Raw genomic sequence first — 265,541 nt, 5'->3', positions numbered from 1 at the left:
CAGATTGGTAACCAAAAGTTGGCACTGAGGCAAGTCTTAGGTTTCAGAGAGAGAAGAAAGCCCTGAGGGCAGGTAGGAACTAGAATTTTGAAAATGCCTAACCAGGGACCAGAGATGCAGCCTGGGCCCTTATGAAATGATGAACCTGGAATAAAATCCCTGAATAAATAATACTAATGCAGCAAGGGTAACCTCAAAGAGACTAGAAATAGAGCAAATGAATACAAATATTAGGGGAAACCAAATCCAGCAGTAGAAGGAAAGTTTGGGGGCGGGTGGGGTGGGGAAAAGAGGTAGCCTAGTTAATAAAAAGTGCAAAATAAAATGGTATAAATAAGTTCAAGTATGTTAATCATAATGTAAATGGACCTGTCAAGAAAAACAAGGAAAAGAAATTGATTGGTTTTAAAGCTATTTGCAAAAGATGCTTTGAAAACATGGTACAAAGATAAAAGGTAGAGGGATAGCAATTAAACCAGGCAAACGAACACTAAAGTTATCTGCTATAGCTATAGTAACATCAGGAGGATAGTGTTTGGCAAAAAGTATTATTAGAAAGAGAAACTTTACTTAGTAATAATTCACAAAAAGATATAAGAAGCCTGAACCTAACCTGTATGCTCCTGAAAAAATAGCCTCAAAATGTATAAAGCACAAGCTGACAGAACTGTAAAGTGAAATTGACAAATAGTGCCTGGCCTTTGGGAGATCACTATTTAGGAGCTGTGATGATGGTGAGATCCAGAAGTAGGGTGGGTCTGGTACTGCTAGGCTCTGGCTAAGTCCAGTTCCTTGGCAGAGCAAAGGATCACGTTAGGCTAGGCAGCTATACCTGGACTCCTAGCCTCTCCCTGGGGCCCTCACAAGAACTGGCTTCACTGAAATGCTGGGATGGGGGTTGATGGTCCTCAGAATGGCTGTGCTCAGGAAGAAGGGAGGACCCTGAGCTGGAAGCCATATCCTTTCTACCTCTAGCAACAGGTTTATCTCCTCTCTCTAGCACCTCTCCTGGCGCCTCTGGCCCTCAGAACCCTTGTGGATCATTCCAATAGTAGAAGCAGGCATGTGAGAGGCTGCTGGATAAAACCCAGTAGGAAAAACAGGCAACTAACTCCCTCAAGTGCATTCTGGTAACTTGGGAATTGCAGAGACTTGAGCCTTCGTCCTCCCCACACTTCATTCCTTCCATTGTTTCTCCTCAAGCAGCCTCTTCCAGACCTTGGCAGCCAGAGCAGCCCCAGGATTTCCTCTTGCCCAGCAAACCTCTGTCTTCTGTCCTCTTGTCACTCCTCTGCTTGGTGGCCAGGAGCCTCACCTTGGGGAGCAGGCGAGGCCAGGGTGGACATCACAACTCGACAAAGACAGCTGAGCCCTGGGAAAGGGCACAGACAGACGCTGGTGTTTCCCTTTCTGTTTTCTTCCTTCCATGAAGTCCGCTCCTCCATGCTTCCTTCAGCTTCCGTTTCTGAGCACCTACCGTGGCCCAGGCACTCTCCTCTCTGCCCCTCGCCCATCTGCCCCTTTTCCTTTCCGGCCCAGGGAGCCCCATGGAACCCAATTGTCCTGGTGACTCAGGGGACACCTCCTACATTTTCACTGACCAAAGTCATCAGTTCAGGATGAGTCTGTGCTATAGGTAAAGTCAGGGTGGGTAGTGGGTTGAATTATGTCCCCTCTTCCCCCCAGATGGTATGCCCAGGCCCTAAGCCTGTGAATGTGACCTTATTTAGAAATAGACTCAATGCAAATGTAATTAAGTTAAGGATCTTGATAGGATATCCTGGATACAGAGTGGGCCCCAGATCCAATGAATGGTGTCCTTATAAGAGGAAGGAGAGGGAGATTTGACAACAAAGGGACAAAGGCCCTGTGAAGACAGGCAGAGATGGGAGTTAAGCGGCCACAAATCAAAGAATACCAGTAGACATTGGAAGCTGGGAGAGGTGAGGATGGCTCCTCCCCTAGAGCCTTCATAGAGGGTATGGCCTGATGACACTTGATTTGGTATCCAGAACTGTGAGTGAATAAGTCTCTGTGGTTTTAGGCACCAAGTTTGTGATAATTTATTACGGCCTCCCTGGGAAACTAACAGACATGGCCAGGTTGAGTCTGGGAATGAATCTGAGCATGGAGGGGAAGTCGTGAAGCCATAAAGAAGCAGATAAGTTGCCCATAAGAGGGAGGAATCCTAGCAATATCAGAATCTGGGTTACAACAAAGATTTACCCCCTGGGGAAGCGCTGGCAATGATGGAGAAGAAAGGGAGGGGCTTGGGAAGTACACAGGACCAGAGCTGACAGTCTTAGAAAGGCACCCCTTCTGGGGGTGAGGGAGGCACCGTGCAAGCCAGAGGTGGTGTGAAGGAAAGCACAGAAGGGGCTGGCATTCAAGACTTACTAAAGCAGAGGAAGCCTGGCCACAGAAAGATGCCAAATAGTAAAGAATTTGTCTCTCACGATAGCACCAGGAGGGGGAGACAGTGAGAAAGCCCAAACCCTCTCCCTACCGCCCTTCCCCTCCATATCCTCCTGCTAATAGTTGTTTAGGTAAATTTAACATGCTCACCCATGAACATTAAGAAACAGCAGCATTCTTATGGGGACAGAGTGAGAAAAGACCAAAACTTTTTAGCAGATAGACCCAAAAGAAAAAAAAGAGAAAAGGAAGAAACATAGTCACTACAAGGCAAAAGAAAACTGTAATGCAACATTCCAGCATAAATTAAAATTAGACAATCCAGGGACTTCCCTGGCAGACCAACGGTTAAGACTTCGCCTTCCATTGCAGGGGGTGCAGGTTTGATCCCTGATCGGAAGTTAAGTTCCCACATGCCTGTGGCCAAAAAACCAAAACATAAAACAGAGGCAATATTGTAACAAATTGAATAAAGACTTTAAAAATGGTCCACATAAAAAAAAAAAATCTTAAAAAAAAATTAGACAAGCCAATGCAAATGAAGCCACAAAGCAAAATGAAAAAATTTGAGTAGAGGTAGATGTGAAATGGGAACTGTCAAGACCCAGCAAGGAAATTGAATAAAAAGGAAAAATTATCGCACAAACCTAAATTCAAGATGCATGAGGGTGAAGATATCAAAATGAAAAGAAATAAAGGAAAAAACAAAGGGAAGAAATTAAGAGAAAGTTATAGATAAGGAAAAGAGGCAATGCAAATTGCATCCAATTGAATACAAAGATGAAAAGTAAACTATTGAATTTTATATTGAAGAGGAATTGAAGAAAAACAACAGAACAAAATTAATATTTAAAATGGTGATTCACTGAAACTGTCCTCCCTTTGAAAGGAAAACACCCTGAGGATCAATACTGTAAAGACACACCATGTGCATGGTTAGGAAAACTGACTTAGGAGTGTCAGCTCTAAGAAAGAGCCTAGTAAAATTATTACGTCAAACTCTAGGTGCTGGTAAAAAAAAGGAATCCTCTGGCCTCCAGGAAAAAAAGACAAGATGACTTACACAATAAAGAAAAATGGCCTCAAACTCTAACAGCAATGTATAAAACTAGAAAGTTGATAAAAGAAACCGAATAATTAGAAAACAAAAATGGTAAAATAAATCAGCTGTTATTTTTTTTTAAACCAACACAGTTTATCAACTACTAGAAAACCCACTAGGAAAAGATCAACAAAATTTTAAAACTACTAGAAAGAATAGAGAAAGCACAAATACACAAAATGATAAAGAAATAATTATCAAAATAGGAAAAAGAAAGTATAACTACCTTGCACAACTCTCAGCAAATACATTTGAAAATCTAGGTGAAATAGTCAATTTTTTAGAAAAATGTAATCGGTCCTAATAGAGATACATAAAGTCCAAACAGACCTATTTCCATAGATGAACTAAAGAAAGGCACCCCAGAGCTACCCACTCAAAGAAAACTCCAAGTCCAATTAAGTTTACAGAATTCTATTAACCTTTAAAGACTAGATCTTTCCAATGTTCCCTAAACTTTTTCAAAACACAGGAAGTAGAAGAAACCATCTCAATTATTTTTATGTAGTGAGTATAACATTGTTATCAAAATCTGATAGATTATCCCCACACACAAGCAAAGAAAACAATAACCCAATCTCAAAGATATCAATGAAGTTAACACAAGTAAATTATTTACGAACAGAATCCACTAGCACATTAAAAAAAATGCTATATGGTGACCACATGGATTTTATTCCAGGAATGTAAGTGTATCCATCAGATATCAAAAATCTCAGAGGCTTACCACAAAGTTTACTTCCTATGTTGTGTGTCCAGTGAACGTCAGCATCTGTGTGTAGGTTGCGAGGAGTTGTTGCACATAATCACTGCACACCATCTTAGGATCCTGCCCTCTCAACACAAAGCAAGAAAAGAGGGATCCAGAGTCGAGTCCCGGTTCCAAAACGCTTCCACCCAGAAGTAACACGTCACACCTACTCAGCTTTCATTGGCCAAAGTGCATCCTTTAAGCTAAGTGTAATTTCTCAGTATTCCATTTCATCTCTATCTAATTGTGCCTCTATATAATTTTTTTGGTAGTTGCCCTAAGGATTACACTATACATTTTTAATTTGTTACCCTCTGCCATGAATTAATCTGTAACACTTCACATACAATGTAAGAATGTTACCACTTCTTTTACGGCTTTGGGAACGTGCCATTGGTATCCTGTGTGTTACTATTACTTATGTTCTAAATCCCACATAACATTGTTAATATTGTTTATTTAGTCAACAGTCTTGGAGAAATCCAAAATGATAGTCTTTTACGTTTACCTCCACGTCGCCTCTTTCTGGGACAGGAAAGCTGGGACAAGAGGAGGACATTTCCTTGGGCACTAATCTCAGTCTGCACATGCTTCTCAGGAATGCGGAACAGGATGGGGGCGGGGGCGGGGGCGGGGGCGGAGGGGGGCTTCCGCTCTGGCTGGTGCCTAGGTGTTCCAGAGGAAAGGCAGTGGGATTCTCCTGACAGCCATCCCTCAACCTGGACAACAAGAATGGGGGGGATGAATTCAGCTGCTAGGCACTCTCCAGCCTACATAACGTTTTGTTTGGTTGGTTTTTGTTTTTTTAACCCCAAATTATGCTCATTTATCGCGTACCATTTTGATAAACGTCTGACTGAGGGTGGACTATATCTTATCCTGCCAGACCTTTCCCAGCGGGGACGACCATCTGGGGATTGCCTGGGAGTCGGGTTGATGGGCATTCCCCAGCCTGGACAAAATTCTGGAAACTCTTTCCTTTCAGTGGTGGAGGGAGGAGGTAAAGCTCATCTTTACCTGTGAGATCATTCGCCAGCTTGGGACACTTCAGCAGTCATCTGGATTGGATTTCATCATGATTGTTTTAAATGTGTAAGGCTTTATAATCCAGCACTATCCATGCCCTGGTCCCTATTCATTAGGAAAGGGCATTCCAAGTGTATGAACGAATCCTTTTGTTGATAATGATTCTGTTAGCCTTTGTCGTAGGCATTCCTTTAGCCATTGTGAGAAGGTAGCCCAAATGCCAAAGCATACAAATGAGAATCTGAAGAAGACTGACCAGAATATTTCCAGAGGCCCCATGGTAGGGGTGGGGAGGGGTGCAGGGGAAGGATGATCTTCCCCTTTTCTTGGCAGATCTTCCCACATTCTGGATCTGACAATAGAAATCTCTTACAAGATTACTGCGATACACTGGGAAATTTGGGGACCTACCAATTATACCCAGTTAATCCTAGCATCCCCTCTGTGTGCTCCAAGCCATGGATTATGGGAACAGATTCTTTGGTGCCACCTAGAGGTTTTCTGGGGAGCATCAAAGATGACACAAATGCAAAAATCTCCCAAAGGTTCTTTTCTGAATTGGGGGCTGATTTTGTAGAAGGACCAAATTTAAAATAACTTCCAGATAAATCTGTTTGCATGAAGAAGGTTAGAGCAGAGGTGTTGTCTTGGGAATGTGAAATAACTTGGTTTTGGCTCTTTGTGAATTCTGGAGGCAGAATCTTAAAATTTCTAACTGCACTTTTCTTTCACATATTCTGAGTTTGAGTTTGCTCTTTTCGCTTCCTGCTATTTAATGGGATTCCAGGGCTTGGCCTTGAGAATGGAGATCCCATATATGATGACTCCTGGTGAAGAGTATCTCAGATAAGAAAGATGTTCCCTCTTCCCCTGTGAGCTTGGAGAAGCAGACAGTCTCCTGAGAGAAATAGAAAACTGGTCCAAAGAGCCTGTTCTGGTAAAATATGGGCTCTCATCCTGTTCTGATTTTGGTTGCAAATGTTAAATGTAACAAAGGATTCTTTTAAGTCACTTGGGTTTTAGAGAAATGTAATCATGTACTGTTTTTAAAAAATCTTAAAAAAATTGATATCTGTAAAATGTTTTAAATCAAACAAAAATTGGCAGCCTTGCTTAATTATATGTTGCCCTAGTAATAACATTTTATTCGATAGCTCTGTTTTTAAAAATGAAGGTACAACTCTTTTTAAGTTGTCTGTATTGGCTAGGAGAGCTTTGCAATTTCCCTCTTCTTTCTCTTGTAACTGTGATTTTAAATTAACAGTGCATGCTTTGTATATTTGGCCCTGGAATCATGTATATGTTATACATAACTATGAAACAAACCAATTTCAATTGAGATAAAAGCACAAGCCTTAAAAATCAAAAGCAAAGTGAAACAAATGAAGCTAATTATTATATATCAAGTTGGTAGCTTACTCACACGGAGAAGTCTTATTTTAAGTCCTTAATTAGGTGACTTTATTTTAAGTGACTTTTTTTCACAGTAGTGAGAAAAAATCCAGCAGAAGAATGTACATCTTTAGTGGGATATAGTCTAAGAACAAAAAAGAACTGCAAAGAAATCTTACTGTTATCAGTAATTATGTTGTTAGTAATAGCACTGGTATTGTTATTGTGAAGAAATAAATATTTATGTATATATATGTAAATAATTATGTTAATGTCCTTAGGAACCAAATTTTTCAGCATAAGTTGCATGAAAATATAAAGTAAAAAATGAAGTCCTGTAATCCTAAATTTGAATCACAAATATCAGCAAGAGCACATGATGTATTTTCTCTCTCAAAGTATTAATTTCTCAGCTGAAATATGATCTAGAAATGGCAAACAGCCCAGTATCAAGGAACACCCCTCATGTGGCTTCTCAAATACCATTTCTCATTAAAAGGAACCAGGGCTCCTTGGAGAAATGGCTGATTCTAGTTCTGGGGCAGGAAATATACAAGATGAGCCTGGAATACCTTGTTACATCAGAAAGTGAGGAAACAATCAAAGATTCCTGAAGACTTCTGGGATCACATCAAAAGAACTCAGTGGCTCCCACCCACTGGCCAAAAAATGGGACAATTTGAGCATCGGAAAGAACAAAAATGAAGGGTTAAAACATCAAATATTGAAATCTGAGAATTCATCATTGATTACCTTTGGAGGATCCAGCTCATCATTTGAAAACTGATAAAGAGAAAGAAGGGAAAGAAGCAGGTGTGGATCCTACCTTTCCTGTTCCAACTGAACCTCATGGTACCTAAGTAGATGGTAAGGGAATTTTCCTTTATAGAGGATTTCCAGCTCATGCATGAAGAAAGAATGAGAGAATACCATTATTTTCTAACTCCTGATAATGGCAAGAGACAGTGATCAATGACAGCTGAAAACCATTTGGTGAAAAGCTGATGGGGATCTTCGTAATGGATGGGTATTGTGTGCCTTCTGACATGATATGATGTAACATCACCCACGAAGTAGTCTTTTTTTAAAAAATATTTATTTATTGGCTGCATTTGGTCTTTGTTGCTGCACACAGGCTTCCTGTAGTTGTGGTGGGCGGGGGCTACTCTTTGTCGAGGCGAGCAGGCTTCTCATTGTGGTGGCTTCTCTTGTTGCAGAGCACGGGCTTCAGTAGTTGTGGCACATGGGCTCAATAGTTGTGGCTCACCAGGACATGGAAGCAACCTAAATGTCCATCAACAGGGGAATGGATAAAGTAGACGTGGTACATATACACGGTGGAATATTACTCAGCTGTAAAAAGGAACGAAATTGGGACATTTGTAGAGACATGAATGGACCTAGAGACTGTCGTACAGAGTGAAGTGAGAGAACAAACATATGGACACCAGGTGGGGAAGGCGGGGTGGGGGCGGGGCTGGGGTGGGATGAATTGGGAGATTGGGATTACCAAATATACATTACTAATAAGTAAAAAATAAATTGTACACTTTCAATGTATGCAGTTTATTGTATGTCAATTGTATTTCAATAAAAGTTCTTTAAAAAAAGTTGTGGGTCGTAGGCTCTAGAGCGCAGGCTCAGTAGTTGTGGTGCACAGGCTTATTTGCTCTGCGGCATGTAGGATCTTCCTGAACCAGGAATCGAACTCGTGTCCCCTGCATTGGCAGGCGGATTCTTAACCACTGCACCACCAGGCAGGTCCCCATCCACGCAGTATTCTCACAAAAAATGTTTAGTCTGAATCTGATCAAGCTTCAGATTTAACTGCCAGTTTATTGGAAATACTGGGGACAGAGAAAGCTTGTATAAATCAGGGTCCCAGCAGGAAGCGGATAGTGCACTCAGGTTAGGAAAATGAGAAGAGGGTTTATTACAAAGGTGAAGGTAGAGTGTGAAGGATAGCGGAGGATCCTGGAATGAGTGGCAGAGAAGCCTTTGCCACTAGGAGGGAGAAATTACCAGAACATGGAAGAGGAGGCAGTTGTGTGGAGCTGCTGTTTTGAGAGGAACAGTTACCTTCAGTTGAGAAGCACAGCCAACCCAAGGTGGCCTTGCACAGAGGGAGTCGGGGAAAGAAACACTCTGACCTCATTCTTCTCCCTCCCTCCCACTCCTACCAGGGCTCCCTATTGGCCAAAGCCAACTGAAGCCAGAGTGCAAGAGAGCCTGGATGATGTAGCCTCCTGGGGCAAAGAGCAAGATGGAGAAGGGTGGAAGGAGGACCCGAATGGGGCAAGAGAGTAAAATCTGTTACAAACATAGGGTTGCCATCAGCAAAATCCAGAACGCAGAGAGCTCTCCCGGACAAACAACCTTCTTTTTTTTTTCTTCCATCAAATAACTTGCACAGAGGGGAGGAAAGGGACAGAGTGGGAGAATCTATAAATTAAACATTTTCCCCCTTAACAAATAAATTGCAAAGAGGATAAAAAGAAGGGGGCCTGTAAGTTAAAAGACATTTGAACCCTAACACAAAGTGTAGACCTGTGGACCCCAAGGCTAATAAATCAACTGGTAAACAAAGATCAACTCCTGACAAAATCTGGGAAGGTTGAACAGTGTCTGGATATTTGATTGTATGAAAGAATTATTAATAGGTTTTAATTTTTAGATACGATTGTACAATTGTGGTATGGAAGGAGGGAGGGAGAGAGAGGTCTTATAGATGTACATTACTGAAGTATCTGCAGATGAAATGGTATGTCTGGGATCTGCTCCAAAATAATCAAGTGGGATGGAGGGGAGTGGGAGGTATAGATGAAACAAGAGTGGCCATGCGGTTTTTATCATGAATCGGGGGGACAGGGACTTAAGGATGCACTATACTTCTCTTTCTACTTTTTGTATGTGTTTGAAGTTTCCCATTAAAAGAAACAGAAGTAGTATTACTCTTGTCTAGCTTGTTTTGTTTGTCATGTAGCAGTATGGTATGTCATAGACATGCAATATCACTGCATGTGGAGTTACTTCTTTCTCAACATTTAACCATGTGTAAAATAGACAGCTAGTGGGAACCTGCTATAAAGCACAGGAAGCTCAGCTCCGTGCTCTGTGATAACCTAGATGGGTGGGATAGATGGGGGTGGGAGGGAGATCCAAGAGGAAGGGGATATAGGTATACATATAGCTGATTTGCTTCATTGTACAGAAGAAAGTAACACAACATTGTAAAGCAATTATACTCCAAAAAAAAAAAAAAGTAAAAACATATATGAAAAGAAAAATCCCAAACATATGTGCGTGGATATCTGCCACAAACATGATTAATAACATCAGGAGAATGCATTCAGGATATCCACGTATACACATACTTCTTACAGGAATAGTAGCATAGCATATACAGTATAACAGTATACCTCACCCCACATCAATACGAAAACAGCTGCTACATTCTTTTTTCCTTTCTTTATTTTCATATTATGTTTAATGAATAATGCATTCACGAGATTCTGAAAAACCACTCTCCCATCCTTTACTTTTTTATACTAAGAAATGTGATATAATTGCAAATGTTTTCCTGTAATGGGTGTTTGTCATTTGACTTTGTGGAGGTGTTTTTCTGTGCAGAATTTGTTATGCGCTCAAATCAAGCAATCTTTTAAAATTGCTTTTGGGTTTCATGTCATCCTTAGAAAAGCCTTACTCATGCTGAGAAAATGAAAAACAAAAACAAAACCAAAAACCAAGTTCTGTGTTTTCTTCCCATGTATTTAGTTATTGTAAACCCTTTTATGTAAAAAATAAACTACATAATGGCATTAAATCTAAAGAGGCAGGCTAACAACTTGTGAAATGAACAATTGTGCAGTCACAGTGGTTGAGAAACAGAACATTACTACCCACCTTCCCCACCAGGACCCTCCAGTATGATCTTTCTTGATCAAAATTTTCTTTCCCCTTAGGAAATCACTATACCCACTTCTATAGTATTCCTTTCTGTGCCCTTTACAGTTTAACCACCTAATTATGCATCTCTAAACATTGTCTTTACTTTGCATCCATGGTGCACGTAGCCATGGATCATTCATTCCCATTGCTGTGTAGTATCTTATTGTGTGCACGTACCATGATTTATTTATCCGGTTGGAATTCATCTCTGCGCAGGTTTGTGGTAGGGCTCCAGTGGAATTTCTTTTCGGATGACTAGCCAATTGTACTAACAGTATTTATTGAGTAATCTATCTTTTCTCCAGTGATTTAAATGCCATCTTTATTATTTATTAAATTACCTTATATTTTTTGGTCTACTTCCAGACTCACTCATCTGCTCCATTCATCTCTCTGTCTATTCCTGAATTTATAATGAATGATTACTCTCACTTTATAATACACTTTGAAATGCAGCAGAGTTTATCTTTTCAAATTTCTCTCTCTCTCTCCCCCCAGGACTTCTCTTGATTTTCCTCCATAATCTTTGGAGTCAGTTTGTTAAGTTCCAAACTAATCCTGTTGGAATACTTATCTGCATCCCGTTAAAATTATAGATTGAAAGATGAAAGATGGAATCTTTCCTTTATTAAATCTTCTAACCAAAAATGGGAATGTACCTTATTCCTCTATTCAGGTCTTTATGTCACATAACAGACTTCACACATTGTATTATTGTATTCATACATTTTCATTCTTTGTGAAGCAATGCATTCATTTAAACATTTGAACAGTATTCCATTATGTTTCATGCCATAATTTATTTAATGATTCCACTTTTGAATGGCATTTGTGTAAATATGTTTCCAAGATTATTCTCTTCCAAATAGTGCTGCAGTAAATATCCCTGCATACACAGTCGGGAAGGATATACTACTACAAGTGAAATTGCCAGACCAAAAGAGATTTAAAATGTTGACAGATGTTGTCAAATCACTGTCCAAAAACAATATCAATTTACACTCTTCCTAAAGTTATCCACTCATTTTTTCATAGTTTGACCAACCCTGCGTGTTTATAACTTTAAAGCTCTTTCTAATAATCAGTAGATTGTATCACACTGTGGCTTTAGTGAACACGTCTTTGATTTCTGGTCATTTATATTTCTTTTGAACATTCCCATTCACATTCTCTGTCTGGTTTGATAATGGGATATACATCTTCTTCACCTGAATTTTGTATATGATCTTTATATAGGATGTACATCTGCCTGGTTTGATAATGGGATATACATCTTCTTCACCTGAATTTTGTATATGATCTTTATTTTGCATTTGCATTTTTCCTTTCATGGAATTATGAAACATTTAAGTCTTCTTTTAATGTCTCACATTACAGTTTTCTAATTTTCCCCATAAAGATATCCTGCAGCTTTATTCCTATAAAAACCTTGTAGCTTTTATTGCTATTGCAAATGGCTTTTTTTGAAAAAGGACATTTTCTAATTGTTTGTTGCTAGTATATAGGAACATAATTGATTTTTATCATTGCTGTTTTTTTATTGATATTGTATCTAACAACCTTGAAGAATTGTCCTTTTTTAAATAAACGTATGTATTTATTTATTTGTTGGCTGCATTGGGTCTTTGTTGCTGGGCACCAGCTTCTCAGTGTGGTGGCTTCTCTTGTTGTGGAGCACGGGCTCTAGGCACGTGGGCTCAGTAGTTGTGGCTCATGGGCTTAGTTGCTCCACAGCATGTGGGATCTTCCCGGACCAGGGTTGGAAACTGTGTCCCCTGCATTGGCAGGTGGATTCTTAACCACCGTGCCACCAGGGAAGTCCTAAAAAGAACTCTTGTTAGTTCTAATGACCTGAATGGAAACCTGTTGGATTTTTTTTTTTTTTTGGCTGTGCCAGGTCTTAGTTGTAGCACTTGGGATCTTCATTGTGCCATGTTTAGTTGAGGCATGCGGGATCTTTTTAGTTGCATCACGTGGGCTCTTAGTTGTGGCATGCATGCAGGATCTAGTTCCCCTACCAGGGATCGAACCGGGCCCCCTATTTTGGGAGTACGGAGTCTCACCCACTGGACCACCAGTTAAGTCCCACTGAGAGAGGGGCAGGAGCTGGGCAGAGGGCAAGGACTTTGGGCATGTGAGGTAAGGGGACAGGGCAGAAAAGAGGGTTTAAGTAAGTGTTTCTGGGAATTTTGTATTTCCCTTCATGGTGTTTGAAGAAAAAGTCGAGTTGTAACATTTGGGGGTGGAGTGGGCTGGACTGTGCTTCCATGAGGACAACAGTATTTTGAGGCTGGAACTCATGGGTCTGGCTTATACCTGCTACAAACATGCATAGACCAACCATAAGATTGTCTAGAGAAAAAGAACAAGATAAAAAAGAAAACATGCAAAATACCATATTGATATAATAGATCAGAGAACTGGACCGCAGAGAGGCAACATCATGGCCGTTCCAACATAAAGAGAAAACCCAGGCAACTAAAGAATAGTTTACAATCATGAAAAATATAAAAAACAATACGGTGATGAAATTATGAAATACATTAAAATAAAGTTAACATCTATAATGTCCTTGATATACAGTACAGGATTACAGCAAGAAAGTAAAATAATAATTATTTAATAATAATTAATAAATAAAATTATTTAATAATGACAATATTATTGTTGTTATTATTATTATAGCTTTCTAGACAAATCCGGGATGGAATTCTGGATCCTCCACTCACAAGCTGTATGAATTTGGGCAAAGGAAGGCAATCAGTGAGATTGGGAGGCCAGTGAAGAAGGCAAATCTGAGATAAAAACACAAGACAAAATACGCGCACTGGCTTAAGACCGTGGAACAATCTAGGTCTCAGCTGGGATTCCTGGACCAGGAGGGATGGCCTGGCCACTCGCTGAGTTTGGTCTCTCATCCTCGAGTCTACCCCGGTTTTGTCCACAAGGTGGCAGTGTTCCAAGAGAGCCAGGCTCAGTACACAAGCACCTTACAAGCTCCTGCTTGCATCACATTTGCTGATGTCCCACTGACCACAGTGAGTCACACAGACAAACCCCAAGCCAATGTGGGAGGGGGCTGCACAAAGGTGTGGATATTGGGAGGTATGGTTCCTTGGGAACCATTAGCCTGATGGTGTTACCATGTAATGTAAACATAATGTAGCGTGCAAGGCATACTTGGCCCTCAGCAGGTTCATAAGCTCAGGTCAGACCTTCCCTGGAGCAGCTCAAGCATAAGCAGGTGAGACCAGCAGATGGAACCAGAGCTGGTGCGATGTGAATTATTGCAGGGGACTGGTACTTTGATTAGAGGGTTGAATGAGGGGTGGGGGTGGCACAGAGGAGGTGATCAAAGGCCCAATAAGGAAAGAGGTGACAAACACAGGCTCTGGAGCAGGCAGACCTAGGTTCGAGCCTTGACTCTGCCACTTACTTGTTCTGTGGCCCTGGGCTAATAACTTCCCCACTCTGGCCATCGGTTTCTTCGTCTGTAAAACCAACCTCACAGATGGTTGTAAGAATTAAATAAGATCAGTAGAGCTTAGCCTGGCATGAAGAAGCAGTCCATAAATGGCAATGGTTGTGGTCAGTGTGGCAAGGCTGGTGGTAAAGATCATGGTGGTCTGTTGGGGACAAGATCAGGGATGCTCTGGTGGGTGAATAAGAGTGGCGTGTTAGAGAAGGGCAGGTGAGGGCATCCCAGGCAGAGAACACAGCATATTCAAAGGCACAGGAGTAGGATGAGTGTGATGTGCTCAACAAACTCTGATGCCACTGGAGAGTGTGGGGCAACTGGAGGAGGGGTGCCAGGGCAGATTGCGTTTCCCTGAGATGGTCATAGAACTTCTCCCACCCCACATGCTCTTCTGACAAGGTGGCTGTTAGGGGCTGAACTGTGTCCCCCAAATTCATATGTTAAAGTCCTAACCCTAGAACCTCAGCGACTGTATTGGAGATAGGGTCTTTACAGAGGTGATTAAATTAAAATGAGGCCACTAGGGATTAGAGCCCTAAACCCATCTGACTGTTGCGCTTATAAGAAGAGATTTGGACACACAGAGTCACAGGGGAAAGACCATGTGAGGACACAGCGAGAGGGCAGTCATCTGCAAGCCAAGGAGAGAGGCCTCAGGAGAAAACGAACCTGCCAACACCTTTTCTTGGACTTCTAGCATCCAGAACTGTGAGAAATAAATTTCTGTTGTTTAAGCAACTTGGTCTGCAGCCAGTATTTTGTTATGGCAGCCTTAGCGAACTAATACAGTGACCTTGACATTCCTCCCATCCAGTGGAGGTCTATGTCCTCTCCCCTTGAAGCTGGGTGGAGACATTCATGCTTGAACCCAGCTGCCATGCCGTGAGGAAGTCCAAGATAGCCCACACAGAGAGACCCCATCGAGAGAGCCTGTGTAGACGCTCCCGCTGACCATCTAGCTGAGGTCCCAGCTGACAGCCAGCACCAATCGTGACACGTGAGTGAAGATGCCTCCAGGTGATTCCAGCTTCCAGCTGTTGAGTCTTTCCAGGTGATACCCAGGCACGTGGAACAGAGACAGGCTATCCCTGCTATGCCCTTTCCAAATCTGAAATTTGGCACAGAATTTACGAGCGTGATAAAATTGTTGTTTACCCCACTAAATTTTGAGGTAGTTTCTAACACAGCAACAGCAATTCCCAAGCACTCTTCCAGAGCAGCTACCACCAGCCCAGCTTTCTCATATAAAAACAAAGAGCATCATTCTTCATCCAGGGCACCACCTCCCCAACCAACTTTGATAGAGAGTTATTGCTGCCTCCTGGTGGCCAAGAGAAAAAATGCACTGTTTTCTCTTTAAAGAAAAACATTTTCATTCATTCATTCATTCATTCATTCATTCTACAAACATTTCACAGTTCCTGATGGTGGTGAGTCAAGTATAGTTTAAAAAAAAAGAGACGTAATCTAACATTACTGTTTTTTGTATGCATTCATCTTTGGTCATGAGATTTCACTTATAACTCCCCAATTCCTTACATTGGCTTACAAAATCCAAAATTCTCTGAAAACTGAAAGGTCTTTCATCAGTTTACAAAAGCTCACTGAGCAGCTAAACCTAATCTGAACTGACATAAGGCTATTTATATTCTTTCATTAACATTTCACAGCAGAAATATTAATATTTCATTATGGGGTGCTGACCCAGGGATGTTATATAAGAGACTGCATTAGTTCTCAAAGTGTAGTCCCTGGGGCCAGCAGCAGAAGCATCGCCTGGGAACCTGTAAAACATGAGACTTCTCAGGTCCCACCCTGGACCTATTGAATCAAAACTTCTCACATGGGCCCTGGACTTCTGTGCTTTACCGAACCCTTCTGGTGACTCTGAGTCATGTTCAAGTATGTGAATCACTGATATAAAGTATATGCACCACATTACAGTTATAAAACCCTAAAGTTCTGAATTCCAAAGCACATTTGGCTCCCTTGATTTCAGATGAGAGATTTCTTGCAGACCTGTACTTTGAAATTTCAAGTCATATTAAAGGAAGCTGTGAGATTTCTATGTTTAAAAAAGGGGGGGGGGGAAGAGGGCAGAGGTTCCTTGAAGGAATGGAGAAAGAGTGTGATTAATAATAAACCAAGTTAACTTTTGCTGAGTGTTTATAACCTACCAGGCACTGTGCCAAGAACCTACCCTCCCTCACCAAGTCCACACAATGACCCTAGGAGGTGGGTATTTTTTATCATGCTCATTTTATGAATGGGAAAACTGAAGCAAGGGGTGTGAGCAATTACCAAAGCTTGGAGGGGGCCACCATCAGGAGCCGTGGTCTTCAGCAGAGGGACACAGCCAACTCAGATGGTCTCGTTTCTTCTGCCCGCTGATCTCCTGCTGGTGCCTCCCTTTGGCCAAACCCTAAAAGAAGCCAGAAGATGAGGGAATCCCTACAGCTTAACCCCCAGTGATGCAGGGCAGGATGAAGGATGGAGACTGGATCCATATCAGCCATTCTACCATCCATGTATGTTTCATAATTGGATGCTATTGTTTTGAAAATATGAAAGTATCACACTGAAAGTATCCATTTGCAACTTGCTTTTTTTTCCCCCACTCACATTTTGTTTTCCAGATATATCTATGTTGATATAGTAGCCTTTTTTCAGTTTATTTTCTCTGTTGTTTAGAATTCCATCATATTAAATGACCCCTTGAGACTTCCCTGGTGGCACAGTGGTTAAGAATCTGCCTGCCAACGCAGGGACAGACACGGGTTTGAGCCCTGGTCCAGGAAGATCCCACGTGCCGAGAAGTAACTAAGCCCATGCGCCACAACTACTGAGCCTGCGCTCTAGAGCCCAAGAGCCACAGCTACTGAAGCCCACCTGCCTAGAGCTCATGCTCCGCAACAAGAGAAGCCACCGCAATGAGAAGCCCACGCACCAAAACAAAGAGTGACCCCTGCTCACTGCAACTAGAGAAAGCCTGCGTGCATCAACGAAGACCCAGTAGCAGCCTATAAATAAATACGTTTATAAAATACCTCTTAATCCATTGATGTTCACTTCCCTATTGGCAGGCATTTAGAATGTTGCCAATCTTCTGCAATTTCAGACAAAGCCACAAAGAAATACCTGTTCCTATACAGGTGGGAGGCTTCCTCCAGGCCAACTACTCCTAAAAGTGGAGTTGCCAACTTTCCTAAATAATGCAAAATTCCTCTCGGTGGTACCAGTGTTTGGTACCTTAAACCCAAGAGGTTCCTGTTTCATAGTCCTAGCCTGTCCCAGTATGGAAAGACCTTTTTTGCAGCCATTTCTGACAGCTGTCAACTTTTCTCTCCTGGATGTTTTGTTTGCATTTCCCTAATCATTCTGAAGTTGAGTATCTCTTCAACCAATCTGTCATTTGGGGATAAACACTTTGCCTTGTTACTCAGGCTTTGCCTCTTTATCTTCCAAGCCTAGATTTCTAGAATTCCAAGAGACCTTTCCTCTCTTGTCTAAGGCAGCAACACATGAAAAATGCTTTGGCTTTCCAGTGACTACCTGGGCTGTGGATGTTATAGACTCCATTTGCAATTTAGCACGGAGAAACCACTTCGTTTCCTCTGGGTGGTGTCTGTCTTCCCCAGAGGCAAAGAGTAACAGAACAACAATTGAGGGAAGACAAACTAAACCTCAGTTTATAATTCCCAAAATGTTATCTAGCTGCATTTTCAAGTACTGTTTACTGAAGCCCTCGTGTAGGCCAGCCCCCGTAACATGTTTTCCCTCCACAGCCTTGTAAAAGCTCATGTTATTCATTCAACAAGTCCTTCCTGTGCTCCTCCTCTGTGTCAAGCTTTGTTAGGCCCTGGAAATTCAGCAGTAAACAAAACAGGCACAGTTCCTGACCAGAGGTGCTCACCATTTGTATATGACCACACACTGGGGGCTTCAACCACAAAAAAGTGTTTTCTCACAATTCTGCAGGTTAGAAGTCTGAGATCAAGGCAGTAGCAGCATTGGTTTCTTCTAAGGCCTTTTTTTCCCTGGCTTGTAGATGACCATCTTCTTCCACTGTCTTCACATGGTCTTTTCTCGTGTCTAATCTCTTCTTGTTTTGTTGTTTTTGTTTGGTTGGTTGGTTTCTGGGTTTTTTTTTTTTTTTTTTTTCTGCTCCATGAAGCTTGTGGGATCTCAGGTCCCCAACCAGGGACTGATTCCTGGCAGTGAAAGCCCGAAATCCTAACCACTAGGCCACCAGGGAACTCTCAAGCCTCCTCTTCTTATAAGGACACCAGTTATATTGGGTGAGAGCCCAACTTGAGGACCTTATTTTCCCTTCATCACCTCTTTAAAGGCCCTAACTCCAAATGCAGTCACATTCTGAGGTATGGGGGGTTAGGACTGCAGCACATGGTTTTGGGGTGGGGGTGGGGACACAATTCAACCCCTGACACCATCAGACAGGAGAAGCAGACCTGAATCCAACAGTCACAACTATGTGAACAATTACAGCCGTGGTTCCTGCAACCATGAGAGCCAAAACCAGGGGGTTTGCCTGAGGGCTTCTAGGAAGCTTCTGCTAGGGAAGTGACATTTGCGCTGAGACCTGAAAAAAAAGGGTGGAGGTTAAGCAGAGAACGAGGGGACAGCAGACAGGCAGAGGGAACAGGATGCGCCAAGAGATGGAAGCATCTCTGGTGGGGCGTCTGAGGAACCGAAAGGCGGCTAGAGGCAGAGGCTGCTGGGAGCACCTCTCGGGATGGCGAAGCCAGATAAAAATCCACCCCACCCCTGGCCCTACTTAAAAAATACAAATCCCAGGCCTCACTCTGGGTCTCCTAAACCAGAATCTCCCAGGGGTGGGCCTCAGGAATCTGCATTCCTTCGCACTCCCTGAATTTTTTTATTTTGAAAAGATACCCCACCTGCAGAGAAATTGAAAGAAAAGTACAAGGAACCTTTGAATACCCTTCACCTAGATTCATCAGTTGTTAACATCTTGGCCCATTTAGGCTTTTCTTTCTCCCTCCTTTGCCCTCTCCTCAGCAGGCATCCCCTAAGAGTAAGGTAAGGACCTTTTCCTCCATCACCACAGTACGATTATCATGTCTCAGAATGTTAATATTAATTCAGTAATGCCATCTAATCTTCAAACGGCAGTTCAGGTCTCAATGGTCAAGAAAATTTCTTTTATAGCTATTTACTTTTTCAATCCGGGATCCAATCAAGGTCTACACATTATGTATCTATTTTTGGTTACATGCCTTTCATCTCTTTTAATCTAGAAGAATCCCCACCTTAAAAAATATCAGCTCTTTAAAAGAGAGTCCAGGCTGGTAGAATGTCCCACATTCTAGCTTTGTCTAAATTTTCCTCATGATTAAAATCAGGTTAAGTATTTTTGGCAAGAATATGACATAGAAGATGTAGAGTACATCTTATTGCATCACAAAGGGGCACGCAATGTCAGGTCGTCCCCCTCTCAGGGATGCTGGGTCTGAGCACTGGCCAAGGGGCAGACTGCTGGGTGTCTCCATTGTGAAGGTACATTTTCCCCCTTTCTAATCAGTAAATGATCTGATTTTTAGAACCATGTGACTATTCTGTCATCCAACTTTCTACCCAACGGCTCTAGCATCTGTGGGTGAATTGCCTCCTTAATCAATGATTATATTCGTTGTTGCAAAATGGCATCTGTATTTTTAATAAGTGCCCCAGGTGACTATTCCACTCAGGGAATTTGGGAAACCCTGGTTAAGTCAAGGTAAGGGATATAGGAGAATTGGGTATTGCTATCAAGGCAGCTGGAGGCATTGACAAAGACAAATCAGTCGCGAGAATCAGTCAAATACACATTCCTAGGCCTCATCCTAAACTCAAGAGCGAGAGGGGTGCAAAGGACAGGCCTAGGAACCAGCATTTTAATACCCTCTTTTTCTCCTTCCCTGGGGTGATTCTGTGCTCTCCAAAGTTTGAGAAACACAGGCTTAGAGGGTGATCCTTAGCCTGGCTTCACATTGCATTTTCAACAATCCTGGGGCATTTTTGTGATCTGTGTGCATGTGTGTATGTTTAAAAGTAAGAGCCCCACCTCCAGAATCTGATTCAACTGGCCTGGGGGGAGAGTCTGATCATCAACTTTTAAAAAAACTGCTTTAGATATGGATAACTGAATCCCTTTGTTGCACACCTGAAACTAACGCAACGCTGGAAATAACCTATACTCCAATATAAAATAAAAAATTAAATAAAAAAAGAATAGATGTAATTCTTTAGCCATTATAGAAAAAAATAATTGCTCACTATGATATAGGAAATTGTTTCTGTGTGGACTGTTAACCTAGCTTTAAAGCTAAGTTTATAAATTTCTTAAGAAAAAAAAAAGCCTCCTTAGTGATTCCAATGTGTGCCAGGATTGAGAGCCTCTGGCCTGAGAGGGTTCTCTCTAAATGGAATATAAAAATGAAAACCCAACGTCCCCTGCTCCTTGTTCCCCTTAAACTCACAGCAACACAGGACTGAGCTCACCTGCTGGCCGAAAACATCTGGTGTTCTCTCCATACCACTTATGTGCTCTTTGGGGCGCTTACAAAACAGATCGAAAAAGGTCACTTCCCTCAAAAGCACGGGGACATGGGAAAAAAGACAAGCAAGTATTGTACAATCGGAGTTTCACAGACCAGGAAACCGACACTCTGAAAGGGGAAATGACCGTCCGGCGAGTTCATGGCAGAGCCTGGACTCCTACCCGGGATGCCTCTCTCCCACTTGATCATCTTCGTTTGAGCCCACAGGGCACACTTTGCACTTCCTGCACTTCTATTGGTTGGGCCTGGCCTGGAGCCAATATCTTCACCAGCACCATCAACACTTATCCAGGCTTACTCTGGGCCAGGCACTGGACTAAATACTTGTTTTTATTGAAGTATAGTTGATTTACAATGTTGTGTTAGTTTCAGGAAGACAGCAAAGTGATTCAGTTATATAAATATATATATATATGTTCTTTTTTAGATTATTTTCCATTATAGGTTATTACAAGATATTGCATATAGTTCCCTGTGCTATGCAGTAGATTCTTGTTATCTATTTTATATGGAGTGGTGTGTATCTGTTAATCCCCAACTTCTAATTTATCTCTCCCCACCCCTTTCCCTTAGGTAATCATGAGTTTGTTTTCTACGTCTGTCAGTCTATTTCTGTTTTGTAAATAAGTTCATTGTATCATTTTTTAGATTCCACATTAAAGTGATATCATATGATATTAGTCTTTCTCTGTTTGACTTACTTCACTTACTATGATAATCTGTAGGTCCATCACGTTGCTGCAAAAGGCATGATTTCATTCATTTTCATGGCTGAGTAATACTCCATTGTTTATATATACCACATCTTCTTTATCCACTCATCTGTTGATGGACATTTAGGTTGCTTCCGTGTCTTGGCTGTTATAAATAGCGCTGCTATGAACATTGGGGTGCATGTACCTTTTCGGATTAGAGTTTTTGTCTTTTCCAGATATATGCCCAGGAGTGGGATTGTTGGATCGTATGGTAACTCTAGTTTAGTTTTTTAAGGAAACTATACTATTCTCCGTTGGACTATTTGTTGAGTGAATGAATGCAGTCAGCCCAGCTCCTCCCCATTGGCTGGCATTAAGAACCAGTGGATCATTTTAGATTTTCACATTTTAAACCTAGTACTATATTTTCTAATGGTGCACCTTTATTGTTATGATAATAAAATTATACAAATACACTCCATAGTTTCATTCTAGTAGGTTCATGATTTAGCTTTTAACATTAAATTATTTACCCAAAATTTATTTTGAGATATATCATGTAGCAATGACCTAATATTAAAAATAATTTCCCATCTGTTCTAATATATTACACTGAGGACATCATCTTTTCTCTTTTGTTCTGCTTTGTCTGTTCTAGCACCGGTGATGTTTATTTGCTGTATTTTAAAAATACACTCTATCTACTAAGGAAAGTTGTATCTAATTAATAATGTATTTCAAAATGTTTTTGTCCATTCTGTTTTGTCATCATTCCAGATTGTTTTAAATCTACTTATTAAATTACAAAAATTTTCAAAAAAAAAAAGAACCAGTGGATCAAATAACTTCTAAAGTGAATCCCTTTGAGCCTGGGTTAGCTCATTTTTTCATAGACTCAGAAGTCTCTAGGCCTTCCTTCTTCTGGAGGCTTTGCTTCACATCATGGCAACCATATAATTCACCCCAATTCTACCTTCTGTATAATTTATATGTAACTTGAATTGGCTTGTGTTGCAACTGACTGGTTGACCCAAAGTTGTATAGATATTTAATTCTATATTTGTAAACGTCAGTGTTTCAGATTTTACGCTTTGGAGCCAATCCACTTATTTTCAGGCCCTCAAACATTTTCCATAGTCTATTAGAATGTTCACTGACATTAGACTATACCCTAATGTCTAATGAACCATAGATGGCCTCAAAATAAAAAGAGGCACCTTCCTGCCTGGGGAAGAAGAGAGAGGTTTAGACATAGTCAGTGCTGATTTCAAGGACCAGAGTCTAGTTTGACATTTTTGGGGGTAACTACTTTATTGAGATGTAATTCACACACCATATAATTCACCCATTTAAAGTATACAAATTGGACTTCCCTGGTGGTGCGGTGGTTAAGACTCTGCCTGCCAATGCAGGGGACACGGGTTCCATCCCGGTCTGGGAAGATCCCACATGCTGCGGAGCAAATAAGCCCGTGTGCCACAACTACTGAGCTTGTGCTCTAGAGCCTGAGAGCCACAACTATTGAAACCAGCACGCCTAGAGCCCATGCTCCACAACAAGAGAAGCCACCACAATGAGAAACCCTCGTACCGCAAGGAAGAGTAGCCCCCACTCGCCACAACTAGAGAAAGCCCGCGTGCAACAACGAAGACCCAACACAGCCAAAAAAAAAAAAAAAAAAAAGCATACAATTTAATGGTTTTTAGTACATACATAGTCATGTAATTATACCCCAGTCAATTTTAGTACATTTTCATCACGCCAAAAAGAAACTGGTTATATGTCAATTATGTTTCAATTAAAAAAAAAAAGGGAAAACGGGTGCACGTTATCAGTCACTCTCAATTTGCCCCCAATAACCCCTCCCAACTCTCGACAACTACTAGTCTACTTTCTGTGTATAGATTTGCCTCTTCTAGACATTTCATAGAAATGGAATGATACAATATGTAGTCTTGTGACTGGCTTCCTTCACTTGCATAATGTTTTCAAGGTTCACGTTGTGGCGTGTATCAGTACTTCACTCCTTTTGATTGTCAAATAACACTGCATGTGGATACACTACGTTTTCCAGACCCATTCATCATTTGATGGAGATTTGGGTTGGCTCCACTTTTTGGCTATTAAGAATAATGTTGCCATGAGCGTTTGTCCACAAGTTTGTGTGGACATATGTTTTTACTTCTCTTGGGGTATATACCTAGGAGTGGAATTGCTGGGTTATCCAGTAACTCTATGTTTAACATTTTGGGGAACTGCCAGACTGTTTTTCAAAGCAGCTGCACCATTTTATATTCCTGCCAGCAATGTATGAAGTTTCTAATTTCTCCACATTCTTGCCAACATTTGTTACCTGTCTTTCTGATTACAGAAATGGAATCATACAAGATGTGAGTTTGAAATTGTAACTCATTGTGGTTTTGAGTTACATTCCCTTGATGGTTAATGGTGTTGAGCATCTTCTCAAGTACTCATTGACCGTGTGAACATCTTCTTTGGAAAAATGTCTATTCTGATTCCTTGTTCATTCTTAAATTGTTATTCGCCTTTTTTTAGGGAGGTCTAAGAGTTCCTTATACATTCTAGATATACATATCTAGAATATCTCTATATATTCCTTTATCAGATATATGCTCTGCAAATATTTCCTCCCATTCTGTGGGTTCTGTGAGTTGTATTTGTTTGCTCAGGCTGCCATATCGGATGTCACAAACTGGAGGGCTTAAACAACAGAAATTTATTTTCACAGTTCTGGAGGCCAGAGGTCTAAGATCAAAATGTCTGCAGATTTGGTTTCTCCAGAGGCCTCTCTCTTGGACTCATAGATGGCTGTCTTCTCCCTGTGTCCTCACATGGCCTCTCCCCTGTACAAGCATCCGTGGTGTTTCTTCCTCTTCTTATAAGGACACTAGGTATACAGGATTAGGATCCCCCCAAGGGCCTTAGTTTGACTTAATCACCTCTTCTCTCCAAATGCAGTTACAGTCTGAGGTACTGGGAATTGGGACTTCAGCATGTGAATTTTGGGGGAACACAGTTCAGTCCATTACAGTTATCTCTTCACTTTCTTGATGGTGTCCTTTGAAGCACAAAAGTTTTTAACTTTAAGGAAGTCTGACTTGTCTATTTTTTCCTTTGTTGCTTGTGCTTTAGGTGTCATAGATAAAAAACCACTACTTAATTCAAGGTCACGACTTATGTCAATGTTTTCTTCTCTTAAGAGCTTCATAGTTTTAGCTCTTATGTTTCAGCCTTATCCATTTTGAGTTAATTTTTGTATATGGTGTGAGGTAGAGGGTCCAACCTCATTCTTTTGCATATGGAAATCCACTTGTTCCAGCACCACTGGTTGAAAAGACTATTCTTGAAATTGTCTTGTCACTCTTGTTGAAAATCAATTAGTCATAAAAGTAAGGGTTTATATCTGGAATCTCAGTTTAATTCCATTGATCTATGTCTATCCTTATACCATACTGCACTGTCTTGATTATTGCAGCTTTGTGGTAAGTTTTGAAATCAGGTAATGTAAGCCTTCCACCTGATGCTGAGTATACTTGAACTTCGCATATCAAACATTGTGAGCTGTGTAAATGAACAGCGCAGCATGGGGATTTGGGCCCATACTCAAGGCATCATTTCAGGACCGCAGGCTCCAAGTTCTATGCATGCCTTGGAGAGATGGATTCCCGCCCTCTCAGCCCACAGCTCTTCATGATAAATCAATGGAAACATTCTGCAGAGAACAATGATCCCCTCGGGTTATTTTAAACATCCCTTTAAGTCTTCCCCACCTGTTCTGCTCTCTAATTGCTCTTCTGAAACAGTGTCGTTCACAACTGGATTATTAATGAACTGAGAAGAAGCTAGAGGGCAAATTGGGGAGGGGCTTTTAGAGAAACTGGGGAGGTTGGGGGCCCAGAATAATCCCAGTCCAGAGGTTTTCACTTCCCCAAGAATTGTTATTCAGTTTCCTCAGCAAACAGGAAATCACTAAACAGGTTATACTGTCAGTCTCAGAAGAATGCTGCTATATAGTAAAGAGTAAAGGAGTTCTTTGAACAAGAAATTGAGTTAACTGGGTATCACCTCCAAACTCCCCAAACTTAAACCTTCTCCTCGCCCCACTGGCTGGCACTGGGGTGCCTAGGGCTCTAATCTGGAGGCTGAGAAAGCTCAGGAAACAAGGCCCTTTGTACAGAAGAGAACTCTATTGTTCTAAAGCCAGTGTTCAGTGAGTGTGGATTCCAGAGAATGTTTGGGGATGGATTTTTTCCCCTTTTGTTTGTTAACTTTCTCTTCTCATCCTGGGGGGTGGGGGTGGAGGTAGAGAGAAGGGTCTTCTCAACAGCAACTTAAAGATAGTTAAATCCATTGTCCTGTAAAGAAAAGATGGTGCTGAGTGCAGGGGCCCAGGAAAGAGGATTGAATTCCTTGATAGACGCCACCGGGTGTGTTTTGCTTTTGATTTTTAGCGTTAGATTTTAGGGAGGCAGGCCCTTTCTAGATCCTGCACCTCCCAAACAGTGGCAGACGTCAGTGGAGGTACGACCACTTCCTTCCTCCTTCACTTCACCTCCTTTCCTACCAGAAAGAGGAAATGATGCGATTCTACGTCGCAGGCCACGGCCCCCATTCTTCCACTAGTCTGGCTCTCGTCTCCCATACCTCAGTTGGGGGACCTGCTCCCACAGACCCGTCCCCAGGGCAAGGCCTGCTGGTTGGGCTCCTTGGTCCTAGGAAGCCTTCTGACTCAGACTTAAAGGTAGGAGACTTGAATTGCTGGCACTGGTCCTAATGCTGTGTGACCCTGGGTGGTTTACTGAGGTTCTCTGGGCTTCATGATGCCCTTCCATCAAGTGAGAGCATGAATACAGTCTGGGCTTCCCGCTTCCCAAGGTAGTGGTGTTGGACGGTGGGAGGAAGCCCGTAAGGAAAACTCTTCCGAACCCTGGTCGCGTCTCATCCGCCTTCAGTTTCCAGCTGCTCAAAGGGTAGGGGCGAGGGGGCACCCGGAGGCGCGGGGACCCTCCCGGAGCTCCCTGGCAGGCCAGGTCGAGTCTAGCCTGCCCACCCCCTTCCCGCGAGCTCAGGCCCCGCCCTGGGGGAGGAGCCGAGGGGCGGCGCGGAGGCTCGCGGCGGTGCCGAGCAGGCTTCTGTAGCCGCACCGGCAGCTGCAGCTCGTGGACGCACGGACCGAGCCAGGGCCGGGAGCCGCCCGGGGCAGGGCTCGGGAGAGCGGGTGAGTTCCCCGGCGGCGCCGCCTGCCTCCCTGCGCTCTGCGGCTTCACAGGGCGGGGGATGAGCGTCGCGGCGGGGAGGTGGTCCCAGCCTCTGAGGGTCTGGCTCGGGGTGTGTGGGGCGCTTCGGTGAAGCGCCGGCGGCAGAAGATAATTTGGGGGGGGGGGGGGCGGGAGGGGCGGTGCGGAGGGGGAGACTGAAAAGGCGGGTACCGGGAGCCCAGGGCTGGGGAGTCAGGCTGGGGTGGGGGCGTTCTCCCGGGTCTTACACGCCAGAGACGAGGCCGGGGTACCGGGCGCATCGGCAGGTTGTGGGCTGGGGCCGCCGTGGCCGGATCTCGGGGCGGGCAGGGGGCTCCCCGGCGGGTTCTGGGCTCTTGGGCCGCCGTCTGCCGGGGGGCGCAATGCCGGGCAGGGGCAGCCACAACCCGCCCCAGACAGCCCCAGCCTCGGGCCCGGCACGGGGGCGCCGCCCCCTCGCGTGGCGGCGCTTGGTCCCCGCAGGCGGTGGCAGGGCGCCGGGAGCTCTCCTGCCTGGGCGGGAAAGGTCCCCAGGGCAGGCGCCCCCGCGTGCAGACCCGCCCCCCTGCGGGATCCAGCTGACAGCGCCCAGCGGCCCAGGGGAGACCCGACGCGTGGTGGTTCCCGGCCTTTCCGAAGGGCCGCCGCGCGCCCGCGGCTCCGTCCCCCGCGCCTGGAGCGCTCCTCTCCTCCCGGGTCCCGCGCATCGACTCCGGCCGGAGGAGCGCCCCCGAGCGCCTAGGATGGGCAGAAACTGTGCAGCTCTCCCCGGAGAGGTCGCGCAGAGGGGTCTCCCCAAGGTCACCCGGAGCGCCCAGGCTGAGCTGCCCAGACCGTCCCGAGTGGAGAGCCAGGGGTGAGGGGCGTTCGCCGCCCGCCTCCTTCCCTGAGGCCGACTCCCCACCTCCCTCCTCCTCCTTCTCCAGTCCGGACCGGCTTAGCGGGAGATGCTGATGATGCAGCTCCCAGCCTCGGGCGGTTAATTGGAGCTTTGGATCTGGCCCTCCCGGGAGGGCAGCGCGAAAAACCCGAGACGCGGTGCTCCCGGGCATCTCAGGAGCCCGGGGAGAGAGAGACGCGGCTCCGTAAGCGTTTCTTAGAACCGAAAGCCGAGCTGCTTGTGCGCCCATGTGATTGGATTCCACATAATAGGCCCCTGTTCTCGCTGTCAGAAGCGCCCACCAGCTCTCGGCGGCCCCGGGCACCAGGTGCCGCCTCTGAATCGCCCTCTGTGGAGGACCCGGGGCCCCGAGGTACCAGGCGCCCATGCCCGCAGGGCTCTCCCGGGAAAGGGCCTGCCGTTAGCCGCCTCGGCCCGCGGGGGTACTTTCCTGTGGGCCCTGCCATTTCCTGTGGCTGGTGAAGCAGCGGAGGAAAGCCCTCCATCTGGGAGGCGTCTACCAAGACTTGTCGTAAAGCTTCTTAGCTCAGCCAGTGACTAGCTCTCTTCCCGAGGGCGAGGCACTTGGCCTCGGAGCCTCAGTTGTCTCTAGGAAATGGGGCTAATCAGGCCGTGGGAGGATGGGGAGAGGACCGTGTGAGGTGCTGGGTGCAGTGGTGCACGGCAGCCAGAACGCTCCTGGGTTAATACCAGCGGCTTTCAGAACGCTTTGGAGTGGGGCGTGTCTCTTTTTAGGCAGGAGCAGGAGTGGAGCCCTGGTGGGTGGTTCTGCAGGGGCTGGGGGAGTTTCCACATCTTCTTCCCCCAGCTCTGTCATAAAGAGGCAGCTTGCAGGCGGCTGGTGGGCGCTGGTGAGTCCTTTCAGCTCTCAGCCTGCTGCCCGACTTTCCCACACAATCCCCCAGTCCCTCATCTCCCACCTGCCACCAGCATGTTGGAGCAAAACGTCAACCAGGCCACTTTGGACCTTCAGCTAGAGTCTATCCATCAGTGTCCCCCTGCCTGGAACCTTCCTGACCCCTCTCCTGGTCCCAGCTCTTCCCAGCCTCTGAAATGTCTTCCTTCCGGAAGACCACTTGATCCTTCCCACCCCTCTTTTGGTCTCCTCTCATTGTGCCAGTCATCGGCGGGCTCTGGGTTGGGGCTCCTCGCATCCTTGTGCTCTCTGAATCTTCCCTGGCATGGAGGGACATAGCAGGCCAGACCCAGTATATGCGCAGACTTCGCTCCCTTTGGTAATTGATGCTGAAGTGTAGGTTAATTTCTAATCCGGCTGTTAAGTCTGTTCGGGAGCCTGAGCCACAGGCTGATGCAGGAAGGTGGGATTTTCCCTCAAGGCAGTAACCTGCAGAACTCATCTGGACTCTTTGGAAACTAGGGCCCCAAGTTCTTCTCAAAACCTGCCCCATTCCAGAGTCAGCTTTCTCTAACCAACAGAGGCTGCAGGCAGAGTGGTTTTGTGGATCAGGGAAGGCACATACCTGGATTCCTGTGCCGTGTTTGGACCTTCAGGAACCTCCCCCAACCTTGACCCCTCTGCCAATCTAGCCACCCTGACCCCCATGCCACCTGCACCCAGGACTTGAATTAGTTGGTGTATAGTGGGTCCCAAGTGGCATTCTTCTAGCAGAGGCTAGGATGACTTTCTTTACCCTGAGTCCATCCTAGACGCTGGGATTTAAGGAGGGCTTGGACAAGCCTGCCTCCTACAGAAAGCCACAAAGTTTGAAGAGCAAGTGAGCCAGATAGGTCTAGTTCAAATTACACCTCTCTACTTAAAAGCTCTGTGTCCTGGGTGAATTATTTATTCTCTCAGACTCCTGGTTTTCTCATCTGTAAAATGGGAGTGATAGTAATGCCTGCTCTGTGGGGTTGTGAGAGTTCTCTGAGCCCATTATGCACGGAAAGCACTTAGTGCAGCACCTGGTATGGGCAGGAATGCAGGAAATGGTTATCACCACCATCACTACCATTTCCTCCTTTGCATTGGGCTCTCACAGGTTCCCCCACCCCCACCTCCAGTCGGAACTCTTCTGCCTCTAGCTAACAGGACAGGGAAAGCCCCTCAGCCTATGGGGGCCTGATTTCCGGGAATTCAAGTCCAGCATGGGCCTGTCTCTAGGAAGTCTGTCATTTAGCTTTTCTCATCTGCCTGCCATTTTGCAGGATCTGTTGATTCATTCAACAGATGTCTACTGCATTCTAGACCTTGTGCTTAGCGAGGGATTTCAAGATGAATAAGGCAGTTCTCAGGCTTTTCAATCTATGAGCAAAAGGTGGTAGTGAGGACACAGCTTCACTGGCAAGAAGTGGAATGAAGAGTAGAGGGATGGATGAACAGGTGGGCTCAGCTAAAAAACCTAGGTTTCATTCCTGAATCTGACACCTTGTAGCTGGGCGGTGTTGGACAGATGTGTTACCTCTAGGGCAGTGATGTGAGGAGAAAAGTGAGACCACATGGACCAAAACCTCAGCTCAGAGCCTTCTAGATATTAATCAGTGCTTGCAAATGTTGGCTGCTATTATTATGAGTCTGCAGTGACCAATAGCAGGTGGGCAAATTTTGCTGTGGGAGCACATTTGAGCCCTTCAGAGACGGTTTTCCAGGTGGCGGCTAATAGAGGGTTGGGCAGCCTGAGCCGAGAAAACAGCTTGTGCAAAGGCACAGAGGCTTAAAAGTGCTTGGTGTCTCGGAGAGCAGGGGGCAGGAGTTAGAGCTGGAGCGCTGTCACTATAGGGCGTGACGAAGGCAGAGGCAGGAAGCAAGACCAGGAAGCGAGGCCATCCTGCTAAGGGGTCCCGAATGATTAAATGCTCACTCACCCGAAGCAGGCCCTCTGCAGCTAACAGAACTGTCTGATCGCAGTCTAGAATTAACTTCTGCAGGCGAGGAAGCACTCGTCTGTGCGTGTTTGCCAAAACATTAACTGTCCTTTCCTCTTCCTTCTACCCAGAAAGCACAGAGGTGCCCTCCTTCTTCCTGAGATGCTTTTGCTACTTCTGCACCTATTTCTCTCTCCCGGGGATGTGGTCTCATTAGAAGGAAGGGGATGTGGGTGGAGGAAGCATCACGATCTCGTTTCCTTCTTGACCATAATAGGGTACCAAGTGCTTTTCTGGATCCTGGTCACTGTCCAAGGTCTTTGCTTGTATTGCCATGGAATCCTCATACCGACTCATTGAAGTAGGTGCATTTATCCTCACTGCCTAGAAGGGGAGACTGAGGCACAGAGGATGAGGTGATTTGCTAAAGGGCATGCAGCTCATAAGTGGCAGGAACTCATGTCTGAGGGTCTCCAAAGTTGTTCTGTGCTATGTGTACTACCTCACTCATGCTTTTGGTAAATATAGAAAGCTGACTGCAGAATATCTGGCTTCTTTCACTGTGTACACCCAGATGCTGGGCTGTAGGCACCTTGGAGATGGGTCACAGTGGGCTGTGCTTTGGGTACCTGCCCCATTCTCTCCCAGTGCTGATTTTAGGGAAGGCCCTAAGTGCAGGCGCTTGGCGATGGGGAGCTGTTCTTGGTTGTCTCAGAATTCAGGGCGGCCTTCCTCGGCCTGCTGGAGTCTCATAAACGTGCCTTGACGCAGGCAGTTTGCAGCTTGATTGATGCAGCAGGTGGTAATTGAGCTCCACGATGACCCCAGGAAGGAATGAGTCTTTTAGGATGGCTGGTTAGAGCATCACGTGACCACACACCCTACCTGATTACAGAAGACATCAAAACAAAGGCTCGAATTTCCTTTTCCATGGGAGGCAAAGTTCAGGGCCAAGGTCCAAATCCTGTCTCTGGCTTTCACTGGCTTTTGGGCATTGGCCAATTTCTTCACTTCCTTGGGCCTCAGTTTTTTCATCCGGAAATACAGATGTTGTCTCTATTTTATGTATATATATATGAAATTCAGAGTTGTCATGAGGACTTGTAATCATACGTAAAATTGACTTCCACGTCGTAGATATATGGGTGTAATATCCACAAAATTTTCCTCCATGGTACTTATCGTAATTGTCATATATGGCTATTTGTGGTCATGATTCTTTTACTCTGTCTCCCCCCCAGGCCAGTGGTTCTCATCTGGGGGCAGTTTTGCCCCTCAAGGGATATTTGGCAATGTCTGGAGACATTTTTGGTTGTCGCAAGTGGGAAAGTGCAGAGGGGGCGGGAACTACTGGCATTTGGCGGGTCGAGGCCAGGAATGCTGCAAGATATCCTACAGCATCCAGGGCAGCCCCCCACAGCAAAGAATGGTCCGAACCCAAATGTCAGCAGTGCCAAAATTGAGAAAGCTTACCCTGGACGCGAGGCCCCTAAGGTCAGTGATGGTGTCTGATTCATGCAGCCCTGTGTGCCCAGTTGCCCAGCATGATGGCCAGCACACAGGAGACAATTGATATGCATTAAAGGGATGAATGAGGACTTGGAAGGTTTTATGTCCCTTGGAGTCCCAGAGGTTTGGCTTGCAGGACGTTTTGAATGGACAGAAGCGATTCTGATGAACTTGAATGATGAACAGCCAATTGGTCATTCAGCCCAAAGAAATTCAGACCAAGCTATTTTCCTTCCCAGGCAGGTCCTTGGGGGCCTGAATTATCAGCACTGTTTCTATGATCACCGCTGCATTTTGCTCCTATGGATGCAGGACCCACCTTTATCTGGACAAGCAGGCTGGGGCAGAGGAATGTAGGTGCTCACAAGGAACGCCCTATCAGCTGCGCCCTTGGGATTTGCCAAGCTGGGGCGCAGCTGCTGTCAGCTTCCTGTTTTTTTCCCTTTCTGGTGGAATGAAGGAAACCCACTGAATGGCTATTTTTCCACTGACATTTACAGCAATGTGATAGGCCTTGGATTAATGAGGTCAAGCTCCAGTGTGAAATCTGCCTGATAACTTGAAGCTTGGCCAACAGGAAGACATGCCTTGTTTTCTTTGGGCATTTGATGTCTTTGGATGGCTTTGGCCAGGGAAGTAGGGGTCACGACTACGCACAAAAGAAGGGAACGGTTTCCGCCCCAGAGTTATAGAGGTCAGAGTTGTTGTCTCTTTTTCAATTTAGTGGGAAGGTTTATTTTCACATGGACATTGAAATAAATAATTCATTAAAGCAGAGGGTCACCGTGAGCCCCAGGCTGGCTTCTGAGCATGGATCTGGCCTATTGAAAGGACGAGGCTGTTTTTCTGGGGCTTTCTGGGAGTTTGAAGGAAAAGATCAGCCCCAGAGTATGTTTGGACAGGTGAAAGGTGCACATGGGTTAGAACTTATTCTGATGGGGGAAGGGATTTTGAGCACATGCCTCGAACTTGCTCGCAGTCATCTTGGGGTTTCTGTAAAATGCTCCCAAGGAGCCACAGAAAAAGCCAGAACAGGCATGAGGGGCTTCTACGGCTTCCAGAAACTTGTGTCCAGGGATATAGTGTTCCTGGGTCACCTGGTCACCTGGGGCTTGTTAAACACACAGATCCTGGGGCCCTAGCCCAGCCTGCCTGCATCAGAACCAGCCGAGGTGGGGCCCTGGGAGTCTGTATTTTTAAAAAGTGTGCCAGGTGATTCTGATTCACAGCCAGGCTCGCAGAGGGGAAGCTGAGAGGAAGAGCTGGCAGCACATGGAAGTTAATTGCTCAGGAGACCCGGTGTAAGGTTGTAAAGTTGAGTACTGCCTGATGGCATCCGGCTGATGGAAGGGCCGAAATCTCGCTCGCTCCACTTGCCAAGCTCTGTTCCCTGCAGGGTTGCATCTGCCTGGAAGGAAGGGCATCTTTTCTTAATATTAATAATAATGGTTAACATTTAGTACTTATTATGAGCCAAGCACTATTTACCGTTTAGTCCTCCTAGCAACTCCAAGAGGTGGCCTCACTACGACCTTGATTTTACTGCTGAGGAAAGTGAGGCACAAAGAAGTTCAATGACTTCCCCAGGTCACACAGCCAGTAAGTGGTGGTCAGGATTTGAATCCAGGACATCTAGCTTCCAAGTCCTTTAACTTAATCATGATGCTCTCTGACTTGTGGCAAAATGCAGATGCACTTCGTAAGCTGTCCCTGCCTTTAGGGAGTGCCTTTCTCTAGTTCTTCCCCAGATGGGGGAAAGGCTAGCAGTGACCTTGGCTGGCTCTGGAGTCAGACCTGGGCTGGATCCCTGCCTCTACCACTTACTGTAAGTTTGAGAAGTTATTTGCTGACTTCGCTGAGCCTCAATTTCCCCATGTGTAAAATAGGAATAATAATAGTATGGGATGAAATGATTATTTAGCCTGTCCCTGGCACATAGGATGTACTCGATATATACAAACAATAATCATTACATTAGTTGCAGCGAAGTCAGCCTCTAGGAGTCACAGCTTCGGAGCAGAGGGGATAGGTGAGCAGAGCCCTGTGTCACTTACATCCCTGGGGGCTGGCTCCGCTGTTTTGTTCACCTGGTTACTTGTGTCTGTTACTTACCTAGGCATTCCTAGCCTTTGCTTCTTGGCGCTGGTTACGGGCCCCAGTGTCCATGCCAGCCTGGTGAGTTCTCAGAATTTCTTGGCTCCCAGGATGTTTCCGAGTCTCAATCAGAACTGGCTTTATTTCCTGTCATCCAAGAGCAAGTAAAAGGCACACATTCTCACACTTACTTTCTTCAGGGCTCTTGGCTCTTCTCGATGACTTTCCCTGTCCCCAGATTCCTTTCTGGAACTCTGTAGTCGTCACCGGCTTCCCCGTGGACTGGGCGGAGAGCAAATACCTTAGAGTCATTGCCTGTTGCCTCGTAAAGAAACAGGGAAGAGTTTCTCCAGAATTTCACTTATCTTTTTCTTTTTGTACATACGGGATCAAGCTTTTGTTTTCTTATTGCTGTATTTTATGCTTTTTAATTATAAAAAGAAGACACACTCATTATTAAAATTCAAACAGGACAGAAATGTGGAAAATGGAAAGGGAAAATTCCCCAATCATCATCCACTCATTTCTTTTTCCTAAGAAGAAATCCCTGAATGTTTTATGTCTTTCCATAAATTTCTTATGCATATACAAATCCACATGCATTTACATGTTTATCGTTTTTTCTTTTTAACACATCTGTACAACCCTTTTCTGAAACTTCCTTTTTCAGCTAATTTATCTTAGCATATGTCAACATGTATAGGTACACCTCAGTCCTAAATGCCACATGATATGCCTGTAATAAAAATTAACCGTAATTTGTTTTCTAGTCCCTTGCTGGTGGTGACGATTATTTCCAGTTTTTTTTTTTCTACTACACATGTATGATGCTATGACATCCTTGCTTATAAAGCATGTATCTTTGTACACTGGTATGATTTTATCTGTACGGAAAATACCCTCCAATTTGAACTATGACATTGTCAAAGTCCTCCCAAGAGGCCAAACCAATTTCTTTTTCTTTCTTTTCTTTTCTTTCTTTCTTTTTTTGGCGTGGCATGCAGGATCTTAGTTCCCTGACCAGGGATTGAACCCGTGCCCCCTGCAGTGGAAGCGTGTAGTCTTAACCCCTGGACCGCCAGGGAAGTCCCACAAACCAATTTCTACTCCCTCCACCATGTGTGTGACTGCCTCTTTCCCCAGCCCCTTCTCCAACACTGAGTAATAAGTAACTAATTTTTGCCAGTCAGGTAGGAATAAAATAGGATGTTTCTGAGTCAAGTTCCACAGTACTTCAGATTTTGTGACCCTTTAGACTGTGGCTACATAAAGACTGTTAGATGTTCAAGAACTACATTTTACCTGGCTTGATGCTTGGAATTAGAGATATAAAATTAAATTAAACCAGTTCCTGCCCTCAGGTTGGTCCCCGTCTCCTGAAGGAAGCAGACAGGTAGACAAATAAAATAAGAACAAAGCGACATGATTCAAGCTGTGCTAGAGAAATGTTTAAGTGAAGTTCTGTTGATAAACTCTTCATGAGTATCACAAATGAATTTGTAAAATACAGCATACACTATGTCCCAGTGGGAGGGGGGATACTTCAAATCCTCAAAATAAAATGACTTAGAAGCAGAAAAATCACGCAGCTTACCCCTAGTGTTGGCAGCAGAAGAGATGGGCAGCTAGGAAGGGATAAGTCATTTTGAAATAGACTTTTTGGTGGTTTCCATGTTTACTAATGAGGTTTGTTTGAGCGAGGCTGTGCAGAAACCCAGCTGAGTTTGCAGCTGGTGCTGATTACCGCTCATGCTTACCTGGGCAAATGTGTATGTTATACACATTTCCACATAAAGTGGAAAGAGAACAGAAGGCTGGCTTTAAAAACCCACAACCTTGGGGACTTCCCTGGTGGTGCAGTGGTTAAGAATCTGCCTGCCAGTGCAGGGGACTCAGGTTCAATCTCTGGTCCAGGAGGATCCCACATGCTGTGGAGCAACTAAGCTCGTGCACCACAACTACTGAGCCTGCTCTCTAGAGCCCGTGAGCCACAACTGTAGAGCCCACATGCCACAATTACTGAAGCCCATGTGCCTAGAGCCTGTGCTCTGCAACAATAGAAGCCACCACAATGAGAAGCCCTTGCACCGCAACGAAGAGCAGCCTCTGCTCACTGCAACTAGAGAAAGCCCGTGCACAGCAATGAAGACCCAACACAGCCAATTAATAAATTAATTGATTAAAAAAATCCACAACCTTGGAGCTCATAGAGGTTGGACGTGGGTGGCATGAATTGGCGGTTTCCCCAGTGGTTGCGAGGACATGTGTTCTGAACAGTGCCCATTGTAGGTTGGATGCACACAATGGCATTCAGTGAATGAAAGAGCATCAAAGATGTCTCTGTCTTATAAAAGCGCCTCCCACTCAAGAAGAATAGATCTATGTAGAAAGGGGTATGACCACCTGATCTTCCTACCTGTGGGGAGCCATGCCTTATCTATACATTTTCTTTGAGCCACCTGTCTCAAGTAGCTCTTCATTCACTTGGGATATCTTAAGAACAACACATGGCAAGAAGCAATTGAGGGGCTTCCCTCGTGGCACAGGGGTTAAGAATCTGCCTGCCAATGCAGGGGACACGGGTTCGATCCCGGGTCTGGAAAGATCCCACATGCCGAGGAGCAACTAAGCCTGTGTGCCACAACTACTGAGCCCATGTGCCACAACTACTGAATGAAGCCCGTGCGCCCAGAGCCCGTGCTCCACAACAAGAGAAGCCACCGCAATGAGAAGCTTGCACAACACAATGAAGAGTAGCCCCCACTTGCCACAACTAGAGAAAGCCCGCACACAGCAACAAAGACCCAACATAGCCAAAATAAATAAAATAAATAACAATTAAAAACAAAAGAAGCAATTGAGAATATCTGAAACAGTGCTGTGGAATGAAACTAACCATCATTTTACAGCAAACCTTCTAAGCCAGGATCTCTAAAGCCAATTGCAAAGCTTGCAGAGTTGAAAAGAGACTGTGGAGCCAGAGGATGTCCTGACTCATCCTTTCATGGATGGCAAGGCAGGGACCTGGTAAGGTACACCCAGGATCTGGCCCCCATCTTCCCCCAACAGCCGGGTCTATTTTGTCTGGTTTGATGCTATAGCTCTGATTCCAAGACAGAGGACCAATCCCTGTGATACAACTGATAGAATAATGTCAGTGTATTTCAGTCTCTTGGTCTCCCACCCTCCTGTCTACCATCTCCCATTTATTGAATATCATGCAGGGTGACTCTAGGGTGGGATGAAAAGGTGAATAACATATATTCCTTGTCTTTTGAGAGCATCTAGTCCAATGGAAGAGGCAGATCTGAAACTAACAATTACTAGTTGAGAGCCACAATAGAGATGTGGTCAAATGCTTTGGAACTAGAGAGGAGAAAGAAACCCAAATGGCACAAGGCAGATACAGAGCAATTCGGAGGCAATGAAAGGGACATGGAGACAGTATTGTGTAAATTAGATGAGGCAGGTCAAGTGCTGAGCACGGTGCCTGGAAAGCACTTAAGAGATGATAGATATTATCATTACAGCACTTGCGTGAGCTCTTGAAGAACAAGAAAGAGCTTGCCACGTGGAGAGAAGAAGGGTAGTGCCACTCTATGGAAGGGTATGAAGGAAGGGTATGAAGGAAGGTGAGGTGGTAGGTGTGGTGGAGTGAAAGCTCCATGGCTTTGTAGAGGAGAAATCTAAATCTGTGTTCAAATCCTAGTTCTGCCACTCACTAGTTGGATTTTGGGCATGTCAAGATGAGCCTCCATTTCCTAATCTATCTTCTGGGGATAATGAGACCTGTTTTTAAAGGCTCCTTGTGAGGATTACAGTTAATTTACAGGTAGTACCCGATGCATAGCAGAGTCTCAGCAAATGGTGGCTACCATTGTGGGGGTGTGGATCCATCAGACCTATTAAGTGTAGCTGGAAAATTGAGTGTTTAGTAGTCTTTAGGGTGAGGGGGAAGGATGTCAGGATGGCTGCAGATAAAGCTGAACATGTCAAGGCCAGATATTGGATGGTCTGGTCTGTGAGGCTAAGAAGTTTAGACTTGACTCTACAGGCAATGGGGAGGCATTAAATGCTTCCCTATGAGGGAAATACAGGATCAGACTTGGGTGCAGAATGAAAACTCTGCCAGTGGTGTGGATTGTGGGTTGGAAGGTAAGAGATGGAGGCAAGGAGACCATTTTGGGAAATGCTGCCTCCTATGTTCCTGTCTTGGCATCCCACAGCTCACATTAGCCAGATGAAAGCTCTGTTAAGTCCTGCAGACAAGTGCTGCCTGGAGAGGCAAATCAGGGCAGTGGTTCAGAGCATGGGCTTCAGTGTCAAGGCCAATGTGGATTCGAATTCTAACCCTGTCGCTTACCGGCTGTGTGACCTTGGGCAATTACTTAACCTCACTGAACTTTAGTTTACTCTTCTGTAAAATGAGGATTAATAGTACCTTTCTCATAGGCTTGTTGTGGGCTTAAATGAGATAGCATAGATAAAGTGCTTAGCTTAGCTCTAGGAATGTAGTAAGTGTTCAATAAAAGTTAATCATTAAAATTTTTCAAATTATTTCACCACGGAACCCTTTTGCCACGCAACACCTATTAATCTCCTCTGGAGCTACTAGTGTTCTACAGAAAACATCCTGCTTTATAGCTTCTGGAGAAGCAGCAGCACTTTCTGCTCCAAGAAATAAGTAGTAAAGAGTTGCCAGGTTCTAAGACAGTGGTTCTTGGATGCACATAAGACTCACCTGGGAGCTTTTAAAAATTTCAATGCCTGGCTGCACCCCAGACCAGCTAAACTAGAATCTCCTGAGATGGAACCCTGTATTTTTTAAATTTTAATGGTTTATTAAGGTAAAACAAATACAGAAAAGTACCCACATCCTAAGTGAATGAATTTGCACAGATCAAACATGCCCAGGTAAGCCATATCCTACTCAAAAAACAGAAGCCCTTCTCTGTCCCTTCCCAGTCACCCCCACTTCAAAGCCACGATTATGATTGATAACAACATAGATTCCTTTTGCCTGTTGTTGAATTTTACATAAGTGGAGTCATATAGTATGCATCTTTGTGTTTGGCTTATTTTGGTTAACAATGTGAGAGATCCAGATTGTCAAGTGTAATTGTATATTACTCATCCATGCTGCTGGACTCTGTTCCCTTGTGTGAGTACACCATAATTTTTTTTCCAAACTACTGTTGGGTGGGCATTTTGGATAGTTTATACTTTGGGATTATTACAAATAGTGCTGTTAACATTCTTGTAGATGCCTTTTGGTGAATGTATATAGAAATTTCTGTTGAGTCTGTTCCTAGGAATGAAATTGCTGGATTACAGAGCATCATATGTTCAGCTTCAGAAGATATTGCTTGAGCAGTTTTTTAAAGTGGCCATACCAGTTTATATTCCCACTCAGTTCATAAGAATTCTTGCCAACCACTGGTATTTTGTCTTTTTTTTTTTTTTTTAAGGCCACCCTGGTGCATATATAGTAGTCTTGCTCTGCAATTTTAATATAAGTTCCCAGCATCTCCAGGTATCCCAAGTTTGTAGCCAAGTTTGAGAACCTCTTTTCTGACAGGTTTTGAAGAAGCAAAACACACATTAATGGAACTGTATAAAGAGATGTTATAAAGGCAAGTACCTCCCCATTGACTCTCTTTGACGTCTGTACCCAGAGTTTTTTATAGACTTGATCTGTCTAATCAGCAGGGGCGGATGCTTTTTCTGTGGAAGGAGAATGTAGAGGTGTATTAAACCTGACAGTCTGTGCCTCATTCCTGTGTGCTTTATGTGGGCAAATGGTTCCATCAGCAGTGATCTGGAAGCTGGAAAGAGCCCATGACAGGACTTCAATCTATTCTTCCAATTTAAGACCTGAAAGAGAAGGGAGGACATGAGAAATGACAAGTAGTCTATACAGATGTTGTCAGATGAAAATATCGGACCTTTGGGATCAGGGTTTAAGATTTCATGTTGTGTTTTTGCTCCCCAAAGATTGCCCAAGACCTGGCACTTAGAAGGTGCTTGAAAAAAAAGTTACTGAAGTTGATATTAGAATTATGTAACTGGCCCTAGTGAGACGTGCAACTCACATGGGTGCAGAAGAAGGTGTTGGTGTGAATTTAGCTGATCTGTTTGATAGTTTTGTGTCTCTTCTTTGTGGTTTCTGTGTTGTGGCTGATATTTCCTATTTGTTCATTTATTACAAGCATATTTTCCTTTATACCCCTAAAGGAAATAAAGGGTCATCTTGGGGTAGATCTCTATTGGTTGCCTTTCCTCTTGAGTTTGAGTCATATTTTCCTGTTGGCTTTTTTTTCTTCCTGGCCACACCAAGGCATGTGGGATCTTAGTTCCGCAACCAGGGATTGAACTGGCACTTCCTATAGTGGAAGCATGGATTCTTAACTACCGGACTGCCAGGGAAATTCCTTTCCGCTTTGCTTAAAAAATGTTTTTTCTAGTAGTCTTAGGTTACATCTTGAACATTGTGAATGAGACTTAAAGAGACTCTTGGTTCTATTACAGTTCCTTAGAACAGAACTGAGTTTTTAAAAAATGTCAGTTAACTTGACCAAACAAACTCTAAATTCAGTTTCCCCTGGGTAGACAGCAGCTGAAATCTTTCTTCAGTTCTTTTAGCCTTGGTTGGGCTGCTTGGAACCTGCCCTGAACATGCATCATTCAGAGTGATTTGGACAGAATTTATACTCAGCATTTGGGGCTACCATCTGTGACTCTTTTCTGGGGTGGTTTCTCCTCACTTTCCAACTGTAGTTACTGTGAACACTGTCCTTTAATTCCTCAAACAGTAAGAGCAAAGGTTTTCACCCAAGTTTTTATCCAAAGGTTTTCATCCATGTACGTCCACCATGTACAGCACTGACTGGGGCCTGCCCTCAGGTGAAAAGCTACAAAAACACAGAATTCACCTAGTGCAAATTTCTTTCTTTCAAGTGTTGACTCCCCTCCTGTTTCTGGCTGTTTGTGCTTGAACAAATCTAGTGACTTCCAATAGGTTACACGTTCGTGTGTGTGTGTGCATGTGTGCATGTGTGTGGTGTAGAGTTCACAATAGTTGTATGTGAGGGGGTAGGTCCAATAAGAGCTACTCTGCTGTTACCAGAAGCAGAACCCCTCTGATCAATACTTTTGTTCATTAAAGGATCTTTAGGGACCCTTAGGCCTCCCCCCCAGCTTTACTGCCTAGCACATAGTAGATGGCAATAAATATTTGTTGATTGGTTAAATGAATGCAGCTTTAAATTAAAAGTGGAAGTGAATTAGAGGAGAAAACTGCCAGAGGAAAACCCTGAAATTAGTTACTTGTTGATGACATCAGGCATAAAATAGAGAAAGTGTTTAGTAATTTGCTGGAGAAAATGATGAGTGAGAAGTCTGAAATATTATTAGGGCTCGGAGTGTAGACAAAAGTTGCTAACAAAGTGAACCTGAGATTTCAACATGAGGAGATAAGTTCAATTGTGAGAGTACCATCACTTTCACGGGATTGAATCTATAGCTTATGGAGAATTTTCAGCAGAAATAAAGCTGATCAGAGGGGAAGCAGAGGCAAGCTTGGAGTTCTCTATACACCCAAGAGGAGCCAAGAGGAGGGAATCAAAGTGAAGGGACTTTGGCTGGAGATCAAAGAGGGGAAGGACGAAAGTAATGTAAAGGCAGTCTCCTACAGCTTGCTTCTCTCTGCACGATGACCTGGAAGGTCACAAACCCCGTACAGAGAGACTTCAAAGCCTGTGTTTTGGATGGAAACTTCATTTACCAAAATGCCAAGTGTGTCTGGAAACTTCCTGATTTATTCTACTGACAGCTTCATCTCCCAGAGAGGAGAGGAGAGAGGACAGTTGCTGTTATGAAGCTGGTTTGGGAGCTGTTGGGTGAAGTGAAAATGGGAAAGTGCTCACCAAGAAAGGGAACAGTAGTCATAGGGGGCTGAGCTCACAGGGTGTGGAAGGCTGATTTTTATGAAATTCAGGATGAGATACATATATTTCCTGTCTAAGCCTCCAAAGGTGATGACAGCTCCAATAGCAAGGGAAGTTATGACTGTAATCAATTACCCTCCCTCTGTGTAGATTTAATTTATTTTCCTGCAAAGATTCCTCTTCTTGCTCCTAGTCGTGCTTTTGTGGGCCATCTTTCCTGTCTGACATTTCCTCTTTTATTTTCAAGCAGGGGAGAGAATAAAAAGATACTTAACCATCATGGCATATGATTGACTAATCAGAAGAGTTGCCAGCCATAAACAATTGGAATAGCCCTACTTACAGGTTCCTTAACCTCTCTGACTCTCAGTTTTCTCTTCTTTGAAATGGGAACAAGACCTACATTGCAGAGTTGGTGCAATGATTCCAAGAGATGTTACATGTAGTGAATTTGACCCATGGAAGATGTGCTGTGCAAGAAGCTGCCATTATAACCCTGCATTCTTTATCTCTGAGTTCATTTCATCTACACATTTTATAGGTTCTGTGGTGCTTACGTTCAGTTTCATTAAGCATACATTTTTATTCTGTACTGATTTCAGCAAGTATTTGTTTTATTACCAATTGATCTGTCTGGTCTGTTAGTTGAAATAGCCTCTTATCTCACTGATCATTAATACCTTGGATTTTTCTGAAATCTTGCATTTCATGAGGAAGATGTTTTAAAGCAGTTGTGGTTCTTCTAGAGTTCTTTTCTAGTTCCTTCTTCTCCTTGTCCTTTTATGTAGGTATGTACATCCTTTTATTTTATCTTTTTATTTTTTTATAAATTTATTTTTTATTTTTGGCTGCATTGAGTCTTCATTGCTGTGCACGGGCTTTCTCTAGTTGTGGTGAGTGGGGCTACTCTTCGTTGCTGTGCACGGACTTCTCATTATGGTGGCTTCTCTTGTTGTGGAGCAGGGGCTCTAGGCATGTGGGCTTCAGTAGTTGTGGCGCAGGAGTTTTGTTGATCTGAGGCATGTGGGATCTTCCTGGACCAGGGCTCGAACGCATGTCCCCTGCATTGGCAGGCAGATTCTTAACCACTGCGTCACCAGGGAAGCCCCTGTGGCAGACATTACTAACCAGTCACAGCATTCATTCTTCCTGTTATCATATGTGGCCTCCTAACCTCTGTCCTCAAAGTGCTCCAAGAAATCACCACCAACCTAACAGTTGGCACAAGAGAGGAAAGCTTGTCCAAGGATATCGTGCTGAGAGAAGGAGGCAGCGGTGGCCGAGACTGCTCCAGGCTGAGCCAGTGTGAAGAGCCAACCCCTGCTTAATAAATGTGTGACCTAGGAGTGCATGCTGTGGCCACAGGTGGCCTCTTTTGGAAAATGATCCCTCTAGCTGCAAAGGGAGTTTTTCTCTCTCTGCAAGGGAGGGGGTGGACCACACTCCCCCAAGCCAGGAGAAGCAGTATGTGTAATTTGACTCCCATTTCCCTGTGCTTAGCTATTACATAAGCTTCTTTAGAAGACTGGCTGGCTTAGCACCGTGACTGACTGACTAATGTGTTCATAGACATCATGTCAGCTTTGCCTGTGCCCCATCCTTGGCACCTTTCTTCTGTCCCCTGCAGCCTCCCCCACACTGACATTCTTACCCATGAGTATGTGGGCCTCTCCGTGGGTTCAAGTTCATGGGGAGAAGCTCAGCATGGAAGATGGGTGTGTTCACGGGTTTTCCTTCACCCGTTCGAGCTGTGGCTTCCTTTGAAGTTTTCTCGGAGCTGAGTCTGAGACAGCTGCCTCACCTTCCAAAACATCATCACTCAATATCTACTTGGAATGGTTCTTCCACACTGTCTAGCCTCGCCAAATATACCTGATAGAGTCTTACCCCTAACACAGACGATCTGTCTGCCAGACTGGGATCGGGGCTCACTGGTCCAGTCCTACCTCCAACCCTACACGGACCTTCTCTCTCTGCAGCCTCACGAGTGGCCACGGAGTTCCTGGTGGCGGGAACCCTGGCATCACACCATGGCTGGGTTTTGTTGAATTGCCAGTGTTAGTTTTTCCTCATTCCAGGCTGATCCTACTTTTTTTTTTTTTTTTTGCCATGCCATGCAGCATGCAGGATCTTTAGTTCCTCAACCAGGGATTGAACCCATGTCCCCTGCAGTGGAACCATGGAGTCTTAACCACTGGACCCCCAGGGAAGTCCTAGGCTGATCCTATGTCTTCATTTTGCCTGTCTATGATCCCAACTCTGCCCTCTAGAGAACAAAGCTAATACCTTCATTCATGGCTTTCATTAAGGCCTGGTTCTATACTCCCAAATGGCCCAGCCAGTTCAGACAGAGGTCAACTGGGCTATTATCTCAATGCTGGACATGATTCTTTTCCTGAGAGGGCTCAAGATGCTTTAGTAGATTGATCAATCATTCCGTTCTTGTTGAACTTGTGGTTTTTGAGTCATGCCACCCTCCCCTCTCCTCGATCCCTGTCCCTTGCCCCAAAGGTCTGGCCAAATTGGGTTATAGTAAACAGGCTTCAGAGAACAATGAGAAATCAAGGTCAAGCCCAGGGCCACCACTCAGAGGTCTGAATGAAGGAGCACAGCTGGGAGAGGCAGAGTTAAGGAGCAGACCCTCGGGGACCTGAGTCCCACAACAGATTTAAAACCAGGATGTCTGTCTCTTATGACTGTGCCTGAAATCTAGACAGTTCATTACAGCAGGGGTGGAACAGAGAATCTACAAAATCCCATGAGAATGGGGTTGGTAGGGGTACAAGGCTAATTTCTAATTCAGATATTTGGAGAACCAAGGGCCCCAGAAATCTCTGTGCTCATGGGTAAAGCATCTTTATACCGGGGGATGGGGAGTGAGCAGGAAGGGGGAAATGATGCTATTATTCAAAGAAGCGTGTTGTGGGAGGGCGGGGGTGTGCATCCTTTAGGAGAGAAAGTGGGTCCCAAGTGAGCTGGGAGGAGGGAAAGCCGGTGCAGTGTTTTGTTTTCCTTTTTCCCTCGTGCTCAATGGTACAGGAAGCACAAGGCGCAAGCACTCACGGCCTTCCTCCAGGCTGCTGCCAATATTGTGTGGAGAAGAATAGCCGAAGAATAAGAAAAAAAAAAAAAAAAACCCAAAACTTAACGTTTTCTTTTAACAGCGTGAACTCTGAGACACTGTCTGACTCATGTTTTAAAGTCTCTTCAATGTGAATTCACCTTCCTTCGTGTTGTTTTTCTCAAGGCACTAGGCTCGAGTCCAAAAATGTGTCAATCAGCCGTTCCCCAGGGATGGAGGCGTCACAAGGCCTGGGTCCCCTTCCTCCACCTCAGGGGGTGGGGCTGCTGTGGGGACCTGGCTTTGGCCTTCCCGCCCTTCTCCAAGGCTGGCCCTCAGCTTGGGCTGGAGGGCCATAAGATGGCCATGTTAGGGGAAGTGGAGGTATCTGGTGATATATTCCAGTAAGAGACCACTCATCCTGATTCAGGCAGCATCTCCTTCTGGGGTCCCATTCCTGCATCCCTAAAAGTAGCATTAGTGTCTATTAGGGTACTTTTGGCTACAGGTAACAAAATTCAACTTAACTAGCTTAAATAATAAAAGGGATAAAATCCAGAGGTTCCTGAATTAAAGGACCTGTTTCCCTCCTCTGACTCCCAAGCATTGGCTTTATGGAAAGCCCCGCTTCCTGCATGGCTGACGGCAAGATGGCTTCCAGCAGCAACTGGGGTTCATGCTTCCAGTTCATGGGCCGTGGAAGAGAGAGCTTCTGATTGGTCCAGCTTAGGTCACGTGCCTACCCCCAACCAATCACTCTGGCCGGGCTTAGGCCAGTGCTCGTGGGCTCTGGCCAATCAGGGCCCAGCACAGAGTGATGCTGGGGAAACTACAAAAACCGTCACCAAACTGTGTCTTTTAATGGGCCCGTGACTTTCTTTCTCTTCTTGTTTTCTTGGAGGCATATAATCCCCCGAAACAACACTGCTATAATAGCTTTCTTTTCGCTTTTGGGAAGGGGAGGGGTTCTGTAGTGCACCCTGGCCATTCCCCCATCCACTTCCCCCCGCCTCCTGCAGGCTTCCTCGCGTTTCCCCTCAAGGCTCAACCTTCTGGAGCGAAGCCCCTGCTTCCCTACACTGCTGGGGGTTTTTTCCTGCCAGCAGCAAGGGTTAGTGGCTACACCAACAGGAATCCAGTTCCACTTTGTCAGACAGCAACCAGAGGCTGGATCAAGGCTCACTCTATTGTCTGTTCCTGCCTCACTGAAGGTCCAGGGCCTCAGCCTCAGACTTGGGGCTGCCCACAGTCAGGCTATTTTGGTTCACCCACCCAAACCTCACACAGCAGTTGGTTGGAAAAATGAAGTACCATACCCTGTTTTCCCCTTGCTTCTGATTTCTCTGTTCATAGCACACACACTTCCTGGATAACCTCACCCCAACCTGGCCTCTGTGGACCCCTCCCCCACCCGCCACTCCAGCCCGGTCATTTCATCATCTCGCGTCCCCGTGTGCCCAGTTCTCTGCAAGATGGTGCATCTGGATGCTTCCACAACACACTGGGCTCAATATGTCTCCGTGGAGCTGGTTTTCCTCCAAATGAGGTCCTTCTTGGGGATCCCCTTTAATCGTTGATGTTGTCTGGAACTCCCTGGCGGTCCAGTGGTTAGGGTTCCATGCTTCCACTGCAGGGGGCACCAGTTCCATCCCTGGTTGGGGAACTAAGATCCCGCATGCTGCGCAGCATGGCTAATAATAAATAAATAAATAAATAAATAAATAAAAACTCCCCTACCCTTAAAAGAAAAAAAAGAGTTGATGATGTCATTACTTTCCTGGGTCCTGGCAGTTTGGGCTGTGTCCTGGTCACCAACCAGGGCTATTTCTGGAAGTATGGGCAGAGGCACTGGGTCTCACAAGGGGTCCAGTCCAAAGCTCTTAGGGTGCTGCGGGCTGCCCCATCGCCCAGGCCAGTGCCCTGTCTTGGGGGCTGCGCAGCTGCTATGTTAGCAGCACTGATGGCAATTCTTTAATTAGACCAAGCAGGGTTTTCTTGGATGGGGGTGGGAGGAGGTGTGTGGGTCTATTGGGGGAAACTAGGTCACCTGAAAACCAGCAGTCAAGAGGGAGCTGTCCTGGAGCCCCAGCTCCAGGGAACCCAGAGGGGCGAGCTAGGTGGGGGCTGGCAGAGAGAGCAAAGTCAGAGAAAATGTACTCTGGCCCCCTTTTTTGGCCCTTGGGAGGCATTGTCCTCACCTTTCTCCAGGGGGCTGGGCAACTGCCCTTAATTCCTTTACCCAAGCAAACTGTCCAAGCCAGAGAAGGCACAGCAGTGAGTGCCTTCTGTCTGCATGGGGCCTGCCACCTTGGGGGCCCAAGGAGGGAGCAGTACACTGGGAGTCAAGCCCGGGGTTCAAGTTACTGCTCAGTCCCTGTATCCTGTGAGTGCATCCTCCACTCCCTCGTGCCTCTGTTTTGTCATCCATCCAATGAGCAGGGACTGTACCTGTCTTTACCCTGCTGTATCCCTAGCTCTTGGTGCAGTCCTGGCCATGTGAAAGATGTCCAATAAATATTTGTCAGATGAGATCATGAGCTCCCATGAGTACTGCTTTTATAAGATTGTTGTCATTGAGGATCAGTGGCCAGGTGGGTTTCCCAAATGTCAATCACAATTTTTGCCACACTAAATACCATTATTTAATTTTTCTTTGCTACTGCCTTGCAAGATTTCCATTGAAGTGGATTTATTTAAAAAGGAAATTTTATATCACTACCATAAATAAACAGTAACTGTGAAACCAAATCCACAGGGGGAAAAAAAATCATTGTTATTACGTTGTATCTGTGATACCATTTCTTGCCCAAGTCTGTGAGCCTGAGGCCTGCTTTCTCTTTGTTTACAAGGAAAATTGACATGGTTATAAAAATGTTAAAGGTCTAATGGCACCAAACTGATACTTTCTTCTGGAGACACTCTGATAGATTGAAAAAGAAGCAAAAAGGAGGTAACTTGCTGTCTCTGAGTCCACCTTATATTAAGTTTTGTCCTGAACTTTTAAAAATTCCCTTGGAATGGGTTCTTTTTCTACACTTAGGGAAACAGCTGGCTGGGATGAGGGCTGAGGAAGTTCTTGGAAAAGGATTAAGGGCTTTAATAGGGTGATTGATACAATTATTCTTATCTTCAGTCTTAGCATGTTTTTGGTACCTCCCACTTAGTAGGTGATCAGTGAATACTTAATAAGGAAGAGATGAGTAACCATCTGTGTACAAAATCTTAAGGCTGAAAGAAATTGTACAGAATACCTAGGCTGATCTGATATCAGTGGAAATTGTATTCTCTGGTGAGTGATAGAGAATTTGCAACCTCCAGAGATAGCCACTAGACCATGAGCCCTTGTTCAATTGCTTGTTGGACCGCTCTGGAGGCCAAATGCCTGTTTTCGGGGGTTTACACCACTGCTCCCCTATACCTTGGTTCTGTTCTGCATTGGGAAGACTCACAGACTATCTTCTCTTTCTTGTGCAGATTGGACTTATGGATATTTGGAGACTGCTGTCTCACTCCGCCTAAGGCAGAGCTTGCAAACTGAAAGAACCATAGGAGCTAGCAAGTGATGCCAATTAGTGAAGGAGATCAGGTGGGAGTAATGGGAGGCAGTGGGGACTATGGGAAATTAGATGCGCCCCATCTAAAGGGGACAGTCCTACTCCAAACCTGCTGATCGTTGCCATGTGAGCCCAGTGTGACCAGATGCTGAGATGTTCTAAGAAAAGCTGAAAATCTGATCTGGGATATCAAATCTTCATGTTTTAAATATTAGCAATGAATGACAATACGGTAAACCATGGTGTGGACTGAAAACCAAGCAAGCAAACAAATATGATGTGGACCACAGGGGACTTTCTGTTTGTCTGGCCTTGAACCACAAGTTGCTCACTGCTTCCTCCAAGACTTCTGTTCCCATTGGGCTGGGCAGCCCCAACCACTTACAGCCATGTTTGTATGTGTTGGTTCCCAGAATTCCCTCCATGGTGTTCAGCCCCTCTGCGTGCCTTTGAACATTGCCAAACTCCCATGTCTGCCCTCCTCACCCGGTGCACTCCTACTCATCCTTGGAGATTCAAATCAATTGCCTCCTACTCTGGAGAGCCTTTCCTGATAACCTTAGGCAGAATAACTCTTCCATTTTCTCGTTGTATGACATAGGGTAGATCTCTCTGTGCCTCAGTTTCCTTATCTGTGATATGGGGATGATAATAGTGCCTATCTCATTAGGTCATCAGAAAGATTAAATTAATTTATATATAGATGACAGTCAGGCAGACTTGGGTCTCTTAGAAGGCAGAGTTGATCCCTGATCCATCTCTGAATCAGGACTCATCACAGGGCAGGTTTCATTGTTGGATTCCTTGAGGAAGTGGGGAAAAGTAAATATGTGGGGTCCACTAGCTCCCAGTGAGTTCCAACCATCATGATGATACAGCGTGGTTGTGAATTCAACTCCTCTGAGCTCCTTACTTTTAAAAAGGAATATCTATCTAAATGACTAAAAAACAGTGAGCACACCAAATCCTGGCAGAGAAACTGGATCACTCACATGTGGCTGGTGGGAATGAAAAATGGTACAGCCAGTCTGGAAAACTGTTTGACAGCTTCTTATAAAACTAAACATGTAATTACTGTACAGCCCAGCAGTTGTACTCTTGGGCATTTACTCCAAAGAAATGAAAACCTATGCTCACACAGAAACCTGTACATGAATGTATTAGCTCCAAACTGGAAACAACCCAGATGTTCTTCAATGAGAGAACGGATAAACAAACTGGGGCACATCCATAAAGTGGGGGTACCACTCAGCAACCGAAAAAGAATGAACTACTGATATGCAAAACAACTTGGATGAATCTCAAGGGATGTTGAGTGAAAAAAGTCAATCCCAAAAGTTTACCCACTGTCTGATTCTTTTATATAACATTTCTGAAGTGACAAAATTCAAGAGATGGGGAATAGATTAGTGATTGACAAGGGCAAGGACCGGAGTGCATTGGGAGAGGGGGATGAGGGATCCTTGTGTGATGGAACTGCTTGTATCTTGACTCTGGTGATGGATACACAAAACTACACATGTGACAAAATTGCTTAAAACTGAACACACACATACAAATGAGTACATATAAAACTGGGGACATCTGAATAGATCGATAGGTTGTATCAGTGTTGGGTTCCTGGTTTCCATATTGTACTGTAGTTTTGCAAGATGTTACCATTGGGATAACCTAGGTAAAATTTGCACAGCATCGTTCCATATTATTTGTTATGGCTGCATGTATATCTATAATCATCTCAAAATGAAAAGGTTAATTAAAAAAGCATTGCAAGATACTCCAAACAAAACAAAAGGCAACCAAGGGCAGTTTGCTTGTTTCCTGCTGAGCCTTGCCATTGGCTTATGGTTATCCTTGAGATCAGGTCCACTCAGACCCCAGGAGCCTTTGCCCTCTGGATATCGCCAAGCCAACCTCTTCCCTGTTCCTTCTGTGTACGCTCCAGTCTCTTCAGGGAGAGACCTGAAGAACATTCTGACACACCCTGAGCTCCTGAGGGTCCAGGCAAAGGCTGAATCCTGGTCTTTAGCCTTCTGAGGATATGCAGCTCCAGAGCGAAGCGAGGAACCCAGGAGATTAACAGTCACTTGCTGAAGCCCCGGGCTGTGCTTATCCCCTTTGTCACAGTGAGTGTTTCCACAGCACACAAATGTAGATGTGTACCCAGCAACCTGCAATCATCTACCAGCCTTGCCCCCAGATGCACTGTTTATGGGTCCTTGCTCTTCTTCCTCCAAGCTTGTTTCTCTTTGCTATAACTTGTTTCTCTTTGCTGTAACTTTTTTTGGTCAGCTCTTTCTTCCAGCTCTTTCTTACTGTAAATTCTGGGAGGTGGGTACAACATTTTACAGGTGGAAAAACAGGCTTAGAAAGGCTCAGGTTGTTCCAAGACCCTTTCCCTCTGCGTCTGAGAACCCATAGGTTCTGTGCTACAGGAAGACAGCTACCACTTGGCTTCAGACTCTGAAATTTTGTTGACTTTATGTTGCCCAGGAATTGATGAGAGCAAGAGGTCTGAATTTTTTTAAAAACAAGTCATCCAAAGAGGAAAACTTCAACTAAGGTTTTCCAGGTCCCAATAGTTCAGCAACTATTTGTGGGTCTTAGGACCCCTTTATACTCTTAAGAGTAAGGTTCCCAAAGAGCTTTTGTTTATGTGGATTATATCTGTCAACATTTACCATATTATAAATTAATACAGAGACATTTAAAATGTAATAATCATTCCTTTAAAAATAACTATAAACCCCTTCTATGTTATAACAATGAACTCCATGTGTGTTATAACAATAGAACAACCTTATATGAAATTACAGTAGGACCACCCAAAAGTAAGAATTATTATGTGACCGTGATGGAGGTGTTAGCTAACAGTGGTAATCATATGGCAATGTATAAATATATGAAATCAACACATTGTACGCTTGAAACTTACACTGTTATAGGTCAATTCTATCTCAATTAAAAAAAAAAGAAAAATAATAAAATAGGGGGAAAAAGCATTTGGAACACGGCGCCGGGTGACCATCAGATCGCAGTTTTGAGCCTGACAAGTACGTGCATCTGTTTCTCTTCCCCCCTCCCCGCCACAGGCCCCAGCATGCGGCGCCAGCCCCGCAGGAGCCCCCATGCTGCCCCGGCCCCCGGCGCGCCGTGCTAGCCCCCAGCCAGGGCGCGGGGAGGCGCGGAGGCCATGGCCAGCCACGTGGACCTGCTGACTGAGCTGCAGCTGCTGGAGAAGGTGCCTACGTTGGAGCGGCTGCGCGCCGCCCAGAAGCGCCGGGCCCAGCAGCTGAAGAAGTGGGCGCAGTATGAGCAGGACCTGCAGCATCGCAAGCGCAAGCATGAGCGGAAGCGCAGCGCGGGCGGCCGGCGGAAGAAGGTGTCCTTCGAGGCCAGCGTGGCCCTGCTGGAGGCCTCGCTGAGGAACGACGCCGAGGAAGGTAGGCCGCTTCTGGTCCTGGTTGGCGGGTGGCCGCCTGGGCCGCTTGGATTCTGGCTTCTGTGGTGCGGAGGGGAGAGCTGGGCGGGTCTGGCCCTTGCCCGCGTTTGGGCAGCCGCTCCCATCTTGGGAGGAAGATGTTCCTAGGAAAGTCTCTGAAATCAGAGACTTTTTCTTGAAAACAAGAATACCAGCCTTTGGCTAATAAATACTCATTTTCCTTCCCTCCCACTAATACCGACTGTCAGCCTCCATCCTGTGCACTGCTCTTCCGGTCGTGGGGGTGAACCAATGGGATCTGGTTTCCCTCCTCCAGGAGCTCAGTACTCCCGGGACCTTGCATTTCCGAAGCCCCTCTTCTGTGCTGCAGAACTGTCGGCTGGTCTCCTTTATCCCGTCTTCACTGCAGAGGTAGATGATTTAGAGGGGCGCAGAACAGCATAGGCTCTGAAGTTAGATGACCCGGGTCTCAAACTGGTGTTGTGAGTTATCCCCTGGGTGACCCTGGCGAGTAGGCAAGTCTCTTCAGCTCCCTGTACCTTAGTTTCTGCCTCTGTAAAATGGAGATAATAATAGTATCCACCTCCAGGGCTCTGTGAGCATTAAAATAGAAAATACCTGTAAGTTCTTGACATGGTCCCTCCCACTGTGTGATTAGTATGTTTTATTTTATTATTACTATATTGTATTATATTTATAGACTTTTATATAAAATTATACTTATAGAAAATTATATTTATATAAAGAGTGTCCATAAAGTCTGGAAACAGAGACGAGTGTACACAATGTTGTCTGGGACATTTTCACTGTATAAAGCAGATGAATAAATATGAACACATACATGCATTCATATAAGCTGTTTCCAGATTTCATGGATACCCTGTACTTGTTATATTTTATTTAATTACATTACTATTATAATGTGTCCTATGATCCAGATATCATGATACCCAAGAGGCAGGTATAATAATACCCATTTTACAAATGGGGAAACTGAGACTCAGCAGGATTCAGAAACTTGGCCAAGGGAGCAGAGCTGAGATCAGAGCTCCCAGGATCCAGGCTTTCGTCCCTGGCTTCATGACCTTGTGGGTTGGCTTCCCATTAAAAGAGTGAATGGAAAAATAAATAAATACATTTAAAAAATGACAGGGTTTGGCCTTTTCATTAAATGTAGTCAAATTGACCTCATAAAATGAGTTTAATCTTAATCTAATTTGAATAAAAGAATGCTACAATCGAATAGTAACCATTAAAACTAATAATAAGGAATTAAAAAAAAAAAAGAGTGGCTGGAGGATGCGTGATGTGGCCAGCGCCCTCTTCTCCGCGCGTGCTCTGAGGGGTCGCGCCTGCTCTCTGTGCCGCTGAGACGCGTCCATGCGTCCTGTGTTCCCCTCAGCAGACTCCCGTCCCTCCCTGTGTATGAATCCCTTCCACCTGTCCTGGGAGGGACCTAGCCATGTTTCCTGGTCCCTCTGGCCTCCGGCCTCGGCACACCCCCCTGACATTTGGTGCTAAAGCAGCCAATGAAAGAACGGAGGGGGTGGAGGCCCTCGTCACACCAGAGGGTATTAGGGTTTAGGTAGGTTGCTCCTTGGGTTCTAGAACCCTCTGAGAAGCACAGTTCCCTTTCTGCCCTGGTTACAGAGCCCTCTGGGAACAAGCAGAGACGCCTTCTGGGAACCAGTCAGCTGCAAACAGCGCAGCCAGCACCTGGGGTGAGCAGCCCCTGTGAGAGAGGCGTGAAATCTCAGGCTCGGGGGACAAGCCGCCCCACGAGGCTCCTTCCCACGTGTCATTTGCCGGGTGACGCGGCAGGTCCCTCCCACTCAGTGGGCGGCACGTCATGATGTCTGATTTTGTTGTGGGCGGCCGTGCATCAGCCCTCTTTTCACGCTTATCGTCTACTCCCCTCTCCCCTGACTGAGCCCCCTTTCCGCTCGCTGAATACCCTGCTGCTTCAGAGCATCCGTGTGCCTTCCACACCGCCCACCCCCACCCCTCGGCCACGCTCTGGTGCACTCCCACGGGTACTGGTTAGAAAGAGTGCTGGGTTTGGGTCCAAGGTCCAGGGACCGCCTCGGCCCTGCATGTGACCTTGGAGAGCTCGTTTCACCTCTCTGGGTCCAGTTTCTTAATCTGTAAAAGGGATTTTGAACGCTTGCCCTCAAAGGGGTGTGGCAAGAGTTAGACAAGATGCTGGACGTCACAGCTCTTTGAAAAGTAACCCTGAACCCTGCACCAGCATGGTGATCATTTTAACACACTTTTCCCTCTTTTTCTGTTTTAACAGACTTTAATGTTTTTAAGAACCCAAATACATACTTCTTGTAAAAATCAAACAACATAGAAATCCAGAGAGCGAAAAGTCCCTTCCTTCCTTCCTTCCTTCCTTCCTTCCTTCCTTCCTTCCTCCTTCCCTCCCTCCCTTCCTTCTTTCCTTCTGTAATTACTACTGCTCTTAGTCTGATGTATTTTCTTCCAGGCATCTTTCTCATTTACCTATGTATTTGTAGACTTGGAGAAATATAGAGCTAGTTTGTGGTTTTTTGTTTGTTTTAGTTTTTATGTAAATGAAGACATACTGGATACATTATTCTGTAGTTTTTTTTTTTCACCAAACAGTATACCTTGGAGGTTTCATGCCAGTGTGGTGGAATAGTACATCTGCATTCTTCTTTTTAATTGCTTCGTAGTATTCCACTGTATGGATTCACCAGTATCTTTGAACCACTTCCTTTTTGTTAGGCATATAAGTTTTTTTCGTTGTTTTGTTTTTGCCATAGAGAGTGTTTTGTGCATACATGCAAATGTTTATGTGGATATTAGATTTGAATGTGAAAAGTGCTAGATTCCCCGGCTGGTCCCCTGACAACTAAGTGAGAGTGAGGGGCCAGAGCACTGCGCCCCGTGGCAGGCTGTTGGGCTGCGGTGAGAGGTGCCCCCGGGGTCCACAGGCGTCTGGGTTTTGAGCGGGGGTGTGGAAGCTGCCAGCAGCCAGCAGGTGCTCTCACCAGGCTATGCCCAGCTTCCTGGCAGCATGACCAAGCCCAGTGCTCCCAGCTGGCTAGGACGGCTTCTGCATGCTGGGGAGTTAGCTCACAGTGGGATGGGAACGTGGGGTGGCAGCTCCCCCGCTCTCCTGAGCTCACAAGCAGTGACTGAGTCAACCTCCTCCACCTGCCAGGGTGATGTGAGTCATTCCTGGAGTAAGGCAGCGCTGAGGAACTCACTGACTTTCCTTCTCTGGCTCTGTCTCGCCTTCAGCCTGATGTCCAGCACCAGGGATCCTCCGTGGCCTTGGACTTACCTGAACCCCATGTTCCCACTGCTGGGTATCTGTTCCAGCCATCTGCAGCTCCTCTGGCTTCCTCCCCATGCCCTGCATTCTCTTACCTTTCCACCTCTGCATATGTGGTTCCCTCTGTCTGGAACACTCTTCCCCTGACTCACTCCTACACCCTTCAGTTTTGGGTCCTGTGGTACCTTCTTGGGGAGCCGTCTCTGATCCTTTTCGGTATCCTTTCCCCCATCACCAGGTAGAGCAGTAACTCAGTACACAGCTGTCGTTTACTAAAAGGCAGTGCAGTGTCATGGCAAGAAGCACAGTCTCCGGAGCTAGTTTTCCAGGTTTCCCCATCCCAGCTCTGCTGTGTACTAGCTGCGCAACCTGGGAAAGTTCATTAACTTCTTCGTGTCTCAGTTTCCCCATCTGCAAAAATGAGGATGATATAATACACCTGCCTTAGTTTAATCCTGTAGGATTAAATTGGGTTAACATGTGGGAGTGGTATGGTAAGAAGTGCATATGCTGTACATACAATATCACTTACATGTGGAATCTAAAATATGACACAAATGAAACAACAGAAACAACAGACACACAGAAACAACAGAAACAACAGACACACAGAAACAACAGAAACAGACTCACAGACATAGAAAACAAACTTATGGTTGCAAAGGGCAAAAGGGACGGGGAGTTTGGGGTTGGCAGATACAAAGTACTATATATAAAATAAACAGCAGGGTCCTACTCTATAGCACAGGGAACTGTGCTATAGTTTATTCATTATCTTGTAATAAACTATAATGGAGAAGAATATGAAAAAATATATATGTATAACTGAGTCACTTTGCTGTACACCAGAAACTAATACAACATTGTAAATTAACTACTTCAATTTAAAAAATTTAAATAAGTACATATGCTATAAATTGTTGTTATCCTGCATTATCTATTATTCTACACTTCTATTATTAGTATGTATTCTGATTGTCAACATTATTATTATTTACCAAATGCTTGCTTTGTAGCAGGCTGCTTGCTTTACAGGCATTACCTCATTTAATCTTCATAGCAACCCTCTGAGGTAGAGAAAGAAACCCCATTTTTATTTTATTTTTTTTTAGGGCTTTCCAATTTTATTTATATATTTATTTAGTTATTTATGGAAGTATAATTGCTTTACAGTGTTGTGTTAGTTTCTGCTGTACAATGAAGTGCATTAGCCCCATTTTTAAAAAAACAGCTGTATTGAGGTTTAATTTACGTATCATCAAATTTGGCCATGTTAAGTGTACAGTTCAGTGATTTTCAGTAAGTTTACAAAGTTAGGAATCCATCACTACAGCCTAGTTTTAGACCCTTCCATCACTCCAAGAAGAAACTTTGTGTCCATTTGTAGCCACTCCCAGTATCCACCCCAGCCCCTGCCCCAGGCAACCGCAAATCTATTTTCTGCCTCTATGTATTTGCCTTTTCTGGACATTTCGTTTACGTGGACCCATACACTATGTGATCTTTTGTATTGGCTTCTTTCACCTGGAATCATGTTCTCAAGGTGCCTCTAGGCTGTGGCATGCATCAGGACTTATTCCTGTTTATTGCCCTACAGTACTCTGCAGTACTAATGTGCCATGTTTTGTGGACCTATTCACCAGCTGATGGACATTCCGACGGTTTCGATTTGGGGTTATGATGAATAATGCTAATAAGAACATTTGTAAGCAAGTCCTTTGGGGGACACATATTTTCATTTCTCTTGGGTAGTTACCTAGGAATGGAATGGTTGGGTCACATGGTAAATTTATGTTTAACTTTTAAGAAACTGCTAAACTGTTTTCCAAAATGGCTTCACAGTTTACATTCTCAGACCCCATTTTACAGGTGAAATTGTACATTGTACATTTACATTGAAGCTGTGAGGCTGTGTCACTTGCCAGGATCTCATAGTTTTAAGTGTCAGACCTGGGGTTCGAACCTGGATCTGCTGTCCCTGGAGCCTGTGCTTTTAACCACCAGGCAGTCCTGGCACCTCCTGCTTTTTTTTTTCTTGTCTTTTTTTTTTTTTAGAAAATAAGAGAACCATTCACTTGTGTTTCTGATCTCTGTCTCCTTGGGCCTTAAGGACCCTGGTATTTCTGCTGGCCTCTTGGGCCCTTAGTATTGGGGGTCCCTGGATAAGCTCTTCATCCCTGTGATTTCTTTCAACGGCCATATGAGCCAACCTCTCCTGAAACCACCAAACATTTATTAAGTTGTCAAGGCTTCTGTCCCTCCCTCAGAATGTGCAGAGTTTTCTTTATAGAATCTCTGTTTACATTGAAGAAAAAAGTTTGAGTGATTCTTCTAGAGCCTGAGGTTAACTCTTCAACTGTTATTCTCATGGTAAGCGTTTTCAAAATTTTTTTTTTAAGTGGAAACTTTTCTTTAAATGAAATATTATGCAGAAACCCAATATGTAAAACACATGAAAGAACTATTCTGGCTGAGGTAGGTGGGGGGGTGGTTTGCTGCCCCTCATGCCCCTCCCCTCCCCCACCCCGCCCCCACAAACTTCTCCCCAACCGCTGGGTGCATTGGTGGACACCTGGGCTCTGCAAGCCAAGCTTCAACCATTGACTCATCTAAAGAAAACACAGTTCTAACTTTCGCTTTTGATGATTTTGAAAAGGGAAGTTTCTTTTCTCCTAATTATAAAAATAATGCATCCTTAATTGTAGAAAAAATTTAAAGTACAGAAAAGAAAATATTAAGAAGAAGATAAAATCATATTCTCCTACTGAAGAGCAACAATCATTGATAATATTTTGGTATTGTTCTATCAGTCAGAGTCCTGATCAGAAACAACGTGTGAGGCACTCTTACATGGGGTAATTTGAGAAAAGTTTAATAAAGGAGCAATTTGCAAATTTAGGGCAATAGTTTTCAAACTTTTTGGCCTCAAAGCCCCTTTATATTATTAAAAATGGAGAACCACTAAGAACTTTTGTTTAACTGGGTTCTATATAAATATTTACCATATTGGAAATTAAAACTGAGGAGTTAAAATAAATGTGTATTCACCGCCTAAAACATAAAAATAAATTCATTAACTGTTGTACTAGTTATCTATTGTTGCATAGCAGATGAGCTCAAAATTTAGAAACTTAAAACAATAAATATTTACTGTCTTACACAGTTTCTGTGAGTCAAGAATCCAAGAGCAGCTTAGCTTGGGTGATTCTAGCTTAGGGTCTCTCATAAGCTTGTGATCACCACAAGGTTTAACTGGGACTGGAGAATCCACTTCCAAGATGACACACTCACATGGCTGTTGGCAGGAGGCCTCAGGTTCTTGCCATGTGAGCCTCTCCCTAGGGCTGCTTGAGTGTCCTCTCAACATGGCAGCTGGCTTCCTTCAGAGCCAGTGATCCAAGACATAGAGCAAGGAGGGAACCAAAGTGCCTTTTATGACCTAGCCTTCTAAGTCACATACCATGCTTCTGCCATATTCTATTCATTGAAATGATTCACTAAGTCCAGCCTGTACTCAAGGGGAAGGGAGTTAGGCTCCACCTCTTGAAGGAAGGAGAATTTTTGCACATGTTTTAAAACCATCACACACATGGGGCTTCCCTGGTGGCACAGTGGTTAAGAATCTGCCTGCCAATGCAGGGGACATGGGTTTGATCCCTGGCCCAGGAAGATTCCACATGCCTCGAAGCAACGAAGCGCGTGCACTACAACTACTGAGTGTGTGCTCTAGAGCCCGAGTCACAACTCCTGAGCTCTCATGCCACAACTCCTGAAGCCCATTCACTCTAGTGCCTGCATGCCACAACTACTGAGCCTGCATGCTGCAACTACTGAAGCTTGCACGCCTAGAGCCCTTGCTCTGCAACAAAAGAAGTCACCTCACTGAGAAGCCCGTGCACAGCAACCAAGAGTAGCCCCGCTCACCACAGCTAGAGAAAGCCCGTGTGCAGCCAAAAAAAAACAAAAACAAAACCAAAAAACCCATTACACACATTAACATAAATTTTTTTTATGGAAAATGATATTTTCAGAACAAAAAAAGTAGTGAGGAGAGTAGCCTTGTTTTATGCTTTTGCAAATCTTTTAAAGGTCTGGCTTAATAGAAGGCAGCTGGATTCTCTCATCCACTTCTGAATTCAATCTGTTGTGATATGTTATTTTGATTGAAGTAAATGAATATCTTACCTCACAGAGATATGTAGTTGGAAAAGGGAGGAAATATTTTAATTGCCTTTTCAGATAAATGTGAATACTCTTTGAAACCTCAATCAAATGCAACAGGTTTCTTGAAGGTTAATTGCAATGTGGAAGCTGAAACTAGATCAATTTTTAGCTTTTCTTATGCTATTACATTAAAATCCATTGGTTTGTCTTACATTTTGAATGGCTCTTTTATACATGCATACTTTTTTTAACATAATGTATTGGTCTGTTGGAAAGTATTGGTTCACTTTTTTGGATATGACACCAAAAGCAAACAAAAGCAACAAAAGCAAACACAAACAAGTGGAACTACATCAAATTAAAAAGCTTCTGTACGGCAAAAGAAACAACCAATAAAATGAAGATGCAACCTACAAAATGAGAGATAATATTTGCAAACTGTATATCAGATAAGGAGTTAATATCCAAAATATATAAAGAACTTATACAACTCAACAGCAAAAAAAAGCCAAATAATCCAATTTAAAAATGGGCAGAAGTCCTGAATAGACATTTTTCCAAAGAAGATATACAAATAGCCAACAGGAACATGAAAAGATGCTCAACATACAAATCATCAGGGAAATGCCAGTCAAAACCACAATGGGATGTCACCTCATACCTTTTAGATTGTCTATTAATCAAAAAGATGAGATAATAAGTGTTGGTGAGGATGTGGAGAAAAGGGAACTCTGTGCACTGTTGGTGGGAATGTAGATTGGTGAAGCCACTATGGAAAATAGCATGGAGATTCCTTTAAGAATTAAAAATAGAACTACTATATGATCCAGCAATTCCACTTTTGAGTATATATCCAAAGGAAATAAAATCGCTACCTTGTAGAGATATCTGCACTGCAATATTCCATTGTAGCATTATTCACTACAACCTAAATGTCCATCAATGAATGAATGGATAAAAAAATGTGTGTGTGTGTATATATATATATAATGGAATATTATTTGACCATAAAAAAGAAGGAAATACTGCCATTTACAACAACATGGATGAAACTCGAGGGCATTATGCTAAGTGAAATATCAGAGAAAGACAAATACTATATGATACCACTTTACATATAGAATTTAAAAAGCCAAACTCATAGAAATAGAGTAGAATAGTTGCTGCTAGGGGCTGGTGAGGGTGGGGGTCAAAGGGTATAAACTTGCAGTTATAAGATGAATAAATTCTGGGGATCTAACATACAGCAGGGTGACTATAGTTAACAATAATATATTTGGAATTTGCTAGGAGAGTAGATCTTAAATGTTCTCACCACACACATGCAAAAAGGGTATTAATGGAAGTAACGGAGGTGTTAACTAATCTTACTGTGGTAATTATTTTGCAATATGTATGCATCAAATCAACACATTATATACCTTAAACTTTCACAATGTTATATGTCAATTATACTGCAGTAAAGCTGGAGGAAAAAAAAAGTATTAGTTCACTGAGTCATGCAGATCTTCTAAATTTGACACATTTCATTATACAATATAAAAAATTTATATTTTCTAACCTACAATGAAATATAATCTGAAAAAAAGGACAACCCTGAGCCACTATGCTGTACACTGGAAACTAATATAGTATTGTAAATCAACTATACTTCAATACAAAATTTATATTTTCAACACTAATCTCACCAGAAAATTCTTCCAAGTACTGGGAAAGTGTAAGGTCATGGTGGCGATACAAGTTTTCGCCTGAAAGCTCAAATTCTTTCATTGGCAATAAACACTGTCAGTGAGAGGATCTCTTTGTCCTTTTTAGACATAAAGACTGATAACCATTGTTTATCCACATTCTGGGGGGTGATGCATGGGGTGTACCCAACCCAGTTGTCTTCACTCTTTGTATCTGCATTCAAACACACAGTAAGTGTGTGTGTATTTACAAAATAACTTTCACCCTCACATTTGTCAGTTCAACAAAATTAGGCATCTCTTCTGTGCTTTGAAGAACCTAAGCAAAGTAGCGGTATAAATAAGGGCTGGCACAATGAGGTAGCACCTCACACCGGTCAGAATGGCCATCATCAAAAAATCTAGAAACAATAAATGTTGGCAAGGGTGTGGAGAAAAGGGAACTCTCCTGCACTGTTGGTGGGAATGTAAGTTGGTACAGCCACTATAGAAAACAGCTTGGAGGTTCCTTAAAAAACTAAAAATAGAACTACCATATGACCCAGTAATCCCGCTACTGGGGATATACCCAGAGAAAACCATAATCCAAAAAGAAACATGTACCATAATGTTCACTGCAGCACTATTTACAATAGCCAGGGCATGGAAACAACCTAAATGCCCATCAACAGATGAATGGATAAAGAAGATGTGGCATATATATACAATAGAATATTACTCAGCCATAAAAAGGAATGAAATGGAGCTATATGTAATGAGGTAGATAGACCTAGAGACTGTCATACAGAGTGAAGTAAGCCAGAAAGAGAAAAATAAATACTGTATGCTAACTCATATGCACGGAATCTAAAAAAAAAAAAAAAAAAAAGGTACTGATGAACCCAGTGACAGGGCAAGAATAAGGATGCAGATGCAGAGAATGGACTGGGGGACACGGGGTTGGGGGGGCGGGGGGTGAAGGGGAAGCTGGGACGAAGTGAGAGAATAGCATAGACATATATACACTACCAACTGTAAAATGGATAGCTAATGGGAAGTTGCTGTATAACAAAGGGAGATCAACTCTGGGTGATGATGAGTGATGCCTTAGAGGGCCAGGTCAGGGAGGGTGGGAGGGAGTCGCGGGAGGGAGGGGATATGGGGATATATGTATAAATGCAGCTGATTCACTTTGGTGTACCTCAAAAGCTGGTACAAGAGTGTAAAGCAATTATATTCCAATAAAGAGCTTAAAAAATAAATAAATAAGGGCTGGGATGGGAGGCTGTGTGTAAGTTCTGATACCAGGGAGAGTACCTCTGAGGAGGTGACTTGGGCTGACGTTTGAATGCAGAGAAAGAGGCAGGCACGTGGGAATCTGGAGAAAAGGGATGAAGGCATGGGATGAGATGAACTTGAGGATGGAATGAAGATGGAGGCGAAGAGGCAGCCTGGGGGACACTGACCCCTGAAGACTGTGGTAGGACATGTGCATTTAATTGGGTCGAGATGAAAATCCACTGGTGGGTTTTGCGAGGGGAAAGCATATGATGAGATATAGATTGTGAAAGCTCTTTGCTGGCTGCTGAGTGGAGAAGAGACTCTATGAGTCTGTTCCTATGGGGGCATGAGTGGGAACAGGGAGGACTCACCACAAGCTATCTCAGAGGCTTAGGTGAAAGCCTGTGTGTTGGCTGTGGAGATGGAGAAACAGAGGTAGAGCCGCCAGGGTTTGTATGTAAGGTGGCAAAGGGAAGAACTTAGAGATGACCCTTGGTTTTTGACTTGAGCCCTGAAGTGGATGATGGTGCCATCTTTTGAGATTGAAAAGACTGGGGTAGGACGGAGGCGGGAATTTGGAGAGAATCAAGAGTTCTGTAAGGCCATTGAAGATGACATGCCCTTTTAACCTCCAAGGCGTGGTCTCAGGGATGGATTTAAAAATTTGGGAGTCATCAGCTTACAAAGGCAACCTTTTTAAAGTGGAGGGACTATCTGAGATCAGGTAGGAGGTAATACAGAGCAAAGAAGGGGCCCCAAGAGAAAGCCCTGGGACACCTTAACAGCTACATGTTAAGCCAAGAAGAAGAGAACAAAGGGGCCAGGGAGGAAGAAAGAAAACTAGGATGGTGTGGCATCTCAGAAGTCGAGGGAAGGAGGTGTTTTTAGAAGAAAGGTTTGTCAGCTGAGTCGAATGTTGCTTGGAGGTCGACTCTTTTATTCTGTCTTTACATAGCCTTTGGAAAAGAGATTTTAAACGACAACCTCACACACCCTGTCTGAATGTACCATAATTTACTGAACCACTCTCCTATTACTGGATTTGGAAGTTGTTTCTAATTTTTGCTACTATAAATTATGCCATGGTGATTATCATTGTATAAAAGTATTTGGCCACAGCTTTGATTATTTACTTAGAGTAGATTCTCAGAGGTTCAATAGATTCAAGAATGTAAACATCTGCAAAGCTTCAATAGAAAGTGCTTATTTGGTCACCAGAAAGGTTACATCAGTTTACACCCCCATCAGCTGTGGGTACCAGGCCTGCCTGACCTCTGCCTTCCCCATCAACACTAGTCAGTGGCACTGAAAACACACTTTGCTGTTATATTTGATATGTGAAAAATAGTTCTGTGGTCCTACTATGCATATAATTGAGGTATTTGAGGCTGAATACCTATTTATAAGCTTAATGGTCATTTCGTTTTTGTCTAGATTTTTGTCCATTTTTTCTACTAGTGTGTCTCTTTTGCTTATTGATTTCAATGATGGTGTATGTTTGTGTGTGAGAAGGAGAAGGAAGAGAATGAAAACGGAGGAGAAGATGTCAACTCCATTGTCATGTATGGTGCAGATATTTCCTGCAGAGTGTGTGTGTGTGTGTGTGTGTGTGTGTGTGTGTGCGCTTTAACATTTTGTTTATAGTATAAATATTTTATGCCCTGGAGTCCTTAGTTTTTATGTAGCCAAACCTGATGATATTTGCTTTTTTCCCAATTATTTTTTTCTTTGCTTTTTTATCCCTCTAAAACAGGGGTCAGAAAACTACGGCTGGAAGGCCAAATCTTCCCACCATCTGTTTTTGTAAATAAAGTTTTATTGGCACACAGCCACAGCCATTTGTTGACACACTGTCTCTGCTTTCACAGCACAATGGCAGAATTGAGTAGTTGCAACAGATACCACAAGGCCTGCAAAGATGAAAATATTTACTCTCTGGTCCTTTACAGAAAAAGTTTGCTGACTCTTGCTTTGAAGTGTTCCTACATCCAGTGATGTATATTAACATTTATGTGCTCCTAGATTTTTGTGGCCTTACTTAAAGAAATTAAATATATAATCTTTCTGGAATTCATTTGAGTATAAAGTAATAACTGAAAAATCTGTCTCTCTCCAGTGTGTTTCCAAAGAGTTATCAGTTGTTCAGCATCTTTCCCTTCCCCGTGAGTTTGCGATGCCACCCTCATACGCTAGACCCTTATCTGTGAAGAAGGGTAGCTTTCCAAGCTGTTTATTCGGTTCTGACAATCTGTTTTTGTGCTAGTTATGCACTGTTTTGATCCCTGTAGTTCGATGTTGTGGCTTAATGTATGATAGAAAAGTCCTTCTTCATATGGCTCTTCCTTTTCAAAGTGTTCCTGGTTATTTTCAGCTGTTCACGTAATATTTGAGACCTTTTAAGTTGGTTTTCCCTCCAAAGCTCAAAAATAGATTCCTCCAAAATTGATTAGTATTATAAATGGACACAGGGATTCAGTTTTTCAAAATGAAAGACGTTCTGGAGGTGGATGGTGGTGATGGCGGTGAATTATTTAATACCACTGAACTGTACACTAAAAATGGTTAAAATGGTAAATTTTATGTTATGTATATTTCACCACAATTTAAAAATTTAATTTGGGCTAAACTGATATCTTTGTCATACTGAGTTTTTCTAAGCAGGAGAGTAGTACATGTCTCTATTGGGAAAGTATTCTTTTATGTCCTTTAGGAAAGCACTAGGGTTTTGTTTTGTTTTTTTTTCTTTTTATGTAAGTTCTGTCTATTTCTTGACGAGGTGGGGGTGGGGGGAGGGCTTTAAGTTTTTGTATATTAACTTTGTATCAGGCCACTTTACTGAACGCCTTAGTCTCAGTTTTTCAGTAGGTTCTTTTGGGGTTTTCTGTGAAGATAACCTTATTTGCAGATGGTAGGGTTGTCTGTTCAAACACTGTTCATTCCAGGGTTTCATTCAGCCTGTCCTGCAGGTATCCTCTCCTCCCATCTCTTCTCCCCCTGACTATTAGGAGATATAACTTTGAGACTTGTGAACATGCTCTACTTTGTATCTTTCCCAGAGTCTGATCTGGCTCACCCTAGGGTGAATGTCTCTGTCAGTTTCCTCATTCAGGATGAGTATGTCTATTAGCATGACCTGTTTCCATTGGCTTTTTAGGTAGCTACTGTTGACTCATATTGAGTTTAAAGAAACGAAAACTCTGAAGTCAGTGTCCCACTAGTGGTTACAGCTTCCCCATCTGGTCCTTATGCAATTGATTAAAAAAAACTATTTGTTGAAGTACATTATTCATACAGAAAAGGAAAAAACTGGTTGCATTTTCATATGTTGAGCATCCCTATGTAACCAGCACTCAGATCAGGAGGCAGAACATCAGCAGCACCCCAGCAGCCTCCCTGGACACACAGATGATTTTCTTTTTTAAAAAGATTTATTTTATTATTTATGTATTTATGTATCTATTTTTGGCTGCATTGGGTCTTTGTTGCTGTGCTCAGGCTTTCTCTAGTTTTGGCGAGCAGGAGTTACTCTTTGTTGCAGTGTGCAAGCTTCTCATTGCAGTGGCTTCTATTGTTGCAGAGCTCGGACCCTAGGTGCACGGGCTCAGTATTTGTGGCGCACGGGCTCAGTATTTGTGGCGCACAAGCTTAGTTGCTCTGAGGCACATGGAATCTTCCCAGACCAGGGCTGGAACCTGTGTCCTCTGCATTGGCAGGCAGATTGTTAACCACTGTGCCACCAGGGAAGCCCCATGATTTTCAACATTGATTTTCAACATTGAAGTTGAGGCTCTAAATTTATCTTGTTGAGTTTTTTTGTTTTGGGGGGAGTTTTTTTGTTTTTGTTTTATGGGTTTTTTTTTTTTTTTGCTGCACCACATGGCTGTTAGGATCTTAATTCCCTAACCAGGAATTGAACCCAGGCCCTTAGCAGTGAAGTGCAGAGTCCTAACCACTGGAACACCAGGGAAGTCCCAATCTTGTTGAGTTTTGAGCCCATTATCCACCTGCTCAAATAATTTGGATGTCTTGAATGATAAATTAAGACCAGTGATGGGAAATCCAACTCAAACTAACACATGTTTATACAGGGGACTGCCAGAAACATGTCTCTGACTATCAGCAGTTTGAAGTGTATATTCTTTTTTTTTTAAAAAAATAAATAAATTTATTTATTTATTTATTTTATTGGCTGTTTTGGGTCTTTTTGGCTGTGTGCGGGCTTTCTTTTTAGTTGCGGTGAGTGGGGGCTACTCTTCATTGTGGTGCGTGGGCTCCTTATTGCCGTGGCTTCTCTTGTTGCGGAGGATGGGCTCTAGGCACGTGGGCTTCAGTAGTTGCAGCACATGGGCTCAATAGTTGTGGTGCATGGGCTTAGTTGCTCTGAGGCATGTGGGATCTTCCTGGAGCAGGGATCGAACCCGTGTCCCCTGCATTGGCAGGCGGATTCTCAACCATTGCGCCACCTAGGAAGCCCCCGAAGTGTATATTTCTTTTTTGCAACACCAGTAGGAATTATTTCTCCTCCCAATCATGTCCTAGGTTCAACAAGTCCCAGAACTGAATTTCATTGGCTGAGATTGGCCATATACTTACCTCTAAGCCAATCACAGTGGCTAGAGCAAAGCTATGATTGGTCTGATCTGAGTCATATGTCTACCCTTGGAGTCAGCTCCTCCCAAAATACACAGACTGGTACTTGCAGTTATGTTTTACTACCCCAAGGAAAATTAGGATGCTTTCACCGGAAGGAGGGAAAACGGATGCGGGTCAGGCCATAGTTCAATATGTCTACTTCAAATGAAATGTTCATCAACAATTTCTGCTCCGTGTTGTTCATAAATGCCATGAGCATTTGCCTTCTAGAGCAGAATTGTCCAATAGAACTTTTTCTGATTATGGAAATGCATCGTCCAGTATGGTAGCTGCTGGTCACATGTGGCTATTGAGTACTTAAATGTGACTGAGGAACCAACGTTTCGATTTTATTTAATTTAAAATAATTTGAGTAGTCAACCGTGGTTAGGCTGGAGGCCTGTACAGGATAACACAGGCCTTGACCATTATTCAGCTCCTTGACAAAAATGTTGAACGGTCATGGCCAGAGACAAAAGCTTGGGGGCACAACCCCAGAGACCACCTTTATGTTAAGGTATCACAGTCAGTCATTACCCATTGGGGATATTTGTTTCAACTGAAATGTACGTAACTATACTGTTACTTGTAATTGGTATGTGGGAACAATAGAAAGAGTCCACCTTCCTTTCCTACAGAAACTTGAAAGAAAAGTTCTCTGAGGATTAAGTTATAACAAAACATGTCATGAATCAGAGTAGAGATTCCTGCTCGGACATTCATGGGACAGTCTGGACATCTTCAGACCAGCACTGGTGGTTCTATAGTGAATAACAGGGGACTTCCCTGGTGACACATTGGTTAAGAATGCACCTGCCAATGCAGGGGACATGGGTTCGAGCCCTGGTCCGGGAAGATCCCACATGCTGCATAGCAGTTAAGCCCGTGCGCCACAACTACTGAGCCTGTGCTGTAGAGCCCTCAAGCCACAACTATTGAGCCCAAGTGCCACAACTACTGAAGCCCACATACCTAGAGCCTGTGCTCCGCAACAAGGGAAGCCACCGCAATGAGATGTCTGTGCACCGCAACAAAGAGTAGCCCCTACTCGCCACAACCAGAGAAAGGCTGTGCACAGCAATGAAGACCTAATGCAGCCAAAAAATTAATTAATTAATTAATTTACAAAATAATGAATAAGAGACTGGGCCAGGCCATGTTGGAGCTCGTCTAATAAGTCACTTTGAAGAAAGCTCAGTATTCACATGCTTCACAGCAGATAATGTTATAAAAAGAGCTTTGTCAAGAACAGATGCCTACATTATTCTAAGTGAAATAAGTCAGACAGAGAAAGATAAATACAGTATGATATCACTTATATATGGAATCTGAAACAACCAAACTAATTTCTAAAGACTAGAATAGTGATAACCGGGGACTGTGAGATAGGGAAAAGGGGGAGAAGTAAAAAAAATAAACCGGTTTTCTCTCACCTTTAAAAAATGTAATTTGGACAGTTTGATAGACAGACTTGCTTATTTGTCTGATTTTTAATAATATCAATACTTCTATGCAAAGAGAGAATGCAATGTGTTTTCAATGGTAGAAAAAAATTGAAGAGCAAAAACTGAAGTTTCTACAGATTGTTACAATATATTCCCTTAGTTTTACAACAATTATCAAAGAAGTTACAACCTTGATATGCTTCTGAGTTTGCTGAAGCCAGTTTGAAAGCTTTTATTCCATTCCCTTCAACATACCCCTGTTAAACTGATTTCTATACTGAATGTCATTAAAACAAAACAAAGAAGCATCATAGGTAAAGGTTATGCCCTGCAAGTACTGTTGTCAATTCAACTTAGGTAGGTATGTCAACAAGCCGGAAGCAAGCTCATTTTTTACATTAAAAGCTTTAAATATGGATACAAAGTGTTTATTTGTTCAAAGAGTGTGTATAGACATTTAATATGGGCAATCACTATTTCGCTCATAACTTTTTGCTTTGTTATAATTGCAAAATGACAAAAAGTACCAAGTATAACGGTGAGTCTTTTTTAAAAAAATTTTATTTTATATTGGGACATCACTGATTAACAATGTTGTGTTAGTTTCAGATGTGCAGCAAAATGATTCAGTTATACATATACATTTATCTATTCTTTTTCAAATTCTAAGTATAGTGAATCTTTTAAATCAGTATATATATAAACTTTCAACAGTGTGTACAGTTTTGTACTTTTTTCCTTTTCCCTCCATTGTTAGTTTGATTATATTTATTCAAGTGTAATTCTATATCTATTGAATCCAATAATCACCATTAGGACTTAAAAAAAAAAAAGAACAGATGCATAGAAAAAGGAGGCTAGGGGATCATTTTTGAGCAATGAGATCTAACTACTGTCCAAGAGAGAGGACAACATGACCAACAACTTTGAAGGTTACCATCCCATTGCTAAGGACAATCTGATTATGGAAAAGGAGACTTCAACGCATGTTGAGGTAGTGCCATTAACCCTGATGATTACCTGTCGCCTCACAACCTTCTGATTATAATTTGGCATGCCTGCCAGGTCGGCCGACAGACACAGAATGAATCGATCATGCTTAAATGAATTTCTGGCATGCAAGACAATTCTCTTATTCATGTGAAACTGGCATTATGGTTTTACTCAATAGCCTTATATGCTTGGATAGTGTGAAATTACTCTTGGGAGAAGAAACCACGTGTAGTAGGCCGATAAACCACGGTGATATCATTCTGGGAGATGCAACCAATTTGGTGCTCTCCTGGAACGTTCTCAAATGCAACGCACCGTGACATGCAACCAGCATTTCGCTGGGCGTTGATAAGGAGATGTATGAGAGGCTTGTCAAATGCTCACTGAAGTCTAAACAGTTCCTCACATTGGCATTTGTCAGTCCAGCGACCCTGTGGAGGAGCTAAATGAGGTATTTTGAGCGTGATTTATTCTTGCTTGGCTTCTAGGAGCCTCTGTTTCTCTTCTGATGGAGTGAGAAAATGGTCAGTATGTCTGTCAAAGAAACTCAGAGGCTCTTTAAATGCAAAAACCCTAAGCCCTCCTCTCAACAGTCACCGAAGCCAAAGTCATCAACCATGGGGAGGCCGGTTGGGTTTTGAAAAATAGAAGAATGTTCCAGAATCTGCTCAGAGTATTGCATTGTCCAGCGCATCCATCCCGTGATTGTGTTAACAAATAGAGCTTCTCCCACTGCCCCATCCTCTCTCTACCATATTTGGTGGAGGAATTTGTGTTCAGAGCAGAGGGGAAGACTAAGAAAGGATAAACATGGAAACCACTAAGTCTGGGAGAGGGAAATGGTACCTTTGTCATGTACACAGCAAAAGCCAAATGAAACCTAAACCTTGATGGAGGAGTCAGGGTTCCCTGTCCCTCAAGAGAAACCCTAGAATACAGGCCTTTTGTCTTAAGGACTCTTTGGTGTCCTTGGGCACCATAAAGACAGTAATGGCAGGCCCCCCAGTGAGTCATCATCAGGAACTAGGCTGTATTGGTTGGCTATTATTGTATAACAGACCACCCTGAAACAAACCACCTAGCGGCTTAAGACAGATTATTTTTTAATGATTGTTCGGATTGAATGGGCAGTTCTTCTACCAGTCTTGCCTGGGTTCACTCATGAGGCTGCAGTTAGTGAGCCAGTGTTTGGGCTCAGGTGGGATGGCTAGGCTTCTCTCTCCATGTGGTCCTTCATCCTGGACTTCATCTAGCGTGGTGGTCTCAGGGTTTCAAGAAGGCAAGCTCTGATACACAGACATTTATCAAGCCTTTGCCTGCATCGTGTTTGCTGACGTCTCATTGGCCAAAGGAAGTCACGTGGCCAAGCTCGGGGTCACTGTGGGAGGATCTATATAGCATGGTACCTTTTGGGTACCAAAAGGCATGATTCATTGGAGGCCATTATTGTTACAATCTACTGCACATTCTAGACTTTGCTTTGCTCTAGGCTGGAATTCTAGCAACCCAGTGTGATTAACCTGGGTATGGGTCAAACACTGTGACCGGCTATTGAGTTAACTGGAAATGTCAGAGATGTATTGGGTGGACCGACCACTGTTACCAGAGTCCTCTATCTGAGAACCCTGGGTCCTGGGTTGAATATGCCAAGTATGTGATTGACATTGACTCTAAAACTGTGTGGCAGTCAGAATTCGGTGCTGGGGAACAGTGCTTATGCTTATTTAATTTTATTGCTTATTAGCTGCATAGCCATGACAGTGATTTATGTGATTTCATAATATTATGTTGAACCCCCAGTAATTGGGGTTAAAGTCTGGATCAATGTTGAAACAGGAACAGAAAAATAATCAAGAGCCAGATGGAACAAATTATTAGTTCACAAATACAGTGTGCTCAATAGATAAAATCTTTCAAAATGTGGATGGCATATGGCAAAACAACAAACAGTCCTGGGTGGAAAAGTTGCGAAGCTTTGCAGAGAGATAAGTAGACTTTGGAGGTTAAGAACATGGAGTCAGACAAAACTAAGTTTTAATCTTTGTGACCTTGGGTGAGTTACTTAATCTCTTTGTGCTCAGATTGCACAGCTGTAAAGTGGAGAGAATAATGACTGTGGTGTTGGGGCTCTGAAGATTCGTAGAGATAAAGGCTGGACAGTGAACATAGTTAATATTGCTGTTACTATCGTCTGCCACTAGCTTCTTCCACAGTGAACCAGAGGCAAGGTTAATAGCTCTTCCTTTTTCTTTCTAACTGTTCTTCTGCTCACCCTTACTGGTCTAATTACTCTCATTTTCTCTAACTCTGTGTACTCAGTGCCAGCCTCTTATCAGTGACTTACATGAGTAAATTCTGATTGTAGTCATTTACACTTTAGTATAAACGATTTTAAAAAGTTTTTTACATCAGTTTTCATTGTAAGCCCGTGGGAAGTGAAAAGTTTTGGCCACCCCACATGGTGTAACACTTAAAACCTGCTTGCATGAGGGAGCCCTTTCAGAGTCCCTAAAACCAAAGGACCTGCCCCCTGAAGAACTTCTGTCAGACCATTGACTTGAAACCACAGGGCTCAAGGTGTCCAGGATTTCCTGGCTTCTGTGTGTCATCTCTTAATTCATTTTGCTTGGCTTGAGCCATTTAAATGTTTAAAACCCATCTATAATTACAAAGCTCTTTGGAGGGGCCTTAATTGGCTTCTATACATTGCTTTCTCTAACGCTGCAGAGTTAATATGATCTCTTCCCTTGTTATTAAAAACAAAACAAAGCAAAATGAAAACCTCTATATTATGTCACAAAACTTCTCCCAAGTTAGTTGGCATCTAACATTTTGTCAAGGAGACATGGTGGCCAACCTTCATCTGAATGGGCTTGGTTTCTACACAGTCATTTCTTCCGGCTCATGACTCTCTTCTCCATTTGCTGCCCACGGATGCTGAAAATAGCTTGTTTTCTGGCAAGCTTGGGATGAGATTCCTTATGATTTAATCAGATCCATAATGAAGCTCTCCCAGCTTTTAGGAGAGAGCATCCTGAACTGCAGGGATGGTTAGGGGCAGGGCCCTGGTGAGGGGGAGGAGTCTCTTGCCTCAGCATCCCACCTGGAAGCAGGAGAGCTGCTCCAAGGCTATGCCAGCCAACCTGCCAGGGTCCTTCTGTGTGGTGGAGACTCCTGGCTCCGCCTGGCAATGTTCCATGCCTTTGTACCATGTGGGCTCTGCCTTCGCACTCCCTGTCGCCCAGACCAAAGGCCTCAAAGATAATAGGCAGGAAACATTGCATCTCTAAACATGAGCTGCTTAGTCCAGGAAGAGACAGTTTCCTCCAGAGATAAGTATATATAGACTAGGACAGATTTGTCCCAACAAAAGCCAAGATTCCCATGATTGTTCTCAGTTTGAGTTAAGTTAGAAGAATAGAACTCCAGATAATCTGAGAATGAGAGAGAAGCTGGGGAGTGGCAGGGTAATTCGGGGATAAATGACCATCTGAGTGGGTGACAGAGAGTTGAATAATGAAGGAGCAGCTAAGGGAATGGGGAAGTAGTGGGAGAGAGGGGCAGTAGCTGAGCGATGAGGGAGTAGCTGGAGGATATAACTAAATAATGAAGGTGAAGTACAAAGTGGGAGTTACTGCAGAGGGACAATAGAAGAGTCCCATACCTGGAGTGGAAGCAAGTACTATTGGTAGTCCCATTTTATAGACGGATAAACTGAGGTTTGGAAAGGTCTAGTAACTTGCCTGGGTGAGAGGAAGAGCCAGGACTGTCTGACATCAGAACCTGAACTCTAAGCCTTATGCTGTAATCATGGCTCACACCCCTGTGGAGCGTTTATCCCTCTTCAGGAGGCTAGTCCTCCCCATTCACCGTTTAACAGCACTTAGCAAGGTCTAGGCCAGGAATGAGGGCTCAGGGAGAGCGTCCTGCTTGAGGAAGGAAACCGAAAAACAAAACAAGTGCTCATGGCCCCCACCTGTGGGTGGATGCAGCCGCCTAGTAGCCATGTCCCAAACTCATTCCTAATGAGGGCTGTCAGATAAAAGCACAATTAAGAACCAGTCTTTCCCAGGGTGCACCCACCACTGGCAATCAGACCTCATTTGCACTGAGACATTTATAGTCCATGGTGAATTTCCATCATCTGTATAGGATGAGACATAGGAAGAGAAAGCCCCTGGGTTTGGGAAGTTTATCCTCTTTTCTGTCCTTTCCAGCACATCTCAACATAGACACCTTGTCAAACATCATACCTAGCTGATGTTTTCAAAAGCATTTTGTGACACCAGGTGCCTGGAAAACATTATATGGCAATAATTCCAGTCTTCAGAAAAAAATTTAATTCAAAATAGATTTACATTTGAGTCCTAAATAGCCTATTCTTATTTCATGAAAGCAATGCACTCATGTCATACATGATGTGGTGTCCTTCTGCTGTCTCCAAGATAAGCCAGTCACTCACTCTGGGAAGCTCTTCGTTGGTAAAATTGTTTTTCACTAAAAAAAAGCTTAAGGTTAAGTGCTAGTTAATGGAAGGGCTTGGATTTTATGCAGATAGATCGGTAGGTAGGTTTGGGGACATGTCAAATACACCATCTTTGTCTCTGCAGCTGAAAATATATTCGTAAAGCCCACACAACTCTGTAGAGTTCTTCAAACTCCATTTTTGGCAAGTATATTCTGGTCTTGGTGTGCTTGGGCTAATAAACATCTTCTGACTCATGGCACTCAATGACTGATCATGGCATTGACCTGGGTGTCTCCCAGGGCATAGCTGATGGGGGGCCTTAAATCCCCCAAGTGATTTGAGCCCAGTCTCTCCTGGTGACCATGGCTTAGGGACTATGTCTTGTTAGCTCAGGATGCCACAGCACAGTACCATAGACTGGATGGCTTAAACAACCAAAATTTATTTTCTCACAGTTCTAGAAGCTTGAAAGTCCAAGATCAAGGTGGCAGCATTGTCAGTTTCTGATAAGAATCCTTCTCCTGGCTTGTAGATGGCCGCCTTCTCACTGTGTCCTCACATGGCAGGGAGAGAGGGTGAGCAAGCTCTCTGGTGTGTCTTCTCATAAGCGCACTGATCGCATCATGACGTGCCCTCATCTAAACCTAATCATCTCTCAAGGGCATCACCTTCAAACACCATTGCATTGGGAGTTGGGGCTTCAACCTATGACTCTGAGGGGGGGGGACACGGTTCAGTCCATAGCAGGTACTTTTCAGTTGTCAGGCCAGACAGCTGGCTTCTATGGTGCTGCTGGGGTTCACTGCAATGCTGGAGAAGCTGGTAGGGATTCCCCAAGCAGGGACACAGAAGTTTCCCAGGGCTGGGGGAGATATTTCAGAGGGCTGGCCATGTGAAAGGAAAGCTCACTGCTGATTGGGAGAGCTCTGGGGTCCCTCGATCTTGGCAGACTCAGGATGTATCATTTTGAGGGGAGCATCCCGGTCAGAGGAAGGACTTAAAACCTGATTTATTGGGCAAATGAATGGGCCTGGTGGCTGACACCCTCTTTGGGTCATGAGATTTGAGGAGGGGAATATGATTCAGGTCTGCAGAGCCATGGAGTGGGCGATGGGCTTGTTCAGCAAATCCCTGAAGTTACCCAGAGGGGTGTCTGGCTCTCATCCCTGGGGCTTAGAGCCTGCCATGGCCCTGGGTCATGAAGTAGAGAGTGTTTCTAGACTCTCCTGGCTGAGGACTGGAGCCTGCTAGCCACGGGGGCCCCCTGGAAGGCACACCACCAAGGGGTCGGCCTGGATGCGAGCTGCCCCTCTTGCCCTTCCCCACCACGGCGCAGATTACAAAGGTGTGGAAATGGAGAAGTTCCCTGACTTCCTGGTCCTGAGACAACCCTGGTGTAACCACAGAGCAACAATGTGCCTCTTACTTCCCCTCTGCTCTGCAGAGCATGACCTTGGCTGGTTTCATTCTGCCTCAGCCCAAAGGTCCCTGTTGACAGGTTCAACTCCCTGCAGGACTGTGGGCTCCTACAGAGCCGGCCACACGGTACCAGGGCTTGGTGAGAGCATGGGCTTCCCATGCTTCCATATGTGTCCACCCCACACCCCAGCCCTGGCCCCACCCCGTGCCCCATTTGGTGATGGAAAGAACCAGACGCTTTCCACGTTTCTGTTCTTTCTCCTCGACACATTATGTGCGTGACTCTGGGCAAGTTGCCTTTCCTGTCTGCACCTCAGTATTTGTATCTAGATAGTGGTAATAATAATAATAATAACTCTTTCACTGAAATTGTGAGAATTAAGTCCAGGTATGTATGGAAGCATATCTCAAATAATAATTGGCATGTAGTACGTGCTCAAGAAAGGGTTTTTCCCTTCTTTCCCTCTGAGTGGTACCACATGAAATGAGGATGTCTTATTTAACAAAAACTTCCATAAAGAACCAGTAATTCCACTCTTAGGTATTTACCCAAGAGAAATGAAAACATATGTCCACACCAATACTTGTGCATGGACATTCATTGCTGCAGTATTTATAATAGCCCTAAAGTGGAAACAAGCCAGATGTCCACCAGCTGAGAAGTGGGGAACTCTATGCGTACAATGGAATACTCCGCCATGAAAAGAAATGATGCGTGCTAGCACGTGGATGAACCTTGAAAACATGCTAAGTGAAAGAAGCCAGACACAAAAGGCCACATATTTTATGATTCTACTTGCAGGAAATGTCCAGAAGAAGCAAATCGATAGTGACAGAAAGTAGATTCGTGGGTGCCTGGGGCTTGGGGTGGCAGTGGGGAATGGGGAGTGGCTATAACAGGTGTGGGGGTTCGTTTGGGGGTGATAAAATGTTCTAAAATTGATTATGGTGATGGTTGTACAACGCTGAAGGGACAGGGAAAAATCATTGAATGGTACGCTCTAATTTGGTGGATCGTATGGTATGTGAATTATACCTCAAGAAAGCTATTTAAATATGAAAAGTTGAGGTGAGAAGAGAAACTTACCAGCACTTGCTCTGTGCCAGGCACGTAAAGTGCTTCATAAATATTCACCCATTGAATCCTCATAACTATCTATGAGAGGTATTTCCCATAGTTGTGGAAACTGAAGCACAGAGAGGTAAAGTAGCTTGCTCAGAGTCACACAGCTAGTTCGTGCCTCATCTAGGGACTGAACGCAGGCATTCTCACCGGTGTCCTCATTGCCACACTAAGCTGTCCCCCTCTTGCAGCAATCCGAGGCCAGACTGTGCATGACAGAGAGATTCACAGGCCCTCCTCAGCCTGGAAGGACCTCCAGGCTCCCCCACACCTCTCACGAGGGACCTTCTGGGTGGGCTATGGCCCGGGAGCCGTGCGGGGGGGCTATTAGCTCACACTCATTTTGTGGTTGCTGCTGTGCTTTCTCGGTGGGAAGACGTGCAGATTGTGCTGGTGGTCTTGTGAGGAGGCGGGGAGGCAGCACCTGCTCAGAGTGCCTCTTATCCATCTCCAGTCTCCCCATCCCGCTCTCCCAGATTTCTCTGTCGCTCTCACTTTCCTTCTCACCCCTCCCACCTGCAGCCTCGTAGAATCTCTGCAATTGGCCTATAAGAGCCGGCCTGTACCCTCCGCTTGCAAACTGCCTCAGGCCAAACAGCCACCAGCGCTTTACGGTCAGGTGGTTGCCCTCCACTGAAAGTTCCAGCTGAGCCAGGTTCTTTTGAAGCCCTCCAGGTCCCCTTGGAGCCTGACTCCTGGTCGCTGTCTCCTTTGGACACGCCCATGAGGCTCACCCTTGCTGCATCCCTGCTGGTCAGGGTCCTGAGCCTTAGGGTATATTTACTGGCTTCTGTTGAGTCTTGACCCCAGAGGCTCACCACACCGACTCAATTCAGTGTCACATCTGACTCCAAGGCTTGGTGAAGTCCCTGCAGCCTGGTTGGCCACTGAAGATGCACTGTGAGATTTTCCCATGAGCCAAGAGGCAGGACAGCACATGGAGGGAGGATTTGTGAGTCAGCCAGGCCTGCGCTCCAACCCTGGCTCTGCTTTGGCCTTGGGCGAGTCACTGCATCTCTCTGAGCCTCAGTTTTACCATCTGTAAAATGGGGACAGGAAGCTGCGAGTTTGAAGGAGGAAATGTATGTCATGTGCGTGGGCACACTTCCTGGCACACAGCAAACCCCTGATAAACAGAATCTTTCATTACTGTTAGGATGTCCCCAGCATATACCTGGGCCATGGTTTGATGGCTTCCACTGAAGGCCTTGTGTAGCTCTGCCCCTCAGCCTAGACCTTCCAGCTGGTAATTTTTAGCCCCCAAGATGCCACTTTTGGGCTTTGTTTTGGACTGGTTCTTCCTCTTCTCATTGGTGAGCTCAGCAGGTTCTGCTGGGCCCTGCCCATGAGCTGGGCTTGCTGCCTCAGAGGCCTTGACCCTGAACTGTCCATGATACTTGGCCATGCCTTCCCCACCTTATCCTGTCCGACCCCCCAAACCAGGTGTGACTTTAAACTCACCCTGAACCTCTGAGCCCAGCCTTGTGGGGTAGCTGGGGGACTGGCCTCTCCAGAGAGGAAAGCAGTGCCCACTGGGGTGGGCTGGGCAGTTAGAGAGTCAGACCTTGGTCAGTGACCTGAACCCAGGTACCAGGGTGGGGAGTGTATGGGGCCTAGATGTATGTGCAGAGAGCCAGGCTCTGAGATACAGATAAGAAGTGAGCATTTCTGGGTCTCTGAGGGACTAACAGTCTCTGACCCAGTTGGGGAGCTCTAGGCACGCAGAAATCGATTTACAGACTGGTGCATTCCACTTAATTAGCCTGGCCTCCTTCTGGCTGGGAAAACACCATTTAATGGGCTGGGTTAGCCTGAAATCATGCCGGTGGCCTCAGCCCCAGTCCCGCAGGGTTATCTGTCCCTCGGGCTCTGTCCCCTTAGCCAGGCTGGAATTCAGGTTGGCCCGTGTTTCCGATTTGGAGTGTGAGACAAATCCTACCCTTGTCTGACCCCAAGGAAACACCCGGGAAGTGTGAGATGGCATGGGGCCTGGGGTGCGAGGGGACCGGAGGAAGAAGTAGGACCTTTGCCCCAGTGCACCCTGTGTCCCCGGACCCCTCAGCCGGCACCCTGCCCTGGGACACAGACTCCTGACCTCTGATGGGCACCTGCCCCACGTCCTGCGTGCTGCTACCTCCTTTGCAGCATCACCTGTGGACCAAAGCCCTTTGACTTCGCAGATGAGGAGACTGAGGCTCAAAGAGGGTGTCCTTTGCCTAGAATTCACATAGCCAGAAGTCAGTGCCTGTGTTCTTCCCTCCAAGGCTCCTGGCTTCTAGTGCAATCCCAACCTGCCCCTGCAGAGCCTGTCTCTATTTTGAGAGCAGCACTCATCATCCGTGTTTCCAAAGCTCGTGAAGGCTAGATTCCTGTTCCTGGTTTTGAGGGGAGGGTGACCACTCAGGCTGTGGGCCCCTGGGGAAGAGAGGAAGTCTCAAACCCTGGGTGTGTGGTCCTCTGTCGGCCAAGTGTGTGTGCAGCGGGAAGAGGGGGCGCCCAGCATTCTAGTACTTACTTGCTAGGTGAACTTCAGCAGTGAACTTGATTCCTCTGAGCCTCTTTCCCTTCTCTGTAAAACAGAGTAACAGCAGCACATATCTCACGCTTCTGGTGAGAATTAAATAAGATGACATACCCAGGGCCTTGCACTTAGTAAGTGTCCCATAAATAGGACAGTGGCTCTCAGTGCTCTTACGGTGAGCTTCTGGGGACCTGCCACAAAGCGGGGCTGCTTGCTTTTCCTTCTCCCTGTGGATGTCTGGGGTACAGGGCAAGGCTCTTCTTTTCCCTACAGGGAGGGCACAGCTGGGCAAGCAGGGGCAGCCTGGCATGGAGGGTGGGCCTCCCCGACCCAGAGCCCAGCTCTGCCTGGTTATGTCAGAAGTCAGAGCATAAGCTGTGGAGTTACAGCACCCCACAGTGTGGAAACTATTTTTTTTTCAATTGAAGTAAAATTCATATAACATAAAATTAACCATTTTATTTTATTTTATTTTGGCCGCACTGCACAGCATGTGGGATCTTAGTTTTCCCCGATCAAGGATCGAATCCGTACCCCCTGCAATGGAAGCGCGGTGTCTTAACCACTGGACCGCCAGGGACGTCCTTAAAATTAACCATTTTAAAGTGTACAAGTCAGCGGCATTTAGTGCAGTCACAAGGTTGTGCAACCATCACCTCTGCCTAGTTCCAGAACATTTTAATCACCCCGAAACCTCATACCCCTTAGCAGTTACTCCTCTGTGCCCCCCTCCCCCCAGCCCTTGGCAAATACCTATCTGCGTTCTGTCTCTGTGGATTTGCCTATTTTGGATATTTCATGTAAATGGAATCATACAATATATATGCTTTTGTGTCTGACTTTATTCTTTTCAGGATTCATCCATGTTGTAGCGTGTGTCAGCTCTTCATTCCATTTTATGTTTGGATTCTAGTCCATTGAATGGATATGCCGTATTTTGCGTATCTGTTCATCAGTTGATGGAGATGCTGCTGTTTTTAAAAGAGACTTGAGGAGAGGACAAGGCTGGGCCCAGGACACTTACACACACACACACACACGCACACACACATACACACGCACACACACATACACACACACACACATGCACACACACAGGCTGCAGCCCACCCTAAGGCTGATAGTCAAAGGGCACTGTGGTCATGGCTCCTCTGGTCTCGTCAGCGCATTAATGCTCATTCAACCTGGTGCTGATGGGGGTGACAGAGAAAGTGGTTCCAGGGGGTGGGGATGGTTAAAGATCCACCAGGCACAGAGGGTCAGCTTTCTGTGTGGTCCAGCCTGAGAGTCACCAAAGTGCATGGGTCAGATGCAGGGCTCTGGAGCAAGACGGTCTGGGCTCAAATCCTGGCTCCTCTACTTTCTAGGTGACCTTGGGCAAATCACTCAACCTCTTGTGCCTCAGTTTTTCTTTTGGTTAAATGGAAATATTAACACCTACTTAAAAGGGTTGTACCGAGAGCTGAATGAAGCCTGGCTTTAGCACATGTCCACCACACAGAGGAAGATTCCAATACAAGTCTGCTCTCAGCTGTCCTCATTATTTGATTATATCGGGTGATGTTAAGCCCTAAAGTTGCAGGCTTGTGGCTGTACTGAGCCCCTAACTGGGCCGGGTCCCTGCCGTGCACCCTCGTGGCATGGTTTCCTCTATCTGAGTGATTGTGGGGTTACCATGCATCCCTGTGACTCCCAGCAAGGCAAGGGCTGGGTCTGGTTTGGCTCAGCCCAATATATACATCTGGCAAGTGCCTGTGATCAGCTGCACACCCACTGCACTTCGGCCCCTAAACTCAGGAGTCCAAGGTCCCGCCCCAGTGGGTGAATCCCATGTCTTGTTATTCTGAAAGAATTTTAAATTCACCTGCAGACTGAAAAAATAATAAAGAGATCCCTTCTACCCTTCACTCAGTTTACCCCAATGGTAACTACACCTTACAAAGCGATAATAGCACAAGCAGGAAATTGACATTGATACAATTCATCAGACTCAGATTTTACCAGTTTTCATCCCCTCATTAATGTGTGTGTGTATTTAGTGCTCTGCAATCTTTTAAAATCACTGATGTACACTTGTGTGACCACTACAATACAGTCAAGATACAGAATTTTAAAATATTGGCGACATGTTGAAAAGATAATATTTTGTAGCTAGTGGGTTAAATAAAATATATTATCAAAATTTCACTTATTTCTCTTTTCATGTTGCTACCAGAAAGTTTAAAATTACATATGTGACCCACATCTTGTATTTCTACTAGACAGTGGTGGTCTAAAGCATTACCATCACTCCAGAAAGTTCCCTCATGCTCCTTCCCAGCTAGTTCTCTACCTCCTCCCAGGCAAATACTGTTCTGATTTTTTTTTTTTAACCACTACAGATTAGTTGTATTTTTGGTTTTAGTTTGGGGTTTGTTGAAGTGAAATCCGCATGACATAAAATGGACCATTTTAAGGTGAACAATTCAGTGGCATTTAGTACATTCACCGTGTTGTGTAGCCACCACCTCTATCTAGTTCCAAACCCTTTTCATCCGCCCACAAGGCAACTCTGTGCCCATTAAGCAGTCACCACTCATCCTCCCCTCTCCTTCTAGCCCCTGGCAACCACAAATCTGTGTTCCATCTCCATGGTCTTACCTATTTCCTATCAGTGGAGTCCTATAACATATAACCTTTCTAAGTTTGGCATCTTTCACTTAGCATCATGTTTTCAAGGTTCATCCACATCGTAGCATGTGTCAGTACCTTGTTCCTTTTTGTGACCTAATGTTTGTACACTCTTGGGTTGTTTCTACCTTTCAGCTATTTTGGGAGCTATCGTGAATAGTGCTGCTGTGAACAAGAGTGTGCATATGTTTGTCTGAGTTCTTGTTTCCAATTATTTGGGAGTGGAATTGCTAGGTCATATGGTAATTCTGGGTTCAACTTTTTGGGGAGCCACCAGACTGTTTTCCAAAGCTGCTGCACCGTTTTACGTTCCTATCAGCACCGTATGAGGGTTCCAATCCTCCACATCCTCGCCAACACTTATTACCGTCTGCTTTTTGATTATAGCCACCCTAGTGGATGTGACATGTACAACTAGCTTTGCTTGTTCTAGAACATCATGCAGATGGAATCACAGCCAGGACTTTTGTGCATGAGGCTTATTTCTCTCTACCTGTACATGAGGATATTTGAGGTGTGTGGTTTGAGTGCCTCAAAAATCCTGTCATAATCCATGGAGTATTAAAGGGGAAGATAAGATTCTTTAAGGCCAAGGTGGCAGTCCACTCCCCTACTGCAAAATTCCCTGCTGTGAAGGAACAGGTAAGGTGCTTTGTTAGGGAAAAAAGACTGTGACATATTTAGTGAGGTCAGTCAGGGAAGTTCTCTCCAAGGAGGTGACCTTTAGGAGACCTGAAGGATGACAAGGAGCCAGCCATGTGGAAAGATCGAGGTTGAGCCAGAGGAGAGCATGCTAGGCAGAAATAATAGCATAAGTAAGGGCCCTGGGGCAGGAAAAGCCTCTGGTGGTTCAGTGCAACGTTGAAAAAGGTGTGAAACCAATGGGAAGGGGTGAAGGAGGTTGCTGCTGGCTGCCGGGCCATGGTGCAGCCACCATGCCCACCAGTAGCTGCTGGGTCCTGGGACACAAAAGGCTACGCACGGTGCCAGCCTTCTTCGCACCTTCCCAGCTCCAAGGGGCAGCTCCTCCAAGATACTGTGGCTCATCCCAGTGTCTTGCAGCCTCTCAAGCTGGGAGGCTAAGGGGTGGGGAGGGGAGAGGGGTGTGGTCAGGGGCAGCTGAGTCTGAGATTCTGGGACCTGTTATACCCACAGTGACCCTTGCCCAGAGTCCAAAGCAGGCTTGGAAGCCTGGGTCTCACTGACCCATGTGTACCCTCATCCTCCCAGACCCGTGGGGGTAGGTGGGGGGTGGGCGAGGTGCAGCTCACGGCTTCCCCTGGTGCCCTCCCCTCACTGAAGAACTTGGCACTAAAGCTCCAAGCCCAGATCCATGCCCTGGCCAGCCTCCTGGAGCTTTGAGAACAAAGTGTACTGCACGCAGAGTCCTGGTCCTGGGACATGAGGGCACCTGAGCCCGCATGCAAGAGGAAAGGTGACCCCAGCCCTGATTTATGTAAGGACATCTTTGGAATTTGGCTCCTTTTGAAATGAAATGGGAAAACTACACCCAAGCAAGCAGATATGGGAATTAAATAGGAGAGGAGCTCCCCTGGGGTTACCTGTGGGTCAGTCTGCATCCTGAGCCTTGGTTTGTTCATTTAGCAAACGGGTTTGGCACCTCCTTTGTGCCAAGTCACATGGTGGGAGTCAAGAGCAGATGTCCAGGGACTTCCTAGGTGGCGCAGTGGTTAAGAATCTGCCTGCCAATGCAGGGAACACAGGTTGGATCCCTGCCCCAGGGAGATACCACATGCTGTGGAGCAACTAAGGCTGTATGCCACAACTATTGAGCTTGTGCTCTAGAGCCCATGTGCCACCACTATTGAGCCTGCTCTGTAGAGCCCATGAGCCACAACTATTGAGCCCGTGTGCCACAACTACTGAAGCCCACACGCCTAGAGCCTGTGCTCCACAACAAGAGAGGCCACCACAATGAGGAGCCCATGCACCACAGTGAAGAGTAGCCCCTGCTCACCGCAACTGGAGAAAGCCTGTGTGTAGCAACGAAGACCCAACACAGCCAATAAAATAAGTAAATAAATTTTAAAAAAAGAGCAGATGTCCAATAAATGTTTGTGGAAAGGAGGAGAGAGGAGAGGGGAGGGGAGGGAGAAATTGAGGAAGAAAGGGGGGGGGGAGGGAGGGAGGGAGGAAGGAAGGAAGGAGGGACAGACGGGAGGGAGGAAAGATAGATGGACAGAAACGCCCTCACAGAGCTCATAGTCCTGGGACTAAATATTTACAGCCCTGCTGAGTGCTGGTCAACAGGAAAAAAAAATGTGAGCCACATACTTAATTTCAAATGTTCTAGTAGCACCTTCAAATAGAAAAGAAACAGGTGAAATTAATTTGTATACTTTAACTCAATCTATTCTTTCAACATATGATCAGTGCAAAAACATGAGACATTTTCCCCATCTTTTTTTGTTACTAAATCTTCCAAGTCCAGTGTGTGTGTCACACTTACAGTGCAAATATTTCAATCTGGGATGTGCACATCTTGGGTACTCCATGGGCCACCGTGAAGGACGACGGGCGCTCCGGTTGAGGTGCACACTCCCTGCGGAGGGTACTTAATTCAGGGGCAAGGAGGTGGTGCATTCAGTCACGTATTCATCAGCTCATTTAATGTTTGCCTGGTGATTGTTGAGCGTTTCCTGCACTGTGTGAGAGCTGGATGCGGATCTGGCCAGTGGGAAGGAGGGAAGACTATTCCAGACTGAGGGCAGGGCACATTGCAGGCTTGAGGGGAGCAGGGCTGGTGTCTGCCTTGTTCACTGCCGTGTGCTCACACCTGGCGCACACTTGGTACCCGGTGAATATTTGTGGAGGAGGGGAGCGGGAAGAGAATCTGGGTGTTTCTAGAGCACAGGGGACACAGAAGGGAATGGGGAGAGAGGAGACGGAGGGTCAGGCTCACTGGGAGCTTGTGTTAAACCATCGATTGCCAGGCCTTCCCCCCCGAACTCCTGATTCAGTGTTTCTGAGGCACAGCCACAGGATTTACGCTTCTAGCAAACTCCCAGGTGCTGCTGCCGCTGCTGGGACCACACCATGAGAACCACTGGGCTGGCTCCTGACAGTGCAGAGGTAGTGGGGAGCCGTGAGAGGTTCCCACCTCCACCCCGGCTGTGTCTGGTCTTAGTTGCAGCAGTGGGCTCATCTTTGCGGCGCTCGGGCTTCTCTCTAGTTGTGGTGCGCAGGCTCAGTTGCCCCGAGGCATGTGGGATCTTCGTTCCCCAACCAAGGATCAAACCCACGTGCCCTGCATTGGAAGGTGGATTCTTAACCACTGGACCACCAGGGACGTCCCCATGAGAGCTTTTTGAACAGGAGAGAAACCCATTCAGGTCTGTGATTTAGGGAACTGTGTGTGGCCGCAATCTCCTCCCCCACCTCTCTCCAGCCAGGTCCATGGTACCCTCAGCCCAGGAAGGTCTCTCAAGACCCCGTCCCATCCTCACGCTGTAGGGAAGATGCGGTTGTACCCCTAGAACAAGAAAGAGACCCAGGTGATGACTGACGTGTTTTCAGCACTGTGGGCGGAAATAGAAACCTTTAGTCAGCTGCAGGGTTTAGAGAAAAAATTTCCCTGGTTAACAGAAATTTGACTAACTCAGGGAGAGAAGGCTCAGGTTCTAGGGCATCTAGGAGGCCTGGGCTGGTGGCTGCGTGGTGCCTGCTCAGGGTGTTTCCATGAGGTTGTCGTCAACCTGTTACCCAGGTTCCCATCATTGAGGGCCTGGCTGGGGCTCAAGGCTCTGATTCCACGGTGGCTCCAACATGGCTGTTGGCAGGAGGCCTCAGTTCCTCACGGGGAGGTCTTTCCAAGGCTGCTTAAGTGTCTTCATAACATGGTGGCTTCTTCTCCAGAGTGAGTGGTCCAAGGAGCAAGGTGGAACCTGCAATGTCCTCTGTGACCCAGCCTCCCAGGTCACCCACTGTCATCCTGTGATGACCCATGTCCGTCAGTCCTGCTTAGTGTGGGAGGCAGCTACACAAGCATGTGAATCTTAGGAGGAAGGGATGCATCTTGGAGACTGGATGCCACATTCAGAATGCCCTTTGGCTCTAGCTTGTGGCCAGCCCACAAGACCTCCAAAGAGCTCCACCATCTGGAGTCACCATTTGGTGTCTTGGAGCTTGAAGACTGGGCTCCATATTCCTGTAGGTTGACTTCTGGGAGAGGGAGAGCCAACTAGTTATTTAAATATACTACTACTACTACTACTACTATTACATCAGTACTCTGTAATCTACCTCTCAGATAACCTTATGAAGTTATAACTCCTCTTTTACAGATGAAGGAAACCGAGGCTCAGATAGAGGTGGCGACATGCCTGAGGTCAGATCACTGGGAAAAGGGGTCTGAATTCTTAGCCAGTCCACCTGTGTCTGCATGCCAGGTGCAGTGCTTAGGTAGATTGCCTGTCCCTCAATGGTACATTTTGGTGGTCTCGCTCCAGCATGGGAGTGATTGTAGCAAAGGAGAGACTAGCCCTTTAATCCGTCGGGCTCAGAGCCTGGTGTCAGGTGTGATGGCAGAACAGGAAACAGGAATGCTTCAGGCTGCAGATCCCCAGCTCTTAAGACCTGGGGTCAGGTTTTGCTCCAAGACGTGAAACCATCATGGAGCGTGGAGTTCAAGTGTGGGGCAACTGGAGTCTCTTACCAGATGAGTAGCTCAGGGCAAGTTCATTACACTCACTGTGCCTCAGTATCCTCATTTGTAAAATAGCATCAGTCAGAGCGGTTGCCTCCCTCCTGCCCAGGGATGTGGTAGGGCTTCAGGGAGCGAGTTCCTGCACGGTGCTGGGAGCACAGTAAATGCTCCATAATGGGAGCTCCTGCTCTCACCAGCTTGTTAGACGCTGATGTATCTGCTCTCTGTGCCCACATCTGGCTGCATCATGGGGAGAGGAGGGTTGAATCCAGTCCCTTTTCATCTGTTGCTGGGAGCATCAGCAAATGATCCCCAGGTCCCAGGACTGAGGACATGCCTAGCAAATGACTCCAAAGTCCCATACTTAATTCTGCCCCCAGCAGTTGCCCTGGTCCTTCCACAGCCAGGCCTGGCTAAGAACAGTGGGTTCCAGAAGCTCTGGAAGACCTGCAAACTTGCTCCCCTCCCAGCCCAGCCAAGCCCTCTCTGATAAGAGAGTGGATTTTTCCATTTCCTGCAGCAGAAATGCTCTTGTTTCCCCCCCTGCCCATCCAGCTGCCCTGGTTTCTGCTCCTGAGCAGGCAGAAGATGGGTATCTTGACATCACAGGAGATGGTGCAGCGGGAGGGGAGAATACGAAGGACCGGGGCCCCCGGGGGGAGGTGGGCCTGGTGGCAGGCAGCATACCCTGTTAGGAGACAGATGTCTCAGTTCTGATGCACAAGGGAGATAGTCTGTATCAGAAATGACAAAACCGAACACCAGTAAGTAAGACCCACAGCCGGCAAACAGGAAGCAGCGTCCGGATAAAAATACCATCTTTTTTGCAGTTGCAACCTCCACCATGCAGGTTTCAGAAGGTCACGCTCTTGACAGGAAATGCAACTGCTTTTGGAGGGCAGAGGCGGCTGAGATGGGGCTGGGGGGTGAGACGGTGGGGAGAAAGGTGAGCGATGGCTGGCTCTTGGGGGTTTGTTCCCCCTTCGTTCCTTGGCAGGTGAAGACATTGAGCCTGAGCTGCTCACACCCCTCCTGGCCACGATCCCACAGTCCACCTGGGACAGCCATTGATTTCTTCCTCTCCTACCTGACACATTTATTGTGAGAATTCAACCACTGTGGTTTTCAACATGCTTTGTTAGCGGAAAAGCGCTGCGCCTTAGATCAGCAAACTTTTTCTGCGAAGGGCCAGATAAGAAATATTGTAGGTTCTGTGGGTGGTACAGTCTGTTACCACAGAGAAAGCAGCCATAGGCAATACATAGAGTGTGTGTTTCAATTACATTTCACTTACGGACGCTGGCAGTTGACTATCATATAATTTTCATGAGTCACAAAATATTCTTCTTCGTTGATATTTTCCCCCAACCATTAAAAAACACAGAAAGCATTCTTAACATGCAAGCAGTTCAAAGTGGCAAGATTTGGCCGTGGGACCATAGTTTGCCGACCTCTTTGCAATATCAACAAAGGGGTTATTGTTATTGTTGGCTGCTGTTTAACTTCCTACCCAACACGGGAATCCCAGCTTCAGTATTTCCTTCCTGGGGTCAGCCAGCCTGAGACCTCATCTCTGCCCTAAAAACTCCTGGAAAAAATATAGTTCTTACCATGTGGCTACCATTCTGTGTAGGGTTTTAGTTTTATAGTGAAATTAGAAAGTCCTGATTATAAGGGTACTCCACACATAGTTTTACATGTTTGGAAAATTCTGGCAACCATAAAATAAAAGTCACTGATAGCTGCAGTTATGTATATCTTAATTTTTTTCCAATGAGAAGTGTGAGTCTGGGTGGACACAATGCATTTTTCCTTTCCAATTGAGATTGCATTGAATGCCTAGTTTTGGTTTTTAGTTTTTCCATTCTATGTTATATATCAAGCATTTTCCTGTGTCATTAAAAATTCCTCTAAGATGCCAGCTGGGGAATATTCCATTATATGAATGTTTCATATTTTACCTAAGCAATCTCATATTCTTTAGACATTTGGGTTGCTTCCAATATTTCTCAGTTATAAGCAGTGTATATAAACAATGCTGCTGTGAACATCCTTGTCAATAAGTCTTTGCCCCCCACCCTTACCTGATCTTTTCTTTAGGGTGTGTGTGTGCTGAAGATTCCTAGGAAAAATTGTGGTTTTGACTTATACACCAACAATTTGTGTTGCACCGGATTTTGCTCTGCTGATTGTGATTTCAAAAGTTTTCCTAATTGATAACAACTTCGTTTTCCCCACCTCACCACTCGCCCCGGGCAACCACTGATCTGCTTTATGTTTATGATTTCATTTTGAAGTATTTTTTTAAATAAACCTAGTTGATTATCTCCTCTTCTTGCCCTGAAGTCTATTCTGTGTCACAGTGATGTCGCTGCCCCTGCTTTCCTTGTGTTTGCCTTTGTCTGTTTTATATTTGAGCATCCCTTTACTTTCAGTCTCTCTGTTATCTTGTTGGGATGTATCTCTGGTTAGCAACACATAGTTGAATTTTTTTCTTTTTTGGCAACGAAATCTCTACTGCTTTATAGGGGAGGATAAATGATTTTGTTTATTGTTGTAATAGATGTTCATGTTTTGGCCATCTTGTTTCATGCTTTGTAGCATTTATGTTTCTACGCTATTTCTTTCATTTTGTGACTTTCCTGAATACTATGTTTATTTGCTTTTATCTTTTCCATTGATCTGGAAGATTTAAAATCGCATTTTAATTTCTCCAGTGGTTACCTTTAAAACGTTCAAAAATCTTGTTTAATTTCCTCAATCAGACGGGCGGAAGGAAGCCCAGAGTGGGATTTGTCCCTGAACATCCTTGTCAATAAGTCTTTGCGCCCAACACTGTGTTGAGGGAGGGAAGCAAAACGCAGCATCTTTAGGAGAAAAATGGGAGCTGGGCAGGTAGGCATGGGGGGTGGTGGCTGTGGGACAGCAGAGTGGGATCAGGGAGACCAGACGGAAGGTTTGAAGTGGGCAGGTGGGAGCTGGAGGAACTTGCCCCTTCACAGGCAGCTTGTTTTCTCTGCCTAAATCTTGATCGGAATGGGTTTTATTCATGGTTACATTTGGGTGAGGATCTCTTGTCACTAGTTTTGCCAGAAACACCAGTTGTGCCTGGAATCACCCAGACCAGAACTGAGTTTCAACACTTACTGCTACGTGAGCTTGGGCAAATCGTAGTTGCCTTTTGAATCAGTTGATAATAGCACCTAAGTCATAGGGTTGTTGTAGGGATTAACTGGGATGAGACATGTAACGTCCCAGCACACTGTCTCACTTGAAAAATACTCAGTAAGTGTTAGATATTGTTATGACGGCTGTGAAGCTGTTTTAGTGTTTATGTGTATGCAGCCCCTACCTGGAGGACTGGAAATATTTTTATCTATTGCATGCCTGGAGATATGAAATCATTGGGCTATTTTAAAAAATTGAGAGAGATAAGCAGAAAGAGAAGTTGAGGTGAGAGATACGGGGTTGGGAGAGCAACAGGAATTCAAGAGGAGTGCAGGGCATTTGGGGAGAGAGGGGAATTGGGATAAAAGCTAATACCTTGGAGAGCTCCCCTGCGGCCAGGCTCTGCGGGCCGGAAGGGAGATCGAGTTCCTGGGTCTGCGGGGAAGCTGCAGGGGGAGGTGCTGGGAGAATTCTGGAAGCAGAATTAGTGAAGAACAGGGACCTGGCACAGCTGGGGTCTGATGTGTTCATGAATACAATGGGGAAGGTCAGGGTCGTGCTTCTGGACCAGCAGTACTCTGCCTTGAGTCTCTATAAAGTACTGCAGGGGCAGGGAGACAGGATACCTGTGAGGTGAGGGAGTTGACAGAAGGGGAGGAAGGGAGAGGGAGAGAGGGCAGTGTACACAGGCTCCGTTTCCAGAGCTTTGGTGGAGAAACCTTGCAGACCCACTGTCTTCTCCACATCAGATGAGTTAAATGCAGTTCTCCCTTCCTTGGAGGAAACCTAGTACAGAAATGTCTGCTCCTACATTATGAAGTGGTTCCTCTCCCACCCCCACATTTCAGAAAGACTATGCATTTTTCAAGAGGATTAACTGTAGCTTGTTTTGTACATAGGCTTCCCTGGTTTCTTTTTATTTGTTTGCTTATTTATTTATTTATTCTTCCTTTTTTTAGAACAGTTGTAGTTTCACAGCAAAATTGAGGGAAGGTACAGAGATTTTCCATACACCCCCCTGGCCCCACACATGCATAGCCTCCCCCATTATTATCCACAGCACCCATCACAGTGGTGCATTTGTGACCATTGATGAGCCTACATTGACACATCGTAATCATCCAAAGACCTCAGTTTCCATTCGGGTTCACTCTTGTGTTGTACATTCTGTGGGTGTGGACACATGTGTAATGACATGTATTCATCATGAAAGTATCATACAGAGTATTTCAGGACCTCCCAAATCCTCTGTGCTCTGCCTCTTCATCCTTCCCCTCTCCCCAGCTCCTGGGAACCACTGATCCTTTTACTGTCTCCACAGTTTTGCTTTTTCCAGAATGTCACATAATTAGAATCATATAGTATGTAGCCTTTCGGTTTCCCTTAGTAATATGCACTTAAACTTGATAGCTTTTTTTTTTTATGGCTCTGATGCTAATTTATTTATTTTTTTTTATTTTTGGGGGGTACACCAAGTTCAATCATCTGTTTTTATACACATATCCCCGTATTCCCTCCCTTCCTTGACTCCCCCCACTTCGAGTCCCCCCACCCCCCGCCCCAGTCCTCTAAGGCATCTTCCATCCTCGAGTTGGACTCCCTTTGTTATACAACAACTTCCCACTGACTATCTATTTTACAGTTGGTAGTATATATATGTCTGTGCTACTCTCTCGCTTCGTCTCAGATAGCTTATTTTTTTAAGCACTAAATAATATTCCATAGTCCAGATGTACCACAGTTTATCCATTCACCTACTGAAGGACAACTTGGTTACTTCCCAGTTTTGGTTATTATGCATCAAGCTGCTATAAATATCTGTATGCAGGTTTTTGTGTGGACATAGCTTTCAACTCCTTTAGGTAAATACCAAGGAGTGTGATTGTTGGATGGTATGTTAAGAGCGTGTTTGGTTTTCTAAGAAACCATCGAAAGTAGTTATACCATTTTGTGTTCCCACCAGCAGTGGTTGAGAGTTGTCTTATGTAGGTCTATTTCTGGGCTCTCTATGCTGTTCTGTTGATCTATTTGTGTATTATTTCACCAATATCACACTACATTGATTACTGTAGCTTCATACTAAGTCTTGAAGTCGGGTTGTGTCAGTGCTCCAACTTTATTTTTCTCCTTCAATATTGTGTTGACTATTCTGGGTCTTTTGCCTCTCCATATAAACTTTAGAATCAGTTTGTCAATATTCATAAGATAACTTGCTGTGTTTTTGATTGGGATTGCACCGAATCTATAGATGAAGTTGGGAAAAACTGACATCTTGACACGATTGAGTCTTCCTATCCATGAAAATGGAATATCTCTGCTTTTATTTAATTTTTCTTTGATTTCATCCATCAGAGTTTTGTAGTTTTCCTCATATAGATCTTGTACATATTTTGTTAAATTTCCCTGGTATCTTTAGTTTTATTTTTTCAGAAGAAAACCAAAAATTTTGGACTTCCCTGGTGGTCCGGTGGTTAAGACTTCGCCTTCTAGTGTGCGGGGTGTGGGTTCAATCTCTGGTTGGGGAGCTAAGATCCCACATGCCTCGGGGCCAAAAAACAAAAAACAAAAAACAGAAGCAATGTTGTAACAAATTCAATACAGACTTTAGAAATGGTCCACTTCAAAAAAGAAAGAGAAAGAAAGAAAGAGAGAAAGAGAGAAAGAGAGAAAGAAAGAAAGAAAGAAAGAAAGAAAGAAAGAAAGAAAGAAAGAAAGAAAGAAAGAAAGAAAGAAAGAAAGAAAGAAAACCAAAATTTTTATGTGTTCTTTCTCTCAGTAAATATTTATTGAGCTCTTACTGTAGGTGGGGGATACCCCAGAGATAAGAAGTCAGACAGGATTTGCTTTGCCCACATAAAGCTTATTTTCTAAAGGGTCTGAAATCACTTTTCTGGCACACACCTAATACTAAGTTACATATGTCCAGAGGCATCTGGGTAACTGATACAAGTCTCTGTCAACAAGTCCTGCACAGCTCAGCCATGTGCCCTGGGCTTGGAGGGTCTAGAAAGGAGAAGATTATAGCTTCATGCCTGGGGCACCCTTGGCCATCTAGCGCTCACCGTCATGTGGGTATCAGAGATGCTAAGAGAGAAACTGGCCTCTTTGTATCAGCCAAGGGATGAAGATTCTCAGTGAGATGGAAAATTCTGTGGCCCAGCCTGGGAACATTGCTGTCCAAAGGACAAAGCATAAAATAGCCCAAGAGAGGATGCTCTGGCCAGTTCTGAGTTTTGAGTAGAGGCCAGACAGGCTCTCCTGACCCCTGTAATCATCACATAGTGACCAGGAGCCTATGTCACAGTAGCTAGAAAGTCTGTGGTTCCTCCACCCCTACAGAGTTGATAGTCTAGTAAAAACACAGACAAATCCATACAAAACTACATTAAGGCGTTAAGTGTTCTTGTGGAGGGAACAGAAAGCACATGAGAAGGGTATCTGGGCCAGCCTGGGGAGGCTTCATGGAGGAAGTGACATGTAAGCTGAAACCTGGTTAAGAATTAACCAAGTGAAGTGACGGTAGAAAAAGACAGACAGAGGGAATAGTGCATGAGAAGGCGGCCCACAGAAGCAAGAGAGAGGGTGGTGCGTGGGTGGTCCTGCAAGGGTCCACAGTGGTGAGGACAGATAATGCCAGAAGAGGTGGGCAGAGGCCAGATCATATAGGGCCCAAGTAGCCTGTGGCCTCCTCCTTCCTTTCCTTCCATTAAGTATGGATTGAATACCTACTGTGTACCGACTACTGTCCTCAGCACAGTGGGTACAGCAGTGAACGCGATAGATGCTGTACTGACCTCACAGATCTCCCAGGCTGGCAGGGGAATGAGCTCACAGCAGGATGCTCAAGGTCAGTTTGGAGCCCCTTGCTCTCCTTTTAAAATTGAGGTATCATTCACATACAACAAAATTCCCTCTTCAAAGTGTGCAGTGTGTGGTCTTTAGTACATTCGCAGGGTTATACGACCATTACCACAGTCTAATTCCAGAAAAAAACTCATCAAAAGGATACCCTGTACTCACAAGCAGTCCTTCCTCATTCCCTGCTTCCTTCAGCCCCTGACAACCACAAATCTACTTTCTATCTTTATGGGTTTGCTTATTCTGGACATTTCCTATAAATGGAATCACACAATATGTGGTCTTTCTTTACTGGCCTCTTTCACTTAGCATGATGTTTTTAAGGTACATCCATGGTGTAGCACGTATGAGCACTTCATTCCTTTTTATGGCTACGGAACATTCCACTGTGGGACTACACCACATTTTATGTATCCACCCCTCCACTGATGGACATCTGGCTTGTTTCTACTATGGGACTATTGTTAATAATGCTACTGTAAACAGCTGTGTACTAGTTTTTGCTAGACAGATATGTTCATTCCTCTTGGGTCTATACCTAGGAGTGGAATCGCTGGGTCATATGGTAACTTTATATTTATATTTCGAGGAACTGCCAGACTGTTTTCCACAGAAGCTGCACATTTTACATTCCCACCAGCAATGTACAAGGGTTCCGATGTCCCCACATCCTCGCCGACACTTGTTATTGTCTGACCCCTCCTCAGATGGGCCCTGGAGGGGGACTTCCTGGGGAAGGCCAAGGCCTGGCTTCTGGGGCAGAGGCCTGGGGATGTGACTTTGAGGGAAGCCCAGGTCTTTCTTGCCCACCCTTCAGCATGGCTGAGTCATCCACCGGGATCCTGCGGTGAACTTCCTGCCAGTGGGACGGGCTGCACCAGCCCCTGCAGAAGCCACCATTAGACTTGACTCCACCCCCAGCCCAAGGCAGCTGGGCTTCCCTGGAAGCAGCTATTTCTGGCTCTTTCTGCTCCAGGGAGGAGCAGTGGTGGGTGGAAAGGTTGAAGATGCTCAGTGGAATGATTTGGGAAGCGCAGTGCGTTGAGGACCCGGGAGAACCTTGACTTGGGAGGAGAGGAAAGAGGTTGCTTCCTGAGCATGCTGGTCCTTCTGGCAGTGTTGAAGCAGTATGTTGAGTCCCCTGCAGCCCTGACAGCACCCTGAGGCGGGGCAGTGGGGTAGGGAGGGCCAGAGGAGCTGGTTTGACCAGGCTGCAGGTGCTGGACCCCATGGGACTGAGCAAAGCAGACCTGGGATGTGAGGAAGGGGAGGAAACAGGGCCAGTGAGGGCTCGGTTTTCCATGGAGGAGGTGCAGCCTCGTGGGTGCGGCGTGGCAGCTAGAGACAGGCCACGAGGATGCTTGGCATCAGGAGTGGGGTGGGGTCTGCCTAGAGTGGAGATGCAGCAGCAAGACACACAGAGGAAGTGGTAGAGCTCAGGCTCGAGTCAGCGCCTGAGTTGCCACTCATTTGTCAGGGGAACTCAGGCTAAGTGTTAACCTCCTGCCCTCGTGTCCTCGTCTGCAAACTGCTCTCACAGGAAGGTTTTGGGATGACTCTTAGCAATCATCGTCTTTATTATCATGTACTGAACACTGAACTATTGGCAATGGTCTTGACCTTTCTTCTAGCTTTTCGTCATCTCTGTGGCTCTCTTTACGCTAATATCTGCATCCATCTTATACATCTCTCCGCTGCCCACCTTCCCTTCCCTGGGTCCTTGTTTGGCACAATTTTAGCAACGTGGTTAAGCGTTCAGCCTTTGGAGGTAGCCAGACCTGGGTTAAAATCCCAGCTCTGCGGTTCCCAGACACGTGCCCTTGGGCAAGTCATATCACATGTTCAAGCCTGAGCCTTGTTTTTCTCATATGTAAATTAGGGTGATAATAGCAGGCAGTTAATTAATAAAGCAAGTTAATTAATAAATCCTCATAACTGGATTAGGAGGACTAATGGATTTGATAGAGGTAAAGCGCCTAACACAGTGCCTGGTACACAGTCAGTGCTGGATCTCAGAAAGAACAGCAAACGTGCAGGACAGAGGGAGTGAGGACCGGGATCCTGGGTGGGAGGGGCATGATGGGTGCCCAGGGCCTGGCCTGGGGGTGGGTGGGCTGCCGGACTCTTACGGTCAGCTGCCAGGTCTGGCTGCATCGCCACTGGAGGCTCGAGGAGGGGTATTTGCTGCTCCATTTCTGTGCAGAATTCATGCTTGTTGCTTTTCAGTCCTCGAGTCACACTCTTCGTGGTGCGTCTGCAGGACTGTGCATGTGTCCCCAGGGGGAGAGCATGTCCCATGGTCCCAAGGCCCCTGGAATAAGCAGCTCCGTGGGCCCCCAGCACATTCCTCCCTCCCTTCGTCCCTTCCTGCCTTTGTTCGTTCACACAATAGATTTTTCAAAAATGTTTAATAAAAATTGTATATATTTAAGGTGACAATGTGATGTTTATCTATATATAGAGAGAAAAGATTAGTACAGTCAAGCTAATTAACATATTCATCTCCTCATATAGTTCCTTTTTTGGGGGGGGGAGATGTTGGTCCAAGGGTACAAAGTTGCTGTTATGTAGGATGAGATCTAACGTGCAGTGTGATGATTACAGTTAATAATGATGCTGCACTGAGTATGAGAAATTTGCTAAGAGAGTAGATTTCAGGTGCTCTCACTGCAATAGATATTTCTTGAGCCCCTGCTCTGAGCCAGTCTCCATGCTAGACACTGGGGACACCGGTCAATGGGGTTCCCGGCCCTCTTGGAGCCCCCCAAACTAAACAAATAACTATATAATTAATATGTGCTAACTAATCACCCTTTAATTATAAATGGTGATAAGAGCTACTGTGAAGCAGAAATGCAAGGTATTATGGGAGAGAATAACTCAGGCGACTTGATTGAGATTGGGGTGATCACGGAAGGCCTCTCGGAGGAGTTGACATTTCAGCTGGAATGGGAAGGATGAAGAGGAGTTTGCTGGTCCAAGTATGGGAGGAAGGAGGGTACCAAGCACAGAAAACTGTGTGTGTGGAGGCTCTGAGGAGCTCAGTTTTTGTTTTGTTTTGTTTTGTTTTGTTTTGTTTTAAGAAATGGAAGAAGCTAGTGTGACTGAACTGGTGAGGAATTCAAGGAGGGGGATGAGGGCTGGGGCACAGTGGCCGTGGGGAGGCACAGAAACTAGATCATGCAGCACCTCGGAGGCAGTGGGAGGGTGAGGCTTCGTTGCTGGGTGCTGGGTGGGAAAGGAAGCAAGATGGGAAGGGAGGAGGGCTTGGTGAGTGGGTGTCCCACGAATGTGACTGTGGAAGTTGCGTGGCAAGGCAGCAGCAGCTCAGCCCCAAGGCGCCCCCAGCAGATGAGATTGTCCAAGGGTCCACCTCCAGTGAGCAGACACCTCTGCCTTGCTGTCCCCGATCCCCCAGGGCAGGAGCAGGACCCACACCTGTGGTTGCACATCACTGACCAGCCCGCGGTCAGGCAGTCTGCTCTGTTGGGCGGAGAGGGTCAGGTGGCAAAGAAAACACAAGCTTGTCAGCAGTGATTTCTCCCCACAAAGGCAGCCGCTACCAGCTTCCTGCCGAGACGGGCCGGTTCAGCCTCGCTCGCTACAGCTGGAGACGGAGGGGAGCAGATGGCCCTGCTTGGCCCAGATTCCATCCAGATTGCCAGGGACATGTGGGCGGAGCGACGGGGTTGGCGCCAGGAGCAGGAATACACAAGGGGAGGGACAGGAGCCATCTCAGTGGGGTCTTGCTTGTATGGGGGGTGTCTGGGACATTGGCTGTGGCCTCACTGTGGCCCTTGAACCAGCAGACAGTTGGAGCTCCCTGGAGAGAGATGGCCTCTGTCTTTTAGGATCAGGTCAGGGGCTCTTGAAAAGTGCAAGATATCTGTGGCTATATCTCCAGTGCCTAGCACAGGGTGGGACCAGGCAGGAGCACAGTGGTTGTTTTTTATTTTTATTTTTATTATTTTTAATATAAGTGATAGTAGTAGCTCTCAGGCATTGTCTTACTCAGTTCTCACAGCATCCCCACAAAGGAGACACAGTTGTGATCCCCGTTTTACAGATGAGGACACTGAGGCACAGAGAGGAGGAATAACTTGCCTAAAGCCACAGCTAAACAAATGTGTGAAGACAGAGGGTCACTCGGACAAACTGACGGGCAAGCCTGGTGTTGGGGCTTCAGGGGCAGGGAGCAGACCTGTGCGTGGGCAACCAGAAGAAGCAGTGGACATGCCCAACTGGAGAAGAGAGCATGCCCTTCTTGTCTTTGTCCTCTCTGAGCCCCAGCCAACCCCTCAAATCCCCCCAAGCCAACTACCTGCATTGTGCAAGGTGCTTAGAGAGCGAGAGAAGAGCCTGGAGAGCTAGGGATACAGGATGGCTAAGTCCGGTTGAGCAGGCTGCACACTGCACAACTACAGAGCAAGCCATTCCCATAGACTATGCTGAGAACAGTGCCCCCTAGAATTGTGCAAGGTGGTTGTCCTGTAGGCACAGTCCACACCATGCAGAACTGTGGAGACTAAGGTCATCAAATCTTTTCTGTAAAGGCCAGATAGTAAATAGTTTAGGTTGTGCAGGCCATACATCTCTGCTGTAATATTCAACTCTGGTGTTGTAGGGTAAAAGCATTCACAGGCAATATGTAAATGAATGAGGGTGGATGTGTTCCAAGCAATTTTAATTTATAGAAACAGGCTGCCTCCCAGATATGGCCCATGGGCCATGGTTTGCTGACCCCAGTGAAGACCAAGCAAGGATTTTGAACTCTATTCTAAGAGCAGTGTGGAGTCACGAGAGGGTTTTAAGTAGGGAGAGAGAGAAGGCAACTTTGTGTTTAACTTGGCCCCTGAGATATGTGTCCCCCCACCCCCACCCCCTGGGGCTGCCGTGTTTCTTCTGTCCTGGTTGTGGATCCCTGAGCCCCTCTGTCTGCAAGAAGAGACTTGGCCTGGGACTTGAGGGCCTCTGATGCTTACAGAGCAGAGGTCACTCTGTCCACTCTCCCATCCCCCTTCTCCCCTGCTAGCTTTCAGCCCAGCTCTGGTCACTCCAGCAATGCTGGTCCCCATTCCTGGCCTTAGGGGCAGAACTGAGCAGCCTTGTGACCAACGACCTGAGCTTAGAAATCAGAGGGTCTGATTTCCTCCGCTTGGTTGCGTGTGGCACTTCCCTGACCCTCTGTCTCCTCTTCTCCATAAAAGGAATAATTAGACATGAACCCATGAAAGAAAGTGGTTCTGCATTGACCTGGGTGCATGGGAGGGGTTCAGTAAGAAGACACTGTTGACAGAAGAATTGTTTTTCTCACTGAACCCCAGAGGCCGGGAAGCCTGGCCAGGCCCTGGGTGGTGGGGTCTGTGCTCCAGAGTTGTGTCCAGAGCCAGGCTCCCAGCTAAAGCACAAGTGAAACCACACAGGGGGCCTTGGCTCGTGACTGTCAATGGCTCCTTGGAGATGAGAATGACTTGTCCCACCTCATGGGCTGAAAATAACTGCCCGACATTGGAGTAATTACATGTCTTAGGCTCCCGGGCCGCGTGGAGAACTCCCCAGTAATTACTGCACACGGAGGCTGCTTTTGGCAGCTGACGCTTAATTTCTGCCTCGAAGAGTGTCTCCTGGACTGGAAGCCTGGTCCACCATCCACCCCCAAAGGAACTGAACCTTGGCCTTATGTGAGCAGAACTTTGCAGAAGTCCATCCTGCACAGGGACATCATGGTCGCTTCTACTTTCCCAAAGGTCAGCTGTCAGGCCCAGGACACCCCCACCAGCCTGTGGACAGGCTGGGCCACAGTGATCAGTGACTTTGTCACAGTCTTCAAACACGGCCTTGAGGCTGAGACCAGCCACCATCCAGCTGGTAGGAGGACCCTGAGGGCAGCACCGCATACTCCAGACACGAGCCAGGCGGGTTAGCACTACAGGGTGGTCTGCTGTGCTCAGAAGTGGAGAAGCTGTGTCCTTGGACTAAGCTAGGGGGCTGTCAATTAGGTCAGGGTCTAGGAAGGGTTGTTGAGGATTTACCACCTGCCAAGCCTTAAGGAAGGGACAGTAAGTGCCAGGTCACTGTCTTGCCCTACAGCAGGCAGACCCAAAGCCCACCATAATTACCTGAATTGTTATGCAATTATTGTTGTGATAAGGCTATATATGAGATGTATAGAAGCTGTGGGTGTGCAGAACATGGGGAGTGGCTTCATCTGGGGAGTTTGAGCTGAGATGTAAAGGATGAGGTGTGAGACGGGGTGTGTGTGTATGTGTGTTAGAGATGGATGCATGGATGAGGGTGGATGGATGGAAGGTGGATGGGTGGATGGATGCATGGATGAGGGTGGCAGGATGGATGGGTGGATGCATGGTTGGGGGGGTGGATGGATGGATGGATGGATGGATGGATGGGGGTGGATGGATGACTGAGCCTTCCAGGCCAATGGAAATAGGCTATGCAAAAGCTCAGAAGCCAAAGGAAGTATGGTGACTCTGTAGCTGACAAAAGACTGTTGTGGCGATGTTTGGAGTTTAAGAAATGAGACTGGAAAGGCAGGTAGGTTAGGAGCCCTGTATACAGCTGAGCAAGCTGTGCACTCTTCTGCCCTAGGGGGTGCCAGCCTCACAGACCACAGTGTGAATGGTTCCCTCTGGAATCGTGCAAGCTGGAGACCTGCAGGCCGGGAACACATCATGCAGACCTTCTGTACCATAGTAAGGGTTTGGGACTTCGTTCCCAGAGCAGCTGGGGGCCAGGGAAGGGTTTTAGCAGTTGGTGATGGGGCTAATTTCCATGTATAATGCCCCAAAGCAGTGCTGTCCAATAGAACTTTCTGTGAAGATGGAAATGTTCTATTTCTGCACTTTCTAATATGGTAGCCACCTGTGGCTGTTGAGCACTTGAAATGTGGCCAAAGTGACTGAGGAAGTGAATTTTGAATTTTTATGAGTTAACATTTGAAAAGGCATAAGAGCTAGATGTGGCTAGTGGTTCCCTAGTGGACAGAGCAGCTCCAGAGGATGTGACTGTATCTGGTATAAACTCCTGTCGTCAGAAACTGGCTCAACAGTGTAAAGCAATTATATCCAATAAAGAGCTTCAAAACAAAACAGAACAAAATTCCCATCACTCTGATTCCCCGCAGCAATGAAAGTACCTTGGGCAAGTCTGCCGGAGATGTCACCTCTTGCCAGGAGGCTGGGTGGAGGCCTCAACCTCCCCTTCCCAGGGACCTCTGTTCACACTCAGACCAAGGGTGCCACTGCGGCCGTGGGTCCGGGCGCTGGGACTAATGAGGATGGAGCCAGGGGGCCGTCCCTATCCCCACTGCTCTAGATACTTTGTCTTCTTCCCCGGCACCTGCTGGGGTTGCCGAGCGCATATGCAGCCTGCAGAACGCATGGCCTTCCCTCTGCCCTTCACAGCTCACCCGAGGTTGTTCTCCCACAGCACAGGCAAATCAACGAGGAAACTGCAGTGGCTCTGCCCGGTCGCCTGGGTTGTGGGCTGTAGTATGGAGATAGCGCCCCCAGTGGGCATTGGGGGATGTGCACTTTGGCTTGTGTTTTGAGGGAGCCATACTGGCTGGGAGTGGGTGGGGGCTCAGAGGGGCCAGGGCCCGCCTGCTCCTCCCATTTGCACCACCCCAGGCCTCCGTCCCTGGCTTCCTCAGCATCGCGAGGGCCTCACACACACAAGCCAGCTTGTGTAGCCAAGTTCCTCCATTTGCTCTGCAAATGGCCATCCCTTGGTCACCCCTTCAGCCTAGAGGTGTATTTTCGCACTGCGTGGTCCACCCTTGGAAGCTGGATCTGGAGAAGAGGCCTGTGTAGGCCCTACATTCGGCTTTGGAGCCATTTGAACAGGAAAGGGCAAGATGGGGCAGAGGGGAACCATCAGCTTCAATGGACTCATCCCATTGGCTCCATGGGCCCCTCACTCCATGGAAGAGGCTTAGCTGGAGGCTGGCCAGAGACTGGTGTCCTAAAGCTTGGAGGCCACAGCAGGGGCTCCTGCTGCTGACTGGGAAGGGGCCTGCAAGGCTGCTGGGTTAGCTCATATGATGTTGGTCTCCTGCTACCCAGACTCTGAGCTGCACTAGGGCAGAGCCCATGTCTCTTGCTCCTTGCTGTATCCCAGCCTCTTTCCCCATGCTGGCATACAGAAGGTGCTTAATATGTGTACGCTGACTTAATGAATGAACGCACCGAACCTTCTCTGTGCCCTAGCCCAAGTTCATAAGCAGGTGAACTTGAATATATTGATACAATTGATGTAGTACCAGTATGTGCGTGCTGACCCCCCCATCTTTCCCTTTGCACTTGGGTTTGGGATGAGAACTAGGGCTTGAAATGGGCTGGGGAGGGTGGAGAAGGAGGGAGGGTCCCGGTGGAAAGGGGAAGCAGGGGTGACCCTAAGCAAGAGAGATTCCAGGCTGTGGTTGGAGTCCACCTTGGCCTCCCTCACCCCCAGCTCCCTGTCCCCCCCACCATTCCTGAAAACACATACACACAGACACTCACACACGACAAAGGTCTAGGGATGGGGAGCAGTTAGAGCCCCTGCTGCCCCAACCTCAAGGCTCAGAAGAGCCAAAGAAGGGGCATTTGGCAGTCGTGGGTGGGCTATCACTTGGTGCAGGGACCTGCAGGGTTAATAAAAATAATAACAGCCTCCATAATAAGAGCTGATGTTCAAACCACGTGCCAGACCCCATGCTGAGCCCCTGCCACAGCTCACCTGAGTTATTCCACACGCCGTCCCAGTGAGGTGGGATTAACATCATCCCCGTTTTACAGAATAGAAAACCGAGGCACAGAGAGGGAAGCGTCTTGACTGAGGTTGCACAGCCGATAAGAATGGCACTCACATTTGAACCCAGGCCATCGGATGCCAGAGTGTATGGTTTCAGTGACTAGAATGTTCTCCCTCTGGACAACAAATGTAAATCGCTTAGCTCCACGCCTGGCACACAGGAAGTGCTCAATAACATTTTGCTGCTGTCATTATTATGCAGAATAAGACAGGCAGTGCTATCCACCTCTTGGAAATCCTGGACCAGAGATCTATGTTCTGTGCCTCAGTTTCCTCACCTGTGAAATGGGGAGGTGTTGATACTTACCTCTCGCCCCTGTTGTAAGGAGTAAACAAGACTGTTCACGTCAGGACCTGGGGGAAAGTGGGGTCTTACCTGCGTCCCTGCATCCCTGCACACCTGGTGTGTGATGTGACCGTCACTCCTGTTCCCTCCTTTGCAGTGCGCTACTTCCTAAAGAATAAGGTCAGCCCCGATTTGTGCAATGAAGATGGACTCACCGCCCTGCACCAGGTAAGGACCTGCTGGGGCCCCTGACTCCCTGCTGCCCACCTGGACAGGTGCCCCATCTCCCTGCTTTTTACCCTCAGGGAGGAGGGGGAGGGGAGCCACAGCTGCCACATCTGAAAGGCTCTTGTCTGCCTGGGAGACGAGTGTGTCTGCTACCGACACGCTCACAGAGCCCCGTGCGCACGTGTGCGGCACACACACAGCCTCCAGGGACAGGGAGCCTTTGTCCTCTGCATTCTCTCACTGCTTGGCAAAGGGTTTGACAAACAAAGCAGGTTTGTTTGGGGCTTGACAGTTTACGAAGCACGTTTGTTCACACCCACCAAGGCATCCATCCAGCCCAGTGACAAAAGTGATTGACAGGGGGCTTATGTGACCTGCCTAAGGTCACACAGCCATGAATTCTGGCCAGAAATCATGTACTATCAAAACACACATCCTTTTTAGGGCAGCGAGATGGGCCCAGGCCTCCTTGGCTGGGGAGGGACTGCTCTGGCTGTCCTCTCTCACCTGGATGCTGCAACAGCCCCCTAACTGGTCCCCGGCATTCTGGTGGCCCTGCTGCGATTCATCCTCCATGCAGTGGCCACAGGGATGCTCAGATCCAACATCTGCTGATGCTACTCAAAGCACTCTGGTGTCTTTCCATAGTGCTGGGGGTAAGGAACACCCCTTTGCCCCTGCTGAGCCGAACACCCCTTTGCCCCGAGCCGCCAGGCACCCCTGGCTGCCTGGCCTCCAGCCACTTGACTTTTCGGTCCCTTGCACACACTGTAGCTCCCTGTCACACTTCACTCAGTGCTCAGGTGCATGCACAGCAAAAGCCTGAGAGCTCTGCTGTTATATCCACATCCTTTCTTCTGAGCATGGCTTTGTCATTTCAGCCATTAGTGTGACCATTTAGTGTTGGTCTCCCATTACCCAGACTCTGTGCTGCACGAGGACAGAGCCCATGTCTCTTTCTCATCAGTGTATCCCAGTCTTGCTCCTCAAGCTGGCGTACAGTAGGTGCTCAATATGTGCTGCTGAGTTAATGAGTGAACACACTGAACCTCCCTGTGCTCTGGCCCAAGTTTCTGAGCAGGTGGACTTGAATGCACCCTGGCGGGCGAGAGGCCAGGCTACTGGAACCCTGGGCTGGCGAGGGCCTCTGCATCTCCCTGTGAGGGCAGGAAGGGTGGGCAGAGTCTGGCCACTCTCCTACCCATAAGCCCCAGGGACAAGTCCCCACCCTCAGCCGTCAGCCCAGGGGCCCCCTGTGCTTCCTCTTGGCTTCTCTTCCTGTCCCGTAGGGCTTCACACATCCACAAATTCGAGCTGTGTGACCCTGGCAAGTTACTTAAGCTCTCTGTGTCTTACTTTCCTCATGTGTAAAAGAGGAATAAGAAATACCTGTCTCACTGAGTTGTTCTGAAGATTACATAAATACACATTAGGAATTCCCTGGTGGTCCCGTGGTTAGGATTCCATGCTTCCACCGCTGGGGCCCAGGTTTGATCCCTGGTTTGGGAACTAAGATCCCGCATGCTGTGCAGCGCGGCCTCAATAAATACACATTAAAGCCTATAAGCATCACTTGACACTGGATAAATATTAGTTGTTATTATTATTATTAAAATCTGTCCCATGTTCACGTCTCAGCAAAGCTGCTTCACTACGTGAAGCGTGGTTTGATCGTCACGACAGCTCTCTGAAATATTATTTTGCCCGAGGTTCAGGGCAGCACTGTCCGATAGACTCTTTCTGCTGATAAATGCTCTGTGTACCGACACTGTCCAGGATGGTAGCTTCTAGCCCCACGTGGCTACGGAGCCCTGGAAGTGTTGTTCTGAGGATTAAATGGGGCACCACATGGCCAAAGGTTAGCAAGATGTGTGGCCCTGGCAACTCCTCAAAAAGCATTAGCTCTTCTTATTGACAATGTGACATATTATTTCGGCTGTTGCTGGGGCTGTTGTTATTGTCGACATCCTCATCGTCCCTGCTGCTCCAATACGACGAAGGAGCCCAGGAAGAAGAGCTTTCTGTGGATTTTCTGCTCTTGGCAACAGGGAGCCTTTCAGAGGTTTGTGAACCGAGAGCCACGTGGCTGGATTAACGAGGAAGCTCTCTCTGGCTGAGGGGGTGCGGAAGGGGAGTGACAGGGAGGCCGAGAGAGAAGATGATGGCTCAACCAGGGCAGTGGGGACGGGGACTGTGACGCGGGAGATGGAAGCCACACCTGATGATAGATTGGCCGTGGGAAGTGAGGGGGCGGGAGGAGTCATCCGATGCCAGGTGCCATTACCCACCTTGGGGAAGGCAGGGGAGGAGGCCTGCCCACTCCATCACGTGCCAGCCCGCACTGCACTCCTGCGCCCAGGTCCCAACCCAGCCCTTGCTCAGGCCGGGTTTCCCAGGTGCAGCCTGGCCCAGCCTCTGGGCATTTATCTCACGGGACTGCAATTGTGGGTGCATAATCCCCCCACCCAGCCACCGTCCCTCCCATCCTCATGTTTTCTGCAGCCCTCGGGGTGGCATCTCTGGCCCTCCTGTTCCCCTCATCCCAGGGGCTGGGCTGCTCCTCCTCCTGTGGACCGGCCCATCCCAAACCCATCTCCCGGTGACAGCCTGGGGACCGCCTCCCGCACCCCCGCCCCGCGCCCCGCTGCCTCACTCTGGTGCCTTTGGCGCCCTCTGCCGGCTGTGCTGGGCTGCTGCATGGTTCTCCCGCTCACCTGAGGCAGCGCCCAGCTCCACAGGTCACCCGTGCCCCTTCTGTGCGGAGAGATGCCCCCAGACCCAGCCAACTCCAGATCGGCTAGTGCAGAAAGAGATCATGGGTCCCTGGCACCATCCGTGCAAACGACTGCTTCTTTCCCATATGTCCCTCTGGCGCTGACCCCTGGTTCTGCTGAGAATGGGGGTGGGGGCTGTGGTGCCGCCCCATCCCCATCCCCATCCCCATCCCCATCCCCATCCCCATCCCCATCCCCATCCCCATCCCCATCCCCATCCCCATCCCCATCCCCATCCCCACCCGGGGCCGTGGGCTCCTACAGGTGCCCCCGCTCCTTCTGATGGCATCCAGTCACTTCTCCCCATGCCTGTGGTCCCTTCTCTAGGCTGGACCACCATCATCTCTTAACTGGGTGATTTCAACATGGCTTTTCACCATCCCTCTCCCCACCCCAAAGCTTGTGATCGCAGTCTGTTCTCCATATGCAGCAGGAGGAGGGAGTTTTTTAAAAAGCAAGTTTGATTGTGCTCCTCTTCTGAGTATAACTCTGCAATGTCTCCCATTGCACTGAGGGCGAAGCCCTTGCCTGGATGGGCAGTGCTGAGTGCAGGCGCCCTGCTTTGTCCCCTGCTGACTTCTTCAGAGGTCACCTGGGATGCATCCTGCAGTCTCTAAAGTGGCTCCCTGTCTTCTGCCTCCTCTGGCCTCTCCTCTGCCTGCTCATGGCCCTGGGTTGAGTCCCCCCTGTCCCCTTGGAATCTTTGGCTCTCCATCCTTGGAGTGTGGGGGCTCCAGTGGCTGTCAGAGCTCGGCGTCTCTCTGGGGGCTGCCTTCTCATTGGGGCTGGCCCTCATGTGGACAAGCAGGAGCGCAAACACAGCTGTCTCCTCGCAGGGACTGGATTGGGACCCCTTAGAGCCCCAGGCAGAGCTTGGTTTTTTGGGGGGAGGCTTGGTTACTTGGGACTTCCCCAAGAACTAGCTTCTAGGTCAGAAATTCCTAAGTCAGAGGTTTCCAACTATGACCTAGGAGGCCACTGCTGAGGCAGGGGGTGTCCCCCAACACCTCCATCCCCACCCCCACCAACACACACCCCTGCTTCAGCCTGAGCTGCCCCGCTTGAGTTTATTGGTTATCTAAGTTAGAGTTCTCCATACAGTTCTGTTTGAAGAAAGCCTTCTGAAATGAAAAAGAAAGCCTCATTCCAAATTTCATCCCATTCCACCAACATTTGCAAAGCATCTTATAGCTGATTTCATTTTTAGATTATCTTTTTATTTTTATCTTGTATATTATCAACTTACTCACAAGGAAACAGGCTCAGAAAGGTTAAGTGGCTTGCCCAAGATCACACAGCAGGTACGTAATGGAGCTGGATTCAAACTCAGGCAGTTTGGCTCCACTGTCCTTCTTGTGGCCTCTTGAGGGGAACTTCGTGTGTCCTCATCGCAACCCGGGGCCCCGCCAGGAGCTGACCCTGCCTGTGTCCCCCTTGCAGTGCTGCATCGACAACTTTGAGGAAATTGTCAAGTTGCTTCTTTCCCACGGTGCCAACGTGAACGCCAAGGACAACGAGCTGTGGACGCCCCTGCATGCCGCGGCCACCTGCGGCCACATCAACCTGGTGAAGATCCTCGTTCAGTAGTACGTGCCCCTCTCTCCCCCAAGAACAGCCTTTCCTTTGCCTCTGGTTTTTTCCAAGTTTTGTTTGTTTGTTTGTTTTTTCCTTTCATCTCTCCTCTTTCTCTTGCGTTTTCTCTCCATCTCTATCTCTTCTTTCCTCTTGGTCTCATTCTGTCTTTTCCACTCTGTGTCTCTTTTAATTCTCTCTCCCCGTCTCCTTTCATCCCCTTTCTTTCTCTCAATATTATTGTGGTAAAATACACCTAAGATAGAATTTACCATCCTTGCATTACAGGCCTACATCCCATTTGGTCATGGTGTATAACCCTTGTAATATGCTGCTGAATTTGGTTTACTAGTATTTTCTTGAGGATTTCTGCATCAGTGTTCATAAGGAATGTCAGTCTGTAGTTTTCTTCTGATGTCTTTGTCTGGCTTTGTTTCAGGGTATGATTCTCTTTTTTTTCAATCTCTTTTTCTCTGTCTGTCCCCACGAGTCTGTATTCATCTTCTCCACACTCATGTGTTGTTGCCATTTTCGTTTTTCTTGCTATAAAAAAAAAGCAAGCATACTTCCTTGGCTCTGCCCCCCACCAAATCCTGTCCACATGCTTTTCTTTGGGATAGAATGTGCTTTGGGAGATACCACGTAGCAATGCCTTTCCCAGGAATAAGGCCATTTCCCTCTACAGAACTCTGACAGTCTTTTTCCACCGTAAAATTCTTTCTAGTCTGTTTAGGTTCTATAAACACATGGAAAAGGTAACATTCAATTTCAAGTGTATTTAATTGAATTCATCTAATGATTGCAGGGCATTTGAGCTGGGCCAAGCCCTTTGCTGGGCACTGAGCATTCAGGGATGCTAAAGTCCTAAGGAACCAGGCAGGAAATCAGGTGATTTCAGTACCAGAGCCAAGACAGAGTGAGACCCTTGGGTTGGGGTCCCAGGAGAGCATCTGAATGCAGGGGTTCAGGAATAGTGGCTAAGGGCAGGGGACCTTAGGCAGAGGTCTCAGCAGAGCAGCCAGGGCCTATCAGGTGGCTACTGGGGGCATAGAGATGCTGCCCTGGCTCAGAGAGGTGGATTAGCTTACCCAAGGGCACACAGCAGCTTAGAGAGGTCACAGTGGAGGGCTGTTAGGCCACAGGACTGGCAGGTGGCCCATGCCCACATCTTTGATGAGATCCTGGGTGTGGCTAAGTCTGCAGGAGCATCAGGTGGCCACAGTTCAATCTGAGATGGTGAGAGAGGAAAAGGGAGTGGTGCCAGCCTGGTACAGTGGGTCCCCAGCACCGATCTGTACCAGAATCATGGGTTTAAAATACATAATTCTCAATCCCACCCACCCCACCTCTGAGAGACTCTGTTTCAGGAGGTCCAGAGTGGAGCCCAGGAAGCTGCGTTTTATTTCCATGGTACCTGGGTGATTCTGCTGCATCCCAGAACCATGCACGTGGGAACTACTGGCCCAAAAGGCACATTCTGCCACAGAGCCCCAAGGCTCTGTCCTGTCGCATCCTGGTCAGCCTTTTGGGCAGGGACTTAGAGGAGGAGGTGGCGGGTGGCTGAGGGTGTTTCTGTACTTGGTCCAAGATTGAAATAGGACAGAGAGAAGTGAAAGGAGCGGGCACATGAAAGAGCCGGGTTTGAGTCTTGACCCTTCCACGTCCTAGCTATGTGACCTCAGACAAGTGACTGAACCTATCTGAGTCTGTTTCCCTTGCATGACATGGGGCCAGTAGTACTGAACCAAGAAGACCATTACGAGGGTTATTTCAGATAATGTGTGTAAAGGGCTTAGATCAAGCCTGGCTCTAAGGGGATGCCTCCTAAGCGGTGCTGCTGCCATTAATGTTGTATTTTATTTTATTTTTAGAAATTAAAAAAAAATTATTTATTTTTTTAATTGATTGTCTGCATTGGGTCTATTGCTATGCATGGGCTTTCTGTAGTTGAGGAGAGTGGGGGCTACTCTTTGTTGTGGTGCGCGGGCTTCTCATTGTGGTGGCTTCTCTTATGGTGGAGCACAGGCTCCAGGTGTGTGGGCTTCAGTAGTTGTGGCACTCAGCCTCCGTGGTTGTGGCTTGCAGGCTCTAGAGCGCAGGCTCAGTATTTGTGGCATGGGTTTGGTTGCTCTGAGGCATGTGGGATCTTCCCAGACCAGGGATCGAACCCGTGTCCCCTGCCTTGGCAGGTGGATTCTTAACCACTGTACCACCAGGGAAGCCCTGTATTTTCTTATTTGACATCTGTCCCCAAGGGCCTGCCTGCTGGTTCAACAGAGGGGGAAGCAGGGGGACGTCTGCAGGCACCGCTCTCCTGGGATTTTGGCCGCTTCCCACTTGGGGCCCCTGAGATCCTGGAGATGCTGTCCTTGCTGGGCTGCCCCGTGGTGGGGTTGTGGGTGTTGGGGTGCACAGTGGGGTGTGGGTGAGAGGCTGGGTGGTAGAGGCAGCTGGACGAACCCTCTGTGTACATGCCTGGCCCTCACCCTGGCCCTCTCTCTACAGTGGGGCCGACTTGCTTGCCGTCAACTCTGATGGGAACATGCCCTATGACCTCTGCGAGGATGAGCCCACCCTGGATGTCATCGAGACGTGCATGGCGTACCAGGGTAAGGGCGGGCCCGCCTGCCGTGAAGTGGGCTTGGTGCCGGGCTGCGGCGAGCGGCTCTCAAAGCAATGCAGGTGAACAAGTTATTTAGCGATGTGCCCCTCCGCCTGCTCCGTGCTCAGCAACTGGGATGGGGCCCCACGATGGTTGTTACCCATGTGATGGGTGAGATACGGACAACAGAACAACCCTGGAAAACGTGCTGTGCACAAGGGGGACGTTGCTCTCGTCTGTGTCACCCGCACACACGGGCGGCCTCAGCTGGCCCGGGCCCTTCGTCAGCTGTGACAATTCAATTCGAAAAACATTCACAGTAAAGATATATTCCCATTTGGGAAAAATAATACAAAGTCAAGAACATTTGTGGCTGCCTGCTCTGTGCCAGGCACCATGCGGGCTGCCAGGGGCCCCGGATAAACAAGATGTGGGCTGTTCTCAGCTCACAAATGAGCTTCAGAGAGGAAACAAGTGCAGCAATTGGAGAGACCTGCCCGCTCCCGCCACCCCAGAGCATACCCCTGAAGGGCCTCCTCTTTAGAAATAAATCTCAAATCCAGACCCTGGACTGCAGTCCAAGGTCCTGCCCGGCTCTGCCCTTGTGTTTCTTCCCAGATGGCTGCGGGAACCACCCATTTGGCCTGCCCATTTCCTGACCCTGGCACTTTCCCTGTTCACCTTCTGCAGAACTTCCTAACAATTTTTTTGTGCCAATCGGGTAGAATCTATGGCCTCCTTCTCAGAATAATATTTTTGAATGCAGTTATCAAAGCCATAGGATTATAAAGGAAACCACTTCTATGAAAGTAGAGCTCCTCAAATATTTTTAAACGTGTAAAATAGAAACTTCACTGATTCATGAAACAATAAGATAATGTGATATGAAAATACCTACAGTTTCCATTGGTGACAAAGTGACAGGCACTGTCATTTCTACTGGGAATTTGGCCTACCTTTTAATGGAAGGAAATGCTATATTTCATTTAAAGGTTAGTGAAAATAAACAGGTCATTCTTTTTCTCCTTTCAAATTTACAGACCTCCCCCTGAATTCTGTCCAAGGATGCTTGATCTCCTGGACCTTTTTACAGAGCAAGTCACTCTGTCCTTAAATACCATCAGTAGCTGCCAGTAGCACTTAAATTCAGGCCTGAAAGTATGTTTCTGGGTCCCTCCACCTCAATTTATTCAGCTCTCCATTCAGAAGTTACATGTTCAGTGATTGAGTCGTTGCCATAATGAAGATTCATTGAGCATCACGCCTGGTGCTGGCAAACACAGCTCTGGACGAAAGAGAAGAAATTAACAGAGACTTGATCAGATAGAGTGGTCAGGGGAGGCCAGCTGAGGAGGTGGTCCAGGCTGGACCACCTAAAGGATGAGACAGAGCCAGGTATTTGAGCAGCTGGAGGTGGGTAGGCGGATGGTAAGGGTAGAAGAACAGCGTATGTAATAGTAATATTAATACAATGCCTACTGGGTACCAGGCAGGAATGGACTTTGTTCATGGCCCAACACATGGTGTTCGTATTCACTGGGCCTGGGAGAAATGATCTCTGAGCATATCTGTCTACCCCCTTGACTGGCAGGCTCTGGGGAACAGGAGCCATGCCTCCCCAATGTGCCCCCTTCCCCTCCCCCTAGGGTTCCCTGCCTGGGAATGCTGACTCGATCCGCCCTTCCCCACCGCAGGCATCACCCAAGAGAAGATCAATGAGATGCGGGCAGCTCCTGAGCAGCAGATGATTTCAGACATTCACTGTATGATTGCAGCCGGCCAGGACCTTGACTGGATAGATGCCCAGGGTGCCACACTGGTGAGGAGAGGGGCCAGGCTGGGTTGGGCTGGGGGGTCAGGACCAGAACCCAGACCAGGTAGAGCTGAACTGGGGCAGCACAGGGGGAGGCCAAGCCTATACAGTTGGGGTCTGTCTGTGGCCTTGGACCTCCTCCATCTTTTGGGGCCAGGGTTGCCCCTGGAATGTGGAGAGTTAGCAGAGCAGGGCTCAGCCTCTTTGAGAAGCTGGGGCTGGGAGTCAGGAGCCCTGGGTGGGAGGCTTGGCTCTGCCGTTCGCCTCTTCTGTCTCCACGTTTCTCCTTCACCTTGAACTCCAGGTGTCCTTCCTGAGTTCATGATTTCTGCCTCCTCCTGTGATGTCTCCTGCTTAAAGACTGGTGCCCCATTCATCCACTCACCCAGGCCATCTTGCTTTGCACTGTTCATTCCCCTGCCTCAATGTCCCTCTCTCACCCCAGTACCTTGCCTCGTTGGCTGTCCCTGAGGTTGCTGCAACAGCCTCTCCTCTGGGTTCCCTGACTTCAGAGCCAGACACCCCCAGGCACCCATCCATCGTTGGTTCACCCATCCATCCAGTCAACACACATGTCCTCTGTGCCACGTGCAGTACTAGACCCTGGAGATGCAGAACAACGGAACCGTCCTCTCTCTCTAAGCTGCCTCATTAGCCCCACTCACCCTTTCAGCTCAAGTGTCAGTGACTTGGGAAACCTTCTTGATCTTTCTTCATAGGCTCTCATAGCATGATACAGCGCAGTATTGGGGAGGGTCTGCCTCTGCAACCTCTAAACTGAAAATTAAAGCATGGCCTTGGAAGCCCACTCGTCCAACCTTGCCCATGGCTGGGTCCTGCCCTAGGCTTGGGGTCTGTGTTATTGTAAGCACTCAGGGGTCTCAGAATCTTCAGCTCACCAGGTAGAGCTCAGCAGTACCAAGTTCCCTCATGGCCCCTCAGACCTGACCCGATGGCCCAGGCGTGATACTTGAGCTTCTCCTGCCTGTTTCTGAGCCCCACCCTCTGCCTCATGCCCTTTTCTTTTTTTTTTTTAATTTAAAATTTATTTATTTATTTATTTAATAGTTGATTTACAATATTATATTAGTTTCAGGTATATAACAGTGATTCAATATTTTTAGATTATACTCCACTTAACGTTCTTATAGAACAGTAGCTCCTATTCCCCGTGCTGTACAATATATCCTTGTTGCTTATTTATTTTATACAAAATAGTCTGTATCTTTCAATCCTCTACCCCTATCTTGCCCCTCTGCCTTCCCTCTCTATATTTGTCTGTTTCTGTTTTATTATATATTCATTTGTTTTATTTTTTAGATTCCACACATGTGATAGCATAGAGTATTTGTCTTTCTCTGTCTGACTTATTTCACTTAAGCCTAATACCCTCTAGGTCCACCCATGGTGCTGCAAATGGCAGAATTTCATTCTTTTTTGTCTGACTTATTTCACTTAAGCCTAATACCCTCTAGGTCCATCCATGGTGCTGCAAATGGCAGAACTTCATTCTTTTTTATGGCTGAGTAATATTCCATTGTCTATATATACCACACCTTCTTTATCCATTCATCTTTGATGGACACTTAGGTTGCTTCCATATCTTGGCAATTGTCAATAATGCTGCTATGAACACTGGGGTGCGTTATCTTTTCAAATTCGTGTTTTCGTTTTCTTTGGAGACACACCCAGCAGTGGATTGCTGGATCCTGCTGTGTTCTGTTTTTAGATTTATGTACTTCGTGCCCTTTTCTGTGAACCGGGTGCCTGCTCAGATCACCTGCGCAGCCCAGCACTCCAGGATAGAGTCAGGTAGTTGGACTGAACACTGCATGAATGCTGTATGAAGTCACAGCCCGACTGTGCCAGGGCATTGCCCGTCGCGGCTGGAGCTCCTCTGGGTCTGTGGCTCAGCCCTCTAGACACAGGGGTCTGCTCCTCTTGGGCTGGCCTCAGAGTGGCCCCACCCACATGGGCCAGGCATGTACTAAATCTCAGATCTCCTCAGAAAAGTGGGGAGATGAGTAGTGTCTTCCTCAAGGATCGTTGGGAGGACTAAATGAGATTCCGCACGCAGGTGCTCAGCACCGAGTTTGTAAACTCTCAGTAGATGCTCACGATTAACACAGTGTTATTAACGTTATCACTCTACTATATACGAAATAGATAAGCAACAAGGACCTACTGTATAGCACAGGGAACTGTACTCAATATCTTGTAATAACCTATAATGGAGGAGAATCTGAAAAAGAATATATGTGTGGTGTGTGTGTGTGTATAACTGAATGACTTTGCTATATACCTGAAACATTATAAATCGGCTATACTTTAATAAAACAAAAAAACCACCAACATCGCTCTCCCAGTCATACCTTTTTATTCCCAGCCATGTATGTGGCCCCACAGTTTGTAATGTCTGGCTGGCCAGCGGTGTGCCATCCTCAACCACTGGCAAGCATCAGACATTTATAAATCAGATCATAATACCAATTTTCATGTGTGACTGTACCAGATCACACCCTGAGTTTTTTCCGCAAATTAAAAAAAAAAGGAAAGCCTCCATTTGCCAGAACCTTACAGCAGCCTGACCTCAGGATGATGCAGCATCTGGCCATCAGGGCTGTGTTCTGAAGGCCATGCCTTCCCTGTCCCACTGGCTGGGGCTCTGTTGCCCCAGACCTCAGCCCCCTGAGAGCCCTCTGGTTTGCTTTGGTTTCCTCCCAGCTGGGCTTCTGCTGGCCTCCTCGGGCTCTCACGTGTCTCCCACCTTGGCTGGGCATTTGGTTTCTCTTTGCCTTGTCTCCTTCTCACTCCTCCATCCATCCCCATGGTGCACCTAGTCATCACTTACGGATCTCTAAGAATATTCATCACCTCCTGAGGGTTCGTCACATGCTAAGTACTTTATGTATCTTCTGGGAGACTGGGCAAGTGGACAACCGAGTTCTGCACGGTGGTGTCCATTACCAGCGGCCTTGAATGCTGCCAGGTAGGAGAGATGGGGCCTCAACATGAGCCTTCCCTTACTGGATGTATTGGTTATCCATTGCTGCATAAAAACTACCCCAACAGGTAGCATCTTAAATCAACAATGAATATTTATTATCTCACATTGTTTCTGTGGGTCAGGGGATTGGGAGCAGCTTAGCTGGGTGGCTCTGGCATGGAGTGTCTCATGAGGTTACAGTCAGGATGTCAGCCAGGGCTGCAGTCATCTGAAGGCTTGACCGGGGCCAGAGGACTCACTTCCAAGAAGGCACAGTCTCACGGCTGCGAGTTAGCTCTGGCTGTCGGTAGGAGGCCTCGGTTTCTCATCTCTTAGGCTCTTTCCTTAGGGCTACTTAAAGGTCCTCACAACATGATGGCTGCCTCCCTCTAGGGTGACTGATGCAAGAGAGGTTGAAGCAGCAATGCCTTTTATAACCTCAGAAATCACACACCACCACTTCACCATATCCTATTTGTGAGATGCGAGTCACTTGTTCTGGCCCACATTCAAAGAGGGAGGCATTAAGCTTCATCTTTTTTATAAATTTATTTATTTATTTATTTAATTGGTTGTGTTGGGTTTTTTTGCTGTGCGCGGGCTTTCTTTAGTTGCGGTGAGTGGGGGCTACTCTTCGTTGTGGTGCGTGATCTCCTCATTGCCGTGGCTTCTCTTGTTGCGGAGCACGGGCTCTAGGTGCGTGGCTTCAGTAGTTGCAGCACATGGGCTCAATAGTTGTGGCTCACGGGCTCTAAAGCACAGGCTCAATAGTTGTGGCGCACGGGCTTAGTTGCTCTGCAGCATGTGGGATCTTCCTGGAGCAGGGATCGGATCCGTGTCCCCTGCATTGGCAGGTGGGTTCTTAACCACTGCACCACCCAGGAAGCCCTAAGCTTCATCTTTTAAAGAGAGACATGCCAAAAGAATTTGTAGGTATATTTTGGACCTCTGAGACCCCTTTTACAGGGCTCAGTGCATAGTGGAGACTCAGTAAATGCTGTTGCCTTAATTATAGGGGCTCGAATATGGGGAAGAAAGGCTCACCTCTGCTTTACCTTCTAGTTCCGTCTCGCTGACTTACTAATGCTCTACAACGTGGCTGGTATTTCCACCTCATTCTGTTCCATTCTACTGGCCCCAAGTGTGCCCTGGGACGTGGGATGGGGGTTGGGCTCTCCTGCCTCCAAGCGAGGTGCCAGCCCCCGGGGGGATGCCCATGTCTTTCCTCTCCTGCAGCTGCACATAGCTGGAGCCAACGGATACCTGCGGGCAGCCGAGCTCCTCCTGGACCATGGCGTGCGCGTGGATGTGAAGGACTGGGATGGCTGGGAACCCCTGCACGCGGCTGCCTTCTGGGGACAGGTAGTTGTCACCCACAGGGCTGTGAGGGAGGCCAGGACAGGATCAACCTGCTGTCCTTTGGGCTGGAAGTTGGTTCAAAAGAACACAAGGCTCACTGAGGGTGTTGACTATGGCTAGTACGTAGGGTATGAAAAGACCTAAAGAGCTTGCAAAAATGACTGACAAGTTGTGTCCTAACAAGATGACCATCCAATTTGCCAAATTAGAAAATTCCCCACATTCCTTCCTTGAGTAGTTGCTCCATTTCTTTCCCAGATAGAAATCATTGTAGCTTTCACCATTCCTCTTTAAACACCTGGCAGCTCTGGAGTTATAGCTGACTCCTGTTTCTGTTCCTTGGTATGGCCCAGGCATGCTGGAGCAGGTGTCAAGCCCATTGCATGTGCAAGGATTCCTGGCTTTGGGGGGCAGAGCCTTCCCTGGGAGTCAACTTTGCCCCACCATTCTTTAGATCACACCCTAAGGAGCTTCAAATACTCTCTCCACCTCCTAGGCTTCCTGAGCCCTTGGGCAGGGGGGAACCTGGCCTTCTTCCTGTGTTTCAGATGCAGATGGCAGAGCTATTGGTGTCCCATGGGGCCAGTCTCAGTGCTAGGACGTCCATGGATGAGATGCCAATAGGTGAGTTCAGGACAACTCCTGGTACATACACAGGCACTCATTGATTTTTTGATGAGTAGGGGATAAATGGTTGAATATATGGTTGAATAGATGGTGGGTTGGTGTGTGGATGGATAGTTGGATGAATGAATAAATTAACCTACGGGTGGTAGATTGATGGATGGATAAGTGGGTGAATGTCCGTATGAATGAATAAGAGGATGCGTGGGTAGAAGATGAATCTATGGATGACTGGTTCAGTGAATAGGTAGACAGATGAATTAAAGGATGAGGTGGATTGAGTTGGTGGGGATATATGATTTCAGCATCTTTTCATAAGTTCTTGCTTGGGATACACGGGGTAGCTGCTTGTTTCTCTTGATACTTATTGTACGAGCGGAGAATTGGTGGCTCCTCTTGGAAGCTATCAAAGGTATATGAATCCTTCAGTCATAGGTGGGAATTGGGACTGTACATGGGGCCTGGGTTTCCTCTTCTTACACTCCTCTAAGAAATGGGTCATAGTCCAGGAAATAAGGTTGGCACTGTTTTCTCCCCTGCCCCCATGCCCCAAAAGATGCTGGGAATTTTCTTTGGGTGCGGGTGACAGCTGCTCTGGTCTGGAGGGCCTTCAGGGGTCACAAGCCCCTGCACTGCCCCCCACCGTGGACTCATCTGCCCCTTCAGACCTGTGTGAAGAGGAAGAGTTCAAGGTCCTGCTGTTGGAGCTAAAACACAAGCATGACGTGATCATGAAGTCCCAGTTGAGGCACAAGTCATCCTTGAGCAGGAGGACATCCAGCGCGGGCAGCCGAGGGTGAGTCAGGGGCAGGGCAGCCAGGGGTGCCCAAGGATGCTCCCACCCGTGGCGCCTGGACGCAGCCTCCCAGCTTCCCCCTCTCTGCCCTTAGGAAGGTGGTGCGTCGAGCCAGCCTGTCGGACAGGACCAACCTGTACAGGAAGGAGTATGAGGGAGAGGCTATTCTGTGGCAGCAACGGAGCGCAGCCGAGGACCAGCGGACCGCTACCTACAACGGGGACATCAGGGAGACCAGGACAGACCAAGAGAATAAGGACCCGGTGAGCACCTGCCTCCCACTGGGCCCCAGTGTTGGCCACGGCCGTGGGAGCGCGACGGGGCCCCAGCCTGGTGTTGCCTCTTCCTCTCAGAGCTTTCAGAGGGAGGTCAGCTGGCCAGCGCCCGTAAACCAGCTAGATCCCATCTGATGGGGGTGGCTGCTGTGGTTAACGGGGTGAGCGTAGGGTGTGTTGGCATCAGAGCTGGGAGACTTGCATACAGTAGGGACTCATAGTTGCCGGGAGCGAGTGATCACCATGTGCCCGCTTGGGCTCCAGCAAAGGACAGATTTAGTTCTAGGCAGCCACCCTGGGAGAGAAGGACACTAAAACTTTTGGCGGGGGGTAAATATAACAAGATGTTGAGAATTGTGTTGAGACATCTGGTTGCGAGAAAATTTTTGAAAAACAGTAAGGGGCTGCCAGGACGTCTAAAAAGCTGGCTCCAGGAGTAGCCAATGGTCTGGGCATTAAACCGCTTTCCTAAGAGGTTGCTGTATTGGTTTCTGAGAACTGCTGTGACGAATGCCCGCACACTTGGCTTGAAGCAACAGAACGGTGTTCTCTCCCAGTTCTGGAGGCCATAAGTCTAAAAATCAAGGTGTCAACAGGGTTGGTTCCTTCTGAGGTCTCAGAAGGGGACTCTGTTCCATGCCTCTCGCCTAGCTTCCGGTGGTTCAGGCATTCCTTGGCTTTTTGCCAGCAGGCCTCCCGTCTCTGCCTCTGTCTTCACATGGCCTTCCTTGTGTATGTGTGTGTGTCTCTGTTTTCTCTTAGAAAGATACCAGTCATTGGATTAGGGCCCACCCTCATCCAGTGTGACCTCATCTTAATTCAACTGATTACACCTGCAGAGACCCTACTTCCAAATAAGGTTACACTCAGAGATGTGGGGTAGACATGAGTTTTAGGGGGACACTGTTCGACTCAGTACCAATGCACTCAGGTCCATGCATGGCAGCAGTCTTGCTGAGTGGACTGAGCAAGTTTGGGGCCAGAGCAGAATTCCTGGGGACAAGAAGGAAGAGGCTGACCGTACCAGTGGTGGTCTGTCTTTGTGGTTCTTCCATCACATGATGAGCAGCTGGAAACATTTCTAGGAAGTATTGCTTTGGAGGGATGCAGGATGTCTCAGTGGGACCCTGCTTCCCTGCGTGAACAGGGAGGTCACATGAGGGCTTGTTTTGCCGGCAGGAGGGAAGGCACCTACTCAAGAGAGTCCCCATCAAAGTGCTGGCTGCGGTGGAGCCGCACACGCCGAGCTTTTGTTCTGCCTTGTCCCTAAGCTTAGGGATTGGGAGAGAAAAGAGTTGTAGACCGAAATCGAATCCCATTTCAGATGCCTCCCCGCGATGCTTTAATTGTTTTTTCTTTGTGATTGAGGTGTAACTTGTGTCAAGGACACAGATCTTAAATGAATTTTTCAGTGACCTTTACAAATGGATACCCTCAGATGAATGTACAGAGCACTTCTGTCCCCCCGGAAGGCTCCCGTGTCCCCTTTTCCAGGTACTCCTCCCACCCCAAAGGTAGCCTCTGTTTAACTTGGAGCAGGAAAGGCGAGTTTTGCACCTGCACCTGCATACGAATGGACCCAGGCACTCTGTGGTCCTTTGTGTTGGTTTCTTTGTGTCTCTGAGATTCCTCCACGTGGCGGCATTCAGCAGCAGTTCATTCTTTTTCATTGCTCTGTATAATTATATTATTTAAATATACTACAATTTATGTGTCCATTCTCCCATTGGTGGACATTTGGGCTGTTTCCAGTTTGGGGCTATTTTGAGTGAAGTGCTCCAGACACCCTTGTGTGTGTCTTTTGGTGGATACAAGCACTGTTTTTTGTAGGGTATTTACCCAGGAATGCGGTATGAGTCACAGGGTAGGCGATATGTACCTTTCATAGATCCTGCCAAGCAGTTTTCTAAAGCGGTTGTACCTGTCTGCTCTCCCATCATCAGTGAATACACCATTCTTGCCAGTTCTTGGTATAGTTAGTTCTGTTCATGCGAGCCATCCTGATGGGGTTGCTGTGGAGCTCAAATTTTTAATTTGTTTTTTGTCCTGATGGTGGATGTTGTCGAACCTTTTCATGTGCTTATTGGCCAACTGGTTATCTCTTTGTGTTTCATCTGTTCTTTAGCTCTTTTTTTGTTGGGTTGTTTATCTTTTCCTTATTGATTCACAGGAGAGACTGAGACTCTTAAACCCTCAGGGAAGCGACCACCCCTCCTCCTCCACGTCTGCTCCTTTCCTTGTGTTTGTTCAGATCTCAGAGGCGCCAGGATTCTCCCAGAAGCGCTCATTGATGTGGAGTCTCATAAACCATTAGCCCTGCAGGGAATAGGGTGGGGGGTTGTGGCTTCTGGAGACCCCTCTGAGTGAGGCCTGAGTTTGTTGTGGTTGTTAATTTCTGGGGATCCCTCATCAAGGCTGCAGTTTGTTTGAGGTTAGGTGAAGGCAACCCGATGGGCCACTTGGCCTCAGGGGCTGGGGTTTCAGACTGGGGAGGAGAAGAGAGGGTACAGAGACGGCATAACCAGAAGCAGGCAGTCCTCCCCCAGGTGCTCAGAAGTCTTGTCCCAGGGAAACTGTCAGGGTCCAGAGCCCCTGTCCCAGCCCCCGAGGGAACCAGGAGATCACAGGACATAGCTACAAAGCTCAAAGCTCCTTCCTTTTTCATTCCTAACCCTTTCAAGGCCTTAGGTGCTGTCAAGGATGTGGTGGTCTCTAAGGTAGGATTCTCGAAGTGTGGTCCCTGAACCAGCAGTGTCAGTGTCACTTGGGAACGTGTGAGAAATGCAGGTTCTCAGGCCCCACCTCAGATGTACTGAATCATAAACCCTGGGACTGGGGCCCAGCACTCTGTTTTAACTAGCTCTCCAGAGGATGCTGATGCACGCACGCATTTGAGCATCACTGATCTAAGGGAGCATTTGCTCAGCCTGACTCCCAAGTCAGGTTTCTGCCAAGGCTCTGTGCTGTTAGCCCCCAGGGCTGGCTTTGGTACATAGTTTTGGCAGTGCTGACTCCCTTATAGCAGGCACAGCAGTGATAAGACAGCCCCTGCTCTTCAACCAGTGGTTCACAATCTTAACTGTACCAGAAAATCACCTTGGGGCTGTGTTTTGGTTTTGTTTTTTTAAAAAAACCTGATGTCCAGGCTGCAATCCCAACTGATTAAATCAGAATCTCCAGGCTTGGGACTCAGGTGTTGTATTTATTTATTTAATGAATAAGTGTTTTGTTTGTTTGTTTGAGTAGTTTTAGGTTTACAGAAAAATAAGTGGGGGGACTTGCCTGGTTGTCCAGTGGTTAAGCTCTGAGCTTCCGTTGCAGGAAGCATGGATTTGATCCCTGGTCAGGTAACTAAGATCCCACATGCTGTGGTGCGGCCAAAAAAAAAAAAAAAGGAAAAGAAAAAGAAAAATAAGTAGGAAGTACAGACAGTTCCAATATATCCCCATTATCATGCCCCCCAATTTCCACTGTTATTAACATCTTGCTTTAGTGTAATACACGTTATCATTGATGAGCCAATATTGATATATTAACTAAAGCCCATAGTTTCCATTAAGGTTACTTTTCTGGTTGTACAGTCTATGGATTTTAACAAATATGTTATGTGTCCATCATTAAAATGTCATACAGCACATTTTCACTGCCCTAAAAATCCCTGGTGCTCTCTATTCATCCCTTCCCAACTCCTGACAATCACTGATCTTTTTACTGTCTTCATATTTTTGCCTTTTCCAAAATTATACAGTATGTTGGTTGCATTATACAGTATGTTGCTTTTCAGGTTGACATTTCATATGTGTTTTAATTCTCCCAGATCAAGACTTCCCTGGTGGTGCAGTGGTTAAGAGTCCGTGCTCCCAATGCGGGAGGTCTGGGTTCAATCCCTGGTCAGGGAACTAGATCCCACACACGTGCCACAACTAAGAGTTCTCATGCCACAGCTAAGGAGCGCTTGTGCCGCAACTAAGGAGCCCTTGAGCAGCAACTAAGACCCAGTGCAACCAAATAAATATTAAAAAAAAAGAAATCTCCCAGATGATTCCAGTATGTACTCAAGACTAAGAACCAGTGTCTTTGACCCCTGCTACTCAAGTTATTGGCGAGAACTTGTTAGAAATGCTGAAATTCGGGTCCCAACCCAAACCTAGTGAATCCGAGTATACATTTTAACAGGAGCCCCAGGTGACTCATATACACGTGAAAATTTGAGAAGCACTGATTTAGACCGTCAAGAATACGCATCCCCCCTCTCCCACCCCATGTGTCATCAGTTTGTGTGCACAGTTCAGAAGAAGCCATTGAAGAAAAAGGAGAAACACACACATAAATGAAAACTTACTATGGAAAGCATCCCTCTCTTCACCATATTTTAACCTAATTATATATTTCTTGGAGATCTTTCCAAGAAATCAGATTCTTGGAAGCACAAGTCAGCACACAGACATTTCCTTCATTTTTTCTACCAGCTACAGAACAGTCTAATACACATACCTGCCATAATTTCCCACCTGCTTAGTGATGGTTTTCATGCTCCCCTGAGGGCATCTATCTGTGAAACAAAGCCCTAGAAATGGGCTTGCTGGTGCAAAGTATACATTTTTCTTTTTTTTTTTAATTTAATTTTATTCTGTTTATTACTGTTTATTCTGTTTATCCTGTTTATTACTTGGGATGAGCGTACTCTTTTTTTTTTTTAATTTATTTATTGGCTGTGTTGGGTCTTCATTGCTGCACGCAGGCTTTCTCTAGTTGCGGTGAGTGGGGGCTACTCTTCGTTGTGTTGCGCAGGCTTCTCATTGTTGTGGCTTCTCTTGTTGCGGAGCACAGGTTCTAGGTGCACAGGCTTCAGTAGTTGTGGCACGTGGGCTCAGTAGTTGTGGTGCACGGGCATAGTTGTTCCGAGGCATGTGGGATCTTCCCGGACCAGGGATTGAACCCTTGTCCTCTGCATTGGCAGGTGGATTCTTAACCACTGCACCACCAGGGAAGTCCCAAAGTATACATTTTTCTTAAAAAAATTTTTTTTCTTTGGTGGATGATGTGACATTGTCATCCAAAGAAGCTGTGGTAGTTGACACTCCTATCTATTTCCCACACCCTTGCCAGCACTGAATAATAACAAACTTTAAAAATACTTGCCAGGAATTCCCTGCCAGTCCAGTGGTTAGGACTCTGCAGTTTCACTGCCGAGGGCCCAGGTTTGATCCCTGGCTGGGGATCTAAAATCCCACAAGGCGCTTGGTTCAGCTCGCCTACTCCCCCCACCCCCCCAAATTTGTCAACGTGTTGGGTAAAAATGATATTTTGTTGTTTAAATTTTTATGTCATTAACTATTACTGAGATTGAATATTTTTCCTATATTTATATGCTATGTAAATCTACATTTTGCTGTGATCTGCATATTAGTGTTCTTTACCTATTTTTTCTGTTGGATAGTTGGACTTTTTCAAATGAACTTTTAAGAGCTCTTTATACATTTGGAAATTAATCGCTTTTCTGTCATACAGATTGTAAATATATTTCTAGTTTTTCATGTGTCTTTTGACTTTGTGATTTTTGCTATGCTTTATATTTTTGTTACTGTCAAATGTATCTACCTTTTAGTCATAGTTTCTAGGCAGCAAATATTTTTAAAGTTCTTGTTACCCAGGGACTTCTCTGTATAAAAGATCTCTGGGTAAGAGCCTCTCCCATTTGGAGTAGAGATATCCCAGGGGTACAGAGGTAGGATTACAAGTGATCAAAAACTCAACTAAAACTGACTTACACAAAAAGAGATACAGGGACTTCCCTGGTGGTCCAGTGGCTAAGACTCTGCGCTCCCAATGCAGGGGGCCTGGGTTCAATCCCTGGTCAGGGAACTAGATCCCACGTGCCGCAACTAAGAGTTCACATGCTCAACTAAAGATCCCATACCCAGCAACGAAAATCCAGCATGCCACAACTAATACCCAATGCAGCCAAATAAATAAATATTCAAAAAAAAAAAAAGATGCAGTGTCTTATGTAACTGGAAAGTCTGGGGCCAACTGGATCCAGGGGCTCAAAACGTATTATCAGGATGCAGTCTCTTTCTCTGTCTCTTTCTCAATCTCTGTCTCTGTCTCTGTCTCTCTCTCAGTCTCCCTTAATGCCAGCTTCACAGCCAAGCAGACCCTTTGGCACGGCATCTCCCGAGTACATCATTCTTACCACTACTGTTCATAGGGAAACAGATCTGCTCTTTCCCAATTTTTCTAGCACAAGTCCCAGGGTTTAGTTTCACTGAACCAATTTCAGTCAAGAACCCATCCCTGAACCAATTCCTGTAGTGAGTTTATTGATTGGCCAGGTCCGAGGTCATGGTCTCTCTCCTGAAGCAAAGATGGGAGTTGGTTAATTTTATCAAAACCCATAGATTGGTGAGTTCCCCAAAGGAAAACAGAGGTCTTATTACCCTGGTAGGGAAAACAGAAGAGGACATGTCCAAACAATCATGCCATCAGCAGAGGTATAAGTGGGGCCTGGGTTCAGATCCTCCAGTCAGCTGGTAACGTTGTCCTTCTCACCCTCAGAACCCCAGGCTGGAGAAGCCCGTGCTGCTGTCCGAGTTTCCTACCAAGATCCCACGAAGTGAAATGGACATGCCTGTTGAGAACGGCCTCCGGGCTCCGGTCAGCACCTACCAGTATGCGCTGTCCAATGGGGACGTCTGGAAAGTGCATGAGGTGCCCGACTACAACATGGCCTATGGCAACCCTGGCATGGCCGATGCCACCCCGCCCTGGAGTGGCTACAAGGAACAGAGCCCCCAGACGCTTCTGGAGCTGAAGCGGCAGCGGGCTGCAGCCAAGCTGCTCAGCCACCCCTTCCTGAGCACCCACCTGGGCAGCGGCATGGCCAGGACGGGCGAGGGCAGCAGCGAAGGCAAGGCCCCCTTGATCGGAGGCAGAACTTCCCCATACAGCAGCAACGGGACCTCGGTGTATTACACGGTCACCAGTGGAGACCCCCCGCTTTTGAAGTTCAAGGCCCCCATGGAGGAGATGGAGGAGAAGGTCCACGGCTGCTGCCGCATCTCCTAGTCTCCTTGGGATGGAGGAGAGAGATGCTTTGGGGAGAGGGTCCCTGGAATCCAAGCCAGCCCAGCAGCCCTGGCTGGGAAGGCATCAGAGGGCAGCTGCGGGGAGGTGGGCTCTGCTTTCTAGAGGAACGCCGACCCCACCTCTCAGCCAGCTGCCCATAGCTTCACCACTTCCCACGGTTCTGCTTCTTGCTGCATTGTCTGCCATCGAAAACAAGGCCCATAGTGGCTTCCTGACTCATCCTGCTGTCAGATTTTGGGAGGGCGGGCTGGGATTCCAGTTCTATTGTTGGCAAAGGCTTCTCTGGACCCGTACTCACATGGCACACGTCAACACACACACACACACACACATGCACACACACACACACAATCAACATGCGTAGGGATGACACAGCTGGGCTCATGGGAAGCAGGTGGAACTGAGAATTTGTGGGCTTTTCCCAAGAGGATTGAAGTTAAGACTCAGAGTTTTGTCACCACTGCCAACATGGCTTTAGCAAGGGAGGGGGCCTGCTCAGCTGAGACCTGCCGTCCTGCCCAGAGTCCTGCCAGGGTTTGGTATCATCGTCCACATTTGGCGGGAGCAGGAGGTCTTCTCTGCTTTTGGAGGGAGCTCTGTACCCACGTCGGGTAGATGAGACGGGCGTAGGCCTGCCCCCCACAGCCTTGCTTGTGCCAAGAGCCAGCTGTGTGAGCACCCAGGGGCCGAGGTGGAAAACCTGGCTAGTCCATTCCTGGAATAATCCCAATCATATTTTGCTCTTGGATGGAAGCATCAAGAAATGGAGGGAAGGGGGGAACAAAGGTAGTGTTTCCAAAAGTGCATTTGATGAAAGAATTCTTTTAGAGTGTAGAGCTCCAGGTTTTCTTTTGGGGGTGGGTGGGTGGGGATTCGACCGAATCAGCTTTCTTTCGTGAGCAGTATCACCATCGCTAGGTTTTACTGACTGGTGTTGGCTTGGGAGGGCTTTTCCAGGGAGAGAGGCAAGTTCATGTTGTTAATTTCTGCAAACATCTCTGGTAGCCGTGACAGAGCCCAGCGCCCTGGCCAAGCTTTGTGACTATTCCGGTGATTTTAGTCCAGCCTGTCTTAGCCAGCCCTCCTCAGACTAAGCCATCAGAGTGAGCCCTGGGGGACTGCTGGGGCCCCCACCCCTCCCAGAGTGAGTGCTCAGGACTCCTGGCCCAGCTTTGCTTTCTCTGGAATGCTTGATGAGGTGGGTCTGCCAGTGGGCCTTTGTGAGTTCCTGTCTGGCCCAAGGGGCTCCCATCCCGCTCCGGCCAGAGTGGTGACACCTGAAGGCTGAAAATCCAAGGTGCCTGTGGTCCGACACCCTGCACTGCATTCAGGAGAGCGCTGGAGGGGCTGGAGTTGGGTCTGGCCCCAGCTCTGCAGTTTCATAGCCCCAATCTTTCTGATGCTGGGGAGGGAAGCCTACAAGGGACAGGCTGCCTGCCGCCTCTCCACTGCAGTCTCTCATGAGCCCCTTTGAAATTGTTGCCCATGAGTTGGGCCCTGTCCATGGGCTCAACCATAACCTACTTGTGTAACGAACTAGCTGCAGGTTTGTCCCTGCTCTGTGCGCCTTTTACTTGTCCCCAAGCTACCTCTTTAGAGCTCTGAAGGGGCCCCTGAGGTCCAGATTCTGGAATTTGGGGGGCAAATCTGGGTTCCCTTTAATCCTTTGCTTTCTGAGCCTATGAGAAATTCTCCCTGAGGGACATCTGGGCCAGAGGCTGGGGCTGGAGGACCCCCCCTTGTGCCACAGTCCTAGTAATGGGGTCTTGTTTGTCCTAGCCCCCCACCGTGGCCCCCATGGCTCCCATGGCCCAGAGGCAGAGCTGGATCCCAAGGGCCTGGCTGATGCTTTACCAGGAGCAGGGCAGCTGGGCCAGAGCACAGTGCTCCTGGATGCAGGGAGAGTCACAGCGCCAGGCTACTCCCGCCCCAGCTCCAGGACAGATCCAGTCTAGGGTGGACAGGCAGGTCAGGCGACTGCAGCCAGGTGTGCGTGACACCTGCCACATCCCTGGGGTCTGGGGCTGACTCTCCATCATCTCATTCTGTGGCTAGAGCAGGGCAAGGATGATCCAGAACACATATACCTTTAGGCTTTAAAACAGTGTTCAGATCAGACTGACACTGAAATTCCTCTTGAGCTGACTTGAGCTGGGAGGTGCTGAGGGAAGCCACACGCTCCTAGAAGAGAGCTATGCAGGTTTTCGGATCTGTTTGCTCAGGGGCCAGAGACTGAAGGCATTTATTGCCCTCTCTGAGCCCTTCTGGCTCTTCTCTCCTTCCTCCCTTGCTTCCTGCCTCCTGGGCCATTCCTCTCTAACCCAGAAGGCTAGGAATCCCAGCTGATTCCCTGACAGAGCCAAATGCAGACTCTTGGGCGTTAGCTCATGTTTTTAGTCAGGGATAAACCATTCCCTTCAAGTACCTGGGGAACTTTCCCTGTGGGTCTCCTTGGTGTTGAGGGACAAGCTGGAGCCAAGGTCATTCGTTTATTCACTTGTGTAGTTTATTGCATAGCTGTGACTCACCAGGCACGATGTTAGGTTCTGGGGATTAAAGAGGAATGAGAGAGTGAGGAGACTGCTCTTTACAGTTCTCATCCTTTGAGGACCACAAGTGTCAGCAGCCCCATTCAATTCACCTGATACAGAAAGGCTGCATCCTGGTCCAGCAACCCTTTGCTTTTCTGCTCCTAGAATCCCTAGAGTATGAATTCCTTTAGCTAGGAAGCTGCTGACACTAAATGGAGATGCTGGATCTTGGGTTCCAGGAAGGTACCATCCCAAGTCTGTCTGGAACTTTCAAAGATAACTGCCTTCAGGTCAGCATCTTTTGGGCATTGTATAATAGCAGTTTGAAATCAGTGTCTAGAAGAACAAGGAGTGTGGAATTTGCTGCCAGATGCATCTCAGGTTCTTATTGTCTCTTGCTCATTTTTGCTCATTTATTACCTAGTCCTCCTGCCCCACCAATGGATAATGGGAGGAAAAGGAGCTTCTCATTTAACATTGAAGGCTTCCCTCATGAGCCTGCCTCTATTCTTGATAGGTGTGGATCAAGGAGCAGGGAGAAAGCTGGCAAGGTCGACCAGATGCCCAGCTCCCGCTTAGACCCAGGTCTGGTGGCAGTTCCTGGTAGATTAAAGGAGGCTACTTCTAAAGCATGTGCCACATGGCTCCCTGTGAGCTCTGGCCCTTGCTCCCATCCTATGCCCCAAACAATTGAAAATTGGTGGCTATCACCAGAGAGTGAGTTTCTGGCCAGTAGCTCCAGGAAGTTGAGTGAACCCTAAGCCCAGGTCTTCTGAAGACTTCAGGATGTAATTCTCCATCAAATATACAGCACTGATGAAACTGGTCTGTACTGTTTGATCAATTTCAGTAGGCTTAGAAAAGTTATCAAGGGTGTGTCCCCTGTCCTACCCACCAGTTTGCTGGCCTTGTAACAACATGAGACCATTTTGGTTGTTGGTGTCAGATATCTTTTGATCTTGAGTTCTCCCTCCCACTTTCTATTCCAGAGCAGAATACTGGGACACTTTCCAGAAGGGTGCTCCTTACAGGATACCTAGAAGGACTGTATTTAACTCTTGCTCTTGTGGCCTGGGGACAGCCTCCCCTCCCCCAGGGCACCTAAGAGCAAAGAATCATGTGGTCAGTGGGTGACTCCGCAGAAGTGACCGCCTTTGATAGAAGCTCTCCTCAACAGAGTCTCTTGTTGGCCAGTTGGCCGGAGGGCCTGCTTCCCATGGGCATTGCAAGTGCCACAGTGCGGGGCCTGGCTCTGTGCACCCAGGAAAAGTCTGCAGACCCCCAGCCCTCCGCAATAATTCACCAGACCAGAAGCCACTGATGTACAGAGAACATTTAAGAAAAATGTATTTTATGTGAAAAAAAAAAGTTAAATCCTGTATACTGTATCAGCAGCTTTGTGTAAAAATGGCAATCCAGAGAGTCTAATATATTTAAAACTTTTTTAAAAAAAAAATCCTCGCAAATCTTTGATATTGTATTGAAGAAACTTCCAGGTAGCTCCTCGCCATGCGGCCGTGGTGGGCCTCGTGTTTGAGACCGTGGCTCAACCACATCCCAGAGGGGCACACCCCTGGAGTTGCTTCCAGCTGCCAAGGCCTGTGACAGAATTCGCTGTTAAGAGTTTTTAATTAAGATTATTAAATTCCTTTTAATAACACCTGCTTAGTGTGGCTGTGTTCATTGCTATGAGCTCACTTAAACTATAATGATTTGAATTCACAAAGAGGTGATACCTGGGATAGAGGGCAGGGGATGGTTCCGGGCCCCTGCTCCGACCGTAGAGGGCTCTCCCAGTTGATCCCTGAATCAGAGGGAACTCTGAGGGCTCAGACATGGAGTAGGTATCTTTCTAGACTGCAAGAAGGTGAAACCTGATGAAGTCAAGAAAAGAAAGGTGGTTGAAAATGACCTTCGTTCTGTCAAATGTTTCTTTTGAAATTAACATGGAGTCCTATAGCAGCTCACCTAACTTTTTTCCCACACTTTCAAATGTTTGTCTGATGACATATTTATATGTAGCAGGGCTGCCCCTCTCTTCTGTTCTCTTCTTGGAGGGCACTGATCTGTCCTATCTTCTCCCCATTCCACCCTAGTCCTTCTCCTCATATAGTTATAGTGGGGAAGTAAAACACTACATTCTACTTCACATTCTTACAACAATTCAACAGGTGAGACCATTGTTATTCTCACTTCTGACCTCAGGCAATGGAGAGATTGACAAGCTTTATGGTTGTCCCAAGGCAGTGGTCCTTGTTTTCAACACATACAGAAGTTTGTTGGTATTTTTGAAGAGGATGAAAAAGGATGCTCTCTTGGACCCTTCTGGATGCTGGCTGCCAGGGCAGGGACACACACACTAGGGCTTGAAAAACTTCACAAACAGGTTGGGTATGGGGAAAGAGGGGAAGAACAGAGGTATCTATGTAGCAGCAGGCTTTCATCCATTTAAAAAGTGTATTGGTTTTTAAAGGATAATGGTAAACTCTCACATCTATGAAGCACTTTACAGTGGTACATGTGTATTCTCATTTACACAAAGAAAATGAGGCCTGAAAATTGGCTATAGGATTTAGCACCATGGAGCTCATGATGATTCTGATAAGAGGTTTTGGTTGAGCACTGGAGGAATCAGCCTCGTTGGACAGGATTCCAGACAGAAGGGGAGGGGCTTCCCTGGTGGCGCAGTGGTTAAGAATCTGCCTGCCAATGAAGAGGACTTGGGTTCGATTCCTGGTCCGGGGAGCAAACTAAGCCTGTGTGCCACAACTACTGAGCCTGCTCTCTAGAGTCTGCAAGCCACAACTATTGAGCCCATGTGCCACAACTACTGAAGCCTGTGCGCCTAGAGCCCATGCTCCTCAACAAGAGAAGCCACCACAACGAAGAGTAGCCCCCGCTTGCCGCAACTAGAGAAAGCCTGCATGCAGCAACTAAGACCCAACACAGCAAATAATAAATTAACTGAAAAAAAAAAGAGTGGGAGGAAGACTGGAGATGGCAAGTATAGACAACTTGCTTGAGGCTTTATGCTATAAAAATGAGAGAGAAACGGGGAGGCAGTTCTAGAGGGATGTAGGGTCAAGAGAGGGTTGTGTGAAGGAGGAAAATGATTTCAGCATGTTTGTATGCTGATAGGAATGAACCAGTAAAACAGGGAAACTGATGATCCAGGAAAGAGGAGAGAACTGCTGGAGAGACAGAGCTTAGTAGTAGAGGGATTGGCAACTACTGCCCATATGGAAGGAATGGCATTAGATAGGCTCATGGACAGTTCATCCATAGTAACTGGAAGGCCCACTGTATGGGCAGAGATGCAGACAGGTAGGAAGATGTGGTGGGAGCATGTGGATCTATCTTCTCTGACTGCCACTATTTTCTCAGCAAAATAGGAAGCAAACTGAGCAAGAGAGAGAGAAGAAAAGGGAGAGAGAAGTAGGGAATTGTAGGCTAGCAGGCAACCTGAAGGGCCCACTAGAGACCAGGAATTTCAGGCACAGCTGGTGGGCATGGTTGCATTTTCTTTTCCCCAGTACTGTGTGGTTGCCTGCGTGCAGGTGGAAAGTAGGTAGAGAGTCGGGTTTAACCAGGGTTGGCGTTTTGCCAGGCCAAAAAAACAAAAACAAAAACAAAAACGATGAGAGAAGAGAAAGCTAGCTACCTGAAGGTGTGATCAAAGGAGTGGCTATTATGATGGACCAGTATTTTTGAACGAACGAATGAATGATTTAAATGTTGGGGAGTGGCTGGCCTCACCCGAGCTCTGAGACCTGAGAGAAGCGCAGTCAGCGGGTCAGTGTGCCCCAGCAGGCCCCAGCAGGCCCCAGCTTCTTCTCCCTCTTCATCTTCCTGACCCTTCTGGTCCTCGTAGGGCCGCGCTGTGGTGCCGGCGGCAGGAGGCGCGCGAGGATGGAGGGGGCCGGGCTCTCCGGCTTCAATTCGGGCTCCCTGCCTGCCCCACCGCGCCGGGTACCGCGGCCACTTAAGCCTGGCACCCGCTCTCTAGTCGATCTTGATGAACTCGGCTCCCCGCAGGACCAGAGCAGGAACGCTACCTCCGGGCATGCACGTAGTCGCCAAGATTATTCCACTAAGCAACTCCAGGGCAAGAACGGGGACTCGGCTGCTGTCCTGAGCCTCCTCGGAGGCGCCGGGAGGGGAGGGACTACGGGGAGGGGCCGGGCCGAGGGGCAGCCAATAGCACGTCAGGGGGCGGGGCCATAGGGTCGTGCCCTGCGGCCGTTAGAAGAAAGCAGCCAATGGGAGAGCCGGGGCGGGGCGGCGCAACCAATGGCGCGGGCCGGTTAGATTCAAAGATGCCTATAAAGAGCCCTGCGGGACTTACTGGCCGGAGAAGGGTTGCGTCCGAGCGCCGCCATGGCTCTGCTATCCGACCTGGACGAACTGCCCGCTGCCTGCCTGTCCCCCTGCGGGCCGCCCAACCCTGCCGAGCTGTACAGCGAGGAGCGGCGCTTGGCGCTCGAGGAGCTGGTGGCGGGCGGCCCTGACGCCTTCGCGGCCTGCCTGCGACGCGAGCGCCTCGGCCGCTTCCTGAACCCCGACGAGGTGCGCGCCATCCTGCGCGCGGCCGAGCGGCCCGGCGAGGAGGGCGCGGCGGCGGGGGCCGAGGACTCCTTCGGCTCGTCGCACGACTGCTCGTCCGGCACCTACTTCCCCGAGCAGTCGGACCTGGAGCCGCCGCTGCTGGAGCTCGGCTGGCCCGCCTTCTATCGGGGCGCCTACCGCGGGGCCACGCGCGTCGAGACGCACTTCCAGCCCCGCGGCGCGGGCGCCGGCGGCCCCTACGGCTGCAAGGACGCGCTGCGCCAGCAGCTCCGTTCGGCGCGAGAGGTGAGCGCCAGCGGCCCGGCCCCTCGGGTCGCCCCGGTCCCCTGTCGGACGGGACACCCTCTTCAGAAATGGGAGACTGAGGTCTGCTAGGAGCGCGGGCCGGGTAGTCCCGGGGTCCCCGACTCGCCCCACTCAGCGGGCATCCCCTCGGATCCCCGATCTCCTCCCTGGCCGCTCCTCGTGGCAGGGGAGGAGGGGGGAAGGTGTCTCGGTCCTCAGGAATGCGAATCGTGCCCCAAGTTCCAACTCTTAACATTCACATTCCCTGGGAGGGTGATCAAAAATTCTGCTAGTTCCAGCTTTCAGTTAAAACCGGTTGTCAGATTGGCCGAGAGCCAACTCTAGATCCCACTTTCAGGAGCTTCTTAGGAGATGCAAACCTAGGAAGCTCATAACCTAGGGGAAGTTTCCTGAAAGATTGTCCCCAGAGACAACTGCGGGGCTTTAGGAATCTATCATTGCTAGTCACCTCCACGTGTCTTTTGTTGTAGAAAAAAGATCCAGACCAGAGTGGCAAAGGGAGAGCCCTGACCCTTTTCCTTCCTGCTGGCCTGGAGGGGAAGTTGCTTCTTCAATGAATGGGTGGGGTAGGGAGTTTGCATTTCCATAGGCTGGGGAAAAAAATGCAGATAACCCTGCATTAAGTCATCTCTCTTCATGGTGGGTTTTGGTGCCTTTCTCTGGCTCTTAGTGTGACAGGGTTTTGGGATGCAGTGGGAGCTTTTGAATCCCTGCAAGCTAGGATGAGATTGCCACAGGGTGCTGGGTACACAGGGGTCGGGGAGGAAGAATGCGGCACACAAAGTGGGAGGGATGGGTACGGTGTGGCAGCAGACACCTTCCTCCAGAGCCGTGATCACCTGCCTCCTCGCTTCCTGACTGGCAGTGCCCAGCTTCCTGGCTGTCTGCCTGTGACAGAGACATGGCAAGTAAAGCCCCAGGCCATGGTAAGACTTGGTAGGGCTCGTACCTGAATGTGTCCAACTGTGGTTATAACATTTGTGCATCAAGTTGGTTGAAGTATCCAGGCTAGGGACAAGCCCTGACTTACCAGTGTTCCTGCGCCTTGTGCCACATGGAGATAAGGAGCCGTCTCTGTCCCCAGGTGGACAGACGCTTATGGAAGAGACAGTTAGTAGAGAACTAATCTGGTGGCTGGTCCAGTGCTGCTGGTCCAGGTAGAGGTGTGTGTTGAGTACACAAAAGTGATCGTGTCACTCCCACCACATCCTTTGAACTCCAGTACCTATGACAGCCAGAACTGTGAAGGATGCAGGTTTCAGGCTGTTTCCAGATGAGATGAGAAGCCATTCTCTGTTTGTGTTCAGGTGGTCAAAGCACTTGATGGTGTGACTGAGCACTTTTAGTAGGTCAGTTTCTCTGCTAAGCCCTTTACCTGGACTCCCTCATTTAACCCTCCCAACCCTAGGAGGAGGCCACTGTTAAGAAGAGACCAGGCACAGAGAGGATAAGTAGCTTGCCTAGGACACTGTTAGTGTGGGACAGAGCTAGGCGTGAGCCCAAGTCTGCCTGGGCCCCAAGCCTGGGCTCTGGATTTTTAAGGGTTTCTTAAGATTTGGACTTTTAATTTCCATGTTGCATATCAAAGAAACAAGAAAATGACAATCACATTTTGTCTTTTTACCCAGGGCAGTCAGGGTACAGGCACAAGAAGTCAGGCTCACTAGGTGAATGGCAGTGTCTGATCCGGGCTTTGCTGCCTCAGTGGATGGTTCTGGGATGGGTTTCATCCTCATCCAGGACTCATGCTGCTGTTTGAGCCATTTAGGCTTGTAGGGTGTCTGGCACTGAATAGTGCTTAGTAGATACAGCAGAGACCTTTCCGGTGCACCTTTGATCACTCAGCAGGTGAGTCAGCCTGCCTTTCCACTCATCAAGGACTTGTCCCAGGGAAGCTGGGACTGGGACTGTGAACCTAGCAGTCCCAACATTGGCTCAGTTTCTGTGCACCTTTCAAAGTGTGGGTCTGCTGCGTTGAGTGAGGTACAGCATCTGAAAATACACACTTTATGTATGGTATGGCTTCTGAATACAAGCTGACCTCGTGTTCAGTTGGGCTTCACCAAAGTTGGAGGAAATACTGTTTTGGACTTTTTTTTTTCTTTTTTGCTTTGGACTTTTTGAGAGCTGAGATGTTTGCTCTTAGGAGAATTTCGAACTACACAGGATTTCCCCCTTAGACACGTACTCTAGAATCTATCCCTGTGCTACTGTATTTGTTGCTGAATCATTCATTTCTTTGTGTCTGTTGCCATGTGAATCAGTGTTGGGCTAGGCTCTGCCCCCCACAAATCGGGTGGGAGTGGAGACCTTGCCTGGAAGTGCTGTGTGCCCTCACTTGGCGATGTGCTGTTGCTGTGGCTCTTGGGATATTCCTAGTGTCCGGATGGGAGCTCACAGGCATAGTTCACCCTACTAGGAGGTCCCACACTCCCCAGAGCCATTGTTCTTACCAGGCGTCCATTCTCTACATGCTTTTGTTCCAAAGTGGCACTTTTGCTATGACCTACCCTTGGGCATTCTTTTGATAACCTGAGCATTAGTATAGAAGCTGTCATTGTGTTGATGAAGAGTCCTGCCTCCTAGGAGGAGTAACAGCTGAGGAATCTGTCGGAGGCCCCCGGTGTGCACGTGGCTGTATCCGAATTAAGGCCCTCCTGATCTTGCACAACCCTCCTCTGAGTTGCAGTAGAACCTGTGCAGTGTGATCAGTTCCTGTTCAGATGCCCATTTCAACCCAGGGCAGGCTTTCTCAACCTCGCCACTCTTGACCTTTCAGATGGGATAACTCCTTGTCCCGAGGGGCTGTCCTGTACATTGTAGGCTGCTGAGCAGTACCTCTGACCTCCACCCAGTGGATGCCAGAAGCACTGGCACCAGAAAAATAGTCCCCACATTCAAAAACATCTCTCCCTGGGAGAGGGGTCGGGGAAGAAGGAGTTATTGCTTTAACAGTTAGGGTTTCGGTTGGGGGTGATATATAAAAAGAGTTTTGGAAACAGTGGTGAGGGCTGACAGCTATGTGAGTGTAATTAAGGCCACTGAATTGTACACTTACAAATTATTAAGATGGCAAACATATATTATCTATTTTTTGTTGTTAAACTTGTTTTTTCAATATTTATGTATTTATTCGGCTGCGCTGAGTCTTAGTTGCAGCATGTGGGATCTTTATTTGCGCCATGCAGGCTCTTAGTTGCAGCATATGGGATCTAGTTCCCTGACCAGGGATCGAACCCGGGCCCCCTGCTTTGGCAGTGCAGAGTCTTAACCGCTGGACCACCTGGGAAGTCCCCACAAAACACTTCTTGACGCTTTCCCCTCGTTTGAAAAAGCCCAGCCCGCCTGTGTGCTTCGTGCTGGAACAGTGCAGAGGAAATGCTGCTGTATGTGGCCAGTCCCTCCACCCCTGGGGCCAGTGAAAAATTGGCTCTCCCACCCCTGTCTTTCCTAGGCAACTCTCTGCAAATAGAGACTCCACCAGCACTTTAATCTGATACTTAAATTGCTCATTTTATAATAACAGCCCATGAAACTCAGAGAAAACAACACATACGAACAAATTTAGGTTTCGCTGTAGAAATTGATATTCTTTTTGTCTTTAAACCCTGAAGGTGATATCAAGATCATTATTTAAAGATTTTAAAAGAAATTTCTAGGAGACAATTTCTGTTCTCTTAAAATCTGTAATACATGGGGGGAGAAAATATAGGTCTTTTTTTCTTCCTTTTTTTTTTTAAGCAAGAATGTCTTCAGAAGAGGCAGGAGCCTTGGGGACTTGAAGGAAGTCAAGTTGGGTGTCATTTGGTCAGCGTGAGGAATTCAGCAGACAGGCTTTTGTTGACCACCAGACAGGCTGATGCATCTTTGCACGTGCGCAGACCTTTGGTAGAATTCCAGGCATCTCGCACATGTGTCCTTGCTTTATGACCATGGGTGGGAAGGGAGAGAGACTGAGGTGCAGTGAGAAGGGGTGAGTGACACGAACTTCCTGCTCCAGGCAGAGGAAGAGCTGGAATGAGAACAGGAATGACCGACCTGGAGTGGCCCCTCCAGGCTGCTCATATGCCTGCTCAGAGCCCTGCCCCGGCTGTCGAGGGTGGGCAGATCAGACGGCAGAGCTTGGAGGGGCCGTGTCTGAGGATGCTGAGCTCAGGTAGAATGACTTGCCCAGGGACGGTGGCAGAATTAGGACTAAGACTATGACAGCTGCCCTACGAGGGTTTTCTGTGTGCCAGGAACTGTCAAGTATTCTCTCTTGACCAAACCCACTGCAAACACTACAAGGTGGGTAGCGTTATTTGCATGTTGTAGAAGCCAACAGAATGGAAGTAACTTGCTGGAGGTTACATGGTACTCAGAAGTGGAGGAGCCTGCATCCACGTCCAGGTCTAACTCTGTGCCTGTTCATGTAGCATCTGTGCCTCCCAAGGTTTCCTGATTTAGTCAGTTTGGAATTAGTCAGCAAAACCGCCCGCAGAAAGAAATGCCTGCTGTCCTAGGGCATTCCCAGTTGCCTGACGTTTGCTTTGCAAGTTTTGTGTCCTTAGTGATCATCCTTTGTGATGGGCTCAATCTCATATACTTTATGGAATTCTCCACTGACCCTATCATGATTTAGTCTAAGCTCTCAGTCATTGGAAGACTGAACATTAGATTTGTTTGGGATAATATTTAATCAAACACTTTTTTTTTTTTTGACCTCATGTGGCATGTGGGATCTTACTTCCCCAACCAGGGATCAAACCTGTGCCCCCTGAATTGGAAGTGCAGAGCCTTAACCACTGGACTGCAAGGGAAGTCCCAATCTAACACTTTTTAATAGGTAGCTCTGGGGTCACCCAGACTGGGCTGAAATTCCAGCTACTGTGTTTGCCTAAGTGTGTTGCCTTGAACGAGTCACCGAACCTCTGCACACTTTATTTTTCTTATCAGTAAATAGGAGATAACAATTAATGGGCTTTTCAAATCTCTAGATACCTCTTTAGAGCTTCTGGCAGATGGAAAAGATTCCAGTTCTATGTGAAAAGTAACAAATGGGGTCTGTGCAGAATACCCTGAGGACTGCTACCTGTAATCACGTGGATCACGGGGTCCCGTGGTATAAATCGTCGAGGGACAGTTGGAGTGACTGAGGGAGGTAACGCTTGAGGTTTTGTCACCTGCGATGATGACATGGGACTTGATGCAGAACTGGCTGCTCTAGATGTGGCTGGAGAAGAGCAGGAACAGCGTGGGGCCAGGTGGCAGACCAGTCATCCGGGCTCCGACAGCTGGGTGTTTCTTCTTTAGGTATCATGTTAGGACCGACGTGTACAGAGTTGCAGATGGGCTTTGACCCTGGAACAGACACTTACAAGCCACCACTTGCAGAGTTTTCCAGCCCTAAAAGAGCAGGCAGGCTCTTTATAGCACTGGCTGGGACAGGGCAATGCCCACCATGAACACGTGGGCACTTATGGGCTTGGGATGCCCGCCTGCCCGTGGGTCTCTCCTTTGTCCATCCCACAGTATGACTCAGGGAGTGGGTGTGATGACCGCTTTCAAGTCCAGGTGCACTTTTAGGGTCCAGTAGCCTGCAGCATGAACGCCAACACCTAGGAGACGTGGCCAGCCCTGGAAAACGGGCACTCGGCCGGCTAGCGAGTGAGCCCAGGTCATTGCTCAGTTCAGTGAAGAGTCCGTCCCTTCAGAGACTTGAGAGGTCCCAGGTCTAGTTCAGCTACGCAGGGCTTGGTTGCATAGGGGTGGGGGTGGGGTGGGGCTGAGGGCAGGGAGTGTGGGGAGTGGGGATGTGGTCTGAAAGGAAGGTGGGCTTTCCGACTGACTGCTTCCGCGCATAGGGCTGTCCTTCCCCCAGGAGTCTTTTAAGGGTCCTGCTCTAGAAAGAGGAAGGGATGTTGGGCACAGAGGGAGTCAAGGGGAGAAACACCTCCATCCACCCTCTAAATACCCCGTGGGCATGGGCGTGAGTGACCAGCCTTCAAATCCAATTATTTTCAACACACAGGAAAGGTTGAGGTTTCAAAACCAAACAATGAAACTAACAGCAAATTAGATACTTACTCACTACCTAACAAAGGTGGTGTTTGGACAGTTGTTTTGTTAAGTGATGAATCAAAATTCAGTTTGGCAGGTGCCTTATACCATGGGCCCTGCTCCTGGGGCCCTGCCTCCAGCAACCCTCCCACCAGCTGGGCTGGCTTCCTCCGCTCTGTCCCAGTGGCCCCATCACACTGGGTTACCCCCAGCTCATCTCCTGTCTCCTGAGGACAGGAACGGAACCAGAATTTGTTTTTCTCTCACTTTCTCTCATCCTCATGTGTGTGTATTCAGAACCCCTTTATGAGGTTTTACTGCCACCTCAAAGTCAGTTTCAAAACCTCTCTCTCTCTCTCTCAAGATTGCTTCTTTTTCTGTTTCCTGTCCAGGAGAACATTGCTTGCCTTTCCTACAGGCCCCTTTCCCTTCTCTGAGACCCTCCTGGCTTCCCGCCTGGCCCACCATCGAAACCTCTATCATGGATTTTTCTTCTTTCAGTCTTTAGTCCTCCTAAATGTTTGCTGAACCCCCACAGCTACCTAAGGGCCTGCTGTGCTTCCGGTACGTAGGCACGTGGCCCTGTGTTGCAGGAGGGGGGCCACACCTACAACCTACACTGACCTTTCTTCCAGCATCAGTTTTTTGTCCTGATCGGTTCATCACTGAACTCATCCCTCTTCCTAAACCTCCTCCCCACCATGGCCTGTGTGATCCTGACGCCTTGGTTGGCGTCCAGGGCCTTCCATGCTCCTGCACACTCACCTGTCTCTCTGTCGCATCCTATCGTTCCCTCTCATGTATATTCTGCGTTCCAGCCAGACTGGGACATAGCCCATCATCTCCTACCTCTTCCTCTGTCATCACGTGGCTTCCTGCCAGATGCCCTCCCCTTTGCTTCTCCTGTGTCCGAATCGTCCTTATTGGTGATTCAGCTCAAACGCCATCTCCAGGAATCCTCCTCTACTCTCCTTCGGTAAACATTTGAAGGCCTGGGTTGGGTCTACGTCTGCAAGGGAGATGCTTTACTGCTGCCCGCCCCACAAAGTGTCCCCCTGATTTCCTTGCCTCTTACAGTAGGTATCATTTTCCTTCCCTTCATCGTGTGTCCTCTCTGTGGGTAAGTCAGATATATGTAGAACCCTCTATAGCCATCTTTCTACCTAGCACAGGGTTCAGCCCACAGTAGACTCTGAGGAGGTGCTGGCTGCATTTGAACACCTATTCCATGCAAAGTCTCATTTAATCCTCACAGCAGCTCTCTGATGTAGATGCTAGATGCTATTATCCTTATCTTTCAGAGGTGGAAACTGAGACTCAGAGAAATTAAGCAACATGCCCAGGTTGACACAGCTAGTAAGCCACAGAGCTGGGATCTGCGGCCAGGCCTTTCTGCCTTTTCACCACTAAGTTCTTTGGCCTGAATTAGTGGGATAGATACATCTCCAAATAAGGTGTATAAAAATGCATTGGAGGATATAAATGTCTGAAGATGGCACCAATTTAGAAAGAACACTTCTTATTTTCTAAATCACTGTCTCCAATGGGTTTTAGCCATACCCTTCGCCAAGAATAGCTCACAGCTGGGGCTTCAGCAACACTGGGGAGAGGAGGGGAAACACAGAGAGAGAAATTATTCTTCCCAGATTTCCTCACAGCAATGACTTACTGGGAGCTGGCATTTCTAGGTCCCGTCCTGGTAGATAGAACTCTTAGGTGTCAGAGAAGGACAGCAGAATCATCTCTTTTTCTCTGCACTTCTTTGACACCCAAATACTTAAGGGGTAATGACCCTCGGGTACTGGCCTGAGCCCTCTGGGGCCACAGAGATGAATCAGTCCCATTCGGGGGCCTCTGCTCCCACAGAAGAAGTGAGACCTGAAGTAAATCACCTTAACGTTCAGAAAAGGAGTTAATGTGATTGGAAGAGACTCATGATTTTACAGATGAGGTTAGGAGGAGGAGGACACCTTGCAGCTCTAGCCTACAAAAGAGCTCCAAACCTTGGCTTCAGGGAGCAGTTTCCTAAGCTGACACTCCCAGCTTTGACCCATTGCAGGGGCTTGTTCCAAACCTGTGTGTTTTGACACCCCCACAGCCCTGCCAGGAGTTAGCTGACGGCCATGCTTTCAAACCTGCAGAGGGTGTGATGAGAGGCTTTGCTGCTGGAGAGGCCTCTCTAGCAGGAAAGCCAGGACCTGGGAGATGTTTCCCTGCACTGAACTGTCTGGGTGGCTTAAGCTCTGCACTGGTCAAGTGAATCAATGAACAGATACCAGAGGGATCTCTTATACCAGACACTGAATGTAACACAGGCATTTCATGCTCACCACAAACCTATTTTGTGGCTAAGGAGACATAATTTTGAAGCAGCTGTAATCTGTCCAAGGTCATGTGGCTGAGATGGCCCTTAACTGTAGTCTGTGCTAAGTGGGGAAAATAGATTAGGAGGCACAAATGGAGCCAGGTCGTTGGGGAGAGGAGAGGAGCGGTCTAAGCTCCAGGGCAGCATCCTTAGGCCATATTTCTGTGCTCTTGTGGCTTGCACTGCGGACAGATAACAGAGGACTTCAGAGACCACCTTTTACAGAGGAGAGTCTGGTGCTCTGGAAGCCATTTGGCTAGATCCTGGCCGGTGGAGGAGGGAGTGGACCTCGTGAAGAGGTGATGTGAGGCGACAGAGGCAGGAGGGTGGGAGAATCGGCTTGCCCCATTCGATCAGTTTCAAGCCATGAGTTGGTGGCAGATGAGGTGGCCCTTTCTAGATTATAATAGAAAATCATATTATGATCCAAAATCAGACAATAAAATCAGACTTGGAGACTGGTACATCCAGGAGGGGGCCTCAAGGAGACTCTAATTTTTTACATACCTGTTTTACAGATGTAGACAACAAGCCACGTGTCTAAGATGACAATGTGTTAGCTACAGAACCTAGATAGCTTGCTGGTCTGAGCTGAGCCTGTGAGGTGGGGGTTTTAGTAAAGGAAGAGAGTTGAATGGAGCAAGTTCATAGGAGGTCAAGGTAGGGAATTCCCTGGCAGTCCAGTGGTTAAGACTTGATGCTTTCACCGCCCAGGGCCCCGGGTTCAATCCCTGGTCTGGGAACTAAGATCTTACAAGCCTCGAGGCACAGCCAAAAAAAAAGTCAAGGTAGTGGGTGAATCTATAGTTTTGAGAAATTTGCAGGGTGGAGGAGAGTGGTTGGGAGGCAATTGGGAGAGTTAGCTGGGTCAGGTCCAGATAGAAATGGACAAAGAGTCCACGGTGAGGGAAAAACTGATACTGCAGAAGGAGAAGGAAGGAAGGATATTGTAGGATGGGGATCCTCTCCCAGCTCTGAGATGGGGTCCAGAGTCCAGACAACGAGCTGTGAGGTGGTGTCCTTGTGGGCTGACTGCTGACTCTTCCCTCTGCCCCACGCCCTAGGTGATTGCAGTGGTGATGGATGTTTTCACGGACATCGACATCTTCCGAGACCTGCAGGAAATCTCTCGGAAACAGAGAGTTGCTGTCTACATCCTTCTGGACCAGGCTCTGCTCTCTCAGTTTTTGGATATGTGCATGGATCTGAAAGTTCATCCTGAAGAGGAAAAGGTTGGTGTTACACTGTTTCTGGTTTTACCACAATCAACAAATAATGTGGGGGGGACTCGAGGGAGGGCCGGGGGGAGTCAAGAGAGGGAGGGAATATGGGGATATGTGTATAAAAACAGATGATTGAACTTGGTGTACCGCCCCAAAAATAAATAAATAAATAAAATTTAAATAAATAAATAAAACCCAGCCCGGGGGGGGGGGGAGGGGATATATGCAGTTAATTTTATGTAAATTATATTTCAATAAAAGTTCTTAAAAATAAAAAAAATAATAAAAAATAAAAAGAAACAAATAATGACTGAGCATCTGTGATCTCCACGGTAGTTGGTAGTTGGTAGCTGGTAGTTGGTAGTTGGTAGTGGCCTCCCGGTTGTAAGGGAGACCTGAGGCCATGAACAAAGTTGTTTGCCTGAAGTCTCACAGAAGAGAAAGCACAGAGTCAGATTCAGACCACAACCTCTCCCTCATGTCTTGCTGTCTCTTAATGAGGAGCTTGTCTGTTGGCGGCAAGAGGCTGCCTTGGAAGCTGCTGTTCTTGACCGCAGCACTGGTAGGCTCCAATCTTAATTGTAACGACCACTGTTTATGGCATCCTGCTCTGTCCTTGGAACTGTCCTAGGCTCTTGACAGTGTTATGCAACTTAAATCCTCACAGTAGTCCCATCAGGTGAGTGGCATTATACCTCTGTTTCAGATCGGAAAGTGGTAACACCAAAAGCCCAGTGTCTATGACTAGAAAGTAGTGGGATGCAGTTTCTCCATCTGTCTGCCTGCCTCCAGCCCCGGTGTCTTTAATCATGTCACAAGCTGCCTCTCCTTTCTTGTTATTATAAAATTAGACTTTTTATGTCCTTTGCTCTGAACATGAAAGTAATTTGAGCTTAAGTATTTAAATGTAAGGTTATATAACTTAGCTAGCTTGTTCTCTTTAGTAGAGAGAGGCAAGGAAAACAGCCATTTATTACACCATTCACTTTTTAAAAATTAAGCAACTTAAGAGCTTCGGAACTTATTTATCAGCTTGGTTTCTCACCCATGCGAGCACCTACTCTGAGCTACTCATTGTTCCGGGTACTGGAAACGAAGCAGTGAGCAAAGGGCACGAAGAGGTTGGGCTTTGGTTCTACAGCTTACCCCGTGGGGACATGAACTTACAGCCTTGTTATAATCAAGCAGTTTGGTTTACACAATCTTTTTTAAAGACTTACTTTATTATTTATTTATTTATTTTATTATTATTATTTTTTTGGCTGCCTTGGGTCTTCATTGCTGCACCGGGCTTTCTCTAGTTGTGGCGAGTGGGGGTTACTCTCCGTTGCAGTACACAGGCTTCTCCTTATGGTGGCTTCTTTTGTTGCGGAGCACAGGCTCTAGGCACACGGGCTCAGTAGTTGTGGCACACAGGCTTAGTTGCTCTGTGGCATGTGGGATCTTCGCGAATCAGGGATTGAACCCATGTCCCCTGCATTGGCAGGTGGATTCTTAAGCAATGCACCACCAGGGAAGCCCGGTTTGCACAATTTTGACTGTTTAACTTCTCTTGAGAGCTCTTGTTGGTTATCCTCCCTAAAGAGGAAACAGGATTGGGTTTAATTAGGGTAGCTACTAACTTGTCTCTAGAGCTACAAAGCAAATCCATGATGGAGTAAGGCTTGGAGCTTGGAGACGTAATGAAACAGTCAGCCTATGACCCGACAGTCAATTTAAAAATGCGTCAGGTGGACCCAAGGGAAATGCAAGTCAGGCCTGGAAAGCGCAGCGTCATCTGACCAGATGTTCAGTCCGTGCCTGCTCTGCCTCACAGCCCGGCGAAGAAATGGAAGGTGTGGATGTTTAATTTCAAGGTGCTCTTGCTGTAATTGAGGCTGTGTGTGAGCAGCAGGAAGATCACAGAACAGCCTGGCCATGACTTTGATCGCGTGATTGGCTCTGATTCATCCACTCAGCAGAAATCTAGGCGTATTTGCCGACTCAGTTGCCCGCTGTTGGTTGCTGCTTTCATGGGTGTCTGGATCCTCTAGGAAGGGTCAAAAGGAGGTCTGTCTCTTCGGCCTCACCCATGTTCGTCATGTCTGAACATCTTCCTCGGGAAGCACCCCCTTCCCCTGGGTGGCTTCTCTCCCCAGGGCCTGTGTGTGCTGGTGAATGTGCTCCTCACCTCGTGGGGGAGACGATTTCTGCCCTGATGCTGCAGCTGGTCCAGAATGTTGGGTGTCCCACCTGCAGAAACTTGGTCACAGCTATACTCCAATAGAAAATAAAAATTTTTAAAAATTAAAAAAAATTAAAAGTGCTTTGACCACAGTCACAGAGGCCTGCATAGCACTGAGATAAGTGCCGAAGGGAAAGATGCACAGAACCACACTGAAACCTGCCCTCAGTGATGGTCTTTATGCCTCTGATTATATGCTGACCCTTTGAAGCTCTGCTCAGGTGTCGTCCAGGAAGCCCTCCCCTGCTGGCTCCATGTGTACCTCTATGCAAGTTTCTAGGTTTTTTTTTTATTATTATTTTATTTTCATTTTGAAATAATTTTATTTACAAAGGAGTTAGAAAAATAATATAAGGCATCCCTGAATACTCTTTGCCCAAATTCTCTAACTGTTAACATCTTACAACCTCAGTACAAATTTCAAAATCAGGAAATACACTTGATATAGTACTATTATCTGCTCTATAGATGAGATAAATTTCACTAGTCATTCCAGTTTTCTTATCCAGGAGCCAATCTGGGACCATATCTTGCATTTAGTTGTCATTTCTCCTTTGCTTCCTCTTATCTGGAACTGTTCGTCTCTTTCTTTGTCTTTTACAGTTTTAATGCTTTTGAAGATATTAGTCAGTTTTCTGTAGAATTTGGGTTTGTCTGATGTTTCCTCATGGTTAAATTCGTATGCATTTTGGTAAGAATATCACAGAAACAATGTTATGTTATGCCATTGTTTTTTGGTTTTGTCTTTTGTTTTTATTTTGGAATAATGATGGAGTCACAGAAGTTGCAAAGATAGTACATAGAGATTTCCATCTATCCTTCACCCAGTTTCGCCCAATAGTTATACCTTATGTAACTTACAGCACAATATCAGAACCTGGAAACTGAAATGGGTACCGTCTATGTGTGTCTGTCGTTCTGTGCCCTTTTGCCACATATATACAAATGTGTAACCACCACTGCCAGCAGAGTACAGAGCTATTGAATCACCACAAAGATCTCCCGCATGCTGCATCCTTATGGTCACATCCACTCCCCTCTCCGTGCCCTCCCCTGTATCTTTCACGCCTGGCAACCACTAACTTGTTCCCCATCTCTGCAATTTTGTTATTTAGAGAATGTTATGTTAATGGAATTATACTGTGTGTGACCTTTTGAGATTGGCTTTTTTTCTCACCCTTGAGATCTGTCCAAATTGTTGTGTGTATCAATAGTTTGTTCTTTTTTATTACTGAACAGTATCATGGTATGGTTGAACCATTTACCGGCTGAAGGACATTAGGGTTGTTTCCAGTTTTTTACTGCTATGACTGAAGTTGCTATATTTGTGTGCGGGTTTTTGTATAGACGTAGGTTTTCACTTCTTTGGGTGATGTCTCGCTCTCCTTGTTTAATCCTTACTTTTCTGTCTTCTAGTCCTTGAAGGTAAGGAGCATGCCTTATATCTCCGTTGTCTCAAGCCTTGGCACATAGTAGGGGCTTTCTTTGTGGAATGAATGAGAGAATCAAACAAAAATCTTAGACATTTAATTTGAGTGTGTAGGATTTCTAAAGATATATATACAACTACTGATCTACTCCAAAGAATGCAGGTTGTCTTAGTATTTTGCATTCCATTGTATATACATTTATGTGTGTCATTTTACAAGGGTAATTATGCAATACGTGGCCCCAGTGTATGACCAGAGCACCTTTTTGGTAAATACGTACTTGTGGGAGAAGTAACATTGCTGATTAAGCGACATGATATGAAGTGTTTTGGCCTCAGAAGTCCTGTATCAGAGAAGGCTTGTCCTCTCTTCCTGTTCTCCACACCCATTATGGTGTGGGGTAAGTGTGCATGGGCTATTACTTATTAGCAGTGCTATTAAACAAAAGAGGAGAATTATCAGCTTAGCTTCTCTAAGCCTTTGTTAAAATGTTATTTATTACTAGCATGTTTTCTTTGATGATTTTATCCCCCACGTTTTATTTCAAAGTCATTGCTTGGATTCCATTCTTTAGTGTCTCCAAAAAGTGAATCTTCTTTTAGAGCACAGGTCCACAGGAACTGAAAGTCTCAAAAATAAATATGCATGCATAAAAAAGCATGCAAGAAGATGAACTAAATGTGAAGTAGCATTCCTTGGGTCCTGAGAAATCATCTGGCTGGTGTACTGTGTGTGTTGTTACCGTGAACCACTGATCTGCCAGTGAGCTTGTCTGTTCGGAAATTGTAAACTAAGGCTTCCTTTATCATGTGCTCACTGGATCATTCATTTCTTTTTCTCCCTCTCTCGCACCAACAGCTGATGACAGTTCGGACGATTACAGGAAATATTTACTACGCAAGGTCAGGAACTAAAATTGTCGGGAAGGTTCATGAGAAGTTCACACTGATTGATGGCATTCGTGTGGCCACAGGCTCCTACAGGTGAGTTTCTGACCTGTCCATGCTTATTAATCTAAACTTTTTAGAGGAAGTATGCTATATGACTCAATTTGAGCCTTTATGGGCAGGCATTTTGCTATGTGTGCATCCATGTGTGTGAGTAGGTTAATCAAAGCCTCCTCTGGGAGGTGGTCAGGCTGGGATCACCTCCCCTGCCTTGGGGTCTGTAAACCTAAAGTGCCGAGGTTGAAACTTGCCTGGAGACCCAGCAGTGAGGGAGTCCTAGATTCAGGGCTCAGCCAGGCCTGCAGTGGATGAATTGGGGATTAACAGTGACAGGACTCGTCTCAAATCCTGTTCCATGGGGCCTTTGACCCCCACCCCTGTCCCTGCCCACTTGAAGGGAAGTGCAGTTGCAGGCATCGGCCTCAGTGTGGAGGGCACAGCCCAAGCTGTCCCCTTACATTGATCCTTCACCTTGCTTCAAGCCTTGTGACTTGGTGCTTTCGTCTAGAAAGTACTGATCCGCGCCTGTGGCTCCACCTGTGAAGTCTCACGTTGGCGTGGCATCTGAGGGTGGAGAGCAGGGAAGGTGAATGGAGGGTGGAGATAAAGAGTGGTAAACACTAATCTCCAGAAGTTGAGATACACCATTTTTACTTACGTGGCTCTGATGGTGGTGTGTTTCGCCACCTATGTATCAGACTGTCTGATGTTATATGTGACGTGTGCCTCTACAGTTCAAAAAAGAAAAATGGGGGGACTTCCCTGGCAGCCTCGTGGTTAAGACTCTGCGCTTCCACTGCAGGGAGCGTGGGTTTGATCCCTGGTTGGGGAGCTAAAATCCTGCATTCCACGTGGCCAAAAAAAGGAAAGAAAAACGTATTTTTGAAGAAGCACTGCATCCTTGAGTGATAACTGTGTGTCAGCCCTGGGTAAACAGGGGTGTGCAAAGGCTTGTGCAAGATGAGGCAGGCAGATCAAGAAACTCTTGGTGTCTTTCTTTTCAAACAGCACTGTCATTACTTGGAACAAAATCTGAACTCTTCCTGGTGACTTCCTTTCATAAGAGGTTTGGAAATAACAGGAGGAAGCTAGATTTTTACCCAAAGTAGGACTTATCTATAGTAACCAAACTTAGCTCTAAATGATTTTTTGGCTGTTCTGAAATATAAAATATAAAAATTATGCCCTATAAATGAAACATGCTACCAATGAGGATGAAGATGGCTTCTATTTATTTTGTTTTGTTTTTCCTCCTCTTCTTTTGAGCTTCTATTTGTTGAGGACATTTTAAAATCCTGGTGTTGGATAGGTATCTTGTTTACATGATCTCAGTGAGGGTTTTCGAAAGGTTCTTTCTTCTCAGGCTGTGAAGGCAGGTGTCAAGGTGAATTTGCATTAGCCTGGGTTCTTGGTTGCAAGAGACAGAGTTGCTACTAGGTTTTATGATTTCTTATGTAAAACACCCTACTGCTGATACAAATTTCTGTATCAATGGGGTGACTGCAAGTGCAGAAAGCTAACTCAAACTACTTTATGCAAAATGGAATTTAATGGCTCACAAAACTTGGAAGTGTAGAAAGGTACAGTTGGTTTTCAGCTCACCTTGACCTAGGGGCCATGCATTTATCAGAACACTGTCTCCTGGTTCTGCTTTTCTCGAGTTGATCTTTATTCTCTGTCAGGCTCTCCATTTGCCGGCAAAGATCCAGGCTTTCTCACGTGGCCTTTAGTAGCTATTTCTCGAAGAGAGAGACTTTCTCTCTCTTTGCGTTGGTATCAGTCCTTGCAGAATTCATTGGCTCTTGCTGGCTCACATGCCCACCCCGCGTAGATCCCCGCATCCAAGGGGATAGGATACCCTGGCCAGCCTGGGTCAGCTGCCCAGCTCTGTCTGGGGCGGGGGGTGGGGGCGGTTCTCTTACCAAGGGAAGGAGGAGGCACGCTGGACCGGCAGGGGCGCAGGGCCACGCATCAGCTCTAAACGTGCACTGAGCAACAGTGTCATCATTAGAATGACCGTCCTGTCTCCCTTTGAGAAACAGCAGTGGAGGAGGCAGCAAGGAGCGCTGCCCTTGTGGTTCTTGAGGACTGGGGCCTCGTCTAGGCTCTGCCACTGGCTTCCCCCTGTGACATCGCTAGGCAGCTTCCTCACTTCTCAAGTGAGGGTGCTGGCCTAAGTGCTCTAGGGGCCCTTTCTAGTTTTTAGCAACTCTGTGGCCAAGGAGTGTAAGTTTTAGTCTGTTGGTTGAACGGTGGCCTCTCTCTTTTTTTTTTTGTTGGCTGCGCAGCATGTGGGATCTTAGTTCCCTGAGCAGGGATCAAACCCTTGCCCCTTGCATGGGAAGTGCAGAGTCTTAGTAACCACTGGACCTCCAGGGAAGTCTGCCCTTTTACTTTTTATTTTTTTTTATTTATTTTTATTTTTATTTTTTTGGGGGGTACACCAGGTTCAATCATCTGTTTTTATACACATATCCCCGTATTCCCTCCCTTCCTTGACTCCCCACCCTCGAGTCCTCCCCCACCCTCCCTGCCCCAGTCCTCTAAGGCATCTTCCATCCTCGAATTGGACTCCCTTTGTTATACAACAACTTCCCACTGACTGTTTTACAGTTGGTAGTATATATATGTCTGTGCTACTCTCTCGCTTCGTCTCAGTTTCCCCTTCACCCCCCGCCGCCTCCCATACCTCGAGTTCTCCAGTCCATTCTCTGTATCTGCATCCTTATTCTTGTCACTGAGTTCATCAGTGCCCTTTTACTTTTATGTTAACGCATTCCTATGTTACGTACTGTGTTAAGCTAGTTGAATTCACACTACATGGTAGGCGTGCTGTCTCCAGAATTGTGACTCTCATGTCTCGGGATATCTGGGCTTTCTATTCAGGTTGACAATAAGTAAATGAAGATCACTCATCCTTACCAGCTTCTCTTTGTCTGTTTTTAATCCCCAAGTTTTACGTGGACAGATGGCAAATTAAACAGCAGCAACTTGGTCATTCTGTCCGGCCAAGTGGTTGAACACTTTGACCTGGAGTTCCGAATCCTGTACGCAGAGTCAAAGCCCATCAGCTCCAAACTCCTGTCCCGCTTCCGGATCAGTGGCAAGTTTGACCATCTCATCGACCAGAAACCACTGTCCAAGGAGCCCACACTGGGCAACCTGCTGCGGCTGCGGCTGGCCAGGCTCTCGAGCACCCCCAGGAAGGCCCAGCCAGGCTGCGAGGAGGGCCAGGCAGGGCGCGGGGACTCCGAGGCCTCCACCATCAGTGAGGAGGATTACTTCAGCAGCCACAGGGACCGGCCGGAGGGCAGGAGGGCGACCGATGCTGCCACCCAGACGGAGCCAGGAAAGGAGACGCCTGCCCTGAGCGTGAGTGATGCGGGGACACAGGCCAGCGTGGCCACAGCGTGTGCCGGCACCCAGACCGCAGTCGCCACCAGGGTGGCGAGCTCCCAAACCGTGGTCTGGACCACGTCGGCCACCACCCAGACTGACACGGATGAGAGTGTCCTCTCCTCTCTGGGAACCCAGTCTAAGGAAGGGTCCCCAGTATCAAAGATGTCTGTGTCGCGATCCTCCAGTGTGAGGTCTTCCTCCTCTCTGTCCTCCGAAGGCTCTGTGGCCAGCTCCATTGGCTCCCAGACTTCCCTCAGAGCCACTGACCTCGGTACGCCCGGACCCCCCAAGTACTGGAGCACCCCCAACTTGGATCTGTGCTTTAGAGACTCATTCAGAAACTTGAATAAGGAGCGGCAGTTTCACTTTGCTGGAATCAGGTCCCGGCTCAACCACATGCTGACCATGCTTTCAAGGAGAACGTTGCTTACTGAAAACTACCTCAGTTTTGATTCCGGGAGTTTTGCGAGGTCATCAGCGCATTTGCTGGCCGTTAGAGAAGTCACGCTGTACCCCTCCTATCAGTGACTGCTCCTCGGTCAGGGCCCCTGGCTTCACCCAAGCTTGCGGTCGTCAGAGCATCCCGCTTCACAGAACGTCTCCTATCCTATTTGCCTTTCTTTCACCCTGATTTTCTTGGAATTCTATAAGCTGCATGTTATTTTACGTGCTTCATTTTTATTTTGTTTTTATCATGGATAAGCCAGGTCTTGGTTTTATGGTTTTAAACACTATGCATACAGTTTCTTTGCACAATTTGAATACTGATCTCTCTTCAAGAGACTGTTTCGGGGTTCGCAGGTAATTCAGATGAGAGATAAAATATGTGTTGCATTTTTCTAGGTTTGTGGGCCTTATTGTTTTAGAGGTTTGAAACACTAGTTTTCATGATCAAAATCCTGTTTAGGAAAAAACTCAAGTCTGTTTCCTAAGTGTCTGTCTCTTCTTTAGGATATCTGTGTTCTTAGCATTAAATAGATGTAAACAATGCTTATTTGGTGGTTGCTTGTGTACTTTTTTTTCTTTCCTTCTCTCTGGCACTTTTCTGTTTAACTCCAGGGGTATGTTACAAGTAAATGCACCTCATAGCTATTTATGCAGTTTTTGTGTTTTTTGTTTTTTTTTAGTAGTCTTGGAGTAGAGGAGTAGGTGATCCAAATTATAAAAGAGAAAATATCCATTTAAAAGTTAGATGACATAAAACAAGTGTCAGGGTCATACCTTCCTTAGTGATGTAAATATTGATGTCACTAACTCTATAGTTTGAATGAAGAAACTTGCCAGAAATCACAGGTCTCTTCATGTGCTCTAGCTTGTCTTTTTCAAAGAAAAAGCCTGAGCTGTTTTGACAGGGACCTTAGTTCTGTGCTCCTCTGCCAGAGGAGGCCTCAGTGTGCATTCCTGGATTCACCCTAATATTAACTGCAGTGGCCCCATGGGCCTAATTTCATCAGATGGGTGTATTGACAATGATTTAGCAACCTAATATCCTGGAGTAGGGGCGAAAGAGGGCACTGACAATTATCCCAGATTCCTGGTCCAGTGGCGGGCAATGCGACTGGTTTCTACACCCTGCTAATCAGGATTGGTATGCCTGTGGAATCCTGTTTTTGTATAGTCTCCTTTTTGTGTACAGACAAAAGGAAGAGAGTTAGGTGATGGCTTCCTCCTCCTTCTGATTTGACTGGAGCAAAAGAGATCTGTAATAGGGGAGGGTGTTGTCTGCCACATAGACACGTGCTGATACACCCTGACCCTGAGCACGCCGGCGGGTTTCCATGTGTGCACCAGGATTCTCTTCTGGTCTCCAGGTTATTTGCTGGGTTAGTGCTATAATCTGGACTGGGAAGCACACTGGACAACTGGTTCCTGTCCAGTTGTGAACAACTCTGGTCCAAGCCTCAAATAAACATATTGTTATTTGAAACCATTTACGATTTAGATAATTTCGTATGTGCTATCTGTGACCCTCTCATCAATGCTGGACAGCTGTTATTCTCAATTTTCAGGTGAAGGAACTGAAGCTCAGATTATGTAGCATATTCAAGGTCACATGATTGATAAATGGTGACATAGCATTTACCCACAGGTGTTCAGATTCTGAGTTCAGTGCTCTGTGATATGACTATTTCTCTACAGGGAAATGGAGGCATTAGAGGGTGTACCTTTTTTTTTTTTTTTAATTAAAAAATTTTCTTTGGCCACATCACGTGGTTTGTAAGATCTTAGTTCCCCGGCTAGGGACTGAACCTGCACCCTCAGCAGTGAAAGCGTGGAGTCCTCGTTAGGACTCCAGGAAATTCCTGGGTATACCTTGAGAAATGGCAGTTAATGCAGTGGTGAATCAAAAACATTAAAAAACTTAAGCCCATTGACAAATGTAGGTACATTTGAAATTTCAACTTGGTGTCTACTATGGAGCTATTAATAGGCATTCATAAAAAAGGCTCTGCATTCAGTTTGGGAAATGGACCGAATACATATAAACAGGATTCTGGGTTGCAGGACTCCTCAGACTTTGGAATGAGGGAATTATCACCGTGGCTTTCTCAGAGGAGGGCAGGTATATGGCCCATCACAAACGGACTTGATTACAGAGACTCTTCATGGAATAGGATGCCATACCATTATTTTCTGAAAGTGTTGCCAGCAATTAGAAATAAGAACAAGGGGTACATGGAATCCGAAGAAAATGGCCTGGTCTCTCAGAGTAAGCAAGCTTTTCTGGTGCTCAAGTGTGGAAAGAATATCATTACAGGATGGTGTTTCTCATGGTGTGATCTGAGGACCACCTACATTAGAGTGAGGTCCTTGTTGAAAATGTTGATTTATTGACCCCACTTTCAGGGGAGGGGAGGGTGAGTATGGCAGACTGTTTGGTTCAAAAATATGTGTTGCCTTGCATGTGGAAATATCTGCTCCTCATTCCTTTGGAAGCAGGGATACATCCATAACATGCTATATTAAAAAAGGAGTTCTCAGGGCTGCCAACCTTACAGTAGAGGTTGAGTAGTAGTATATTTCTCCTACATTAAAAAATAATGTGTTGCCCCTCCCTGGGAAAGAAGTATATTTCTTTACCTGTATAATGACAGACTTGGCCATTACAGACTTGGCTGTAAATATTTCAGTATATATCTCTGAAATATAAAAACCATAACTGCAGTAACTTGATCACACCTAAACAACTGATAAAAATTTCTCAGTGTTATCAAATAGTCAATGTTCAAACTCTGCTGTCTCATTATTTTCTCCCTGATGAGTTGTTTGAATTAGAGAGCCATACAGTTTTAAGGTCAAGCCAATCAGATGGCAGGGTCGACATTCTTGAAAAACTGAAGGAGTCAACTGAAGAGATGGCCACCCCACCTCTGTGGGCACTGGGATTGGGGAGTATCTTTTTGTTTTAAGAACTTTTATTGAGATACAGTTAACATACAATAAACTGCATATATTTAGACTGTACAATTTGGTATCCCAATTTCCCAATTCATTCCCTCCCCACTTTCCCCACTTGGTGTCCATATGTCTGTTCTCTACATCTGTGTCTCTATTTCTGCCTTGCAAACCAGTTGGGAGTATCTATTTTTTACTTACAGGACTTCAAGCAACTAACTAGAAAACCTAAGGTACAAGATCACGTGAGTGAAAAGTTACGTGAAAGAAACCAAAGGGCAGGGATGAAAAAAAGAGTCAGGAAGGAGGCTTTAAATGAATGCCACCATGACTGACACACTTACTTGGGGCAGGCCACACACTTTATCAGTAGCCAAGGCATAAAGAGAAACCTGGTCAGATCCACCGTCCACAGTGTCCGTAAGATTAAAGTAACTCCAGGTACAGGAAGAACAATTCTAAGATCAGGTAAGAATTTCTCACAAGGATCCTCATGAAAATGATACTGTGGAGTGTTCAGATAATAAACACAGTGACAGATGTTCTAGGGTGTGCCCAGACACCGGACTCCACAAGGGCAATTGTCTAAAGCTATAACGGAGTTGAATGAATTCAGATGTATTCTGTGAGCATGGAGTACAGACCTTATGTTGAGTATGTTCTCAGAGGCACTGTTATCCTAGGTTTCCTGGTGCTGCACACCTGGAAATATAGTCCAGTTTGCCTGGCTAGGTCCAGTTTATGCCCGTGAACTCCCCCTTTCTCCCAGGTGTCCCAGTTTGAACGATAAAGCAAGCTTACAGTCATCCTATCTAGAAATCACCTGGCAGACCTTGCCCTCCCCAACTCATCCAGTTCCATAGATGTGCAAAGTTCCTCAGGCCAATATGATAGAGACTCCCCTAGTATTTAGCTGAGTCTCTCCCAGTGGATTCTCCACACCTCTGTACCCAAATCCTTGGAGCTGAGTAAACACTTTTGCTTATGCTAATACTTGTGTAAATCTGACCATCTGTATGCTGGTGAACAAACCAGAGAGGTTTACATATGTTACAAATCACAGAGAGCTACACCTTAGAAGTGGTGGAAAATCCCCATGTAGTACAATTCAGGAAAAGCAATTCTGCAAAGAACGACCTCTTTTCAGGCTGGGGGGACAGCTCTCTCTGATCTGACTTCATGGAGGAGACCCAAGGGCAGTTATGATTTTTCTTAGGAAGCCAAGTTCTAGTACAGTAAGTCCCCTACATATGAGAGAGTTCCATTCTGAGAGCATGTTCATGAAGTCCAATTTGTTCTTAAGTCCAACAAAGTTAGCCTAGGTACCCAACTAACATAATCAGCTATCTAGTACTGTACTACAATAGGTTTAAAATACTTTTCACACAAACACGTACAAAAGTTTTAATCTTACAGTACTTTGAAAAGTACAGTGGTACAGTACAACAGCTGGCACATAGGGGCTGGCATCAAGGGAACAGGCAAGAAGAGTTACTGGAGGAGGGAGAGGAGGTGGGAGATGGTAGAGCTGAAGGATCATCAGCAATAGGAGATGGAGGACAAGCTGCCATTTCACTCACACCTGACACTGATGGGACAGGTTCTGGTTCCTTGCTCGATTCGATTCCATCCACCCTCTTGAAAAAATGATCCAGTCATGTCTACGTAGTAGTTCTTTTTTTCTCGTCATAGATGACATGGTAGCACTGGGTTGCATTCTAAACCACTGCTGCAACCTTTGTGTACCATTCTATGTTTGGGTCCTGTGCCTGGAAAACTAACAGTGCCTCCTCAAGTAAAGAAAATCCCCTTGCCATTTTCTGCACTGTAAATCTCTTCGGTTCTTCAGTTACTTCTTCCTCTTGTCTCTGTCCTTTCTCTGGGACTCCAATTCCCTCAGGTCTTCATTAGTAAGCTCCTCGTGTTGCACAGCAACAGTACTTTAAAGTACACAAAAGCACAACCACTTGTAGAGGATGCACGCACGTGACAATGCCCGCCAGACACATGAACTTAGACTGGACATGCAAACACATGTTCACATCTTTGAAAGTTTGCAACTTGAAGGTTCGTATGTAGGGGACTTACTATACGTGAATACATGGGTGGCTACCTATTATTTTTGCTTCATTCATTCGACCTCTGATAATCTCACTCTCAGAAATCCCTCTGAGGAACAATTCTGTTTCCAGCTCTTGGTCCACTTGGTTCTGATGAAGCTGAGCACACCTAACTTAGGGAGGAATGTGTGACCCAGGTTTAAGCCTGGCCCTAGTGATTGATTCAGGGATGGATATATGGCCAGCCAGATACCTTTGCTGGGAATTTTTGGAAAGAGGCTTGATGCTGAGAGGATGTGACATGAGTTGACATGGCCATCAAGTTACCATGTGACACCTGGGTTAGCAGAAGGCAGAAAGCTATGATCAGAGGCAAGCCCTGATTATGTCCTATGTGTCCCCATGCAGCTGTGTTTCAAATCAGAACTACTCAGACTTTTTGGACTATATGAGCCATTTTTGCCTAATAGAGAATGGATTGGGTTTTCTATTACTTGTTATATAAAAGCCTTAACTGGTAGAAAGATGAAAATTCCTAACTCCTATGCCTCCTAAACATGGCCCAGTGGTTGGATGGAAAATACTTCAAAGCAGAAAGTAACCACCATAGGCAGAGAAAAACATCTACAATGTACCTGTGGAACATTTTGAGGAATAAATATCCTTGTGGAAAATCTGTCATCACTTGGAAGTTGCAAAATGTAATACAATGATCAAAATTTCAGGGAATTCTGGATGCCATCTCAAGAAATGATGGTTTCAAGTTTTAGAGTAGTTATTTTAGGCTATTCTTTCTTGAAAATAGTTAATTAGTTAAGATAAGATAGTCCATTGAGACCATTCCTAGTGTGTGGCAATAAAACCACATCATCAACATCTAGGTTATTACTTAGGTGTTTTCCCTAATAGAAGTCTTTGAAAGCAAAACAACCCATTAGAGGCAGTTGGGCTCAGAACTTTTTGGAGGCAGATGAACTAATTCTTATTAAGGAAAGCTAAGCTGTAGTGGCTTTATTTATTTTTTAAATATTTATTTATTTATTGGCCACATTGGGTCTTTGCTGCTACGCATGGGCTTTCTCTAGTTGCGGTGAGCAGGGGCTACTCTTCATTGTGGTGCATGGGCTTCTCATTGCAATGGCTTCTCTTGTTGCAGAGCATGCGCTCCAGGCAGGTGGGTTTCAGTAGTTGTGGCAGGTGGGCTCAATAGTTGTGGCTCACGGGCTCGAACCTGTGTCCCCTGCATTGGCAGGTGGATTCTTAACCACTGTGTTACTGGGGAAGCCCATGCTTTATTTATTTTTATAAATTTATTTATTTATTGGCTGTGTTGGGTCTTTGTTGCTGCATACAGGCTTTCCCTAGTTGCAGCAAGTGGGGGCTACTCTTCCTTGAGGTGCGCAGGCTTCTCATTGCAGTGGCTTCTCTTGTTGTGGCTCACGGGCTCTAGAGTGCAGGCTCAGTAGTTGCTGCACACGGGATTAATTGTTCCGTGCCATGTGGGGTCTTCCCGGACCAGGGCTCGAACCCGTGTCCCCTGCATTGGCAAGCGGGGTCTTAGCCATTGCACCACCAGGGAAGTCCCTCTAGTGGTTTTAAGTGATCCATGTGCTTGAAAACCACTGGCCTGGGAATTAGAAAGCCTGAATTCTAGTTTCAGTTCTGATACTAAATTAGCTCCTTGATTCTGACAAAGTCCTTTTAAACTCTGTGGGCCTTGGTTTTTTCTTCCATAAAACAGAATTTAGACTAGATAACTAAAGTCTCCTCCAGCTTTAAGATTATGATCCAGTAATTTGGGTATGGCTACTATACTATCTCTTTGTAAATAGGAAGTCTTCTTCATATGTCATAGAGTAATTTATAAATATAGAAATCATAAAAAGTGGCTTTTATTTCCTTTTCCCTTGTGTTTATGTATAAACCCTGTTTTGTCTACTTGGGCCCTTAGTGAAAATCAGACAAAAATAAAACAAGGAAGGATCAATGTCATTAAGAATTAAAACTAAGTATAAAGCATGGTGTTCACATATACATTACTTAATAAGCACTTTGTTATTGGGCTACAGTAAGAATATGACATTATGCTTGTTTTCAAGAAGCTCCCAGTGTAATACTGGAGACAGATTGTGTTAAATCACAAAAGTGGGCACACAGGCTCTGAGTCTGCAGAAGGAGAATACTTAAGTTGGATTGTGAATTTAGCGAAGTCGTCTTAGAGCTGACCCTTATATTTTAAAGGGCTGACTGAAAATTTTAGGCAGAGAGATTATCATGTATTCAACCCTATTTTCATTATTATAGAAATAAATCAAAGAGGATATCTGGAAAATGGGTGGATGTATGTAAATTCTGATTCTTCCCCAGGCAGATTTGCTCTATTTGAGTTATCGATAACTAACATTGATTGAATGCCTGCTGTGTCTTACACTGTTAGTACTTTACACGTTCTCTCATTTAATACACACTTTTCAAACCTCATTTAACAATTAAGATTAGATGACAGACAGGCGCTAGGAAATGGCAAAGTTAAGGATTCCAAATCATGTCCACTTGTCTCCAAAGCCCTTAATCTTTCCATGACAATGCCATTTGTCTCAAAGAATGCAGAATTTTCTTCACAGCTCTAAAATGCATAGATTCTGACGCCTTTGACTTCCTTCTAATTAGTTGCCTACCAGTTAAACACCTCCTCTACTCGAGTTTATTAGCTCTCATTTGGATTAGGAGAACCTCAAGCTGGTTTTTCTAGGGAATCATCTGTAGAGCGGCTCGAAATGCAGGTTCCCAGACTATGGCCCTGGAGATTCTAATTCGGGATTGGATTGGGGTCTAGAATCTGTATTTCTAACAAGCATGTAAATCATGAGTAGTCAAACTGGAGGAAACACTGGGCTAGTGCCCTAGCCTAATACATCTACCCATTTCTAACTTTCTTATTTCAACCCAGTCCCTTTTTCAGCATTACCCTCAAGGTCCCTGAAGAATTCCATGCTGTTTCCAATGTTTTATTTACTGGTAATAATAAACACTACTCCCGCGACACACGACACCCTCCCCCCACGCCCCGCCGCCTTGGACAGAATCTCCATGAAAGAAGAGACTGAAACTGCAGTACCTGGGCGCACAGCAGGCGTTCAATATTTACTGAACCAGAAAACCCACGAAGTAATTCCTATTATTATTCTCCAATCTGAAAATCTGGAGGAGACTAAAAGAAATAACACAGTTGTGGTAGCTTGTAACGTTAATGCTAATTTGGGACGCACTGCCTCGTTGCCCACCACGTGCCGCTCACGGCGACAAACTCTCGCCCCCTCCCAAAGCTCGACCCTCCGGAGGTGCGCGGCCACCACCGGGCCACGCCACGATCCCAGGAAACGCATTTGGAAACCAGGTCCAACACGATGAAGAGACGGAAAAGCCCGCTCTTCTCTCCAATATGGCGGGTCGGGTCACATGGGCTCGGAGGCGGGGCTGAAATGCAGGTCACGTGCTGCGGAGGGGGCGGTGGTCACGGAGGCGTGGCCATAACACCGCGGAGTCTCCTGGGCTCAGGCTCCTCGTGGGCCACGCCCCCCGGCCCCTTCGGGGGCTCGTGAGCGACGGACGGGGTGGAGCTTTCCTCGTGACCTTTCACCTCAGCATGGCTGCGCCCGCGGGACCGGTGAAGTTCTGGAGACCCGGTAAGGCCCTTGGCGGAACGCTGGGCAGATGCGGCAGCCTGACTTCTGTCTTTGCCCCGCGGCCGGCGTCCTGGCGCCTGCGGACCTGCTCGCAGGCCTGACCTCGGCCAGCTGGCCACCGCCGCCTCCGAGGTGGTGGGCTGAGCGGCTTAGGCGCCCACAGTGGTCCTCAGGGATTCAGGGATCCGCCCCCAGCTTGGGCAGAAATTCACTATGTGACCTCAGTTCCAGTCTCCCCGGGCCTCGTTTTCCTCACTCCTGATGCTTCTCTTGGCCAACCCGTGAGATGGGGAAAAGCTAAAGCGCCCACACGTGTCCTTTTACCGCCCTGGGGCTACGCTGGGGCCGGACAGGTAGTGCTGCTCAGGGTTAAGGAGTTCAAGTTAGGAAGTCAGACTGCTTGGGTTTGAATACTCGGCTCTGCCGTAGAGTAGCAGAGTTCTTTTGGGCAAGTCATTGAACCCATCTTAGCCTTAGCCTTCTTATCTGTGAAATGGGCAGAATAGTAACATCTGTCCTGTGGGCTGGAATAACGAGCACGACACGTTGTTTGATGTAGCGTAAGTGTTCATTGAAAGGTCTTAGTCTGCTTTAGGGTAGTCCGTCAACCCCACGTGTCTGCCCCTCTTCGTATTGGCTGTCAGCCACTTTCCCTCTTGAAGGCTAACACCGTTTTCAGCTGTAAAATGATTTGCTTGTTTTGTTTGAATTTATTTATTAATCAGAATTTTATTGAATGTTTACATGCCAGATCCTTCCTCCACTTCCATTAGTTTCTTGCGAAAAACAAGTTTCTTAACGGTTACCAGCTTGTTTTTTCCCCACCACTTGCACCTCCGCAGGTCTGAATGTGCAAAGTGTTGTATATTGCAGCAAAAATGAAATAAGACAGAGAAGGTAATATAAGGGAAGCTTTTAAAGGGTATTTTAGAGTGGTTCCCTGGAATTCTGACCGTGCCTATCAGTGATAATGAAGATGAACCCAAGCAAGGGGTGTGTTAATTCTTTTTTAAAAATCTGTAGCTTGTCACTGGATGAGAATCTTATGATTCAGCATTTCAAGTCATCAGCCAATTATCCATTCTGAGTTTTATTTGCAGCCAAAGCTAAGATCCCATTAGGTAATGAGATACCCTCTGTTTTATTTATTCAGACCTTTACTAACAGGTCAAAGTGTTAAGTACATCAAAGACCTGAATGAATTGTTGAAAATCAGGCCAGGATACTCTTTTGGTTAAAGAACATGGGATTACTCTAAGAGTTCTGTTCCATTATTTAGTTCATTCACTGAAGCCGTACTTAATTGAACAACTAGGCTTCTGGTCAGGAGACAAATAATGGATGATTAGGGCTCTGCTCTGCTCTCAAGATTTATACTCTCTCAATGGTAATATGAAGTTGGATATCCTCTTTAAGAGATTTTAAAGTGAGGCAGAAAAAGGCGGTAGTAAGGAAGATGAGTTCTACTAGGGTCAGACTGTAGAGACCATCCTGACTACCATTTACTAACTTGGCAATTTGGGAGAATCATAGTTACCCCATCTGTAAATTGGGCATGACACCTACCCAAAGGATTGTTTTGAGGTTTAAATGAGAATATATGTCAAGCTCTTAGCACTAGATACATATTAACTATTCTAATTACATGGAAGTACAGAAGAGAGGGAAAAGTGGATAAGAAATACTTCATCAAGGTAGTTATATTTTTGAGGTGAATGTTGAAGCACAAATAAAGCTTTGTTCCGCAGAGAGGTGGGAGAGTGGAGCTCTAAAGGATGTAGCATGAACAAAGGCAAAGTGGGATGGTACCTCAGCAATGTCCAAATCACCAAGATAATTGAGTAGCATAGTGGTGTTTAGTGGTAGGGTATATTTTGGGATGTGGCAGGAGATGAAGCCAGAAGGATAAGGGGGGGCCTCATTGTAAGAAGTCTCCATGCAAGTTAAAGAATTTGGATTTCACTGTTTTTAAGCAGGGGGTAATACGATTAGGTTTATTTTTGGAAGATAACTCTGGCAGTGGTGAGCAGAATGCTTGGGGGAGGAAGTTAGAGTCGGGGACACCCTTAAGAGAAGGTGCTACTCAGATCGAGGAGAGAGATTGAAAACCTCAATTCTGGCGTGTGAGCAGTAGGGAGGGACCTTATTGGAGAGACATTTTAGAGGCAGATGTAGGGGAAGGTGAAGTCGGTAATGATTTAGATTTCCTGGTTCGGTAACTAGGTAAGTGGTTCTCAGGTTTTGCTGTATAGTTGAATCTCTTGGGAAGCTTTTAAAAGTCCTGCTGTTCAGTCATACCCCATGGTAATAAACCAGAAGTCTGGAGGGGCTAGGAACCAGGCATAAGTATTTTTTAAAGATCCCCAGGTAATTCAAGCATGCATCAAAGTTTGGGAACCACTGGTCTAGGTAAACTGTGTTGTCATTCACTAAGATGGGAATGGATGTGGTGCACATTTACCGAGCCCTTTGTGCCGGTCACTTTTACTTATGTCATCTTATTAAGTGGTTACAATATCTTGTGATGGAGGTATTACTCTCATTTTACAGAAGAGGAAACTGAAGCTGAAGATATGAAAGTAGGAGGTGGGAAATACATGGTGAAAGTCAGGAAGGTGACTGAGACTGGTTATAAGCCTAGAAGAAAGTATCCTATAGGCTTGGAGTCACAAGCTCAGGTGGCTACAGGGGCCTTTCGGACAGTCTAAATTAGTGAAGCTGCTGGGTGGAAGTAGTAGGGAGTGATGGGAACTGTAGCACACTAGAGCACACGTACACTGATAGGCATACAGCGTCAGTTACACTGAAGCATGTGTATGCTGTCTAAAGCAGGAAGCTGTACACGGTTTCACCCAGTTGTTGTCATAGGGGCTCAATATCCAGATTGGAATGGGAAATTTTTACGTGTTTTAAATGAATGATTTCAAGCATTTTAACAAAGGTGTGTTAACTACTTTGTGGTCTCTACCATTTTGTGATTTCTGCCTTAAGATCTTTGTATGAGCTGCCTGAGGTTTTTGTAGAAAAAATTGGACTTGATTTGCTAGTACAAATGGATCAGAAGGGCCTGGCCATTTTCCTTCATTCATTCAACAGTTATTTAATGATGCATCAGTGGTTGCCTATGTGCCTGGCAAACACTTCATAGCAACAGCTTTGAAGATTTTTTGACCTGATATACAGTAAGAAATGTGTTGTGATCCAGCATGCATGCATGTGTGTGTGCTCTCACACACACACAGCTGAAAAGGGTTGTACAAAAACAATACTGCTTCTTGGGATGCACTCTGATACTTTCTATTCTGTTTCTAGTTCATTATTAAAAAGTGTTGGTCATGACCCTGTACATGAATCTCCTAACCCATTAATGGGTCACCACTCAAACTGAAAAACTGGATTCTAACCCAGAGGGACTGCTGTTATCAGCCTTGTTTTATACATGGAGAAATGAAGTCCTTGTGGTTTACAAGAATTACAAACTTGTTACTTGCTTAAGCACTGAGAATGTTCCCAAGGGAAAAACAAACCCTAGGCAGCCAGAGTGGGCCGTGGGATGCATATAAAGCGGGGAGGCAGGCCTGGTCTGGCTGAATGGAATCTTTTGTACAGAGGTGACATGCTCCTCGTTGATTGACTGCAGCTGTTCTTGTAAAAGATCTCTAACCGAATATACTGAGGTGAACTTGGTACAGGTTAGAGACCGGAGGGGTAGGGTAGTCAGGAAGACACCTGGGTGGATTAAACCTTGGTGTGGGAGGAAGTAAGAGACCTTGTAGGAGCAGTGTTAAAAGATTTTAGACATGCTGTAAAGGTTTATTGCTTATTTTTCTTTTTAAAAATATTTATTTATTTATTTGGCTGTGCAGGGTCTTAGTTGTGGCATGCAGGATCTAGTTCCCTGACCAGGGATCGAACCTGCATCCCCTCCATTGGGAGCTTGGAGTCTTAAGCACTGGACCATCAGGGAAGTCCCTAGACATGCTGTAAAGGTTTACAGTGTTTTGAAGAGGAGGGAAATCAGGACACAGACAGAGCTGATGAGGATAAGCTCTTTCTTTGTCCTAGTTTTCTTGGGTGAAGATTACAAGGAGATAATAAATGTAGGGATAGTAAGGGGAGAAAGGAAAGGAAACTCACCTCTTTGAGCGCAGGCTTTATTCCAGGTCCTGTTCTATCTTTTATCTTGTTGAAAGGAAGGGCAACATTTTGGCAAAAACAATACAGCAGTGCCCCACTTACCTGATTTTTGGCAATCTTGGACCTCTGGATCACAACTATGTTCCTATAAACGAATGGAAAAGGGATCAGAGATCTACAGCAGTGATTCTAAATTTAGCTGTAGGGGGTCTCTGGACCTCCAGCATTTTGTGTTCTGATAAATTACATTCTAGTGTATTTTTCAGGAGATGGTGTTTGTAATCTTTATTGGATTGTGAAGGGATCTGGGATCCCTCAAAAATGTAAAAATAAATCACTGGGCTAAATATTCTTATCTCAAAGCCTCTGTACTTTCACATAGCATCACGGATTCTGAGTTCAGAAAACCTGGAAGGTGATAGTATTGGGTAATTATCCCTGTAGCACCCCTAACAGAGGGCTGTGAACTTCTAGGGAGGGTTTTTATTGATTCACAAAGGTGGCATACTCCTGTGCTGAACAAGTCTAGCTTTTGGAGATACCTTCCTTATGTTGAGTTGCATTCTGAACTCTATATCATTTACTTATCACTCTGAGTTCTGTCTTGGGCTGCATGAACAATTTGGCCTGAACAGTTACAGAGGCTGATCATAAAAATTAAACCCATGTTCCTCCTAAGGCATTTTCCCTTTCAGGCTAAAAATCCTTAGTACCTTGAACAGCTTTCCATGGGGGTATATGGCTTCCCAGTTCTTCATTCCCCTCAGCCCCAGTTTGTCATTGTTCTTACCAAGAAGCCACTGTGGGTATCTGGTGTTCAGTCTGCTCAGCACAGTGGCTTCTTGGACCAGCACTTCCCACCCAACCACTCCAATTGGCTGCTTCAGATGGGGGCTGCCACTTATCGTACCCCACTCCAGGGCCCTGGTTGCCTGGATTAGGCTGGGCAGTGGCCTAAGCTGGGAGAAAAAGAGCCTTCTCCATCCCCCAAACAGACAACACATACCTGGGCCTCCCGGCTCCCCTCCCTGGGTCTTTCTCTGTTACCACTTTGTGCACTAAGTCATGTTTCTTTGGGAGGAAGAATAAGAGAAGCAAGTAAGCTGCGTGAGGGTAGGGCCTGCATCTGGAGTGTTCACTGCTATATCTCTGGCACGGCCATCTTTGCTGGGTAAGGTGGAGGAACTGTGAGCCTGAGCTCTGGCCCTGGCTGCAGCCTTAATTCCAGCTTCTGTAGAGAAGTGGCCTCAGGGACTGAAAGGAGCTTGTCAAGAGGGGCAGAGAGAGAAGGAAAACGGCCAGGCGGCATTTCAGCTCCTGGTGCCTGTTGACCCTGAGCCTTGCTGTCATCCTACAGTGACAGGCTTCATCGTTTGCCTCAGCTAATTCCCTCTAGATTTCTGGCACTCATTAAGAGTTTGGTAATAATACCAGTGTGGTGGCCGGAACGCGATACATTGTCCTCTGTAATGTATAGTTGCTTGTGGCCACTTTGGAGCCCGATAGGATTGCCATCTCCTTTGTTCTTGACACCGCATTGAGGCTCTTCTGTAGTCTTGTAGGTACCTTTCTAAATGTTAGTAGTTTGAGATTAAAATGCATTGCTTCTGTTCTGTACCTTCGTCTTTGAATTTGTAACTTTCACACAATTTTTCTGTTCCTTATATCAAAGAATCTGAAAAAATCATTTCTGTTGCAGGTACAGAGGGACCAGGTGTCAGCATCTCTGAAGAGAGACAAAGTCTAGCTGAAAACTCTGCAACAACTGTTGTTTACAATCCTTTCGCTGCCCTTTCTATAGAGCAGCAGAGGCAGAAGCTGCCCGTGTTCAAGGTACATTGAATATGCGTGTTCAGTCGTCGGCCTGAAGCAGCCTGCAGTAGCTTTATACTTGGCATTGAAGTGAATGATGTCCTCTTACTCTTAATGATCCTTTAGAACTCAGTGAGCTCAAAGATACCCTATCTGAAGGGGTCATCTCTTCAAAATATATATGTGTTACTTAACCTTATAAATCTGGAAAGTTCTTAACATTTTTTTGGGTTAGAGCTTACATACTGGAAAAATTGGAAGAAATGAAATGATGTTCTTTTTTCCCCTCTTTGCTTTCAATTATGGACAAGTTCAAACATACAGAAAAGTAGAAAACAGTGTGAACTTTTATGCATCCATTTTCAACAGATTACCAGAATATGGCCAAGTTTAGCTTTTTTTTTAAAAGTACATTTCTTTACACAAGATAAATTAGAAATACGAGGGTGTTTCTGTGGAAGAGGCTAGCTCCCACTGGGATAGTGATGGGATTTTGGTGTGGTTATCACATACCATGTGCACATCCAGACACGTGATTTTATTAGTCTCATGAAATGGACATATACTCATCTCACAAGAGGCCAAAGTGTAAACTAGAATTCGAAATATATTCGTTTACAGTGAACCGAGGTTCTCCAGTACAGACAATACAGTCCATGGACACACTTTCTCCCTGTTGCCAAGTCCACGTGGGAAGCCAAATTGTAATCAGGAAGTGGGCTCAGAGCCAAAGACAATGTAGTTACAGTTGAAGGATATTTATTTCTTGTAGCCCGATGATGAGTGATGAACTCTCCCTGCCTCGTATGATGCCTCTGGAATGACCAGAGTAAGTGGGGCCACCAGCACCTGCGTCTCTCTTTCTCCTGGACAGTGTTGGGTAAAAGCTGCCAAGTGCTTACACTTAGGGAGTTTCTTTGTCTAGACGGTGCTAATAATGCCTCTTCTATTAATATGTTTTCTCCAAATGAATATGAAACAGCCGCCTTCTGGATTTAGCCAAGTCACCTTGATAAGACTTTTCTGTGGCCCCAAATGTTTTAGTCACTCCTGTACTGACAGTCTCTGGGTTTCTTCTGCAGGTGATTAACCTCATCCATTATGTATGAATGTAAACCAGTTTGACCCTCAGAAGATAAGATTATAGGTTCACCATTGAGGGACACAGTTTACGCTGTGATGAAGTGTCTGGGCTCGAGCTAGACTTCAGAGTTCAAACCCAGGCTTCATCATTTGTGTGCTGTGTAGCCTTGGTTCACTGCTTGAGCTTCTGTTTCCTTATCTAGAATGTGGGACTGATGGTACCTACCTCATAGGATTGTTATGAGGACCAGATGAGAGACTCCATGTAGAGTACTGAGTAAGATACCTGCCATGTAGTAAACACTGATGTACAAGGATAATTACTGTTTACCGAGTATTTCATTTTCTTGACTCTTCTTAATCCTCCAACTGTACTTATAAAATATAATAAATGAAATAACAGATGAAAAAAAGTAAGCAAGAAGGTATTAATACCATATTGAAATTAAAATGGGAAGAAAAGGGGTATAAGTTATTGATAAAAATCAAAGCAGAGTTTAAGCATAGTTACAATCTCATGTTAAAGATAAAGCTAGGAGACCAAAAGGATAAAGAGTTACCTATTCACCGCTCCTGCCCATGTTAAAACTAAAAGTGAAAATAGCTTTTTTTTTTTAAGATTTTTTTTTGATGTGGACCATTTTTAAAGCCTTTGTTGAATTTGTTACAATATTGCTTCTGTTTTATGTTTTGGTTTTTTGGCCATGAGGCACGTGGGTTCTCAGCTCCCTGACCAGGGATTATACCCGCACCCCGACATTGGAAGGCAAAGTCTTAACCACTGGACTGCCAGGGAATTCCCAGTGAAAGTAGCTTTAAAAATAGAAGTTGAAACTAAAGCAGCAGTAAATCTAAGGCTCACCCCCCTTTTCCCCAATGCCATTTCAAGGCTGCCTTCCCCTTGGCTGCCTCCTGTAGGCTGGTGTTCTGTTTGGACCCTGGACATTGGTATGCAAGGTTGTCCTCTTACTTCCTTAAACTCAACCTCGCTGAAGCTCAGTCTGGTCCTCTGCACCAGCTTTCCTTGATTTCCCTGCCTGTGCTTGTTGGTGGTACCGTCATTCTCCCAATTTCTAAACTGGAAATCTTTCTGTCATCTCTCTCTTGAATGTCACACATCGGACTCTCCGTTTGCAATGCTTCATATTTAGCACATGAAGTATGAGTTAATGCCTTCAGTTTCTTCATGCTCAGATCAGTCTTGTGTATTGCTGCCCAATTTTCTTGAAACAGTTACAGCGTATACTGCCTCCCAGGTAAAGTCCAGGTTCTAGCTCTACATTCAAGGCTTTCACAGTGAAGCCCTAACTACACCTCTTGCAGTTCATTTCCAAATGAAACCTGGAGGCTTTCATGGGCTTTCTCTAGGACCCCTCAAATAGCGTTCGTATTCATATTCTGTTTCCATCTTCTTTCCTTTACTTAGGTCATTTCCCATTCCTAGAGTGCCGTGTGTGGCTCTCTCTGTCTGTATTCAAATTGTCCTTTAGGTTCTCCTTGACCACCCACCCACCCATCCATCCGCAGATGGATTTACAAAATATCATTTACAGAATATCTGCAAAGAACCCAAACCTTTCCCCTTTCCCTGCCCCAAACAAAAGGAAGCACAGAGTCCAAACAATCGACAGGAAAGCATCTAGATGAGTCCTTCGATTACCTGCAGCAGAATCTCCTTTGTGTGTTTGTAGAAATGCAGATTCACCCTAGCCCTACTGAATCAACAGCCCTGGGAGGAGGGCTAGGAATCTTCATTTTTAACAAATATCCTAAAAGATTTTTACCCTAAGAGTTGAGAACTACATATTTAGACCCTAAATAATGCTAAATTCAAAAGCCAAACAATCAATATCTTATTTAGCCAGGAAGGCAGCATCCTGTCTCTCCTAGTCTTCACCAAACACATTGTTGGTGTGGAGTCCGATGAGTTGAGCAGTGATCAGAGTGGGAGAATTTGGCAGGTTTTTACTTCATTTCGAACCAGAAATTTGTGGAATACCTTCATGATTTTCAAGATCATCGGGTGTATCTGTAGTCAAATGTGAGTACAGAAATACGTTCTGAAGCTAAGTACATGGGATCTTGGAACTATCTGTGACTTTTCAGTGGCCAAACTCGTGCTTCTACTCCCAATGAATGGGTAAAGGAAGGCCCAGTTGAAATATAGATGTAACCTATGGGTGCTTTATCGTGAACTTGGCTTTAGAGGAAGAGATGAAAGCATATTCTTTTTGTTTGTTGTTTTCACAAGTTAATAAATGAAAAATATTAAATTAGGTAATACATGCATGTTGAACAAAATTCAAAGGTCTCCTTCACACCCCTGCTCCCCCACCGCTTTCTTCTGCTCCTTGGAGACAGTACAGTTACTAGTTTCTTGTTTTGTTTTTCTTCAGAGTAGCTTATATATAAAGAAGCATATACGTATTTACCCCTTCTTTAAAAACACAAATAGTAGTGTATCATTCACACTATCTGCACTTTGCTTTCTTACCATAGCAGCCCTCATTGACCATTCCACATCAGTACCAATAAGCATTTGTTCTTTTAGCAGCTGTGTATTACTCCATTATTGGAGTCTTTCACAACCACTGTGTAACCACTCCCCTGTTGATGAACATTTAGGCTGTTTGAATTTTTGCTCTTATGAACAATACTGCAGTGAGTGTGCTTGTACCTACATCTTTGTTCACACGTATTAGGATGTCTGTAGTATAACTTCTTAAAAGTAAAAATCTTGAATCAAAGTGTACGTGCGTTATACATTTTGATAAGTTATTACACTTAGTTGCAGTTGTATTGCCTTATACTGACACCAGTAGTACCTGAGATATATTTTGGTATATATTAGAAATATATTTTGATAGTTCTTTTAAAAGTTTCCTTTTCTTTGGCAAACAGCCCATTTCATAATGTTTAAATATCTTTGTTCAGGTCTTTTGAGAAAATGTATGTTTATTTATAATGTTTGGTTATATTTTTTCAGCTTAGGAATCATATATTATACTTGGTAGAAAACTATCAGACAGTGGTGATTGTTGGAGAAACAGGATGTGGGAAAAGCACGCAGATTCCACAAGTGAGTATACATTTCAGTGTGTCTTTGTGCTTAGATTTGATTGGAAGCATTTTGTGACTTGAGAACTCTACCATTTTTTTGCATTTTTAAGATCTCCTCTCAGAGGAAATAGTCAAGCCAACTAGATTTTTTTTTGAATTTTTATTAAACTTTTAATTTCTTTGATTAGAAGAAGTAATAGTCATCTTCAATTTATTATAATTCCAAAATAAGAATAGTCATACTCTGAAAGTAACAGTGGGGGCTCATTTGAAGAGGTGTAATGCATAGTTTTTGTCCTCAGATAATTGCAGTTGAAGAGGAGGGGTAAGATGAATACCACTCTATTTGTGAATAAAAATTATAGAATTAGGCAGTGCTGTGCAAGAAACCTCTCTTACAGGGCAAAACTCCTATCTGGTGTGGATAGAAGTAGAAAGGATCAGGAAAGGGCTTGTAGAAGAAAAGGCATTGGAAGTAGACCTTGAAAAGATAAAGAAATACATTAGGGGAAAAAAAAGGCAAAGAAATAGACCTCGAATGATCAGTGGGAGCTGGCTGGGAAGATGTCCTCATCCAGTGAATATTGTAGTTAGAGATATTGGGGTGGAGAAGTACTTGGAGCTCAACAGAGTGGACAGACAGGATCAAGAGTGGAAAGATAGGGTGAAGTCAGAGTGTGTTTTAAGTGCCTCACTTGGAGGGTGAAGAAAGATATTTAAGTAGTCAGGGATAAGAGTCCTTGCAGGTTTTCTTTCCTTTTTTAATATAGATTTTTACTGAAGTATAAAATACATGTCAGAAAGTACCGATATCATAATTGTATAGCTTGATTGTACCTTCACAAGTGAATACAGCTGTGCTAGCAGCACTCAGATTAAGAAATAGAACATTACCAGAATCCTGGAAGCCCCATGTCCTCTTATGGTCTCCTGCCCTTTTTTCCTGCCCCCACAAACATATACACAAAAGTAACACTTATTTTGTCTTCTAGTTCTGCATATTTTTGAACTCTTATAAAAAAAAAATAAAGCTTCCTTTACCCAACCCAGTAATGGGTTTAGGATGGGGCCCAGATATAGGTTTTTGGCTTTTTTTTTCTTTCAGACCTTTATTGGAGAATAATTGCTTTACAGTGTTGTGCCAGTTTCCACGGTACAACAAAGTGTATCAGAGTTCCCCAGATGATCTAACGTGCAGCTGGGGAAAGGTAGGCAGAAGAGAGTGACCTGGTGGGGAAAGGACAGGAGAGGAGATGGTGACCTGGAGGGAGAACGTATGTGTAGATGGTGTCAGGACCCTTGCAAAATTACTTGCTTCTTACAGAGAGACACAGGAGAAGGGCCATGTTACGTTACTGAGAGATTATCAGTAGGTAATAATTATAATAGTTCTACATAAAGTGATCACTTTACATATATTAATCTGTTTAGTCCTCAGTGACCTTGTGAGGTAGGCGCTATTGTTATCTTCATTTTACAGATGAGTACACTGTAGAAGGTGGTGAGGTGGGGAATATAGAACAGAGGTAAACGGCCACGTGAGATTAGATGATTTTAGTTTGTTTTGAAATTAGTCAGTATGGTTATTTAGTCAGTTGAGGATAAACTGTGTTGTGGTAACAAACAACCTGAAAATCTCTGTGGCTTAAAAACACAAAGATGTTTTTCTTCCTCATACTATGTGGTCTTCTTGGATTGATGACCCAAGATATGGGCTGCATCTTGTGATCACTGGGACTTAGGATGACAGTGCAGCTCCTGTCTGGGACTTGTGGATCTTGTAGCAAATGGCAGAGTTATAAGCTGGCTCTTAAAACTGCAGACTGGAAGTGGCACTTCTCACATTCATAGATCACAGCAGACTACATGGCCAGGCCTGCTAGCAAGCAGGTGGTAGTGCATGTAGTCCTCCCCCAGGGATGGGTAGCAGATATTTGGATCAGTAGTACAATATAGCACAATGACCTGGTCGTTTCCCCCAGCAAAGCTTAGCTGCCAGGGAGCAGAGAGCACCTGCTGCGGGGCTGAGTCCACAGAAAGGATGTCCTGAAAGGGAGAGGGGGTGAGGTCTGAGGATCCAGCCTGGGCAGTGTGGCAGCAAACACGGGTCGTTTTTTGTTTCTTTGGATTTTTGTGTTTAATTTTAAGTTTTATTTTAATGTTTTTAATATTGGGGGAAAATTTGATATTTTCACATGGTTTACAATTCAGAAGACATGAAAGAACATAAAAAGAGAAAGATTTCCTTTCTTTCCTATCTTCTAATTCTTCCTTTATGCAGATGCAACTGATGTTATAAGTTTCTTGGATAGGGATTTTTTTATTGGCTTTACAGAGAAATGTGTGTAAATATATACATATATATGTATATATACAGATATGTATTCCTCCCCTTTTAAAAATACAAATGGTAGTGTCTATACATGCTTTATGTATTTTGTTTCTTGTTTTTTTCCCCCACCTAATATATCGTTCTCTTTTCAGCTAGATTCTACATAATTTATTTTACCAATTCCAAGATTGTTTCCAGTTTTGTGTTATCACAATGATGCAATGAGTCAATTTGCATCTATCTCAATTTGCACACATATGGGTGCACTTACAGAATAAATTTAGTAGTTATGGAGTTGCTGGGTCAAAGGGCACATGCATTTGAATTTATTTTTTAGGAACTGTATTTTTTAAATAAGCATTGTGTTTTTTGAATAAAAAATACATTTATGGTACAAAGTGCAGAAAGCACAAAGGAATAAATGGTAAAAAGTGAATCTCCTAAGTTTGCTGGTGAAAATGACTAGATGCTTGTGATAGATTATGTTATTGGCCCAACTATCTGCTCCCCCTCCTGTAGCAGGTTTATTCCTCTTTTTCCTTACCACTCAGTTCCACCTCTCTGAGACAGTCATGGTTTCCAGCTTCTTGTGGAGCTAAATGTGACTTACGGCCTAGGAAAACTGGAAGGCCATGGCTGAGGAGCTGAGGGTCACAGCAAGAATATGAAGCAGGTTTTTGTCAACAAACTGTTTTGGTAGATTTATATCTTTCCTTGGAAAAGTACAGCATGCTCTATCACTCAACACCAGTTTTGAAATTTCACAAACTATGTGTGGAAGCTAGATGATATTTTTTCCCTAAAGCACTATCAAAATAATGGACTGTGAAAACAAGCTTTTCACTACAATTTTTGTTAGTACCATTTTGGGTGGAGTTCTTCCTAATCCCACTCTTTAACACGAAGACCAGATTTGGTGACCCTTAAAAAGAGCGAAGAGAACTGAGATGGAATTCAACAGCCTCCCTCTGTGACATCCATTGCCTCTTGATGTCAACACTATATCTGCTTTTGCAGCATCTTAAAATTTCCACCTGTCAGCAACCATAAGCAGGCAGAAGTCTGAATCTCAGGTATATTGAGAGACTGGCTTCATGGGCAGATTTATTATTTTGGAAATTGTATTTCTTTCCCTTAGCGCTACTACTAAGGGGTTGACTGCAAGCGTGTGTGTTTTATTATGGGTGGTGGAACTGTGTCCTGGTGATGTGGCTTTGATTTGCTGAGCTTGAATCCTAGCCCTTAGATTTTTATCTGTGTCCTCGGACAAGTCACATGGCCTCTTTGTTTCCTCATCCCTAAATTGCTGATGATGCTGTTACCTTCCACATTGGATTTGTTGTGAGGATTAAACGGGGTTGTGCATGCCAGTCGGTTCCTGGCACTTAGTGATGTAGTTGGTGAATCTTAGCCATTATTCTTATAGTTCTGTTTCTGCATTTTTGTTGATTGGGATGGTTGGTGGTATTTTGTATATGTATTCAATGCAAGAGAGAGAAACTTCACAGTTTTTATAGCCCAAAGACTACATTATCTAAAAACACTCTGTTTCTTACAGTCATTTTTTAAATTATTATTTTTAGCCAATTTTAGACTAACAGGAAAGTTGCAAAAATAATGCAGAATTCCCTTAGACCCCTTACACCACTTCCCCTACTACAATAATCAAAAGCAGGACAGTAGCAACACCAGTAATCAGACTACAGATCTTATGTAAAACTCGTCAGTTTCTCCACCATTGTTCTTTCTCAGAAGATCAAGGATCCTACATGTACATTGCATTTGGTTCTTATTTCTCCCCGGTCTCCTCCAGTCTATGAAAGTTCCTCATTCTTTCTTCATCTTTTATGACCTTGATATTTTTGAAGAGTACCAGGTATTTATTTTATAAAATATCCCTCAATGTGGGTTTGTGTGATATTTTCTCATGATTGGAATGAGCTTATGCATTTTTGGTAAGAATCCCATAGAAATGAGGTGTCCTTAGTGCATCGTATCAAGAAGGTTGACTTGGGGGTCTTACCAGTCACTGGTGAGGTTAATTTGATCACTTTGTTAAGGTGTCAGGTTTCATCTACAAGGTTACTCTTTCCCTTTGTAGTTGATAAATGTCTTGGAGGAGATATTTTTAGACTGCAAATAATCTGCTCCTTTTCAAACTGTTGCTTACTAATTTTAGCATCCCTCGGTGGGTCTTGTCTGCAGCAGTTACTCAGGTGTTTCCCTAATAATGATTTTCTCTATTCCTTTCTCCTTCTACCCTTATTAAATGGAATTTTCTGTAAGGAAGAACTGTCCTTTCTCCCTCATTTATTTATTTATTCAATTATTTAGGTGTATTGGTATGGATTCATGGATATTTATTTTGTTCTGTGGGTTAAAATCCAGTACTATCATTATTTATTTTGTTGGTTAGATGGTCCAGCTTTGGTCACTAGAAGCTTCTTCAGTTTGGCTCCTGTGCTCTTTCTAAAAGCCTCCATTTATTTTTTTGAACACTTCCTTACTTTTTAGTAACGCAAACTGTTTCAGGCTTGTCTTATATTTTTCCTGTACTAGCCTTGGGATCAACCACTTCTCCAAGGAGCTCTGGTTCCTTTTATTGGAGAATGGTGTTTAAAAATCAAGATTTGGCTACTAGGGTGCTCATTGTTACTGAGGTGTCATTGCTGTAAGTTTCAGTGGGCAGATTTAGGAAATATATATGAATACTAAATCCCTAAATAATCGCATGTATATATCTGTATCAATCTGTATATATATTAAAAATTATGAATTTATGCTGATACTTTGTTGATTCCAGTCCAACACCATAGGGCTCATTCTAGTCTTTCCTTAGTTGTAACTCTTCATCAACAGTGAGAAATCCCATCCTCGGTATCTATAATGTATTTATTTATTTGTTGAATTCTAGTGACACACAAGATAGCTTCAGAATTGCTACCCATACCCCTAACATTTACTAAGTAGATTACAGTATATTTAGGTACAGTTCTTTTTGCCTTTGGCCTTCAGTCAAGATACTGTTCTCCAGTTACTTAGGGTGGTTCTTTTCTTTTCCACCCCCTTCAGTGTGGTCAGTTATTCGTTTGTAATACAGAAAGGGTCATTTGTTAGTTTTGCATTTCCTTTTGGTTCCCCTCCACGTCCTGGTTGGTTTTGTGTATTTATTTGGGTATTTGAAGAGTACACGCAACATGGCTGTGGTTCTGAGAGTCAGAGCTACACTAAAAGCTCTACTCAGAGCACTGCCCCTTCCTCTTCATCCCTGCTGCCCTGTTTTCATCTCTCCCTTTTGCCACCCCTTTCCTACCAATCCTCCGTAGACAACCATTCTCTTTAGTTTCTAGTTTGTCCTTCCTTTATTTCTTTTGAACAAATGAGCAGACACATGTATGTAATAACATTTTTAATCTTTTTCTATTATAGAGGTAATATATATTTATTGTAAAACAATTTAGACATTATGAAAACATAACTGATAACTACTGTTATCCATTTTGCATTTTAAAAAAGCATATAATCAAATAAATACATGAGAAATAAGTATATGTGGCAGATAAATTTATAAATAAATCATAATGCGTAGAATCAAATTTAATGTATACTAATAAAATCTAATGGGGTATATACGTGTATATAAAAATCGAATTTTTTTTTGCAATGAGAAATGTTGTTTTATTGGTCTTTTAAAAAAATCTAATTATTTTTATTTACTCTAAATAACTAAAATATTTTGTATGGTTGATATTTATTGAACTGTCTCTGCATGTAGTTTACAATTCTTTGTTCTACAGATTGAGCACTATTCTGAGCGACCCATGGATAGTTTTTTTATTCCTAGATGCAGCTGGAGTACAGGGAAATTTTGTAAGACTGGGGAGTCAGAATATTGAATTTGTGCCTTGGCTCTTCTGATTATTACCTCTGCTGTGATAATGACCTAGCATTTCGAAACCTTAGATCCCTCATTTGCAAAATAGTTTTTTAAACGTCTGCTGGGACAAGAACCATCTGTTACTTCTTTTCTCAGTGATTTTAACACAATCCAGGGTCATCTTGCGGAAGGTTGTTTCAGGAGAAGTGGTGTCAGGTATATACTGAAACATGATTTTATTTGTAGTACCTCGCAGAAGCTGGCTGGACAGCAGAAGGAAGAGTGGTGGGAGTGACCCAGCCCCGAAAAGTGGCTGCCGTTACAGTGAGTTTCTCTTTTGTTGTGAAGACTGTGTCTTCTATTTCAGTGACTTTTTCCTTATTTCCTAAAAGCTGCACTACTCCTCAAGAATTTAATTCTTCAGTTGAAAAAGAGCTATGATCTGATTATTTTTGTAAAATTGATACCTGTACATGATGAATTTTATATAGTAATAAAGTACAGAAATCAAAACAAAAAAAGTAATTAAAACAAAGCCAAACCCAAATCTCACCACCCAGCAAAAACAGTGTGAACATTTGTGAACATCATTTCAAGCTTCTCTTTTATGTTCACATAAAAATGAATGGTTGGCTAGATGGATAGAAATGATTGTATAAAAATGGGTTCATAGCCATATATTTGCTTTTGTTGAATTTAACAAAAGAGGAAACTGCAGTGAGATAAGAGTGATTACTGAACTTTGGATAAATGGTTTTTCACCACAAGAGAATTTATTAAAGCTTGGAAACTAAGAAAAAGGATTACAGAAAGCTTTAGGTATTACTTATTTTTGGAGTGATATTATAGGTAGTTGCGTATTATAAGAGAAAATTAGCATGCTGGTTCTTCCTACCTGTCCTCCCTCCATTTGTGATAAATGCAGTGCTATAATTTTTATTTCAAGATTTATAAATATATATTCTTTTCTGTAATCATCACTCTCATAGGTATTTAACTTTAATTCTAGTTTAATAATTACTAATAATTTTCCAAGGTTTTGCCAACTTTGAATTGCTCATTTCACTGTATTTCTTGATTGCCTGAATTTTATATGCCTGAGAATGTTCGATTGTCGTCTTTGTTGATATAAAATTCTTGAGTCACCCTCTCTAGTTGCTGTACAGACAATGCTTCACTGCCTTTTGGCCTGGAGGATCACTGTATAGAAATAGTCTGAGATCCAGTGGAGTGTTTCCATTCCCTACCTTCCTGGTCTACTTTTTCTGCCTGAATGCCTGTAACATGCTTGTTTTTGCACCAGGATATGTCTTAATGCTGATTGTTCTGTCTCATTTTTTCTTAAATGTGAAAGAACTTTTAATCTTCAGGTTCAATTTCATTGTATCAGGCAGGTTTTCATCCACTATTTTTTTTTTTCTTGATTTTATTTTCCCATAGAAACCTGTGTTGTAAGTAACTTATTCTGAGTGAAGCCTGGTGGGGTTTAGTGAAATCCAAAGCCTTACTTAGGTCAGTCTGATTCACTGATATAGCTATGTTCATCCACTATTTTTTTTAAGTTAATTAATTAATTAATTAATTGGCTGTGTTGGGTCTTTATTGCTGTGCATGGGTTTTCTCTAGGTGCGGTGAGCGGGGGCTACTCTTCATTGCTGTGCATGGGCTTCTCAGCGTGGTGGCTTCTCTTATTGCGGAGCACAGGCTCTAGGCACGAGGGCTTCAGTAGTTGCAGCAGGCAGCTCCGTAGTTGTGGCTCAAGGGCTCTCTAGAGCTCCAGCTCAGTAGTTGTGGCACATGGGCTTAGTTGCTGCATGGCATGTGGGATCTTCCCAGACCAAGGATTGAACCCATGTCCCCTGCATTGGCAAGCAGATTCTTAACCACTGCACCACCAGGGAAGTCCCAGGTTTTCATCTGTTGTATCTTGGCACACTTTTCTGTTCCATTTACTTATTTTTTCTCTTTTCTAAGAACACCAGCACCAATTAAGTGTATATTAGATCTTCTTTGTCTCCTTTTAGTGTTTATCATCCTCTCTGGTATCATCTGTTTTCCAGTTTGTTTTGTGATATTTCTTCAAGCTTGTCCACAATGTTCATGACTGTTTTCAGTCAGATTTATTCTATTTTGATTCCTTTGTATCTCTACCCGGGTTTCATAATCACTTCTTTGAATGCTTTTTTCTTCTTTACTAGATAGAGAAGTGAATATTTAGAATGGGTAGAGATATTACAATACATTACAGATTTTAAAAGCTGATAATACCACAAACATTTAAAAAAATCCAGAAAATAACTAGATTTCTTCTGTTTCTGTTTCTTTGGGTAATCCTTTTATAATTTCTTTTTTAAACTGCTTTTTTGCTCATGTTCCTTTGTTTCCTTCTTTCTTGGTCGGCTTTCATGCAATGGGCTGTGTTAGTACTTTTATGATAATTACTTACCTTTGAGTGGGCCCGTTTGCTGGCTGCAGAATTGTGAGGTTGTGTCATCTGTTGTCCTTTGCTGGGGGGTTGAGGATGAAGATCCGGTCCAGCACCCCTTAGTGATTTGAGAGGTCTGTGATAGCTCGTGGTGAGATTCTTGGCCTCTCTGACTTGGGATTGACACTTGCTGTCGGATCGCCTGCCTTCTCCTTCAACTCCCCCTCCTTTGTGATTCTTTGCTGCAAAGTGGGTCTCCACTGAAGCATTTCTGTGTCTCCTGGTCCTGAACACACTACCGCTTCTTCTCTTCCTAATACAAGGCTTGTCAGCTCTGCCTTTTAGGGAAGTGACACGTTACGGAAACCAGCAGCCTGCTCTGGTTGTGAAGAGGCCTGGGCCTGTCTTCTAGATTCAGACCTCACAGTATTTGACAGCTGTGTTTCCTAGTTTATTGTTTGGGCTTGTGCCAGCTTCCTTTTCCTTCTTTCACTGGTGATGGAGGTTTTGGTTGATAATATGTTTTGTTTATTTATTTATTTATTGTTTTAAATTAGCTCTGAGAGAGGGAAATGGGGGCAAAAACGCCTTTATTTTGCCATCGCTACCTGGACAAGAAATTAATTGTTTCCTTGAGGTATTTTTACTCTGAATTGAGTTTTAATTATTGTATAATTCTTTTTCCCCAAAGTTCATTTCCTAATTGTCTTCAAAGTTAGACATTATCGATGAACATTTCCAAAGTCGTCCGTGTGTGGGTTAAAATGGAGATAAGCAGTTTGGCAACTAGACTGCAACATTAGCCTTAACCTTTTATGTCATGAAAGATGATTCACTTACTTAAAACATTCGAGCAATTTTCTCTGTTTGTGGTTTGGAATCCCAGCTCTTATTCAGTTTGCATTTTTCCTCCAAATTTGTAGCCATGGATAATTTCCACATGCTTTCTCTTCAAGAACAAAGAGTATATAAATAAGCCTTGTAGTATTAATAGAGCTGTCAAGTTTGAAATGCTACATTTCAGAAAGTACTTTGTGTGCAGACTAAAATCTGAAAACAACCTCAGAGCCTAAGAACAGATTGCACAAACCATTTCCTGATCTCTGTGAGAGTTCCTTAATGAGTGTGTTCATTGGACTCATATAGTCTGGGTTTGACTTCAAGACCAGGCCCTGCCTTGACCTATTCAGGACAAGCTCTAAGCCTGTCTTATTTCAGTTTCTTTTTTTGTAAAAAAGAGGGCCTCTTGTCCCTCTTTGTCCCCCAGTCATGGATTGTGTGCATGTTTAATAAGATACAATTTGTGAAAGCTAGGAGCACAGCACCTGCACATAGGAGGTGCTCAGTGATTGGTGATTGGTTTTCCTTTTGACCTTTTTCCTTTATCTGTGTGTTTCTATCAAAAAGATATATTTATCCAGTCTAATTGCTGAGGTTATTGGGAGTAGAACTTAAACAGTAGAGGTAAAAATCTTTTAAAGAGCCAATAGACTATGGCCTTTCAAATGTCCAGTGGAGTGATCATACATGATAACATTTCTAAAAAGGAATTTGAAAATACAATCCATTTTATAGCAAATATATACAAATAGTGAAGTAATAAGAATAGGTATGTTTGGCTTCATAAAATGGTTACATTTCTATGGAGAGGTTGGTTCATTTATGCTCATGCTTATGGGCCGGTTTTCCCCATAAGCTCCAGTATCTCTATACACACATTCTCTGTACCATTTTTCAAGATTTATAGTTTAATGATCTGTAGGGTTGAAATTGAAACAATAACAATAACAAAACTGTCCTGGTGAAATACTGGTTATCGGGAGCTGTAACCTCCAGAGGTAGAGCAGTGTAGGATGAATTTCTGGTTTCATAAGATGTTTTGAAAGACTACGTGGTGTACACCAGCTGCTCGGTGACTGATTCTTTCTTGGCCTCTTGAACCTGTAATTTCAAGTTATCAGGCAGAACCACTTCTGATCCTCATCTGCTCTTCAGTTTTTTAAACACTGATGGTCAGATAACGCCCAGTGTGCTAGGCTCGCAGAGCTGAGTGCAGGGAGCCCCTGGGCTCCTGAGCCTGAGGCTGCTGTGGCCCAATGGCTGAGCTCAAAGCGCTGCCTCAGGACACCTCCTGTGCCAGCTCATGTCCAAAACTCAGGACGAAGGGGCTACATGGGGAGGTTGCCTCACCTGTGAAAGGAGGAGATGAGATGCGTGGGGGTTGGTTGGTGGGCAGGGTCCCCAGGAAGGCTCTATAATTCTGCTTCCCTTTTGTTCCTTTTAGTTAGGTAGTTTACATAATGAGCATTAAACTGTTTATTTTCTTTCAAGGTAAACTATGTTATAAGCATTATTGCTCTTTTATATTTATTCATTATTTCAGATACTTTCTATTAATAAGTTAATAGACTTTGAATGGCCTTCTGGTGTAATAGGAGATCTTGCACTTGGGTTCTTTTTTTCTGTTTCCTACCCCCACCATTTATTTGTCATATAGTGGTAGATGAAAAATATATCTACAACTTATGGTGTTCATAATACATTTTGTATTTTGTTTTCTACCTTTACTTGATTATGTTAACTCGGAGCCTTTGTTAATTTTCTCATCTACTCATCTTCCTTTTAAAAATCTTTTAAGCTGCATTCTTGTCTCTTTTTAAAAATAATTAATTAATTAATTAGGCTGTGTTGGGTCTTTGTTGCTGTGCGTGGGCTTTCTCTAGTTGTGGCAAGTGGGGGCTACTTTTCCTTTTAGTACATGGGCTTCTCATTGCAGTGGCTCCTCTTGTTGCAAAGCACGGGCTCTAGGTGCTTGGGCTTCAGTAGTTGTGGCACATGGACTCAGTAGTTGTGTCTCATGGGCTCTACAGCAGAGGCTCAGCAGTTGTGGCACAAGAGTTTAGTTGCTCCGCAGCATGTGGGATCTTCCAGGCCCAGGGATTGAACCCAGGTCCCCTGCATTAGCAGGCAGATTCTTAACCACTGTGCCACGAGGGAAGTCCCTTCATTCTTGTCTTTATTTCCCTTTTAAGTAGTTTTGGTAGCTGGGATGCTGTTGTAGATTGTTCTAGATTATCTTGCTATGGAAACGTTATTCTTTTGTTTCCAAAGAGAAAATGAACATGGCCAAGTATTGAATTTGATCGTTCTTGTTCCCTTGCCTGCGTGGTCCAGTGGAAGGTGTTTTATTTCAAGGCATGAAGCCATGGAAATTTGTCCCCACTTGGTGTGCAAAAGAAAGCTTTAGGAACAGAGTGAATCTTGAAATATCTTCTGCTTCTGTTTTTGCTTTGGCCACCAGGAAATCTAGAGCTGAATTTGTGGCTCAACTTAAATAACTTTGGCATACCTATGTTTTTAAAATTTTCTCATTGACTTTGATATTTTGAATTTTATCTATAATTTCTTTGATCCTGATCTGTAACATTTTTACATGATTCCATTTTTATTCTGTATTTATTGTTCTTATTAATCGCCTCAGGTCAATTATAGAATGAGGTGAGATATATAAAATTGATAGATTACAAAAGTTATCACACTAGTTCTCTAATAACCTGCCCCCTTCTCTTCTTATTTTCCACTGTGTTCAGCATACTATTTAAAAAATAAATGACCTTTAGATTTTCTATAGTATGTGCTCTGGGCAGTAAATTCTATGTCTCTATTCTCAGCATGATCTTTCTTCCCAAAGGTTGCAGGGAGAGTGGCTGAGGAAAGGGGTGCTGTGCTGGGCCACGAGGTGGGTTACTGCATCCGCTTTGATGACTGCACCAGCCCTCTGGCTACGAGAATTAAGGTGAGGTGTGGAGCTGCTTTTCCTATTGTGAATAAGGAAGATTTTTGAGGGGAGATAAAAACATACAGCCATTGCTGCTGACTAAGGCACTGATACCTTGGCGGAAGGTGTATGAGAGCATCCTGGCCCTTAGGGAAGTTAGCCTGCTGGGAGGTGCAGAGCTCTTTCCCAGCCCTCGCGTCTTAGCCCAGAAAGGACCTTGGGAGTAGAGTTAAGCCCTTGGTTCTCCGGATGAAGAGGTTGAGGACCTGGGAGGTTGAATGACCTGCCTGATGTCATGGGCCCATTGGTAATGGAACCAGAACTCAAAGCTGTCCTTTCTCATGTGCGTTTTATTATTTTCCAGCCAATCCACATAGCTGACTAAATATAGAAACTTATCTGTAAAAGACTTAAAAACAGGACAAATAGTATAAATTGATAAAGTGTAGAATTCACAAATGTTTTTTGCCCTAATTAGAACTCTCTCGTTTTCACATGATAATAGACTTTATATGTGTGTTCTTTGACCTTGTCATTACTATTAAAATAATTAGCATCAATAGTAATAGTTATCAGTGTACAATCAACTCAGCAGTATCCAGTGTGTACCACTGTGCGACTCAGAGTCTCCCCAGGTAGTACTGTAAACAGTGAGTGAAAATGCTCTGAGGAAATGAACATTGGTTATTAGAACCTCAGTTACCTCTCAGTTTGCAACACAGGAAAGCTGAAAATAGATGACCTAAATGTAGTGATTTGTAAAAATGAGGACCTTGTTTTCTAAATGTCTGTATTTTAACTTTGATGTTCATTTTGCTAGGTAAGGGGGTTATTCTTCTATACCATCAAATATATTTACACGAGCTAATTTTTGGATGCTAGATGGGAAGTCCCAGCAGCCTGACACGATAGCTGTGTTCCTAAGCACCACCCCATCCAGCCTCCCTAAAATGTCAGTTGAATTCGAGGTTAATAACGTCAAGAGCTGCAAGTCTACTGTCCTTGGGATGTTGTAGGAACAGTGACCTCAGACTCATGGCGTCCCCCTGGGCAGACACAGGTTTGTTTTCACTGCCTGTTCATCAGCAGCAGTGCCAGTGGTGCGGGCTCAGAGGAAATGGGGCTTCGCTGATGCTCACAGGGCAAACGCAAGTGAAATTTTGCTAAAAGATTTGCAAGTCCCAGCCAAGTGTGCCATGTCCGAAATCTTGTTTTTGAACAATTCCATTGCTTAATAACCAAAATGTTGGGGCATTTTCTCACAGTCGGTGGGAATCGTCTTGTACACACACTGCTGATGAGGTTGTACGTGTTTGGTCACACTTGAACTTTTTGAATAAAAATCCTTAATATACAGAGTAGAAAGTATTTCTAAAACTCTGCGTCTTTGTGTTTTAGTTTCTGACAGATGGAATGCTGGTCAGGGAAATGATGGTTGACCCATTGTTAACAAAATACAGGTAAATGTATTTTTCCTGTGATAAGTTGTCTGCCGTTTCAAAAGTACACAAGTAGATAGAGAAGAAGTTATGTTAATAGCTGGGCTTCGTGACCACAGCTAAGCTTTTGGGAAAGCTTTAGATTTCCCAGAGCTTTTCTCCTTACTTTGGCTGTTGTGACCCTTGATGTTCTTTTCAGAATTTACAGTCAAAACTGGGCTCATTAAAATCCCTGTCATTATTTGAACAGTCTGATGACTTGTTTTTATCTTGCTGGAGGGTGACTGCAGAAGCACAGCACAGAACCTGGCAGTGTTTGGTTGAATGTAATATGCAGAGCCCAAATAATAATTTACACTTTCCCTCTCCTTGTGTGTCTCTGTCCATCGCTCATGACATTAAAGTGGTCCATGGTCCCACTCAGGCTCTGTGGTATTCTGGGAAAGGATGTCACATTTGACTTGCTGGTACACATGTGACACAGCTGTGACCACGTGCCTCTTCATGCTGTTTTCTGCAGTTATTTAGTCTTTGGGTGGTTGGGCCTTCTTCCAATTTTTATGTGCTCTGTGGGGGTTATATGTTATGTTGGAATTTAAAATCGTGTATTAGATCCTGTTGGGATCCAGCATGGGTGGTAAAACTCTTTAAAAGCAGCAATAAGTATACTATTTTTTTCACCAAGATATTTTGATGTCACCATTTTTATTAGCTGAAGAGTTACCTCCTTGTCAATGAGGAGTTACTTGGCGTTACTTTTGCCACAAGGTGATTGCATGGGGGCTAAATACCCAGCAGTCCCTTTGATGGTCTGGATGGGCTTGTGCAGTGGTTGGTTTGATGTTTCCTGAGATGGTCCCTTTGATTCTAGTGCCATCATGCTGGACGAAGCCCACGAGAGGACCTTGTACACCGACATTGCCATTGGCCTGCTGAAAAAGGTATAGTTTTGCTTTTGTTTTTGTGTTTTTGTTTTGTTTGTTGTTTGATTAAGAAAGTCATTGTAGCAATTTAGAAAATCCAATGATACATGGAGGAAAAAAATGAAAATCATCTGTCATCCTCCATTCAGAGACAATCAGCGGTAGGATGTTGGTATGGTTCTTTCTCTTCTTCTTTTTTTCCAGATCTTTATTGTTGGAGTATAATTGCTTTACACTGTTGTGGCAGTTTCTGCTGCACAACAAAGTGAATCAGCTGCCTCTCGTCTTTTTTCTTTGTGCATCCTTTTATGTGTGTACATGCGTCTGTATTGCCACAGTGGGGATTAGATTGTATGTGCTAAGTCGTATCTTGCATATTTCTCTTAACATTGCATCAAGATCATTTTCCTGTGTCATTAAATATTCTTTGAAGACATTATTTTTAGTGGCTATGTAGTCACGTGGCTCTACCATAAATTATTTGACTCTTGCATTACCATAAGGCATTTATATGGCTTCCAGATTTGAAATATTTTAAATAATGTTGCAGGGAGCACCCTTGTAGTTAAAATGTTGCATTTCTGTTTCTTTTCTTTCTTTCACTATTTATTATAAAAGATTTCAAGCATACCCCAGGGTAGAGAGAAGGGTTTAATGACCCCCATGTGCCCATCATCTGGCTTCAACAGTTGTAACCCCCAGCCAACCCCCTAACCCTAACCTTACCTCCATCCTCTCCTCGCTTCCTGTATTTTCTGGTTGTTTTCTCTGGACAAATTCCCAGTCACAAGAGTCTAGACAGAGGGGATAGAGCAGGGTGATTAAAAGCATGGACTCCGGGCCAGACTGCCTGGGTTCAGTGCTGACTCTGCTGAGTGTACTCACCTCTAAAATGGGGCAGGTACAAGTTTCTCCCTCCGTGCCGGTTTACTTTCCTATCTGATAGCCACTAGCCACTTTAGATTTTAATTCATTGGAATAGAATAAAATAAAAAATTCAGTTCTTCGGTCACACTAGCTATATTTCATGGGCTGTAGAGCCACATGTAGCTAGTGGCTACTGCTATTGGACACAACCCCTCTATTTTTGGGGAGTGTTATAACATAATTGATTGTGAGGCTTAATTTAGAAAATGTAAAATTATTGGGATGGCGCCTGACACCCGGCCACAAATAGACTATGCGGTACCTTTCCCATTGGGAAGATATCCACAGCTGAGCGAGGGGAGGGTGGGCTGGATTTCAGAGGCCCCTAGCCTTTTTGTGCAGTGTGTATACTACTCAACTGTACTCAGAGACCCTGAAATAGCACATAACGTTGTATATGCTATCTGTTATTGTTATTGTTATTTTCATTATTAATTTATTCCTTTGCCAAAGATTTAGACCTTTTGACTCATGAGGAATTATCTCCCCAGGTTATTGCCTTCTCAAGAGTGGTATAACAAGAGTGCTTATTTCACTGAATCTTTGCCAACACTGAAAGTAAATCCTTGCCAGTGTAGTGGATGAAAAAATAATGTGGTTGTTACATTTTTGCTGTAGTTAATTTGATCATTTCTTCTATTCCTGTTGATTATCTGTTTCTTTGAATAACTGTTAATATCTTTTGTCCATATTTCTGTCTTGTTATCTATCATTTATTTGTTAGCTTTTGATGTATTTTTTCGTACTTTAACTGTATATACATAGATTCCAATTATCCATAGACCCGGGTGTCAGGAAGAAATGGTTTTACTTTTGGTAAATTCAGATTCAGGTCTTAAAGTTCCTTTATACTCTATAAATTTTTTTTTCAGCTTTTTATTTTGGAAAATTTTTATCACTTATGCAATTAGAAAGAATTGTATAATGGGCCACCTTTTTATCTATGACTTAAAAGTTAACAATTTGCAGTTGGTCTTGTTTCATCTTTAAGCTCCTCCCCCTGCAAAAAAAGTACACACGCTGGATTATTTTGTAATAAATTTCAGATATCAGATTATCTCATCTGTAAGTATCGCGCTGTTATCATTGGTTTTTTTTCACGTTGTCTTTTGTAGATTCAGAAAAAGCGAGGGGATCTTCGATTGATTGTGGCTTCAGCCACTTTGGATGCAGAGGTATGAGCATTTCCTCCTCTTGCCCTCTGCCCTGGTCAGAACTGGGATTGTTGGGAAACTGCCTCCAGCAAGAGCTTATCTTTGGCAGGATAGCCTACCTTCCTTATGGGGCCATCTGATGTCCTAGATTCCATGTGATCAGAGGAAACTCCTTTTCAGCTTGTGGGTGGAAACTAGCGTATAATTAAATGAGTTCATAATTACCTACTTGTCTTGTTTCTCTACATACTCTGTTTTCCCCCACTCAGGCAACTTCTTTTGTTTACTCTGTTCAGTAGGAGGCTATATTTCTTGGGGATACAGTTGAAGTTTTTCCTGTACATATAATAATTTCCATGTTATAATTTTTTATGGCCAAGTTTACATTAAAATTTCTTTTAATTGACGTATAATTGATTTATAATGTTAATTTCTGCTGTAAAGCAGAGTGATTCGGTTATATATATACACGTTCTTTGTTTATATTTCCCATTATGGTTTATCATAGAATATTGAGTGTGGTTCTCTGTGCTATGCTGTAGGACATTGTTGTTTATCAGTTCTATATATAAAAGCTTATATCTGCTAACCCCAACCTCCCATTCCTTCGCTCACCCAAACTCCCCTTATTTTTCTCTCTTAGTGACTAATATTTTAGTTCAAACAGCAGTTCAACTCAACACATAATTTTGACCACTTGCTACACACGCATACGTGCGCACGTGCGCACACACACACAGAGCACAGAAGCGCAGTACCAGCTACAGGTGATTCATGTACTCCCTGACTTCTCAAGGAAGCAGACACATACATAGATATTTGCAGTTCCGTTTGTTCAAGGTGCGAAGACAGCCAAAGACGGGGTGCTTACTCTCTAGCCAGCTGGAGGATGTCCAGAAGCTTTCACAGAGGAGGGACATCCCACCTGGGTTGAAAAGATGCACAGAAGTTCACCAGGTGGGGAGGGCTGTCCTAAGTATGCACAGAACCACAGGGGCGTGAAACTGCGTGTTCAAGGGGCTGTGAGTCAAGTGTGAGGTGGGAGTCATACCTTGCCCGCAGCGCCCTAACGGGGGGTGATCTACCCCCAGTTACCTCTCTCTCTCCTTCCAGTTTCTCCAGTGCTCCTTCTACTCAGGCCTCACCCTGCTGTTCCTCAGAAACACCCAAGCATGCTTCTGCTCTTGGGCAGGGTGGGGACCCTCTTCCTAGACCATTCTTCCCCGAGACGTTCTCATGGCTTTGCACGCGTTTCATTCCAGTCTTGACCAGATATTAGCTCCCAGAGAGCCTTTCCTGACCACTGTCTAAAAGAGTGTCCCTGTCGCTCTCCATTCTCTTACTCTCCTCCTTTTTTCTGTTTAGCGCTTAGCACTAGCTAACGTACACATATTAGGCTCTTTGTTTACTGTATATCTCCTGTCACTAAAATGTAAGCACCGTGAAGACTGGGACTTTGACTGTCTTACTCTTTATTTTATCCCTTTCATCTAAAACAGTGTCTGGCACAGAGTAGGGACTTTGGGTTGAATGAATTTTGATTGAATGGAAAGTAATGGGAGATTCAAATGGAGACGCTGATAGAGGTCAGATGATGGGAAGCCTTACAGGCCATGTGAAGGAGGAAGGACTCACCCTGCATCTGGTCGGGAGTCCCACCAAGGTGTGAGGTATGGCAGTGACTTGATCATGTTTGGATTCTAGAAAGATCTCTCTGGGTGCTGTGTAGAAGAGATGACAACAGATGTGGAGATCCCAGTCAGGAGGCCAGTTCTGTAGTCCAGCTGAGATGAAAAGGGCCTGGCTCCTGGTCTCCTTGTGGCTTCCGGGATGCAGAACAACTTGGAGGGAGAAAAAACTCAGCATAGCTGAGAAAGATGCCTGCATGTACCCTGGCTGGTTCTCAGACCTTCTCACGGGCTGTCGGAATCTGTTGTCTTAGGTCTGCCCATGGTAACTTTTGGGTTAAAGCTCTCTGTTGCCCTCTTTAATGAATTCCTATGCCCTTCACCCATGATATTGGCTGGAATGCTATTTTGAGGGCTATACCTGACCTCATTTCCTGTTAGCTTCTCCGTGGTTGAGTTGCCCAAAACATCTTCTCCATTTTACTTCTTATCTTTGTCACCACCTGCCTTTTAAAAATTATCCCGAATAGCTTTTACTGTGCCTGACGTCTATAACTTCGAGGTCTTTTTTTGGAATCATTAATACCTATTTATTGCTCACAGTTGCCTTTCATTGTCTTTGGTTTGGTACAGAGATTTTAAAACATAGCTTCTCTCCATTCTGCCCACCATAGTTGATGGAGATGGACTTCCTGGAAGTGATTTTTTTAGGTGGGAAGGTGGAATGCAGGAGTCGTGTCATACCTTGGATGCGCTAGGACACAAGGGTTGCCAGCACGTGAGCAGCATTCAGGGGGCCTTGGATGGGCTCGGGCCATTCATTTCTTCATCCCTTCCTGGCCTGGCACCTCCTCTGTGAGGGGGGAGCGAAGTCAGGTGTGTGAGTGAGGGGGGACCTGGGTGAGTGTGGGTGCACATGGGGCGTGGAATGTGAGTTCCAGATGAGAGTAGGAGAGTGAGGACGAGGAAGGAATGGGCTGAAGTGGACGAGAAAAGAAGAGTGTGTGGGAGTGGGGTAGGGCGTGGCTCAGGTAGCATTTTGCCCTAGAGGTCCAGCGGGGGCAGAACTCATCCCCCTCCCCCAGATGATGGATCTGTGGTCGACAGACTCCTTCCACGCTCCACTGCCTGGAGGCACAGATGCCACCTGCTATGGTTTTGCTCAGGGCCTGGGGTGGCCCAGCCTGCAGGTGAGGAGACCAGTGACTGCGGCTGGGAGGCAGAGGCAGAGTTTGACGAGTGCAGATCAAATAGTCGCCTTGATTGGTTTAGCTGTTTGTTAATATAAGCCTAATTAAGCCAGCAATTATAGGATATGACCGAGTATAATTATGAAATATTTATTGACCATTGTATCACATGGTATTGTTTTTCTTTTATTGGCTTCCATTCACGTGGCAGAAAATATGATCACTGACAACTCGCACAGTTTTTGGCACGGTCCAGCTACTTGAAGAAAGAATAATTTCTCTTTCCAGATTCCTCAAGAAGGAATTTGGGGTCTGTTGGGGTCAGGAACCCACTTGGGACCACCCTGCATTGGCCAGAGATGGACAGGTGGCTACTGGGGGCCCACTTCTGTGGGTCGTATCTGAGCCGCTCCCAGGGAGGAAGCTGCTGAGCTGGGAGGGCAGCACAGCGGGCATCCACGTCAGTTACATTTGTTTCATAGACAAGCCTCGTCCTCTGTGTCGTTTTGTGTTTCTCACCGTGTGTCTGTGTCAGTGTGCTTGATCCACATCTTTCAAACTGGACTTAAAGTCTTCTTTTCCAGATGGGCTGAACCCATTTCACGCCTCCTGGTCTTTCATTCTGCAAGATGAATACATTGTTAATACTATCTTTATTTGCTTTCTAACCTATATTTTATATTTCCAAATAAAGATAAAAGAGAAAGATCTTAAGGATAAAAATCTCATGCCTTCTCAGTTAATGCTGAGTTTTATTTCCTGCAAGAGTAGCTCTCTGTCTTTACACTTCAGCACTGCAGGTTCCTTAACAGAGAAGGTGTAGCCATCTACTCCCACAGCAGTGTCAGAGCCTCATCTTCCTCCCTGTTCTGCTTGCCTTTTTGGTCCAAAAAGCCTGCCCGCCAACCTTTCTTAAAATCTTCCTCTTCCGCCTGCAGCTTCTGGAGAGCCACGCCTTCTCCCCTCTCTCCACCTCCCTGATGGCCTCCCCCAGGCTGTCCACCTCCACGGCCCCTGGTTCAGTGGACGCTTCTGCTTGTGGCCATCTTGACTGGGCTCCTTCGCTCCAACCTGGGCTGCAGCAGGCTAGTCACAGACCACAAAACCCAGGGACCCACGACTCCTGCAGACCCGCGGCTCTCAGCTGTTCCACCACAGTTCCTTTCTCATTATCATAGTGACTCGGGCTCAGGATGTTCATTGCTTTAGGAAGTTCTTTTTTCTATTTGTGTGTGTGTGCATTTTTTTTAGCTTTAGGAAGTTTTTACCCCTGATTGGGTCGGAAGTAGTTCTGTCATCCCCAGCGTGCACGTGTGCCCTCACTCAGAATGGCCAGGTCCCATCAGCCACACCTCTGGAATGAGTGGCTTTCACACTGCCCGTATTCATGCCTTTGTTCTTTGTCCTCTGAGCTGCTGTAATAGCTTCCTTAATTAGTTGGCTGGGCGCCAACCTCTGATGGCCGCTGCCCTTCTCCAGAACAGCCTCCAGAGTCAGGGATCCAGAACAGGTCTGATCATCTCACGCCCATCTCCGCTGTCCTTGTCTTGCCCATCTGATGAGGTGTGTGTGCACTGTGACATTTGGGCCACTCCAGAATGATCACTACAATCACTTACTGAGCACATTCGAGGCCATACCTGTGCCAAGTGCCGTCACGCACACTTTATAGGAACAACAGCCTCGCAGGGTGTAAAGAGCAGTTCATCCATTTGTCGACGAGAGAGCTAACTCTGAGGTGAGACAGGCCTGCTGTAGTCCTTGAGCTCTCTCCTCTGTCAGGGACCCCTTTACATCTTAGTCTACACTCTGCTGTCATGCTAGGAAGGGGTGCCTTTGCTCCTTCCCAGCCAGTAATAATCCTCATCCTTTCGGGCTTAGCCAGGGGGTACTGCTGCCTCCAGGAAGCCCGCCCGGCAGGCTTGGAAATTGGCCTTTTCCTCCTCCCCTGATTGTAACTCGCAGCTCTTTTCTGGTCATCCAGTCATTGGGCTTTGGTTTATGTTATGATTGTTTTTGTTTTTGTTTTTTTTAAGAAGTCTTTTTTTTTTAAATTCATTGATTTATTAGCTGCATTGGATCTTGTTGCTGCGCGGGCTTTCTCTATTTGGGGGGTGGGAGGGCTTCTCTTCATTGCAGTGCACAGTCTTATTGCAGTGGCTTCTCTTGTTGAGGAGCACAGGCTCTAGGCACTCAGGCTTCAGTAGTTGTAGCACATGAGCTTAATTGTTGTGGCTCGCAGGCACTAGGGCACAGCCTCAGTAGTTGTGGCACATGGGCTTAGTAGCTCCATGGCATGTGGGATCTTCCCGGATCAGAGCTCGAACCCTTGTCCCCTGCAGGCAGATTCTTAACCACTGCGCCACGCCACCAGGGAAGCCCTACGATTGGTTTTTTGCACGCCTTCCTCCCTGGCTTATTCACTCCCTGGGGAGTGGGGTGAAGTCTCTTCTCCCTTGTTTGTGCATTGCTTGTAGTGTGCTCATGCTGTGCACACCAGAGGACACAGGAAGGCTGAAGTCACGTGCAGAGAATTTACCAAGAAGGAGAGTGGAGAGTGGTGCCGTGTGGTTCTTCACAGCACAGTGCAGCTCTTTTGTTGGCTGGAGGCTTCTTCTTTTATGTCTGTGCTTACTCTTCTTAGACACAGCTTTGAGGTTAACCTGTAGCATCCAGGTATTTTGTAGTTCAATCTAGTTGACTCTTTTAGAAGTGCTCCTCTGAACCTTTTTACTTTGTACTCGATGCAGGTCCTCAGGGCACCCCTGGGTTCCTGGTTTCCAGGAGCAGGCATGGACATGTTTAGGGAGGATACCTGGGATTCAAAGAAGACAGGCATTGTGATCGCATGGCCAGGCCTCCTAGGAGAAGAGAAGTGGCCCCTGGCCAGGCCTCAGGGGACCAGGAAGGTCACTGAGAGTCAGGTAGTGGCAGACTCCACCTGACAGGATGTCTGTGCCCTGCAGCTGGACAGCAGCCCCCCTCCAGCGCTCCGTCTCCCACGGGCTTGGTCACTTGCTCCCTTGGTCCTTCTTTGTCTCAGCTTCTCTGTGTGTCTTGGGTCACATTCCCTAAGAGGGGATCTTTGGTGGGGATCTCCCTCCTCCATCGCTGGCCAGAGCTCTCGTGCTGGGCCTCCTTACAGACCGCAGGTCTGGCGGTCAAGTGCCATTGAAGAGTTCGTTCATTCGGGAGGAACGGCCAAGAGCCACTGTTCTCAACGGGGTCCTGTGAGAGCGCTGGAGAAGTGAATACTCCCCGACCTACTCCATACAAAGCGTTGTGCTACCTCCTGTGGGTCATATAAAGATGGAGAGGACTTGTCCCTGTAAATACAGAGTAAACGTAGATCTGTAACTGCGCTGCCAGGAGCATACCTACTGTTCATAGACATACGAGTTTCCTTTATACACTGATAACTTGTGAGATCGGAGCTGTGCTTTCCAGATCAGAACTACACATCAACTCGATTTAATCCATATTTAACTTGAATTACACCTTCTGACCTAATTTTTGGTTAAATAAAATCCGGGGGTGGGGGTGGGGGTGGGGCGGGCTGGAGAGATCAATATGACAGCTGCATGTTGACTCAGATGCACTGCCGAATGCAGCTTGGAAATCTGACCTCTATCTTTTCTATCAAATCTTCAGTAAAGAGTCTGTCATTGAAATGTGATTCCCCCAAAATTGCAATAATAAAAATATGATTTTAATAATTATTTTGTAATCCCTAGTCTGTATTATATATATCCAATCCCTACTCCTCACCACCTGCTCTGCCAGTTTTATATTTTCTTTTTTTCCATGAGTTCCTATGAACCTTTTTTTTTTTGAGAGGAATAAAAATTGATTTTTTTTTTAATCTTTTAGAAATTTCGGGATTTCTTTAATCAGAATGACACCAGTGACCCAACCAGGGATACGTGCGTGATCCTTACAGTGGAAGGGCGAACATTTCCAGTGGATATCTTTTATTTACACAGGTTTGATGATCCTTGCATTTTTAATGAGGGCGATTAGAAAACTAGGCCTGTTCTGTGGGATGAGGAGCAGTTGCATCTGCTTGCAGCTCTGAGGGTGATATGCCAGGCTGCTGAGGAGGGGCCTGTGTTGCACCTCCTGTCCTTGATAGGGTGTTCTGCAACCCTGCTCAGTATCACTGCTGGATTTAGTTTAAACTCCCCATACTGATGTGCAGGTTTCTAAGCCTCTGTGGTCAGTGGCTCAGCTGGAAAGAGCAAAATGGTAACAAGGTCACAGGGAGGAGGGCTGTATAGTTGTCAGAACTGGGCTTTACAAGACTGTCAGCTTGGCCACTGTTAGTGATTTGCATCATTTGGTTCTCAGCTCTCTACATCTTAGCAAGAAAGACTGGTTGACATTTTCAGGAGGAGCGTTCTTGGACGGAAAAGGGTCATCCTAATTCCTACCCCTAGTCACTGGACAAAGACCAGGAGCCTGGGCCAATGGCAGATAAATCCAGAGAGCTGTGGGCTTCACTTCTGAGTCATTTTAGTGGGACAGGACGCCCATCAGCTCTGTCTGCTCCCATCAGACATGCTGTCAGTAGTTAAGAGGGGGAAATGGAAAGAGTATGGGATTCGGCACTGGGACCGTAGATCCAGTTTCCCTGGCCAGACATCCTTATGTGCTAAAGATGGGACATCTATTTGCATGGGTTTATTGCTTTTGTGTCTCTGCAAATAAAGCCAAAAATCATAGGTTACATATAATTATGGATTGTTTTCGAATGCTGCATTTAAAAAAAAAGAAAAAAAAGAATGAATGTTTATTAATAATTATTCATATGCCTATTACCTGCTGGGCAGGCCCAAACTTTCACAAGGCTTTGTTGCCAGATTACTGGGGTAATTGATCTATAGTTAATGAGCATATTCTAGTGATGAATTCATCTCACACATCTTTTCAGTCCTGTTCCAGATTATATCAAATCAACTGTAGAAACTGTGATGAAAATTCACCAGACAGAGGGAGATGGAGACATACTAGCATTTCTCACTGGCCAGGTAATTCCACTGGACCTTTTCTCTGTGGTGAACAGACACATTAAGGCAGCACCAGTATGTATACAGAGGCCTGTTACTTTACTTAGCCATCAATTTCATGTTTTATTATATTTTGTGGTTACTTGATTGCATAAAAAATTGTTTAGTTTGATGTCATTCATCTATTGACTCAACTGCCCCAGAGTCATTAGCTCCTGCCTCTTCTGTCTGTGGAGGGTTAAATGTATTTTCAATTTATTAGCTAATTCCAGAGTAACTTAGCTCATTCAGAGGGCTGTTTTGATACCAGGATTGGATACTGCATTCGGTACATTTTGTGCATCCGTGTGGCTGCTGCAGCCACTTTCCCAGGGACACCTTTGCAGCTCATCCTGGAAGGGACAAGTAGGCACGTCACTGGAAAAACAACAGAACAAGCCCGAAGGCCCACACAAGGTTGTAGCTCTGTTCAGAACTACCCTCTGGTTGTAGTCATTTCCACTGTCAAACATTTTCCATTGTTCAGTAATCTTTTCTAGGCAGAGCTTGTAGCAACTTTGTATACCACAACTTGTCCATATGTAAACCACGCTATTTGCCACAGTGCATAAAAAAAAATAGTCGCAGTTTTGGTGTATGGGGAATTCTTTTATTGACCGGAGATAGTGTAGATTTCAGCAATGAACCTGACAGTTGCAAATTTTCAGCCCCATCGGCACCATTGTTCGGTAGCATTTGATTAAATATCACCCCAGCGTGGAACCTGATGGCTCTGACACTCATGAATCTGACCACGTTTAAAATCCTGATTCCACCTTCCATTTTCTTGCAGTAGGATAAAGTGGCATGCTTCAAATTGATCTCGGTTTCTTTGGTTCCTGGTTTGATGGTTTTAGGAAGAGGTGGAAACCGTCGTGTCCATGCTGATCGAGCAGGCTCGAGCACTGGGTCGGACTGGGATGAAGAGACACCTCCGGGTTCTCCCCATGTACGCAGGACTGCCTTCCTTTGAGCAAATGAAAGTGTTTGAAAGGGTGTCACGCAGTGTCAGAAAGGTGAGACTAACCCGAGGACCAAGGACTATAATCACGTTGGTGCCCCTTTGCTATCCAATGGAAAGATTTATTTTATTTTATTTTATTAAAAAAAATTTTTTTTAATTGAAGTGTAGTTGATTTACATTGTTGTCCCAATCTCTGCTGTATAGCAGAGTGACTCAGCCACACACATACATACATTCTTTTTTACATTCTTTTCCATTATGGTTTATCCCAGGAGACTGGATATAGTTCCCTGTGCTATAGATTAGGACCTTGTTGTTTATCCATTCTAAATGTAATAGTTTGCATCTACCAACCCCAGGCTCCCAGTCCATCCCTCTCTCTTCCCCTCTCCCCCTTGGCAGCCACAAGTCTGTTCTCTATGTTTATGAGTCTGTTTCTGTTTCGTAGATAGGTTCATTTGTGTCATATTTTAAATTCCACATATAAGTGATATCATATGGTATTTCTCTTTCTCTTTCTAAGTTACTTCACTTAGTATGATAATCTTGAGTTGTATCCATGTTGCTGCAAATGGCAGTGTTTTGTTCTTTTTTATGGCTGAGTAATATTCCACTGTGTATATGCACCACATCTTCTTTTTCATCCGTCTGTCAATGGACATTTAGGTTGTTTCCTACTGTGAACAGTGCTGCTGTGAACATAGGGATGCACATATCTTTTTGAATTATAGTTTTGTCTGGATGTATGGAAAGATTTAATTTAAATTGAAGTAAAACTTGCTAAATAGGAAGGTTTCATTAAGAACTTGAAGTCCATGTTTCTGTGCAGCTGATCTAAAAGCGCGCAATAAATAATGAGCTGCAAAGATTTCTAAACCTGCCCCACAGAAGGTTTATTAATTGTCAGGGTAGGTGATGTATCTTTGCTGCGTTTCTTCCTGCCTTACATGTCCCTGTCTCACAATATTGCCTGATCTTGGTAGATCGTGATCTGTCAGGAACACTAGATTAGTTACTGCAAAACAGTTTCTAAACCATTTGCTTGCAGCATCAGTTTGCCTATAGAGCCAAGTTTAAGTCAGTTAATTCAAGGTTTGGCTTAGAAATACTTAGCCTTGAAATTGGGGTGGGAAGGGCATGGTGAGAAGCATCGGTTTATAGGAGCCAATAGGCAGCCAGTCTGCTTCCTGTTCATCGCCTCCCTGGGCCTTGCTCTGTTTTCCCTTCCATCAGGTGAGGAAGGTACAGAACTGGCACGAAGTTGGCTTAGAGTAGCTATTTCTCAGCAGGAGGCAGAGAACACTGTAGGTGAGGGATGGCAGGTCTGAGGATGCACTCCTAACTCCAGGCCACTTGGAAGAGCGCACCCTGCCTCCTGGCTGTTGGGGCAGAGCAACTCAAGCCTGTCCAGTCAAATGTGAACTGCAGCCAAGCAGTCAGGAGGCCTGGGTTACCCTGGGATGAGTTACTTCACCCTGAGGCCCCGTTTTCTCACCTGTAAAGCATGAATAATAGTACCTTTTAGATAGATGGTTTTATAGCATAAAATCCTGACTCTACTACATAAAAGTGGTAGGAAGATTTTTATAAAGTGAGTGATGTAAAAGTGCCCGAAAAAGGTTCTGAGTGCTAACTCTTTTGTGTCTCTTGCTGCTTCACACCCTCCAGGGGCAGCGCCCAGTGCCCTTGGAATAGAATGCAAACCCCTCACGTGGCCCAGAGACTGTGCACGATCTGGTCCCCCGCCTCCCTCCTAAGCTCATCTTGTATTTTTTCACTCTGGTCTCCACCGCATTGGCTGCTTCTCCTTCCTCTTCCTGGATCTCTGTAGGGTTGGCTGCTGCATGTTACTCAGGTCTCAGCCCCAAATCATCTTTTAGAGAGGCTTTCCCTGGCTGTCTGACCTGAAGTAGCAGGCTCCATTATTATTATAATATGTGATGCATTGAACGCTACATAATATTAGAGTATTACCTTGTTGCATTTTCTTCCTAGTGTTTGTCACTCTCTTGTTTATGTTCACTACTTTTCCACCCAAACACACACACTGGAATGTAGATCCTTGTCCATCATACATTCCTGACAGCTTGAAGAGTGCCTGGCGAAGTGCAGACGCTCAGAAAGCAGTTAGAATGTGAGTGAGTAAATGACTAGACGTGTATACAAGGCAGTGATTTACTTAAGTTGTAGGAAAGGTAAAAACTAACATTTGTTGAATATATACTCTGGGCCAAGTACCAGGCTCTTATCACTGCATGCATATTTCACACTTAATCCCCTTGAGAACCCTGGGAGAGGGTAAATATTATTGCGGAGACAAGGAGACAAGGGAACATGCTCAGGAGGTGAAGTAACTTTTCCCAGTTTTCATACTTAGGAAGAATTCAAACCCAGGGCCTCCTAACCCTAAAACCCATCATGCTCTATCCAGATACCAAACTGCCTCTCACAGGTTCTGCACTGTCGGAAATATCTTGAAATCTTTTAGGATTTTGTTTAGTTTATTCAGAATGAAAAGAACCAAATAACTTTTTTTTTTTAACATCCTTTTATACACATTTATGAAATGCATTTTTTTTGTGCTAAACTGCATATATTTAGAGTGTACAATTTGGTATCCCAATCTCCCAATTAATTCCCCCCAGCCCTCCCCGCTTTCCCCACTTGGTGTCCATATGTTTGTTCTCTACATCTGTGTCTCTATTTCTGCCTTGCAGACTGGTTGATCTGTACCATTTTTCTATAGTCCACATATATGTGTTAATATACAATATTTGTTTTTCTTTTTCTGACTCACTTCACTCTGGATGACAGTCTCTAGGTCCATCCATGTCTCTACAAATGTCCCAGTTTCATTGCTTTTTACAGCTGGGTAATATTCCATTGTATATATGTACCACATCTTTTTTATCCACTCATCTGTTGATGGACATTTAGGTTGTTTCCATGTCCTGGCTATTGTAAATAGTACTGCAATGAACGTTGGAGTGCATGTGTCCTTTTGAATTATGGTGAAGAACCAAATAACTTTATCCTTACTCTCCTCCCTGTGGGGAACCTAGGTGATAGTGGCCACTAATGTAGCAGAAACCTCCATCACAATCAGTGGGATTGTGTATGTGATTGACTGTGGCTTTGTGAAACTCCGAGCCTACAACCCCAGGACAGCTATTGAGTGCTTGGTGGTGGTCCCAGTGTCCCAGGCATCAGCCAACCAGCGAGCAGGACGTGGTGGCCGCAGCCGCTCAGGAAAATGTTACCGCCTTTATACAGGTAAGTGTGGCTTTTTTTTTTTTTTTTAAAGGGTTTTGATTTTCTCATAGTCATCCTGGGCATCAGAGGATGTTACAGGTATCTACCCTGAATAGGCAGAACTTAACTAAGATCCAGACCTGCCCCTACTGCCTTCCTCACTCTAAATGTGGCACTTCTTTGCTACCACTCCTTGCTGGCTGAGGCTGGACCATGTGTCACCAATTATTTGCCATCCCCTTTCTAACCTAAAGTCTGGGTCTGGGCCTCTCTGTAGCCATGTGACGTGTAGCTTAGGCCCTGTGGCTCAGGTCCTGTCTTTCTTACCTTTCCCTTAGCTTCATGTTCCATTTTCTTTCTTTTCTTTCTTTCTTTTTTTTCTTTTTTCTTTTTCTTTTATTTGGTTGTACTGGGTCTTAGTTGTGGCAGGTGGTCTCCTTAGTTGCGACAGGCAGGCTCCTTAGCTACAGCAGGGGGGACTCCTTAGTTGCAGCACATGGGCTCCTTAGTTGTGGCATGTGAACTGTTAGTTGTGGCATGCATGTGGGATCTAGTTCCCTGACCAGGGATCAAACCCAGGCCTCCTGTGTTGGGAGCTCGGAGTCTTAACCACCGCTTCAACAGGGAAGTCCCTCATGTGCCATTTTCTTGTTCTGATCCTTGAATCCTGTGGGGCCTCACACTGGGTTTTGTCTTTACCTCTGATTCAGAGCATCTTTGCGAGCGAAACTGGCAGGATCTCTCCTGAGACTCATTGATAGAAAGCAGTTAGTTGGTCAACTCCTGCTCTGTGCTGTGCACTAGGCTATGCTCTGAGGGAGCAAAATGAAATTATAGTAAAAACTGTCCCAGCCCTGAAGGAGCTTTCTCTCCAGCTAAATGACAGTCTTACCTACAGAAAATGATGTCCTTAGAGCTGCTCTTTTCTTTGTACTTCTCTTTTGTGGGCAGCGGCATCAAGGTTTCTCTCAATTGTCCAGACTTGATTTTCAAATCGTTTTTAATTCCCTCCTCTGTCCAGTACCCCTCTGTGGTCACTTACCAGATCCAGGGGTTTTACTGCTTATCTCGTCTTTGCTTTCCGGTTGCCATTGTCCTTGTTCAGTCCTTGACATCATTTATTCTTTTAGCACATGTTTACAGAGCACCTGCTCTATGCCAGGCATGGAGCCAGGTCTTGGAGACCTAGGACCAGGTGGGACATGGTCTGTAGCCACATGGCTGACAGCCTGGGGGTGGAGGCAGGCTCACAAGCAGATTGGCATATCATGCTATGATAGGGTCGCTCTAATGGAATGAGCCTTGGAAGCAGGGAGCAGAGAGTTATCCTATCGGGAAGGGCTCCGCAGTCGGAAATTGAGCCCAGTCTTATTGGCAGCCCAGTAGTTAATCCAGGTGAAGGGATAGCAGTGGAGATTAGATTCCAGCATGCCAGGCAGAGGGAGTGGAATGTACCGGCGCTTGGAGGGGAGGACGGGGTAAGGAGAATTCATGGGAGGGAGGGAGAAGGCAGAGTCTGAAGCCAGAGAAGTGAGGGTCTTCCACTGAAAGTGCTAAGAAGGGGTGATGGAAGTGGAAAGAGGAGAACCAGGGCTAAAAGGCGAACTGAAATACGGGGAGGAGGAAGTTTTTATTAAAAAAAAAAAACTGAGGTGAAATTTACATAACATGAAATTAACCATTTTAACTTGAACAGTTCAGTGCCCTTTATTATGTTCACAGTGTGCAGCCACCACCTTTACCTAGTTTCAAAACAGTTTCATCACTCCAAAGTAAAACTCCTTTCCCATCAAGCAGTTTTTCCCTCCACTTCTCCCTGCCCCCAGCCCCTGACAACCAGTAGTCCTTGTTCTGTCTTTTTGGATTGACAGCCGGCCCTCTGTATGTCCAGATTCAACCAACTGCAAATTGAAAATATTTGGGAAAAAAATTCCAGAAAGTTCCAAAAAGCAAAACTTGAATTTACCCGCACATAGCGTTTACATTGTATTAGGTACTATAAGTAATCTAGAGATGATTTAAAGTATTCAGGAGAATGTGCATAGGTTATATGCAAATACCACCCCATTTTATATAAGGGACTTGAGCATCCTTAGGTTTTGGTATCTGCAGTGGGGGAGAGGGGTGTCCTGGAACTAATCTCCCGTGGATACCAAGGGATGACTGTATCTGTTTTGGGTATTTCATATAAATTAAATCATATAATATGACATTTGTGTTGGTTTCTTTCATTCAAGGTAGTGTTTTCCAGGTTTGTTTACATTGTATCAGTACTTTGTTCCTTTTTATGGCTGAATAATATTATGTTGTATGGGTGCACCACAGTCTGTTTATTCACCAGTTGATGGTTGTTTCCACCTTTTGGCTATTGTGACTAGTGCTGCTGTGTACAAGCATGAGTACCTGTTTTTAATCCCTTTGGGTGTACACCCAGGGGTGGAATTGCAGGGTCATATGGTAATTCTTTGTTTAACTTGAGGAACTCAAGTTGCTTTTAAAGAGGAAGTGGTCAGCATCATCTCATGCTCCAAAGAAATCAAACAGTAGGCTGTGGACTAAAGATAGACAAGTGTATTTGGTTAAAAGGTCACTGGCTCCCTTAGCACGAGCAGTTTTAGTGGAGGTGAGGTTGGGGAAAGGCCACTTGACAGTAAAGGGGTATGTTAGATCCAGCCTCTAGGCTTTCTCCACTAACCTGGTTCCAGAGAATGCAGCCCTGAGCAGGGTGTTACCTGCTCAGACCCTTAACAGTTTCCCAGAACCTTACAGGACTATTTCTAGCTTGTCCTCTCCCGTTGTCCCCTGGCACCCACTGTACACTGCATCTCTGCTGAACTGCACTCTTCTTGGACATACCTTCTGTTTTCCCACGTCCGCCTCTCATACCTTAGATACCTTTCCGTGGGCTGTTTCCTCTGCCCAGCAGATCCTCCTCATCTTTCACATCCTCTCCCAGTGTCAGTGCCTTCAAATGCCTTCTCCCACCAGCTGTCCTTCCTCCTTCCCTCAGTCCTCTTTGGGAGGACCCTCTCATTGGGACCTACCCTGTTCCTCCTCTTGGTCACAGGCCCCTTTGAATCACTGAAACCTCTCAAAGGCCATCAGCTTACACTCCTGCAGCTCTAGGCCCAGTTAGCTTGATTCCTCAGTAGAGTTTAATTGCACTTGAGTCCTCAGTAGAGTTTAATTGCGTGTCATTGAACTCTTAGGCAGCACCTACCTCCTGTGAGCATCTTGTCAGCAGGATCATCCTGTCATCTGATAACTTTGCTGCTGCCTTGGTCGCAGTGTGCTTGGAAAATGTGGTTACCCTGCCAAAACACTATCCCCCGAATGCTCTTGAAACTCGAAGGGAATATCCCATTTGGAACTTCCTGCTGTTGCCTGTTACCCAGAACCTTCCAGGTCGACCCATGCATTTGGCAATTTGTATCAGTCAGTTCACAGAGTATTTATTGTCTGTTTTCTCCAATTAAAGCTTTTTGAAGTTGTGCTGTTTCTTCATGATACTTTTTGTTTTGTTCTGATTTTTCTCCAGTTAACTAAAGATTTACGATCCGAATGGAAGTTGGGCCACCTTTGGGTGAAGGAGGGTGTGCACAGTTAGTGTTGACTGATGTGGGGTCATCTTTGTATGATCCATAAGCTTTCTGAATATACACAAAAGGGATTTAATCTCTTCCTCCCTATTTTTACCCCGCCCTTTTTATCTGGCTTTTATAAAAAGGCTTCCCAGAGTCTCTTTCCCTCCCTCCCCCCTCTCCTGCCCCTCCCATCGTGGCACCTCTGAACCTTGTGGTGCTTCTTCCTGCTTAAGGTCACCTTTTGTTCCTGACAGCGCACGTGAACATTCATTAGCCTGTTTGGGTCAGCATCTCTGAGAGTGATGTGTGTGCCTGGCTCTGTTTAAAAAGTTAGATTTGGACAATTTTTGCTGTTTTTAAGATTTGGTCTTTTTTTTCTTGGAGAGACTTTGTTTATGTTCTGGTTATATTTGGTGATTTATCTTGAAATTATTCTTTGCTTTTATGTACAGTTCTTTCCTCCTTGGCTTACTCCATCTCAAGCAGAGGGAATAGGAACTGGGCACCGAGAGTGATTCAGCAAATACTTGTTGCTTTGATGTAATGTTTTGCTAACAAGAAGCACATTTTGAAAAGTGTTCTAAAGTAAAAGGAGAAGCTTTTATAAAGATATATTGTCCAAATATATTTATCTAAGGTATTTAAAAAATAGAAGAATCTTTCCTAAATGGGAAACAAACAACTTTATATCGCAATATCATACGCATCTGAACCTAGACTTCTAGAGCCTCTCATTAAAGTTAGAGAAGGAAAACTCCCTTTGACATAACGGTCACATTTGATTGTGACATTTGATCCCAAGCAGTTCTGATTTGCTATCCTCAGAGGAAGCCTTTGACCAGCTGCCTCAGTCCACGGTTCCTGAGATGCAGCGGAGCAACCTGGCCCCTGTCATCCTGCAGCTGAAAGCGCTGGGGATCGACAACGTCCTCAGGTTCCACTTCATGTCGGTAAGTCCTGCCTTCTGTCTGTCTGTCTGGGAGGCCGGAGCGCTCCCAGGAGCGTGTCGGGACATTGATAGAGAGCGTGCTGCCCCTCTGGGTTTTTTCACTTAGCTCGTGTGTCGTGTGCAGGGTCCAGGGGCACACAGCCAGACAAGGCCGACACAATTCTCTTCTTGTCTGTGGGGGAGACAGACAAGTAAGTGGGTAATGCCAGAGCCAGTGCCCAGTGCTCTGAGAGGCAGAGGAAAGGCCTGCAGCCCAGTTAGCCATGTCTGAGGCGAGGCCTGAAGCCCAGGTGGGATCTCAGCAGGTCGGGAGGGGTGGAGTGATCCAGGGCTGGAGTGTGTGTGTCGGCCTGATGGAGAAGTGTCATGGTGGCTGGGGGAGCCAGGAGGGCGCTGGTGGAGCTGCAGGGAGAGTCCCTGTGGCTGATTGCATCTCTCATTACTTCTCAAGGCCGGTTTCCAGAGGTGGGATTATTGGGTCAAAGGGCCTTAGTCATTTCGTAGGTTCTTGATACATGGCCGAATTCCTTTCCAGGTATCAACTCCAGCAGTGCATGCATGTCCAACTCACCCCCAACATACCGTGTTATTTTCTTTTAGAGTTTTGCTAGTTTGATTGGTGGGGGGAAGGAGGAAAAATATTACCTCTGTCTTATCTTTTTTGATTTCTCAGAAGATTAAAAAAATTATCTGCCACTTTATATTTCTTCTGAATTGTTAAGCCATTTATCTGTTAGAAATAGTGTTTATTTGTGATTTTTAAGAGTCCTTTAACTATTAAAGACATTAACCTTTGTCTGTAGTATTCCTTGTGAATAGTCCTTCTAGTTGTTTGTATTTTATTGTTTGTTTGTTTGTTTATGTGCAGCCATTCTAAACACTTCCACAGTAATATCTCTGTCTTTGCCTCTGTGATTTCTCCTGTTATCCTTATGCTTATGAAGCACTTCCCCATATCTAGGTCAGTTAATAAATATTCACTCATGTTTTCTTCTTGAATTTTTATGGTTTGAAAGCTTGCATTTTTAACTCTTTATTCTGTCCCAGCCTTGTTGGTAGAATGTGTAACAAGGCCACATTCCTGGATGCTTAAAGTCCCTGGTGTTGCATGTCATGATAAACTAGGCAAATGAAAGAGTAGAATGTAAAAATATCATCCGCTCTCCCAAAGAAAACAGCTATGTATTTATCATAAGTATGGAGAAAATATGTGCTTTGAAATTTGGCATATAGTACAAGAAATTACACAGAAAAGCGAACAGTATATGCAAATTAAAAGCTTACGATGTGGGTAGGAACTAGACCTGATTCACTACACGCTGGGGATTCAACAAATCATTGTTGACAGAATCACATCACTAATTCACTAGCCTTTCCTCAGTGCCCACGACAACCTACTTTACACAGAGGCAACATCTCAGATTAAAGGAAAACATAGCATAAAAAGGACAGATCCACACCTCAAGAACTACAAAGAGTTTTCAAACATCCTTTTGAATACATCGAATACCCACTAAAGGAAAGGGAACAGCACAAATAGTAACTGACATTAGAACATGTTTGGCTTCTAGGAGAGAGAAATGCAAACTGAAACAGCTGTAGCACTCTACATTAACTGAATGATCAAACATAAAGAAAAGTGATAAAATCCAAAGCTGGCGCAATTTGGGGAAAGCGGTTTTATATTCTGTTTCAGTCCTCATGGAAGATGTTCTGACATTATTTTATGGGCTGTAGGAATGCCTGGTATTTCTTCTCAGGGAATTTTTTCCTGAAAGAAATAATTGAAAAGAAACAAAGAACTTACATGTAGGGTAATGTTTATGTTATCATTTTATGTTAAATTTAAAAATATAATAAATTTAAAAATTTAGTAATATACACAATGAAATTTTAAAATTTAAAAATATAGTGAAAATCAAACTTTCAGACAACTGAAAAATGAGGAAAATACATACAAATTCATCTTCCTATCTTCCCTTCTGGTTATTTCCCCCTACAATTGTGTTTTTTTACAGTTCAAATCACAGGATACATATAATTTTATGTATTTAGCAGTGATAATTACGGTAACAAAGAACTGAGAAGAACTCAAGTGCCCAGTAGCGAGAAGGTTGCTTACTTCACCGTGTATGACCTTGTCTGAAGAGTATGCAGCCGTCCCAGGGTAATCCCTGTGAAGCGTCCATGGGCACAGGAGGCAGTGGGAACAGAAAACCAGGCCGTGAGAAAAACTGAATTAAAATTGTGCACACACAGTCCTTCCAATTGCATTAAAAACAGTGTTTGTATATGATCCCACATCAGATGAGGCCATGGAGAAACACAAGTAAGTGTGTGTTGTGATGAGAACACTCTGGATGTGATTGGGAGAAGGGGGCGAGTAAAGGTGTGGGTCTCTGATTCAAAGAGCAGAATTCATTGGGCTTGGTGATTGACTGGAAACAGGGCCAAGGATTGAAAGGACTCGAAGGGGGCCTGTTTTGTTCTGTAATTGTCTAGAACTACATACTCGGTGCTTGAGCTATCCCTGTCGTTCATGTAATCTCAGTGTAATAAAAGATCCCAGAGGGGTTAAGCGCCTCTATGTAGGTGCTGTGTGTATGTTGCCTCTTTGTAAAGTAGGTTGTCGTGGGCACTGAGGAAAGGCTAGTGAATTAGTGATGTGATTTAGTCAACAATGATTTGCTGAATTCCAAGCATATAGTGAATCAGGTCTAGTTCCTACCCTCATCAGTGTGTGCATGCAGTCGGCACCACTTTGAGAAGTACAGCTTGGCTCCTTGGCAGTCAGTGGGTGGGACAGAGTGGAAAAAAGGAGACCTGAGCTCAGTGTCCAGCTTTGCCACCAACTGCCTCTAGGACTTTGTCCAAGTGTCTTTTACTTTTTGTTATTCACTTCCTCATCTGTAAGATTGAACTAAAACAGTGTGATACTTAAAATACATTTGTTGTGAATGCATTTAGGAAAAAAACTATGTAGTTTGCGGAAGGGCTATAATTTTATTATGCGGCTTATCGATGAAATAATTTAGAAGGAAACAGTAATGATGCTTGGCACTTAGTAGGTGCTCAGTAAAGGCGTGTGGAAGGAAGGAACACGGTAAGGATCCAGAGACTCAGACTGAAGGTCACAGTATCAGCTTTGCTTAACTTTGGATTATCTAGCATTGTCTTTTATTTTAAGAAATTCAAATTTAACTGATGTCAGTTACCCCTTGTAGGTAGGGCCTGGGGCGGGGCTGTGGGGGATGCAACAGTGAGTCATCCACCAACACGGCAGTGTCACGGGCCTTCTTCGAAGGTTGGTACGTGAAGTAAAAGTTAGAAATGTTCGATGAAAGTTCAGGGACGTAGTTCAAGGTAAGGACCCATAACTTCTGAGGGAGGGGAGCATGAGGGAAAGCTTCAAAGGAAATGTTTAAACAAGCTGAGATTAAAGACCAAATAGTACTAAGGGTGCTTAGAGGGAGAGGAAGGATGTTTCAAGAGTTGAAGCGTGGAGGTTGGGAAGTCGGATTTGAGCAGGCAAGTCACCTTCTTATGGCGATTACCTGATGAAATTAACTTAGGAGGGTTTTTATGTTTTTTACAGCCCCCTCCAGCACAGTCCATGGTTCAAGCGTTGGAGTTACTCTATGCTCTGGGAGGTACGCCTGTCTCTTATTCTGTGTTTTCTTATTTGTTTGTTAACATGTGATATTAGTTAGGTTGTATTCACTGTGGGGTTCCTAGTATCTTCAGGGATGGGATTGGTTCTTCCCGTATGTATGATTCTTCTAGTGACACGTAAGCTTATCGAAATAAGAAGGTGGGACTGTGGTTAGATCATGAAGTCCAGTCATGACAGTGAATTTATAAGGCACGTCAGTACGTCAGAAGCTGTTAACAACCATTGCCACAGCTACACTCGTGAGAGACATCTGGAAGATTCTCTACCAGTATTTCACATGTTCCCTCTCTGGGCCTCTTTCTGGGTCCCTTGACCCCATTCTGAAGTCTGGCTCAGTGTTCTCTCCCTAGCTCCTCTCCCTTCCACTCCTGGAGCTCCCTGTGGGGAAGTGGGTGGAATGCCAGCCTGTGGTATTGTTCGGGCAAGGCAACACCATGTTATGGAGGAACTTCCATTCTCTTGTTGTTTGAGAATGTGGTATTTACCTTAAGATAGAGAAAACTGTGGCCTGAACTCACCTATTCGGGAAGTATATGTCTTTTCTGTCAGTATAGCCTCAGGTGAATATAATATCCAGTTCAGTATTAAATTTCAGTGAAGGTTTTGTTCTTTGGGATTCTTTTTTTTGTTTTGGTTCTTAACATCTTTATTGAGGTATAATTTATATACCGTGTAATTTACCCGTTTAAAGTGTACCATTCAGTACTTTTTAGTGTATTTACAGGGTTGTGCAACCATCGCTACAAGTTTAGAACATTTAGAACATTTTCATCACCCAAAAAAGAAACCCTGAACCCAATAGCCCTCCCTCCCCATTCCCTCTCCTCCCTCCCAGCCTAGGCAACTGCTAATGTACTTTCTATCTCTATAGATTTGCCTATTCTGGACGTTTCATATAAATGGAATCACATAGTATGTGGTCTTTTGTGATTGGCTTTTTTCATTCAGCATGATGTTTCCAAGATTTATCTATGTTGTAGCAATATTGATACTTCATTTCTTTTTATGGCTGAATAATGTTCCATTGTATGGATATACCACATATTATTCTATCCATTCATCAGTTGATGGACATTTGGATTGCTGCCCCCCCTTTTTTAAATTAATTAATTAATTTTATTGGCTGTGTTGGGTCTTTTTTGCTGTGCACGAGCTTCCTTTTTAGTTGTGGTGAGTGGGGGCTACTCTTCATTGTGGTGCACAGGCTCCTCATTGCTGTGGCTTCTCTTGTTGTGGAGCACAGGCTCTAGGTGCGTGGGCTTCAGTAGTTGCAGCACATGGGCTCAATAGTTGTGCCTCGCGGGCTCTAAAGCGCAGGCTCAATAGTTGTGGCACCTGTGCTTAGTTGCTCCACAGCGTGTGGGATCTTCCTGGAGCAGGGATGGAACCTGTGTCCCCTGCACTGGCAGGGGATTCTCAACCACTGCGCCACCTAGGAAGCCCCACTGCTGCCCCTTTTTGACTAATATAAATAATGCTGTTGTAAGTGTCCATGTGCAAGGTTTTGGTGGACCGTCCTACCAGCAGTGTGTGAGGATTCCAGTTTCTCCACATAATGACAGGTTGCCAGTGCTTGTTATTACCTATCTTTTGTACTGTAGCCATCCTGCAGTACAGGTGTGATGAGTGGGTATCAAGTGGTATCTCGCCATTTCGGTTTGTATGTCACTAATGACTGACGCTGCTGAGCACTTTTTCACATGCTTATTGGCCATTTGTATATCTTCTTTGGAGAAATGTCTCTTCAAATCCATTGTCTGATTTTACTTGGGGTGTTGTCTTTTTATTATCGAGTTGGAGGAGTTCTTTATATATTCTGGATACATGTTTCTTATCAGATCCGCGATTATAAATGATTCTCCCATTCTGTGGGTTGGCTTTTCACTTCCTTGATGATATTATTGGTAATACAAAAATTTTTAAGTTTTTACATGGTTCATTTTGTGTATTTTTTCTTTTGTTGCTTGTGCTTTTGGCGTCTTATCTAAGAAATCATTGCCTAATCCTTGGGCATGAAGATCTCACCTAGGTTTTCTTTGAAGAGTTTTTGTAGGTTTAGATCTTACATTTAGCAGGTCTGTGATCCGTTTTGAGTTAATTTTTCTGTGTTGGGTAAGGTAGGGGTCCATCTTCATTATATTCGTGATACTTGCCTGTGAAGGAATAGCCAATTACTGATTAAAAAAATCTCCAGTGATTGAAAAGGCCTTTAGGGTCTACATCACGTCAGCCCCAAGTGACCACATGCCAGAAAAGTTTTCCATCCCCAGTTCTCAAGCGTGTAATAGGAACTTGAAAGCAGAGTCTCTTGAGACAATCTGTAATGTGTATGAGAGAACATCGCCTACTTAGAAGTTTTTCATTTGGACTGATTTTCCTCCAAACAGAATGAAATTTAAAATAGTTTAAATTTTTTCACTGCTCTAAATAAGCTGGAAAAAGTAGAGGGAAACATCCAGCTTAAATTTATTTATAAGCTGAATTATCACCTTTAAAGAGATGATTATATGGGAACAGAAGAGAAATGACCTTTTATGTCTCATGCTGAGCTCTGTAGCAGGTGTTTTAGTACTCCATCTTGGGAATAGTCTAAACCATAGTAAAACAATTGTCTCTATCTTGGGAAACCACTACCTGGAAATTGGCTATTGGTAAAGAGGCAAGAAGGGATGTGGGGAATTGAAGGAGTCAGCCCAGTTCAGTGAACTGCCCAGGAGGCGATTAGATAAACAGATCTGGTGTTGGCACCAAGGAGAGAGCTGGGCACGTGTTGAGACGCGCAGTCATCAGCTTTGTAATTGCTCACATAGTGCCGGGAGAGCACAGGGCACAAGGTGCTGTTCTGGAACATCTGTGGCCTGTCAGAGACTGGCCATGGAAAAAGGTGCAGAGGTGATGCAGAGAGAACAGCAGGAGAGGTGGCAGAGAAGCAGGGGAGTGGAGGTCATGGTAGTTGGGGAAGAGTGTTTCCAAGGAGCTGTGGTCAGCAGACTTAAAGGCTGCTGGGGACCCTAAGGAGAGTGTCCTTTGTGTTTGGCACCATCTGGTTGTCGGGCCCTTGCAAAGAGCAGTCTCTGGGGAGGAGTGGGACCAGGGGAGGGTGGGAGCAGGGGGAGGCTGCGAGGCCATTTCCTTATAATTAAGTCCCTGCATAGAGGCCGTTAGAATTATCAGTTTTTCAAAATTGAACATTGGAGAGCTCCGAGGAAATCTTTTCTTCTTTTATTGTAACAGCACTCTGGGTCAGATTGAGATTGGCAGTGCATGATTCATCTCTTGGATACCTTTGTTTAGCATACATCATCTTTTATTCTCCCAACAACTGTACATCTTCCAACACAGTGGTACATGCCTTCTGCTTTTTGTTGCTGTTGTTCTTATGGTAGGTCTGGACAAAGACTGTCGCCTAACTGAACCGCTTGGCATGAGAATAGCAGAGTTTCCTTTGAATCCCATGTTTGCAAAAATGCTGCTTGAATCAGGTAGGTGGAGACCAACAGTCCTTATTGATTTTACTTTGTCTGGGGAGTTGTTTCTCAAATTCTCTGCGCCCTGGGGTAGAGGGCACAATGTATTTCGAGCAGTGAAGGAGCTTCTGTCTAAAGCTCTTTGGTTTGGGGCATATTGCTAACTTGTGAGTCAAGGTCAGTCATCATTCGTTCAGTAAACACTTCTGTTTGTTTCCTGTGGGTCTAGTACTGACCCCTGGTGATTTTTTTTTTTTTTAGACAGGGATTTAAAAAAATTTGTAGTAAAAAATACATAACATAAAATTTACCATTTTAATCATTTTTAAGTGTACAGTTCTGTAGCGTTAAATACATTCACATTGTTGTTCAGTCATCACCAGCATCCATCTCCAGAACTTTTTCATTTTTTGCAGACTGGAACTCTGTACCCATTAGATGCTAACTCCCCATCCTGTCCTCCCCCAGCCCCTGCAACCACCGTTCTACTTTCTGTCTCTATGAATTTGACTATTCTAGGAACCTCATATATGTAGAATCATACACTATTTGTCATTTTGTGACTGACTTTTTCACTTGGTATAATAATGTCTTCAAGGTCCATCCATGTCGTAGCATGTGTCAGAATTTCTTTTTAAAGGCCAAGTAATATTCCATTCTGTGGATAGACAATTCATTTGTTGGTGGACACCCAGGGAGCTGCCACCTTTTGGCTGTTGTGAATGATGCTGCTGTGAACATGGGTGTACAAGTGTGTGTTTGAGTCCCTGCTTTCACTTCCTTGAGGTGTATGCTTAGAGTGGAGTGGAATTGCTGGATCACCCGATAATTCCATGTTTTATTTTTTGAGGAATCACCATACCGCCTTCCACAGCGGCTACACCGTTTTGTATTCCCACCACCAATGCACAAGAGTCTCAACTTCTCTGACGTCTTCAGATTTTTATGAGGATATGAGTTAAGAATTAAGGGATATAACCTGGAGATCTTCTCATTCTGAGAAGTCACAATCCTCTAGAGACTGTTGTTTGTCACACACCTCTGTGCTCTCCCCCTAACAGCCTGGGGAAAGGAAGTACTCATTTTTTCTTGCTTTTGTCTGACGTTTACATTCACTGGCAATTGACAAAGCTATACTTCAGACTAAGCATGGTGAAAGTTAGCTATCGTTGTGTTTCGGAGCAACCAGGCTGACGCTGAGACACAGGACTGTAAGCTTGGGGTTGAGGGAGTGATCACTCCTGAGGGCGGAAGCTGTGAGGGAGCACGCGGAGCAGTTGCTCTCTCTGTCTGATGCCCTGGAGGGCTGAATGCTGCAGACTCCGTGTCCAGGTGTCAGCAGCCGCAGCGCACGGTGTGCCTCCCTGGGCTAGTTACGCCTCAGGCTTGCCAGGTGAAACGAGCCCTATTGAGAGGGAGGCCACCTCGTAGAAGGGTCCAGGAGCACAGGGACAGTCAAAGGACACAGCCCATGTATTCCCTGCCCCCTCTCCCTCTCAAGCTTTCTGCCAGGATTCTAGGTGTCCACACAGAGTAGGGAGCAGATGTGAGGCTGACCTGCCCTAGTGGTGGGGCCAGGCTGGCCCCCATCGAGCTTCATAGCAGAGTCCCTCGGTGTGACTGGTACAGAGTGGAGGCCTGGAAGGACTCCTGGACCATGATGACGAACTCCATGGTTCATCTGGACCGTGTAGAGGACATCCCATTTGGCAGGGTGACGTGTTTATATGTTATAAGCTTTAAAAATCAAGCTATGTATAAATAGATGATCTTAGTTTACAATGTGTATAAGGAAAATATCAGAAAACATCTTTTACTTCTTACTGACACATTGTATGTTTGAAATCAAACATACTTTTTGTTTTATAGGAAATTTTGGCTGTTCTCAGGAAATTCTAAGCATTGCTGCCATGATGCAGATCCAGAACATCTTTGTGGTCCCCTCAAACCAGAAGTCTCAGGCTGTAAGTCCGACTTTTTCCCCAAGTTCATGTGAGTCTCACTCACTTTGGGCTTTTCCTTTGTTAAAACTGTGCAGGAATTGCGGGTGACAGAGCTGCTTATGTTTTGAGTGTTAACTCTGTGCCTGATATTGTTCCCAGCATTTTACATGCATTGTGCCATTTTATCTTCACTGTGAACTTGGGAGGGAGGCACTACTATCATCATTTTTAGAGACGGAAGCACAGAAAAGTTAGGTAACTTATTCATGGCTGCACAGCCAGAATTAGTGGAGTTGCCTCTCACAGTCCAAAGCCCCACATCTTAACGATTGTCCTACTGACTTCCTAAGGGAAGTTTTTTTTTAAAGCCTGCTCTGGGAGCAACCTTGGTGGGCACATTAGTGATATAAGGAGTCAGTGCCTGGCCACAGCAGGCCAGACACAGCCAAGCTGCTAACAGGGCCCTCCCCAAGGCCCAGGCATCCATGACAACTAGGAGAGTGAACGCTGGAAATACTGTGAAAGAAAAGTTACAAAATTGATGTACACTTGAAACTAACACCACATTGTAAATTAATTATACTTCAATTAAAAAAATACATTTGGGATTTGCCCTCTGGCTCTAGATCAGGTCTGACTGCAACATGGAGTCAAGAGTTTTGTCTTGGGTCCTCAAAATATGTTTAGCACTATAGGACTATAGAATCAGTAAGAATAGCATTAGTGATTTAGTGAAGAAAAACTCTCCGTTCCTCTTGGAACATATGGAACTGTCTTCTTTCTGATCATGTAGGAAGAAAAAAAAAAGTTACGATATTGAAGAGCACTGGGGAGGTGAGGTGTCCTGATGAAGGGAGGCCCAGCTGAGCTCAGAGCCTATAACTGAGCTGGACGAGTCAGAGAAGCAGAAACAGAAGCAGAGGGCTGAATGTAGCAGGGAGGAGAGGAACTTCCTGTGGACCATTATCCTCTTCCCTGACAGTTGTGTAGCTGTAGATTACGAAGTTTGTGTGCCTGGATGGTTTTGTTGTTTGTCTGCTTGCTTTTCCTTTATCCTTTTTAACAATCCTACCTCAGGTCAGGCACTTTCATTTTCAAGACGAGGAAAGTGCAGTTCTAAGCACTCTGTCTAAAATTGCAACGTATACCCCTCCTCTCTCCATCCCCTGCTTTATTTCTCTCCTCTGGCTGTTCTTACCACCCCCCATACTATATATTTTAGTTATTGATCCTGTTTGTTGTTTTCTCCCACCACCATTATATTCAGTTACATCCCAAATGCATAGAACAGTGCCTGGCCTATAGTAGGTGCTCAGGAAATATCTGTTATTGAACGAAGGGAAGGAAGGAAGGAAGGTGAATTGTGTGGTGTTTGATACAAGGAGCAAATTCTGAAGTCAATAAGGATATCTGTGTCCTTGTATGTATATTGGGTACGCTGTTCCTTGAACCCATGGGAGCAGATGGTGTTGCCCAGAATCTCACAGAAAGAAAAACTTAGGGATGGAGTCTGAAAGGATTGCGCAGCTGGTGGTGTCTTCCATGCTCCAGACAGCCGGCCCCTTACCCTTCTGGGGCTTACCTTCTATTAGGGGCTGGGAGGAGTTCTTCTGAGAGAGGAGATGTTGACTGGATAGAGGAAGAGGGAGACAAGAACACTAGTATTTCTCTAACACCTGCACTTTTTGGTGGATTATCTTAATCTCTCAGCATTGGTTTTTGTTTTTTTGTTTTTGTTTTAAGTTTTTTATTGGAGTATGTTTGCTTTACAATGTTGTGTTAGCCTCCACTGCACAGCAAAATGAATCCGCCACACACATACAGATATCCCCTCCCTTTTGGACTTCCCTCTCATTAGGTCACCACAGTGCATTAGGTAGAGTTAGTTGCCCGTGCTGTGCAGTATGTTGCCATCAGTTGCCTGTTTTATACATAGTATCAGTAATGCCACAGCAGTCTCGATAGACAAGTTTAATATTCCAGTTTTATAGATAAGGAAATCGAGGCTGAGGAAAAGTTAAGTGACCAGCCCAAGGTCTTTCAGGAAGTGACAGAGCCAGAATGGTGCAAACCGGGTCTTTCTGACTCTACAGGCCATGAGCTATTCATCGTGTTACCTCTGGGACAAGGGGCTCAGAAGAATCAAGTTCTAAACATTGCTTTTATTCTTTCCAGATTCGAGTGCACCGAAAATTTGCCGTCGAGGAGGGAGATCATCTTACCATGCTCAACGTGTATGAAGCATTTATCAAAGTAAGCACACCGGCCACTCAAAAGGGCCCCTCCATGCACCCGTCCACTAGAGGTGTTCTAGGGGCGAGGATTCCGGAAGCGCGGTTTATAAAAGAATGGCCAACAGGCCTCTATTTTCCTGTTAGATTATTGCCAGGACTTCTCATCCATGGTGGTTTCTTGTTTCCCCTGCGTAGAGATGTGGTCCCCAGCAGCAGGCCAGCAGCTCGGCCGTCCTCAGCCCACCCTCTCCTCACTCCACCTCACGCCCATCCCGTGTTCCTGGACAACACTGTCCAACATTTGAATAGAAAGTTCTGGTATGTTTTCTGTAAATAAATGAGGCTGAGAGTAACTTGTAGTCTTGAATCTTCAAAGCTGTCCGCGTGGGTTTGAGATTTCACATAGTCACCACCCCTCCAGCTGCCGGACAACCGAGGAGAAGACATTTAGTTGAGGATCCGTATAGATTCACATACCATACCCAGATTTAGCCATGGTGATGGTAATTTTTGTTGTTCTTAATAGTCTGTAAAACTAGGAGCAAATAATACAGCTTAAAGTCCTCACTAAAAAAAAAAATCCTCGCTAAAAATCGCTAAAGAGAGATCTAATGATGATAAAAACAATGAGAAAAGGAACTTGTTATGTAAAGGAAAGGATGGAAGGGGGAAATGAGACATTATAGATATTCAGTATCTTGTCTTTATTTCTTAAATGATTTCTTAGAAGGGGAGAAATACTAAGTTTTCGTTTTCCCAGAGATTTGCAAGGAGATTATTTAGTTAATGAACAACTTTCAGAAAACCCGATCTCTTATTGAGATTTAATTTTGGATTAAGTCGCTTAAAATTCATTTGTGCAGAAATAGTGCATCATTTCCAATAGAAAGCCGGTCCAGGGCTTCACTGCATTATTGTGTAGTTGCCTTCTGGGGAAGTCCTCTTTGAATTGTATTTTCTTATCTAAACACTTTCCTCCCTGGTTGATAATTTCATGGGTACTCTCCTGCAGCAGTGATTTAGGACGTGTTGATCATACTTCAGAGTATAGAACAAAATTCAGCACTGTTGTTAGAAAAATCATACGTTGGGGATAAATAGTAGTAATTTGCAAGTTATTTCTAAATTGGCAAGTGTCGTATGACTTGCCTGTAGTCAAATAAAGTGATAAACTCAAGCCTGCCAGAGAGGGAAAGTTGAGTTGCGAAGAACCCCAGGGAAGGGGTGTTGTCTGATAGTTGGCCCCTCCCGTTGGTGTTTAAGATTGAACACAACTCTGCTCGTCATTAAGTTCTCACTTGCTCTGCAGCACAGAGTGAGATCGAAGAGCAGTCAGGTGGTGGGTGGGGTGGTCAACGTCTGTGTAGAGAGATGGGGCAATAAAAGGGCCCGTTAGGATCTGAAGGTCTTGTCCCATTGAGTAAGCAAACGGGAGCAGAGAGATGAATGCCTTCCACCACGTCGCCCCGGGCGAGGACCTCCCTGCGCTATCCTCACTCGCCCTCTGTCTGGTTGTCCCGCAGCACAATAAGAACTCCCAGTGGTGTCAGGAGCACTTCCTGAATTACAAGGGTCTCGTCAGAGCCGCCACAGTGAGAGAGCAGTTGAAGAAGCTTCTTGTCAAGTTTCAAGTGCCCAAGAAATCCAGTGAAGGTGAGTGTAAACCACCACCGCGGGTGATGCCCTGTCTCTGCTCATGCAGTTGCGTTCTTGGCGTTCTCGGGCTGGGCTGGTGTGGGCAGCACAGTGTGCTTTGTACCCACACCAGGCTCACATTTTGAATTGCCTGTGTTGGTGAAAAGCTGCTTGTGGAAGTAGCATGTTTTCCCCCAAGGAGGTCCGTTTTTATTTTTTTTAATTTTTAATTTATTTATTTATTTTCTTTTTTCTTTTCTCTTTTTGAAGGCTATTCTTATGAAAAAAAATTAAACAAGCCCCAACAACACTTAAGAATCATTATTGTTCACATCATTGTACAATTATATGGTTGATTTTCCCATGTAGGCTTTGCAAGAGAAATGACTTTTAAGTGGACAACATTTATGGCCCTTCCATAAAAACTGCATTTTATTTTCAGTTACAGGTATGACTAAAGCAAGTGCTGTGTGTTTAGCCTAGTCAGTCAGTGGGGTAAGATGGAAGTGCTATGTAAGACACATTTTCTGGCCACTAGCAGTGACAGTGACAACTGTTTATTGAGGACACACTAGATTACACCATGGCGGAGCTTCTACTTAATATTCTCTGCTTAATCTCCTACTCTGAGATGTAGGTGAGGTTATCCTTATCTAACAGAGGATTTGTAAGTTTCCAGGGAGAAGTTAATTTAAGCTTAAGACAACACAGCTGGTAACCAGCAAAGCCAGGTCTGTGTGGCTCAGACGCGCGCCTTTGAGGGGGTGATGCATCTGCTCCGCCACTCAGCGGTTGTCCCTTGAACCCCTCCTGTGTGCCCGGTGCTCGTTGCACTCTGGGCACCACCTGCGCTCGCTCACCTTTCTTAAGCACCTGTAATAGGCCCGGCAGCGTTGTGTTTTCGTACGTGAATTCATTCAGTACTTGCAGCACTTCAGTGGAACACGTGCTGCTGTTACCCCACCCCACAGATGCGACGAGCGGGCTCAGAGGCAGTGCTTGACTTGGTGCATGAGGGTCCCACAGTGAGTGTACAGTAGAGTCAGAACTCAGGCAGTTTTATTCCAGAGCTCTATTTTGCCTTTATAAAGAGCAACGAATGACACGATGACAAAGACATGGTTCTTACTCTAAGGAAGCAGTGCAGTGATGGGAAAGGTTCCTACAGAGAGACAGAGTACGGCAGTATGAAATTATCCGTTGTCTTAGAAGCTGCAGGAGCAGACATTTGAGTGATCATGGCGGACAGTGATGGGGGCTGTAGCAGGAAGGCAGGGAAGAAGGAATCCGGGGGGACCGGCCTGGGAGGCCTCACAGTGGGCCAAGAGTAGTGGCGGAAGTCCAGTTGAGCGACTGGTTGCATTAGAAACCAGTGGCAAAGGGCTCGTTAGGCAGGGAGGACTGTGGAGGCACGTGCGGGGAGAGAGGAGCATATTAGGTGCCCGGAGAGTATTGATGGATGGCCAAGCTCACAAGAGAGGGGAGAGTTGAAACCTGAGTGATTGGATAAAGTTGGTGTCATCGATAGAAATAGGAAGCTCACTGGGGAGAAGCCAATCAAGCATCTGTTGCCCAGAAGATAGAGGATAACCGAGCACCTGCATCTTTGTTTCTTAACCTGTTTTTCATTGTCCACCTGAAAGTGCAGAAATGTGTCTTGGGGGGCTCCAGGGAGCTCCACTTCTTTATGTCTCGGTGCAGAAGGAATTCAGCAAGAGGCAAAGGGATAGATAAGTGATTTATAAGAATTGGACACTTGTGAGGCTTACAGGCAGGTGGGCAAGAGGGTGCTGTGCCGAGAACTTGGAGGGCTACAGTTTTATAATCAAAGGAAAAGTGGGGAGGGGGAGGAGACCACCTTCTTCCTCATTCTTGGGTAGACGGCAGGCTTCCATCGTCAGCTCCTCCTCCTCCTCCACATCAGGCAGGGGAGTTTTCTTGTCCCTACAAGGTCAAACTGGGACTGTCATGGTGCAATGAAAATGAGCAAAAAGGCAGTAACATATATTAAAAATGGTAAATCATCCCAGGTTTCAGTATAATGTCACCTGTCCTTACATTTTTGTTTTTAGTGTGTGCAGAGGAGTGTGTCCTAAGAGTCATTAACTTACTGAGCTCTCTGGGCAGGATATGGGTCTCATCCCACCATCGTTTTATTGTTTGGGGGCATGTCTCATGCTTCTGTTGCACAGTTTTGTTGCTAAGCAAGCCTGCTTTCTTGAGTGATCATTAACTTACAGGGGTCTCCCATACTTTTTCTCTACTTACAGTCCCCTAGTGGGATTAACTATTTAATCACCTACTTTGTCCCTTTATTCTGTCCCTATCAAACCCCTCGCCCAGGAGAAAAGTTACATTGAATTTCAATTCTTCCTAACAAGAGAAGTTAAATACTAAGGGACAAGATTTTGTAAGGTAGGGTTGAGCTCTGGAGGGCCACAGTCATTGTAGTATCTAAGATTCCCCACTACCCCACTCTCAACAGCCAGTTTTCACCCCTTGGAAGTGATACCATCTTGATAACAGTGCACATTCTACATAGAAATTTCTTTAGGGAAGTTGGAGAGAATGGACTGCGTCTAGGATCAGACTGTGACTGTGGTTAGAAATGTAAATTTGAAGTTTATCAGTTCTGTGCTGAAGAACAAAAGGGAAAATCATGGAAACTCAATAAGTTACGTGCAAAACTTACTGATGTTTTAGCATCTAAAACTTCTAGATGTTAAAGAAAGCAACGAGTGAAAAATATTTTCAGCAGATATAAGAGATAAAAAATTTTAAAAACTTTATTCAGAATGAGTTTATTTAACATATTTTTTTAAATAATGTCTTAGCTTCTTTTTTTTTTTCCTTTTTGACTATGCCGCATGGCTTGTGGGATCTTAGTTCCTCGACCAGGGATTGAACCTGAACCCTCGGCAGTGGAAGCACGGAGTAGTAACCACTGGACCACCAGGGAATTCCCTGTTTAACATATTAAAAAAGAAAAAACCCCACTAGTTTCCAAGTTGATAAATAGGCAAAGGAACGGAATGGAAAATTAACAAAAGAAGAAATACAGATAGTAATCAAATAAATGTACAATGAAAGAAGGGGTACTTTTTGTCAGACCATTGCTGGTAAGAATGCAGTGAAACCGACATTCTCATACATTGTTGGTGGCTTTGTAAATTATACCACCTTCTGGGAACTTATTTACCAACATGCTGTATTTTGCTGGATCTAAGACGCCATCATTCGTAAGACACACCATTATGTATCATTAAGGAAAAAAACAGTGCTGCCAATTATAAAACACTGTCCTGATTTCAGTGAGTTAAAGTATAAAAAAGAGTGAGTCTTAGAATTGATGAAATAGCATCTGTCATAAGCCATATAGATGACATTATCGTTTTGCACAGTAATTTGGGTATATCATGTGGAAATCATCTAATAAACAGGCAGGCTTTATCCTTGGGAGATGTTTACTATAGCAACACAGACACCAACTAAAACGAGACGTTTGCAAATTTTGAAGAATTACAAACTGTAGCTATAATCACAGAAATAATATTGTAGTGTTAGTGTCCCCGGTTGTGTCTTACGGAAGGAACGTTATTGCTGCAAAATGCTCTCCTAAAAAGGAATTCTGAGGTCACTGGCCAGCCTGTGGAGTGCTCTATAAGTTCTGGTGCTCAGCCTGGTCTTGTCGTCTGTGGCCCCGGGGGCAGTTGGGGGGCTCAGGTTAAGGGAACAGTCCAGTATGTTTCCCTCGGCAGCCATGTAGGTGGGTGGGGACCTCCGTAGATGGTACCAGGGCAGGTGTCCAGCACTGGGAAGCATGGGACTGGGACCCATTCAGGAGATGGTTGCGAGGTGGCTCGAAGCAGCCTGGGGTGGGCCTCATGGCACAGGCCTGAGCACACGGAGCACAGGGCAGGCGAGGTCTCATGCATCTCTCTGTTTGCTGCCTTGTGTAGGTGATCCAGATCCGGTTCTGAGGTGCATTGTTTCCGGATTTTTTGCAAATGCCGCAAGGTTTCATTCTACTGGAGCTTATAGGTAACATGATATTTCATGAAGTCATTTGTGAAGTCACTGAAATCATTGAAATCTTAAAAATAATCCAAACCCCATAGCAAGCTGACATGCCAAGAAAGTAGAGAAATTAAATCATTTTTCTTTATTTGTATCACGCCTCCTTCTAAAGATGCATTGAGGTTAGCTGTATAGCTTTAAGCGAAATGTCTTAACTTTATGGTTATGATTCTCAAATACTCAGTCCATCCTCCTGTGGTAGGAGGATGACAGTTACAAGTCTGGAGGCTGGTAATGTTTCCATTCTAATCAGAGAATAATAGGACCAGAGGGAATCATTAAAGATGATCTTTCCTGGAGAAGTTACTTTTGCCATTGGGCAGTTCATGATGTTCTTAGAGGTGAGCGGAACTGAAGCCAGCCAACCACATTGTGGCCACATTTGAACGAGGCAAGTGTTTCTTCATGTGCCAGGTGCCCCTCCCACTGCTCCAGACTATAGCCTGTCTCTTCCAGTTCCATTTTCTAGGCATAGAAAAATCACTGTCATTGTTGCTCTCCGATGACCTCTAGCATAGCCAGATGTGGTAAAAGCTAACACCTAGTTTAGGCCTCTTTTCTCCAAACTGAATCATTCCAGCTCTTTGAATTGTTACTTTTAAAAAGTCTGTTTTTTCTGAGCTTGTTTAAAGCCAGTGATCATAACGAGCCCCTCTTTCCTAAGGGAGCACTCAGAAGGCTTTCTCCCCAGCTTGTCTCTGGACTTCCTCTATACATTGTCTTTAGCTTCCTCCCCTCAGAACATACTACAGTCCTGTGATCCAGAGGTCACCATGATGTCCTGTCCCGGACGCTGGACGTTGTTAATGAGCCCAGAGTTGCATTGAGTGTCTTTGTTCGTTGTTTTGGCAGCCAGGTCTCCTCCATCAGGTATCCTGGAGCTGACTGTTTGGTCCTCAGTGCAGCACTTTACATTTGCCTCTAGTTTGTTCTGTGTGTGTCACTTCCGGCCCAGGAGACTAGCCCGTCAGTATCATGATTCTGTCGCCTGTCGTCTGAGCTCCTCTCCCAGCACTGAGCTGTCCCCATTTGAGGCAGCGCTGGAGAGGCCTGTGATCTTCTCCAGTGAGTGCTGTTATTTTGTTGTCATTCTGATTGCCCCTCTCTCTTCAAGAGTGTTAATTAGCAGTTTCTCCTAGCATTTACAGGATCCTCTTGCCAGCATCCTCCACAAAACTACAGGCTCCATAACAGGCTTCGCGGTAGTGAGTCCTCTTGAGACAGAGCTTAGTGGCAGTCATCTGCTAGGACAGCCAGGACCCCAGGCGCTGCTGTATTCCAGTGCCAGAGATGAGCTGGGTCGTGGCTTTGAGGCGTGTCCTGATGCATGGGTCCCTGGTACCCGCAGAAGCGCTCTGTAATTATAGCTTGGGCAGTAGCATCCTAGTCCTTTAATGGTCTCTTGTGAGCTCGTCTTACCAATAGATGTGTGCGCAGTAAATAGTTTTTGAATTAAATCGAATCAAATCTGAGTTGGAATTTGAAATACCATCTCAGAGAAGAAGTGGATAGTCCAGTACTGAGCTTTCTTTCTTTCTCCTATTCTAATCTCCCCCATTGTCTTTACCTTTACTGTTTAACCTTGTTTAATAGGAAAATTTATAGAAGTGTATATTATTTCTGTTCTCAAGGAAAGTTTTGAACGAGAACCTGCAGAAGATAAACGTAAACCCAGGCAGAGCATTGTCTTTCTCAGTTCCTGTTTTTGAGTGTCCACGTGTTGCTTTTCTTCTCTCTTTTGCATGATTTATTCTTGATTTCAGGGGTGAGAGCAGGGGAGGGGTCATAGAGGGCACAGGAGAAGATGGAGAGAATGATTGCTTGTGTGACGTACAGCCTGCACTCATTTTTGATGAGGCGTCTGTGGGAAGGGCTTGCTGTAAGTGTTTAACACGTACCTGAGACAGAATTGTTCTGCTTCCCAAGAACCATCCGTGACGACCATGAATTGCACATCCACCCTGCGTCGGTCCTCTACGCAGAGACGCCGCCCCGCTGGTAAGCCCCTCCTGCTCCTCTGCCTTGTGAGTGCGTGGAAGGCAAGGCCTCGCTCTCGCTTGTCTCTGGGTCCCCAGCGCCCGGAGTATAGGCGCCCAGTACACGGTTGCTGACTTTGTTCTACCAAGTCGGCTATAGAATTTCTGCTCTATCAAGGTCCCCTTTAAGCCAACGATCTTATTCCTCTGCTCCCTCATCCACTCAGCAAACATTCGTGTTCACCCACGGACTGGGGGCTCCACCCTTGTGCTGGGCAGATTACCTTTTTGGCTCTCTGATGTCTCTTACCTCAGCCTCAGGCCAGCCTTTTTTTTTTTTTTTTTTTTAATAGAAGCATAATTTATATAGATTGGAAGAGTATTGATAGCTCTGTGTACCCATGTAACCCATGCTGCTAGTGAGATACAGAGTACTTCATCACTCTGGAAAGTTCCCGCGTGTCTCTTTGCAATCAGTTCCCAGCCCCTTTTAGAATCAGTGAGCCTTTGCTTTGGTTTCTGCATTTTCTAATAAAGTCATTAGGCTCTGTTCAGCGTTCTATGAATATTAACAGCGTAAGGATCCAGAGGGTCCTGTGCTGATAACTGAGATGTCCTGGAAATCACGTAGGACCTAGAGTCTCCTCTGTGAAATGGACACACTGGTACCCACCACTCAGGTCACGAGGCTGAAGGGAGCGACCTGAACCCCTTTGTGTAGTGTAGTGCTGGGCACACAGAATGGATAGAAACGCGTGAAAGGGGAGAAACTCGTCATCTGTAGCTGCTGCGGTTCTGAGTCTCCCCATGAGATACAGGAAATCAGCTCACGTTTTCCTCTTGTTTCAGGGTTATCTACAATGAAGTTATCCAAACCTCCAAGTATTACATGAGAGATGTGACCGCCATTGAATCTGCTTGGCTGTTGGAGCTGGCTCCACACTTTTATCAACAAGGAACGGTAGGAACGAACTGAGACTCTCCCCCAAAACCACCTGTTACCTGCCCCCCACCCCCACCCCCTGCCACCATGGTACATAAGGTGAAAGGCCAGGACGGTAAAAGCACCGTACCATTTGCTCACGGTGACATGCATTTAAAAATATATCCCTCCAACTTATATGACGGGAAAAGAGAATGTATCTTCAGCTCTTCTTCTCTCCCTCTGCTCTTCTAAACCATTTCCAAAGAAATTCTGTCACACGGCACTGTGTTCACAAGGAACAGCACGAATATCCTCTGGTGAGGATTGCCTCGCCAGGACGGTAAACACACTTGCAAGCTGACGACTAAGACAGTTTAGCCCGGGGCGGGGGGTGCCGAGCGCCGGCATAGCTGTGCATGTGGTATATGCTCTTCCTCCACGGCAGACATGCTTGGTAATTCAGCATCTTTGTCATCTCTGATCTGTTTTGCTTATAGACTGTTTTTCTACCTCTTTGTGAATCACATTTTCCCGCTTCTCTTGTCTAGTAATTTGTTGTTGTATGCTGGACAATTATAGGTGCTTCGTTGTGAAAAGTTGATTTTGTTGTCTTTATAGACTATTGAGTTTTTTCCTAGTAGACAGTTAGTATTGGCAGATCAGTTTAATTCCACCAAGGCCTGATTTTAGTCTTTTTCGGGCATGTCTAGAGTAGCCCTACTCCTAAGACATGGGCATTTTGATGTCTCAGCTGAATGCCTAGGATATGCACTCTGGCTGGTCAGAACTGCAGTGTCTCCGGCACTGTACAGACCTCCAGAATCTCCCTATCAGGTCACAACTCCCCAGTAACTGTTCTCGGCCGGCCTTATGGAACCTTGGCCCGCATGTGTGCAGCGTAGCATTCAACCAAAGACTTAAGGGTGGTAGCTCTGTGTAGGTTTCTGGAGCTCCTCCTTTCTGATGCCCTGTCCTGCAAGTTCCAGCCAGCTCAGCAGCTCTGACCTCTGATCTGTGTTTCCTCTGCCCAGCTGTACTGTTCTCTGTTTAGGATTCACTTCCCTATGATATGGTTTGGAGAGCCTTGCAGAAACCTGGGATGAATATAAATCTCACGTCAAGTGTTTCCTTTTTCTCAGGGATTACAACCCAGAGCCTGAAAATGATTGCTTCCAATATTTTGTCCAGTTTTATCATTGTTTACCACAGAAGCAAAACCAAAACCTGTTACTTCATCAGTTTATTTTCAAACCAAAATTTGGCTTGATTGGTACATTTTAAAATTGGGAGATTTCACATTAAATATGGATTTCAAGATTCTCTTGGAAGAAATGTTAAATTTGCTGAGTTTCTGAGGCTGAGTTGCTGCTTGGCAAGGGCTGAGGAGTGGCTGCCTGCGGCAAGCGACTCTATCCAGGGCCCGCCTCACTTGTTTATTTCACTTGCTCAACTACTGGAACATTCGAGTTGTGACCCTATAAATGGAAGGATCTTCTCATCCCTCTCCCTCCAGCAATGTCAAGGGAAATTGTCCTTTTAAAATCCTATGATATTTAAATCTTAAACAAACAAAAAACCATTCAAACCTATACCGTTCTTCACATATCCTCATCCAGATATTTCAGCTAGAAATGAGATCAACTGCGGAGACTGATAAAAACACAGTGTGTTGTCTCTGCTGGTTTGGGCTATTGAGAATAAACATGAAGTGAAAGAAAAATCTTTTTCCTCCAAACCTCTCCGGTGGAAAGCAGCAGACTTCAGAAGTCCAAGAGCAGCAATTAGAAATGCAAAACTAGGGGTGAAGGAGAATGGTGCACTTGTGAGAGTGCTCGTTAGAGTAGGAAGAGGCAGGCGCTTAGAGAAGGGTAGCTCTGAAGTTGTCTCAGATTCGTTTAGACTCTTGGAGAACAGAATTAACCTAGAAGTGGAGTCATTTTCCCTTCTCAGCTCAAATGACAGTTTCTCTAGGTCAGACACACAAAGTTAAAGAGCAGATTGCCGCAGAATTTTGAAGAAAATGGCATGCCAAGTTTGTCTTTTTTCTCCATATGCCTGTTTTTCAGTTCATCTGCTACACTCTGATGACTGCCTGTGATCAGAGTATTTTTAGAGAGGCCAGGACCTCAGAAATCACCTAGTTGGACAATCTCATTGTACAGGCGAGGGCCCTAACCCTCCCTCCACCCCAAGCAACTTGGCCCCCCCTTAACTGAACAGTCCAGTGGCACTTCTGCTGTTAACTTGTCCTAAGTGGATGCTCTGTTCCTGGCATCGTTGGTGACTTTCCATTACCACTGTTTTTCGGCGTGTTGCTCTCACCCTGCAAAGAGGCTTGAAGTGGTCTGGAGTCAGCTTTGTTTGTACTCAACATTCTCCTCAGAAATGAGCACCAAAAATGGTCCCACAGGCATGATGACCTCACCCCCCCCCCCCCCCGTTCCCAAGCTCAGGCTGTGGGTGTTTCCCGTGAGTGGGAGGGGTCACGTCAGGGGAAGTGCACGGAGGAGGGAATTTGGAGAAATTCAAGAAGACCCACATCTGGAGAGGGGAAGGACAGGGCGACCTGTTCAGAGATTTGCTTTTCCTTTAATTTTTCCTCCTGATTCTGAGATATCTTTGGAATCAGGGGAAAACCCTCTTCACCAGGGCCTCTGCGAGAATCCATACTGCTCCTTTCTTGGGCACGAGTGGTTAGAACCTGTGGCTTCCTGCGGCTTGTTTGCCTCTGTGTCCTGTTCACTCAGCCACGCATCCTGTCAGTTCACCCAGCCACCCACCTTGGTGGGGTGCTGCTGCGTCTTCTTTTGCACCCGCCTGCAGTTCTCTGTCGGAGCGGCGATGGGGATGGCTGTCTCGGGGCCACTGTAGGTGTGCTGAGAGGTGGGGTTTGGGCACAGCGTGCTGGGCGTTGGTGGGCCTGCTCTGCTGGCAGTCGAGGGGTTGCGGATTCCTCGTGTGAAGGTCCCACTGCATGTTAGGGCAGCACACCTGGGTCATCTCCTGGCTGTTGGTTTATGATTATTAAGGGGGTATCAGGGATACCTCAGTTGGTGACCAGAGGACCTTTGTTAAAAGCCTCTGTTTACACTCCCTGCCCCAAATGCACATTTTAGGATTTCTAGCGCTTTTCGTTTTACCTTAGAGTGTAAAGAATGATTGTCTCCCCCAGTCCTATTATCTGATGCCCGTGATTATAATGTTAATGCTTCTTAGGTTATTTATACTGGTAGAGTGACATTTCTAAAAGAAAAATGTGTCACCAGGAAGTGTCCTTTTCCTGTGTGTCTTCTCTGCTCTTGTGCGGGGCTCTGTGAGAGGAGGGCCTTGAGCTCAGGTACCTGCCTAGGGGGTGCTGGGTAAGTTGGCTGACCTCTTTGTTCCTAAGGGGAGGAGACTTTCCCTTGACCGTTCTCAAGAAATTCTAGGGAACTCGAGGTGATCTGCGGCCCGAGCCCAGGCCCCTGAGCAGCACGGGTGTTGGGCTGCAGTGCTGGCCAGGGGGCTGGGGCAGAGGGGCAGCCGCGTCTCACTGACAGCTGCCTGCAGAGCTCTGGGGGCCCAGGTTGAGCCGGGGTGGCCAGACCTCAGGCTGTGTGGCTTACTGAAGACCCGTTTTCTTTGTTGGCCACTTGGGCTTTTTTTCCTCTATTGCCTGAGGGGCAGGACATTAACTGAGAAGGCATGGGCCAGATGGACGCTTGGATTTGGTCACTTCCATGGGAACCATGTTGAAGTCCGCTTCCTGTCACCAACCACAGCGATGATGTTTTCTCTTCTCTTGCAGCACCTGTCCCTAAAAGCCAAGAGAGCCAAGGTCCAGGATCAGTGAGCCGAGCTGGGCCGCTGCTACAGGGGCTGCTTGGTGCCCTTTCCTGCACGCTGCTACCTCCCCCAGCCCGCACCCCCCCAGGGTGGGGGAGCTGGTGTCGGCTCCTGTGGACCCTTCAGGGGCTCTGAAGTGGGCTGCAGCCCGTTCACAGCCCCTTCCCTCCCGCCCCTCTCAGCACCTGCATTCCTCGCCGGGATCCCGGAGGAGTTTGTGCCTGGGCGAGCATCCTGCCACTCGGGGCTGGAGGAACGTGCTCTTTGCTCACCCAGCACCCTCCCTGGCCCAGTGTGCCACTGCCACCAGGCACGCAGTCCTGGCCAAGCTTCATGGGGAACAAAGAAGAAAGCAGCTGCCACAGGCTGAAGCACCACCAGGTGGGCAGAGGGTTTGCTGGGTTGGCTTTGCCTTCCCTGCTGGGGCCACGGCTCCATTGACCAATGAGGCCTGTGGCCAGGTGTGAATCTGCGAAGGCCTGAGACCCTGGAAACGTGGCAGATTTCTGTCAGAATCACCCAGGGGCATGTCTGGTAGGCACAGGGGCCTGCAAACCAAGCAGCTTATGTTTGCCTTCTGCCCGTGTCGCTGTTTGCGTTCAGGAGACTTGCGAGGATTGGAGATTGACAGAGGACCCATGTGTGCTGTGCTGTGTTAGCACAGGGTTTCTCTGCTTCAAGAGCGGGCTTAGCTTCCCCTCCGCACATGGTATCACATCCTGATGCCATTAGTGAAAGCTCATCAGCTCAAACACCATCCCAGATCCTCTGTAGCAGAAATTCACAACAGTTTAGAGGCTCTAAGCTTCTGTAGCTCAGGAACATAACTTGTATGTTTGTCTTTTGTGTGTTTGCTTGGGTTCTTGTGAGAATGCGGGACGGGGGCGGGGGCCCTTCCAGCAGGCACTGGTGTCATAGTCCCCTGGGCTGCTTTTCTGTGATGATGTTTGCATTTCAACCCGTGACTGATACAGATTGTTTTCCCCTTACTGTTTCAATGACATTTATTTAAAAACACGTAGCTCGAAAGTTTATTTTTGTACTGATATTAGTTTGGATGTGCCACTTTCGGCACCAAATGTGTATGTCATTTTTATTTCTGTTTTATAAACATGTAAATAATAGTGATAACTTGTTAATAATAGTAAACCTTTATACTTAAAGTAAATGCATTCCCTCCCATCCGTGGTTCTCATGGTCTGTATTTTAAGATGGTCCAATGAATGCTTCCCAGTGAGGGCTTGACATTAGCTAAGAAACCATATGCTTGACACGCAGCAGCTTTGGGAGTCACATGGGCACAGGAAGCACTGTAGAGCAAGATCATGTGACCAAATGCCCTCCAGAGCTTGTTAGAGCAAACATGGGATGCTGTTTAAATGAGGTCCCAAAGAAGCGCTAATTCTCACCAGTGTCTAGTTTGGATCCTTGTGGAGAAAGGTCAGAAATGCTTTTATGAAGTTTGGATTTAGGACTGGGACTGATCCTAACGAGCGTCTGTTGGGGTAGACGGAGGAAAAGGTGCCGAGTCCACATCCTCTGGGGGTGAGACCGCAGATCAAAACAGGAGATCAAATATAGAACAGTCCGGGACACGGCCTGGAGCCAGCACCACGTCACTGGCTGCCTCTGCCTGTGCGTCCCTGACCCCAGGCACATATGTGCTCCAGTACCCCACCTCTCAGGGGCAGCCCCCACCAGGAAAGGCCTCTGAGCTTTGTACCCTGGGTCACATCACAGCCTCTCTTGTGTGGAGAGGAATCATCACCATCAGAGGCCTACAACCGTGAAATCGTGGCCTTGGCCTGGGGCCTTCTCTGTGTGTATCTGCAGGACCACATGACCCCATCAGAGAGCAATGACCCAGCCTAGCTGAAAGAGGCCAGCAGGGCCCATTGGCCTAGCAGCTCACAAGACTTTGTCCCCAAGTCAATTCTGCAAGAATGAGTCCCCTCAAGCCCCACACAGGGATTCAAATATTGTTAGCGAAATTTCCATGATACTGCAGTGTCTTCCTTCTGAAGCCAGCTGCATGGATGAGACGGCAGAGGAGAGTCTGCGCTGGGAAATGGTGTGGAGCGGTGTCCTGGAGGCCGAGGGACGGGCGCTTCTGTGCTTGTTCACACTCCGCCGGTTCTGTCCTGAAGCTGGGGTCCCTGAGGGCTGGGTGGTGCCATCACAAGGAGTCCCCTGGTCCAGCCAGCACTTCTGCGCGTTTCTCAGCCCGGTCGGCAGATGCTGGCTGAGCACCTGGGCTGCGTGCATGGCACAAGGTTGGGGGTGGAGACGTTCAATGACCAGTGACTGGATGAGGGGACCAGCATGGGAGGCGGGGGACAAGGATGACAGTGGTGAGAGATGGTAGAGGCCACGGCGGTAGTCAGAAGCCAGGCAGCCTCCAAACGAAGCTTCCCCGCAACAAGACCCTTTGCTGGTGTGAACGTGCAGATCGTGCTCATGTTCTGCTGCCCTGTCTGTCCCCTCCCAGCTGAGCCTTTCACTTTGGCCATGAACATGGAGAGTCATCCTGTCCCCCCAGCTCCACGCTCTGGCATCAGTACCAACACAGCCTGCAAGCAGCAATGTTTTTCCCTTGGTGGCCCATGTGCTTCCATTCAGTCTGGGTTCCCCTGCTTTCTGTCCCTGTTTTCAGCTTCACTTTTCAGGACCCAGTGCTGATGGCTTCCGGTCAGTCATTTCAGAGAGTCGAGTGGTTGGGGGCATGGGTCTGAGGTGCCTAAATTCAGATGACCACGAGTCCCCATCCTGGAGCTCCTGGACCAGATCTCTGGTAGTGGGACCTGGGAGTCTGCAGCTTGAAAAGCTCCAGCCCAGGTGATTCTAATGATGTGGTGGCTTGGAACCACTGGTAAAGGAGACAGATGTCACAAGGACATCAACCCGGGGAGGGCGGTGAGCCTCCAGCTGGGCGGTCAGGAGGAGCATCAGACTTGAGTGGCAGGTTTTACACAGGTGGTACTCTAACCTGTCCCAGGATCCACCCCAAGCCCACTGACCTGTTCCCCCAAAGCTCTGATCAGTGGGGTTGGAATTCACCTCCAGGCAGTTCATGGTGGTGGGCACCAATGTCAGCCCATGATGAGTTTTCCCGACTGCCCTCTCCAAGTGACGAACATGTAACAATAAGCATTTTGTAAAGCTTTGTTATTCCATCCTTGATTTTTTTTTTTTTTGGTGCTAAAATGTTCTTTTAGAAAATGTTCTTTCTTTTAGAAAATGATGGTGATATTAGATGGTAGTTTAAAAAAATGCTTTCCTTGGAAAAATAAAATATCAACAATCTTACATCAGTCTCCCAATTAAAAACCAATTCAGGGCCTTGGCTGGTGGTGCAGTGGTTAAGAATCTGCTTGCCAATGCAGGGGACATGGGTTCAGTCTCTGGTCCGGGAAGATCCACATGCTGCGGAGCAGCTAAGCCCATGCGCCACAACTGCTGAGCCCACGCACTGCAACTACTGAAGCCCTCATGCCTAGAGCCTGTGCTTCACAACAAGAGAAGCCACTGCAGTGAGCAACTCATGCACTGCAATGAAGAGTAGCCCCTGCTTGCCACAACTAGAGAAAGCCCGTGCACAGCAACAAAGACCCAACACAGCCAAAAATAAAATTAAATAAATTAAAAAAAAAAACCAATTCAAATTTTAAAAACTGGTTGATGAAATCCCCACGTCCAGGAGCCATTGGGTTGTGGACTAAGTGGACTGTACTGGCCCACTGGCAGCATCAGCACCAGGCATCGTAGCTCTGGGGAAATGGGGGCGCCTTGCCAGGCAACTGAATTGCAAGTGAAATTCTGGAGCGGCAGGAGGACTACCTGTCTTTACACAATTGGAAGGATTCAAGGCAGCAGGATTCAGTGCCCAGATCCCTTACTTCACCTTTAGATAAGATCAGATACTTTCCACTCTCCAATGACTCCCTGGATGTTTTTCCTCAGTCTTCCAACTTATGCTGCAACAGGATGATGGAGCTCTGGATTTCCTATCTGTTTAATCTATTTTCTCCTGCCATTGGAGTTGGAAGTAGCTAATCAAATCATTTCATCCTCAGCCGGCCACTTCGGGGTGAGTAGTCAGTGTGTGTGGAGGTGTCCTGGGGAGGGTGTGGGCTCGTCCCTGGGTCCTCATGGTCACTGCTCTGGCTGGCAAGCCAGGGGGATGTTCTGGCATCTCTGCTGAATCACGGGGATGTTGCCTTCTGTGTTCTTGGGTGGTATTGAACTTGTTCAAACCGGCTATCTCTTTGCCAGCTGAATAGATTCCAGGGCATCATTTTCCCTTGCCCTGTGGCATGTGTGGCCTTACTTGTGGGCTCTGCTGAAGGCAGGGAGTGAGCCAGAGAGGCTGGGAGGGTCACAAAAGAGTTGGAGTGGTGGTGAGGGGCCGGGTGGGGAGAATGCCCCAGAATCTCTAGCGCTGGGCAAAGGCCCAGCATGGGCTGCTCCCCGGGGCTTGTCCATGGACCATGGTCTGGGCGGTGGCTCTGAATACAAAGGTCCTGGCCAGGACTTTCCCTGGCCCCAGACTGATGGGGAGAACCTGGCCCTGCCTCTGGCACACGGCACCTGGACCCCAGGGCCCCCAAGGGCAGGACTTGGCTGGTAAGGAGTTACCAGTCTGCCTTCAGTTGGTTCCTTTGAGCCTTTTTCTCTCCATTTCCGCTTGCTTTGTTTTCAGCTCTCAAGTACAATCAGGTTTTCTTAGTAGCTGCTCTGACTGTGTTTACCCTTGACTCTGTTTTTTGTTTTCATGCGAGTGTATGCTTCTCCCCCCCCCCCCGCCTTTTTTTTTCCCCACCCACAGCAGGCGCCAGTCACAAGTCCAGGTGTCACCTGTGCTTCTGACTGTCCCATTCTAGGTCGGAGATTCCAATGACCACCCCCCCCCCCCACCCCTGCCCCCTTGGGTTTGATTAGTTTGGTAGAGCAGCTCACAGAACTCAGAGAAATGTTTACTTACTTTACTTACTAGATCACCCACTGGTTTTTATAAAAAGGTATAACTCGGGAACAGACAGATGGAAGAGATACCTAGGGTAAGATATGTGTGGGAAGGGGCACGGAGCTTCCGTGCTTACCACGCTTCCAGTGCCTCCATGTGGTCACCAGCCTGCAGCTTTCTGAACCCTATCCTTTTGAATTTTTGTGGAGGCTTCATCGCTTAGGCATGATTGCTTAAACCACTGGCCGTTAGTGTCTGAACTCGGCCTCTGCTTTGTGCCTTTAACCTTTACCTCTCTGGCTTCTTCATTCTTTCCTTTTCTGCTATGAAGTTTAAAAAAGAATACAGAGGTATGTGATCTGCTTCATGTTTATAGTTTTAAAAAGTATTTTTTACCTTCACATTTATTTTAACTTCTTGGTCTTCTTTACACTCTACTTATTTGTTTCTAATTTTTATTTTGTACTTTTAGGTTAAAAAAAACTCAATTTTTTTGTTTTTGTTCTATAAATATTTTCTTCCATTATTTTCATTTTCTCATTTTCATTTTCTCATTTCCCTATTAGTTTTAAACTGACTTTAACAATTTACCTCCCATTTCATTTTACTTCTGTTACTCCCTTCTCTTATATCTTAGTGTGCTTAACTTGTGTCCATGGTTGGCAAAAGGGAGAGAAGATGTTTGCAATGGTTGAAACCAACAAAAGGTTCACTGTAAAGAATATACAAGGAATATGCAATAATAAAAGACAACCCAACTGGAAAAAAATGGGCAAAAGGGAATGAACAATTTATAGAAGCAGACCCCAAAGTCTACCAAGCCTGTGAAAAGCTGTTCAAATTAATCATCAGGGAAACACAAAACTAAAGCAGCAATCCAATAATCACATTGCACCCATCAGTTTAGCAAATATTGCAAAGGTGGTAATGACAAGTGTTGCCAGAGATGTGAGGACCAATGGAGAGCCACCTGCACAGCTCATCACATGAAGTATGTGCATGCCCCCCAATCCAGAAATCCCACGTCCAAGTAAACGTTCCCAACAAACTTCTCACCTGGGTCCATAAGGAGACGTGTGTAAGGATGCTCGCCCAGTGTGGTTGTGGTGGGAGGCTAGCAGCGGGGCGGGGGGGGGGGGGGATGTCCATCACCAGGAGAATGTGGAGGGAAGACTCAGCAGATGACGCCATGGCATCAGGGAGTATTCGGAGTTGTTTCCAGCCACAGGCAACATATAACACAGATCTTGAAAGCAGCTGAGTGAGAAAAGTAAGAAACAGATGTGACAGTACTAGACGCTAAAAATACATTCACACAAGAAATAATACAGCGTTTGCAAAAACATGTACAAACAAAAAGATGCACATTAGGAGAGTTCCCTGTAGGGGGTGGGGGGGAGGATGGGAGAGAGGAGTGAAGATAAAATGAAAAAAGAAAAAGGAACAAGATGGGATGGAAGAAGGCACCTCACGTGTCCATCTGCAAGAAACCTGGGTTTTAGGTCATGTATCCTTATTCAAGGGCCCAGGTGGGTAGGGGGTATGCAGGGTTGGCCACACATAGAAGTGTTGACCTCAGTGGGCCTGCTGCTGGCCTCCCAGCTCAGATCCCTGCAGGAACCTCTTCTATCCCGGATGTGATTCTCTGAGGACCACCATGACCTCCCTTAATGCTTACAGTCTCCACCACAGCGCTTTCCTACTCGGCTGTTGTTCTCGTGATGCCCTTTTAATGAAAACTCTACATACCTTCACAGTAGAGTTAGTTTTCACTAGCCATCTGAAAACCTGCAACAGTAGTGGGCCTTGGATGACCACCAAGGAAGGAAAGACACGCAGCCCTGTGGTCCCTCTCAGGAGAGGCAAATGAATTCACTGGAAAAACCCTTCCCAAATTTATGAATAGACAGACTGCCAGAACGGACGGTGGCTCATGGGATTTATCCGGGCAAAGCTTAGCTGTATTTCCAAGACAGAATACATCCTTGTGAGCCCTTCCTGATGATCAGCATCCTTAAGACGGAATCAATGCTCTCAGCCCACAGGGACTGTTGTCTTCCATTTCAGCTCTTGGCACTGTGCTTCGGAGCCATCTTGCCCTCCGAGTTGGCCTGAAGGCTAAAAAGAACAACATGCATCAAGGCTTTGAAAATCCTTTGATGATCTTTGATCATCTGAGGAGCTTGTGAGCTTCAGCTGTGTTTGCTGCCCTGAGGTGGGTCTCCCTCTCTCCTTGTTATTGGCTTGCTGGACATTTAGAACCAGTTTAATGAGCACTGATGCCTGGTTTTCCAAGAATTGCCTTGAATGGGAGAAATCTGGGCCAGATTAGCGAGGCAACATGCAAATTCGAAGAGCCCACCAGGGAACTTATTAAATGTAAGTCTTACTGTAAACTTTTCATCGCTTGGAGAAAAGATATTATCAGTCATCCTGGGTGTTCCTGACTTGGGCTGCAGACTCAGAAGGGGGAACAGTTACTCATCCCAATTACTGAGATTCTGGAACAGTTACCTGTCCTGGTGGCAATGGGCTGGGGGTGGATGGAGGCGGAGAGTGAGTGATGATGTGGTTCTGGGGGAGAGGTGGTGGAGGTCATGGAAACCCAGCTTCTAGGGAAACAGGGCAGGTTTCCTGTTCCCAGCTTTATAAACCAAGGTCAGCCCTCCTGAACTAGGACGATGCCTGGCCCAGTCCTGAGGGGGCACAGATGGTGTAAAATGTTGACATTTGATCTTTTCCAATTGATTAGTCCATTCCAACCAGGATTAGGATGAAAGGGCCCTGCTTTCATCCCGACTCTCTCCTGACTGCTCTCCTGGTTTGTGCCCGGATGGCATTCTGACACCCACTGGGTATGAGTAACTCTTGTAGGCCACAAGGACACATACCTGTGACAGCACGACTGGATGTCTCCTGAGTGGTGGGGCAAGTACACTGAAGTCTGAGTCAGAAGAGCTGGATTAAAAACAACTCAGCCATAAAAAATGAAAGAAATAGCACCATTTGCAGCAACATGGATGCAACTAGAGAAGTAAGTTTAGAAGTAAGTCAGAGAAATACAAATACCGTAGGATATCATTTATATGTAGAATCCAAAATATGACACAAATGAACCTATCTATGAAACAGAAACAGACTCACAGACATAGAGAACAGACTTGTGGTTGCCAAAGGGGAGGAGGGATGGGGGAGGGATGTATTGGGAGTTTAGCATTAGTAGATGCAAACTATTACATATAGAATGGAAACAACAAGCTCCTACTGTATAGCACAGGGAACTATACTCAGTCTCCTGGGCTAAACCATAATGGAAAAGAACATAAAAAAGAATGGATATGTTTGTATAACCGAGTCACTTTGCTGTACAGCAGAAACTAACACAACATTGTAAATCAACTATACTTCAATAAAAATAAATTAAAAAATTAACCCCCCCCAAAAAAACCACACACAAAAAAAGAACTTCTACTGAAGTATAATTTACATATAATAAATACACTCATTTTATGTGGATAAAATGCCAGTCTGCACAGAGGGGAGGGGTGTGTGTGTGAGGCATCCCTGGAGGTCTGGCGTGGAGCCCCCCTGACCTTGGGGCTCAGGACCCTGGGGCTTCCCAGGGGGAGCACGTGTGAGCAGGAGGTGTGTGGGGGGGCTGCAGGTGAGTGGTGGCGTCAGGGACAGACCCACCCAGAACTGCACACACACTCACCCCACTCACCCCCATGTTCTAATGTATATTGATGGCCTTTTTCGTATGAGGCCCTGGGAGATATGGCAGTGAACACACACGAGTCCCTGCTCCCTGGAGCCCACATGCTGGAAGATGTGTGCACATGCAGGCTGCACCCCGTTCTTAGCCGGAGATACGGAGGGTCCTTAGTGTGGCCCTGAGTTCCATCCTGGAGGCCGTCTTGTCAATCTGCTCAGCGTCTGTCGCTGCAGAGTGGGGCTGTGCTGCTCTCTGCTGGCCACATGGAGGCAGTGACTCCCTAGATTGGGCGGTCCCAGCCTTGCCATGGGCTGAGGGGAAAGAAACCATGCTTTTGGTACCTTGCTTCTGTCACTCTGGCAGAGCAAACATGGAGGGGCAGGGCAGTGTGAAGAACTCTGCCCTAGCGCCCCTGATCTCCTTGTCATTTCCTGCATGTCCCTGTATTCCTTATAAGTATCTGGATTTGAAAAGTGAGAGTTGAACCAACTCATGATGTTCTTCTGAGCAGTCCCCTGCACAGCTTTCCACGGCACCATCCTCAAGGCCCCGGCTGCTGGAACTGGTCCAGGGAATTCCTTCTCGGCCATCTTCCCTCCAGCAGGGATGGAGGGACCCACATCCCGAGTATGAGGTGGAATCTAGCTGACACCTGAGGAGGCCAACTACTTGAGTCCAGGATGCTGGAGAGGGCGGCCAGTAGGCACAGGTGAAACCTAGCTTCAGCCATCCCAGCCTGGATGCCCGTGAAGACATCATTTTGGAAGTGGATTCTCCAGCCCCAAATCTTCCAAGCCCCTTTGGAATTACCCTCATCTGAGGCCCCAGATAGCAGAGACAAGGCATTCCCGCTGTGCCCTGTCCAAATTCCTGACCCACAGAATCTGTGGGTGTAATAAAGTGGTGTTCTTTGCAAGGAGAAATTGAGACTCAAATGGCCAGGAGCCTTGGCCAAAGGGGGTGCATGTCCTGCTTGGTCCCCACCCCCCCAGGCTTGCTGGTGCTCTCAGTGGGCTAGCCCGCAGAGCCACGGTCCCTGTGTAACAGGGAAGAGCCGAATCTGCCTACATGTTGGATCTGTTTCTTTTACTTTAACTTTTGCTTCCCATGGCTTTTGTTCACTGAAAGGGTACTGTCTGTATACAATGGCCTGCCTCAAGGAACCCTGCCCCTCTGCCTGAATGTTAAACTAAAGTGCCTTTGTTTAGAGAAGCATCCCTGTCCACCTGTTAATGGCTGCAAGAGAGAAGAAATGAACACATTCCTCTCCCCGAGGAGGCCCATTCCAGGGCACATTTGCAAATCTTGCAGCCTTTTTACTTTACTTCTTCATCTTCTCTGCCTCTCTGTTCTACAAAAGAAACTGGCATCCAGACCCGGATAAGATGGTTCGTTTTGAGACTTTAGTCTGCTGGCTTTCAGAATAAAGTCATATTCCTTGTCTCAACATCTCATCTCCGATTTATTGGCCTGTCGAACGGTGAGCAGAGCAAGCTTGGACTCTGTAACACCTGCACAGGGCGAGGCCAGTGCCAGCTCCAGTCCTGGCCTGGGTTGCAGAGCAGGTGTCCCTTGGGCACCCACAGCGCAGGCAGAGGCGGCGGGACTCTCAGGCCAGTGCTGCGTGCGGTGGCCGGCAGGGGGCGCTGGTGCCCCGTGTTCGCGAGGCCGGGACTCCCCAGTCCTGCTCTCGATCCCGAGGACAGCGAGTCCCCAGAGTGGGCCAGACCCTTGTCCCTGCCCAGCCCTCTCTCGCCACCTGCCCGCCAGGCCTGCTCCCCTCTGCCTTCTTCCTGGCCTGAGTGCCTCAGAAAGGAAGGAGCCTTCCCTGCACCACCTGCGACTGAGTCCGCTGTTCTGCCCACTCTGCTCAGAGCCGGACTTGACTGGCCAGGTCCCTGAATCTTGACCACCTCCTGGAGGAAGACATGACTTTCCCAAGTTTACAGTTCATGATGCTACAAACAGGAGAAATCGAATAATATTGATACCAGCTAACCTCTATGGAGTTCTACTCATTGACCTGGCCTGCCGGATCCTTCAGACGGGAGCTGGAGCAGGCAGAGGAGGGTGTAAGGCCAGCCTCTGGGAGGTGGCCACCCTCAGAGCCCCTTGCCCCACCATCAGGGTCCTTGCAGACCTGGGGACCTGGTATGGGGAGCAGGTGGGCTGTAGTAAATCTGAGGGGCTAGTGGGATATGCAAAGCATCCCAGGACACCCCAGGTCTGCATTTTTGTCCCTTGTGGCCATCCTTCCTGCAGCCCGAAGTGGCCAAAGGGCCTTGGGAGCATTTGCCCAAGGTCATGGTGCTCAGAGCTATAGCTCGACCCCAGAGTGGTGCCCATCTGTGCCAGGGCCATGAGGCTGAGGCCATGGCCACAGCCAAGGACTCTTGGGGCCTGGCTCCAACCCAGTCCATGCCATGGTCTGCTGGAGACCAGCCAGTGAGCAGTGCTGGCCAGGGAGGTAGGCTTGGCACGAGGCAGTGTGGCAGGTGGTTAAAAGCTTGGCCTTTGAGCCACAGTGCCAGGGTTCAAGACCTGCTGTCGCCACCTCCCAGACGTGGGTCTTGGGCAGGATGCTTACCCCTTGCTTTAAAAAGAAGATGATAATAGTGCATCTCTGTATTCCTCATGACGTTGTGTGTGTGTTTTATGATACTTTGGCATCTTGGTACCTTGCAGCCCAGGGAGGGACTGCCTCTCCCAGGGCTAAGTAATCCCTAGTAAACAACCAACTGGAGCACAGCTTTCACCTGCAAGCACATCAATCCACACCCCAACCATCTCCTTTATGTACTCCTCCTGCCCTCCATCACCCCAGGGCCAGGTACAGGTACCAGACAGCTAGTGACAGCCCCTGTAGCCTAGAGCTAAATTATCCAAGCCAGCCAATCCTGAACTGCTTACTTTGTCTTGCCCATCACTTCCAGTGCAAACTGCATTACAGGCTCTGGTCCATGATTTCCCCTCCCTCCCCCTGCCCCCCCCCCCCCCCCACTGATTCTGGTGCTTCTCCACATAGCCCTGTATGGTAGGACGTGCCCCCTCCTCTTGGGAACTGTGATTAGCAAACTCTTCTTTCCAGATGCTGTCTCTCTGTCTGTCAAGCTACCATAACCTGATTACAACAAAATTCCAGGCACACTTAAAACAACCACATAAGATTATTGCAGGGATCAAATGACTTAACTTTTCTAAAATGCTTACGACAGTGCCTGACACACCTGGATGCTAAGTAAGGAGGAGCTATTATTATTACACTCCTCTGCCATGCTTGCACCAACTGCCACCCTCTGGGTGACGCGGAGCACGGCTGCAGCATGAGGTACAGGCAGTGCCAGGTGCCTGGTCACAGGTCAGCCAGGTGTTCTCTTCCCTTGGCAGTGGTGCCAAGCACCCCCAGCTGACAGAGAGTGCCAGGTGAGGACTGAGGGCTCTCAGAGCCAGAAGAGGCGACCCACATTTGCCATTTGGCTGCAGGAACTAAATCCCTAATCAGGGTCTCCAGCAGCCCCCTCCCCATCCCACCCCCATGAGAACCCCCAGTTCAGGTGGGGAAATCACTCCTCGATAATTACCCCCAATGATAACTACTCATACTCATCATAATAATACTGCAGTGACCAGGCACTGGGCTGGCATTTGTATCAGCAGTTCTCAAACTTTCTGTCCTCAAAGAACTCTTTATACTCTTAAAAATTATTAAGAATCTCAGAGCTTTCGTTAATGTGGGCTGTATCTGTCACTATTTACCATTCGAGGAGTTAAAACTGAGAAATTGTAATAATATTTGTTCATCATTTATTTAAAATCACCATAATAAACACATTACATGTTAACATAAATATTTTATGAAAAATAACTATATTTCACAACATAAACATTTTAGGGAGAAGGAAGCGATGGCATTGTTTTACATTTTTGCTAATCTCGATCATGTCAGGCTTAATAGAAAACAGCTGGGTTTTCATAGCTGCTTCTGCCTTCAAGGTTTGTGATATCACATGTCATGTAGTCTCTGAAACACCACACTGAGAGCAAAAAATAAAAAATCTTTGAGAGTGAAAAAAATAACATCTTAGTATTATTATTAGTGTAGTTTTACCTATCATGGACATCCTGGAAGGGTCTAGGGGACCCCCAGAGGTCCACAGGACATGCTCTAGAAACTGTTGGCTTATACACATGGTGGGTAGGTCCTGATACACTCCAGCTTTACAGATGAGGAAACTGAGGCTCGGGGCGGTTGAAGTGACTTGCCCAAGGTTATGCAGCTGGGATTCAAAGCCAGGTCGCCTGAGTGGTGTGGTGGGGAGTCACTGGGAAAAGACCTTGACTTTGGTGTCTGTGGTCCTAGCACTCAGCCCTGAGAGACAGGGCAGAGCCTGGACACAGACAAAGCGAGCTGGGCAGGATGGGCCTGCGGGGAGGGGAGCTGGGTCTGAAGTGAGGGGGGGCTTGGGGAGGGGCCCAGGGGATCCGTTAGTCACCAAGGGGTCCCGGTGACAGGGCTGGAGATGGCAGCTGCCGGCGGATGCAGCCTCCAGCTGGAAAATCAATAGGTGATCAGCGGTCCAGGGGCACCGCTGTTCATCAGGTGCGTGGGGACGCAGGGGCGGGGGCGGAGGGCCCGGAGGAAATATCACTGACCCCCGGCAGGATTGATCAAACAGCCAGACACCCAAGGCCAAACTCACTAATAAAGTGAGACGTTCAGCTCAGCCACGCGGCTGCTGGCTGAAGGTCTTAAAAAAACCGCTTAGCTGGGGAGTTCTTGCTAAACTGTCTTTGTTTCCTGAGGCCAGTGGGAGGGAGGACTGGCTGGGGGAGGCCTGGCTTGGCTGCTGTTTGGCCCGCATCTCTTGGCTTGGCATGGGCCTGGATCATGGAACCCTGGAGCCCACATAGCCTGTGTGTGTGCGGGCACGTGGGCTGGCTACAGCACACACCGTTTACACACGGCACGTCTGTGCGCAGACACGCATGCACTACAGCACATATGTGTACAAATGTGCCTGGGCATGCTTTTGCATGCATGTGCAAGTGCCAAGCATGTATCATAGCCACATGGCATGCATGCACACGTATGCATATTGCAGCACGTATGTGTGCACATGTGGCCATACTCCCGGCTACACGTATGTGCACCTGCAACAGCGCACACTGTGTGCATTTGAGGGAGGAGCACATGTGCTTGTGGGTTAAACTCTTTCTTCTGCATTTTTCACTAATATCACACCACTTCTTCTGCATATAGCCCCAAAGATGCAACATTTGTAATGACAGTTATGATTACTGGGGGGGGGGGATGGAGAGAGAAGTGGAGGCTGGAAAATCGTCTCTAAGAGGCCAAGAGGTACAATAGAGAGAAAAAGTGTAGTCTTGGACATGAAGGAGGAGGGGAGAGAAAAGGTGAAGAGAACAAGTCTACTGGTATTTGGGGCAATTGTGTGGACCATACCAGCACTAATGGGATTAGAATGAACTTGACATTTTGCCACTTGAAGAATGGCAGGAAGACAGAGGCTGCTCTGTTGGCCAGAACGAAGAGCTTGGAGGGGGTATTGGGCTGAATGATGGAGCCCCAAATGGTATGTCTACCTGGAACTTGTGAACGTGACCTGCTATGGTCTGAACGTCTGTTTCCCCCCACCCCCCAAAATTCATGCTGAAATCCGAACCTCCGAGAGTGATGGTATTGGGAGGTGGGGACTTTGGTAGGTGATTAGGTCATGAGGATGGAACTCTTATGAATGGGATTACTGCCCTTATAAATGAGATCCCACAGAGCTCCTTAGCCCCTTCTACCATGTGAGGACATGTGAAAAGGTGATAGCTATGAATGAGGGAAAAAAGGACCTTCACGCAACCATGCTGGTACTCTGATCTCAGACTTCCAGCCTCCAGAACTGTGAGAAAGAAATTTCTGTTGTTTATAAGCTACCCTATCTGTAGCATTCCCTTATAGCAGCCCAAACAGACTAATATATAACCTTATTTGGAAAAGGGGTCTTTCCAGATGAGTCTGTGCATTGGTGCAAAGAAAGAGATAAAATCTAGACTGATGGCGGAGGACCTAGAATGGGTGCCCAGGTAGGTGTGCCCATCTGATTGATGGTGATGGTCCTTGGTAGAGAAATGGGTCTGCAGGAGAGGAGGATGCTGAGAGCTTGGCTGCTGGGTGGGTGGGCATCTCCTGGGCTCTGTCCTTGGTGAGCCTCCTAGAACATCCCACAAGGCCCCCTCCCAGCTCTCTTCTGGTAAAGTCATCTCCACGTGGATGTTCCCTTGGACACAATCTTCACAACCCCTGAAGGAACAACACCTCTCCCTGAACCATGATATTTTCCCAACCAGAAACTTGCTGTTCCAAATCTATCGACACTGGTATTCTCTTCCCACTTCTGCACCAAGAGCTGGTTTGGGCAGAATTCATCGTGCTATGGACTGGTGCATGTAACCAATTGTTCAGGCAGAAAGAAGTGAATTTTTTTTTTTTGACGTGTACCTTTCAGATTGGCAATGAATGTTGGCGTGGGTGTGGGGAAATGTCACACTTGCCTGTTCATTTAGGGGGGCATAAATCATCACAACGCTTATGGAGAAAAATTCAGAAATGCCACTGAGATATAAAACCTGAGCGGTGGCTTTGGGTTTCTTAGTCCTCAAAACTCGAGCAAAAAATGCAAGTTTTTGTTATTCTGTAATTGAATCTGGTTTCTGTCTCAATACTGCCCCCTCCCTCCCAATTAGGCAGAAAATTAACCAGTTAGGCAGACAATTATTTCCAGTTAATTCAAGATAAACTCACCACTCGAGGGGGTCTCCAGCCAATTAAAATTTCTTCTCTAACCCCCTTCTTCTTTGGGAGGCAGTGTAGTTGGGGTTGATGGATGCTTCTGTGGTCAGTTTCTGCTGGGTTGTCACCCCTCCCCCCAGGATGATGTCCGTGGTGGTGTCCAGCCGCATTGAGACCCCCGACCTGTGTCTCAGCTCATTTCTCCTCCAAAGCGTAGAAACACTGGACTGTTCCTCCACGCTACTCCAGAGCCTTGAAAAGTTGTGGCCTTAGGTTGATATGTGTCTCCTTCTGCAGGCTCTACTAGCGCAATTGAGGATTGCAGACAGGAAATGGGGCCCAGATCGCCTTTGCTTCAGATCCCCAATCTCCTTGGAGGTCCCATACTTAGCGCTAACTCTGAGAGTCCTGCAACACTGCGTGCCTTTTCCTGGAGGATTTCATCCCCATCTGACTTTCCCCTCCACACTCTGACTCCTCTCCTTCTCCTAGTTCAGACCATTTCCCTTGTTTTAATTCCCTGGGTGCAGGAAGAAACGCTCCTTCCATAGGCACTCTTCTGCATCTTCCCTTTTGAACCTAAAAGCCAGAATTTCCCCTGTTGGTTTTCCTCTTCTGCTCCACTCAGCGTCACAGCCCCCCACTGCCCCCCCCCGCCCCCAACAGGCTGGTGCCTGGATGGGGAGAGTGTCCAGGGAGGGAGGGCTAAGAAGCAACAGGGTTCACATCATATTTGCCCTTTGTGTTTCACTCCTAGGAAATGTCTACAACAGGCAAATTCCTAGAGACAGAAGGTGGACTAGAGGTGACCAGGGCTGGGGAGAACGCAGAAGGAGGAGCTATTGCTTAATGGGTAGAGAGTTTAGTTTTGAGGGCACAAAGGTTTGGAGATGGAAAGTGGTGATGGTTGCACAACATTGCGAATGTCTGCAGTGCCACACTGAATTGTACACTTAAAAATGGTCACGATGGCAAATGTTAAATATATTTCACCTCCCCCCCCAAAAAAATAGTTAAAAAAAAAGCAACAGGGCAAAAAAGTCCCATATTGATGAAAACTTGACAACAGCTTTCTTCCATCTGGGGAAGCCGAGTCTCCGGAAAGCCTCGCCGAGGTGTACAGGGTCGTGTGCAAGGAGATGGGTCGCAGCCTGGTATGCGGCAGAGAGACACCAGGGACAACCTGAGCGTCCATCTGGGGATGGGGGGGTGGGGTGGGATTAAGAATGAGCCCTGCTCCGAGCATGCACTGATGTGGAAGATATTGACGAAGAATTGTTGCTGGAGGAGAATAATGCGTGGTCACACCATTTGTGTAAAAGCACTTGTATGTATGGAGCAGGTGTGAGTTTGCTGGACATTTGCGGTGAAGACAATGTTGCCTCTCTCCCGCTCTCCCTCCCTCCCTCCCTCCCTCCAGACAGAGGTTTTTATTCACCCTCATCTCCATTCTTTCCTCTTTCCCTAGCTGTGGGTTTCTAATCTACGACTCTGCTGTGAGTGATAACCTCTTGCATTTTTTTTAAAGCGGTAATTTTTAAAAACTTTCTTTTCCTTTTTAAAAAATGTATCTTATTGAAGTATAGCTGATTTACAATGTTGTGTTAGTTTCTTCTGTATAGCAAAGTGATTCAGTTATGCATATATATATTCTTTTCCATTATGGTCTATCACAGGACATTGAATATAGTTCCCTGTACTATACAGTAGCACCTTATTGTTTGTTCATTCTCTGTGTAATAGTTTGCATCTGCTAGTCCCAAACCCTCAACCTTCCCTCTCCCACTCCCTCCCCCTTGGCAACCACGAGTCTGGTCGCTACGTCTGTGAGTTTGTTTCTGTTTCGTAGATAAATTCATTTGTGTCATATTTTAGATTCCACAGAGAGGTGATATCATTCTTTTGTCTTTTTTTAACATTAAAAAATTGTGAGAAATAACTAAGATACAGAAAAGTGCATAAAACATCAATGTCCAGTTTAAAGCAAACACCTGTGCACCTACCATCCAGGTCAAGGAATTGAAGAGCGTCTGCCCACCCCTGCCCCCCTCCTCTTCCTTCCCCCCTCCCCCGAGTGTCCTCCTCCCCAGTCAACTCCTCCAAGAGGTAAGTTACCCTTAATTTACGGTAATCATCATTGCTTTAAAAAAACTTTTCATTTCAAAACAATTTTAGATGGATAAAATAATTTCACAAAGAATACCGAGGTTAGGACTCAGTCCAGTGGTTAGGACTCTGCACTTTCACTTCGTGGGCCTGGGTTCCATCCCTGGTCAGGGAACTAAGATCCTGCAAGCCACATGGTGCAGCCAAAAAAAGAATACTGGGAATTCCTGTGTGCACCTCACCCAGTTTCCTCAAAAAAAAAAAAGCATCTTCCGTAACCGTGACATGTTTATCAAACGAAGAAATTCATATTGGTACAGGACTGTGAACTAACTGCAGACTTTATTTGGATTTCACTAGTTTTTTCACTCAAGGTCTCTTTTTGTTTCTGCTCCAGGAGCCAGTCTAGATCCCACGTTGCATTTAGTTATCACGTCCCCGTAGTTTCCTTGGGTCTGTGACAGTTTCCCAATCTTTCCTTGTTTTTCATCATCTTGAAACTTTTGAAGAATCCTGATAAGAAAATTTGCATTATCCTTGCTTTTTTTTCTTTTTTCTTTTTTAAAATTTATTTATTTATTGGCTGTGTTGGGTCTTCGTTGCTGCACACAGGCTTTGTCTAGTTGTGGTGAGCGGGGGCTACTCTTCGTTGTGGTGTATGGGCTCCGCATTGCAGTGGCTCCTCTTGTGGCAGAGCATGGGCTCTAGGTGCATGGGCTTCAATAGTTGCAGCACATGGGCTCAATAGTTGTGGCTCGTGGGCTCTAAAGCACAGGCTCAGTAGTTGTGGCACATGGGCTTAGTTGCTCTGAGGCATGTGGAATCTTCCTGGAGTAGGGATGGAACCGGTGTCCCCTGCACTGGCAGGTGGATTCTTAACCACTGCGCCACCAGGGAAGTCCTATCCTTGCTTTTCTTTATAATTTTCCTCTCCCAAGTATGTATCCCTGAACAATGTAGTTTAGTTTTGCCTGTTTTGAATTTTACATTTGTAGAATAATATCATATATATTCCTTTGCATCTTACTTTTAAAAATTTAACATTATGTTTTTTGGGATTCATCTGTGGGTTTTTTTGTGTGTCATTGCGCTTCATTTCCTCGCTGAGTATTATTTCATTGTATGGTTCTACTATGTTATAATAATAACAGGACAGTGGCTATAATTGAACCATTTTCCTTTTGATAGACTTTTGGATTATTTCCAGTTTTGGGCTCTTGCAAACAATGCTGCCAGGGGCATTTTTATTACATGTCCCCTGAAGCCCATGGGCCCCTTTTCTCTAGGGCAAGTTTCCAGGAGAAGAGATTTGGGTCACAGTGCATGTGTATCTTCGACTGGACCAGGTACTGCTAGACTGTTTTCCAAAGTAGTTGCACCAATTAACAGCCCCACTTGCTGTGTGTTCCCAAAGTGCCACACCACCATTTTGGGAAATTGAATCAGTCAAGGTCCTGGCAAGAAAGTGATGTATATAAAGTGCTAAGAACCATGCTAGGGTTTAATTTAAGAAAATCTAATGGGGAAACTACTTAGAGAAGGGTGGGCAGGATTAAAGGAGCCCATCAGGGCTATGGAGACCTCCACGTACTAGCGACAGCAGGGAGCAGAGAGGAGAGAGGACAGGAAGTGGGGCTCCTCGAAGGAGCCGTAGGCACAGAACTGTGCTTCTCAGTCACTATTCCTCCTTGTCCCATTGTAGGTTGATTTGTTTACCCTCCCAGAATATGTCTAAGTCCTAACCCCCAATGGCTAGGAATGTGACTTTATTTGGAAATAGGGTCTTTGCAGAGGTAATCAAATAAGGATGAGTTCTGTCTTAGCTCAGGCTGTTACAATAAAATACCATCGACCGGGGGGCTTAAACGGCAGACATTTATTTCTCACAGTTCTGGGGGCTGGGAAGTCCAAGATCTAGGTGCTGGCAGACTTGGTGTCTGGCGAGGGCTGTCCTCCCGGCTTGCAGACTGCTGCCTTCTCGATGTGCATTCACGTGGCCTTGCCTCATGAAGAACGAGAGACGGTGCTCTGTTTTCTCCTCATAAGGACACTACTCTCATCATGAGGGTCCTACCTGCATAAACTCACCTAGACCTAATTACCTCCCAAAGGCCCCACCTCCTGACACCATCACTCTGCAGGTTAGGAGTCAACATTTCAATTTTGGCAGGTGGTGGGGGACGCAGACATTCAGTCCGCAACAAGATTGTACTGGACTAGGGCGGACCCTCACCCAGTGACTGGTCCCTATAAGAGGGGAATTTGGACACAGAGACCCAAGGAAGGGGCCCCATGAAGAAGGGAGCAGAGATCAGAGTGCTGTTGCTACAAGCCAGGGAACACCGAGGACTGCAGCAACCGTGAGAAGCTGGAAGAGGCCAGAACTGGTCCTTCCCTAGAGCCTTCAGAGGAAGCATTGTCCTGTTGACACCTTGATTCCAGGCTTCTGGCCTCCAGAGCTGCAAGCAAACAGTTTCCAGTTGTTCCAAGCCATCAGTTTATGGTACTTTGTTACGTTCAACCCTGGGAAACAAATATACCCCTCCTAGCAAAGAGCCATTGGAGACTTCCACCAATTATTCCCTCCTTGTCCCAGAAAATGTCAATACCACGGATGTCTTGAATATCTGGTTTTGTGCTGAGGCTCTTTGGAAGGTCACAAGCTGTTGTGATATGTGAGATTTTTACTCCCCAAGAACCAGTGGTCACCCCCTTGGGGGCAAAATCGCTCCCTTTGAGCCTGTACAGACTGGAGGGGGCAGATAGACTGAAGGTCGGCCCAGAAGGAGCCGGGCATGGACCACTTCCACATCTCTCCTCTAGAAACCAATGGGTGCAGGGGCTCAAGGATGCTGCCCATTGACATCAGCTCCTGGGGCAGAGCTGGACGGAGAATGGATGAGGGTGGCTGCATATGGACAACCACCAGCTCACAGACATGCTTGGCTCAAAGTCCCTGCCGGTGCTGCAGGGGGCCGTCCTTCCTCTGCCGGGAATGGACGAGAACCCCCAAGGCTGAGGTGGCCCAGCAAAATGGGGAGGAAGGCTGCTTTCCCATCCAGATGGCCTCTTCTGATGTTCCTGAACCATACGCTTATCTGAAGATGGGCAGCTCCCCTTCCTCTGTGCCAAGCTGGGGCATGGGTCCCTTTGTGAGGCTGTGAGGTTGTGGCAGTCAATGCCAGCATCCTGGGCACCCCCACCCAGTGCTCCCTCCTGGGTTATAGCTCCCTGTCCCTCTTCTCCTGATTCCTTTCTTTGCTTCAAGCCTTGGAGCCCTCCTCCTTCCAGACCTCCCAGCTTTATCATCTGCAGGAATCTATACAGAAAGGCAGAAAACCCAGATGGAAATTAGCATCTTAGGGATTACATGAGGCAGTAGAGTGTAGTAGATAAGAGTTTGGATTCCAGGCCAGACTGCCTGGGTTTGAATCCTGGTTCTGCTACTCACTGCTGCAGCTTTCTTATCTGGAAATAGGATACAATAGTATCTACCTTACAGGGTTATTAGAGGTATTAAATGAGGACTTCCCTGGTGGAGCAGTGGTTGGGTATCTGCCTGCCAATGCAAGGGACATGAGTTCGAGCCCTGGTCAGGGAAGATCCCACATGCCACGGAGCAACTAAACCCATGCGCCACAACTACTGAGCCCATGTGCTGCAACTACTGAAGCCCATGAGCCTAAAACCTGTGCTCCACAGCAAGAGAAGCCACCACAATAAGAAGCCTGTGCACTGAAACAAAGAGTAGCCCCCGCTCTCTGCACTACAGAAAAGTCTGAGTGTGGCAACGAAGACCCAACTCAGCCAATAATAAATAAATAAATAATTTTTCAAAAAAGAAGTATTAAATGAGCTAATGGACATAAAGTGCTTAAACAGTGCCTGGCACATAGTCAGTGCTGTGGAAGGGGTAGATCTATTTTTACCCTGCTGAGTGTATCTATATTTGTATGTGCCCATAGATAATTCTAGAGTAATCGTGCTACCTAGGAAGTAGAGCTGGGCTTACAAGAGAGGGACTTCCACTTTTTATTGTGTATACTTTCATATTATTTAAATTTTTCAAAACATCCAGCACGTGTAATACTATCTTAAAATATTTTTCTTAGAATTTTTAACTCTTTAGAAGCAAAACGTAAGCTTTTGCAAAAAAAAAAAAAAGATAAGATTTGCACCATTTAATGTAGAATACAAGCTGTGACAGACGGTCATCAATCTCCGTTTCGCTGCACGTGTGCTTTGAAAGCTGAATTTATGAGTGTGCCTGGGATTGGGGTTGGACTTGCCTGCTCCTCTAGATCTGGGGTTCCCTAAACTTCTCCTGCTGGACACGGTGCAGGACAGAGCCCTGGCCTGCAACTCTCCACACCCACCCATTGTGGGTCTCCCCAGAGCCCCCTGCCTCCCAACACCTGCCCTGGTTGCCAAGGAAACGGCCCTTTATTGAATGGAGCCATCCCCAACCCAGCCCAGTGATTTGTCCTTGTCTAATTATTATTACTCTTTGCATTTCCTCTTTGGATGAGTAATGGGGGAGGGTCGGGGGTGGGGGCACCAGAGCCATGGAGCAGTGATTTGTGGGGTCGGCATCTCATCTTTGAGAGGAGGACATTTATCTTTCTGGAAGCAGAAAACCGCCCAATGGAGACGATTCCACCATTCCAGTGTGGATCTGTTTGTGTGTTCACACACTGGTCGGGAGTTACCCACCTGGAACGAGTGTGCGTGTGGACTCGTGGTGAGGGAATGTGTGTACAGTGCACGCCGAGCCAGTAGACCTCTTCCAGCCAGGACACCTGTGTGTGCGAGCAGTTACTGTGTGCTCACTGTGTACAGATCCCAAAGCTGTGTGTACACGACTGTGTACGTTTGCATGTGTGGGCACCCTTTCTACCGAGCCATCTAAGCTAGGTGTGTCTGCTTGCGTGCGTAGGTGTGATAACCTTGGGTATACACATTGCAAACAAAGTGAGGAAAACCTGTGTGTGTCTGCCTGTCTGCGTGTGTGCATGTCAAATACATAGCTAGCAAATGTGTTTGTGTCTTTATGTGTTTCTGTGTACACGGACTACATTCTGTTTTCAAATGGGGGGCTCTCCTCGAGAGGGCTGTGCTCATGTCTGCATTTGGACATGTTGTGTACCTTGCTATGAGAACCACAATATAGGTCAGAGATGCCTGAGATGAAGACAGGGCTTGGATAAATACACCATCCATTTTGGTAGCTGGGGTAGATGCAAAAAGTCCCCACTCCTTTGTTTCTGTCTGAGTCCATGCCCTTTGCATGTGACTTTGCTGTTTCTTCTACTGGAAGGTGAAGTCTATTTCTTCACCCTCTTGAAGTGGGCTGGACTTGAGATTGGCTTTGAACTACAGAATGAGGTGGAAGGGACAAGAAGCCTGTTCTGAGCCTAGATCTCAGGATGCCTCATAGCTTCTACTAGCTGTCTTAGAATGCTGCCCAGTTGCTATAGGAACAAGACTGAACTAGCCTGCTGGAGGATGAGGGATGTTAGAGACCAGATGGAAAAGAACCCAGTGATCCCAGCTGAGGCCATCCTAGACCATGCTACAGCCAACTGCTTGGCAAACACTTGAGCCAAGGTCAGCAGAGCTGCCCTAATTTACTGGCAGCTGACCAGACACACAAGCAGGCACTGCTGACCCACACACCTGTGAGCAATAATAGTTATTTTAAATATCTGAGTATTGGGGTCATTTGTTATGCAGCTGTATTGTGGCAACACCTAACTGATGGTAACTAACAGCCCTGCATGGACACATAGATAGCTACACACACAGTGAAAGCATATCCTACAGATATACACATTGAATGGGTAGCTCTGTATACTAGGATTATTAGTTAGCTATTGCTGTGTAACAAATTTCCCCCTGATTTGGAAGTTTAACACAGCAAACATATATCTCACAGTTCTTGTGGGTCAGAAATCAGGACATGGCTTAGCTGGATGCCTCAGGCTCATGGTATCTCATGAGGTCACCATCAAACTATTGAGGCCACAAGCTCACGCAGGCAAAGCCTCCTCCTTTCTGGGAACCTAAGGGTTACTGTCCCTCCTCAAGTTTCAGGATGCACTTTCTGGAACTCTCACTGGGGAGCCCATGGCAAGAGCTTCTTTCCTAGGCCAAATGGCCTCAGCTCCAGTGCCAGGGCCAGGATGCAGGAGGAATGTGTGCTTTTATCAATCAAAAAGGATACACACACACATGGATGTTCATAACAGTTTTATTCATAATAACCTAAACTGGAAAAGATCCAAATGTCTTTCAGCCGTCAAATGAATACATTGTGGTATATATGCTCACTGGAAATACTGCACAGCTATGCAAATGAAATCGTGTTACATACAACTGGAGGAGTCTCCTGGACACCATGTTGAGACAAACAAGCCAGAAACAAAAGATACTACAATGTGTGAGTCTGTTTATGTCAATTTCTAAAAACAGGTGATATAATTTACACCCAGAAAGCGAGGCTTGTGGGGTAATGACTGTAAGGGGATATGAAGGGCTTTGGGGAACCAGTAATTTTCTGCCCCCCGCTTAAAATCTGGGTGCTGGTTTCATGGATGTATTCAAATTGTGAAACTCTACATACACAGCATTTGTCCTTTTATGTATGTACACTGTACTTGCATAAAAGATGTATTGAACAAAAAAAAAATAGAGAAAAATAAAACAGCAGGATGCCCAGGGAGGGGGAGAGGAGAAAAGTGACAGATAGAGCTGGTACATTAGCAGGGGTCCGACCACATTGGGACTGACAAGTCCTATTGAAGATGCTGAACTTTCTCACATGGAGGGTCTCAGGAGGTTGTACACAGGCGGATACCATATTTAGACTTTAATTTAGGAAAGCTCAGCCTGGAGCTGGGGTTGAGAAATGTTGCCAGGCAGAAGAGTGGCAGCTGGGGACTGGTTAGGACATTCTTGACGCGGTCCAGGGAGAAATGATGGCGGCTTGGGTTCACAGGAGGCACTGGGGACCGAGGGAAGTGCAGGTGGATTTGAGGGACACTTAGGAAGCTGAGTTGACAAAGGTTATAGGAATTAGATTTAGGGGCTGGATGGAGAGCTGAGGCAAGAGGAAATAAGAGGGAGGTGAATGAGGGAAAATGAGACACATCTTTTCCGCAAAGTTCACTGAGGATAACGAGCTGTCCTGGCATTTGACTAACTAATGTAGTGGCTTTAATCCGCAGTCTGGGGTTGGCAGGCTGGCTGCAAGGTGCTAATGATACCTGCACACTGATGATCTTCCAGAAGGGCAAGCAGAACCTTAGCTACAGAGAGGCTGCTTTCAGGACGAGGAGCAGAGTATGTCCCCTGCAGGTTCACGTTCTCTAGGATGTTGGAGGTTGACCTCCTGAGACCCTGGAGGACAGCCCCTGCTCCACCCCTTCCCTCCAAGTTGCTAACCATTCAAGATCATCTCTCAAGACCAACCCCCATCCTCCTCTCAGTCCCTCACCTCTACCCATTGCTTTAGTCTTGTTTATGCTTGTGCTGTAAGAGCTCTGAATTCTGTGTTTGTCGGGACTTTATTGACCTGTATAATTGAGGCATCTAGAAATAAGTCTGCCTTCAGGAAGAGCTGGATCCAGTGGCATCAGGCATCTGCTCTGCTTTACCCTTCAGGGCTCCTTTCCTTTCTGTGTTCCTGATTCTCAGCCAAAATTCTCAGTCTCCAGTCTAAGACTTACACCTTCACTGTTTAACAACCCAGAGCTAAGAAGACTTTAAAATTTTCACAGTAGCTCCAGAAACTATCCCAAGACTGCCTCTCACTGGGGTGGACCAGTCACGTATCCGTGCTCATGCTGAGCGCTGAGGCACTCAAAGCACATGACCTAAGAGTGAGAGAGGGGTGGTGCTCAGAATAAAATTAGGGTGCTGGAACCAGAGTAAAAAGCAATGCAAGTGGGGCAGGCTGGACCCATAGACATGGACCCCAGACCCCATCTCATCTTTGTTCCCCGCTGCCTACTTGACTTCTAGTACCGGAAGCTCGCTCTCTAATCCAGCATCAGGTTTGGCCCCGACATTTTTCCTTGGTTTCCTGGAGTAGAAAATTTTGCCCTAACTTCATCCAGCCCTTTTCCAATCCTCATTACCAAGGAGCACTGTTTTAGGGTTCTCCGGAAAAACAGAAACAGGATGTGTGTGTATAAAATGTACATATATTATAAGCATGTACTATATAAGGAGATTTATTAAAAAGAACTGGCTCATACTATTACGGAGGGTGACAAGTCCCAAGATCTACAGGGTGAGTCTGTAAACTGGAGACCCAGGAGAGCCAGTGATGTTTTTCCAGTCTGAGGATCCAGGAAGAGCCAGTATTTCAGTTTGAGTCTGAAGGCAGGAAACAAGCTTATGTTCAATCCAAAGGCCATCAGGCAGGAGGAATTCTCCCTTACTGGTGGGAAGGACATCCTTTTTCTTCTGTCTTCACCTGATTGGACAAGGCCCACTGTGCTAGGGAAGGCAATCTGCCCTACTCAGTGTACTGATTCAAATTTTCATCTTATCCAGAAACAATCATCACAGAAATGCCCAGAAAAATGTTTGACCAAAATTCTGGGCACTTTGGGGCTCAGTCAAGTTGACGTAAAATTAACCACTGCAGGTACAAGCAGGTCAGCTCTGACTCTCTATCAGGCCAGGTCACAGAGCTGGTCAGAGGGCTGGGCTGAGTCAGAATGCTGACTGGACATCCTCTCTGTGCTCTGAATGACCTTTATGCCTACCTCTGAGCAGGTCATGTGGCTCACCTGCCTGCTTCTTACAAGTATTGTCTTCCTTTGTTTTTTTCATCAGGGCCTAAGTGGAGAGCTGGGAGACCCAGGGAAGGTCTGTTCCCAGATTCCTTGCACAGTCCCCAGCTCTGTCAGGGCTGTGCCCTTACCCATCCATCTCCACCCTCTCTCTTCTGGGCCCCGGAAGGCTGCCCCCATGAACCGTGTCTCTCAGGCTGCTTGTGCTCTTGTTTCCAAAGTGGGGGTGGGATGGGTGGTGTTAAAGAAGCCTAGCAGGACTGGAGGGGACGAGGAGAGAGAGCTGAGGTCCATCCTCCTTCCCCTGCTCCTCCCTGCAGCTGTGTCCCTTCTCCAGGGAGGCCACCCTCCTGGGGGGATGCCCTCCAGTGCAGAGTTCCCACCTTCTCTCACCACTCAGGTGCAGGGTCTGGTGTTAGCTCAGGTGCTGGTGTTAGTTGCAGGCCCCCCCACCCCCGCCCAGTACCCTCACCTCTGTCCATAGTCCCCTCATTATGTCTCCTCTGAATCCCAGGGGAGTGTGCTGAGGGTGGCTTCCTGCAGGGAGCCAACTTGGGGGCAGTGGTCAGGAGCCCAGCCCTGAGAGTCTGCAGTGGACTGTCCCCCGCCCCCCAGGCACCAGCAAGTGTGGGCAAGGCTTTGTGATCTGACAAGGCTCCAACCAGCCCGGCAGGGGTCACCCCAAGCTAACTGCCCCCCTTCACTGAGATGGGGAATCTGGGTCAAGCTGAGCCGGGTCGGTTTCTCTTCTGCCTTTCATGAGTTGTGTGACCTGCCACGTCAGGTCCCCCTTCTAACCTCAACTGCCTCATCTGTAAAGTGGGTGTAATAAGATCTCCCCAGAGGCCATGGTCCATAGCTGACTTCATCCTGAACAGTGGACTCTGTCTTTGGGGAGAATTAAGTTTGGCCCCTCCTTCATTCATTCAGTCACTCAGGGACTGCCTTCTGGGCTCCACAACGTGCGAGACTGTGTGTGATCATTTTCCGACGTGTTAGAAGCAACTTCCTTTCTTTACTCCTGACTTCTAGTCTAAGGACTTTAAAAAAACTCAACTTTATTGAGGTATAATTTACATAAAATAAAATGCATGCATTTTAGGTTTATAGATCAATGACTCCTGCCAAATGTACACACCTATGGAACCCTCACCCCAATCAAGACACAGAACATTTCCATAGGCTCTGGAAGGTTCCCTTGGGTTCCCTTGCAATTAATCTCCCACCCACCCCCTCACTGTTAAACAACCATTGGTTTGATTTCTATCCTTTGCCCTCAGCCTAAGTTTTCATTTAGTTTATTTTTGTTGGTAAGTTTCTTTTTTATTTAGAGTACACATCTCCTTGGTATAACAATGTTCATTTCTCTACCACCTACCTTCTTCAACCACTGCAGATAATGGTCCGATACAACACGTGCACACAAACACATACCTACATATTTACACATACCCAAGACACTCACACACAGACATGCAATACACAAACTTACCTACACACACATATATTTTAGGCTAAGGAAACTTTTTTGAGGCTCAGAAAGACATAGGCTAAGGTAACGCAAGAAACACAGTTTTGTTTTTATTGAAACCCTTCGTGTTAGTCCACACACACAAACACACACACACACACACACACACACACACACACACATACATGCTCAGCCCCCGAAGCCGAGAACCATTTGCTACCATCTTCTCCCCTGTCAGAGTCAGAGCAAGAAGAGAAAAATCGGAATTCTTGTGCTGTCTCAAAAGTAAAAGGGACAAATTAGTTTCTTGTCAGTGCACTGCAATAAATACATTGTCATTTTTATCCCCCAGTGAATCACAGTCTCCATTTCTCCCGTAACTATTATACAGTCTGCTGGCACTATATCATTTTTTGGTAATTTTATTTTCACCAATTGTTTTATGAAATTTTTGAGTTTTATGGACACTAAAACAAATCTAGCCTGCGAGTGTTATAGCCCTTTAAATCATCGGCAGGAAATCTCAAGGTTCCTCCAGACTGTGGTGGAAGGAGGCTTTAGGGAAGAAAGATTGCCCCTTGCTTATAAACTGAGCAAAAACCCAGAGATAAGTTTGTAAAAGGGACATAGATCATGGCGGGTGAGAACTGGGGTGTAAAACATCTCCCGGCTCAACTCCTATAAGAATAAAAATGGACTTTTATTTAGGAGAAACACTAAAGTAGTTGGGGGAAGGAACACACAGCTCTACCCTTTCTTTCTCAGCCACAATAGCCTGTATTTCCCTATGAGTCTGTGAGCCACAGGCCACCTGCTCTCAGTCGGCGAAGACAGCGCCTAAGTCAGGGACCTCAGGGAAGCTGAGCTGGTTGGGGTGTCCTCACAAACACCACTCCCCACGGATGTCAAAGTCACATCCCTGTGATGACAAGTGAAAAAATGATAAAAACGGATTCTAAAGTGCGTGTAAGAAAAAACCCAAGATGAGAACACTTAAATCGATCTGGAGAAAGGCTTGCCTTACCAAGTATTAAAATGCATTATAAAGCTACAATAATAAAACCAGTATGTTACTGGCATAAGACTAGACAGACAAATCGATGGAGTGAAATGGATAGTCCTGAATAAGAACTCATGGGAAATGAAGGGTCACATATCAGCAGAAGAGGGATGGATTATTCAGTAAAGCTGTCTGTAAACCTGGTTATTTGGAAAACAGTCAATTTAGATCTTCATCTCATTCTAGAGTCCAACAAATAAAAAAGAGATGGGTGAAACAGTTGAAAGTTAAAAAATAAAACAATACAAGGCTAGGAGAAAGTGTAAAAGAGAATTACTTGATCCCTGGAACAGGAGGGTTTTATCCATGACCTTGGAATAGAACTGCCAAGGAAAACAATGGGTAGATTTAGTTGGCAAAATGTTTACATGCCTGTATTTCAAGACGTATCATCCAAGCAAAGGCCAAAAGTCAAACTGAGAAAACCTTTTGACATCCGTCCTGGCAAAGGGTTAATATCTATAAATTGATAAAGAAAATCACTGGCACTTAATAGAATGGCCAAAGGCTAAACCCCTATAATTCATCAAAGGATGAACAAAAATGTCTCTGAAGCACAGGAAAACATTTCCAGCCATGATAATTGTGATGGTTAATTTCATGTGTCAACCTAACTGGGCCATGAGGTGTCCAGACATGGTCAGAGATCATTCTGGGTGTGTCTGTGAGGGTGTTTCTGGATGAGATTAATGTATGAATTGGTAGACTGAGGAAAGCAGATTGCCCTTCTCAGTGTGGGTGGGCCTCATCCAATCAGTTGAAGGTCTGAATAGAATAAAAAGGTTGACCTTCCAGTGAGTAGGGGAGAACTCCTGCCTGACTGCCTTTGAACTGGGACATAATTTTTTCCTTTGCCTTTGGACTTGAACTGAAATATTGGCTCTTCTTGAGCCTTGAGCCTGGTTTTCAGGCTGGAACTATATCACTGGCTCTCCTGGCTCTCCATCCAACTAGCAGATCTTGGGATTTGTCAGCCTCCATAACCACGTGAGCTAATTCCTTATAATAAATCTTGTTTCTTTAAAAAAATTTATTTATTTATTTTATTGGCTGCATTGGCTGTATTGTTGCTGCACGTGGGCTTTCTCTAGTTGTGGCACGCGGGGGCTGTTCTTTATTGCGGTGTGTGGGCTTCTCATTGCAGTGGCTTCTCTTCTTGCAGAGCATGGTGTCTAGGTGCACAGGCTTCAGTAGTTGCGGCACATGGGCTCAATAGTTGTGGCTCTTGGGCTCTAAGGCGCTGGCTCAGTAGTTGCGACACACGGGCTTGGTTGCTCTGTGGCATGTGGGATCTTCCTGGACCAGGGCTCGAACCTGTGTCCCTGCATTTGCAGGCAGATTCTTAACCACTGCACCGCTAGAGAAGCCCTAAATCTTATTTTATATATATCTATATCTTCTTATCTTATTGGTTCTGTCTCTCTAGAGAACCCTGACTCAAACGAGTCACCAACGAATTATAAAGTCTTGACGATGTGCTAGTTTCTCTCATGCTCCCTCATTTATTGAGGAGTCTCCTGGATCCTCCTCATCAAGACTCTCCCAACTTAAAGAAAGTCCTTTCCTAGTCCCACAGCCCTCTCTCAAACCACTAGCCTCTCTTGTCCCTCTGACAGTCCAGTTTCTTTAGTCTGTCCTTGAGATGTGCATCATCTCTTCCTTGCCATCCAATCAGCAAACACCTTAAGCTGGTTCCCTTGCCTCCTTTCTTCCACTAGACCTCATGTCCTGCCCCGCATCTCTGTGTAAGTAACACAACTCCAGGGGGCGCCAACGTCATGGACTTTGATGTGAATGATACCCTGCTGTTTAATACAGCTGTCCTGTTAGAAACCCAAGGGACCTTGCAGCCCTCTCTCCTTATTAGAGCTTTCAGGCATCTTTGCCTGGAGGCGGGGTGGGGGGTGGGGTGGGGGGGTGGGGTGGGGGGGGTGGGGAGGGGTGAGTTTCTATAGAGAGCAGAAAAGAGGGCCTGAGACAAAGACCCTTCGGCAGATTTTTAACTGACATTTCTGTCCTGCTGTTTGGAGGTAAGTGGGCCTGTGTTTTCCAAAAGGCAATTTCCGGCTGGCCGTCTCAGGTTGGAAACTGAGGCTCCAGAGAATCAGCCTTTCCATTTTGATTTGTTTAACTTTACATTTAAAAAACATAGCAGGTATTCAGTTAGCCCTTGGAGGTGTGAACACATCTTCCTAGTCCTCCCCTACCCCGGGGGCTCACCTTGGCTGATGTGCACATCACAGCATCGGGTGCACGGGAAGGTCCTGCCCTGCCACTTGAGTCCAGGTCATCTGGCTTCAAAGTTTGCCTTTCCTCCCCTGGACACTGGTTGCCTCCAGCCCGTTCTCTACCCTCAGCCAAAAGGAGCTTTCTAAGACGTTACTAATCCCATTACACCCCCTACTTAGAAGCCTTCAAAGGCTTCCATGTGCATGTATGGTAAACATTCTGACTCCTTGCCAGGTCTTTTTTGCTCCTTGCCCATCTCTCCAATCTTTCTGTGCCACCTCGTTCCCTGGAGTGATCTGGTTCAGCCACATTGGCCTCGTTTATGTTTCCAGAACACCCAGCACTTGCTATGTTGGAACTTCTGCCTCTACTGCTCAGTTCGCTGTGCTTCGGACGGTTGGTTCCCTCCCATGCCTGGGTTCCAGACTGCCCTCACCTTGTCAGAGCGGCCGCCCGGCCACTGCCCAAGGGGCTGAGAGTGCCCCGATTTATTTACTCTTTATCCCGGTCTTTTGTTGGTTTCCTCTTCAGACTCATCACAACTTGCAATTTTTAAGGACTCCGTTTGGTGGCTTACTTGTGCCCATCAGAAGGTAAGGTCCATGAGGACAGGAGCATCTGTCCTGTTCACTGTGGCACGCCCGCAGTGCTTGGTACACACGAAATGCTGAACACAAATTTCTCGACAGACTGACTGACCGAGAATAAATGAATAAACTAAAATGGGTGGAAAACTCAGTGGTTTATGAAAAGCACATCCTCTCCCACCCTCTTTATCGCTCATGAACAAGTAGTCCTCAAACAGCACAATTTCCAGGACGGGGTTGGGATGCAAGGACACCAGGAAGTGGACTTGACCTGGCAAGGATAGGCAGTGGCTGAAGGTCCGTGGAGAAGGAAGCAGGTCGTACCCAGGTGTGCTCATCGACTTCCTTTGGGTTGTACAGTGATGCTTTTGGAACTGTAATGTGCACAGGGATCATCTTGTTAAAATGCAGATTCTGAGGCAGCAGGTCTGGGGGAGGGCCTGAGATTCGGCTGTTCTAACCGGCTCCCAGGAGATGCTGATGCTGTGGGCTCCGGAATCACACTCAAAGTAGCAGGGTCTCGACTACTGGTTTCCAAGCCTGGCTGCGTATTGAACCACTTGGAGTGGCTTTAACAATACCTACAGATGCTGATGTAATTGGTCTGGGGTGTGGCCTGGGCAGCGGGGTTTTCTTAAAACCAGGTGATGCTCACATACAGCCAAGTTTGAGGACCTCTGTTCTGGATGGTGTTTTACTTTATAAATAATTGCAACGAAGTAAAGAAATTTGATTCATTCTAATTCTTTTCAGGAAAAGCACTGCATTTTTAGGGAAACAGAGACTTCCTTGACAAGCGGGACTGTGACAAACTTTTAAAGGCAGACGTGGGACCACTGCCTGGCCTGGGATGGGGAGCAGGGAAGGCGGTGTGGGGGAGGGGGGAGAACAGGTGTGAGCACGTGGGTCCCAGAGATGCAGGAAGACCTCCTGCTGCTTCCCCTCAACTCTTCAGAACAGTTACTAAGTAGTGGGATGCTTGAAAATGATGGCATTTATTTTAGAGGATGCCAGTGAAGGCAGTGGTTCCCAGGCTTGTCTGCACAGTGGGATCACTTGGGGAATCTTTAAAACATTCCAGATTAATTCACCATCGGAGTGGGACACAGGCACCAGAACATTCTGAAGTTCACCATGGAATTTCACCACACAGACACTTTTGGGAACCACCAGGTTCAGGTACTGAGCCTCTAGCAGCTCAGGGGGGTGAATGCAGGGCACACAGAAGCCAGTGTGGGTCAGCTTTGGGGGATTCCCCAAACGCAGGGAGGGGTCCTGAATTCTCAGAGTTTGTGAAATCAGAGTTTTAATCAGTGAGCCAGAACCCCAAGGCCAGGAAGGCCCCTGACAACAAGCAGGTGATACCACCACGCAGGAGGCCCTTCGCTTGAGAGGAGAACTGCTTCTGTGAGCCTCAGTTTCCTCTTCTGTAAAATGGGAAGAACAATACCAGTGCCTCAGGGATGTTTTGAGGAACAAAGAGGAGGTTATGGGAAGATGTGCTCTATGATATTCTGTATAAAGAGGAAGCGCCATATAACTCTTTGAACACGGTCTTCTATGTTACAGGGCATGGCTTTTGAGAGAAAAGCATAATGGAAGAATAATTTGTTAGTCTAGGCTCTGAGTAATCCGCCTGTAAAGAGACGCACTAGCCCGAGCGCCACCTTGTGGTAGAAATGCGAGTTGCAGGAGTAGGAGCTGGAAGCTTTTTTGGACAGATGAATAGATGGACTTAAACAGTATCAACTCCAGTAGTTTTTCAGTCTCTGCACTATTGGCACCTTGGGCAGCATCATTCTTTGTGGGAATGGAGGTTTACATTTTTCTTCTTTAAAAAAATTAATTAATTTCATTTTTGGCCGCGTTGGGTCTTTGTTGGTGCGTGCAGGCTTTCTCTAGTTGCGGCGAGTAGGGGCTACTCTTCCTTGTGGTGCATGGGCTTCTTAGTGTGGTGGCTTCTCTTGTTGTGGAGCGTGGGCTCTAGGTGTGTGGGCTTCAGTAGTTGTGGTGCAGGGGCTCAGCTGTTGTGGCTCGTGGGGTCTAGAGGGCAGGCTCAGTAGTTGTGGCGCACAGGTTTAGTTGCTCTGCAGCATGTGGGATCTTCCTGGACCAGGGATGGAACCCCTGCCCCTGCGTTGGCAGGTAGATTCTTAACCACTGCGCCACCTGGGAAGTCCGGGGATATATTTTTCAAGGTAGGATGTTTAGCAGCATTCATAGCCTACCCACTAATTAGTGTCCCTGCAGGTGTGACAAACAAAAATGTTTCCAGGCTTAGCCAAATGTGTGTCTAGGGGCAGCATCAGCCCTGGTTGGAAACAGCAAAAAACAACAGTAATAATAATATCTGCTAACAGTTTTGAGAGCTTAGTATTTCCAGCACGTTGCATAAATGTGCTAACCTCTTTATATCTGTTAACTTAATTTTCACAAAAGCTCCACAAGGAGGGAATGGAGGCTTGAGGAGGTCACCCCTTTCCCGGATCCTATAAACACTGCCTGGTTTATAGCAGTTGAGTGAGTTTAGTCTGGAGAAGAGGGTGTCTGAAGACTGCCATCTATATTAGTTTCCTATTGCTGCTATAACAAATGGCCTTAACGTTAGTAGTTTAAAACAACGCAAATGTATCTTTTTACACATCTGGGGGTCAGAAGTTTGAGATGGGCTTATGGGCTAAAATCAAGGCGTCAGTAGGACTTTGCTCCTTCTGGAGGCTCTAGGGGAGAATGTTTCCTTGTCTTTCTGGCATCTAGAACATTCCTTTCCCTGTGGCTCCTTCCTTCAAATTCAAAGAGCATCCCTTCAACCTCTGCTTCCATACATCCTGTGTAGGGCCAGGTGTCTGAGGGAGCCGACCTGTTCCCTGGAGCCTGGAGAGCTTCACTGAGAAAATCCAAGGAACTTACAGGAGGCAGATATTAGCTAGTCGTAGAGCAGAGATTTCTGCCAAGCCTCCCTTTCAGCTCCGGGATGCGCTGTGCGGGGATTTGACCATGGAGGGAGTGGAACGATGGTGGCAGTCCCTGGGATGAGGTAGTTGAGATGCTTGGCGGCCAGGGGGATGGACAGGTTGTCCAGGTGGGAGGTGACTCTCTGGGGGTGATGGCAGAGCTTGAGGGAACAGGAGCCTGGACCAGGGCCAAAGTCTTCGACATGGCCAGGAGGGCAGAGACTAGGAGGGACAGAAGAGAAGGGCGATGGGCAGGGCTGGCTGTGCATGATCTCACATAGGGCTCCGCGCTCAGAGGGGCCCCATGCTCTGTGGTTGCTGTCTTGAAATTCTTTATAATTTTGCTTTTAGGTTTGAGTTTTGTAAGTGAAGTGTGATGGGAGTATGTACTGGGGGCTTGGGGTCTCGGCTGACAACCAGACCTGTCTCCCGCTGCCTCTTCACCTCCCACTGGTACCCAGATCCTGGTCCTGGAGAGGATCAGGGTGGGGCATAGTGGCCGCCATGCATATGCCAGGCTGGCAATGCCAGCTGACCTGCCGTCTCCTCTTACTCCCTGTCTGGGGGTTGAGTATATTCTGGAGCAGATGTTGCTGTAGCTTGGGGGTCACACATCCACTGTGGGTTCAGACAGCAGGCCCGTGGGGAGGGGGGATTGACCCCCTGGTAGCCAGTGGGTCGGGCAGGCGTGCAGGAGTCACATCAAGGTGTGGGGTCCCAGGTGCCTATGAGGGTCTGTACTTGCCTAATGAGGGTCCTCGTCCCTGAAGGACTGTGATGTTACCTAGCAGACAAAAACACCATGGCAGGTCAAGACAGAGGGGGAGAGAGAGAGAGAGACAGAGACAGAGACCAAGGAAGAAAGGGAAACGTTTTACATTTTAGTGGCACATTTTTCTCGCTTTTTGCACACGGGGTCCCACACTTTCATTTTGCTCTGGGCCCTGCAAGTTACATAGCCAACCTGATGGATACAGAGAGCTGCATGTGTGTGGGGATTTTTATACACGGGCTGAAGAGTGGTAGAGTTGGGAGCAGCTTTGGGGGGCAAGGAGGATGCTGACCCCAATCTACGACCCTGGACAGGCTCATTTGTAGGGCAAGAGTCCAGAGAGACCTGCAGGCTCTTGGCTTGTCCCCTCTCCTCTGGGCTCTGCCTGCTCAGGAAGGGTGGTGTGCGCATGTGTGCGGATTCCCCAGCCCCAAATGTGGCCTCCATCTACACTCCCCAAAGTGCTGTTCTTGGGCCACCCCCCAGGCCAGTGGTGTGGTCCATCTTGGGAGGATGCACCTGGGGAAGAGGCTTGTGTAGCCCCTGAAAGTGAGCTTGGGGCCATCCCGGCAGGGAATTCTGGGGTGCCGATACCTGGACCATGGTCTGGGGGAAGGGTGTGGGCTCTTAGAGGGCATGACCCGTTGGCCCCGTGGACCCCCCATGTGGAAAGTGAGACTGGTTGAGAGATCCCGTCCAGGAGTGGGCTGGATGCCGAGGCCATGGGATGTGGTGGAAGGACAGAGGCTGGTCCAGTGTGCTCAAGGAACGGGTCTGGGAGGGAGGGCTTGGAAGCCTGGGAATCCTGAGGGCTCCCCCACCCCACACACAGCCCTCCTTGTGAGATGCCTTGCAAGGCATGTGCGGGTCCCAGGGCAGGAGCCAGGAGAATGGAGGCACCGTGGCCTCCCCCGTTCCGGTTCCATCGAAGCACTCCCCTCTTCCCTTCCGGGGGGGACTTTCCTTTGTCCTCCTTTTCTTCCTTGGCAGCTCATCTTCTAATGAGACCAGGTGTATATACCTTTATCCATTTTAAAATGTGGGAAAGGCATTCCAAGTGGAGGGAACAGCTTGAACAGAGGCCCCGAAGCAAGAGAACATGTGGGCAAAAAGAGGAGGCGATGAAGAGAAGTGTGGAGAACCATGGGCCCCAGGGAGACTTTCCTGGGTGGGCGACGAGGACTCATTGGTGGTGCCTGAGTGAAGGGGCGATGCAGTCGGATGAGGTGATGGCTGGGTAAGGAGGTGGTGGGGGTAACATGGGGAGAGATGCCTAAAGTTGGGGAGGAAGTGATGGATGATGGGGGCATTAGGGAGATGCCTAGGCAGGTCTGGGGAGTTGGGGGTGAGGGGTGGGGAGTGTACAGACATAGCCTGGGATTTTGGTTTATGAATAGAGAGGAGGGCGGGGGTACAGATCCCGGTCTGAGCAGGAAACTGATGTACTTTCAAACCGGTTCATTGAGAGCAGTTTAAAGGAGGGACACTTCATGTGCATGTAGGCAGGATGGTGTGGAGTCCTAGGGTGGCAGCCTGGGACTCTGCACCACCTGTAGGCAAAGGAGCAAAGAGGATGGTTACCAGAGGCAGAGCTGTGTAGAGAGGCTTCCTTGGCAGGACTGGGGCCTTGGGTTGAAGGACATGGCCAACCCACTGTTACCTGCAGGGACCCTGCAGGGCAGGAGCCGGGGGATAAACACCCACCCTCTCTCCTCCCTCCTCCAGTCGCCTGCAGGGCCTCTCATTGTCTGAATCCAGCCAGAGCCAGAGGTCACCTGGCAGGGGGAGGAGGCTGGTGAGAGGACCTGGAAGGGTCAGTGGATATATCTGGCCAGGGGTCTACTGGTGAGAAACCCGGAGGAGAGTCAGGGTGAGGGAATCTGCCAAGTTCAGTCTGGCCTGGGAGGTGAGGTGGATGGAGAAGTCTGGGGAGTGCTGGATTCAGGAGGGGAGGGTACCCCCAGCCTTGCGCATCCAGGCTGGAGCAGACCTGGATGTGCAGGGGGCGTGGGACCCTTTGCAAACCTGTCCTGTGAAGCTTACTTTCCACTTTGCCCTGAGGACTCAGGGTTGCAGCCTCTGGCTGGGGAGGGCTTATCCTGACCCCTCCAGACCACCCCTCCCAGTCGGGACCCTTTCCTTGGCCCCCGTCCTAGGCGGGGCAGTTTCATCTCTTCCTTGGCCTCAGGCTGGCCTGGACAACAACAGCTCTGTCTCCTGCTGTCAGGGCTGCCAGGATGTGACAAGCGGCAGATGGGCCTCTGATCAATGGACCCCGTCCCTGAGCAAGGACGGCTGGGCTGGGGGCAGGATGGGGGAGTGGCTGCTAATGGATGGGCCCGGGAGCAGTGATGGATGGGCAGGAAGAAGCTACCATTTGTCTTGGGCTAGTGAGGGACTCCAGGCAGGAGGGGAAGGGAGGGTGGCCGATGGGCTGGGAGAGTGGGGAGAGAGCTGGGAGCCCAGTGGGCTGGGGAGGTGGGGGCAAGGGTCCCTCAGATTGAGGGGGCAGAGAGGAAATTTTTCTGCCTTAAACCAGAGCTCCCAGCCTTGGCTAAGAAGATCCTGCCGTGCAGCATGGAAGACCCAGAGGAATCCTGTGAAAATGGTCATCAGACCATGCCCTTGCCTTGCTCTCATTCAGGGTAAGTCAAGTCCCTGCGATTTTCCTTAAGGCCGCACACGATCTTCCTCACCTCCCACTGCTGTCCCCTGCTCATGCCCCAGTCTGGTCAGTTCACTGATGCTTGTTCTTCCGCAAAGGCCTCCAGGCCTTCACCCCAGCTGTACCCTACCTGGAATGCCCTTTCCCTAGACATCTGCCCGGTGCTCTCACTCCTGTGGTCAGATGTCAGAGAGGCCTTCCCTGGGCACTCCTAGTAAAACAACAGTGGTTCTGCACACCAGGCCCCTGCCTCTGCCTGGCACACACTGTCACCCTTACCCAGGCTTATTATTATTTTAGTGCCAGTCACCATCTGACATACCATTTGTTCACTTTCTCTGGTCTGTCTCCCCCACTAGACTCTGGACTCTTGTTTGCTGCTCTATCCCTGGTGCTTAGAACAGCGCTCAGGAGGAGCTCCATGAATATTTCTTGCCAGTATGAATGGAAGGGTTCAAACTCCAGCCCTGACACTTGCTGGCTTTGTGAGTTTGGATCATCTCCCGAGTCTCAGGGTCCTCAGCTCCAAGAGGATGTGACTGTCCTTGTTCCAGAGCCCCTGTGAAGATTCCATCAGGCTGTTGCATCCACGTAGGGCCTGGTAATGGCCAGCACCCATAATCTGGGGCTGTTTTTACCAATGTCTTCCATGAGCTCTGATCATGAGGTCATCCCCTCTGACTGTCCACCCCAAGTCTCTGCCCTCACTTCAGATCCCCCCAGAAAGCTGGCCCTCTCTTTTCCCCCAACCAGCTCTGGAGGAGATGCTCTGACCTCATACCTCAAATCATAGTCTCCACTGAGGGTTAGCCCTGGTCCTGGTGGTTCTCATTGCCTCACCCCAGTCTGGAAACCTCCACATCCTAACAGTAGGGTCGAGATGGAGCACTTTGGAGAGGGCAGAACTGTATTCCAATCCTTCTCAGTGCATCCTAGCTGAGTGATATGTACAAGTCACTTCCCTGAGTGCAGTGGATGCTATTGGTTCCTTGCCCATAACCTCCTAATAAGATCCACCTCAATAGGCAAAAGTCTGCTTTCTGCAAACACCTGACACTGCCTGTGGACAATTTTCTGGCCTTGGGGACATGTTCAGTGTGTAGGGGAACCAAAAGTACTGGAGACTTAGTGATCCTGGAAGCAGCCCTCAACTGATGGCAGACAATTGATGGATAAATACCCCAGCTCCCTCACCCTTAAAATGAGGATAACAAAGTCCCAAATTCCTTGTGTGATGGTTAATTTTGTGTGTCAACTTGACTGGCCATGGAGTGCCCAGATTAAACATGATTTCTGGGTGTGCCTGTGAGGTTGTTTCTGGGTGAGGTTATTATAATATTTTAGAAAGTTATTTATT

General features: G+C 46.0%; 3 protein-coding genes and 1 non-coding gene across 8 annotated transcripts; all 4 read left to right on the top strand.

The window, feature by feature from the left end:
* The first annotated feature begins 26,556 nt into the window (after positions 1 to 26,556).
* PPP1R16B (protein phosphatase 1 regulatory subunit 16B) lies at positions 26,557 to 125,408 on the top strand. Of its 2 annotated transcripts, none has more exons than XM_057700746.1 (11): positions 26,557 to 26,630; positions 51,630 to 51,980; positions 102,613 to 102,683; positions 106,898 to 107,043; positions 109,535 to 109,638; positions 111,326 to 111,450; positions 115,667 to 115,792; positions 116,338 to 116,413; positions 117,080 to 117,209; positions 117,304 to 117,472; positions 124,043 to 125,408. In XM_057700746.1, the coding sequence occupies exons 2-11, from the start codon at positions 51,731 to 51,733 to the stop codon at positions 124,550 to 124,552; spliced, it is 1,707 nt and encodes a 568-aa protein (XP_057556729.1). In that variant the 5' UTR covers positions 26,557 to 26,630; positions 51,630 to 51,730; the 3' UTR covers positions 124,553 to 125,408. The 2 variants fall into 2 exon arrangements, with proteins under 2 accessions (XP_057556729.1, XP_057556730.1); XM_057700747.1 differs by lacking the exon at positions 26,557 to 26,630 and adding an exon at positions 50,599 to 50,663.
* Positions 125,409 to 131,460: 6,052 nt separating this feature from the next.
* On the top strand, positions 131,461 to 150,591 carry FAM83D (family with sequence similarity 83 member D). The gene is made up of 4 exons (XM_057702309.1): positions 131,461 to 131,955; positions 141,445 to 141,612; positions 146,116 to 146,240; positions 149,159 to 150,591. Exons 1-4 carry the CDS (start codon positions 131,482 to 131,484, stop codon positions 150,129 to 150,131), a joined length of 1,740 nt encoding a protein of 579 aa, XP_057558292.1. The 5' UTR covers positions 131,461 to 131,481; the 3' UTR covers positions 150,132 to 150,591.
* A 1,911-nt stretch (positions 150,592 to 152,502) lies between these two features.
* Positions 152,503 to 152,637, top strand: LOC130834243 (small nucleolar RNA U109). Its single transcript, XR_009048627.1, has one exon. It is a non-coding gene; the product is annotated as a small nucleolar RNA U109 (small nucleolar RNA).
* Positions 152,638 to 158,617: 5,980 nt separating this feature from the next.
* On the top strand, positions 158,618 to 227,234 carry DHX35 (DEAH-box helicase 35). Of its 4 annotated transcripts, XM_057703390.1 has the most exons (22): positions 158,618 to 158,745; positions 164,582 to 164,715; positions 168,764 to 168,856; positions 175,293 to 175,370; positions 181,163 to 181,267; positions 182,648 to 182,709; positions 183,560 to 183,629; positions 185,654 to 185,713; positions 192,381 to 192,493; positions 193,441 to 193,537; positions 194,413 to 194,571; positions 197,582 to 197,792; positions 202,181 to 202,305; positions 205,900 to 205,954; positions 209,364 to 209,459; positions 211,314 to 211,408; positions 213,563 to 213,640; positions 215,145 to 215,274; positions 219,216 to 219,297; positions 221,260 to 221,331; positions 222,159 to 222,270; positions 226,022 to 227,234. In XM_057703390.1, exons 1-22 carry the CDS (start codon positions 158,706 to 158,708, stop codon positions 226,064 to 226,066), a joined length of 2,112 nt encoding a protein of 703 aa, XP_057559373.1. In that variant the 5' UTR covers positions 158,618 to 158,705; the 3' UTR covers positions 226,067 to 227,234. The 4 variants fall into 4 exon arrangements, 3 of the variants coding, with proteins under 3 accessions (XP_057559373.1, XP_057559376.1, XP_057559374.1); XR_009048503.1 differs by lacking the exon at positions 226,022 to 227,234 and having other exon boundaries at positions 158,623 to 158,745; positions 220,259 to 221,331; positions 222,159 to 222,229; XM_057703391.1 differs by lacking the exon at positions 209,364 to 209,459 and having other exon boundaries at positions 158,627 to 158,745.
* The last annotated feature ends 38,307 nt before the right edge of the window (positions 227,235 to 265,541 follow it).

The sequence above is a fragment of the Hippopotamus amphibius genome, chromosome 12, assembly GCF_030028045.1.
Source record: "Hippopotamus amphibius kiboko isolate mHipAmp2 chromosome 12, mHipAmp2.hap2, whole genome shotgun sequence".
NCBI lineage: Eukaryota > Metazoa > Chordata > Mammalia > Artiodactyla > Hippopotamidae > Hippopotamus > Hippopotamus amphibius.
The sequence above is the reverse complement of the archived record's forward strand: the minus strand, read 5'-3'. Positions and strand labels throughout refer to the sequence as shown.

Coding starts and splice junctions, on each gene's coding strand:
- DHX35 (XM_057703390.1), top strand. CDS start 158,706: ATGGCTGCGCCCGCGGGACCGGTGAAGTTCTGGAGACCCG. Junction 185,714..192,380: donor CAGCCACTTTGGATGCAGAG/GTATGAGCATTT, acceptor TTAATCTTTTAG/AAATTTCGGGATTTCTTTAA. Junction 221,332..222,158: donor GCAGAGACGCCGCCCCGCTG/GTAAGCCCCTCC, acceptor CTCTTGTTTCAG/GGTTATCTACAATGAAGTTA.
- FAM83D (XM_057702309.1), top strand. CDS start 131,482: ATGGCTCTGCTATCCGACCTGGACGAACTGCCCGCTGCCTGCCTGTCC. Junction 131,956..141,444: donor AGCTCCGTTCGGCGCGAGAG/GTGAGCGCCAGC, acceptor CCCACGCCCTAG/GTGATTGCAGTGGTGATGGA. Junction 141,613..146,115: donor TTCATCCTGAAGAGGAAAAG/GTTGGTGTTACA, acceptor TCGCACCAACAG/CTGATGACAGTTCGGACGAT.
- PPP1R16B (XM_057700746.1), top strand. CDS start 51,731: ATGGCCAGCCACGTGGACCTGCTGACTGAGCTGCAGCTGCTGGAGAAG. Junction 107,044..109,534: donor GTGAAGATCCTCGTTCAGTA/GTACGTGCCCCT, acceptor CTCTCTCTACAG/TGGGGCCGACTTGCTTGCCG. Junction 111,451..115,666: donor ATGCCCAGGGTGCCACACTG/GTGAGGAGAGGG, acceptor CCTCTCCTGCAG/CTGCACATAGCTGGAGCCAA.